The following is a 288,358-nucleotide window of genomic DNA, read 5'->3' as shown; positions in this document are numbered from 1 at the left end:
AAGATCTAAGATCATAAAAATGCTTAGTTATGGGTATTTTTTTAAAATGCTATTTAAGAAAAATACCATTCTATGTATTCCATGGATGTGGAGGCTGACACAGAAATAGTATTTATAGTAATTGACTGAACTAGTGGTAAAACTAAGAATATTTTAGCCTCCTGAGTCTCGATCTATTAATGAATGAAATGTTCTGCTTTCTTAAATATCTGGAAGGCATAATCTGTTCCTTCATTTGATTTCTGTCTTCCAAAACCCTATACCCCAAATTCTACTTGGTTTATCAGTTTTATCTGTTGCTTTTCACTTCTTCTTAGTCACTATTTATCTAGATTACACATTCACCAAGGTTGAGTATTTGTCCCACTTGTCTGTAACTGTTTGCTACACTGTTTTAAACGTTTTCATGTTGTACTTGCAGTTCGGAAGACAGTAGGACATTATGCCGTGCCTTTGATAAGTAGCTAAGCATTGAGATGGTTTGAAGCTAACTTTGTTTCTTTATCCATGCATCACAACGTGTACGTACAATCGTGTAAAAGATAACTACTGCCAAGTCAAAACAATTGTTTGTATGATTGGTGTGTAGTACAATAAAATGATAACTATAGCAGAAGGCAGTTTGTTTTACCAATACGTTCTGTATAACCTCAATACCTTGGTCTTACTGCAGTTTCAGATTTTCACAATTCTTGTATCATCTCTTTTCCCTGTCCATGCTTTAGCACTGACATTGCAGTTTGAGAAATAGATGTAGGAGAGCATGAATTTTTGTAACAAGGTGATTGCTGGCTAGGTGTTAGTAGCAGAACTTTGCCAATCCTTTACTTTTCCTGTTTTTTGTTTGCTTATTGTTTGTTTGTTTGTTTTTGTTTTTAATTGAATGTGGAAATTGCTTCTGGCAAAGTACTCATTGCAATCTATTTTACTGTTCATAGCTGAGAATCCTTGGGAAGAGAAAAGGGTGTTTTAGCCACCAGAGGGCTCCCTAACCTGTAATAATAAACAGTGTTACTTGATAATACAGAAAAAATGGTAGTTAGGAGTCTGTGCAAGATTTCATGAACCAATTATTTTCTTCAGTTTTATTCTTTGTGCTGTAATTTCTCATGTATAAACTTAGAGAACCTATATGTCTTCACAGGGTACTATAAGAATAAATAGTTGCTGCTTTTTTTTTTCTTCTATATAAGACCTGGAATAGACAGAGGTCTCAAATAATAGGAAGCTGTCTGATGCAACATCTAAGTTAATATTGAAAAGATGGTTGTATTGTAAGATCTGTTTAAAATTCTCAGAAATAGTTTAAGTATATGTGGATAATAATTTATTCATGAAGTTAACTATGCTGCTGTCCCTGAAAAATGACAGTGTGAAAGATCCACACCTAAATTTAAAACAAGCTTTCTGACGTAGTTTTAATACCCGTATGTGCATATGAAATGGCTGTAGACCATGTGGCATGGTGAATATGGCATTCTGTTACCTTTACAACACGTGGGTTCCATTCCAGATATTGACACTGGTCTTGTAGGCCCAGTAAGTTAAATCACTGGGAAGTGTAGAAACCAGTTTTAAGACGTCCTTGTGTTGATTCCATGGGCAGGCCATAATTTTGAATACTTTGATGTGACTTCTGTCATTAGAGAATGACAGAAGAGAATGGACAGTTACCATTACAGTGTCTTTTTTGTATATCTTAATGTTTTTCTAAATTTAAACTTCTGTTTTTATGAATGGCTACATACTTACTAAACGTAATGTTACCAAATATACTGTAGAGGAACAATAGCTTCAGATTAAACATATTTGAAATAAATAAATATATGTGCTCATGACAGTATAGCTTTATATTGGCCATTTATTTTTTATTTATAATACTATCTTCGGCTCAGGATACACTTCAATGTACATTTTTAACTTCAAGTCTGCTGAAATGAGTGTATAAGTTAAGATATGCGTAAGTATTTTTGACTCTTTATAAATGATAGATTCATCTGACATTATTTTTTATTTCACAAATATCATGAAAAATTGTGTGCTCATTTTCTATAAGCTGCCTGTCCTCAGGCAAAATAAGCCATAAATTAAAATGTCTTCAAGTTTAAAACTCATTTAGTCAGTCAACCCAAAACTATAAGCAAAGAATATAATGATTTTTTAAATGTAGTCTAAGAGAGTTAAAATAAATTGATTTGGATGATACACAATAATTTCTAAAAGACAGTTATTTTTACTGTAGTTGCTGTCCTGTTCATGTTATAAAAAAAAATACTTAGAGTTTAGTCAGGCAGAGATGGAAGTTGCTGCTGCTACTTCAGGTGAGGTATACAGGGAAAAAAAAACAGGAAACTTTGTTGTAAAAAGCATGTGATAAATATTCATGCAACACTGCAAGTAAAGTTGTCCATAAGTAAATCATAACGTTTAATTTGTGCGCGTGTAACTCCTGTATCTGAAAAATATCTTGATTTCATCTGTTATTTATTGTATCATGAGGCAGTATTTCATTTTCCACAAAGGCTAGTGATTTATCAGTTAAGCCTTTTTCTAATTTAATTCAAAGACCTTTCAGTACGTTGAATGATTCTCATCTGCCTCAGTAAGTCCAGGAAAAAGCATGTGCATCTTGTTTATTACCTAGCCAGATCCACAGTGTTCGACATGTAGCCTTTCATGTGCATTGCTTCTTCCTGCCTTGGCACATTGGGTTTGTTACACTGGTTTTTGATTATATGTGCAAACGTGTATGTAGAGGAGTAAAGTATAGTGTGAGAGTGAGTTGTGAAGATCTGTACTGGAAAATTTATCTGTCACAATGTTACTTCCCTCACCTCTGTGTTTTCTGGAGTTGGTTACCCTCCACAACAGGAACAGTAGTACAATACAGGAGTCTTTGCCTCAGCCATTACTCTGCAGAGACCAGTATCAGTTTGTCATCAATATCAGTATTCTCTGGGGGGTGTGAGTCAGGGAGAGGTAATATAAAAACCTGACTCTCAAATCTATTTAGTAGTAAACTCCTTTTTCCTTTTTTCTTTATTGACTAATCTTTATCTAAGTATTTCCTTGCTTTCCTTATACCACTGGAACTATTCCTTTTCCAAATTCAGACTTTTTAAGATCTTCTAATTCCCTTTTCCATCTTTATGCTATTCAAGTGCAGAATGTGATGCAGACACTCAATTTAGTCTATTTATATGAAAAAAAAAACACTACCATAGTTTACATAAGAATGAGTCAATTATTTGATAGCATACTTAATTCCAAATGTAAGTAATATCGCTTTGGTACGTGTGTTTCAATTTAGGTCATGGCCCAGTAGTACGTGATGCAAACACTAGAATTCAAGGATACATTTCTCACCGAACTGCTCGTGAAAAGCAAATTCTGAATGTTTTCCAGAAGAATGTTGGAAAATCATTTACATCCTCAGAGCTCCTAAGTATGGTATACAAGGTAATTCTTGATTAAAAGATTATAGATTAAACTAAAGAAATTGAGGTTATGTTCATAAAATAGCGTGTGACAGCCTAAGTATTTGGGTGAATATCATGGTACCTTTTTAAAAAGAAGAAAAAAGCTTTAAAAGATTTCTGCTTGTTCAAAATGCATGTGACTGCCTTGGATTGAGATGATTGTCAAAAATTTCTTCTTTCACTATTTAGATGAGTTTTGTTTCGCAGGACCAAACAAAAATACAGTTTTAGTGCTTGGTTTCAAGTGGAAATTACAAGATGACTGTTAATGGTTGATATGTCAGTGTGTTTGGAGTCCCCTGACAGATTGGTTGGAACGTGTAGTTCCTGATTAATTGGCCTGCACTTTCACAGGGATGGGTATTGCTCTCAGAAGTCAGGTAGCTTTTGTACATCATTAGACAGGCATAAAAGTTCTTGTTTGCTACTTCATTCCTCGTGTAACCTCAGTAATTTGAACATATGGTAAGGGGATTGTCCCTTCTAACAAACAGAGTTCAGAGAGATGCAGCATAAGCTTCAGAAGATGTCATAGTTGACAATGGCTGTGCTGTGTGAAGAGGTCTATAACAGCTTCACAGCTCGTTTTTTCATGGTTCTACTAATTCCTAGATTCCAAAGGAGTGACTACAAGTCACACTGAACATTTTGAAGTGCTGATGTACCATTAACTGTGGTTGTTTAGTTCTTGCAGTTTTCCTGCAGTTTTTAAGTACGTAGCTGTTCACATGCTTCTGTAAATCAAAAACCATTTTTCCTGTCATTATCAGATAAGAGTGTTTTTTTCAGTACTACTAAAGCTTTAACGTAAAAAATGTCAAAGCTTTTTAAAGATTTGCAATTTATTGAGACAGTTTTCTGAGGATTTCTTCTGACAGACTCGTGTTATTCGGCGAAGAACTTTTGTAATTTTCAAAAAGGAGATTTTACTTAGATTATGCTGAATAAAGGAATTTTGAGAAATATTGTTTGTTGTTACTTTCTTAGCACTGATTTTTTTTTAAGATACGCTTTGTCCTCCTGAAACTGTTTGCGTACTGATTTACAAATACTAACTGTTAAAGGACATTTAAACTCATGCAAGTAGTATCACAAAATAGAAGTACTATAGGTATCTGGAGAAAGGCCTCTTTAAATTCGTCATTAAAACCTATGGAAAAATGCTCAGCTACACCAACAACCCAGTGCCAACTAAGTTCAGTAGAACACAGTTGAGTTGGCCAAAGTCTGGATAATAGAAGCGCATGATGCAAAACTTAAGAACAGTAAACAAAAATGTGTTATTAGGCTACTAGTTTAAACAGTGCAAAATTGGTTTACGTATTCTATGCTTTTGTCACTATACATGTAAAACTAACTGAATGTTCAACATAGTAATTCAGAAGAGGAAAATCTATGTTAATAAGCCACGATTTCCATATATTGAAAAAAATCATTGGGCAATATTGAAAGATATTTAAACAAGTACAAAACTCATATTTGTATTCCCCTTAGGACATTCCTGAAAATTTACTGCTAGCAGCAGAAAAAAATCTCCTAGTCCACTTGAAGAAGTTGGAAAAAGAAGGAAAAGTGTGTAAGTTGTGGGTAATGGGGTGTAAGGACAGTCATTTTCATTTCAATTTTCTGTGTCCAGGGTGGGGGGAGAGGGAAGGGTCAGAGTCTAATAATATAAATAATATTTTTTTTTCTCATTATATCTTCTGTTTATTTTAATGATAAATCAGGTAGTAGGCTCAGTATTGGTTCAAAAATAGAGATTTTTAAATAATAATAATAATAGTAGCATGATTTTTATTCCAAGAAAATAGATTAGAATCATGCAAGCAGTTATTTTTATCAAAGTGTGGAAAATAATGGTTTTAAGCATAGTTTGTACAGAATGCCATTGAAGCTTACCAGCATGATACTGCACCAGCAGTAATTAAATGTGATCTCAGTTGTTGGTTATTGACATACATTATTGAGTCTAGACCTACACGTTTCTCCAACTTGGCTATACAAGATTGCTCCAGGGTATCAGATACTATGGATTAAACTTATCCCTTCCCTTTCACTGCTGGAGTAGTTCAAGCAGCAACATTTTCTGTTTAGATGAAATAGTGGGTAAATTAACTTTCTCTTTACAGGTAGACTTGCAGTCTTTGATACAAAAAACTTAAAAGACTTTAACTTAAACGTTAAGGAATTGATTTGTCTGAGGAAGCTAGTGACTTTCATCTCTTTAAGCCAGTTTTGCTCAGAACTTTTTCATGTTTACTGGGCAAAAATCGCTCAGTTTTCCTCAGAAATCACCTTTGAAATTTGAAGAGAGAGCAGATAGGGAGCTTCAGTCAGATACCTGTTCACAAAGTAGCAACTGCTTGAAACAACTATGAAGTAATTGAGGAGATATATATATATATATATATATATATATGAGGATATATATGAAGTTCTAGAGGATATACTAATCAGAGGAATTATTGTGGTTCTTTTACTCGAGTTGGAGGTCCTTGATTTAGCTGCGTACTCCAGCTTACCCAGAAGCACAAGAATTGCCTTTTAAAGTTTTTTGGTTTTGTTTTGTTTTTAATCTTCAATTTGTGCTCATAGAGAAGGAAGAAAGCAATCTCATCAGAACACTTGGGAGTTTCTTGTGATTATCTCAACGGTGTGGAAACAGTTGCTAACTTTTTCAATACAATCTTAGACCCAGTTCTGTAATACACACTTAACATCATGTGACCACTGTTGGTTTTTCAGTTCAAATTAAGGACATCTGTTAAGGAAAATTGATTCTATTGGTTCTGAGCATGTAGCATAGAAATGCTTGCATACTCACTTTACATGCTCATTTGGCTTTGATACAATGTCCTTACAAGCTAGTCTGAGTTGCAGTATTTCAGGTTTTGTTCTCATTATGGAAGACCTGAGCTGCAGTCATAACACTGTTTGCTTAATTTTCACAAAATATTTTCCCAAAGAAACATGTTGTCAGTGTTGGTAATAAATGTGACAGCCATATTCCACTGTTACTGGAGAGCTGCTCCATGCAAATTATGGCCATATGCTGTCTGCTGCAGTCATTAATTCACCACTACATTCTAGGGATTGCAGTTTATGTGGGTACATAACTTTTAAAGCTACAATTAGGAGTGATAACTGCCTTTAATGATTTACTTTTCTCACTTCAAACAGAAAAATAATGCCTTATATACAGGAGCATGGCACAATATGTGCATTTAACTTTCTCCCATATTTGGATGATTGTCATTGTTTTGCATTTTTAAAAGACCGCTGCTGATGAAAAAGAAATAATTTAACTGTTGCTAATTTAGCAGCACCTTTTTTCTCTCAAGTTCATAAATTTCAAAAAATATAGCAAGTGCTACATCAAATTTATTAATAATCTAGAAATGTTAATATCCTGAACTTAAAACAACTGTAGGATTATTAAACCCTTTTTTATTACTCATGCTTTATATCACTAGAAGTTACACTGTGATACAGATAATGTTTATTAGCTTCCATTAAAATTCAGCACTGGCCTGAAGGAAAGTATTTTAATAGACAAGCTGGTAGAGTTTAATTTTTAAAAATGACATAAACAGAAATGTACACATGTACAAGTTAAGGTACATAAACAGAAATGTACACATGTACAAGTTAAGGTTTAGGTAGTCTAATGTTTATACACAGCATGTAAGTGTTAATTTGTGAATAATTTGGTCTTTTTTTTCCTTAACAGTACGTGATGCATCTCCCAACTTCAGATGGAGAAACAATTTATAACTTACACAAGATTGCTCAAAAACGTTCTCGATCTGCACAGTTGCTGCATGAAAAAACAGAAAGATGATTGCAGATGACGTGTAAAATAAAAATTAATTCTTCTTTCATTTAAAAAGTACTAACAATTTAAAAACAATGTTACAGTCAGTTAAATGATAATTTTCATATTCTACTTTATGGGACTTTAAAAATTTATAGGTACTGAGGTAAATAAATAGAATGACTGTGAAGAACTGAGTGTTACCTCTGGTATAAAATGCCAAGCTTTATCGTTGGCCACAGAAGACAAATAGCAAAGCCTAAAAACTTAATAAATCAAAGATATAAATCTGTAGTAAAAAGAATAGAAAAGATTTGAAACTAAAGTTGTTTGCATTTGCCTGTGCCTTTGAAAAGTGTCTTTTTAATAATTTACCTGTAAATTCTAAAAAACAACCAATTTTTGTTAACAGGTGGAAATGCTGGGGTTTTTTGTTTGATTGTTTTTTTTTAAATTTATGTGCCTGTGAACATTTTTGCTGGTTACTCACTGAAATATGTTTTAACAAATGCTGAAAGTACTTCCAGACTTCTCTGTTTTCTCAGGCAAACATGATTTCTGTGAAATTAATTCAAGAGATTCATCATTAATTTTAACCAATTAATGTTAAAAAAAAGATGCACAAAGTTAGGGCAGACTTAAATTCTATCTTCTAAATTTCTTCTAAGAAAGGGATTAAAAAGCTGTGTAAATTGACATACCTATTGTGCACCATATGAGGTTAAGTTTTTCTATCACTTTATAATTAACAAGCTTCAAATTTTGCTATTAACTCCATTTAAACTACAAATATTTTAGCTAAAGGTTGTATTTGATTGTAAAATATTGTATAGTGTGTTAAAATGCAGTGCTTGAAAATGAATTAAACTTACAGTTCAGTTTTCCATGTAGCTTAAACTTTCAGAATAATGTATAAATATTTGCATTACTTTGTGTATTTAAAATGTATGAGTTTCTTATGATTTACACACTCTTTTAATGCTGGTCCAACTTTAAAAAAAAAACGAGATATGAGATGTTTAAAGGTACCGAAGACAAATACATGTCCTTGAAAACCTTTCAAGTCCAGTCCCTTCATTTGTGCTTGGGTACTTTGAATAGGCATGGCTTAAGAGTTTTCATTATCTTATGAAGTTGATAGCATTTGCGCTGATATCTGAGCCAGATCCAATACAAAAATAAACCCAGGAACAGTGATCCAAAGCTGAAAACATATTCTGAAGTAATAACAAACCACTGAAGAGGGGAAGTGTTAGCTTTCTGCTCTATAAAATGATGCTTTTTGTAAACTTTCTCCATCTGATTTTCAACCGCATCGTGATTTTTGTTTGTGTTCTGTGCCGTGCCATTTTATAGTCTTTTTCAGGTATACTATTCCTAGTTTTTTCTTCCTTATACGTTTTCTGTTTACTTTTCCTACTTTTGTATTTTTCATATTTTATTTATATATACATATATATTATAAACATAAAAATACAAATATATAATTTTGTATTACTTCTGTATGTTCTATCTTCCAGTACAAACACTTCGTTTTTTCTTCTGCCTCCCACAAACACTGTTTTTTCTCAGTTCTTTTTGGTTTATTTCTCTCTTCATAATTACTCAGAAGCTTTCATGTAGACTTCTTGCCATTAATAATAATTATTTTTCTGTACTTCATGAATGTTTGCTAACCCTTTTCATTGCAAGGAATGAAAAGGTAATTATCATTTCTTTTCTTTTTTAAAAAGCTAATTCACGTGCTCTGAATTATGACATTTTGCACAGAAATATAAGTGGAATGGTACGGTTTTCTGTCATGAGGGGAAGCTTGAGTACCTACAACCAGAGGCTAATAGCCAGAACCTGATATGAAGTGGTGATGTCTCATTACTTTCCCAAGCTAAAAAAGTCTAATGGCAGCCTAAATGTCGCTGAACCATTTTCCTCTGGTTCACTGTGTTTCGTTTTAAATACACGGAAACAACTAAACAACTGAGTTAAAGCATCTTTGGAGTTTGCAGACAGTGAAGAAAGAGATATGATGCAAATCAGAGAACTACATGTTCCATGCTGTGATGCAGCAAACATCTAAAATTCTCAGAAGATGACAGAAATTGCAGTTTAACCAGACTTGACTTGTCATTCATTATCATATATGGTGTCTGAAATTTTAAAAGCAGGGATTGCAGTTACTAAGATGTATATACATACAGTGAAGGATACTTGCAACTGCTATGACATGTTGTAAAAGTCTTAAGACTCCTTGTTGACTGAGATTTTAAGTCAGAAGGAATGTGTATTTAAAAATAGAACAGTAATGTAAGCTATATGCCATGTATGTATAAAAATGGGGATTAGCCTACTTACATCCCTTGCATTTGACTACATTCATCTGTCCAGAATGCACTAAAAGTTAAGAATAAAAATAAGAGAAGGGAAGAAATAATAAGAAATAAAAAGAGAAATAATTCTGTCTGATCAAGATGGAAGGGCAAATGTTGTTCAATGCATTAACTTTATAAACAGCTAGGGACAGACTATTGAAGGAGAACAAATTTGCTTTCCAGCTTTCCTGGCAGCTAGTTTTAAGATACATTCCTGAGAGACAGAATACAAAAAGGTAGGTTTATTAGTTTTAAGAGCTAGAAAAGAATTTCGTTAGAAGTTATACCCCTTTCAGGTTTTCTATTTCTTACTAATTTTATGTTTATTGTAAAATGTCATTCTTGGTTATATTTTTAAGCATATTTGATGATGGAAAGGTTTCCAAATAGGAATGGCATTCTTCTGTTTGTATCTGTTACTTCTGGTACAGTAATGTGGTTACTACCAAATCCTCTACAGACTTGCAACCTGCAACAGATTTTGGATTGTCAGGAATTTCCTTCCTAAGTTGTGTGATCATTTTGAAGCCTAGTCTTTCAATATATGGAAATCTGGAAAGAAACGTGGCAAACATAGACAGGCAATCCACTGGCAAGAGGGAGACTAAGGACTGACAGGCAACAGTCTCAAGCATTTTAGATCATCACACTTTTCCTAAGGTGCCATCAGAAACATCATATGGCAGAAGAGGGAACTCCAATAGAAGGAAGGCATGAAAAATATTCAGATGAGGCAACAGGTTTATTTTCTGTTTCAGTAGAGTAATTTATATAAGGATAAACACAAAAATGGATTGAAACCAAGAAGATCTTCATGCCTGTGTGACAGGACTGCAGCCAGATGTTCACAGCATTTGCTGATTACAGCGTGAAAAAAGGATGTCCTACCACAGTCAGTTAGTTAAATCTTGTTCCCTAGGTTCTGTGGACCTAATTTATTTTCAAGTAGAGTAGAGAAATAGATTCAAGAAAAAAAATAATTTCAATGTTGATACCATCTCAATGTGCTTCACTTCTGCGGTACATTACATCCGTAACTATACAGTGTGCAATCAAGATCTACTTTCATATCAGCCATTCTTGTTTATGTTCTTCTTGCTTTAGAATTATGAATACTGGTACGGCCAGGAAATGGAGGTATTCCTAAGGTATAAAAACATATTGGTACTGAAATACAAATGCTTGTTCAATTCAGACTTCTTTCTTTCATATATTTAAAAACAAAGTGTCAGACGGGAGGGGAATGTATGTATTCTGTATTTTTAAATACTCTAGATCATCTCCAGTTAACCAGTATCCCCGTCTCCCTAATTTAATAAATTTATACAGAACCTTTGAGAATCTTCACAGCCAAGTTTTATTCGTTGCAATATACCTCTGGCTGTGAAAATTCTTGATTTAATGCTTGAGCCTGAGCATAAATCTGGCTTTTGTTGACAAGTGTCATTTAAACTCCTAAGCAACAGTGCTGTGTGCCAAGTTAAGAATCATTATTTCTTGCTGTTGCATGTTTTTTGGATTATTTTGGTTTTCCTTTTTCCTACATGAAATATACTGCAGCTGTATATTGTCAATCTAAACAGCTCTCAGAAAATAGATTGAGGGATGTTACAGTTCTCAACCTGAGCTTGGGGATTAGCAGCAAAAGGTTATTCTATGATACCTTGTCTTACTGTTGTTTTCAGGGATTGACTTTAACCCTTTTGTCCTCTTTCTGCCCATATTGATCATTTCATTCCCTATTCCCCCTTTATTACTTTGCCTTTTTCTTCCCTTTCCCCAATACTTTGTTTCCTTTATTTGCCTGCTGATTAAAGCAGTTTTGCTAAATACAGAAATTGATTGTGGCCCAAGAACTAATTCCAAAACCCCAACCCCCTTGCCACTGAAGTGTCACACTCACTCAGTAGTTGTTTTGTTGTTGTTGTTGTTGTTGTTGTTTTTTCTGTTTTATTTGTTTTTTCTCTTACAGTTAATGGATGCCAAAGAAAGATACTTCCAGGAGGCTCTGAGGCATTTTTGTCCTACTGTTTCTTCATGCCTACACACAGCCCAACATTTGGTCTAGTGTTCTGATAAAAGCAACACAGGAAGTAGACTGGAGAGATATGAGTCTGATAGCTGGTGTTACGAAGCACTTGAGCTATTCCTTTCTAGGACAACAAACTTATTTTTGTCTCAGGTTTTACTTCTAGGAATTACAAGGGAACAGCACTTCTAAAGTGTTACTGGGGAAATTAATATTACTTTAAAAATAAACACTCTAGTATGTATTTATTTTTTAAGAAAAGACTCTAATAAGAGACTTTTTCTTGCTTGAATTTTGGCACATTGCTTTCAAATACAGTGACTACTGTAGCAAGCCTGGTAAATTTCTGTTTTTTAGTCTACAAAACATGGAACTGTGAAGTAAAATGGAAAACAAACCAACAGAGTATGACAAAACATGATAGACAATATGTTTCAGCTAACTATGTAATTCTTCTCAGTCACGTTGCTAGAAATGGACTATTCAAAACATTTAGAACATTATTTCAGAGTTGCAGTGTTGGAGTATTGTACTTCTAATGTAAGCATAATAATACTGACAAGTGGGTGTGTATATTTATATATACACACACATTATTTATATGGGCATTTTTAATGAAGTTTCAGTCTAACTTTCAAGTGAAATAGAATCATGGAATAAAACAATCATTTAGGTTGCAAAAGACCCTTAAGATCATCAAGTCCAACCATCAACTTAACTCTACAAAGTCCACCAGTAAACCGTGTCCCTTAGTGTCACATTCACACATCTCTTAAATACCTCCAGGGGTGGCAACTCCACCACTTGCCTGGGAGCCCATTCCAATGCCTACCCAACCATCCCATGAAGAAATTCTTCCTAATACCCGATATTTCTAAATAATTATAAAATTTATCACAGGGACAGTTCCCTCTTTTATAGTTAGTTTTTATTCATGAGTTCAGGCATGTCAAAAAGTAGATGCGATGCCTGGTCCTACACTAGGCAGCCCGATCTCCAAGTCACTGGTCCACACTGAAAGAAACCAGTTCATAGACATAGACAGTCTGTGGTGCACGCTCTGCTTTCAGCTTTGATGAGGCAAAACCGTTCTGAATAGCTGCATCGTAACATCAGGATTCGTTAGCAGCTGGCAGCAAGACCCCTTCTGACAATGCTTAAATTCAGCCATAAGCCACACCTTTTCTAGAGGTTGATCTCCACGTATCCATTGTGAATATCTGTCAGCTGGAAGCTTTAACAAAACTAGTATGATTTTGTTATACTAGTTATAGGGAGGGTTATTGTGTTTTCTGTACCTGTGCTGACTTTTCTTAGATTTGTCTATATTGGGTCCAAAACAGCTTTCTGGTTTGGAAGTGGGTGGCTTTTTGTTTTATCCACGTCTTACCTCCCTTTTAGTGTCTTTCCCTCGTTCCCTATTTCCCGTTTAGCTTTCCTGCCCTTCTGCTCGGACAACTTTTCGGACCACGCTCGTTATCTCGGGCCGTAAGCTGACGGGACGCCGGGAGCCCGCCGCCTGCTCGCGGCACCCGCAGGCTGTGCCTCAGCTACAGCGGTGACAACCCCGGCGAGCCGAGCTTTCCCCCCGCTCCACCCGCAGCTCGGGGAGAGGCCTGACGATAAACACAGCTCGGCGAGAGCCAGGGAGGCGAGAAGCGACCGCAGCCGGGCTCGAAGCAGCGGCGGAGCTCGGCCCTGCTCAGGCGGCCGCGCGCCGCCGCCATTTTGTGCGCGGGGCCGGGCCCCCCACCCCCCCCCTCCACCGCCCTCGGGGGGCTCCGGGCACCGCCGGGGCCGCTCGGTGGAGGCTCCCCGCCGGCCGGCAGGGGCGCTGGCGGCGGCTGCTCCCTGCGGCCGGGCAGCGGCGGGGCCGCGGCGGGCGGGGCGGGGTGAAGCGGAGCGGCGGCGGCTGCCATTCCCCCGCCGCGCGGCCGCCTCCTCCTCCTCCTCCTCCTTCCCCCTTCCTCCCCCCCCCCCCCCTCCGCCTCTTCCTGGCCGCGGCGAGAGGAGCTGCGCTGGCAGCGGGGAGGCGGCGGAGCCCGGCTGCCGGCCCGCCATGGCGATCCGCAAGAAGAGCAACAAGAACCCGCCGGTGCTGAGCCACGAGTTCGTCGTGCAGAACCACGCCGACATCGTGTCCTGCATGGCCATGATCTTCCTGCTGGGGCTCATGTTCGAGGTGAGCCGAGGCGAGGCGAGGCGAGGAGGGGAGGCGCGGGGCAGCGCGGCTGCCGTCTGCCCGCCGAGCGCACGCCCTGCGGGAGCCGCCGGGACACCCCCCGGGGGGGCTGCCTCGCCCCCGGCCCCCGCCGTGTGCGGAGCGCGGAGCCCGGAGCCCGGCCGGGCGCCATCCCCGGGAACGCCCCCCTCCGCCTGCCTCGGCCGTGCCCCGGCTCCGCTCGGTCCCTCCGTGGCGGCGGGGCGACGTGGCACTGGGCCGGGGGAGGGGTGCGCGGCCGCGCTCGGCCCGGGGAGGGAGGGTGGGGGGGGGAAGCGGGAGAAGGGGGTGGAGGGAGCGGGGAGGGGAGGGGGGGTAGGGGGGGGTGAGGCCCTGCCGCTGCGGCCCCATCGCGCTCTTTGTGTGCGCTGCCCCAACGGGCCCCGCCGGAACTACAGCTCCCGTGAGGCCTTGCGGCACCCCTCCCGCCAATCTCGCAGGAGCGGTGACGTGTACGTACGGGGCGCGCACACGTGGCTTACCGCCCCCCCACCGAGCCGCGGGGCCGCGCGCCGCCTGACGGGGCCGGCCCCGCGGCGAGAGGCGGCTGTGGGGGAGCTGGGGCTGGCGAGGCGGTGGTCCCACCTCCACGAAACTTGGTTTAAAATAAATAAATAAATACATCAATAAATGAATAAACTCCCTCGAAATTAGCTTCTGATCCACACCGACTCTTTTTTTTAGGCCTTCCTCTCGAGAGACCCCGTAAGGGGATTTGCCTGTGTGGTTGCCCAGGTGTTGCCAGGGGTGGCCTGTCACAGGACCACGCGTCCGTTTCTGTTCACTTGATCCACCAAAAGACATTTGTTGAAGGGTTGTGGGTGGTTTTTTTTGCCATGGGGATGGTTTTCAGAGTAATTCTATTCGGCCTTTGATGCTGCTCGGCCCTAAAGTGGAGTTGAGTAAAAATAACAACATATGGAAAAGAAAAAACAAGGCACACCAAGAAAGCCATTATGTTTGGGTTTGCTATCAAAAGTCACCGCAGACAGCCCTTATTTGGTGGTTTGTGGGGTCTGAGGTTAAAGACGTGGACTAACCCAATACCATTCATGTATACTTTTGGGTTACTGTATTTACTGCGTTAATGGTAGCTCTGGAAGTGTTGAGTGGGTTGGATATGCTGAGGTTTTCACTTGAGGATGTTTTCTACCCCAGCATAGCAGAGCCATATGCCTTTGCCGGTACAGATGTGGTGTGGCTTGAAAAGATTGCTTTAATTTTTGAAATGCTTTGATATAGGTCTTGGAAATCACCTGGTTTGGTTAGTGTTGGTATGGTAAGGTACTTCTAATGATTTGACTAACAGAATTAGGACTTGGAGTGGTTGACAGAGCCTTCAAAGGGCAGTTGAGAATTGACTAATGTTTTGGATTGTCCTCTGGAAGCTCCCTTGATGTATAGGAAGCCCTAGGCAGCTAACAAAGGCAAACTAGTTAGGTTCCCTGAAGTTACACGAAGTGAACGCTCCACAATGTATTAAAGGATTCCCAGAAAATCTACTGCTTGTTTACAAAGTGCTAGTTTAAAAGATGAAAAAAATATATTTTAAATGATGGTAATTGCTGGTAGTAATCTAATGATTATCTTCAGATACCAAGGCATCCTTCCAAGAATCTTAGAGATGTTTTTTATTAATCCTTGAGATGAAGCAGGGATGATGCTACGTTTTTATACCAGTGGGAAACAGATCAGATCATGAACATTGTAAAGCATGGTAATATTTCTTGCTCTGTTGTGTTGATTCGTGCTCTTGGTTGGGATTCACCAAAGATGTCAAAAACACAAACATTAATTCACAATTACTGACAGATAAGAACTGCTGCTGTTGTTTTGTTTTGTTTTGTTTGTTTGTTTTTTTTGTCTGTGTGTGTTGTTGTTTTTTTTTTGGTGTTTTTATGATGCCATACCCCTGCCCATGGAAGACTTCAGAACAAACATATTTCCCCTTCCTCTTCCATTCACTCTGATTTTTCTTGCTGTCCCTCATAAAGGGGTGGTATAACTACTGCTAAATCGTATTTGTTCTTTTTATTTTTCTTTGCCAAGGGATCTCCAGGGTCAAGTGCTAGTTGTAGTGAGTTGGCACGCAGCTAGCACAGTTCTCTTTCCTTTATGCCTTTTCTTCCTTGTTCACATTTTTCAAATAACTTACATGTTTAGGAATATGATATTAACCCTCAAAATTTGTCAAATTAAAAAGTAATTTTAAATGAAGTTTATTCTCATCCATTGCTGCACACATTGTGGTCTAGGAATTACAGGACATCGTACATGCTGTTAATGTAATAATATGCACTGGATAAAGAATAATATGCACTGGATAAAGAATTGCCATGTGTGCTATAACTTTAAGATAGAAAATACTATTTGTAAGCAGAAATTTTGAAATTATTTCTGTAAACAGATCTGTAGAGATCATGCAGTCTCTTCTATTGTTAGAAAGTCAAATGAAATGGCTTGATAATGTGAGCTGATCATTTTCTTAGGAGGGGACCCCTGGGGAAGGGTACCAAAACCAGTTTCCAGTTTAATATAACTTTAATATAACTTATTTTAATGAGATTTTTACAGCACTTCTGTTTTTTCTTTTTCAGATTACAGCAAAAGCAGCTGTCATTTTTGTTACACTTCAGTATAATGTTACCATTCCTGCCACAGGTATGTGTCTTGCAGGTGTTTATTCACGAGACAGTGTTCTTGTTAGTGTGCTGTATTTTCTAAATTTACAGTAAGATGAATTACTAACTTTGAATAGAGGTTAAGTAAAACTTTTAATGAATCATGTTAGGTAAGATGTATCTTTTCTGTTGGATTCATCCTTAATACTAAAACCCAGTCAGGCTAGTAGATAAGTTCATGTTAATTCTAATTCTGATTTTGCAAATTATAATATTTTTTTTGCTAGTCAATAGAAAGGTGATAGTTTAACATAACTTTATATTTTGCTTTCAATGCATTTGGGTAAGCTTCCTAAGTGCACTTAAGTTCTCGTTTTTATATTGCATTCTTCCAGAATCAGGTTTAGTTTGTGATTTGATGAAGAGAATTGTAAATAGATTCTAGTGACCTAGCTCGTGATGGCAGTTTAATCTGACTTGTATTTGTTCAGTTGATGGCAAATTACTTCTGTCTGAAAGGTTTTACTTTAAGAAACAAACTTGGTAGCAATTAAACTGTATCATTGTCTAACAGTTAACTCTGTTTCTGTCTTTTAGAAGAACAATCTTCAGAAACAATCTCTCTGTATCATTATGGTATCAAAGACTTGGCTACAATTTTCTTTTACATGCTTGTAGCAATAATCATACATGCTATTATTCAGGAGTACGTATTGGATGTAAGTACAAAATATTAATTCCTTTCATCAAGATAATTGTCAGGTTTTTAATTAGACTTTATGACTAACTTAGAAGTAAATTTGTGCGTTAAAGCATTAAAGTGGTAAGACAATGCATTGAAACTTTTAGACATTCTAATGCAGTTAACACCTAAATGCTAAGTGCTAGAGCATGTAAATAACAATGGATTTTCATTGCAGAAAATTAACAGGAAAATGCACTTTTCAAAAACAAAGCATAGCAAGTTCAATGAGTCTGGGCAACTTAGTGCATTCTACCTTTTCTCCTGTGTTTGGGGCACAAGTATTCTCGTCTCTGTAAGTATGTTTCATTGTTTGAAATCTCATAACACAAACACAAGTTCACTTACTTATAATAATAAATAAGCTTTCAGCTCATGGTTTTAGCTGGTTTTAATATTAAAGCAGGGACAGGTTTCAGAATTCTGGGGTAGTGGTAGTATAAGTAAAAATTCGGAGAGCTTCACTTTTGCTTAGTCTCAGTTAATTGGATTTACTGTCAAATGAATAAAGGAAAGCATGACTTTTAAAAAAAATAATGCTGTCTCATTATTGTAAAATAAATGTTTAAAAAAAGCATCATATATAGTATTTTGGCAGCCTATGGAGTGGGTATATGGACAGGTTGCTGTAGGCTTAAGTGAGCGTGTGCTTTCAGATGACATGCCCTTTGCCTAGCAGTTGCACATGTATGAGCTTATCCCCAGCTGTAGAGCATTTCTTCCCTCAGAAAAAAAAAAAAGAGGGGTAAGCCATCTTTTGTTCCCACATGCCTGGACACTTACTGAGAAGTATTTGATTTATTGTAGGATCCTAAATTATTTTTCCCTGGTAGTAGTAGCCTGTTCTTTAGTGCGGAACTGTCTAATGATAATAGAAATTTAAAATTTTTGGAAAAAAAAAATGTAACATAACATGTCTTAAATAAAGTTTACACCCCTTAGTTATGTTCATAGCTTGTCAGCAGTTTATAAGGGAAGACTTGCTGTAATGATGCTGAAATGACTTCTGTCTCATAAGGACTCTTTTCGTCTTCAATGGGAACTTGATTTGTTTTGTTGCCTTTTTTTTTTCTTTTAAGGTAATACATTTTTGTGTGTTCTTTTTTTTTTTTTTAATTATTGTTGTTTGTATTTTTGGGGGGTAATACATCAATCTTTTACTTATGTGTAGGTGTCTCAATAATTGTATGTGTACACATTAAGTAAATACGTGTATTTATGTGCAGTCGTTATTTCTGACTAGGAAGTAACAACACTGGGTAATTTCAAGAGTTTTCATTTTGTTTGTTTGTTTTAGGAGAACTATATATCAGATCCAACCTCTCTGTGGAGGGACTACCCACACACTCTGATTCCGTAAGGCTTCTTCCTTAAAGGATTGTTGGGGGGAGGAGAGGGGTGTTAGCATTTTAAACTCAGGGTATGTCATACAATTTGTGTAGAGTAAATAATCTAAACTAGTAGTTTATAACTCACTGATGTTTTGTTTTTTTTTTTGCATTGGTGGAGAAACTTTATTCTCCTTTAATTTATAGAATATAGAGTCATCTTTCTGTATGCTTTAAGGAATTTACGTTTTTGCAAGTAATTTAAGGAATTACAGTTTTGTGAGTTTTATTTGTATAATTTTTATTATTTGGTATTTAGAAATGCTGCTGAGAATTGAGTTGGCTGGCAACAAATATTTTTCTTTGTTTTCTTTCTTTTTTCTATTTTTCTTTTTTTAGAGACTGATTAAATGTGTTCACAATGAAGTTTCTGAAACATTTTAAGTTCATTAATAAAAAGTAATATTCCTCAATTCTTGCTATATTGTGCAGGTTTCAAATGAAGTTTTTCTACATCTTACAGTTGGCATACTGGTTTCATGCTTTTCCAGAATTGTACTTCCAGAAAACCAAAAAAGTAAGTACAAAGTGTAAATGGAAAGAATGCCAAACAAAGCAACTCTGGCAGTGGAATGATGCATTTCTTTTGGACTTCCAGAGCAATGTGCTACATTTCGTACCGTGTTCTTATCAGTGTACTTAAGTTTTTTCTTACTAGCATTTTGGGTGCCCAGATGTTTATGTGAGAATGCTGATGACTTCTCAACTAAATCCTGTATTTCTAAATGCAGTATAATCACATTATATCACACAGTGTATCTGTTGTGTAAATACAAATTACTGGTCTACTTCATCTACTATAAGAGTTTGAATTTTCCTTTGAGGAAAAAAAAATCAGAGGTTTTTGTTGTTTTTTTTTCAAACTCTTTTCAAGATTCTTGTAATTAATTGTCTGAATAATCTCCTTGAAATACAGAATTGCTTCACGAATCACAATACAGGTGATGAAAATAAGCAGCGAATAATTTGGTAAATCCAAACAACATTAAACACCAGGATTTGTTGTAAATACCACTGTCCTCAGCAGAATTTTTAGATAGTTTTGTATTGAGTTTTTTGATGGTGGATTTTTACAGCACCCTTGCCACCTGAGAGTTTTCTGTCTTGGGTTTCTCAGAATTCAACTGTTAACACTGAGTTTCCTGCAGGTTTTTGTAGCACGTCTTTTACCTACCTTGACCAATTTAAGTAGTCTCTTTGCATGTTCTTTCTCATTTTGTATGCACAGTTTCCTTTTTAAACTCTTCTCTTGTTGCTCTGTGACTAGACTGAGTCTCTGCTGTCAGAGTTCTGCTTTTTTTCAAGAAAATGAAACGTACGTGTTATATAACTATAGGTCTTTGTTTAAGAGCCTAGAGCAGACTTGGGAAAATAGTAATGAGGTGCTTTTTTTTCATACTGTTCACAAGCAGTATAAACATTGATGTTTTACAGACACTTCAGCTAACGCTCCCCTGTTGTGCTAGTTACAACTGTACAATTTGAATTAATATCCAAATGTTGGTTGCTTTTCTGTTTTTGCTTTTAATGTAACTTTAAGAAAGCTGTCAAAAATGCTGTATATTCCACAGTAGTGTTTTGTTGGATCACTGCTTAGAATTTTAGCCTATATCATTTAGTTTTAAGAGTAATGGTTGATTTATTTTAAGGGTAATGGTTCATTTATTTTATCAAGTTCATAGTTGATATTTCTTTCATCACACTGTAACCTCACCTATCTTGGCATCCCTGCCGTATTTTTTCTCTTGAAAGAATTGGCTTTTTTTACTTAGGTTAGTCATCTACTAACATAAAAAGCATGAAAAAAGGCTTCTCAACTCAGCTGTCTGTATGGTAGTGGAGACCCACCTGCATTTTTCCAGTAGGCCATAAGTCTCTTGACAATTGTTTAAGCAGGCAGCATGGGCTATTTAAGTGTTGCCTTGGTTCTGAAAATAGAATGCAAAAGGCTTGTACTAGTAGTGCTTGGAGAACCTGAGTATTTGTACTGACTACTCTTGATTGGCCTGATACAACTTTTTTTTTTTTTTTTTTTTTTTTTCCGGATAATTTAAAGGTTTTCATCTGTTTTCTCTGTACCTCTGTACGTGTGTTGTTAGGTGTTGTCACAAGTGAGCATTTCATTCTGAGCTTTTGTTGGTTTTGAGGTGGAGTATTGCAAACATAACACAGATCTTACGAGATTAATTTTGTATTTTTAATTTACATATGTACAAGACAAAACTGAAGCCCCTTACTTGAAGCTTAGGGAATCTTTCAGAAAAATAGGGATTTCTTGAGCACAAATGCATACAACTCTACATACCATTTCAAGAGAAACACTAGGTCACAATAATAGTCCACTGCAGTGATTCTTCTGTTCACAGATGGTACCTTTTGCTTTCCATACACTGCTTGTTTGTGTTTTCTTTCATGTTTCTTCCTCTTTATTACTTCGCTTCTATGAAGCACGTGATTGAATGAGGCTGGCTAAAATCTTGAAATTTTTAAAACAGATGTCAACACCTGTAAACTTCTTCATTTTGGTTCATTTTATTCCTGTAGTGATCTGACAGAATCTGAGCAAAAACACGTAGAACTGAAGAAAGTTTTCTGAAGATACAATAACACATACTAATGAAGTATTGTAATAACTAGTACAAATTCAGATAAGTAATATCAAAGAAAAAATTGCCATTCTAAAAAGCATCTTCATGCATCTTCTCACATAATGTATGTGAGATAGTGCTTACTTACCAATAACACGTGGTAAGTCATGTGTGTAATTAGAAGATCCAGGCTGAGTAATTCAGTGTCAGAACAGGCCACATCAAGGTAGCTGGGAAGACAAAAATAATTTCCAAGACTAGGAAATATTCTGTAGTAACGTATAACATTGTAAAATAATGTATGACATCATGTATAATATATAATTACTTCTTTTCTTGTTAATAGGAGGATATCTTTCGCCAGATTGTATACATTGGACTTTATCTCTTTCATATTGCTGGAGCCTATCTCCTAAAGTAAGTCAGTTGTAAAGTTTTGCAGTCTTCAATCACTGTCTTAAACGTCTAACAAAATGTTTGAATGCTTGTTCTATTTGCTTTTATAGTCTGACCCATCTTGGACTTGTTCTTCTGGTATTGCATTACTTCGTTGAATTTCTTTTCCACATATCCCGTCTTTTCTACTTCAGTGATGAAAGATACCAGAAAGGGTAAGTGGTCATTTCCGTCTCACGAGCCTCATGCATTTAACTTAACCAGAAGCCAAAATTACAAGGAAATTCATTCAGTATTTCCTTAGAAGCCACAGTTCTCCAAACTCATTTTAGTATTCACGTCTTTAAAACACCGTTGTTCTTTTTTTTCACTTACTCACCTATACAAGTAAATGTTAGTAGCTGTATAAATGGAAATCAAGTCTCACACTACTTTAAAAAAAAAAAAAAAAAAAAAACGTTTTCATGTACAGCTCTCATAGGGAAGGCAAGAGCATAAGTTGCTAATGCAATCAGTTTTGGAGGAACATGCTTACATTCTAGTAGCAATGACAGACACTTTCTGTTGAGTTGAAAATAATTTTCAGAACATAGTTCTGGCTCATAGGAAAAAATTGCTAGGCTGGGATTTTCTTTTTGTCTTTGAGTACTGGAAATCAACATTAGTTTAGGGTAAGAACAAAATAATGAATTTAATCAAGTTCTCAGATGAATTCACACAGTTAAGAATAAATATTTGCATTGTTAGTCCTTGTGGTGGTGTGAACAGAGAATTCTAATAGTGTTTGTGATATTTTTCTTTGTAGATTTTCACTGTGGGCAGTTCTTTTTGTTTTGGGAAGGCTTCTCACCTTGATTCTTTCAGTCCTCACTTTTGGCTTTGGACTGGCAAGAGCAGAAGATCAACAGCTGAATTTCAGTACTGGAAACTTTAACATCCTGGCTGTTAGGTACAGTAAACTTGGAATGGTTCTTAAGCATGAGCTATAAACCTGTGTTAAATACACAATATAAACTGTGTGGTATTCATGCTAGTACTGAATGATTAAGTGTTTTCTTGCACCTAATGGGATCAATAGTAGCTTCAGTGACAAACTTGTAAAGTAACAATAAAGTGAATAATTTACACTCTACAGGTGAGAAATCTATAAGTATAATCAATCATCTGTCCTTCTAATGAATTAAATACAAATAAAAATTACATTGCCAATGTAAGAACATTTACTTATGCGTAATCCAGAAAGAATCACTCTAATGCATTTGTGGAACCTGAGTAAAATAAGCTGTTTCTGACATATAAAAAACTGTGTGAGGCACTATTCTACTTTTCTTTCCACTTTGAACAAGATGAACATATTGATAAACTTTTATATCTGGTGTTTTTTGTCTTTTTTTTTTTCCTTCCCCTAGAATCAGTGTGCTGGCCTCCATCTGCATGGCTCAAGCATTTATGATGTGGAAGTTCATTAATTTCCAGCTTCGGAGATGGAGAGAACATTCTTCTTCCCAGCCTCAGACAGTGAAAAAGAAGTTTGTAACGGCTAAAGGAAAGACCTCCAGAAAAGAAAGAGGTTGGTATTTTCAGGTTTCTTGTTGCTTTGACTTCTCAAAAAACAACTTTAAGTAACAGAGAGCCCTTTTTGATATAGTTGCTTAAACTTTTTCTGTTTAGCTCTCAGGTGAGACGAGTCAGTTATAAAACAGTATTAGTGAAAATTCTTTTCTATTTAAGAAAATATGAATGTGAGTCATCTGTAATAAAAGGTTTGGTTTTCTCTTCTGATTAACTGAATGAAAGAATTACTATTTCTTCAGTTAATGCAGGATTGGATTTTATAAGATCTAATTTTATTACTTGTGCAAAATGTGTCATGCTTATGTTTTGTTCAGTTATAAAAAGGGAACAGACACATTTTTAGATGTTCTCATTAATCATATACTTCTAAATTTTTCTTGCAATGAGTTTCAAGTAAGTTTTTTAGTGCCACTAAACTCAGGTTTTAGGGGAAGGTGGTTTGATGATCCAGCAAATAAGCTTATGCTTGACCGTCTTTACTAAAAATAAAAATATGATGCCTTTTTTTTAAAAAAAAAAAAAAAGGAAGGTAATAGCTGCTTACTACTTTAAACCTTTGTATTAATGGCTCTTGGTTTGACCTTTCGATTATGTCAAATTCCTCTTATGAAGAGGGCAAGAAAGACAAATAGTCTGCCTAGTTTCCTCAAAGGAAAATTATGTATTCTCTTTAAGTAAATAAATAAATGTTTCTGTTATGCTGTTAAATTTCTCTTTAGTTAAATGTTAGCTTGAATAGTTTCTGCGCTTTTTTGAAACTGAGTCACCACAAAAACCTTTTACCCATGATCGTTTGTTGCCAACCTGTTCCACTTTTTTGATACGTAGAACTTAGTGTATAAAAACAGTTATACTGAGATTTATGATCATAGGTAAATTTTCAACCTACATGTATAAGTTTTTCTTTATATTAAAATCACGTGCATAATAGCGTATTTCTGGAGGGTTTTTTGATCGTTTTTATTAGCACGACTTGGTGATTGTTGTTGTAGTTTTTTTCCTTTTACTGCCCAATGCTAACATAAAAGTACTTCAGGTGACAGTGATTTTTTTTGGTTTTTTTGTTTGGTCTTGGTTTGGTTTTGTAGATTTTGAAAATGTTTATATGATAGCAATAGAAGAACATGGTTGGACTTTCCCTTTTTATTGAGTGAGCCTATTTTACTGTGTAGTTGTCACACTGAATCTGAGCTTAATGTTTGTTATGTCTTACTTTTTTTTTTTTTGTGGAACTCATTTAAAAAGTTAAATAGAAATATCCATAAAATGTAAACTTAAATAGCATTTTAATCAGCGAGTTAAAAATACAGCTTTTAAACATCTTGAAAATGAAACTTTCATTCATGTAATTTGGCAAATTTGCTGTTTTTCACTCAACTTGAGTAGAGACTTGAAAGAGGTAAATGAATAGAAAAAAAAAAAAACATTTAATTTGATTTGTGGTTTAATTCTCAACATAATTGAGCTAAAACTGTCTTAAAGACTGAGGAATTTTTGCAGCTAATTTTAAATGCAAAGAAAAAAAAAGAACTTTGAGATTTTAAAGGTGTTTCAGATTCTTCTAATCTGAAGATCCCTGTAATGTTATTTGTTCAGAACACTTGAATAGGATGCAGCAAACTGGTGTTTTTGAGAAGTAATATAGTCAATGAAGGTGTGTTTAAAGCAGTCTTTTTCTCTATCTGGCTGGCTAGATAGATTTTGGGATACAGGGCACAGAGTATCTTGCTTTTGGACTGTGCCAAAATCAAGAAGTGACAGCAGAAAAATTCTGATCATGTATGTGGGATACCCAGGGGAACCCCAAAATAAATATTTTTGTTCTTTATTTTTACTTTACTTTTTACTTATCTCTTTAAAGAAATGCAATCTCAGTTGGCTGGCTTGGGTCTAGCTTATCATTTTTAAGCTTTGTAAATTAAGAATAACCCCAACTTTTTGATAGGAATCTGAAGACATAAACTTACAAGGGTGGTGTCATTTACAACCAAATAAAGTTAAGCAGACTTGAACTGTTCCTGTAGGACTAAGTAGACCTGTGACCAGTCTCTTTCTTATATATGTTTCTGATTTTTGTTTTATTTTTCATTACTTCTGTTTAGTTGCTTGTTTGCATAAATGGGAGTATTGGGTGTAGTGAGGGAAGGAGGGAAGAAGGAAAGCCAGCAGTTGTTTTTGTGTTGTGATCTGCAACACACCTGGATATGGAAAATGTGAATTTAACCAGTCATTTGTATAGACAGGTACAGCAATTGCTTGAAATCAGAATGATGCTGAATGATCAGAGCCTGATGTAAGCAGCAGGCAGTAGAGCTGACTGTGCACTTCTGCTCTTCAGATCTGTTCTGTAAATTTGGTTACTGTCAGGCAACAGCTGTGCTTCCATGGGTCGTGGTGACATTAAATAAAGAGGATACTTTAATTCACAGTGGTATCATGTTGCTCTGTTTTACTCTGTTGTGTGTGTGATGTATCTGTAGATGTTGGGTCATTGTTTTAGTGCAAATGTTTGCTATGAAATACTCAACAACATGGTATCTGCACGTACTAAAACTGTTAAGACCTTTTAGGTCGAGAATTTGGATTGAAATATGAGAGCTACTGCTGGTAACAGGTTCTTCCATTGTGTTCTTACATGGGTGTCCAGTCTTGTGCTTGAAGTCTTTCCATACTTCTCTCAAGTCTAACTATTCAAATATTTTCTTCAGAACATAAATGATTTCTATGTTTTTTAAAGTATAGGATTAATTAAACTCTTATTTATACATATATACACATACACAGTTTTCCTACATATAAAAAAAGCTTGTAAAGGTAAGTTAAACAGTGCAGTTTTATCAAATATTAATAAAACAGGTGGGAAAATGGTTGAGACTTATACCTGGGAACTGTATATACTGTATGATCCCAAAACTACATAGGATCGTCTCATCTACAGGTTGAATATTTCTCTTTGTAAGAAAATACCTTCTAAAATACTACAGCTAATCTTGATTTTCAGTTCAGATGTAATATAATGCAAACATTTCAATATTTGTCATGTCAGGAAACTGGACCTTCAGTTTTCATAGTAAACTTTAAATTCTGAACTTCGTAAAAGCTTCATTGTACTATTGCATCATAAAAGTTGAGATGTAACAAATAAGACGCATCAGAAAAGAAGTTAACATTGTTTGTGTAGGGCCTACTAAAATGTAATAATAAAGTGTCTTATTCTACTTGAAAAATACATATTATATTTTTATTATTTTTTAGAAAATGGAATAAATGGAACAGTGACCTCAAATGGAGCAGACTCGCCTCGCAGCAGGAAGGATAAATCCTCGTAAAACTGGGTTTTATTAAGTTAATTGACTAATGTCCCCAAAGAATCTGCTTTTTACATGGATGGCCCTTCAGCACTAGAGATGTTATAGATTAAAGAAAATACAAATCATGTTTTTTGATTATTGCTATTGTTTTGTGAAACTTTTTTTAAAAGCCATTTTGACTAAGAAAAAAAGGTTTATCTTTATCTGTCTACAAACACTTTGGGGGGGGTGGGGGGGTCACAACACTTTTTAAATAACATTGACACTTTTTTAAACACTTACTGTGATGATAACTTCACTTAATGAGGATCACTGATGCAATGTATTATTTCTTTCCAGTTTTTGTAATATTGGTGATATATACTGTTTACCAACTTCACTTTTTCCAAGTTCTTCAAGAAGTATTGCAAAATCAAGTGAAAACTTAGTGTGCATTTGCAGATATTCTAGCTTTTTGGTTAATTACCTTGATTCAAATTCACAATTCAAATTGGAATTCTAAGACCACATCAGTAAACCTTTTTATTTTGTAGTTATTGGCTACACAATGTCTGCTCTTAGAACTGCCCCATATCATTAAAACAAAACTGAACTAATTGGAAATGTTGCAGAGTCTTATTGCTTGTTGGTTAGAAATATCCTTAAAGGAACAAAAAACCTTTCTGAGATACAGCTTTAGCACTTGAAAATTAGAAGGGAAAGTGCATGTCATTGAAAGTGTTCATTTGAGTAGCACTGTTAACTCCCGTCTGTGCTTTTAAAAGTGTACATATCTTGGAGAATTGGTGTGCGTTGGACCTTCTTTGAAAACTTGTCTTTCTGATTTTAGAGGGTGGAGGTTCTTACAGTGTGTCGTTGTGCTTGTTCTAGGAGGCATTTAATGCTCTGTGAAGAGGGAATTTGTTAGATAAATGGATCAAGTTTTGACAAACATTCCTTTATTCTAACTGCTTTGCTTTGTTTTACCTCTGTTAGGAAATAGTTTGATTTCTCCTATATATATTTTTATGAAAGAATATTTAAAAGCTACAACTTCTTAAAACTGGTTTATTGTGCCCTTTGCTACAGCTGGAAAAATCTTAATTTAAGATTTTTTCCGTTATCTGTCTTTCATAATGGTATTAAATGTGAAGCCTTGTCCAGTTGATTTTCCAGTTTAATATGCAGTTAATGTTTTTCCTCTGTATCCTTTTGTAATGGGAGTAATTCAACTTGGGAACGAGTTAAAGATTTTTATTCAGTCTTAAGAAGTTGCTAAATCAGGCTTTCAAGTTAACCCAAGTATTAGACTGCTTATTGATTGAGTAGGAGTAATTATAAGCAATCAACCTGATAAATAAAATAGTTTAATTAAAACTGTTACTATAGTTTAGTTTATACCCCAAAAAATAATAAATCTGCATTCTGTATCTTATACAGTTTGGTTGCTTACTATACAGAATAAACATTTCTAGTACAAAATCTTGACTACATGTAACTATCCATTCTTCAATCATATAGTGCTATCTAGAGTTATTACAGTATAATTTATTACATGTGTCAGCTAATTTAAGTCACAGTTCTTGAGTGCTTGCTTCACAGCTCCTGAAGTGGACTTGACAGAATTGGACTTGCTTAACTTGAGAGCTCTGGGGCAGCATGCCCTGCAGTACACCCAGTCTGCTTCAGTAGAAGTAGTTATATCATGTATTGATCTGCAGAAATAAAACTCAAGTAGCACAACTGTGAGTCTATCCGATCTGACCATGAAACTGGAAAATTGGAATTCAGAAATGTTGGGGGAATGGCATACATTAAATACTGCACAAAATCATGTTTCATGTCTGATATTTCTAACAAAGACCTTCATAGATTCTGTGCCTTGCTCTCTCAAGTTGTACCTTAAGCCAAAAGGGGCAAATATTTAAAGTTCTTGTCTGGTACTTTGACTCTAAATCAGTTTGTTTGTGATAATCTGTTTGTCTTGGTGCTGTCAAAATCATAAGGGGTGGAGGAACAAATTGTGAAGAGAGCTTTTAAGGTACTTCTTGAGCTCTTTGAGACATTGGAGTCTGTTGGTTGTTGCCCTGAGGCAAACTGTTTCCTGTAAAGCTCATTCTTTGCCACAGGAGTCTTGAAATGTAAACTTAAGGTTCTCTTCCAAAAACTTCAGAAGAGTATATTCCTGCCTGTTAATATTGACATTGCTTTTTGTCTCCTGTTGGCCTTATGGATGTTCTTGGCCTTTGAACTTTACAAAAAGAACTTTTATTTCCGTGATGACTTAATCTTCATCCTTGCCTTATAGGAGCTGATGCTTTGTGCCAAGTAATAGAGAATTATTTCTGTTGTTCTTGGGTTTGAACAGAGTATTGAACACCAGTTTCTTTCATCTTTTGTGTCATACCTAAAAATCCCTATTTAGAGTTTGGGAGGAGGCTTTCTTGACTTCCTGCAGAAGCAATAATTTTTAAATTTCTTCCTTAGGGTGGAAACCCTCATGAATTTAGAAGATTTTGAGACTTCTATTTCCAATTTGTTATTATCTGTTTTGGCATAAGATCATTCTTGTTTGCCTGGACAACTGCTTTTGAGTTGCTTAAAATTCTGCTTTTCAACTCTTACTGCATTTTGGCTCTTTGTAATCTGGGGTCCAGTAAGCTGGAAGATTAAGTTGTCTAATCATGTTTTCATGATTATGGAATCAGGAAGTTCAGAAGTGGAAATGACTGAAGAACTTATTGTAATATTCTTATGCCTAATAAAAAATTTTGCTTAGGCTGTAGTTATTTATCGTGGTGAATTACTAGATCCCACAAAAAGAAGGCTTTGTCCATGTTAGATGGATTTGAACTGAGTGATTCATAGAGACTGTGGTTAGGGTTTTTATTCTATTTTCTTAAGGCCCCTCTGCCTTGTCAGAATGCTTTCAAGACTTGCAGTAGATGATTTCAAGACTCTTTGGCTCTAAATGTATGTTCAGGTTATGTGCCAGGATTTGTTATCAAAGCCAGGACTTTACTTTTACTAAGTAATTATATACAACTTCCAAGTGCAAACGGAATGCAGAGCAGCTGAAATTAATTTTCAGGTTTTGCTCTTACCTGGACGTTTTCTCCTTGTGGCTAGTTTAAAAATAAATAAATAAATAGGTTTCTCATGTAAATTATTCAGGAAGATGGCACTTTACAAATACTGCCTTTTGGGTGATCCCATGCTCAGACTTAGGAACAATCAAGTTTGTTGTGCAGAGAAAATGCATAGGCTATGTTGTTACAATATGCTGAAAGTAAATGATATATGTTGGGATAATGTATTTGGAAATTCGGTAGCTATTAAGCATTTGATATTTTTCCTAAATACTTAGTTTCTTTGAGAATTTTAGTTGTGTTAATAGAATTGCATTATCCAGAATTCTAGTAAGTAGCGTGTACAAAGTAATAAGATACAAGTAATAAGACTTCTGTAAAAAGAGTTAAAGTACATCTCCGGGCCTTTTGTTCCACGCAAGTATCCAAGTAACTGCACCTGAAGCGGTTTTGTCAAGGGCAAAATTTGATGTTGGAGGGAAGGGAGCCATTCTCATGGCTGCACTGAACTGAAAATAGTGTAGGTTGCTGCCAAAATACGGGATCCTGTCTCTTCCCTTTTTCTAGCACAAGCCCTTCTGGTTGCACAGTCGGCTTGATCAGGGAGCTGGTGCAGCTGAAACCTGACATTTTTGCTTGGTTGCTTCTCTGCTGGATTGGTTGCCTGATAGTAATCCTGGAGGTACACAAGTATTTATATATAAGCAAGAAGAAAAGATGCAGTGAATACGTGCATCAAGGCAACTACACCCCTTTCAACTGCGCTTTTGGTGGTTGAAAATGACAGTAGATTACACTATGTGTAAAAGATGGGAGACCTTATTGAAGGCCTTCCAGTTTTCAGTACTAGAAGGAAACTGGGCCATCTGGTAGCTCTGGCATGCCAAACGGTTAAAGTATTTATGGGCTCTTTTGCCAGGTATTGTGGTGAGAGGGAAATAATCAGTATTCTCTATTGAAATGCTTTTTATCTGTCTCAGCTTCTGTTTTTCCGAGCAGCGGAAGGTGGTACTGGTAATGTAGAAATAGGAATTCTGAAAACATAGTTTCTCTTGGATCAAGGACTAAGATTGCTTTCCTTAACAGCCCGGAAGCTGCAGCTTCTGTTTACGTGAACCCTTTATGTATTGAAGTAGGTCTTCCAGAGAGCTTCGCAAGAACTGCATTGTATTTCTATCTAGGTGTGTGGGAGGGAGGGTTATTCAGTTTCTCTGGGTTTGTTTTTCTGTCCTCAAAAAGTTGGCTAGCCAATTTTTAGGTCATACTTCAGTTTTGTTCCGTTTGTGACTCAGCCCTTTGGACCTGCATTCTAGAAGGTGGGGATCAGCAGGATCAATAGGCAGTCTTGTCCATGTTGGTCATTGCTGGCCTAATGTTCTGTGTGGAAAATTTCGGTATTGAAGGGACTTGAACACCACCAAGTAGAGACAGTCATGATATTTGTATCGTTTACAGGCATGCTGAGAGTTTGCATGCAGGGCACGCTGCATTCCGGTGGATGGTAGTTTAATGCCTGCAGGCTGTAGTACTTACTAGTCATCTTGTTAGGCAAGTGCTTAGATTATTCCTTGGGCTGGGTATAACAATGTCCAACAAAATTAAGGCTTTGGGGGAAAACTTAGGAGAGATCCTTTGGAAAGAATAGGACTCTTTGAAGGACTGACATCTGCTATCGTCTGTTCATTGTATATGACTTTCTCACACTGTTAGACGTGGATTATCTTTAGATCACTAGATTAGCTTGTGCTTGTTTGTTTTGGTTGTTGTTGGGTTTTTTTGTTTGTTTTTGTTTGTTTGATTGATTTTTTCCCCTGTAGATTGTTGTGATGGATCTCTGGGAGGGGGTATACCCTCTTCTCATTGCTGTCCCCTTCTTTCACTGCTCCCTGAACTACTCTGTTTAGGATCTGATGAGCCTAGCTCTGTACACGTTAAGGAATTTGGTGTACTTTTCAGAACTAAAATAGAAGCAGTGCCTGAGTGTTTCTGGAGCAAACATGCAAGGAGAAAGCAGCACATCAAAGCAATATATAGGGTGTCATCGGAACCTGTTTAATGGGACCTGAAACTCTTTAAGATGAATACATTTTGATACAACTCATATTTCAAGTGAGGTGTTTGAATATAGCTCACATTCAGCTAGCAAGTGCCTTTCTGTCAGTGAAACGGAACTGCTATTAGCATCTACAACTGTCGGTTCCCCTTCTGTGAATGATGGATGAGGAGTCCTGGGCTGCAGCTGCAGTAGGCTTCTGTCTGCCTCTTAGAGAAGTTCTTTTGATGTTGACAAGAAGAAAGTCAACAACTCCTTTTTCAGGTTTAAAAAGAAAAAAAATTGTGCTACCTAGTTTTGAATCTAAGACATTTGCTCTTGATCTCTTGCTATGTGTCCTGTCACTTTTATTTTGGGTACCTGCAAATGCTTTATTTTTATCTGTCTCAAGACTGGCAAACTTGTGATGTGAGTGCCAGAAATGACAACTCCTTTCCTTCTTACGCTTGAAACTTTTTTTTTGCAGAATCAGAGCATCTAAGGTGTAGCTGTATAATTTGATAGCTCATCAGTATTCATTTTTTTCTCCTTATTTATTGTGGTTAATGTTTAAGGTCAGGCACGATCATGCAGCACAATGCAGTTGTCATTTCTTCATTCCCCACACAGGAATGTTATACTATTTGATATAATTTGGGGGCGGTTGTTGCTGAGTCCTGACTGTTCTGGGAGAAATTGGTATTCCTGGATGTTTTAATTAGTCTCAAAGCTTTCCGTATTTCATTCACTATTGTTGCATCTCATGGCACTTAGTATTTCTGAATCTCTGGATTGTAGTTTTGCTGTACACAACAAAGATATTGGGAAATTATGGTCAAGGATGTTGATCTTTGTCTGTGACTTCTTATGTCGATTATAAATGTTGAAGAATGTATCTTGCATTGTAATGGACAGCTTTAAAAAATCAGTCCGTGGTGTTGGGAATACTGTAACAGGGTAGGAATTTCAGCTCTCAAACTTCAGGCAAGAAGCCAAGCCAAAACTATCTTGTGTTCTCACGCAGGTGATTCCTCCTCTTTGTTTCTTAGATTCATCATTACCTTTGTTTTGTTTATTTAGATTGTAAGTTCTTTGTGGCAAGGGTTGTCTTTTGTGTGTGTGTGTGCGTGTGTACCCAGGCCAGTAAGGCCTGGAGCCCCAATCTGTGGAAGCTGTAATAAGCAATCACCTTGTTATCGTTTTCCTGGATATCATAATAAAAAGTATCTAATTAAAACTGTTCTCGAATAGTCTGTTACAGAAGTGGAGGCTTGCTAACAGTCAAGCAGCATCAGTACCAGAGAGACTTATGGTCAAAGACAAATACAGTGTTCTTTGTGAGGATATTTACTTTAACCAATGAACCCAACCAGGAAATCATAGACTGAAGAGGAACGTCCCATAGCTCAGGCTGGAGCTTGCACAAAATTTATCAGGAATTCAAGGCTGAGTTTCTCACATTTGTCAACTTGAGAAAGTGCATCGGTCCTCCCTCATAGGGAGGTGCGGCTTGTTTGCTGTAATGCTTGTGCAGTGCTTTGTGTCCTCTGAGTAGCACTTCCAAGCTTGGGAGGGGAACCACAAACTTAGGGAGAGAACACCAAAAGCCCTTCTGGGAAGTTTCCATTGTGGCCTGGGAGCTTACAAGTCAAATTCAGATGTTTCCACTCTTCTTCAGCTAAGCAGTTTCTAAAGACGGTAGGCTTCAGGTTCACTGATAGAGAAGAATAAAATTTCATCCAATCCTATAAATAGCCTCTACGTTCACTCCAGTGGTGGTCTAAGCAAGGTGGTAGGGAACTGATTACCTTAACCGTAAAGTTGAACAGTTTGTAGAAAATGTGTGCTACAAATGTTACCTTTGAATGGGTTTGATCTTTACATGGTGGAGGGGTTGGCACCAGAGTCAAGGCTCTCTGTAGTCAATTCAAGATAAATCAGAGATTTTCTCCTAAAGAACTGTTTGGCTATTTTTAAATCCTGCATTTGTAACTTGTAAATCCTCTAATTAATTGAAAGAAAATGTTAATTGGAGATTAGTCATCCATGAAGACACATCTGGTTCTTGGGTTCATTACAATTGGGTCAATTACAATTGACACACTTGTAGCTTAAAAAGAAATTGTGTTAGAAAATCAATAGAAAAAGCATAATTTTAAGAACCACAGCTACTTCAGGGGTAGATGTAGCTGTCAGATCACTAATTCAACTGCACCTGGTGGTGAGGACTGGCAGATAACATACATAAATGGCAGCTGGGAAGACTAACAAGTCCTGCCTTTCCCCAGCTGCTCCTCAGTATCGTTGTCTTGCCCTACTGCCCCACTCAAAATAATCTAGCAAAGACTACCAGGAAGTGGAGCAGATGCAGCCTTATGAGCCAAATCATGTAATGAGTTTGGGATGCTAGGAAAAACAGCCACTAGAGGCCACCACAATCTTTCTGGCAGCTGTGTTTAAACTTGGGTATCCAGCAGCCAGCAAAAAAAAAAAAAAAAAAAAACTGAAGGCCCATGCTTTTGCTGCCTTTTCAGCAAAAATTACTTTTTTCTTCTTTTAAGTAGTACTCTGAGGTAACTAAGAAAACAGAGCGTTGAACTAAAGTAAACACAACTCCTTGTAGCTCTGGATCTTGCTGCTGATATAATAGTAGCAATAATAATAATAAAATTCTGCAGGTCTTAGAAGATGACCTAATATGGATGGAAGCTATTTCATGGCTTTTGTTTGAGAGAGCAAGGTATAGCGCTTCAGTATTAAAGCTTTATTTCATTCCAAAGCTGCAACATCTTCGATTAAAAACAGCATTGAGAATGAACTACAAACCTTAAGTTAGATCTGCTGGCTGTGTGTAGTTTTGCAGGCAAATACACGGTGCTGTGGCAGATGCTGATTCCTTTGCTTAATGCTTGTGTAAAATAAATAACAGAAAACCTATTCTCCAGCAATTTTTGATGCTTCCAACACATTATTGTTAGAGGATTTTATTAAACTTTCTGTTTTTATCTGCTGATAGGAGACCTTTGTTTTGTGAGAGCATTGCTTATGGACATCTCCTTTTAGATGCTGCAGGAGCCATATGAGAACTCTGCCTGCAGCAGTTAAAGTAACTTCAGAGAAAGAAATGCATTAAAAATTGCAGCTTATAGCTTTTGTCTTCGGTCATACAGAAAGGTCTTGTTTCTTTAGCATATGCCCCCTTTCGTGTAGAAGAAAGGAGCTTGGGGTAATATTGGCAAACTGTACACAATATATTCATTTTTGTTAGCACCTTTGGGGTAATTTTACCCTAGTCTGCTTAAATATAAAAAAATAATAATAATAATAATAATAATAAAAAATAATAATGCACTGGCTTTAGCTGGGCTCTGGTAGGATTGCATTTGCTGCTGGAAACTGTTGCAGAGCAGGATAATTTAGCCCTGGAAGAATAATAAGAAATATGGCTCTCCTTCAGGAATGTCTTGGGATTTTGGTGGAGTCTGGGCAAAACTTTCCTGAACATCTGGATTTGGGTAGTCCTGGTAAGAGATGGCAAACTAGCTGAATCATGTTATTAGCTGCGAGCATGCTTTGATTTGAAATTCATTAAATTGCCAGCGACAGGTTGAGTGTCTGACCAGCTTGATCCCCAGCTCGGTACTGCTATGCTGCCCTCCAAGACAGAAGTGCAAAAAGTGCATTTGTGTGGCTCTGCTTCAAGGTAAATGCATTGGAAAACGGGTCACAAGACATGCGGTACTTACACAGAGAAGGTAGGATGTCAAGCACTCTCCTTTTACTCTGGCTATTGCTTTTTAGATGAATGGCTGTATTCAGGCTCACAGGAATGAAGCAGGAGCCAGGAGCTGTGGTTGTGCTGGAAACAGTTGATTCCCTCGGGACTTGAACCCCTACCCCACTTCCTAACCCCCAAGCCGTCCCCACTTCAAGAGCTGAAAGGATTTGAAATGGAAACATTTTAATTTATAGTGATAAACACAGCTCAGCAGCATGGGGGCTATTATGAGCCTCTAACTGAACAGAGTATGCCCCACCCTGGAGAGAATGATGTAAATCATCCTAATTCTTGGCACTGGTATTTAAATTTTGTTCATAGCATACCATAAAAATTAAAAAAAAAAAAAAAAAAATCAGACACTGTAAACTGTGCTGTCAAGGCAACTCTCAGCTTTCTAGAGGAAAATTTTTAGAAGGCAAAGTATAGTTTTTAGATGTAACATGAACAGTGCCATATTCCTCATGACCCTAATTGCTCTTGCTTTCTTGCTCTCCCCTCTTCCCCTTCTCTGCCCCGGAAGCCAGCGAAGTCATGAGAAGGAGCTGCTGCGAGGCTGAGAGAAACTACGGTTAACCCTGGAGGTTCCTCTTACAGGGGGGGCCAGCAGACTTCTTGTCTCCACAGCTTTAAAGTTCCTTTGCAGAGAGTCACAGTCCCAAACAAACCCAGAAGCCCTCATGCTCTGGGGTCTTGCCTTCATGGTTCTTTAGGGAAGGAGCGTAATACTGAGAGCACTGTCATCCTGTTTCATCCACCCAGTTTCTGGCAGTCATCAGCTCAGGGACTTCTGAAGCATCCGGTTGCATCAAGACTTCTATTATTTCTTGTTTTTATAGCCACCAATGGAAGAATTCTACATGCATTTGTATAATCCCTCTTGAACCCATTTAAACACTTGGCATCCACAACACTCAATAAGTTACACAATTTAACCATGCCTTGTTTGGAAAATGTATTTCCTTTGGCTTGGTTTTTAAACCTGATGATTTCCTTGTGTGAGTCTCAAGTACTGAATAACCGTTCCCTCTTCATCTCTCTCATACTACGCATGACTTCAGAGACCTCTCTGAAGCCTGAGGGTTCCCAATCTATCGAGTGAGTTGGTGGGGATTTTTTTTGTGTAGAGTCACAACTATTCTGTACATCTGATTATCTAGCTGTGTTACACTTATGTAGGTTTCCTAGATCACCTAAACGCTTCCCCCCTCCCCAGTCCCACCCCTGCTTTTATCTTGTTTTAATATGGGGGGGAAATAACTCCTAACATTTCATCCACATGTAGATTAACTTTAACTGCATTTTTATGATAAATATTTTACATTTCTTTGCTGGTTTTGGTACATGTGTTTGCATGTTAGTTGCACAGTTATATTCCTAGACCAATTAGACATTAAGAGTTTTATTTTAGGACACTGATCAGTGATACAATAGTGCATAACAAGGATAAACAGTAACTTGTCATAAACAGTAACTTGTCAACTTTGAAGGAAGACATTTACTCCTGAACACAGCTGGTCTTCCTTCGCCATGTTCCCTCCCTGCTGGCATGTTGATTTTTTTTGTAGCTTAGTGCCCAGACAGGGGTTGTTCTCTGTTGCTGTTATTGCTGGTACTATTAAAACATGTTTCAAATGATTCAGGAAAATGCTTGTAAACACAGCCTTTGTATGCAAATATGTGATTGGATATTGCATTCCTGACTTATTGCTTATAAATAAGCAAATATCAGAGCTGAGTTTCATCCTGCTTTAGGCCAGAAGGAATCAAATCAAAGGTCTGTCATACCTCTTTTTTTTTATTTTAAGTTCGGCTCTCAGAATAGGCCTCTCAACCATGATGTTTTGTGTGTGTTCATCTGGAACCTGACACCAATTGTACAACCTACAAATATTTAAAAGAAGAACATGACCCTCAAAGACAAGAATCCAGAATATGGTGTGTATTCCTGAAAAACTTAGGAACAGATACTTGAGTTACGAACATAAGGAAAGAGTCTTAAGACGGTCACAATACCTTAGTTCTGCAGTATTTCAATAGCAAACAGTGGAAGAGTCAAAGGTCTGTGATCATGAGTTCTTGAGAAAAGACGGCGGAACAAATTAACCCTACTGGCAGGAATGCTGCTAGCTTGCCCTGGTTGCCAGGGTTGCTTGGGTTTCTTTCAGTATTCTTAAAGAGTCGTAAATAATCACAAGCCATAATTTTAGAATCTTCAAGATAGAGCTACTTTACTAATTGTTATGCCATTGTTGTGGTTTAACCCAGCAGGCAGCTGAGCACCACACAGCTGCCCGTTCACTGTCACCGTGTGGGATGGGGGAGAGAATTAGGAAGGTGAAAGTGCAAGAGCTCATGGGTTGAGATAAAGACAGTTCCCTAGGCAAAGCAAAAGCCATGCACACAAGCAAAGCCAAGGCAGGAATCCATTCGCTGCTTCTCATTGGCAGGCAGGTGTTCAGCCACTTCCAGGTGAGCAGGGCTCAGCACATCCAGTGGTTTCTTGGGGACACAAACGCCATCATTCTGAATGTCCCCCCATTCCTTCTTATTTACCCTATCTTTTTTTCTTTTTTTTTTTTTTCTTTTCTTTTGCTGAGCACAATGTCACATGGTGTGGGACATCCCTTTGGTCACTGTGGTCAGTTCTCCCGGCTGTGTCCCCTCCCAGCTCCCTGTGCACCCCCAGCCTCCTCGCTGGCAGGGCAGCTCAAGGAGCTGAAAAGTACTTGGCTCTGTGTAAGCACTGCTCTGCAACAACTGAAACATCAGTGTGTTAACACCAACTCACTCGTCAAAAATCCCAAACACAGCGTCATACAAGCATCTGTCCCAGCCAAAGCCATGACAGCCATTTTGTTGCACCTTTTCCCATTTTATTAGTTGCTTATCTTTGTTCATGGTAATTTCATAAGAAGCAAAGTTGTTCTCTTGCAGTGTGGAGCTGTCTCCGGGAGCTCTCAGCAGTATAATTTGATCACCCCTACATCAACTTTCTAATGACTTCAGCTTCTGAGTGTGGCTTATAATTTCATATCAAAGAGTTGCTGCAAGGTTACTAAGTTAACTTCAAAACATTAATGAGTTAACTTCTGTTCCTGAATCTGTCTTTTTTGTGATCCTCTAGGTAGCTATTTTAAACACCTTACCCACTTCTCTTTAAACAGTGGATCATATTTAGCTCACATAGGTACTGGGATGCTGACTCAATCATTTATGTATGCCTTCCATCCAAGGATCTCAGTGACCTACAAATGTGTTTTATCTGCTGTGCCTTGCAGTTGCTGTTTTAAAGAAAAATGGTCATGTCTTGGGTTCTTCATGGCCAGGTGATTCAGCTTCATGGGTAAGGATATTTCCTCATAAAAGATTGTCTGTAACTTCAAAAGCAGATTTGTTTATTTTTCTACTGTAAACACACTGTATGATGATAACAAGCTGCTGTGCCATGGTGCTTTGGATTTTCCATGCTTCCAACTCAAAGTCCTTTGACCTGGATATCTAAAAATAGCTTAAGACAGCATGTATACTCTAGAATAGCTGAAGGCTCAGGCCTCCTAACTAAGCAAGATGTGACAGAAGATGATCCATGTATTAGAGACAGGGAGGGCTGTAGGAAAAATACTGTTCTTTTCTTACAGCAGAAGAACTGGAGTTGATGGTCCAAATGGTTCCGTGGTACCATGAGGAGCCGAACCTGAATTCCAGTTCAATGTGTGAAATTGTTGGACCTTTCCTCCTCCAACCACTGCCTGTGTATGTTGGAAGCAATGCAGTAGATGCATTGCTAAAATTTGTCTGTAGTTAGAAGATATGTTGATATTTATATTCATTAAAAAAAAAAAATAAGAAGAACTAAAAAGGAGAACTGAAGAAGGCCTGGGGTTTGAGAGGCCTTCTGATAACCAAGCCATTGAGACTGCGGAGTGCCAGCTTTTAGATGAGCTTGCAAGGGACTACAACAGAAAGAAGAACTTTGTTCTGGAGGTCACATGCCTACAAGGGAGCTGCTGACTTTTCAGCTCAGCCTCCGAGGTACAGTATAGCCATTTATACCACTCCAGAAAGTGTCCCCAGAGGAACGAATACTTTTACTTTTTTATTTTCCCCCCCACCCTGGCACACGGTCACTTTTCCATGCCTGCAGCTCTGAGCAATGTTTGTATCTGGGCCTGTAATTTGGTGTGGTTTGGGACTTCCAAGTTCTACAGAAACCCTACAGTTTTTTGGCAGCAGCACAGTTGCCAGGCGGCTGGCTCTTTTGATCTCAGTTCAGACTGCAAATGAAAATTTCATCTAACACCTGAATACCTGCGTTCCTCAGAACAATCAGACTCTTGATTTCCTCTTCCTCCCTCCCAAACATGAGCACAGTTGAGTAACTCCACAATGGATGACTATGCTTCCAGCAGTGTCTGGAGGACTATAAATAGGCTTAAATAAATGCACGCAAGGATCCAGCGTATTGTCTGAAGGATCTAAAATTAGATTCCTCCAATGTTTGTGCATCAGTCTTCCTTTGCTGCAATAAAATGAGTTTCTTTCCAAAGTATCTGAGCTTGAATTATAGTTTCTTAATAATGGGGGAGGGCAGGGAGACAATTTGAAAGGAACTCCTGAAGCGATTGTTCTAGTTTTCTTTTAAGAACATAATGGCTTGAACAAAATCAGCTACAGCCACTACTGAGGAAAAAAAAAAGCAGCTGCAAGTTCCTGGAAAGTATGGACACACATCCTTATAGTTAGTTTCCAAAATATCAACTTTATGCTCTATTTCTTGTTTCAAGGACATTCGCACCTCAAATACAACAAATGTTTTGAAAAAGGTTTACAGAAGGTGGGGTGGAAAAATCCCAGAATGCATGTTTGCTTTTTTTGTCTGTGATTAAATGACATTGTATGTCCTACGTTCAAGGTATTTTTTTTCTTGGTCTCTAACCATTCTTTGCAACAAATATAACAGTAGCTATGTATTCTAGATAAATTTGAATGTTTTCTGATATCAGCTGGAAATATCTGAGTTAGCTGTTAGTCCTGTGAATAACCATATTACTCATTCTATACAATGAAATAATACTCTCTTGTTCAAATAAATTACTATTGAGTTAAAAGAGAATGTAAATATTAGTAATTCCATAGTCTTCTATTCCCATCTTCATACCACAATATTTTGGGGGGAATTTATTGTACAATAATATTTCATATAGAAATGCTAATATACTTGGTGCTTTATATAAATTTTTATTTGTTAGCAATGGAAGCACAGACAATAATTCATTTTTCTGTTGATGAAATTGCAACTTGAATGAAAAGCAGTACTGCTTATTTTATTCTTGTTTTTGTCCCCTCTGAGGGACCCATTTAATGCAAGTTTATTGTGCACATGTGCTTAAACAAGGGTCCACTGCATTGAAACAAAACAAATGGCATCCTCTTGTTTGCCATCAAGCTAGAAACCAGGATGGGGGAGTGGGCTTCAAACCGTTATAGTGCATTGGCATGTCGCTCTTAAACAACACTAGTAACACATCCCATCTCTACGTGCACTTTGTAACGACTGTGTCATTCTGTTGTATGTTGGACTTATAATGGCCATTCAAGTGTGATAAAAAATAAGTTGAGTCTATCGAGCAACCAAAGTCCTGAAATGGCCACAGAAAAAGTTTTGTATAGAATTGTGCACAATCTCAGAAAAGTGGTTTATGGGTGTGTGTTTAATGAATTTTCTTGAAAAGGTCTCAAGTACCCCTAAATTAGAAATAGTTTTAACCACAAGAGGGAGTGATGTTTAGCGACATGGCTTTAACTAAAAGGGGTTAGCATTTATTTACAAGGTTATAGGTCTTCATTTTCAGTTCTTATCGTTATTCTATCTTCATTTTAATGTCTCTTGGCAAAGTGCCTGAAAAAGAGAATGTTAAGTAAAAAGCATGAAATGTAACATAGTTGATGATGAACCTCCAACTATGTCGACTTTCACCTGAAAACTGCAAAGTGTTCTTGAACAGGATGTATCCATTGTACTTTGGTTAATCTGTGCCTAACCTGAAGCCTGCATGACATACCACTTCTGACACAGTATTCCTGCAGCAGAGCTGGAAACTGTAGTCACATCTCCCCATTCTCCAGTGCTATGCTTTTCTTTCCAATTCTCTTCAGCTGTCTTGGAGGCAGCAATTGGAAATATAATTTTATTTCATAATTTACTCAGCAGCAAATGAGTTCAGAAAGGAAATGATTGTTTCTTGCTGCTCCAGGCTTCTGGTGCATTTTTTTTCCTTTTTTTTTTTTTTTTTACCCCTAAAATATTCTAGTTAATCTACTACAAAGTTTAAGTCCTGTACACTGGCCACCTTACTAGGTGTTTCCGGAACTGGGATACAAACACTTGCAGAGGGGCTGAAACGAGTAATGAAGGTGTCTGCTTACCTACACCAGCTACAAACCAATGAATCCACATCCAGTTGTAGAAAAAAAAAAATAGTTACAAAATAATGCAAAATAGGAGCCTCAGGTCAAAAGCAGCTGGTTGCTGTGGAGAGCTGTTGGAGATGTAAGCCTTGGAAAAGAAAGGGCAAGAACAATGGGGAAAGGAGAGAAGAGGAGAATGGAATAGCTAAGGGTTGGAAAGGAGAAGTCTGTTGTTCATTTCAAGGTCCCATGGTGAGAACCTGGCTGAGATGTCTCATGTCCCCATCAGCCTCGCTGTTGCAGGGAGGAGAAGAGGTGAGCCCTGAGGGCTGGGAAGTGGCTTCAAGCTGGTCCCAAAATCCTCACTTCTTGGAAGTATGACCAAATGACAATGTGAACTTGCAGCCCAGAAAGTCAACTGTATCCTAGGCTGTATCACAAGAAGCATGACCAGTAGGTTGAGGGAGGGAATTCTCCCCCTCTGCTCTACTCTTGTGAAACCCCATCTGGAGTGCTGCATTCACCTCTGGGGCCCCCAGCACAAGAGGGACATGGACCTATTAGGGCAAGTCCAGAGGAGGGCCACAAGGATGATCAAAATGCTGGGGTACCTCTCCTATAAAGACAGGCTGAGGGAGTTGGCTTTGTTCAGCCTGGAGAAGAGAAGGCTCTGGGAAGACCTTACAGCAGCCTTCTAGTACCTAAAGGGGGTCTACAGGAAAGCTAGGGAGGGACTCTGTGTCAGGTGTAGTGATAGGGCAAGGGGGAATGGCTTTAAACTAAAAAAGGTAGATTTAGATTAGGTGTTAGGAGGAAGTTTTTCACTCAGAAGGTCGTGAGGCACTGACACAGGTTACCCAGAGAAGCTGTGGATGTCCCATTCCTGGAGGTGTTCAAGGCCAGGTTGGATGGGGCTTTGGGCAACATGGTCTAGTGGGAGGTGTGCCTGCCCATGGCAGGGGGGTTGGAAATTGGTGGTCTTTAAGGTCCCTTCCAACCCAAACCATTCTGTGATTATGACTTTATGACTGTAAATGACTGCTATTGGTCTGGGTTAGGTGACCACTTGCTAGCTGCTTAATACAAAAATCTATGTGGTTTGGCAGCAGATAGGGATATGGTTTAACAGAAACCTCTTTGTTGTCACTGTGTACCCATCCCAGTTCCACCTAAATGGTTCAATGCTTGACTTATCAAGTGAAAAAGGTTTAAGTGAAGTTTAAAAGTGTGTTACAAATGACTGAGTATGTCATTCTTGTGCTTCATTTTTCTTTCTAGGCCATTTTGCATTTTGTTTTCATGCTATCAGATTTTTGGTTGGTTGGGTTTCATTTGTTTGTTTGTTTTGTTGGATTGCTTCTTCTGCCAAGATCTGGTCTGTAATACTTAAATATTGCTCACTTAATATCATCTTTGTCACTGTTCATGGGTTCTCTTCTCCACTAGAAATGAGAAACATGTTTGCAGTCCTATAGCTGCAGCAGCCGCTGCTGACATGGTGCTGCCTGGGGACACACAGTAGTGTCCTCTTCCTTGGGAGGCACTGGATATTTCTTGAGGGATAAAGAGAAGGGCCTGGGGCAGCTTGGCATAGGGCTTTTAGCTTTGTGGGTTCTTATGTGTATGCCCAACAGCGTTCTACGCTCCTCCCAAGATTTCAAAGGTTGCACAGGCATATAAGGACAGAAGTTGGCCACAGGTTATTTCTTCATTATGGGGGAAGTGGTGTTTTGTGTTTGGTTGGTTGGTCGGTTGGTTTTTGGGGGAGTGTCTAAAGAAACCATGAGGGTATGTTTGTCTGAAAGCTGGGTTTTAAACTATAACAACATATCTCAATTTGTTTGTGAGCTTGTGGTGTTAAGGCTGCTACTTTCCTGCTATAAAAGATAAATACAATGACTGAATTTTATACTTTAGCCATGTTTGGAATATGAAATGATGAGGAAAAAATGCACCTTTGGCAACATTCTTGGGGTAAGTGAAGCTGTAGATGGTAGATTAGTCTAGAGGATTCAGTGGAAGTTTAAGTATTTGCGTATGATAAAATTGGCGGCTGTAGAGAGTTTTATTACAGGGTTTGATCTCTGCTATAATAAGAGTATGAGCCTGGAAACATAAAATGGACCTTTCCCATGAACAAAGCTCTATGTGCGTTTTTGACAGCCAACATGACCAAAAATTTGGAACCTACCAATGGGTGTATCCCGGAGAAGTCTCTTTTGTAATACAACCAGAAATGTGCTTTAAATCGGAAGAAGTGTGCAGTTTGGGTCTGTTTGTCTTTACATAGATATGGTAGAGAAACTTGGCATTAGTTTTTAAAAAAAAATCTTTGTACAAAAGCCATTTTTTATTTCTATTACTAGTTGTTTTGCTGATTATTTATTTTCCCTGCATCATTTCTCATGGAAACGTGGTGGCTTAACAGACATGAGGTTAGTTCTGTTGCTGTTCTCTCTTTTTCAAACCATTTGTAAGAAACTAAATTGTACTGGCAAATTGTCCCATAGATTTTTCTGAAAACACAAATTCCCTCCATCATTGTTAGAGGCATCATATTGTGGCTTTCATTCTCATAACAAAGGCAGTGGTAAGGAGAAAAAAAAAGAAGTGAAGCAGTTCTCCTAATTGACTATTATAGTACTGTTTGTTGAATGAATATGCTGGTTTCTACAAAGTTAGCGGCAGGCTAGACCTTAACATTTGTGTTTTTCTCTACAAAATACAAGCTTTGATTCACAAACACACAACTAGAAATTTCATAACAGTGTTATTTGGAGAATGTGGAAAGCTGTTTTAGAAGTGTTTAAGCATTTTAGCAACTATTAAAGAAGTGAGGACTCTTTCTAGTATGCTAGTCAAGAAATAGAGCAAGAGGAAATCAATGCTGAGGTGTACAGGTGATGATAACTAGAAGTCTGAATTTGGTTAGGGAAACTAAACATTTCAGGTGCAGCATTTGACCCCCCCTGGAAAAAGAAATAAAAAATATATTTAAAAAAATAAACAAACAAAACAGTAAGTGACAGGCAATATAGAGCTTCTGTTAGTACTCAGAGGAAATTCTGGTTTGCTTTGGAGATGCTGATTAGCATGATCAGAGCAGTGCCTTCATGGAGGAGGGGATCTTCCAAGCTAAGTTTTGCCAGTCCCGTGACTGTAAGTGTTTCTGTTGGGCCTAGACATCCTCTTTTCTTTTGTTTGTGTGAGATGACATAACAAATGCGTTAAAAACTTATTTCATAATATTGCTCATGCTACTAAAATGCTGCTGTGAAGTGCGCAACCTTATTCCTTTTTGTAGTGAAAGATTTTCAGCAGTGCGTGGTTACTTGCTGCTAATGAGACATCACACACATAAAGATAATAACAAACCAATGTTTGCTGAAAAGCTTAGAAAAACAAATTCTTTGTATTTACAATAGCTCTTCTAATTCCAGCAGAGCATGGGGATCTTTAGTCTCAGAAGGGTTATTCCACCGCTGACTGAATCACAGCCACTTCTGCTTGAAAGAGCAGTATCAGTTTGACAACTCAGAGCTCTCTTGCACAACAGCTTGGAGCAGGAAGCGGAGCCAATAGTCATCTTGGAGGAAGCTGAGCATAGTTACCCAAACTGGAATCTGGCCAGGGATTCAGGCTAGGCTATCTTTCTGAGATGTGTGTGCCAATAACTCCCTTTCTTTTTCTTTTTTTTTTTTTTCTTTTTTTTTTTTTTTTCTTTTCCCTTCAACCAAAAGGCATCCTGTATCTCACTTTTTGGTCTCATTCTGTAAATTCTGTTTTTAAAAACACTTTACTTGAAACCATGTTTAAAATACCATTGATCTAAAAATAGTGCTTGTAATAAATAAAAAAAAATGTGACTTTTTAATTGACTTTTTCGCAGCCAGTAGATACTTCTGGACACTTTAGACATGCTGTTCAAGAGTCAGTTGGATGTTTTGCCCACTCCATTATTTATCTGCTTTAGTACTTTGATGATCCTAACTGATCTCCAGTTGCTGTTCAAAAGCAAATGAAGTTGCCCTCATCTCTGTTCCTAGACTAGGAAAAGCTTTCAGAAATTGTACAAATGTTTGATAGTTTTTCCCATTTTATTCTTGTTCCCGACTTCCACGTTCTCAAGTATATAATCTTACTCTTTGTGTTTACAACACAAAGCAACAAATAATTGCTGATAAACCTCCTATTGGCTTGGAGATTTAACCTCTTCCACACATGAAGAACCTGTAGTACCTCAAAATGCAACTTACCCAGGACATATCTGGGAATTTAACAAAGACTTATGTTTTATCACTACAGTAAACTTCCTTCTTGTCCTTCTCTTTTCTTCTATCTTTATTTCTTTCCCTGTTTAGCCTCAGTTTGAGTCCCCATATGAAATCTTAGATTTGATGGGATTCTTTACCTAGGTTTCATTAGGAAATCAGTATAGCTATACTGCTTCAAGATAGTATTTTTCTTCTGGAGTTTTCCAGTTATCTAAAGTTTCCCAGGTCTTCTGAAGTTCAAAATGATGAAAAGTTGCCTCTATACAGAATACAAATTTACAAATTTACAAAAAAAAAAAAAACAACAACAAAAAAAAACTCCTTAGCATCTCAAAGCACTTAGTGCAAAGTTGAAACATTTCCATAAATTCTTATACTTGTTCTATTCTTTTTCTGAGACCCAGACCCAGCTTTTTAAACCTCCAACTTTTTGCTGCATCCTTCATTTCTGCAGAGACGCCCTACTTAGGTACCTTTCCACTTATACGAAAACAGCCCACGTTTCTGTGCATCAGCCTCTCTCAAGAGGAGATGTTAATAAATAGAGATACAATGGCAAAATATCACTCTCTCTCTTTAACTTTAGAGTCTTTTTAATTTGTGTTGATCATTTTACTTCACAGACTGTTAAGAATATTCAAAAAAGTAGACTAATATGACCTTTCAAACTGTATTAAAATGAATAAAAATGGTTCTGTTTTGTCACAATAAGGACATTTCATGCTGATGAGTGTTTTAACTTTTGTTAGAGAGGCAGATGAGGGCTTTGTACCTCTTCAGAGTCCGGCTGTCAGCAAGCTGATGGAAAGGCACTTGTCCTCTGCACTGCATCTGACTCGAAGAATGACCTACGGATAAAAATTATTTAATTATACACTCTTATACCTGACAAAGCTGTAGTTGGTAACAGTGATGTCTATTGTTACTAGCTGCAATCGGGCATTCTCTGATGCTGAACAATGACATTTCATATCTTAAAGATGCTGGAAATGGGACTCACAGGCCACAGACTTCAGAAACTTGCAGAGAACTCCTGATTGTCTTCATTTTTGTCACAATTCTTGACCAGCTGCCTTTGAGATGCCTGTCTGTTATACTAAATGCCAAGACAGCTTCTTTATTGTTTCTTTTAGGGCTTCAACTTGGATTCACAGAAAAATACGCTCAAAATCAGTAATGATTTTTGAAATGTCTGAATCTTTGCAAAGCATTTGGAGCTCATTAGCAGAAAAGCACTAGAAGCAACTGTGAAAGTATTAGGAAACAGTATTGTGTAAAATACAAAGCATTTGGCTAGGGTAGAGACTCTAGCTGTGCCATTCACTTGGTATGTGTTCTCAGTCACCTTTCTTTTTGTTACCTACTGTACAAAATAAGGACTTTTCACCCTTCAAGGTATAGGAAATTGTATTTTATTTCATATTTAACAGGGTCACCCAATGGACTTCAACAACCTTTGACCAACTTATACTTGACTGGAGTCTGGGGGCATCTGTGACCCCAAATGCCATCCACGGTGAGTGGATTGGGTTGCATTCATTATGCCAAAGATGGAAGTTCACACTGTTCACAGAGTCCAGTGTCAGATTTGTTGCATATGGGCGGATATGTTTAGCAGTGTAATTCACTTACATGTATCTAGCCCCTTCCCTACAAAAGCAACCTGTTGTTAATATAGGAAACCTCTACCCTCTATGCTTTTCATGTGCTTCTTTGGTCATGTACTGTGAAATCATGTAATATTTGCTATGTCTGGCAGGCCTATTATGGATGACCAGTCTCTTTGAATTGGTGCCTGGGCTCTAGATTCCAATAAACCTTCTCCTTAAGATGGCACTGTAAGGAGCGTACATAGCCATGCTAGGGCTAATTTTCACAGCAGGACTTCTCCATGGCCCTTGCCTCAGTTATGCTGCTAACTGAGAAGAACCATAGCTCTTCTACAGTCCTATGTTATGTTTTCATTCAGAAGTGTTGCTTGCTTGTTTGTTTTTATTCTGCTTTCATCCTACATTTTGTAGTGTTTCATTTTGCTTTTCATTTGTGATGGGTCTGTTTTTATATTTTTATATATTACACATTTTATACACAAACACACTCGGGGTATTGTATGGTTCTATATATGTACCCACTGCTTTCTGAATGCTTTTTGGATACATCCAAGTCAGAGTTATGATGTAATTTTGGGGGTTGGTTTGTTTGCTTGGTTTCTTTATGAAGCTTTTGCATCATAAATGAATAATACTATTTAAAAGGCATTGCAGCTATGAATCAGGAAAGATTTTGTTCAAAATGATGCTGAGAATTTCTCTGAAATGTCTCACTGATAATTTTTTCTATAAAGACATCAGGTTTTGTTTCTTTTTGAAAGAAATGCTCATCAGAACAAAAGCACCATTTTCCCATTAATGATTGTTTATGTTGGATTTTATATACTGCAGATTTACTATCTTTAGCCTAGTAGAAATTTTCTTATAAACAACAAGTGTCTGTAAGTATGTTTAGGTATAAATTTAGATAAAATATTTAAATACATATGCTTTTTTCTTTTAACAAAATAGTTCTGTATTTCTTGAGATAAGGGGCTGCTTTTGCCAAGGGACTGTTTTTTTGCAACTTGTAAAAAAGTCATTACTCTATTGGCTTCAGTCAAGATGGCCAAGTGCAACATGCAGAACTGCTGTTCTGTGGAAATGTATTTATTTTTCCAAGAGGTGATTGTGGCTCCCAAAATAGCTGCAGTATGACCATGTAGGAAATTTTAGATTCGCCAGTCTTGGCACTATCCTTTAAACAATTTGTTTCCTCCTGCACATTACCTCAATAGTATCTTTAAAAATAATGTATCTTATGCAGTCGCAAGGGTGGCTGGAGCCATTCTTGTTTCATGGTTAACATCCAGTTTTCAGTGAAATAAGCTGTTTTGCACTCTGTGTTGTATGTAAGCTTTCACTTGCATTTGTTATCACTTCCCTGGATTAGTCAGTATATATTATAACAGAAAGTAAGAAATGAGGTGTTTATTTTCTCCAGTACTTGGGGGAAAGGAGGAACAACAGGAAATTAAAGCTTAATATGTATTTTTACTTCTGTTTTAGTACTAATATTATTCATATAGTGGGTAGTGCAAATTGGGCTTGGTTGATTTTATACTAATACTTTCAATGTATGTTTTTAGCCAGAAAGACAGTGACAGGTGTAGAGTATTGGTAGAAGTTTTGTCTGAAGATGAGGGGGAAATCTCAAAGCACTTGTTGGTAACTTGGAGAAAAAAAATATGTTACAGGCACATTGCATCACAAATGAAGCATCAGAAATGCAGAGAAGGCAGAAGGAAAGCTAATGCAAACAAGCTGAAGTGCAGAAGGGTGTACCTGAGGCGTGTCTGCAATTAGTGCTGCCCCTCCTCACAGCTCTGATTAAGGTTGTGTTCATGCGTGTGAATCCTGACTAATTCACACTTTTTATTAAAGACGTGTTGTATGGTGGTTGTTTTTTCTCCTTCCCATGGAATGCTCTCATTAAACATTTCCCTCTGTGGGTCTCGTGTGGGCTGTCTCCTGGTAAGATGCTCATCTTCGAAAAGTTATTGCATCCTTCACGCCTCCGGGGACTGAAGCCAAGGTGCCCTCTGAAGATGATGTATCCTTTGTCCTGTCAGGGGACAAAAAGGGAAGATGAAAAATAGAAAAAGATGAAAAATAGAAAGATGAAAAATAGAAAAGGACCAGTGGCTGTCCTCAGGAAGGGCGGTCAGTGGCCCCAGACCAGCTGAGAACAGACAGGACAGGCATTTGGGGAGGGGGCATTTCTCACTGGGGTCCCTTCGAGAGCCCTACTTACCAGGACTTTGCCAAGGGTGAACGTTTCAGGTTGGAGACCAGCGGGGCAGGAGGAGTTGTCTACACAGCTGTCTTCAGGTGCAGCCAGCTCAAGAGGTTTTGGTGCTTTTCTGTTTTATAAGGAATCTATGAGCTGCTCCTACATGATCACTTGGGACAGGGCAAGGGAGATGCTGTTTGATGCCTTCTGCAAGGTCTTATTTCGGAAAAGCATTCTATCTCACGGTCTGCTTAACCCACCATTCTCAGAAATAAAGTAATTGGCCTAATGTTACTCTCAGAAAATGACTTCTGGTCCCGAAGGATTACTTCCTTCATTTGGGAAGAAGATTTGTAATTGAGATACCACAAAATTTAAGTTGCTGCTTTATGGATGAGTTGGTGTGTACATTTGTTTGTGGATGGCCTTTGTAATGCCACATAAAGATAGACAGGCCTTCAAGTGTACATAAACCCAAATGCTTTCTACCTTTCTTTCTTTCTTTCCAGTTTTAATGCTGTGTTGTCTAATATAGTGAGTGAGTTATGGTAATTAGAAATAGAAAAACCCTTTAAAAGAATCCTGAAGGCCTGACTTATTTTTATATCAATAAAGCTTCTGTAATTTCTTGGCTGTCTTATAGCTTCAGAGAAAATTCAGAGTACCAGCAGAGTAAGTGTAGTGTGGGAGGGGTTCAGCTGAAGCATAAATTAACTGTATTTCATTTCCCCTTAATAAAGAATTTCAGTTTTTCCACAGCTAACTGTATAATCAATTTGCTCCCCTGCTGGCTTGCTAACTTGCTGTTGGCTTTGCTTCAATAATATCAAGCCTGTAATGAGGGAAATGGGAGGCTCTAATCACACTGAGGAGAAATAAGCTACTGTGATATAACGTGGAGTTTAGCTGTGCAGAATTTTGCTGCCTCTTTTATCACTGAAGAGCTCAAATATGTTTCCCCCCAATCTCGCCTTACTTTGCAGACTAAAAAGCAGTGTACTCCTCCAGACTCATTAATCATATTTCACTGATTGGATGACATTAAATACTTAAATCCTATTCAGTTTTCTGCAGCCTTGAGCTTGCTCATTCTTCTCGGTAAAGTTTTATCTTTAACTCTACTTCGTAGCCAGGGTACATTGCAGCCACGCTTTTCTGCATTAGTAAATGTGACATAATTTTGTTTCTTTCTGCCGTAAAATCCTTACTCAAAGTATACTTTAATTGTGTCATTATTGTACCACATGTCTGGGAGAGATTATAGAGGGAAAAAAAATACAGTATAATAACTGCTGAGTTTGTTTTTCCTGCCTTCACCATGCCTAGAAATTATACCCTGTGTTATGGGTTTGTTCAGTTACTCACTTGCAATTCCACATTTTTTTCCAACACTTTGGATATACAAGACACAAGTTAAACATACAAGATAAACAAAGATTATCTTTAGTCACAGTATCGCCAGACAAAAGGCTCTTCTGAGCTCACAGTCCCCACCCCTACATTTCTATTTCTGCTCTTCATTCTAAATGCTCTATTTCCAGTTGCAGATAATATGCCTGGCAGAACTGCGCAAAAAAGAAAAGTCTTTGTGTCAAATTTAATGCATGAGATTTTGTGTTGTTGTTTGGCTTCAGCATTTGGGGGGGAATTACTTGCTTGGGATATTTTTTTAATTATTATTTATTTATATACATATTTATGCTGTCAGTGCAGGGGGGAAATAGTTGGGGGGAGGAGATGGGGTTAAAGTTCAATTTTAGTTTTCTGCGTCATTTGGTCTCATTTTGAATTGTGGCCATGTGATCAGGCAGCATTCAGTGCAATGAGAGGCAGCGTGGGGGAGGCTGAGCCAGTGTCAGAAAAGCTTAGAAGAGAAGTAAAGATCATGAGTTAAAGTCAGATTTTATTTAGTTTTCTGCTTTATTTTTCTGATTATGAATATAAAATTACAGTTCATAAACAAGCTCCTGTTGCTTCCCATGATGTTTTGGAATCTCCTGTGTTCAGAATCCTGATGGAAAAAAAAAAAAAAAAAAAAAAAGAACTTTTTTATTGCACACCAGCAAAATAAAGGTCAATGTTGCTTGCTGCAGAGATAACTGAGTATTTTCTATGTCATTGAACAGTGCATGATAAAGTCATCATTCCTAAATATGTGCCCTGGTTATGGTAAAAGTTTAAAGAACAAAGTGATGTAAGTGTACACAATTAGGAAAACAATCTTGCTTTGATTTATAAACACAGCAGAGCTTGCCACTGATTCTATTGATGCAGTGTATATAACAGTGCAAAAAGTGGTCATTTTTTGAGAGAAGGATAGTAGAACTAGTAGAACCCACCCATCACTTTTGTGTATGTGTGATTTTCAACAACTGTCATACTTCATGTACATACATGTAGGTATTTGAATATATGGGTGCATGCTCAGATATCAGGGTGCTGCAAGTAGGTGGAGTGCCTCCCTGCCTTCTTACTGCTTCAGAGTCAGAGGGCCATGCTGTTGCCCATGGTGCCAAAGCTCTGGTTATTCTAGGTGGAGTGCCTCCCTGCCTTCTTACTGCTTCAGAGTCAGAGGGCCATGCTGTTGCCCATGGTGCCAAAGCTCTGGTTATTCTACTGCTGTTTTGGGGCCATACTCATTAAATAAAGCTCAAAAATACAACACAAAAGGAATTCTGCTGGCTGCAGACTGGCAGAGAGGAGTCCTAGAGGTGCTGTTCAGCAGTGAGCAGCAGCTGAAGGTGCAGTTGTAGGAATGAGCCAAGTAAATGTGCTGATTTTGAATATCACTGACAACAGCCAGAGGAAGAGGTTACAAGGAGTGAATGATGCTGGATGTGTGATGCCGAGTCTTCTCTGATACTGCTTTGTGTACAGTCTGGATAGAGCACACCCAGTCACAGCTTTACTTTGTTCTGCAGTTGGAGCCAAAGATTTACAGGGCATGCAAGGCTTTCAGTCTTGGATCAAAAGACAGAGTTGCATTGCCTTTTGATTAATTCTTATGATTCATGGTTTTCAAATCTGAGTGCATAAAATTAAGAATGAGAAGCATGCTGTTTTGTTTTCAGCACTTCAGAAAGAAAAAAGAATCAGTTACTGACGAAGTTTTATGTTTCTTATGTAAAAAGAAGTTCGGTTCATTTTACGTCATGACTATAAAGTTTCAGAGAATAATAGAAACAGCAATCACTTTTGTAAGGAAAAACTGCATAAAGATCCTACTTAGACTTTCCCAGTTGTTGTTCTAATACGTATTACAAACCAGGCCAGAAATTATCAGTGATCAAGGAAGTTGCCAGTAGCATCCAATACTTTAAGCACTGGTTTAAAGAGAAGAGATGGAAAGCCTTGAAACAGAGATAGGGACAGTGCAATTTAAAGGAAGCTTTTGTGGGATGAGGAAGTACCAAGGTCTACTGGTAGCAATGCTCTATGTTAAATAGTGAAGTTTGTGGCTTTCTACTTCAGATAATTTAACCTGATTTGAGTATCAGCTTTTGGACTGACACATTTTTAAAATGTTGGTCAGAATTCTTGTGAAATATGCAGATAATGAGTTCCTCGGTCCTCATGATGAATACGGTTCATGAAATAATTTGAGAATTATTGAGAGCACATATTTCTGAAAGGAAGCTGCCTGTCTTCTTCTTTTCTGCCTGGACTCTGTTGTTGTGACTGATGAAGATATCATGTGGCAGGAGGCTTTTGCAAAATGAAGCTCTTCTCACTGGGACCAGCACAGAGAACCACAACTCATTTCTAATTTACTACTGTTATTCTACAAGAGGCTTTGAATTGCTTCTGGCCAGAATGAATTGACTCCATCAAGAAATGTCCCCATTGCCAAGCCCCTTCTCCATTTTCCAGCATCGTGTTTTATTTAATGTTTCCAAACATTCACTCTCATAACATTTTTGAAGGGGAAATTCAAAACTTGTTGACATGCTTTCCTTGCAACCTTTTTTTCTTTTTCTACCCTTCATTCCAGTTCATTCCAATCTATGCCAGTGTGCTGCTGTCTTCTGGGAGTGAGAACTGAACCAGATTTAGCTAGGGAAAGTAGCTTTAGCTGCTCTATTAGAAGACAAACTCCACAGCAGCAGCCTGAATTTCACATACTTCTATGTGATGCTACATCAAGGTGTGAAGTCTTCTCCAAATTGCTGCCTACTGTAACCCACAGGGCTGCCCTGGTATGCCTGCCTTCATCAACTTTTAGCCTCCCCTTAATGGACTTTGCCTGTGTTCTCCCTACAATAATTTTCAGAGATTGATATTGTATTTTCTTTCAGTGTTTTCATCCTCTTTCCTTCCTCCCTTCCCCCCCCCCCCATTATCTCTGTTCCTTATAATATCAAAACCTCCTACTTTAGTATTACCTGATATGATTAACAACATGCTCTGCAGTTTTATTAATGAAGATACTAAAGGAGATTAAACCAATTCCATAAACCTCAAACAGCTTAGAGAGAACTAAATAAACTCAAATAATCACTGCTTACATTTCTGATTTTACAAGATGGCTTTGAATGACTTTCAAGCCCTGCAAACCAGTTTGAAGTCATTCTTTCTTTAAGGAAGACTGAGAAGATACATTACTGACCTTCATGCAAATCTGCTATTGCAGAAAGACAACTTGTTTGGGCACTACAGATGCTCCTTCAATTTTTGAAGCATTTTAAATGAGATTGTATCATCAGTTTTGTTCAAGTATTTTCTTTTGTGTGTATTAGGCTTCTTGTTATATGTTATTCAGAAAACAAAAACATTTTCTTTTCTGATCTGATACCTTGCAATAAAAATCAAAGTACCTCAGCATTTCCTGTGTGAGGTTACTCATGACAAGTATCACAAAGGTACTTTAAGGGGCAAAAGATCTTCAGAATACACTTCAGTTATTCCTGACTTTTAGTTTAGAAAACAGGCATCCAAAGGACTACAGGGCCAGACCCAAAATAACTTACTTTTTTCTTTCTCTCTCTCTCTCTTTTTTTTTTTCCTTCTGGAAAATAGCCTTGAAATTATTTTTTGTTTGTTTGTTTGTTGTTTTGGTTTGATTTTTATATTATTTTATCACCATGCTTGAATTATTTTCTTATTGTGGCTTTCCTATACTACCAGGTACTTTTAAAGCTTCTCAAAGGATTACCTACACTTTTCTGGCTGAAAACTAAAGAGCTTTGTAATGGTGGCAATAAACGTATAACATTTAGCACATTCTACTTTTATAGTGTTCTAGAGAAATTAAAACACCACTATGCCCTGTGCTATTAGTATGAATAGCACCATGTTATTGTAGTAATGTGGCAAGACAGAATTTCCTCAGTGCTACACAGAGATATGGTTAGATTGTTGGATTTAGATCTGTTGGGCATTTCTGGCTTTTAGTTTGGTACTTTCCTGAAACAGTTAATACTTTTGACACTGTTTGATTTGTCAGTAGTTATTCTGCCAATTGATGCACTGGGGAGGTTGTTTCTCATTTTCATAAATAAGTTGGATATTTTTCTTCAGAACTTTATCAGACAGGATGCTGCATTTTAGTTTTTATTTTGAGGAGGATGTGTGACCTATCTGTTAATAGTCATTTTTGGACATCATGCCGTATACTGTGTTTGCTCAAAATTTTCACTGGAGTCAGCCAGAATTTGTGAGGTTATCTATTTCCTGAAGGTACTTTCAGGCCACAGTTTTATCAGATTGTCAGTTATTCTATGTGCCCCACTTCTTGTGGAAACATTGGAGGGGACCTGATTTTCAGAAGGCATTCAGGACAACAGAACATTAAAGTTTCAACTATCCTGAAATTACCAGCTGTTAAATCTTGGACATTACTAGACTTGTTTTCCTAGATCATACTCTGTATTTTGCATATAATCTATCATAAAAATAGAAAGCATTTTTTCTTGCTATATATTTGCTGTAGAAAGATCTAATTTAAGGAATTTCAACTGATTTATAATTCCTTTGTTTTACTGGACTTATAACAATTTCAACTGCATTAAAAATATGTAGACATCAATTTTAAAACCCTCCCTCAAATGATTTTCTTTTCTGTTTATTGTAATCTATTATTTTCCACGTTGTTTTTATGATTTCCTTGGTATTCCTGTGGAGAAACCGGAGTTGTTATGGTCCTACTATGTTTCCTCTTATATTCACTTGTTCGTATCAACTTTTTTTTTTTCATAGGAAATTGAAATACTTTCACTAATCCCCTAAAGAGAATTTGCTACCCTTACTGCTTTCTACACAGTGTCTTTTATTTTATTTTATTTTATTTTATTTTATTTTATTTTATTTTATTTTATTTTATTTTATTTTATTTTATTTTATTTTTAATTAGTGGGGGTAGAGGATGGTTTGCTTTTTGAAAAGTATTTAAAGTAGGTACAATTCTTTCTTTGACTTTCATCCTTGGAGAAATGGTTTCTTGATCAATTTCTACTGAAATGAAATATACATGTCACAAAATTTTTGCTTAGGAAAAACAAAGATCTGTTTTGTGTCTCCAGATATATTGTAGTATTTTAGTAAAGTGCTTCGAGAACTTTCTTTGTTTCTTGATGGAACTGTAAGTAAACCCATGCTTAGATGTTTTTCATTTTGTGTTGTTGGTTGTGCTTTTTTTTTCCTCTTTTTTTTCTACATCATTTTGTCCATCTTGAAGGATATCTCATATTTCCATGTGAATTTTCTATATTCCTTCCCAGCTAACCTAAGAAAAATATGTTGTTTAGTTTAAAAGATTTCAAAGTCTGGACAAGCTAAGATAGGGAGACACAAATCTGTTTGCATGACAATATTATACTACAGGCTTGTATATTCTTTTCTTCATCAGAAATGGGATTATGGCATGAGTATACAGGATTTCTTATCCATATAATTTGATGGCAGGAAATATTAAAATAAACTATAAACTCAATTTGCAGCTTGTCTTAGGGAGGAAATTGGGATACGACTGAGTAAAATAAAGATTGCAGCCTAGCATCAAAAAATGTGGATTTGCAGAAATAGAATGATTACATAACGTTCTCTGTCATTTTCTTTCAGTAACATTGAATAAAATTACCTTACCATTTATCTTAGTAAATGTTAGGTTCCTGAATAAACCTTCATAAACACAATTTTTTGTACCTCTTAATAAACTGAAGAGACTTAACTAACTATATTCTTAGTGAAACATTTATGTCTTAATCCATGCAATCAAATTAATTAAGGAATTAAAGTTTAGAGAAAACAGCTATTACTTTGTGGAAAACTCACTCCTACAAACAGGATTAGTATTTTCTTAATTTTTTTATTTTTTTTTTAGAACATTGAAGGCCTAATTTTTAAAGGTGCTGAACCTCTTCTAATTAGCTTGTCAGTGAATTAATTGCCTATGGAAGCTATTCTGTGGAGATATCAGGAAATTACAAATTGGGCTTTGCAGCTGCAGGTCCTGTCCCACTGCCTGGGGCCTGGCAGCCACAGACCTGCTTCCCTCAGGCTCGCTTTGGGCCTGTTCTCCTTTTGTACAAAAACTCAAAATGGGGCCTGTTGGTGCTGACTCCCAGCCTGCTCCTCCTGGGCGCGCTGCCTGTTATCTGAAGCTGTCTGGCTCCCGATAAGCTGTGATGCCTCATGGGAAATAGGTTTTTTGTTCTTTTGTTGCCATCAGCTGGGATTTTTTTATTCCCTTTTTCCTCACACCTGTTTGATGCCCAAGAAAATTTCCATGGAAGAATGTATTTTGCAAAAATATTCAGAGTTTTTGTTATCTGGGGGTTGTTCCTTCACTTTACTGTTGCTTCCAAGCATCAGTAGAGCAAAAGCTATTATTTTGGGGTTGTTTCTTTTTGGAGGCTGTGGGCTGACTCTGGTGCACTCTGCAGCACTGTGCAGTACAGGCTGGGGCTCAGCAGTACCAGAGACCCCCCAGGCCTCCTGTGCTCCCTTCCACAGTTGCCTTGGGAAGCCAACACTTCCTCCAACTCTTGCTCAAGATGGCAGAAAAAGAAACTTCTCTGTGGAAAAGGGAGGCTTTCCTTTTTTTTTTTTTTTTTTTTTTTTTTTTTTTTTTTAAACAATGAAAGAGGAAGCAAAGAACAAGAGAAGATCAGATGGAGGCAAGAAGAGCATCTGGGGCAAAGGGCTATGTGCAGAAGGCACGTGCTGCTAGAAACCACACAGATCTCCTGCTGCAAACCTAGGAGGTGTCAGCTTGTGCCTCTCCTGACCCCCTCACCCCAGTGGTAAATGAGATCTTGCTATTCTGGCTGAGCAGTCCAAAGCAGTCAATTTGCTCTCTGAAAGTCAAGTGTCTGCATTGCTTTTGTTCACCATTAAAATTGCACTGGGAATTATAGTTTACACCACTTGAATATTTGTTTTACATCATATTTTTCTTCACAAATTTAAGAAGTCCTTTTCCTCAGTACCTACAGCTGTGCTTGACTTACACCTGCATCAGGAACCCCCCAGTGTGTGGGTGTTTGGACGTGAGGGCAAGTCTTTTCTGGTGTACAAAATGTACCAAGAAATTTTCAAGTAGTACAGATTTAACAGTTTTTTTAATAAAGTTGAAAACTTAGTTTGTTTACAGAGTTTTAAGCCTTCACTTTGGAGCTGATATATTGCAAGCTGTTTGGTCTCCATTACTTTGCTTGGAGAAGCATTTTCTCTAGTGTATTATTTATGTTTAAAGCCAGCAAAAAGTAGCAGTATCAATAGGAACAGCTTGCAATGCAGAAAGAGGAATGATATCAGCTGGAAAAAGCACAGAGTATAGCCAGGGAAAGGTTGTCTGTGGCTTTGTTTTAACAGTTTATGACTCTTCTTGCTTTATATAATCAATGTTAGTGTTGCAGATCCATCCCTATGAATGAGGAAAGAAGAGGAGAACATAAGGCATCCATATAAAAAGGAGCTGACGTGATGTTTTGATGCAGATTTCTACCCACCTGTGTGTGAACCAGTTACACCAGAACTACAATGTTCTTTTTTTTTTTCTTTTTTTTTTTCTTCTAAGTGGTAGCTGTGATTTGAGGTAGGGCGAGGTCCTTTTCTGCTTGCATTTAGAGTAATGCTTGTATTTACAAAACACAATATAGAGCTGAATCTTCAGAATATTGTCTCTCCTGGCATCTTTTTTTTTTTTTTTTTTTTTTTTTTTTACTTTAAATCATGCAGTATTTCAATGTAGATTCTATCCTTATTGCAATCTGCACAGCATCTTCTAATGTATTTTGTATTTGAATTATTTGAGCTATGTCAACAAGGTATGTCATTATGGTAGGTCTTGGGGGAACATACAAACTTTGGGATGTCATTGCTGCAGGTAAAGAGATATTTCCAGATATTTCCATGCCTTTACTATTCAGGAACTTCATTTATTTTTAGCAAGAGCCCTTTTCAATTGCTCTGAAGTAGCAATTTAGTCATGATTTGGTTATAGATTAAGGGATATCTAGTATGTACATTTCCGTGTTTAAGAAATAACCTGATGTTCAGTTTCACCTCTATTTGCATTTAATTTCCAGAATTTCTTACTCCATTCACCAAACTGGCATTTTGTATGTAAAGAGGAGAAATTATCTCTTGAAAGTATTCTTGTTTATTAGAATTTTATCTTCACAGAAGTATGCATAGCTTTATCTTTTCCTCATTTAGTTTCTATTGCTTTGACTTCAGCATGTTTAATTCCAAGGAGTACAAATAATTACAGCTGGTGATTTTATAGATGACATTTTATGTCTACAATTTGTATATAGGCACATCTCTAGATATAATGCACTATATTGCAACTAATTAAAATAGGTTTTTAAAGCAATTCTGAGTTGTGGCGGTCAGATGAAATTCCAAGTGTTTAAATAGTCTCCTTCTAGAAAATAAACAGTGTTAATTGGGAATTATTCTTGCATTACTTCTTCATTCCACTGTTTGGGGTTTGCAGGCTTACTTGATTTTCTTGTTTGAGTCATGTGAATTAGGAAGGCTTACTTGAAGTAGGCAAGCCTACTACTCCTTGCTCATGCTGTCCGTGGTATCCTCGGTTGTCATTGACTTTTTTTTTTCTGTTAGAGTAGTGAGAAAGTACTTGGGGAAATAAGCTGAACACTGGAATATAGGAATGGCAAGTACGGGCTGTATCAAGGACTGTTTACATTTGTCTGTTCTCATGTAACAATCAAACTGCAATTTATTTCTAAATAGTTGCGTAGGCTACCTGGTGTTTGAACAGAAATACATGACTTCTCTAACCAATGTATTTTTTTGTTCTACAAAAATTTGTGAGTATTTACAAACAAGGTATTAGTGAAGTGCTAAGAAACAGGCACTGAGGAATTTAATACAATTTAAAGTAAGGAATCAAATGGAACTTTCAAATAATATAATGAGCTACTCTTCCATAAAAAAAAAAAAAAAAAAAAAAAAAAGGAATATAAATCACTTAATAGGATATATTTTACTCAGTTCTTATAGGTAGTTTATAACCTAAAATGCATTTTGTCATAAAACCACTTGCATGTAAGCCAGTATGGAAAACCGTGTGCTCTGTATTTATCAACAAGTATATAAAAAACTAAATGTTATATTTGCAAATACGGATGTAATCAAATCTATACACAAGTTATACACAATGCGTTCCCTGAGTAGTACTCATTCAATGTATCACAATACAAGGTTACTTCTTTAACACTGTTCTTAAAGAAAAATGAAAGATTTTATCAAAGCAGCAGGGGATATGATTTAAGGAATTTCTGAAAAAAGCTTTTTCAATTTCAAATACATTTCCCTCAAAATTAGAAGTATTGTATAAATGCTGAAGTGTTGGATGGATTTGTTTCTTTCATTGATGGCTTTCATTTTAACAACAAAAGAAATATTAAAAGGATCTACAAAAACAAGCATGAAGAAAATGGTCTTTATATATATATAGGTAGTAAGTTCAACTGAAGTCACGTTTGCAAGGCATGTTGTATTGTGCATGATTCTCTCTTGTAAAAACTAGCTAGAACCAGGCTCAACAGCTTTACACAAACACATTTCAATTTCTATCTCCAAATAGCTTAAATAGACTCCTGATTAGCAAGGTACTTAGGCATGCAAGTAGACTCAGTGAGTATCCCCGGCAAAGCTAAATATATTTGCCAAATCACTTACCTAAGGGTGTCTCCTGAATTTTTTGAATTGTTGCATTGTTTACCCTGCTCTAGTTTCTCCCAAGAGTGACTCAACAACAGTTAAACAGCTGGTAGAGTATGACACCTCTCTATCATACCAAAACCTGTACTTGGCCAAGTTTTCATTGTTCCTTTTAGCTTTGGTTTCTAGGTGTAGGGATGGGGTTTGTTGTTATTATTTTTATTATGTTTTTATTATTATTATTACTGTTGCTATAAATGATAATAATAATACTCTTTTTTTCTTCTTTTTTTTTTTTCAATCCACCCATTTCTTATCTTGTATTTAGCTTGTAATGTTTGGTCAGGTAAGAACTGTTTGCAATAAATTTGTACAGCCCTTTTGCAAAAAGGGATCTCATTCAACAGCTGAATCTCCCAATCCCTACAACAGCAGAAGTTTAGTTCCCAGTTTTAACTTATAGTTAATTGAACGTGGCCTGTTAAACTAAAATTAAATACCTGACCAAATGTGACCATCTCAGTTTCATAAATGTAAATAGAAGCTTTCTCCTGTGTTGGAGTTTGTTTGTTTTCTTACAAATCATACTGTTACATAAGGCTATCATAAGACAATACTGAGACTTGTTTGTAGTTAAAAGTAAAGCATGATTCCCTGATATCCATGATGTTGATCCGTAGAAATACTACTAAAGAGAAACGAACACATGTGTACTTGTCTTTGCAAAATTCAGGCAGATTCAGTATGTACAAACCATACCAGTGTTATATGCTTACTATGCTTTGATTTAGAGTTTGGATTTTGCTGAAAAATACAGATGGTTGTACTCTAAAAGCCTCTGTCAGGTTTTCCTTTAAGATATTTTTTTAAATAACTTGATGAGGACTTCATTTGGAGTGCCATTTATCAATATAATCTCCGTAATAATGTATTAAACTACGTTTTTAAATTTGGGGGTTAGGATGATAGGTCTGATCTCTGAACAAGGGTGAGCAATGCCGTGTTCTCAGGGACTGGGACAGAACAAAAGCAACTAGGGATGTTCAAAAAGACATACAGCCTGCATGGCAAATGGAGTATTTCTTCCAGTGCCAGTAAGGTCTCAGACCAAGTGGGATGTTCACTGTCAAGAAATGTGTCTTCTCTCCACCAACTGTAGAAAGTCTGTAGGACTGCAGCTTAAATGCCCAGGGACCCACAGAAATGAGAGCTGGAAGGAACTGGGATTCTCAGTCTAGAAAAAGACTGAGAAAGAAACACAGCCTCAGTTCTGCATACAGGTGAGAACCAGTAAGTAAAGAGACATGGGAAAAAAAAATCTCATCTCCATACCTATGGTAGATATGAGGAGAAGATAAAGGCTTAAAAGACATCAGGAGAAACCAAGTCAAAGCTTTAGAAAAACTAGTTGTGTGGAGCAGAGCAGTGCAGTAGCTGGGAGGCTGCGATGTCTTCATCACAGGTCATCAAGAACAGGTTAGACCAACGACTTAGCAGTGAGATAGGTGTTGATAGTCCTGCTTTAAAGGAGGGGGTGGACACAGATGACCTCTCGACCTCTTTCTGCCTCATGCTCTTGTTGTTTCTCTTTTTTTTTTCTGGATACAGAGTATATATTTAACCCAACAGGCTGCATTTAAACTAAGAGAGAATGTGATAGATTTCTATATGGAAATAAAATTCCTCCTCATACTTTGGCACTCTCTGATGTTAAAAAAAAAAAAAAAAAACGAAAACACCTTTGGCTCAGCTCAGTCTGTCCTTTTTTTTTTTTTTTTTTTTTTTTTTTTTTTTTTTTTTTTTCTCTCTTTGGTAAGCATAAGGCTGAGGCAGTTGGCAGAAGAATGTACTAAGGACAATTGGTTTTGGAAGCCCGCATCCCAGAAAGCACAGCAAATGTAAATGTCTCGTCAAATGTGCTTTAATTCTGCACTGCAGGATCTTTCTTAATTATGAGAATCAAAGTGCAGAGTGGAAAACTTAGGGTGTACCTGGTTTTCTGAATGGGACAGCAAAAGATGGGAGAGAGCTTTATGCCACTTGTCCTCCTAATGTTAGGGCTACAGTGGCTCTTGTGAAACATTTGTTGATTTAAACAGTGCAAGCAGAACTACTGATAGAGCCCATTACCTTAGCTGTCAGATTGGAGTCACTAAACAGTTGTAAGGTTGAGTTGGTTAAGTTACATGTAAGTATGCTCGTTGTTACAAATTGTGCTATTCCATTTTTTTTTTTTCAGTGCATTTGCATCATCTTTCAAGCGTCTAATCAAGCATGAATTACCTTACTGCAGGTACAAGCAGTAAGTTATTTATCAATTTATCTTAGCTCTTTTTCTCTTTTTAATTCATTTTTATGAAACATTTTTTTTTTCATATATTATGATAATTACTAAAATATATTTGAGAACTTAACAGGGAATAATCTTCCACCTTCAGTTTTGCCTTTCCTAACCTTACTGTTTCCTGGTGGACCCTATTTAAGAGGAAACTAAAATCCACATGTAATAACAACAAAAGCAGTTACTTTTAACTACAAAAACAAACAGATGTGAGTATGTACTATAGCAGTGTAGCAACCTCAGAAATGTGAACTATCTTATACTGATCAAGAACTGCCTACTTGAATGTATAGGAAGGCTAGAGCAATAGCTCTGAGACTAGTTTTTGTGACACGTTAATTCTGATGACCAATGATTTTTTAAAAGACAACCCTGTTAACTTTTCTTCCTGATACAAGAAAGCAGAAGGTAAATCATAGAACTGCTTGTTATACTCTGAGCAATGTGTCATCTCCATCCTACAGGTGGAGGAATTATGTGGTAGCAGTATCTGCTCCTGAAGCCCATAAGTGGAGGAAGCCAGTTTAAGGAGACCACCAGAGCTGTCAGGCACACAAAAGTCAGCAAATCTGAAGAGCTGCCTGGGGAAGGAAAGGAAGGATGTCCAAAACCAATCACGGAAATCTTCAACTTGTTGGTCTGCACTCTCTGTCTCACTCTTTAGGAATGACTGTTTCCCATTCCTGATGCCTTCATCTGATGAGTCAGATGAGGCTGATGCTAACCAGCTTTCAAGAGGGCAAGCCATTAGGCTGAAATGGAGGTAGTCTCAGGAAATGGAAAACTTCTGCCTGCTATGTAGTATGAAAAACTCAGGGACATTTTTTCCCCTAATTTTTTATTAGATTAAAACAACTCCGTGCAAAAACTTATGGTTGGAAATCGAACTAGGAGTCGAGCTAGGGAGTTGCGCCAGGCTCCTTATATTTCCTTCTTTATAGCTTCTGGACTTTATTTCAGTTAAATGTTTTTAAGATCAAACTTCTATGCTATCTGTAAATCAAAATACTATCAGTGGCCTCAAGTTTGGAAAGCCATTTAACTGGTTCTGTGACTAAATCACTGTCATCTCCATCTTGATTTAATCTCTTTCATAATGGCATTAAGAACTGCAGTACAGAGAGGCAGATCTTATGTCTGCTTCATGAAATGTGCTACTTGTACAGACATGCTGAGTTTTTGCCAGTTAAAAACATGCTTCACCACCCCTCTGATTTTTTTTTATGCCTACTGCACTCTAATTACATGAGCTAGTAAACTTACATGTGTACATATCTCCAGGTTTACACGGTAAGTGACCAATGAAGAACATAGATTGATCAGTGTGTAATCAGCTTAATAGTGAATTTAGAAAGTGCGTTCAACATCAAAGATGTAGGGACACTTAGACCCTACATGCACGATCATTATAGTTTGGGAGGAAAACATTATAGTGTGTTTGATCAGTGATGAGAAGTAATTGTTAAATAGGAATTAATAAAGTTACCTTAGAATAAGTTTTCTGAGGACATCCAAAATAGAGCAAACAAAGGGTGTGTCTAGGGGTTTGTTAAAGCATTCATGTCACCTTGTTAATGTTGAGTGTCTTTTAAGAAGTTTTAGTTCTGCCTTTCCTCAGCAGTATATTTTATTATCAAATTCTTGTGAAAGTAGGAAATTGTATATATTAAAGCACAGGAAATCAAGGGAGGAAGACAGTGTTACACAATTCTAAATAAAAGATAAATTAACATGTTCAGCCACATAATTACAAGGGGAAGAGGACCTTGCTCTCTAAGCAGCAAAAACATAATGAAACACTCGTAGCTTTATTTCTTATGTGTAGCTCAGTTATACCCCTTAGTGTGGATGCTTGACAGCTGTTTACTTTCTTGATTAAAGTCTGACTATAGGGGTGAGCTGGGCCTTTTTCATCCTCACTAGAAAGAAAGGCAACATCTTTTGAATAGACTACATGAATATGCAGAATATGTCAGGGTGTTTGTATTGTTGAGCACATGTTGCAGGATGAGAGTATGGGAGAGACTGAGAATAAAAGACTAGAAAAAATAAAGATAAAAGGGAAAGTAGGGGCAAAAGGAAAAATATTAGAGAATATTATATGGAAAAGTTAGGAGAGAAGTGTGAAATAAAGCATAGAAGCGGAAGTAATTGTTTCATACTAAAAGTATCACAGTCACAGAATTCCCAAGGCTGGAAGGGACATCTAGGGATGCCTCCCACATGAGCAGGGTCACCCCGAGCTGTGTGTCCAGGAGTGCCCAGCCAACAGAGGAAACAACCCCTTCTTCATGGTTGGGATTTTGTACCAACTGCTCAGCAATCCCATCACAACACACAAGAAATTTAGGGGCAGATTTTGTTTGGTCCATCACTTATTGCGGTCATGATTGCTATCTGTAGCTGAAAGAAAGGGATGCAAACAAATAGGCTAGGTAAATGCAGGTCCAGCAATGTAAAAGTATGAGTTTGTTGATTGTTTTGGTTTTTATATTACAGTACAAGGATGATATATACACTTTCCGTAACAGTTGAGCTTTAGTTATACATGTATATTTCCCTCAGCTGAATATTATTTTGTCTTAGTCAGAACTACTAAAAAAAAAAAAAAGAAAAAGTAGTATGAATAAAATAAGAGTAATTTATTCTAGTATAAAAATATTTGCATAAATATTGATTAAAATTCTAATACACTACACATTTATTACATAGGTAGTCTAGCTAACCCAGAATTTTTTATAATACCTCTCTGCAGAGTGTTGGCTTAGCAAATTCAGAACATTTTACAAGATAAAATTGATCTTGATTGATTTATTGCTTGAAAAATTTTGAGCTTTTCAAGGTTATCTGATGAAAAAGTGTGAATATGAAACAAACTGTTGTATTAATAACACCCCAAAAAGCAAAAAAATGTTTGATTAAGCACTTTGTAAATTTACAGTTTTATTATCTGAGGTGGGAAAATGGTGCCTTAAGTTTTTCTAAGGGAAAAAAAAATATTTTTAATTTTAACATATAAGCACTATGTACCTCTGATATGTTCCTCATGGCAACCTCATAATTAAGCTGGTGTGTCAAATGAAAATAAAGCCTAAGTACCATTAGAGAAACTGAGCCAGATCCTAGATGCTTTAAAAGAACATAGCAGCATTTAAGCCAATGTGTGACTTCGAAAGGGGAGCCTTTGGTAAAGGGATGATGGAAGGAGGATAATCAGAGGTGTTTGGGGGATGGGATGCCAGGTCAGAGGGTCACAGTGACTGTAACCATAAGGTATGAGTACCATGCCAGATGTGTGTATAGCATACCTTTCAATGGTCATGGTGTCTGGGAAAAGCACTTGGTGACTCAAAAAAGGCAAATGTTGCCTCCATCTACAAGGAGGAAGATCTGGGGAACTGTCAGCCAAACTGACCTTAGTCTGTGGGAGGATTAGGCAGGTGATTGGGGACAGGCAGTAAGCCAAAAACTGCCTGACCAACCTGACTGCTTTCTATAACAAAAAGGGATGGTCATTTTATGTGGAGAAAGGGAGAGCAGGGGATGTCATTTACCTTGGCTTCAGTAAGACTTTTGACACAATTATTTGCAGACCTTATTTAACCACACTGGAAAGGTATGAACTAAACAAGAGGAAGATTTGGTGTAAAATTGGCTGGACCCTTAGGCTCAAGGGTTGTGATCCAGTAGCAGACCCAGCTGGTGGCTGGAATCCTGGGGCTGATACTGTGTGACATCATTGTCAGTGACCTCAGTGATGAGATGAAGTGTACCCATGGCAAGTTTGCAGATGATGACAGACTGGGGAGGTGTGGTGAATACACTGGAGGGACATCAGCAGGCTGGAGAAAAGGGCTGGCAAGAACCTCACAAATTCTGACAAATGGTGATACAGCATCCTTGAGCTGGGATGGAATAAGTGTCCACGTTACGAGCTGGGGGACTGAGTAGGTAGAAATAGCTTTGCAAAAAGGGATTTGTGGATGAGCAGCAACTCAGCCAGCAGTGTGCGCTTGCAACAGAGGCCAATGGCATCCTGGGCCATAATAACAAGAGCTATATTCCAATCTGTGGAGTATGTGTAAGATTGCATCTGGACTACTGCATCCTCATTTGAGCTCCCGAGTACATAAAAGTCAATGATATAAAAAGGCAAATACAGTAAAGTGCTGCCAAGGTGGTGAGGTGGCTGGAGCAAATGGCATGCAAGTAGCAATTGAGAGGGTTGGGTTATTCAGTCTTATGGAGAGAATGCAGATGGAAATCTTGTTGTTCTCTTCAGCTACCTAATGGGTAGGTATAGAGAAGATGGAGCCTTCTTGGAAGGTCACAGTTGCCTTTTAACTGTGAGAGGTAACAGACACAAGCTGGAACATACTTGTTAGATAGAAAGGAAAACAAACAAACAAAAAACCCAGAAACCTCAGAAGTGTGGTCAAACACTGGAACAGGTTGCTCAGAGATGCTGTGCAATCTCCTTCCTTAGAGACAGAAAAACTTGGCTGGATATGACACTGAGAAAGCTGGTATAACTTCAAAATTGTCCCTACTTGGAGCTGAGGGTTCAACCAAAAGATCTTGAAAGGTCCCCTCACCCTAAAGAGGGTGAAGATCATACAGAAGATTTACCTGATTTAAAATTTCATTTTGATTTCTTTGTGGATTTGAGTTAGGTATATACAGTATCTCTCTCTATATAATTGATGTCATAAAGACCATATCTAAGTTGTCTTGGGAATGTTAATGAGTAAGTGGGGACTCAGTTCTCCATAAAGGTGGGCAGAGTGATTATACAGGGTAAATGCAGCTGCTCATGGAAAAAAATGTTGTGCACCAACAGCTGCTCTACATATAGCCCTGATGTCAGCAGGTGCACATAAACCCCTCTTTGTTATGTGTAAAAGCTGGAGATGGAGCTTTACGAGACAGCAGCCATACCTAAGTGGCTTCCCAAGTTCATGAGCATTCAACAAATTGTTAATGGCCTTTCACCTGATGGAAGAATAACTTTCCAGCTTATTTGAAAAGCAGGCAAGAACATTCCTGTGTATGTTAGTTTTATTCACACTACTCTGTGTGCCAAATTTTGTAGAAATTCACTGGGGGGGAAGGGAGGATTTAAAAAGAAAATTAAAACATATGTTTATTCTGATCAGTGAAACATTATTACACTCAGAATCTCCTTTTTTCTTTTTTCTTCTTCTTATTGATCTGGGGGGGAAAAAAAGTTACGATGAGGAAATTTAAGCAAACTTCACTGAAAATTCAAAGGAATTAAAAGCTTCTGTCTGTGTTAAGTTTCACACCAGGAAAGGTTTGCAGATCACAGTGAATAATCAAGTGACTGTACAATGTGATGCTGTGAACAAAATAGCCAGCAAGGTTAGAAGTCTAAGTGGGAGGAGGATGAACATGGGAGGATGACAGAATGCATATATTGCTCTTGTTTTAAACTGGAGAAGCTTCTTGTGAAAAGTGAAACCCATCTCTACTCAGCTTAATGCAGTGCTGGTGCAATACATTGGAGGGGATTCAAAGAGCCATAAAGCTGAATAAAATCCAGCACTGAAGTGTGTTTAGTGAATCCTTTTCCCTCTGGAAGATGATGCTTTCCCTTTAAAGAACAGCAATTAGGAATAACATAATTCCTGGCCTTTGTACACAGTGATATTTTTGACCAGGGTTTTGTATTCTGGCCCTAGATGACAAAACGTATTTGCTCACAAGTTAGCAGCTTATAACAAATTTCAGAGGATCCAAACATATGTGGATGTAGTTAAATCCCCTCTCTCACCCAGTTTGCCAAGGACACTCAGCTGCTTCAGACTTAGGGGTTTTCTCAGTGCTGAACCCATAAACTTTGTGGTAGGTGGGCAATCTGTTGTGTTTGTACTGCAGCAAGGTAAAAGGCCTGCCTTGCTCTTCCTGGTGGATTTAGGTAATAATTTAATAAGGAGTTTTGGTTACATTGAAGGATGTGCAGGGTTGGACAAAATCAAGCATTTTTAAATAAGAAATACTGGAATTAAAATTACCTGTGCAATTCTAAATTATACTGCTTATGGTCATAATATCAAAGACACTATTTTTTTCCCGGAGGACCACTGCTTCATTTCGCATAGGGGAATGAATGTATCATGACCGTGAGGTAAATGAGATTATTGCCTCTATAACAGTTAGCTTATTTGCTACAGAAATTTGCACAGATATAACAAATGAGACCAGAGGAAAAGCTCTATCTCTTTGCCCCAGGTTTCTTTCCACATACAAGCTGCTCTCATTTGCCATGTTATTTCAAGGCAATATTCTGAGTTCTCTGCGCTTCAGCCAGAACAGCCCTTCGATCTCTTTGCTGACTGCCTGTCTATGGGCAAGTTGGAAGAGCTTTCTGCAAACACAAGAGTTTCTCTGCCTGAGCACGACCGATGCGCAGGGACATTCCCAACAGTTGTCCTCTCCAGTTGCAGCAGCCCAGCACTGGAGCATGCCCACTTGGAGTGATGCCAAAAGCATAAAAGGGTGGCATTTGGGGTAGGTAGGATCTCTTGTTAATTTAGCAGCAAAGCTAAGCATATGTAAATTATCCCCTCCATCGCCCCAGCTTCCTAATGTGACAAAATTATACCATACCAAAGTTCCTTCTCCAGAGGAGGAAAATATTAGAAGTTTTCAGTGGACAGAGGAAACAAGCAGGGCAGAAGGTTTGCCTTAAATTTGTTTTGAGAGACAACTGAACTATTATTACTGAGTGAAAGAAAAAAAGCAAAACAAACAAACACAAAAAAAAATGAGTCAGACGAGCATGGGGAAACACAAGCAGCACTGGTACAACAGCAAAATGTAACTACCAAACAAAGTTTATGATAAAAAACAGTATCAGAGTATCTGCTGAGCCAGCCATACTATCGGTAACTATGTATAATGCCTGGATAACTGCAGAAAAACTTAGGGCTACGTATTAATGTGAGAAAACATTAATAGGCTGATGTTTTAAGACAGCATTTCTGCATCACGGCTTGCCTGCAGAACTAAAGGGCAATGTTTAACAACCATCCTTCGGCCCTCAATAATTTTTAACTCGCATCTCCCCATCCTGCGAGAGAGTCGGTGCTGCTGCACGGTTGTGCGGCGGTGCCACGATTTGCACGCAACGCGTTTTCCTTTTTTTTTATTTTTTATTTTGTTTGGGGGGGGGGAAATAAGACCACCCCCTTCTCTTTGGTGAAGACGGGCCACTACAAGGGAAGCGCCCCAGTCCCGCAGCGGGCTGCGTTTAAAGTCTCGCCCTGTGAGGGCGAAGGACTTTTTTTTTTCCTTTTTTTTTTTTTTTTTTTCTCTCTTTTCCTTTCTTCTCCCCCCTCCCTCCCCTTTTTCCCCGGGGGGTGCAGGGCTTGGGGGGAGCGGGGCTGCCATTGTCCCCGGGGGCGGGCAGCGGGACGGCCCCGCGGCCCGGGGGGACATCGGCCGGGGGTGGCGGCGCCTCGGTGCCACCCAGCCCGGCTGGGATCGGCTCGGCTCGGCTCGGCCTCCCCCAGCGCGGGGCCCGGCCGCTGCCGCTGTGCCCGGGGGCAGGGGGGGGGAGTGCCTTGTGCCTCCCCCCGCCTCCTCCCCGTCCAGCCCTCCTCTGGATAGAAGAAGGAGGGGAGGAGGAGGAGGAGGAGGAGGGCGAGTGGTGGGAGGGTCTCTGCATTGAAATAAACAAGCAGGCAGTTATTAAAACGGGAACATGGCGGCCGCAGCCCCAGCTTCAGCTTCGGCTTACAAAGCGAAGGTCAGCGCCGCCGGCGGCCGCGGGGGACGCCGCTGACCCCGGTACCGGCTCCCGCACGCCCCCCTCGGCCCCGTGCTCGGCGGGGGGGGTGTGCCCCGGGCCCCCCCACGCCTCCCCGACGGGCACCGGGGGCCGCCCGGGGCCGCGGAGGGGCGGCGTTGGCGGGCGGCTGCCCCCGCGCTGACGCCGGCCGAGGGGAGCCGGGGAGGGGGGGGGAGGAACCGGGCGGGGGTCGCGGCCCCCTCGGCGGGGAGGTGGAGGGGAAGAGGGGATGCGGGGCTGCCCCTCGAAGGGGCATCGTGCGCGCACACCCCCCTTTTTTTGGGGGGAGGGTGGGTACTGCCCCGGGACGCCCCCCCTCCCTGTTGTTGGGGGGGTGGTCGGGGGGTGCATGCACCGCACCCTGCCGCCGCCGGGCCGGGGGGGGGGGTCGCTTTGCTGCGGCCAGGCCGGCCGGAGGTGGGGAGCCGCCTCCCCGCGGCTGCCGGGGGGAGAAAGTGGGGGGAAGGCAGGGGGCGCTGCGGGGGGGCGCGGGCATCCGCCGGGAGAGGGCATGGGGCAGAGCGGGGCTCGGAGGAGGGGGTTTCGGAGGGGTGTTAAGGATCCCCCCCCCTCCTCGCACGGGAAACTTGCAGGGAGGGTCTCTCCCTCCCCGCTGACAAAAGGGCTGATTTGGGGAGCAGGGCGGTGTTCGCCCCCTCCCCTTCCCCTGGCTGACAACGGCTGGGGGCCGCTCCGTTCCCCTTACGCCCCCTCCCACCCCGCTTCCCTTTTCCCTTCCCATCCCGGCTCGGCTCTGCTCGGCTCCTCCAGGTGCCCTCTGCCCTTCCCGGTGGGCCGGGGCGTGCTGGGGGGAAGGAGGGGGCAAAGCGGGCAACTTCTGCGAACTTTCTGCGCGGGGGTTGCGGCTGCGTGTGCGCGCCGGGCCGGGCGAGCCGAGCCGGGGCCGGGCCGAGCCGAGCCGAGCCGTGGAGGCTCCGCGTTCGCGCAGCCCCGGGGCGGCCGCCGGCGCCTCCCGGGAGGGGTGGGTGGGGTGGGGGCCCGGCCGCCGCAGTGCCGTGTGGCTGCGTGTGTGCGCGGGGCGGGGAGGACGAGGAGGAGGAGGAGGAGGAGGAGGGATGGCAGCCGGCTGGGCGCGGGGTCCCCGTGCGGGCGGAGCGGGCGGCGCCGCGCTCACCGCGGGGCTGCAAGGACGGGGGGGCGGCGGTGGTGGTGGTGGCAGCGCCGGGAGCGGGGCCCCAGGCTTTTGGGGCGAGGGGGGAGAGGTGCCCCAAGCCCTCCTCCCTCCGCGCAGCGCGGGGGCGCTGCGGGCCCCCCGCTGCCGCCGCGCTCCTCGGGGGCCGCCGGGCGCGGAGTAACCGCGGAGTAACCGCGGTGTAACCGGAGCCGCGGGGTCCGAGCTGGTCTCACCCTCGCTACTTGTGCCTGAAGTGTGTGTGTGTGTGCGGCCCGCTGTCTGAATGCACTTGTAATTTAGCCAGGAAGCAGCCTCCTTGTGAAAGGAGGCCGGCTTGCTTGTTGGGCAGTAATCGATTGCTGGGTTTTCTCCTTATGCTTTTATTTTATTTCAGGGTAGTCGGTTCGGTTATAAAGCCTATTCACCTGCTTCCTGCAATATTTTTATGCTGTTTAAGAATAGTTTGAGCTCAGCGTATTGTGTCTGGCTATGACAGTTACAGCAAAGCTCTATTGCCACTGTAAATAAGTAGGCAGTTTAAGGCTGCCACTCTTTTTACTTAAAGCATTTCTTGTTGCTGTTCTTACTTCGCTGCCATTGTGCCTGGCAGCAGTCATTTGTTCTCATCCCTTTGGGTTTTTACCTACTGAAGTATAAAGTCAACTCTGGCCGGTTAATTTCCTCGCTCCTTACAACCTGATAGCAGTGTTGGGCCACCTGGTGGGCTCCTCTCCTGGGGGATCCCTCTGAGAGGCCGCCTGGGCAGGGGGAGCTCCTGATCCACTGTGCTGGGTGCTCGCAGAGAAATGGCAGCGTTGGGCGCCCTCGAGAGCCTCACATTTAAGCTGTTATTCCCCAAAGCGGGTCTCTTGTTCCCTTATGAAAAGTGTAGGACCCCTGTGAATGAAAATTGGCCGTTTTACCACAGATTGTGTAGGTACTGCACCTCCTACGTAGTTTTCAGAACACTTGCTTGTTTACGTCAGCAGTGGTGTCATAAATAGGGTACATCAGGCTCATGCAAATTTGCACATCTATGTTTGCAGGCATGTGTGGACACCCATGCATTTGTGTTCCTTACTTTGACATTTCTAATATAGCCCTCAAGTAGCTGTATTACACTGGAACACAGAAGTTGGCTCCACTGTGTCCCAGGAGATAAAAGATGTAAATTTGCCCCCCTGCCCTCCCCAGGTTCTTCCCTAAGTTTATAAAGGTACTATGATAAGCTTAATGTCCGTTTGTGATCTGGGGTCTTGAGCAAAATAGTCATGGAATCAACCCTCAGAAATACTCAGAACAGTTTTAAAAAGAACAGTTGATCCTAAATGTCATACAAGTATTTGAAGAATCGTGTAATTTTTACAATGTTTGTATCTCATTTTGGTGAGCATTATGCAATAAATGCCTGACAAAGGTGGTGTAATCATGTCTTTTTTTTTTCAGCCAGCAACTTCTTTCATTTCACATAAAAGCTGAAGGTTTCTCAACTTCATATTTTCTCAAGCTTGTGGTCTTTACTAGCAAAAGGATCCATATACTACATTGATACTTCATGAGTATCTCTAGTTTCTGAAGATGCTTTTTTGCAAGATGTGTAGCTCTTATGTTCCTCTTTGTGTGTCCTGGTGGTGTCAGTGCTATATTTGAAACTCAAGACATTTGAGGAAGGAATACATTATTTCTATCAAGAATCATACTGTTGGAATAAAACAAATCAGTTTTAAGCTCTTAAACCATAGCTACATCATTTGAGAGTGAAAATGTTCAAAGATTGTTCCCCTTGGACAAAAATGGGAAAATATTAGGGATTTGTTCACATAGGAAGTAGTGTATTGTATTAAACTGGAGCCATGAAGTCAAGATTAATTATTTAAGAATAGTTGTGTTTTTATAATCCTTTAGGTTACAGCTTGCTCACTGTAAGTCTGCAAGGCTCTGTCATGAGAATGAAAGTGTTGATGTTCAACACTTCCCTCCATCGCTGAAAGAGAGTAAGAGCTAGTCCATCTGCAGAGAGCACAGGTTTTTTCAGCAGGAAGAACAAAGTCATTGGGAAAGACAGCTGCTACTACAATGCCCACAGTCTTCTGGCCCTTCCCTTTGTTGCTGATGTCACTGTCTTATTGGCAAAATCTGGGGATCAACATCGAGCCTGAGTTTTGGTAGCACCTGAAATGGGAATTGTGGAAATTGCAGAGGCTTGTGAGACTTAAAGCCTTGAGGATGCTGTCAGCCCATTGAAGAGAAAAAGCTGAGTGTGAGACTGGTGCCAAATTCAAGTATAAATGTAACTCTCTTTGTCTGCTCAGTACTAATAGATTGTGCACTGAAGAAAGGCAATACTGAGCTAATGCTGTTTCTGCCACATTCATTTTTTGTATGTTTGCTGTGCTTAGCCTCTCTAAACAACGCAATTTGTATTCAAGTACGTATAAAGTATTTAATGAATTCATGCGTTTTCTTCAGAATTCTTACCTACGTTAAAACGTTCAGTATTCTTTTATTTCTGTGTTTGGCTTCTGGCTTCTGAGGCCAAAGGTGAGATGTGTTGTTGCACAGTATAGACCCTTGTGTGATTTAGCATTTTAAGCTAAGGACAGAGTAATGTTGATATTTACTTTGTAGAAGCTATATTACAGCATCCATTCATGCACTCGCTTTCTACTATTAGCTAATTTAGTTACAGATGGCTACTCTGGCAGGATCCCTTATTTTTATTTTTAAATAAGGTGAAGTTCAGTGCACTACTTTATTTGTGTTAGTTGTTAAAACATTCTCATGCTCCTGGTGGCAGATAAAGACAAATCTGTCAATGTAATGCTGAGAGCAAGGGAGGCGGAGAGGGAGAAACAGGGAGGGACTGGGGGGGGGGAACCCTCCTGAGCATATGGAGACATCCAGAAAAAGATGTGCATCGTCAGCTGTGATTCCATTGTGTGCTTGCAGACAGGAGCTGAGCTTTTCTTCTCCTGGGAATTTAAACCTTACAGAAGTATTCTTTGACTTTTATCCGTCAGGGTAATTGAGCTTAGATAACGTGCGCTTCACATATTTGTTATAGATAGCATTTTGATAATATTTTTAAGATTTCAGGGGAGACATGAAACACAAGGAATCCTGCTCTGTGTTGGAGTTGCAGTTTGAACAGGCGTGCATATAGGTGAAATGGTAACTTCGAGTAGTTAGAATAATTTGTAATGTTACATCAGTGGTTACATATTACTAAAGCAGCTTACTGGTTCCGAGGCTAATAGTTTGTCAGCAGTATTTGCATTATGCAAACACTCCCTATTTTTAATGATTCAGTAGCTTAGCCTCTTCAAAATATACCAAGTAGAAATGGGACATGGAAAATGACAGCTTGTATAGTTCAATCAATTTAGGGTGCAGCATTTAAAAACAAAATAAAAATCCAAGCTAAAACAAACAAACAAAAAACAACACCACAAATCATCATGGTGTATTTTTAAATAAGGGCTTAAGCAAACAAATAAAAAATCCAAAACAAACCAATTTTGTCAGTGTAGTGATGTGAGTATTCAGAAATAGGTTTTTTGTTTTTTTCATTATGTAAATTCATGTTAATACTGAGTGGAAGAAATTCATTTTCTTCTGCTCAGTCCTACATTTACTTATTACCTAGAACAGTGTTTCCTCTCCTGAGCATTTAGAATACTTTTGCTGCTTTATAAAATTACTTTGGGTTGATGAATAGCTCAAAAAATACGTCTTGAATGTGGTGGATTCACTGCATTACATTTTGTTAATATTTATGATTTTTCAATCTTGTTCTATGGAAATAAAATGTTATTCAAGTTAAGTGCAATAGAAATTTTACTTAGTTTTATGGAAATAATACAGGCACAATTCCTACAGAAAGTGTATGGTCACTGGGGTGCTTGGCTTTTTGAAGTTTCAAATTAGTTCATTAATTTAAATGTCTAAAGCTATACAACAACACATTAACAATACACACTTTTTTTTCCTTCTGCAGCTGCATCATTATACCATTCCAAGCCTTGCATTTCCTTAAATGGCTTCCATAACAATCTCCCATTAATACAGTTACTGGCATATATTATTCTTTCTTTGCTCTCATTTTCACAGCTACAACTGATAGTAAATCTCACTCTTTCAGTGAGTGCGCTATGATTAGATTTTTCAGGAGCCTTTTTGTAATATGCCTCTGCTTTTTACAGGTAAGATGCAGTGCCCTCTCTGCAAATCCTGATTACATTTTTCCTTTTTTTTTTTTTTTTTTTTTTTTTTTTTTTAAAAAAAACTTGAAGTTACTTCTTATTTAGAAAGGATAATATAACATGGACTATTTTAGCAAAATATATGGGAAGCATTAATGTATTAATGAAAGGGCAGGGACAAATTAAAGATATTTACCAAAAATGTTGATTTATCCATAAATCTCAGGTAGTACAGGTCACGTGAGCTTCTATGGGGGGGGGGGAGGGGGGATCCTTGGATATAGTGAGATCATATATCTGATGTAGTGATGACTGAGTGTTGCTATTTTGATGCTTTTTTAGTGAGCTATGTAAGACATATTGTTGCTCTTTGGTAGGATTTATAGTGGACATATCACAATTGGCTGCTTTATTGGCTGCCTCAGTGGAAAAGTCTGGGATTGAAGAATGGGGATGGAAAGTGAAATAACATTTTACTTGTTAGGTCAGAATTATTATGGAATCCTATTCTGTCCATGTGGTAATTCATCTGTGTGTGAACAGATTTAGTTTTTCATTGCTGTCAGTATTGATCTCTAATGAGCCTTACAAATGGATTTTGAAGAAAATTACTCCAATTAAAAACAATGTAGTTTGTCACTTATTTGTACCTCACAGATTATGTAGGAAGTACTAAATTGCATTTAAAAAGAAAACTTTATGAGGAAGGAGGAAGTTCTGCCTATGAATAAATTTGATAGTGTATACTGACACTTTTATTGCAGGTAGTTTATGAACTTACAAATTCATTGCATATCTGTGTGACAGAATCAAATTAAAAAAAAAAAAGTCAAGGTCATATGCTTTTCATACCTGTGCAAGTGAGAGTTCAGACATCACCTGGTCTACAGTGCAGATTACTTTCCATTATGCTCCTTCCACCCTGTTTTGAGTTTGCCAGGCAGCTCTTCAGTTTCCATCCTTTACTGTTTCTAAAGTGATGTCAGGGCTTGCAGACCAACCACTGAGGTTATTCCCAGAAATAAATGCAATTATCTTCAACTAATTTCACTTGCTGCCCTTACACAAATTTGTACCTTGGTCTCCAGAGAAACGAGTGATGTCCTCTTCCTTTCCTAGCAATTTCTTAGAAGAGTTTCTTTGAGTAGAAAGATTGTGAGCTTATACAGGTGAATACATTATTTACTTTATCTAATTTAAGTTGCATTATCTAATTTCAATTGCAGTTTCAAGAAGAATACTTCTTCAAGTCAAGTCTGCATATTTATATTTTTTTGAAGAAATCTGAATTTAAGACCAGGATTATGTGATTTTTAGTAGAACTAGGATACTTGTTGCCTTTATTTTATTTATTTATTTATTTTTTTAAAAGTCAACCTGTTGATACTTCACTGGCTCTAAAATGCAGCTCTAGTAACATAGTTTAAAGCTTTCCTTTTTAAGGATCACAGCTTTGATACAAAGATACTGCATTACTAGTGAGGCCATGGAATGTTTTGCTATGGTTTTGCATGAAATTAGCGTTAACAGACAATGTTACTTTAAAGACCATTCCTTAGCATAGGAGTGAGGGAATCTGAAGACTGCATGTGATCAAAAAAAATATATTCACTAAGCTTGTATGTATTAAATAAAGGTCTATTGCACGTATGTCTGAAAGTGGTTGTCTTGCACTCCCTTATTTTTAGCTAAACCATAGCTTGTAGTGTTGATATTTTGTTCTCTTCACAACGTAGTCTTTATGGGGCAAGAAGGTAACATATCTTACACTGCTACAGGTAGCTGGAATACAGATGTCTGTTTGCACTGTAGAAAATAAATTATTGTGAAAGAATGGAAAATAAATATGTGAAGTGGTTTGAAGTCAGGGGATGTTATTTTGGGCCTTATCAGTTGCACTTAGTTATTATGTTTGCCTTTTTAAAGTTTTCTTTCACACTCCAGTCTATGGAAGATTGAATGGTGGTGTTGGAAAGCTACAAGTGTGCAGAATAGTTACTATGGTATATTCCATTTTTATATCATAATTTAAATCATTTTTATGATTTTTATATCATAAATGTAAGTCATAATTTGTACACTGTTTAGGACAGAGGCTCTTTCATCATATAGGCCTCAGAAAAAGGCCTACATACAGGTCTTTGAGCACCACCAATAAAAGTATATTACTGTGAAAGCTGGCTTTGTGCAAGGGTAGTTTCTCTTCAGTTTTCAGGGGCATCCCAAGAACCTTCTGATTCTTGTGGGTGTGATTTGCAGGGGAATAGGTACTAGCAATGCCTTGTTCCAGGGTTGCTTTCACTTTTTATTTCAGAAACTTTTTATTTCCTTGAGAAAGGAAAACAAGGAATAATAGGTAACTTCAGTGTGCAGCGTTTATCAGTTTTCCTCACTGATAATCTAGTTTAATTAGAAGTATAAATCTGGAATATACCATGTGTTTGGATACATGAAGCTTGTCACCGGTTTATGTACAATTTAAGACTTACTTAAAAAGAAAGACTTTAGTAGTAGTATTTTAAAGATAGTATTTAACCTATGAAACGGTCATGTATTGTCTTGGTTTTCAGTCAGCCCTATCGTTGTTATTTAAAATGTTATACAAATAGGAAAAAAAAAAAAAATGGAAATGACAAATTTTGCTGATCTTTCATCATTGTGGCACTGTGCCCAGTGAGCTGTAGAGGAGTCATTGGGAATCATGTTACTCATGTGCAGACTCTGAGCAGTGATATTGGAAGGCCACAGATCAGGAGATGAGGACCCCAAAATAAACTAGCAGAAGGAAAACACCAGCCATACTCGTGGTTGAGAGACAAGATGGTACTTGAGTAGTGCCCATCCTCCTTTGCTGGTGTGCAGCAGCTGAAAAGATGGTCATGAGGAGGAGGATTCAGCCCTTCTAGAGCTGGGAGATGAATGGAAAACAATTCTGTCTGCACAGACACTCTTGTTATTATTGCAATCCTATGGCAAAGGGCCATACCACCATGGCTGGAGCTGAAGCCCTTGCTCTCTGCCTTTGGCCTGAAGGGCACCCAGTGGCTATGCCTCATCATCTGCTTGGGTAGTGGCTTCTCCTACTGAATCCCTCTGAACTGCAGGTGTCTGGCAAAATTTGTAATTCCTGCTAAAGTGCCAAATGATCTGGTATTTTACCCCAAGACATAACCGTGTTTTGCATGAATGAGGGCAAACTGCAAAACCAAAATAAAAATAAAAAAAAAAAGTTTTGTAGACCTTGTATAATTCTTAGGCATTCCTGAGACAGTAATGTTTTCAGACCTTCTGTGTATGTATTTTATACGAAAACACTTCTTTTCTTAGTGGGTCCTCTGAATAACCTGTTACTGTAGTGATATCCTGTCTGAACTAGAAAAAAATCAGCAGATTTTATTTGAAGAAGATTTTTTGTGAGATGGCGATATTGACAGGAATCATATAGTTGTCTAGAAATCCCACTTTTCTTGAGGCATAATTAGTGCTTTTTGTTACTGTTTTGTTGTTCTTATTATTTTGTTATATCATAGCTTATCTTTCATTTTCTTTATGTTCTGTTGAGAAAGACAAGTTAGAAAACTTTTTGGTAGCTTGCTTGGATATATTTGACATAAAGTACTTGTCTGGCTTACAAACAGGAGTCCAGGTATAATATTTTTATGGACAGTGTCACGTTACTATTACCTACCTGTTCTTCTTTTCTGAAGAAATGTACATTGCTTTGTGATGCTTGTTTTCTGCTCTTCTGGTATCTTAAGTTCTGTACTAATGAAGAGATATTTGTTGTTGTTTGCTGGTTGGTTGATTTTGGTTGTTTTTTAGTTTGTCCACCAATACTCATCATTCAAGTCAGAGGTCTTGTAAGTGGAGAAGAAACATGCTTCTACACGTACAATTTTTAATAATGTTTGAGAAGCATTTTGTAAAAAAACACCAGTTTCTCCTTTTTAGAGATTTGAAACTCATATGTTACAGAGTCAGCCAGCCAAGCAGTCAACCAAAAAAGGAACCAAGCACTTTTGCAGAGAGTTCCCACAGATTCTTTTGTGAAAACAAGGACTACATACCATGTAAATTAATTTAAACATCCTAGTTACTATCACTGCAAATTTGCAGGAGGTAGCAGGTAAAGAGGAAGCTGTGTGCCTGGAGTGATTGTGCGACTATAAGGACATTGTTGTGTCTGGAAAAAGAGATAATGTTCTGCAACACGCATAATGTTTCCCTCATGATGTTATGCTTAAAAGTGAGATGTGCTAGCCATTGTATTTTAATTTTTCTTCGCCTGTCTAAAAAAAAAACAACAACAACAACAAAAAAAATAATCTTTTTCTCAATTTTGTTCACAGCATATCTGAGATGCATCTGAGTATTGGGGTCCTTCACACACACAGCCTCTAGAACTCCCTGCCTGCACTGCTGTGTCTTGGTGAGTTCTCCCTCATGTTTAATTAGACCACCTTACAGTTTTATCTCCTTTTCTGAGGAATTTGATGTGAGACATCTTAAAGTGATTGTGTGGATACAGCAGAACAAACCCTGGTTTTAAGTAATGTGTGATATTACAGTCAGAGGAAATACGAACATTTTAGACACTTTCAACAATTATGCTTGAACTGGTTATGAAAGCAGGGACCTTGCTTTAGCTCCAGGACCAGGAACGGGACTCTGTTCTGCTAAGGCTGAAGGGGATAAATATGTGATGCTCCTGCACATGAAGTTTGTTTGATACTTCATTCTTTAATGAAGGAACTGGTGTTTTTCCTATGTGCTGATTATGGTCTGTCTTTCTGTGAAGGTTGAGTATGAAGTAATACAAGCTTTTCCATCCAACTATCTGCACTAATAAATTACTTAAATTGAGGGCTGAAATAGGTATAATGACACTGATGACTTAAACTGCTTGTTGCTCAAGAATTACTGTCTGATGGCTCCATCAGGCAGTGCTGTGCCTGTTTAACTCTGCTCACAAGAAGGGATAATACCACTGAGAATTAGAAAACAGGACCCCTGTGGATTGTTTAAATGCAGACTAATAATAGTTTGGTAGTGCAGTGAAAGAAAGTAGAATATAAATGCTGTGTTTTTATTTTAGGTATGTTTAATATATCAATACACTCACTTGGTATAAATCTTTTACAAATATGCATTTGAGATTTTATGTGAGAACCTTTTCAGGGTACTCATGAATAAATGTTGTCTTTTAACACATAGAGTGACTTATTAAGGTCAGAAATATGTATTTTTGAGGCTTGCACACTAAATATAGAGGTGGGGAGTGAGCCAACTAAGAAGGGTTTGGGTTTTTTGGGGCATAGCTGTTTATACAATGCCAGCCATTTATGGGTAAAATTATGTATGTCTACGTCAAGTATCATTTCCTCTTTTGTTAATTACATTGAGTTGTTTTTTTTTTTTTTTTCAAAGTAACAATGCTTTTCTTTAAACTGAAATGAGATTTAAGAAGCTTTTCAGTGCTTCTGTTTTTCTGCCTTTTTCCTTGGCTGTTCTAATAATAAGAATTTGCAGTTCATTGCATTCAATAGACTTCATAATACTGGTTGAATAGTTTGTTTATATATTAACTTGAAAATGTTGTGCCATGTAGATGTTATTTATCACTTAGTTACACTTATTGCTTACACTATATTACTTATTTACACTACTTGAGATGCATAATGATCGTACTGTGTACATGCAGATTTTCTCAATAATAAGTTATTTTTGTGATCATTTAAATTAATTTCTTAAAAAATGGAAAGTAAGAATCTCAAAATAAGTTGATTTTTCTTTTTCTAGTGAATAAAAGACTCATAATAGAATGAGTTAGGTATGAATAATGAAGAAAGAAAAATGTCACTGCCAACATTCCCCATAGAGAACATGAAATTTTGTTGTCAAATTGATAGCATGTTTGTTTTCATTTCAGTTGTCTTGATTGCAATTTTCTATCAAACAGAGAATGCATTAGGTTAAGACTGAAAAAGGTAAATATTCAAATAAAAAGCAATTTGCATATAATTGCCTTTTTTCCTAATTAATTAATGTGAGTGGGGAAAAAAAAAACTTTCTTTGCTTAGTGCTGCTAAGTTCTGCACTAAAATTCCAAATTCGTTTAGTTGTTACAGAGACAGAAAGTAATATGGTACCTTTGCAGATACTAAATAAAACATAGTTGCTGTTTATGAAAAGCTCAAAGCTTTTAATGTGAGCAACTAAGAGGTAAATATTTGTATATGAAGCCTGTGGTTATAACAGTGAGGAAGAAAACAGTTTAAAAAAAAAAAAAAATCCATTAGAGGATTTGAAGCCAAGGATGAACCTGGAAATAGAGAGGCAGCTCTCCAAAAATAATATCCTAATGTTCTAAAATGGATAGTTACCCACATGTTCACATGATAGCTAAGGGAAAGGAAATCGCATAAGATACGGAATAGCTTCACACTTTGGTTCCTTTGAATCCTTGGAAGTGTTAACACTGACTTCTGAATTCCTGGGATTTCAGTCCTTTTTTATTTATTCAGAGTTTCACATTCTCCGGTGCAATATCAGAGAAATTATATTAACTATTAATGTCTGAACTTAGAAAATGTTTACAAGTATCTTAAGTGTGGGGGACAGAGGGATTTGGCCAACCTCTTTCCAGTGGCTTGTGGGGACAGGATGAGGGGCAATGGCCAAAAAATGGATCACAGGAGGTTCCACATCAACATGTGAAAGAACTTCATGGTGACGGACCACTGGAACTGGCTGCCCAGGGAGATTGTAGAGTTTCTTCTCTGGAGATATTTAAGGCCTGTCTGGACACCTACGTGGGCAGGCTGCTCTAGGGAACCTGCTTTGGCAGGAGGGTTGGACTCAATCTCTTCAGGTCTCTTGCAACCTCTACAACTCTGTGATTCTGTGAAAAGATATACCAGCTTGAATCTCTTAAGAAATTCTGTCCTCAGTTTTTGATATGAGCTGCCTGTGGAATAAATGTTGTGTTTGACTGTGTGTTGTGGGACTGTAAAATGACTGCGTGCATTCAGCCTCTCTGCCACTGCAGTAAGCTTTGCAGCAAGTGAAACTACTGCTCAATACTGGCTGGATATATTCTGAATATAATGTAGCGCATGAGAGTTTGAGACCTGGACTGGTTCAACGGCTTTAGAGTGTATATATACATAAGCATATAGAAATAATGTAAATGCTAGAACTTGTGACTACACCCTTGGAAATCTGGTGGTTAGGGTCATACAAGATAGCTGCTGTGCCCTACCAGAAGGGTGTGCAGTTAGAGATACTCAGACTTCAGTTTTTAAACAAACCACCAAGATAAAAATGCTAACCTTAGTTCCTAATTTAAAGGTTTTCAGTCAGAAAACATCCTCTGTCTCTTTTGCCTTTTCTTTCTGCTTGAAATTATTTCTTTTGCAGTGAATGTTTCACAGGGAAAAAAATAAAAAATGCAGAGTAGAGGAATCTCACTTTTCTGTCACTCTTGATGAGAGTCTGTTTCAATCCAACTTTGTAGTGATTTCATTGGCATTTGTGTTGTAGTTAGTGTCAAGTGTGATGCATAGAAAATATTCATCTGTTTGTTATGAGTTGTAGTACTCGTTGTTGCTCACAGCAGTCATAGATAAAATTCTGACAGATGTCCCATTTTTTGACTGTGTCCTCCTAATATGCCTATGTGTGAAGGGAGTGCTGTCAGAAAACACAGTGTAAGACTGAAAATAAAAGTACCTTATGTTGAAGCCAGTTTTAAGAGTGTTCACTGTTAGTTTGAAGATGCATGTGAGGAAAGATTACAATAGGTTCCATGTATGAAATATAAATAAAAGTGTATGTGTAGTGTAAATATAAATAAAAAAGATCACTTCTATCAAAATGCAAAGTTGTGCTGGGATGGAGCCCACCAAAAGCTCAGGAGTGAGTTCACTACACCTTAACTCCTATAGAGTCTGTATTTTGGAAATACTTGAAGTAAAACAGTTATTGATCACAAGATGGTCATATTTTTTTTCTGACTTAGGTCATCTCATTTGAAGAGGAATCTGAGGCAGTTTTAACCTAGTTTGAATTGGTTAGTGCTAAATAAAGAGAATGTGGTCACATTTCTTAGACCTCAAAACTGAGGAGCTCTGTTTTGCATGAAATATGATCAGATTTTTCTGTTTTCAGTCACTCCTGTTCAGTAGCGACAGTTAACGTGAATTGCCTGTAAAGATGCCTATAAAAGTAGATGCTTGATTATAGTGAATTTAATGCAGTCAGGGTTAAAACGATACTGCTAATCTGAGAGCAAACTTTCTGTGTGGGTGGTACAGTGAAAATGTTCCACAGAGGTAGAGAAATGAGCATCTATTAAGATTTATTAAATTGACCCATATATTATTATTATTTCCTTCCTTGAATTACAAATGGGAGATTATGGAAATCCTTGGTTTTTATTGTGTGGGAGAGTTGAAATTTACACAAATATACTATATTCCATTTCCTTTAAAATTAATGAAAACAGAGTTAGAGGGAAATCTCATCATCCTTGCAACTAGCAGATCTAGATTTGTTAACAATGAAAGCAGATTAAAACTACTTTAATAGTTTTGAGGCCACAACATCCAAATTCATTGCAGGTCTGGACTGAACTGTCCTTAAATATGTAAAACTCATTAATTACTGTGAATGGACTGAAATGGAGTTCTCTGTCAATGAACTTCTTACTGAACTGATAGAACCAAACTTCATATATCAAAGACTGTTGAAAACACTATCATTCAATTGATTGAAATTTGCCTTTTCTAGCTATATCCAGGAAGATTATTTCTAACATTTCAGTTTCAGTGAGTTATATAAAAAATATTTAGGAAATGAGATTTCTAACTTGATTTTATTCACTTCTTAAATATTGGTTTTGACTTAGTAATGGGCTTTAGTAAGATTTTTTCATTTCTTACCTTGATAGGAACGTTTTTCTGTGGGCAAAGGTATACTATATGTGCATTTGCAGAAGGAATAGCTGTCATTATTGTCTGTGGAAAATCAATATATATTTTAAATATAGATTGATGACATTGTACCAGTGGTATTGGAGCCTGGGAATTCTAAAGGGGTCAAGAACAGGACAACTGAGCACTTGCATCATCAAAGAAGATGAGATGCATTTACTCGGGCAAATTTTCCTCTGGGCCTGCCTTTAGCCCCTGAATTGGGAAGAGTGAAATATTTACCCAGCTCAGCTCTTGACAGCAAATAGTATTAATTAAATACAGGGCTTGAAAATGACACTGGTATTTCGGATTAAGGCCAGTAGATTTTGCCTTGGCTTTCTGGAAATTGAATTCCAGTAGTCTGTTTATTTGACAGCATTATAGTACAATAATTTGAGGTTCATGGATATTTCTGTACATTAAAGTTGATGAGTTTTTATCATGCCACAATGCTGGGATGTTAAAGTCTGAAGACTTATGTGACAAGAATAGTAAGCAAATTTGCAGCTGGTTAATATAAAGTGTGGCACAGTGTTTCTCTCTGATTAATTTACCTTTATATTAACTGGATTGGCAAGAAATTGTAATTTTTAAATAAACTTTGGATGTTGAAAAATACAGTCTCAGATAAGTTACAGATTTTAAGTTTAATATTAAGTTGGTTTAGAAATATCTCTTAAACTATGCGTAGACAAGACACCTTATCTTAACAATCTGGAAAGAGAAAAGGTATTTGAATATTTTCCTTCCTCAGAAAGGACACCCATTTGTGGTTACCTGGCTACATAGAGATCAGATTTTAGTATGTGTGTCTAGTAACTTATGATCCAGATTCTTCCTCTTTTTCATTATCTGTGCTTTTGTTCCTTCAGTAGTCCCAGTTCAATAAACTAAAGTGTTCAGTATACACCAAGCTCCATATCTTTCAAAGTGACAGCAATAGGCAATCTAGGAACATTTAAAATTAGAATTGAGAAGAGAGTTAGTTTTATAGTGGGTATCACAAATCAGTTCATCCTTGAGGGAGACTGCAGTAATGTCATACTGAGTTAAAATGTTTCTATTTGTGTACTTCCAGTATATTTTTCTTTTGCTTATATTCTGATATTTTCATGTAAACTTTGAATCATCATTACAAGTAACCCGTTGAACTGAAGATCCATTTTTGCTTTGGGTTCCTTTGTCCTTCAATCTCTAGGCACCTATTTCACAGTCATAAAAGAGTGAGATGTCTTCATTTTTATTTTTTTGTCCAGGGTGTAAGCTTGACTCTAACTCTACTGTGTGGTGGCAAAGTTAGTAGTATTTTAAAATGGGATTGAAACATCTATATTTCTCTGAAGGTAGGTGGCCAACATGTATTAAATTTCACTTGGGTTAATTTTTATGGCCTTCCAGTTTTCAGACTTTTTTTTGCTTGGTTTCTCTTGACAAATCCTGCTTAGCTCTATTTGTATTGCACAGTACAGCTGAAGAGAGTCATGAAAAAACTTTTCCTGTCAGGAATTGTGGTATGTAACTTCCTGAATATATCCTACAGGGGAATAAGTTCTGTGTGTGTCTGATGATACATGAAGTTTCATGCATGACTACCAGTGTTTAAAATATTCCTCATCCATGACTGTGATTCTGGTCTTGCATTCTCTATGAGCCTGCTCTTTTGTTGTTATTCAAGTTTGCAGCTCCTGATCTGCAGCAAAATATCTAGGGGATCAATACATGTGAGTCTATTGTATAACACTTATGATTGCCATACTTACAACATACGTGACACAAATACAGAAAAGGGGAGGAAAAAAACCAACACAATAGGCCATTTTATATGAAACAGCCCATGCTATTCTGCTGCTGTCATACACCAAGTGTGCTACCACCACTATTGTACACCACAGGTAATGTGCTACAGCATGAATTGTCAAATGAATTATGTTCTGTTAATTTTCTGCTTTCATTGATTAGTGTCAGATATGCTGTGTGTACAGCAAACCTGTATAGTACTAATTTATTTCTGAATATCAGCCTAGAATCACATATACGGTGCTTTGGTCCTGTTTTAGGTATTGTGGGTACTATTTAAAATACAGAAAGAAAAGAAACATAGCAGCCTGCTGATGATAAACTTGATTCCAGTAACGTCAGTTTACAAACTTGCTTCCTACTTAGTTTTCCTCTTATCTGCTTCTTTAGTCCATTTCTGAGCTGTTTCCTTCTGCCCCTGGCTTCCTGGAGAGGTGTTTTGCATGTCATCTTCTGATACAGCATGGTAACACTTTGGGATAGCCCATGCTTGTTTGTCTGGCCAAAGCCCCCAGGCAGCAACGTAGGAGGAGGGATGCCATGAACCACGACCACTTGATCCATGTGACACTCTAATAGGAGTTGGAGTGTTTGTGTGTGTATTTATTGATCTGTCTATCTGACACAGACTGTGCTCTGCTTTGAGGGGAGGCGGATGGTCCATCTGCTTCCCGAGGTCTGGCCCCGTTCCCCAGGTGCTGCTCCCCTGTCCAGTTGCAGCATGCCGGGCTCTGGCCAGCTGCCCATGTTTTGCAGCCATGGGAGATGGCTCCTGGTGCAACCCATGTTATCTGGTGAGGCTGCAGGGGCTGAGAGCTCTGTCCTGTGCCTGTGTGCGCACATGGACACTGACAGGCACGGGTGCAGGGCTGTGCTCATCCTGGGTTGCCGAAGGGGGAGAGGTGGGAAGGCAAATTGCTGGGTGCCTCCTTGTTTTGAGCACACAACAAGATAGAGGCATGATGCTCCTGATTCCCATTTGGGTCTATGGCCTCCTGGGAGATTGCACCCCCTTCGGGCTTCTGAATATTTTATTGGTTGGAGCTTTCTGTCTCTGCCTCTGAAACAATTTTGCTTTTTACTGTTGCTTAAATACATTGTTGAAGAACTGGATTTCAGCTTGGAGCACCCTGCCTGCTGTGTATGCCTTGCAGTAAAGGATAGAAGTTTCTTCGCTTTCCCACTTCCGTTTATTTAATTTATTTATATGCTACCTATCAGGTTGTCTTCTCAGGCAAGGTACTGCAAAGGAAGCTAAGGTATACATTTACAGATATATTTAGCAATTAAATCCCCTTGTGGTTGCTATTAATGCTTTGAGATGGCTTACCCTACTTTGACATGAAGTAAGCTTTCTGAAACAAGGGAATTTTTACTGATGAATTGAGAATTCGTGCAACTTGAAACAGTTTAAAATGTGTTTTCTTCTTTCATTTTCCTGTTCAGGGGCTAAAATGAGAAATCCATTCTAGGCACAGCTCTGTTCCTCATGTCAGAGAGATATTTGTCCATAAGTAAATGGATACATTTGACTATAAAGATAAAATAGAAAATAAGGACCACAGGAAAATTTATGCCACCTTTTTTTTTCCAAATTCTTTGATTAGGTGAGTGTGAAGGATTTTTGCCAGGTAAAACTGATGAATTCTTGAAAACCTGAAAAGATAAAAATGCAACATTTTTATATCTCTTAGCATTAGAGAAAATGAGAAGTGAAAATGTGAACTGTGTACAGCATGTTTCTCAAAGGTAAAAATACAATCTTAAAAATTTAAAAGATTAAGTGATTATTTTGTATTATGGTTGAAGAGACTGTATTCCATCATATGGCATAGTGTTGATGTGACTTTGGGACTGTCTGATTTAGTAACTATAGTGTTTGTGGTAAAATTTTCATAGTCATCTGTGTTCTGTTCTGTTACACTTATGTAAATTATTTCAGTTATATCAAAATAGCTGTGAAAGAAAGGTAGCATCCCTAACCATAGAATTTTCTCATGGAAGGAGGCATGCTTTTTTTTCTCCTCCAATCTAAGAAGGGGAAATAAGGGTGACTTACATAAAGACTGAGCTAACTACTAATACATGGAAGACTAAAATGTAAAATCCAATGTTGGGTAAAACATTGGATTTGGGTAATTGAAAATTTTTTTGAAGAAAAAAGGGGCATGAGCTGAGTGTATAGAAAATATATTTCTGTTTTTTAACTGATTTTGCTTACTGCTGACAGGGAAGGAAGTCAGTAACAGGGAGCTTACTTGTATGGACAACATCTTGTGGAGCAGTGGAGAAAATGAATTAATGCAACATGGTTTTATGTGAGCGCATACCTAGAGCAACACATGTTTTTTTATTAATATTTTAATAGTTGAACATTTGTTTGCATGTTTGTTTCTATATTGTAATTTGTACTGATTGTATTACCAGTTTTTCATTCTGTCTTGCTGCTTTGTTCAGGATATCAGATAACTTTAGCCATCCTCATGCCATACTGGTTATGGGCTCTTTGTGTGAAGCATCTGTTATTCTGTTTATTGCATTGAATAGTTAACTTTTTATTTTATCTTTAATTCAAGTCAAGTATCAGCTATGAAAATGTTTTTGAACTTTGATCAACTCTTTTTTTGGTTAATCAACAGATGTGGATAAGGTAGCTGGAAACATTTGTAGAATATGGGGTCTTCCATTCATCCTTGAATGGGTTCTGTGATGGAAATTTTGTGATACTCATGCCCATGGGAATTATGGTGTATGGGTAACAGCAGGAATGGCATTATTCCCTGGACACATGCTAGAAAGCTGGGAATTTACTCTTCAGTGTCAGGTTAACGAGATCTTCTCTGAAGAACTCACTGAGCTTGAGGTGAAGTGTCACCTCTTCACTTTCTTATAGTAAAATGGGCTCAATCCATATTATTTTCTCCATATGCAGAATGTGCAAGTTCATTGTGGCCTAAATAAAAATATTTGTTTTTCATTTCCTCATATAAATAAAATGTCTACTATTTACATGTGTTGTGATTTATTATTGAAATTGTAAGAACTGCTGTTGAAGCAATGGCCTTTTGCTATTTTATTAAACAAAATCAACTTAAATTATTTTGAGTTTACAATATTTTTGTCTGCTTATGTTAGGAGATAAAACTGAATATTGACTTAGTTTTTAATTCTTCCTCTGTGAAACATGAAGCTATCTCTGTGAATGGTGATGATGGAGTTACTCTTTGAAATTCTAATTTAACACTTCAGTAATGGGTCAAGCTTTCTCTGAATCCTCTGTGGGATTATTTGATTTGCTGTCTGGTTAACCTCAAGGAAAATGGGATGTCTTTAAATTACAAGACGTGCTTGCTATCACCTTATAATGGAGCCACATGGGGGAATTGGTTGTTTTAAATTAGGAATGTCACCTGATGACTAAGGAATTATATGAATGGGTCGTATTTTTAAGATCTACCTTAAGGTTGAAAGCTGCAATTTTATTTATCTTTTTAGTTATGATCAAATATATCATTGGGAATTAATATCATTGAGAGATAAGGGGAAAATATCTTATTTACCTAAGAGGGTGATGGGGTTAGGGTTTTAGTGTCTCTTTTGTCTTCAGCATTATTTATGCATGGGCAAGTTTGTCTTTTCAGCTTCTCTTGTTTGCATACATGTTTTATGCCCCCAACAAGAGGAATCGTTATTTTTTTCCATAACAAAATTGATTATTAAATTCACATGATGGGAACATAGGGGAGAAGTTCTGCTTTTTACAAGTAGACAAAGAAGCAGCTTGAATGTTTTGCAAGTTCATGCATGTAATGTTTAGCCTGCCCAAAGCCTTTAAAATAAACTTTCAGAACTCCTATGTTTTGTTCTGTGTCACGTATAAAGGGCATTTTTAGCAGTTAAAACTAACCTGAATTTGAGGGCAGGATTTCAGTTAATAATGGAATCAATATGGAATTTTACTTTTTGATCTGTGTTGGATATTCTGTGTATATTGCTGTTATTTTTTTCAGCAGCAGTTCACCTTTAAAAGCCATATAACATGCCTACTTATATTTTAGCAGGTTATGTATTTTTCTGTCTTACAAATTAAATTGAAGTTTTAAACATGTATGCTTGGTGATGTCATAGGGTATAAATTAATACAATAAAAAGCTCAGTGGAATAAATCATTTTAACCGCACTTAGTATTTCTTCAGGATTATTGAATGGGTACAAGCTGTGCAACACACATTGCATATATTGAGAAATATCAGAGGATTTTTTTGATGTGAATTTTGAGATGAGTCTCATAGACTCAACTCCAGTACTGCTAAGCACAGCCTCTCCTGCAGAATTTTCCATTGCCATTCTGTCCCAAACTTTGTTCCTTTATTTCACCCAAGATTTCTGATTTCAGTAAATGTAGCTATACGTTAGTTGACTTGCATGTTTGTTTTGAATTGCTTGAATTGCATATGTGGATTTACCTTATTGTTGCTTCTGAGATTGTATTTTATTTTTTTGAGAACACAGATGATTGGTTCTTATAAAGTTAATTTTATATCAATTTGTAATAATAGGTTGTGGCATGTTTTTGAAGTTGGCATTAGCTATTGAAATGTAAGTTTTGTAAGATTTTGGGGGGGAAACATTGTGTAGTCTTTTTTTGTACATGTGTGGGGAGGGAAGTTTTTTAGGATATGTAAGTTTTTTCTGTGCTTTCTAGTAGCTGACAGGGAGATATAAATATCATTAGTTCTATAAGGATTATACAGATAGAAATCACACTTTTATTTTACAATATTTCCATCAAAGACTTGTTTTCAAATGCAAAGCCACCTTCTTCTGTCTTCTGCATTAAAGTGAACGTAATGAAGTGAGAGTTGCATCACAAGCAAGCCAGGTCTGGCTCACCAGCTTCTATTTGAAGAATTGCTAGCATGTACGAACTGGGCTGCTTTGCCACTTCAAGCTGGATATCTTTCTGTTGATAGGAGGGGAACTGCAGTTACCCGTTTGATAGTTACTAAAAATAGTGCTGCTGGAGTAAGGAGAGAACAGCAGCAATCCAACCCCCACACCCCACCCCCATAGAAAACACAACAAACAAAAAACACAACTCCAAAGCCCTAACACTTTAGCAGGTAAACACGTATAAACACACGAAGTGCACTATCTCCCCGCTGTAAGCAGAGCCAGATCATCTCAAGTCCAGCCAAAGGGACAGCCTCTGCAGCATGCCCTGGGGGTCATTAATTTGAGCTGTTTGGAAAGATGCAGGGTGTTTTTGTTTTAAGCTTTTGTGTTTGTAGTGAATGCTTAATTCACTTCTATTCTGTTTTTCCTAGAGGGGAAATATAAACATAAGTATCTTTTCTGACTCCAGTTGCAATAGGGGAGTGTGGGAGTTCACACAGACGAGTTCCAGGCAGAAACCTCAAATACATCACAAACTGGAGCTGTAGAGTACTCTACAGGGATGCCATGAAATTTGGCGCATCAGAGTTGTGAAATAAGGAGAAATCTTCCAATCAGGCCGTGTGTGAAGAAGAGTGATTTTATTGTTGGTAGATGAAGCCCATCTCGATTTTTCATTCCTTTAACCTTGATGTGACCCTTTAAAAGGTGAAAGGTAGTTCAAACTCCTATTCACAGAGATCTGGAGATTTCCTGAGTATAAACTTACTGGTTATGCCAAATTATATGGCCACAAATCATCAGTTTTCTCTAGAACTTCGTCTTGGCCCAAAAGCAAGGGCTCAAATAGGGGGAAGGGGGGAAAAAAGATAACATCTAATAACATAATTTATGCAGACTGTTTTGTGTCACAACATTTTGTCTTTGTTAGCTACTGTGTGCTCCCTCTCACCCTCTCCCTCCTTTTCCCCCTACCCCCTCAACAGAAAATTGGTGATTTAGGCTATCTTTCACATACAACTTCTGTATTTAGGTAGAAAATACTAATAAAAATAAAGGAAAATATGCAAAAAAAAAAAAAAAAAGCTTGCTTATAGCATATATTAAAAAGGAAGAATATGCTGTAAGTCCTAATGGAAAATGTCATTGTATGGTACAGATTTTTTCTGAGTGCTGGTTTTGAGAGATCATTTACCGTGAAAGAACTAGTCACTTGGCAAATTTTCCACTAGTAGTTTGGGTTGTATTTTGGTAAGTAATGCACAAAACATCTTCTCTTTGTGATCATGTAATTTTCCTCTGATGGCCACAACAACTGCTTTCATGGGAAATGAGTAGTAAGAACGTGGATTGATGTATTCTGAATTTTCTTTACTGCAATTAAACATCTGGAAGTAAGCAGAGTCATCATCATGTGACCAGCCAGCTTTCTACACAATATCAGGAAATACTCTGTAGACCGCTTTTTGTAAATGTCTGCTGCACTTATCTGGTGTCTATTTTTCATTCAAGGCAGTAAATTTAGTGGCCTGTATGCATTGTCAGAGCTGACTTGACATCTGGCCAGTACTTCTTCCTGATTACTATTAAATACTTATTATTGTCTTGGTGCTCTGTATGAAATAATATATATTAAGCTTCACCATAATTTCGTAAGATAGGGATTGTACAGAAAAGTCAGTGGCAGAATCATGGGTAAGAGCAAAAACTGTATCTAGATTTTAATGAGGAAATCAGTAGGGTGATGTCTAGTTGCAAATATGATGGTCTAATCTGTAATTATTGATAATAGCTCAGCCTACTAAGTTTCATTTATATAAGTACATTGTATTGCAGAGCGAGTTTGGTGCCTGAATGCTCTCTGTGTATATAAGCTCTGCTGAAGTGAACATTTTGCCTTCAGACATGTGTTATGCTTGTATTTAGCAAGACTTCAAATGCCTTTAAATATGTGAATAAGAAGAGTAGTTCTCTGGCAACAAGTAAGACAAATACTTCATAAGGTGTTTAAGAAAAACAAACTTGATTTTTCCCTCTCTTCCCCCCTTTTCTGTTTCAGTCTCTGCTTTCTGGTCATGTCCAGCTAAGATAATACAGTAAATGTCTAAGCTCTAGCAAGTAAGGCTGTCACATTGATGTTTAACTGACTTTGAAGCAGTGCAGCTGTAAAGGGGAAATGAATTCTGTTCTCTGTCAAAGCCTGTAAAAGAGTGTTTGTTTTAGCAGCTACTGAAGATGGAAGTGTTTATTCCATGACTACATTGGTTGTCAAAGCTGGACATATTTTCCTGTATTAATAATATTTGGAATTTCTCATTAGTTATCATTTCCTGTTGATTTCTTGAAAGGACTATTGAAATTCTGATCACTGTCCCAATCTTTTTAGCTTTTCTTTTCACATTTGAATTGAATCATGGAGTTCCATTTGTGTGTATGTACGCATGAACATGTGTAAGTATGTATTATATAAAATTTTAAGAGTTGTTGCTAATGTCTCATGCTTTTCAGTCCAAAAAAGCAACAGAAAGTCAGCTCTTTCCATTTGTCAGGTGATAGAATAAGGTACCTAATGCACGTGAAACTCAACTCATTGCCGTCGTTTTCTTTTCTCTTGTGATTTCTGTCACAGACTTTTGCTTCTGAAATACTGAACTCTCTCCTGATATAAAAAGATTGATCAGTGTCAGGAATGTATGATATGCTGTATAACTTATTTCAAAAGTAAAGTATCACACTTAACAAATCTTAGGTGTTCAGTATAAACGAAGTCTTTCTAAAGTGTGTCTAGTGCATTGTGGCTGTAGAGAGAAGAAAAGGTGAGGTAATAGGGTTGGAGTATTTTATTTTTTTTTTAGTTTGTTTAGCTCTTTAAGATAGACCATATAGAGCTAAAAGTTAATTAAGTATAAGGGTTTGAAATTGGAAACAATAACCATGCTAAGTAAGCTTGTCACGATCTTGGCATAGTTAGCACAGAGCAAGTGGCGAGGGAAGCTGGATTTTGTGCTGGTGTTACTTACAATTGTATGTAACTTACTAATTACCTTTGCTATAAAATGGTTGGTAGAGAGCCAAAATACGGCTTCCCTTGTTCCCTAGGATCCTTGTTTTGAGAGGATTACACTTCCCAGTGTTTTTACAAGAATTACGTGGATGCCAAAGTGTTTCCCAAGCTTCTCTGTGATGATCAGTGTGATGTAACAAAGAAGGATGACCAGCAATCATCGAGAAAGTGAATGAGAGATTTAAAAAAGTGTGAGAATAAAGGAGTACGATAGCTACATATTTATGTATCTTCCCTACCCTCCTTGCTTCAGTCTGGTTTCTGAAGGAAATGAAACTCATGTGATGATGACTGAGACAAAACATGTTGATGTGCATTTGTGTGGTTGCATGTGTGCTTGCCACTTCCTTCCTCTGCCCCTGGAGAAATTGTGCTTCTGCAGGTTGCAAGAAAATCCATGGTCAGGTAGATATTTAGTGGCAGAAAGACTGTACCTGTTGACAACCCTTATTCAGTGTCAGAAGGTCATTATGGGTGAGAACCATTATGGATGGGTGAGGTCACCAAGTCGGTCAAGTGCAGAGGTGTTGGTGTGTTTGTCAAACTCAATTTTTATGTGCCTTACTTCTTCTGCTTCTTAACTGGAGATTAAAACATCTTTTGATGCAGAGGAATTGTGAGGTTTAACACAGTCTTATCTTAAAAATCAGAAGATATTTTATATCAAGGCACTGCTTTACATGTTTTAAAATCTGTTGTTAGAAGTCATTACTTGCACGATCCTGATACAGTATTCTGAGATATGTATGGGTCTTTAAAATGTAGAATTCTCTTTATTTAAAGAAAACATGAAAAGCATTACATACATTGAAAAATTCAGCTTGAATATTTAGATTGCAAAAGATCTTTAATTATACTAAAAGTTATTTCTGATAGTTGTAGTTTGCATTTGTTTTACCTGTAGGCTAGCGATAGTGCCGCTGTTAACATCCATTATTTCTTTTTATAAGTCTCTGTTGATTTTCAAGGTAGAGGCAGGAGGAAAATATACAGTGCTGTATGGTGGTGGGGCACTACAGGCCTTCATTTATCCTTCCCCGTTTCTAACATAATGATTTTGGCTGTCAGGGCTGCAAGTTGTTTGTTTCAGTCTCAGATAATCAATCTGATTAAGTATCTTGGCAGTATTTGATATTATACAGAAAGCATTTGAAATGGCAGAGATATTTCACTGAGCTACTGCTCATGTGGAAAGCTTCATTTTAATAGTCTTGGTGATAACAAAAGCTTACTGCAAAAAGAGAGAGGAGGCATTATTTATTTATATATCTTTTAGTGCAAGTGATTGTAGATGTAAATCACTGTGAGAACTTTCTTATGTGCCTTGTTCCTATCTGCATGAGAGAAAACAGGGAGATTTATGTGTGTAGCTTACTTAAGTGTTACTTAATAAAAACATTGAGGAAGAAGTTCTCTGAATCGTAACGCGTTATGCACAAGTGCAACAGATTCAAGGTATTACTGTCCAGTTTCATGCTTATCAGAGATTTCTACTAGGTAGAAGAAGCATGTGGTTCAGGTCTGAAACCCCTGATAAGTCCGGTGATACTTCAGGAAAACCTGAAAGTACATCATTATCTTACTTGCCTGGAGACTTTTCAGCACGATTGCAAACCAGCTTTAACCTGGGCTTCTTTAATTCCCAAATGCAGTGGTTGGATGACTTTGCTTTGGTGTATCTTGCAAAATGATGCCTAATAATTTATTTATTTTCTGTAATGAGGCTTTCCCAGAGAAGTCAGTCCCCTAGGAGCTTTGATGCTCTGATGGGTGTTTCAGGGAGTTTGTCAGCTCTGAGTCATCAAGTTCAGTGCCTACTGCAGCATCTGTGCTAGCCAGAGGTCTTGGTTTGATCCCTTTCTTTTCACCTGCCCTTTCTCACTGCAGAGTCAGTGTAAGAGAGGCTAAAACTTTTTAACTTCATGATACCAAGTAGAAATTGCTTTACAAAGGGATGAAAGAACCAAAAACAAAACAAAACAAAAAAAAAAAAAAAAAAAAAAAAAAAAACATCAGTAAACTTGCTTTCCTTTCCAGTGGAAAACTAACTTCATTCACCTTCCTCAGCACTGAAAGTAAAGTGGCAGAGTGGGCCTGCTATGTGAATGAATGCAAGCCTGATTTAGCTTCCTGACTACAGCAGAAAAAACTCAGGCATGCTTTTTAAGGAATAGTTATTTAAAAGTAATGTGTTTTTGTTGCAGCATGGTTATATATTTAACAGGAAACTAGGCTGCAGTCTTTATGAGTAACTCATTGCTATTGCTCCCTTGGTTTCCAGGAGTTGATGACTGTAATACTATATAAAATCTTGAGGTATGTATGTAGCATCATCTCAGTCAATTTTCTTTTCTGTCTCGTAGTATTATTGCTCAATTATTTCATCAAGAAACTTGTTAAGATCAAAAAACTATTAATACAATGGTTTCATTTTCCTTTTAATTCTTTGTTATTGGTCTGAGCAGACTATAGGAGGACCATAATTGGAACATCCTAAGTGTTTTTTTTCCATTTTTACTGTTTCGTATGCACAAGTATAAAGTGTATCTCAAACTTCTGTTCTACATGGGGGAAGCCTTTCACTTATTAAATTAGTGTAACGTACCAAAATAACTGGGGCAGGGAATAAAATCAATTATTAGGAAGATTTATTTTTTTCTTAAAAGGCTTTTTTATTGACAAAGTATGTAATGGATGGCATTGTTCAACCCTATTCCATTTGCTGCCTAGGAACAGTATTTACCTACAATAACTGTATAAAGGATTGTATATGTAATTGCTTAGAACTCAATGTAACTTTTCCAAAAGGGTTTGTGTGGGGAGGAAATAGTTTGGGACCTGTCCTGCAAAGACTTCTGTTTGAGAGTCAAGTGTTAATATTTATCTAAGGACCATGAGCCCTGTTTAGTTAGTTTGGTAGCAATGCAGATATTTTTCTTACAGCTGCATGTATTTTTTGATTGTTCTTTAAAATACTAAGAATGTTGCTGTCAGCATGCCTTTTACCATCGTATATTATCTTGATTTGACAGCTGACAAAACAAGCATGCAAAGGCTGACATTTGTGCCAGATGTCTTTCATTATATATTTTTATAGGCTTAATTTTTCATGTGTGTGCTTTATATTGGCAGCTTTAATATTTTTTGCAGATGAAGCTTAATTGTCTTTCTTTTATGCACATTTATACTTTAGTAGATTAATTTTTTACCACAAATTATAATTTAAATTGCTGTGCAGAAAGTAAAAGCTCACCTAGAAGATAACCTAAAAAGGTCTGACCATTCTTCAGGCTTTATAGTAAAAGGAGTTAAAAGCATCTTATTCTGATAGAGATGCTTTTGAATGCCTGAGGAGCTTACTGCTGTATTTTTATTTCATTGCCTTGTTCTGGTGGCCTATAAGAACCTTTGTGATGCTGCTTTAAGGAGCAGACAGAATCCTGTCTATCCATAATCGAGTGTATAATTTAAATTTTTGCAGAGACTTAGCTAGTTTCTGATGATACACGTTATTTTATGGCAGTCTCTAAATCCTTGACAAACAAGTAAGGTAATACTGAAGCTTGAGTTCTCTCTTGGGATTGGCCCTTGTGCCATTTGGTTTCCTAACGCATCTGGGAAGCATCTCCCAAGGAGAAACTAAACATAATATGTTCCTTCGATGGTCTCTTAACTCCTGGTATGCATTCACACCAGCTGTGAACCCCTTTTCCGAAGTGTATCTGAGTAAATGGGAGTGAATGGTAAGAAAACTTTCTTAAGGCTTTAATCTGTGTCAGAAGTTAAGCAGGGTAGGGCAAAGACAGATTTTTATTTTACTTTTTCCCCAAATAGTGAGATATCTGATACGTGCTTGTTATCTATGAGGATGAGAGTAAAGTTTCAGATTTTTTTCACAGACTGTGTGGATGAAAGAGAGGTACAGAAATAATGAATAGCCAATATTATGGCATTTTCTTGTGTTGACAGGGACCTGGATTGCAAAATTGCCAACTTGTCTGATTCAAGTCAGGAATTTAAACATCTGTAGTAAGGAGTAGGACAGTTAAATGGGTTATGTTGGGGTCACGTTCCAGTGTTCACTCAAAGATTCATTTTGAAACTTTTCTAGCAAGATTCTTGCAAAGGAACTGGTTTTGCTTGGTTAGTGGATTTTGAATGCTATATTTTGGAAAATCTGCTTGCTGTTAATCTGGAATTGTGTTATGCAGCTGCAAAAGTGCCCTCCCTTCTCCCTGCTCTGTTATGGTGGGAAAATATGGGGAATGCAACAGAAACTGAATACCATAGTTTTTGCTCTAACATGTTTATGGCTTTCTTACAAATAAGATTGTGTTCATAGAATCACAGAAATGTTTGTGTTGGAAAAGACCTTAAAGATCCTCTAGTTCTTACCCCTGCTATGGGCAGGGACACCTCCCAACAGATCAGGCTGCCCAAAGCCCCATCCAGCCTGGCCTTGAACACCTCCAGGGATGGGGCATCCACAGCTTCTCTGAGCAACCTGTGTCAATGCCTCACCACCCTCTGAGTGAAAAAACTTGCTCCTTGCACCTAATCTAAATCTACCTTTTTTTTTATTAGTTTAAAGCCATTCCCCCTTGTCCTATCACTCCACCCCCTGACACAGAGTCCCTCCCCAGCTTTCCTGTAGGCCCCCCATTAGTCATGAAGGCTGCTGTAAGGTCTTCCCAGAGCCTTTTCTTCTCCAGGCTGAACAACCCCAACTCCCTGACCCTGTCTTTGTAGGAGAGGTGCTCCAACACTCTGATCTAACTCAGAGGTCCATTTTCTTCTTGTGCTGCAGGCCCCAGAGCTGAATGCAGTACTCCAGGTGGGGTGTCACAAAAGCATAGTAGAGAGGAAGAGGCCCTCCCATAGAAGGGAGAGGCCCTTGACTTCTTTTGATGTAGCCTAGGACACAGTTGGCTTTCTGGTCTGCAAGCATATATTTCTGACTCATGTTGAGATTCTCATCCAAGACCCCCAGGTTCTTCTCCTTAGAGCTGCTCTCAATCCATTGTCCACTCAGCCTGTGCTTGGGATTCCTCCAGCCCAGATGCAGGACCTTGCACTTGGCCTTGTTGAACTTTGTGAGGTTCACACAGGCCCACCTCTCAAGCCTGTCTGGGTCCCTCTGGATGGCATCCCTTCCCTCCAGTGTATTGACAGCACTGATTATGGAAAAAACAAAATGGTAGGAAAAAAGATTGGTGGTTATAACAAGATAGTGTGGGAATCCACTATAAGCTGCTCAGCATGCTGGAACAAAATTTCATGGGTATTTTTAAAACAATAAATATAATTGTTGACTCATTTATGTATTTCCTTTTACATAATGTACCACCCCCACACATATACTTGTTTTTGCTCCACTGTTCTTTTCAAGACTCTGTGTTTGTGTGTAACATAGTTGCTGTAATCCCATCCTCCTGTCTCTCAACTTCTCCCTTAAGAGCTTTCAAATAATGGTTTGAAATGTTAGCACTTCTCTTTTTCAAAAATATTCATACTCAGTTTTCAACTGAGCACCAATTTGAATTGCACTTCAGATACTTCTCATTTTTATGCATTTAAGAAACCAAATGGAGTGTGCTTATTCTTTGTTTTCCCTTCAGTAACAGAAACCATCAAAAAGAATAGGACCTAATTTCTCTCATATTTACAAATTTGGTGATACTATGTGCATACCTCTTATCATTCAGATTTTTTGTTTTATTAAAATTCTTCTCTCACTTCCATTTACCAAATGCGGAATTGATGTTGATCCTAAAATACCTTCGTCACAGAAATAAGTGAAAAGAAATCTATGGATGTGAAAGGGCCGCAAAATGAGAAATTTGAACTGCAAAAGTATTTTTAAAACTTCAGATACTTGTTTATTCTACTCAAGTGACAGATCTTTGGCAAAGACACTGTTATGGCTTCTTAGTTGTAAATACATGAATTTGTACATTTGGCTGCAAGTACAATAGGTATTTTTATAACAATCCTTTAAGAACATATTTTATATTAAAATATTAATCTCAAAGAAGAGCATAAATACCTGTGGCACAGTTTACATCATTAATAGCAAGAAAATTCTAAAATAAGGTATACTCTTATTTTCATGTGCAAATATATTCTAAGGATTCTGCTCCCAGATTTCTCAAATCAAGATCTAAATTGATGACTTACGTAGCTGTGAATTTCCATGCTTGTGTTAGTATAGACAAACATCTATGGAATTAAGTATAATTATGAGAATTGTTTGTGCTTCCTGTATATCTCAAGATATGGTTAATAGAACAAGTAAAAGTCCAGCCCTCTCTTGACTTAAATAACCAAGTAAATAAATTGTCATAAACTCTGGCAGAAGCGGAAAGATTAGACTTCTGCATTCAGTGCTATTCTACAAATTAAATGAGTGTTTAGCTGTCTCCCAAGTGTAATGTACAAATGGATGTTACTAAAATATGCATCACTATTACTGGGCAAAAGAGTTGTTACTCCAAAGATTTTTTAAAAATATTTTTACTTTTCACAGAAATGTATTTTATTCCTCTCATCTTCATTTTGTTTTCATGTCCATTTTCTATCTACTGGTGTTACATCATTTGCACACTTGGGTTTCAATGCTCTTGTGAAAGTATCACTCTATTACTTCCAGCTGAGTAAGTACTCAGTTGCACCTCATAAGCTTTCCAAGTCACGTCTTACAGCAGTGACAACCCTGTTAGGAAAACAACTGAGTTTTTAAAGCCCAGTTCTTGTTCTTGAACACAACGTTAGTGATGTTTGGAGTTGGTTGTGGGCCTATCGATGAATGATAGTGCAGTAATTTCAATTATTCTATTCAATGGTGATGTAGATGTTGATCAGTTTTCAGATACCAATTCAGTCTCTTAATACAGCAGTTGGCCACATGTGCTAGCTCGCCCCATTAGAGAACAGCCTTCAGAGAAAATGAGTCCTGAAAGAATTGGGTCTGGAGTTTAGACATGTCCTATGTAAATGGAAAGTAAAGAAGAAATGGGTGGGCAATTCCAAAGGTAATGATGAACTGTCACTGGCCTGCACCCATGAAAAGCCAATAAAACATCAAGCTTATATAAGGCAAGGTAGAAGACTTATTTCCTCAAACATGTGTTATGAAATTTGTCTTGTACTTAAACCTTTAAACAAAGTTCTTGGGTCATTCAAGTGTTCTCAATAGTGAAAAAATGTTGGAAGTATATGCAAGACAGTTTTTATTCCAGTGCCAGCTCTACAATTCAACATTAATGTCAACAACTTTTGTCACCAGGAATGCAATATAACCAATAGCAGAAGAAAATCTGTCCAACCATCCGGGGATGATTCCTCTGCTGTTGTAAATTAGCTGGAATTTTTGTGAAAAGCTTTCCACATCATGAATGCTTTGGAGAATATCAGTGCAGGCTTCAGCTGGCTTTAATTTGCTTTACTTAGCTGTATATTATGTCCATGCTTGCTCCTAAAAGTTGTGTGCAAATAATTACTTGTCATCCTACAAATAGTACAACAGAACTTTGTTAGCAAAGCCAGCCTTGGATGGGCTGGGCACAAAGCGAGAGCTATACAAGTATTTTTCGTGAATGTAGTTTTCTTTGAAGTTACTTTGTGCTGGATTTTTTTTTTTGTTGTTGTGCTGTCATCCTTTGGCTCTGTAACTTCACAACACTACCATACATACGTAAGGTTTAAATCCTCATGGTAAACTATTAGGATTCATAAATCCATTTATTTTCATACATTCTAACATTTTCTGCTGAATTATGGATGTTTAGATTAGTTACCTTGCTTCAGCCAAACATTTTTGTCTGATACAGCCAATTTAATGATATATAGGGAAGTTATGTTTAATTTAAGATCCAAGGACACTTGTGAAGGGCCTGTGCATGTGTGCTCAAAAGCAGAAACTTTAAAATATATATATCTTTTTTTGACATTTTTCAACTACAAAAATGTGTTTTAATGAGTTTCTTCAATGCTGTGATTTTTAAGCTTTGTTTTCTGTTCTACTTTGTTCTTAACTAGGTTTTCGTTGTACGTTTTACTTTGGCTCCTATGAAATAGGAGAGTCATATTTCTGATGTACAGCATGTTGGAACAGGTTTTACTACATCTCCTTTCCATTTGCTGGATTTGGTATGTGCAAATTTGAGAATTGCCTACCTTGTCTTGATGATTAGAACATTTAATTTCTTTGCAGGGTAAAAGACAAGGCCTACTTATGTAAATCAATACAAATTTACCTGTTTTAAGTTTAAGCTATAGTTACACATCTTTGTATTTTTGATGGATATGACCTATTTATTTTCATTCTTGGGTAAAAGTCAGTGACACTGAGAGGGAAAGAGCTCAGCCAAACCAGATGTATATTCAAACTGATGGGGTGGGTAGTACCTGTTTACTGTCAGAAGTACTTCGGAGCTATACTACTTTCTTTTCATATTAAAACTGTGTTTAAGGCTACAGTCCTGAATGCTCACTGTTTTATTTTATTTTCTGAAATCTTCACAATTAGGGGGTACAAGGTGGTGGACTGTACAAATGACTTCCATGTGTGATCAAGCTGCTAGTTTGTTTTGTTGTGTTTTTTATTATTATTTTTACTGCCACTATTTCATAAGTTACTATTATTTTTGTATTTTTCTTTTTCAGAAAACATTAATGAATATTCTAGAGGTGAGAGCTCAGGGTTCTCCTTTTGCAGCTGAATTTTTTTTTAACTGCTTTGTATGAATTAGGTATAAAGAGTATTTTCTTCAAGTATAAATTGTAGGTGTGTTAGTGTTTTTTATAAATGTTGATGATTTGATCAGATCTATTGACATGTCTTTTTTTAAAACCATTTTTTATTAAATAAATTTTATAGGATTTTTTTTATGGTGTTAAAATCACATACTGTCAGGGGGAGAGGAGGGAGGGAACAACTTATCAGCCAATCAAGAATTTTCCTTCCTGTTGAGATTAACGAGGAAGCTAGAGAAAGTAATCAATTCCAAGAGCACCTTCAATATATGTGCAAGAGCTTTTTAGGCCTGATTTTTCTAAAGTAATCTCTGGTTTTTGTATTCTGAATGACTGCAAGGTGAAATATTCCTAAAATTTGTGTAGTTCTTCCTTCATGTTGCTTATACACGTGTTTCCTAAAAAGTCTCATTAGCTGTACTAAGATAAGGCAGGAAGAAAAATCTGATAATGATCTGTAACTACTTTAATTTTCTTTATGGAATTAGCTGTTTAGAGAACTCAAAAGCATGTTTTCTACTGTGATTTCAGAGGAGCAACAAAGTCATGCCATCTTATTAGAAAGAAAATTAAATCAGACTGCTGTAGCCGCTGGTCCAGTTGTCCAGGTTTCTGATGTGTCTCGTGCTATCTCATTTTGTGTGAGCTTTTTATTTATTTTTCCTTACTGATTTATTTCTGCTCCCCCCCCCCCCCCATTATCCCCCTTTTCCTTTTGGAGACATGTTCTCTGCTGTGCTAGTAGAAGCACTAGAGAAATGCTTTCTGTTTTGAAATAGTGTTACTTTAAAAAAAATAAAATAAAATAAATCTTTACTACAAAGATTCCTAAAAATGGATGCAGCAATGGTTTGTTAGTTTAGAAACTTTCAGGCTCTAGTTCATACATTTCTACACAAAACTTAACAACACTTCCGGAACACGAACCATGCATTAGCAAATAGCATTTTTTTTATTATTATTATTTAAGAAACCAGGGAAGTGCTTGTTTTTCTGCACCACTATGAAACTGAATGCCGTCTGTATACCAATTCTGCGCTTAGTTTCCTAGGTCATGTTGCTTGTGCAAAGATATTGATTTTGAGTGTTGAGATTTAGCAATCTGCCAGTTGCCCCTGTGTACATTCCAGGCTTTGCCACGCGTTTGATATGTCGCCCTAGAAGAGGGCTCAATTGCCAGGAGGCTGTGTTCTCTAATTTTGGATTTTTCAGAATGTTGTGAAGCATGATTTAAGTTTTGTAGGAATGCTCAGCCTGTAATCTTGGTCATCTATATTTTATCTATGTTGTATTAATATTTTAACACATAAGATGAACCTGAATGTTTCCAGCTGTTATTTGAAGTCCTAGTTTGCAAGGGCACTTGCTTCAAGAACTGAAATTAATTGCATTTGTGTAACAAATTAAATCACTATACTACCATTATATACTTGTTTACTACTAGTAAAAATTAATAGGAGTGTAATATTTATGTAGAAAAATACCACTTTGGAAGAATGTATGAAAAAACAAATCCATCCTTTAGCAATCATCATTTTTGTGAAATATGATAAGGTAAAGGTATTGCTGACATACCATTTCACTATATTTTGGAGTAGGGAAATCCTGTTCTGCCTTTATTAATTCTGCACAAATCCTGTGACTTTTCTTCCTGGATTATCTTTTAAATCTTTTTTGTTGCACGGAAGGGACACACTGGCTTTGCACTTGCCGTGGTTATAGGAAGCCCAGGAAAAATGATGTGCATGGTGAAGTGTATTCTGTTGTTAACAAAACTGAAAAGCACAGACAGACATCTAGCTTCCAAGCTATAGATGGTGTTTGTAGGATGTATGTGTTACTTGGGGAAGGTGTGCTGGCAGTGGCAGAGTACACAGACCAGCATTCCACAGAACTTGTGACTTTGTACCCTGGAAGCGTTTGGCAACCTGCAGAGATTGTTACAGCAAACATTTTAAGCTAGTTTGAAAAAGTTGCTATTACAGAAAGAAAATAATCTTTTAACCTAAAATAAACACATTCTCAAACTTGCTAGGAAAAAGAATAAAACTTGTTGTGTGTGTTTTTGTTTCAGGGTAGACTGGACATGCACAGGTTTTGCCTCTGTTTTGATATAATTATTGATCGTGTTGGTCATACAGGGCAATGGGCAGCACAGCCACAGCATTTTATATGTAGTAAAACTATGCAGATGATACCTAGGTTATAAAGACCAAAAAAGGTGAGCCTAAAATACAACCAACTTACAAAAGGAAAAATCAGATTTTGACAATATAATGTAAATCTTACTATTCTGGGCAAAACACCATCTGAAATGTATGTACCCACTTATTGTCAATTGTATGGGTGTGTCTTGTCAAAACGTGTTGGCCCTTCATCAGACAGAATGAAAAAGTCAATAGGTACTAGGAAGACTGACTAGAAGCTCAGTCTTAGACTAATGAATTATTGCCAGGATATAGTTACTATGAAACTATACTAAGCTCAACAACAAAAACAATAGTGAAGTTGTTAGCTGTTGGAAATCTCCTAAGCCCATCAGGGGTGGCTAAGATTATATGAACGGTGTGCTCTCCTGGTAGCCCCTGAAAGCATCTTTGCAACAAGCTTGCCTTAATGTCTGAGACTATACATCCTGGCTGGGGCCGCACATAGGGCTGCAAGCAGGGCACTTTTGCCCCTCAGTAGTCTTAGGGCATCCTCAGTAGTTTTTACCCCTCAGTCCTAAGACCAATGTACTCCTTGGTCAGAGAATGGCTTGGATTGGAAGGAACCTTAAAGATTCCTTCACTGCAACCCCCCTTCCATGGGCAGGGACACCTCCCAGCAGGCTAGGCTGCCTGAAGCTCTATCCAGCCTGGCCTTGAACACCTCCAGGGATGGGGCTTCTCTGGGCAGCCTGTGCCAGTGCCTCACCACCCTCAGAGTGAAGAATTTCCTCCTAACATCTACTCTAAATCTCCTCTCTTTTAGCTTAAAACCATTATCTCTCATCCTATCAATATCTGCCCATGTAAAAAAAAGTTGTTCTCCATCTTTTTAATAAGCCCCCTTTTAGTATTGAAAAGCTGCAGTAAGGTCACCCCGGAGCCTTCTCTTCTCCAGGCTGGAAAACCCCAACTCCCTCAGCCTGTCTTCATAGGAGAGGTCCTCCAGCCCTCTCATCATCTCAAATTCATTGGTGAAGGGGAGGTGACCGATTTCTAGTAACTTCTGGTCTTCTTGAAAAGTTTATTCTTCGGTAAGAAAGGGGCTTCAGTTGGCATCATGCCAGAGATTGTATTCCTGCACCAGCTGAAGATGACCAGCCAACTGGATGGGTGGATTTTGTACAAGCTCTGTTTGTACAGAGCTTGGCCAGAAGGAGCAGCCCTCTCCTCTGTTGAACAGTGCTCAAATCTTGTTAGCAGAAGACTTAGGATTCTCACCACTTTAGCCATCAGTAGATTTTTCAGTGTGAAATATTAGTGGAGAATGCTGTATATTTGGGTATTCTTGTTTTACTGCTTCTGTAGTTGGATAATTTAACATGGTGTGATTCAGAAGATCTACGCGTTCCCTAGAGTATAGGTCCATGCCACATCCAAATGAGCATTATGTCTACCTTGGAAGGCTGGTATGCAAGGTGAGCATAAAAATACATGGTGCAGTACAGATTTGGGTGGTTTGTGAATTTCAACAACAGACAACAATTACTCATGTGCTTTGGGCTTGGTTCAAGCTAAGGGATAAATTCCTGCTTGTGTCCTGTGCTTGTGTGTCACTTGGTAAATAAAGGCCCATTTCTGACAAATTGCTTACTTCACATTCTCACTTCAGTGTAGTTTTCTGAAGAATGAAAAAATACTTTTGATTTTTTTTATCTGTGGTAGTAAGTTCTGGTATAGAATTCCAGTGAGTTGTTGGAACTATAATTTTAAATGTTGATAGAATATTTTTCCTAAAGAGGTATTTAAACAAAATGTTGTCTGGGTGATGATGATCAAAATGCATCTTTTTTTTTGGCTTAAAAGCCCTCTCATTAATTGGGTTCCTAGGTATTGAAAAACCCTACGTTTGTTTCTCAGGTGTAAAAAAGGCTCATATAAATGAATAGTATGAGAAGTGAGCCATTCAGACTATAAATAAGTAACATGGCTCCAAAAATGTCCCCTTTGCCAAAATTGTTTGGATATGTTTGAAAACACTGTTAAATAATTACTAGTTTTGAGAGTGATACTGTTTCTGTAGAACCTTTTAACAGATATTGAAATAGGTATGAAAGAAAAAAAAAAGTTAACTGTTTGATTTTTGATAAATATATTTAACTTAAAATGACCTAGGGACTTCCAGATTGTTTTTAGCAATGGAGCAGCTCTTATCCTTCAATCTATTCAAGACCACCATGTGCTTCTAATAGACTTACAGGGAAAATATTGTAAATAGGACCATGTGCCAACCATGGCCTTTTGGACCACCATTTGGAAACTGCTGCCTTTTAATATTTATTTATTAGTCTATCATATAACTCTTGGCCACAGCAGGAACACGCATTTTAAGTGTTAGTGCTATAAAAATCATAATGCTAACTGTCATGATTTTCTTCTTAGATAAATCTTCCACTATTATTGCATTTTCTCTTTTTCCATATTTGATCTGCTGTGTTGGAAAACTTAAGTTATTACGCTTGAGTGCATGTGGAATCATTTAAAAATGATAATAAATACATTTCTACATATTAACTTTTCATGGGCCCTGATATTCAGAACAGTGATTAAATACATGTGCTTTTTTTAAGAAAACATTTACATAGTATTTAACACAGTATCATGTGCTTTGTTAAATAGGTGTATTGGTGTATTTCCTGAGTTGGAAATAAATCTTGCTAAAAATTTATTCTTGAGTCAGTCTTCATGAAATGTGAGCAAGTCCAGCTTTTGTAACTGATTTTTATGGATATAGCAGCTTAGTTATTATAAAGATACAGTCACAAACACTAACTGAAAAAAATGTTAATATTGTAAAATTATTCTCGTGTTCAGGCTGAAAAGTGGTTGAATGAAACTTGAGTTGATTTTAGGTTTTGGTTGATGGTTTCTTACATGTACTTATTTGAAGACTATAAATACTTGAAAATAGCAGCAATGAATAAAAAGATATTTTTGGCCTAACTGCAGTGCTGTTTCTGTGACATTAACAGCCCTCTTGAATCTCGTGGCTTTTGGCTTTGACTTCTGTTGAAGGCAAATTCTTGTTACGTAATGATTTCATCGTGTTTGCATTGCGCTGAAACCTGGTATGCAGGGTGTGCACCCAGGCTGCTCACTGGAGGTGTGCACACAGGATACTAGCACCGTGCAGAGCTGGTGTGTGTGCTTCGCCTTCCTACGAAGGTATAGCAGGTGAAGCAGCATTGTCTGTATCTGTCACAGAGAGCCACGCTTTCCTCATCACCCTGAAGGCAGCGAGGAGTTGTTTTGCTAGGTAAGTTCTAGTTAAGCTCTTCGGTTTTTAACATAAGATATAAATCACTGGGCTTTATTTCAGTTTTGTTTCTTGGTACCCAGGTCTGCGTTTGATGGCAATCAGTAGGTACTTGGGCCTGAGAATGCCCCTAGGTACAGTTTGCCCTGCAGACTCCCCTTTCCTGGCGTACCGCTGTCTTATGAGCTGCCCGCAGTCTGTCTGTCTTGCCATGCCAAGCCAGTGCTAGGCTGCTGAGGTGCCTGAGGTTGTGTGTGTGCTCTCTGGCTGCACCTGATTTCTTATCGTCAGCATGGAGAGCAGGCCTGGTCTTGTGTGCAGCCTTGGGGCAGCCCAAAAAAAGTGATAGTTACAACTGACGTGTCTGGTCTTTAAGATGCCTCTTACCGTATGACAGTCAATCGGATAGTCTGTTTTCTAGCATTCCAGCTCTCCTAAAGTCTCGACGGAGACTTTGTGGTAAGTCTGTGATGCTTTCTGAGAAGTTTGTGATATCTGCCTAAAAATACTCTTTGTGGAGAGTTTATGAAGAGTTAATGTGACTGAGATGCTGTCTCAGTAGCAGACTCCTGCTTTGAAGTAGACTCTGTCATGTGCTGCAAGAGGCAGCTTCAGGAGACAGGAGCTCTGTTGATTGAAAGAATCTACATGCTATGAAGAAATGCTCTGACCCACTTCATCCATCTGCCTGGGCTGGTGGTTACTCCGTCTCCCTGAAGCATGAAAGATCAAAGATTTCCAGGTGTGGCACAGCATTATTTGCTTTAGCAGAGCTGGCTGAACAGGGGGGATAAGAGATTTCATGAGGATTTCTCGAAGCAGGCACACCTTCTGTGTCAAAATTACATCACTTCTGTGAGGTTGTTAAAGCTGGAGGATTACATACCTTGGAGCCAGTACTGCATCCTTCATCTTTGCTGAGTGAATCAAAGTGTGACTGTTTCTGTGATGTTAATGTTGATGTATTGGTACTTTGTGGTAAAGATGTCATCTTCTTCTACCAAGGCTGCTTGCTGTCCAATGCATGTCTGAAATCTTCTACTAAGGTAGCTTTATTCTTCTTGTATCTCACCAATTTATAATTTTTTTTTTTTTAAAAGGGCCTTTTTTTTCTTAGACTTCTTCACTTAAGCATCCTTTAAAGAAATCTGCTTGTCAAAGATTCTTTACTTTGAGAAGTCTACTCTGCTTTCCTCTGTTATTGCATAAGAAGTGTTGATGGAGCACAGGTCTGAACTGGTTTGCCTCATAGAGCAGTCAGCTGTTCTAGGCTTATTGATTTTTCTTTGGATAGAACTGAACAGACTCCTTTTGAAAAGTCTAGGCAAACTCCAGCATCTTGTTTGTTGAGGCTATGTCTCTGCTGTAGCCAGGACTTCCTCAAGCTTTCTGGAAGTTCTTGTTGAGATGTCACAGATATCGTATGGGAAGATCTCACAGTTTTCTTTGATATTCTGCAAGTGATTTACTGAGCTACGCAGTCTTGTTCATCTATTCTTGGTAATGTACATACCATGAAATATAACAGGTCCTCGTTTCCCTTCTAAATTTGCATAGAAGGGTGAATAGCAGTTATCTTCTTTACATCCTTGTTCAAAAGGTGTAAATGTTTCATCTAAACAATACAGAGCCACTAAGCTCTAGCCTGTTGTTAGATTATGTGAGTATAAATAGAGTTGGGAAGAAGTTTGCTTGAAGGAGAGTCTTGTGACTGTGATCAGGATGCTGTGGAAAGCCTTGTTCCTTTCAAGTGGCTTTGAGGCATGTACAGTCCTAAAGTTGGATGAATCTTTCATGTTGTGAGGAGCAGCAGGGCAGGAATGACCAAATACTGTTTGGCTGGGCTCATCATAGATGAAAAGCTAGATAGAACTGTGGTCATTGCCTTGAAAGTTTGCCCAGAGAGGTTGCGGAGATATTCTTGGAGATAATCAAGATCCATTTGGACATGGTCCTGTGCAGCCATCTCTCTGCCCCTGATTAATTAGGGACGTTTCACCAGATGACCTCCAGTGATCCCTTCCAGCTATACGCATTGTATGATTCTGTGAGAGTGTCTCAGTGATTTCAGTGTAAAGTTTTACCATTTGGGGGGTGAGGTTGTGATGATTAACTCCATGCTATTAAAAGCAGCAAGAAAAAAGGTTCAGGCAGTATTGCACATTGATCTCTTTGAAATTGCCTTTGTGGTTAGGTAACAACTTGGCTCTGAGACTTCCTGAGCTAGAATCAGTTGAAACCTGCCAGATGTGGATGAGGACCATAGATGATTCCCACCTTATACTCCTTTTACTTCACTAAGCATGATCAACTGTTCTTTTGGGTCTGAAAATAGAACTCTTCTGTCTGAAGAAGAAATAGTTGTCCGTCCTATTGCCAGAAGGGATAGGATAGAGTTTGATAAACTCAGGAATGGTATGGAGAGATTAAAAGAGGGATGCTTGCTACTTGATTTTTTGTTTTGTTTTGTTTTTCCTCCAATCCAAGAACTAGGGGCACCAAGTAAAATTAGCAAGATGTTCTTCATTCAAAGGGTGAAGCTACGGAAGCTTTGCTTTTGAGGAATAGGAGGGACACATGTTGCATGTCACTCTGGTGTACTGCCATTTTGTAAGCTCTGTAGTGTAAACCTTTGTTTTGTGTTTGTTCTGAAATGGGGTGGTGGTGTGAGGGGAAACAAATCAAAAGAGAATTCAGAATTCAAGGTTCCTTAGACCAAAGCTTCATTTTCTCGTTAATACTGAAAAAGTATTCAACACTTGAGAAAAAAAATAACATTATCAGAAGAGAAACCTTTATTTGGCAATGAATGAGAGTATTTTCTTTATTTGAAAGTTGCTATAATGGTCTTGGCCTGCTTGTACTTGTTTGCTTATTTACCTTTTTTTTTTTTTTTTGGGGGGGGGGGGAGGGGGAGGATATTTGCATATTGTTTTTCCTCATAGTGAAGAAGATAAACTTAATGAAAGAATGATATTATGTAACTAAAAAAAAAAAAAAAATTCAATCATAATATATTTGCATGGTGTGGTAGAATATCCAAAGCAGCACTGATGACTGTCAAGCCACTGTTTCCCATGTTTCAGTGTCTTGAGCGTGTAAACTAAATTGTGTTCTTTCATAACTTGTTCAGGAGTCTTCCTGGGTTTAATTAGTAGGAAACAATAAGCTGTAATTTTGTACTGTGGTACTAATGTCTTGGAGTATTTGACTGACCTACAAAACTGTCAGGGCCGTCAGTTTTTGGTAGGATGGTTAGTTTGGTTTTAGGCTTTTAAGTTGTTTGGATGGTCAGGAAAGATTCTGGTCATGACTGGTCGTGCAGTCTTTTCCCTTGTCCAAGACTTGAAAATGATTCTCTTTGTTACCCACTTGTGGAACATTGGCTGCTGTAGCTAGTTATTGAACCTGTTTTTTTAGGATCACAGTGTCACGGTTGGCGGTAAGGGATCTTCTGGCCTGTGTGATGACTTTGGAAGGTAAATGAGAGGACATGGGAGGAAAAAGTTTTCTGCTGACTAGTTAAAGTGATTCTGACAATTCCATTGCTGCTGCTGGTGAAGTGAGCTCGGCTTTATAACCACTGGTTATGACTATGGTAAGCAGCCAAAAATTTTGCAGGAATGCAAGAGAGGAGGAAAATTTGACTTTAACAGCTTATACATCATTCAAAAGTGAAAGGAATTTCATGGGACAAAATGAAAACAGTTATATAGCCCATGGGGATTTCCTCTACTGAATATCAAAGGTATACTATAAACCATTGAGGTGTAAGCACTTCTGCTTGAAAAGGTTTCAAGATCCTTTATGATGAAAGGAGTTAGGCAGTTGAAGTATAAGGGTTACTAACAAGTTTCATTGTAAAATACATAGCAGTGTTATTTGAAATGTCCCATTGACCTCAATAGGTCTTTGTTTTATTTCTTTCTTGTTGTTTCTGTTTGACATTGAGACTGTTGAAAAGATTCTGTGATTTGATGTTTTTGGGTATGCCTGGCAGTTTCATCTCAGTGGCCTGGCTCACACTGGGCCAAATTCAACTTCAGTGATTTCAATACATTTGTTTGCCAGAAATTGATTTATTTAAATAAAAAAAAAAAAAAAAGCAGGTCTTGAAATCAAGGATTTTGCATTATCACAGTTTCTGTGATGTACACATTGTGTTTAGGCCTATAACATTTGTTCCTACTTAGAGGTATTAATTCTAGTGTAATTAAGTATTATATACTTAAACGTTGATCAAAGAATTATGACATGTATTAGAAAATTGTAGTGTTTTCCAAATCTACAGAAATTCCAACCAGATTCTCACCACCCTGCAGACAGTAATCTTGAGAATAATAAGAAATCCCTGCAGGGTGTGCCTTTAACTTTCCCAGAGGATCAGCATTTATATTGTAAACTTTGCAGGGCAGAGGCTGCCATTTTGTGTGGCTTGCAGTTCTTTAATTTTAAATTAATTATGTTTTAATTCTAAGTAGAGTCTTTATTTCAGTTGTTCTCAAAGTTGTTTAACAAAAATAGCTTGTTCTGTGAACGTTGGAACTAACAAATTGTGATTCTCCCACAAATTTTTGTCCTTTGTTTCCTGTCTTGTGTCTTTCATCATAGTTTCCATCGTTCTTCCCTCTACCCCCTTGTTGGGGGGAAAAAAAGAGATTATTAAAATTGTAAAAGGCAAAAACACTTTAACTTTACAATGGAAGCTGATTTTTTCAGTGTGTGTAGATGTAATCAGGACATGACTAGAACTGTGTTAATCTCATATAGCAAGCACCTTCAGAGATTTATTGTGGCTTGATTTCTGGGGCTCTTCCTCAGATGTCTAAGAAGTAAACAGTTAAAAAGCAACTTAATGAGAAGAGTCCCATTGAAGACTATAGAACTTCCCAGTTTTTATTTAAAATTTTTTTTTTTAAATCAAGTTTTCTGAGAATAGTAACTCAGATAAATGATTCTTCATGTAATTTTTCTATTTCTGTGAAGTTAAATAAGTGGATAAATAAATGTTTGTAACTGATCTTAAACTTCTGAAAAGCTTTTAAAGTATTGTTCCTGAAGGCTGTGGATTTTACAGATGCAGCCATTCATGTGAGTGCAACTGGTAAACAAAACACAGAAGGAACTACAGGTAAAGGAATTAACCGGGGCTGTGTTACTGGTCAAGAACTCTAATTTTCTAGCTGAACTGCTCTCAGGGCTCCACAGTCGAGCAGTGGAATAGCAAGCATTTTTATGTCACCAGCCTGGCCAATATAATCAACATTTATGTGAACAAATTAGAGATAACTACAAGAGGATTATCTATAATATTTAACCTGTGATCTCTACAAGCTCAGTGTACTTGTGTCTCAAAAAATTGATGGCAGTACCACAGCCTGGCGGGGTATGTGAGGAGAAGTGCTGGTTGTCAAAGTGAAGTTGCAAGTGAAGTTCTGTTCCAGGCAAGCTGCCTGTGGGGTTCCTGGAAGACATTTCTTGACTCCCCTAGCTTACATGGCACCCAGCCAGGTGAAACAGGAATGATATTCTTCAACAGCTTTGTGTTGTTGTTGTTGTTTTTTTTTTTTTTTTTTTAATTTTGTTTTAATACCATATAACTTTTGTGTGTGTTACATAAGAAGCTTAAGGAACTTGCTTGTTTACATATATGTGTCCCTCATCTGTGCACATTGTTCAAGGTATGTACCTTACAAAAAAGGAAATGTAAGGACAAGCTAAAGTAAAAATAACACAACTAGTAGTATTGTTTTAGCAGAACATACTAAGATGGCAAAGGATGTAAGAGCAAGAGGCATAGTTAGAGGGTCTGTATGTAAAGATCTTGGCTTCTGTTGCAAACAGACTGACTGTGGCATAGCAAAATTACATACAGGAATGTAAGGAATTAAAAGTCGTAAGATTGCCAAGACCTGTAAGATTTGACTTAGTCTAAGTATAGAAAAAAATATATTTATTGTTTTAAGAAAAGCCAACAGTCAAAACTTGCAGAAAAAAGATAAGACCTAGAAAAATCATAACTCTTAACCAATGGCACAGATTTTTGAAGCAGCAATATATTAGTAAAATATCTTGAATCTGTGCTTTTAGTAAGAATCCAATGATAGAGTTGTGTAGCAAGGAAAACCTCCTTTGAGACTTTAGTTTAGCAGCTAAATCTTATCAAATTATGCATTACTTGATACATGAATCAAATAAAAACAACAGAAAGTAGTGAATTAGAATAAGCAGACTAAACTAAAGTCAAGAATCGGAATAAAGAGACTAAACTGAACATTTAATACTCATATTAACTTGAGTTCAGCATGGGTTCTCTACATGTAAGGCTTTGTGCTTACTAGTTGAGCTGTCTTGTTTGAAGCTAATGGTTAATAGCTTAGAAGTTGATTAACTTGTCATACCAGTCTCACCATACTTTTGTTTTTCTCAAACTAGATGAAAGGTTCATTTAAGTATGGTTACTGTACTACTGCATTCCTGATGATGCTGCTAGTTAATGACACTCTTTGTTGTAGAAATCAGGAAACGTAGGTTTGAGCCTCTGGGATCTGTACGGCTGGAGTATGAAAATATTATGTCTTAAGTGGAAAAGTGTTGCTGGAACAACTTGGCATGCAGCATAGCAGATAGTAGATGTCAGTAGCTTTGTTTTTTAGAAGAATTTATTCGCTTGCAGTGCTTCTATGTCTTGTCCACCCATGCAAAAAATACTACTTCTAAAACTATAAATCTCTTTATTAATAAGACCACTCCATATTTGTTAGGGTGCTTGGTAGGGGTGTCTGGCTTCCATCACAAGTACTGTCTGATTGCATTTTTATTCAAAATTGATTGAATCTATCTATTCAGAATCTAGGTTCTGGTTGGTTAAATTGGCTGACATTTAACATGAATTAATTTTGTTATACTGAATAAAACATCCCTTGTGGTATGCAGCCTTATTTCAATTTGAATTTTTAATTTAAATAGAAGGAAATTATTCATGGAAGTTTACATAATGGAATGTTTGTCATAAAATGCATTTAATGTATGCCAAGCTCAAGTGTTCTTACTGTGAGAAGAGACTGTGAGACTTTCTTGCCCATTTGGCTTGTTTTTCGAAGTTTTCAGTGAAGTGTGGGTGGGGCAGAATTGGCACTGGAGGCAAGAGAAAGATTTCTGGATTAGCAATTAATTTCATTGAAATATTAGGATCCTTGTGTTTCTTACAAATTTCATTTTGACTTCAATGATACAAAAACCATTTTTTTTGAAGCGATGTTGTCAGTTTTCCTAAACTAAATACATGTGTAGTACCTTGGATGTTTATCTATATCTGAAGGAAAAGTCATCTATGGAAATACAACCACTGCCGGTATATCTCTTGGGGCTGCTGTTAGGGATGAAAGCATAACTTAGCTTCCTTCTCAACCTCTGGTCTCTCTACTAAGCAGTGTGCATCATTTGGAAACTTTATTATGTAGTGACCTGTTCTATCTAAGTGCATTAAGGATCAGTTCCTTAACCATGATGGCAGAGGATAAGGCAGATAGTTCAGTGCTGCTGAAAGGAATTTCATCTCATTGAGGACACCATGGTTGTCTGTATGCTAGAGATTGCGGTTAAACTCCTGTCTCCCTGTGTAGACTCTTAAGTAGTTATTATGCAGTTCCATGTTTGAAACCACGTCTTTTGGTGCAAAAATGTAAATGGAAAGATGTCAAAACCTATATGTTTTCAAGCAAGCCTGAACAGAATATCATAATTATGCTGTGCGTACATGGGATACCTATTGTGCATTCCTCACTTCTAAACATTAAAAAAGTTGCTTAATTCTAGCAGGATTAATTTCTTATTGAGAAAGACTGATGGTTTTAATTTTCATGAAGACTCAAATATAAAGCAAATGTACTAAGTATTAGTAATGAGCAATGGCAACTCCTTGTAATGAACTTACCTTCACCTTTCTTCCCAGTGGTGGAAGCTAGTCCTGCAAAGAACTGAGAACAAACCAGAAATACGCATTTTTCTGCTTTTGAGATACATGGCAAAATTTCTTCGTGTTCTGCAGGCTTACTAGGCAATAGTGAGGTCTGAGGAAATACATAGTGATTCTAAAATTAACTTTCAAATTAACTTTTAATGTGAGAAGGAATCTGGAATTTATTCAAATCCTTCCCCTCCCACCATGCTGGGATACTAAAGAGTGATGGATGCAGTCTAAGGATTTACGGCTCTGCCATTTACATTCACATACAGAGGAGGTGCCATTCCTGAAAACTCTCCGCATCTGAACTCAAACTTCCATCAATAAAAGATATAACAATGTTATACATATAGAAGCAGTGCATTAAATTGTTAAGTAGATTTATTTATTTGGAGAGGCTACAGATGATGAAAGGCTGAATTCACTGCAGATAAGAAATGGAAAAGTGGGTCAATTAGAAGATGACAGTTGGATTTTGGAAGTAGATTGTGAAATGAATATTCCTAATTGTTCTAAAAATGTCAAGATTCCTATCATTTGACTGTTTATTCAGATTTAAGTCTTTTTGTCTAAGTCATCTTTGATATGATCTTTACAAGTGCTTGCTAACATAACTGTGATTCAGTTATTGCCTTAAAAACATAGTATTTTTTGCATCATATGAATACCACGTTGATTTCCCATCTACACTAAACGGTTGACTTGTGATGGTGGCAAGCAAAGTTTAATGATTAAAAATATGGCAAAACTGAAAATACAACAGAATCCTTGTTTTGTTTTCAGTTGACTAAAGCACTTTTTTTTTTTAGCATTAAACAATGTGTTTGTATTCAATAACATGAAGCTATAAGGGTGAGTTATTTCAGCTTGTAGGCAGGAACGGAAAATTGCTTGTGTTTGAGGATTTTGCTTTGAAGGTGTTTTTTTTCCACAACTTTATAGACTAAAGTATTGAACAAATAAACAAAACAAATTCCCCCATCCCCCAAAACAAACAAACAAAGTCACCTAACTGCTAGGTTTTGGATTATATCTCAGAATTGTAAGTGCCTCCTGCTGATAGAATAAAATGATGTTAAATCTGAAAAGTAACAAGATGGTGAATACCGTGTCTTTTAAAACTCGTTTTCCTTTTTTATTACTTTGTTTCATTTCACTATTACTCTAGTTAATGCTTTAAGAATCATGAAATTATAGCCAATGTTAGAAAATCTGGCAATTTTCAAGCATTATCAAATCTAATTGGGTATTTAAGAGGTTGGAGCTGAAGTTCTATTACTTGCCAAGGCAAGAATTATTCAGGAGATAGAAAAAGTTGAGTATATTGTCTTCAGGAAAGCACTGAAGTCTCTGATAAGACTGGAATTCAGCTGTTGGCTATGCCATCATTCCTTAGGAGCTCCATGCTCCTAAGTGGGTCTCTTGCCACTTCTCTTTAATCACCCATGAGAAGTCCAGGCTGTAGAAATGAGTTTTTGTTTTTTTTTTTTTGTTTTTTTTTTTTGTTTTTTTTTTTTGGTTGGGGGCTAGAATAGTGCTATATCATTTGTTTAATGAGTTCAATACTGAATGAAACTTGAAGGAAAATTACTGTATATGCTAATTGTCCTTAAATGTAGTTCAGAATTATCAAGACATAATTTTCCTGCACTCTATTGAAAATTCTTCTATAAAATCTGTGAGGTATTTGAACTACTTGTTGCATGAGGGGAGAAAAAAAAAAAAAAGAAAATCACTATTAGAGTATACATCTGTTAATCTCTGCACTAATTTCTGGGTTCAAACTCAAAAAGACTGTACTGTTGGTTGCAACAGGTTCTGAAATTGGGATGTTCCTTTTTTATTTTTAAAAATAATTTACATCTAGTATTCTCCCTTAGCTTTTGCAAAATAAATAATTGTTCAATAATTTAATTAGGTTGTAGCATGACATTTTTAATATATAATCAGAGCTTTGGGTTGATTTAAACTTGGAAAACTTTGCCCTTATAAGGGAGATGGATGAAAGATGAGCCTAAAATAGGAGACTTGGCACATGCTTAACATCTTCAGAGGGGTATGAATGTAAGGACTGTTTCCAGCAAGATAGCTCTAGAAAAATCCCAGTATTTTAATCTGCTTAAAATTTTGGGCAGGAAGATTTCCCAATTGTGTGATAAACTCAAACATGCTCAGCGTCAAAAAGCTGGAGAACTCTTGGTGCATAAAGTAATCTGGATTTTTATATATATATGAAATGAATAAATCCATCTTCCAATCATCAGTGAAGTAGCCTGTTCATTATGGATTATCTTCTATCCTCCTGTTCTGTAATCTTTGCATCTGAAGCAATAGGAAAAGCAAAATATAGTTTATGTCTGCAGAGCACCTACTCTGCCCCTCTCCAGAACTACTCACTCATATATTTTTAATATGTCCAAGAAATTGCAGCCCTTTTTCCCCTTATGAATTTGTTTTAAAGTTATGCTTAATCCAGAGGAAAAGAGCACGTTCACATGGTATGAGTAAATTGCTGTTCGTCAGCTAAACCTCAGTACCTGTTTTCTATGTGTGTCACTACCCTGTTGCACGCAGTCCCATTTGCCCCTATGTGTGGTAAGTGTACAATGCAGCTGATCCCTCAGCCAAAAGCCAGGCTGGCTTAAAATTGGCACAAGGTGCAGCACGATGTGCCAGGACTTGCGTGCATGCTGAGCACAGGGACCTTGATCCCTACGGAGCTGTGATCCTGACTTCGGAACCGAAACCACTTTAGGTGATGTCTTGCTAAATACTTCATCTGGAGATATTAGAGCTAGGCTTTTTATTGTTTATGTAACACTGGGAGATGGTAGCCTGTATCCAATTAAAGAAAAAGTGTGTGTTGTGCTTAACCGGTGTCTATTAACTTAGTAAGTGTCCACACTTTTCTTCATTACAGCAAACCTTTAGTCTGTTTATATTGTTTCACCTTATAGGTGCTGATGTTTACAAGCCTAGTGGGATATTTGCTTGGCAGTTATGCTAATAAGCAAGCTTATAAATCTATCGACTCCATATATTAGGGTTATGCCTTGCCTAGTCCAGGCTTTTAAGGTGTGATCCTGATTGATTTACCTAGCTCGATCTAATTAACACCTCCAGTTAATGGAGTTAAAGCCTAGGGGGAAGCTTAAGCATTAACTTGTGAGGTTTAGCACTTTTTGAAGAACAATTGCTTTGTCTTGACAAGAGTTTTAGTAAGGAGTTAATTAGGTCAGAGCAGGTAACAGATCCAACATCACTCTTAATTGCCAGGCAAGGCAATGTCCTACCTGTGCAATCCCAGAATTTCAGGCTTGCTGTGATTCAGTGTAATTTCTGTTCTCATCAGTTTATGAGAGTTGTGGGTAGTACAATACAAATGTGATGAAAGGTATTATGCATTCCCTATATACTAAGATATACCCTTCACTTAGAAAGGATTTAATGACCACTTGAAATTCAGAAGTTCACTGTTTAAACTTGTTTTGTGTTAAAAGCAATACTTGTGATTATGCTGTCTGTCTGTCTTAGGGTTTCATCACTTATTACTTTTGCATTATTAGCTCTTTTCAATAAAAATTGGCAAATGTCTCAAAGGAAGGAGGAGTAAATGTCTCAAAAACCTTTATGACAACAGAAAGCTGAATAAAGGAGAGAGACTTTATTAGTACCTGAATTGAGGAAGAAAAGGCATTAGACAGAAGGGAATTGGCATTGGTAAGGGTGATCTTATAAATGTCTTAGCTATGGAAAGAGCTTTAATGTGACCAAAATCAATCAACCACATAAGACAGATCTGTAGGAAAGTAAGCTCTGTTACTTTACTCACAGTGGTTGTTGAATATATATATTTTTTTTAGCAAGCATGCATTTATTTTACAAATACCTATATCTTAAGCAATCTATGCTGAACAAGGTGGCTATTGGCTGTGTGCATATTGAATTAACTGATAAGTTAACTTTATTTAGATTTCAGAGGTTCATTCAGGATGCATTGCATTGCCATTAGGAAAGCCAAAGCCAAGACAGATGACGGACAAAAATTGAGAATAAAAATTAATTCAGAACATGCTTGCAAATTCATTTATTTATTAATGTTATTTTATGGACTCTTTAAAAGCCATTCTGTAGGATGATGAAACAAATCTTGTTTGGGTTTACTTCTCCATATGAATGGTTTTATCTTTTTTCGAGTCATTTGGTTCAAGATGTCAGATCAGAGAAGTTTTTGTACCAAATAAAACAATGTGAAAATATTTAGGTGTATTTGTAGGGGAAAGATGCTTTAGCTTTCTGGGAAACATCAGTCTGGGATTACAGTTAAGGACAGTGCATGAAACGAAGTGACTAATCCAACTCTTTCGTATCCTTGTTGTTTTACAGAGTGACTTGATTCCTTGATTTTTTTTTTTTTTTTCCTGTTTGGGAATCTGCATAAGATCTTTCCCTGAGTCTTGACACTGATTATATCATCGACTGTATCTTATCACTCTTCACTGTATTAAAAAAAAAAAAAAAAAAATTATTGTGTATATGTACATAAGGGTTGCATAATGACATTAGTAGGCTGGTCACTTTTCCGATGTATGTGAAAGTGCTTAGCAAAGGGCATTTTTTAATGAGGAGTTTGTTTTCTTTTTCCCATAAGAAGACTGCTTCATATTTGAAATGTTATCTGCTTGTTTAGATAATCAGGAAGAAGTGGAATTTTCTTTGCCTGCAAATGTGTTGTCTTTTCTGTTAATTCAGAAAGTCATTTATTGTGTGATGGGATGAAGTCTTTTCAACAAATCTCAGAGCGATCTGATATCTGCTTCTAACGTTGTCAGTGACTCGGAAAAATTTTAATTAAAAGCATTTCTCGTGTCAGTCAGAAATGCAGAAGCAATAAACTGACGTTGATTACGTTTAGTTACAATTTTGTTAAAATTTTAATAAAAAAGTATAAAATGTCTTTGAGCTTTACAGTAAACCATCTTCTAAAATTTTTTTTTAATTTGAGAGCACAGCTTCATTTTTTCTTTTTTTTTTTTCCCCCCTCTGTGCTTGATTAATGAAAGGGATTAGTATGGTTCCTATTGTTTACATCTCTGTGGGCTGAGATTATTTCATTGTCCTGCTTTGCTGTTTTATTCTTGTTAGTAATATGGAAAATAAAGTTGTTTCTTTTAAAAAGTGATGTGTGTCAGACTTCTCTTGATGTGCATAAAAGGTCTGTCATACATAGAAAGGCATTATTAAATTAGGTTTATAAGCAGTGAGGCAAGCTGACTGGGGTGGGTAAGATGTGCTGTGAACAGAGATGCAGGGTTGCCAGCATCCCAAGCCAAAGCCCTCTTGTTCTTAATTGCAAACTAAAACAGCTGAGTTTTTGTGAAATGTGACTACATTGTGCAGAGAATGTTGACAAAATTTATGGATTTAATGTATCTTCAAAACCAAATAAAATTATTTTGGTGGACTTTAGTGATGCTGGTCTTTATAATTTAAGTAAACTAAGCAGTTCTGTAGTTGTGCTAATTCAAGGATAGCTGTGATTAACTTGTGCTGCAAAAAAAAAAATGAAGTAGTCCCCAGTTTTGTCTCTTTCTGCTTCTCATTTGAAGATTTTTTTCTTTGTGTTGTGGTTGGGATCTTCCTGTTTCCATTCCTTTCCTTTCACTTTCCGTTCCAAAATAATGAAGATGGTGGTGAAGGAAGCAAGCTTTTTTCTCCAAAAGACAGCTAGGTGGAAATGAGCCAACGATCAAGTTAAGGCACCCCTTCAGAAAATCACTGCTAACTTCTTAGAGTACAGATTCCACTGTACAGAACATCTGATCCAGTTTATAAATACATAGCTAAGAAGAAAAACTGTATGTATGCAAACACTGATTAGTTTTATTTTTTTTAACAACAACAAAAAAAATTTATATTCCACAGAAATCCAAAGACAAACTATCTCTCGATGAGATTGAGATCAACTTTTTTTTTTTTTTTTTTTTTAGATTGACTGACACCCTTATCTCTCTTATATGTGTGGAAACTTCCACAGTTAGAAAAAACATGACCATTAGAAAATTTGTCTTGTTCTTAATTCCTGAGTGAGAGAAGAGTTGAAGATTTTTCTGTTTCCCTCAGTAGGAGGGAAACAGAAGGCATGTGCTAAAGAGGAACAGTGCTGCAGATCCTGTCACCTGAAGGCAATGGCACCCACCATCAATGCATGCAGCTGTGGAGAGCAGTCCGAGATTTTGAGCATCCTTTTAATTGAGGATTTTTTTGTAATGTACCAACCATGGGTAGGAAATCTGAGGGGCCTGCTATCCAGGGGCAGTCGGCTACTTGAGATTATGTCAGCCCTTTAATCTGTGATTGAAGTTCCAATCCAAAGGGAAGTGAATAATTTTGTGTGAAAAATGTGAGTGAGAAATGTATATTTTGACCCCAAAATCAATGCTGAGGGACATTCACTTCCATAAGTAAATTTTTCCCCTTGCTTGGGGAAAAACCCACCCCTAGGCTGAACACTACTGCTCAAAACAAGCTAAACAAACAAAACTCCCACCACCTTACTTTGCAGACTTAGAGCCAGAAAACTGAACCAGAGCTGGACATATTAAGGACATCTGACTTTTCCAGAACCAGCATCATTAACTGTGCTTTTAAAACAGATTTAAATTTCCCCTTATAGCTGTCTGAAAATCAGAGTATGAGATAAAGATTTGCTATATTGCAATCTTTAGAAGAGATTGGTTGGTTGACCGTTCTAGAGCTGAGGAAGAGGAGGAGAGGGAAGGTCATGGAAGACCTCAAGCTGAGTCTAAGTCTTGCTCTCCCTTGGAAGCTCTAGGTGTAGAAATAGCAATGTTCTCACTGAAGATGTTTTGCACCATACTCTGAGAAAAAAGACAAGGCAAATGAAGACAGACCGTAAAACTTTAAAATTAAAAATACTTCTTCCAAAACATCCAATAAATTATAATACAAAAAAAAAAAAATTTCAAGATGATTAAGTCTGATCAGGTTTAAAAAAAAAAAATACCTAAAGGTGGATGCACATAAATTTCAATATTTCACACTGCAGAAAGCACTTAAGAGCCCTGTGATTTGTGAAATAATATTTAAAAAAAAAAAAAAAAGAAAAAGCCATCAATCTGCAAATGAAAAATGATAGCTTAAAAATGTTCAATATTATGAAGGGGACAAAGGCAGTTTGTGTGTAACAAAGAAATGAAGGAGGAGGAAAAAGAAGGCAGATCCATGATCTGAAGCTTGTGCTTGTAGGAAGTAATAAAAAAAAAAGCAGAGGGAACCTAAGGAGAAAAGAGTAACTTTGCATTTAAGAATGTGGAAAATGATGAATTTATCTCTTTTGTATTTTGTTTTGTTTCTGTTTTTTTTTTTTAAAAAAAGAATAGCAACAACACAAAAAGCCTATACTGTGGTGATAAGAGATGATTATGTGATTATGAAACTTTCCAGTACTAGCTCAGGAGGCTGTGAAAGAGCAGAGGATTTAGACATACTAGGTAAATCAGCTAACTCCTGTCCAATAACTTCACGGATTATCTGCGGAACTCTCTGTACTGATAATATTCATTATTATTTTCTTTCCTCAATAACTTGTTGCATGTGGAAAATTAAGATTTACTTGGAAGAAGTTCCAGACTTAACAGCCTGACGCCAGTCTTGGATAAGACTAACCCAGGAGTTGATTAACCAAGAATTAAAAGAGGTCAATGTAATTAATGCTAGCCAACATAACTTATTTGACAAGATCAACTCTGATTTTTATCTGGGTAAATGGAAAAAATAGTAGTTTTCATGCAAATATACTAATATATAATTTGTTCCAGAAACGAAGCTCAGATATAGTTTAAATAATTGAATACTGAGATTTCTGTACAGCTCCTTCCTCTCCCCATCAGTACTGAGTGAGCATGGTACAGTGTTCCAGCTCTTACAATCTTTAAAAATATTTTTTGTTTTGTTTTAGCCCAGAAATACTGGAAAACAAAACAAAGATATCCCGACTCCTACTCTTTGCTCCCAGGACTTTTTTTTTTCTGCTTAGAAGAATTCCCTGACTCTAGTCTTGAAAAACAATGTTGGCTGTCACATTTTGCCCATGTTTCTTCCAGTCATTCTGAACAATGAAATACATATAAAAAAGAGCAGATGATGAGAATTTGTATACTGTGGAGACTTAAGATATAATTAGATCTATGACTGCTATTTATCCTGGATAAATCTGTAGATGGTCTGTGGTCCATACGTTCTGACTTGGTGTTGTACAGAGCTGTAAGAAGTTGGAACAAGGAAAGATCAAAATGCTCTATACCCACTATACCAATTATGGCTAATAAGTTGTAAATGGGGAATCACTGAGTAACTATTTCAGTGGAAAACTGCAAGTGACTTATTTGATCTTATGCAAGTGACTTATTTGATCTATATTTACGATATGAAATAGAACCTCATATATGAAAAAAGTTTGCAAATGTTACAAAAGTTTGTGAAATGATGAACAGTGAAGAGAGCAAGCAGCTACTTCAGAACCATATGGACCACTTGGCACGTGGTAGCAAGATGACAAAATGCATTTGAATGCAATTAAATGTGGAGTCCTACATCCAGAAACAAAGGTGGCTGTTAGAAGGATGATGGTGAATAGTCAGCTGAATCCAGGAGTTGCTGATATAATCATGGCAAAAAGGACCAATGCAAATGTGGCTGGGCAAACAGAAAACAGAGCAAAGATATTATTATTATTATTATTATTAGTCAGGATGTTATAATTTCTGTGGTAAGCTAATTATTTTGTTTGCTGCTGGCACCCATAAGTGGGGTTAAATTATAAGTGCTCCAAGCCCAATCTTTTGATTAAAGAATCAGAAAACAGCTGAAGAGCCTGGGTCTTGGGTCCCTTCAGAAAGACAAGGTTGAGGCTCAGAGAGATGACCTTTGCCTGCTGCTGTGCTCCTACACAAAGAACTGTTCTGTGATAGCGGGTCTGTAAGTTAAGCAAACAAATCTATAAGCAGATCCAGGGGCAGGAAGACTAGATAAATTTAATTCAAAACTAAAGGTGCAAGTTTTTTTCAGTAAGGATAACAACAGCAGAACACTGCATACCCATATATGGGGTGAATTTCACGGTGAGTTTTAATCAAGATCAGATGTCTGTCCCTACAGAAGAGCATTATTTCAAGTATTAATTCAAATATTAAATTAGCCTTCTGGCCTGCAATATGTGAAAAGTAAGGTTATGTGATCACAGTGGATCTTGTGATTTACTAATCTGTGCTCCCTGATATGATCAGGTGCTTCCTGTACACGTTGATAGTCTTCTTTTAAGGGAACCCAAACGGGAAGGTGGAAATATTCATCGTATGAAGCTCAGTTTCCCAGCATGATAACCATCTGGCTCTTCATAGGAGACTTGAATTAATTTATTATTTTTAGTTCACTGGCGTCTTGGAGTAGGGTGGTGTTATTTACACATTACAATTGTAAACAAATATGATGCCAACGAACCAAACTTAGAGTTGCCTTTGCAGTGTATTTCATATTTAGTTGAGTAGTTTTTCATCAAATGTTCATTTTTCCAAAATGGATGCTTTATTCTATCACATTTCATTTACTTCGATCATAACTCTCTCTCTCTCTCTCATTTATATTGAAATAAAATTTTGGCTATAGTCATATATAAATACATAGAAACTTCTTTTTATATAAAATACTTAAATTATATAAACATATATAAATAAAACTCAATACATCATGTAAATAAAATTCAATACTTGAACATTCGTAGCCTGTAAAGCTGACAGTCCACATAAAAGGGGCAGGGTTGTAGAAAGTAATATTTTTAAACGGTGTTAATATAATAGCTATAACTTATGTTGACAGAACTCAATATGAATAACAAATCTGATTTTCAGTTGCATCCGTTTTTACCAGTTTTTCATGGTAGGTATATACTTAGTACTGAATTAATAAATATTTATTCTGTGTTTTTCAATCAAAAATATCTAGCCGTTTTTGTGGGTGAGACAGCTTAAAACATTACCGTGTCCTTTCTTAACAGTTCTGTAGAATGTGTATTTTGGAATGAGAATCTAGATTTTTTTGAGAAAAGGACATATTTCATAATGCATTTTCATCTGTCCCAATGGGAAAAAATAAAAATAAAAAATGGGCAGAGTGTAAGCTTTAAAATACTATGATTTCAGTAGATGAAACATCAGATATTGTCCTTATTGTGTGCACTTGTATTTTGCTCAGCATCTTTTGCAAAACAAATGCGTTATCTATATAGACTCTCTCAGCCCCATTTACCGTACTTTTCTTATCCCAATGGGGATGTGATGCTTGGCTTGGGGGTCTGGTGGGTGATGTGGGACTGAGCAGGGCCAGAGCGATACTAGGAGAGGTGTTGTGTCCGGCAGACTGTGCGGGAGGCGCTGCTTGCTGTGCTGAAGAGGAAATAGGAGGGCACATCTTTTCAGAAAGCTGTCTATTTAGAAATGAGAATAAAGATTAGAGACTCGCTATTCTTCTGCTCTTCACAGTATCTGTGAAAGTAAGCTAAATTAGATGACTTGCTTGCTGGCTTGCTTGCTGTTGCTGGTCCTGTGATCTCGAAGCACTGGAGACTGCATCGTTCAGTTCCATGCCTGTGTATACATCAGACGACAAACCTTGGCTGGGTCCCTGCATACAATTTAACTACAGTTTTATTTAGCACATATGATGGACCTGTTCTTCATAGGAGTGCTGTTGAATTGCTGCCGTAGTGGTAAGAAAAAATGGGTGGTGAGAGTAGAAGAGCTGCCTCTGGGGCAGCTGGAAGGAGCTGGGTTCTGTGCTGGGCTGTGCCGCCCATTTGCTGCGTGATGCTTGTGTGTCACTTAGCTTTTTAGGAGGTCGTCACGAAATATGTGCCTTGCTTGCCTCTCTCAGCTCTGGGCTGATTTGCAAAAATGCTGAGTGCTCAGTCTTCTCAAGGAGAAGCTGTACTTTGACTCAGGAGATGATGTGCTTTGAATATTTAAATACATATATTTCCTAAGTACTCTGGAAAATAAGGGCCTAAGTTTCCATAATAACCACCTATATTTATATGCTGCCTGTTGCTCATGCTAGAAGCAGGCATAATGCTGACCCTAAATGCTAATGATGCTGTAAGTGAATCACGTCGACTTACTGATGAACTTTGTAGAATATTCTCTCTGGAAAATAATTCTTGCCACCGAACAGCTCTGAAACTTGCAAGAAATGATGCATGGAGTCATGCAATAGGCAGTGGAAGTAAGACAAAATAGTGAGTATTGTAGTGAAGTATAGAGGGCAGCACAGTTGGAAAATGGCATGTGTGTGGTTAAATGTTGTGTTATAATTCATCTGTGTGAGGAGATTGATTTGCTCAGGCAAGCTAAGTTAGACGCTAACTCAAGAGATTGATTTTCTATTCCTGTGCTCTATTTGTTTGTGGGTTTTCTTTTTTTTTTTTTTTTTTTTTTTGGGGGGGGGTGGGTGGGTGGGTATAGGGGCAGCTATCAACATGGATGCTGACTGAATGAGATAAACCTTGTTTTACTGTGAAATGAGTTTTCATGTGAAATGAGTATTTGTTGGTACTAAGGGACTTCGTGCTTTTTTTTTTTTTTCCTTGTCCTTTTCCCTTTTGTGGTTTTATAACTTAACTTGAATACTGAAAAGATTTATATGGATAGGAAGGAAGCGGTGCCTCTTCAAGATACAAAGGTACTAGCAGAAAGAAGTAGCCCTGGGATCACTTAATTCCACTTGCTTTCTGCAGATGGTTTTAATGGCTTTAGAATCCTGCAGATACTCAGTTGCACTCACGCCAAATTAACTATTATCTTGTAACTGGCTATAAATACTAAGGAATAAAACAACTCTGAAGAATGCTAATTTATGGTTGGAACTCCAAATCTTCTGTTGTAGATATTAAATGTTTTGTTTCACTCCCCTGTTAGTATCAGTTCACTGCCTTAAGCGTTTTCTTGGCTCTTTGGGGTAAGGGAACCCAAAACACGTTGCCTGAAACAAAGGGGGGTGGGACATGACTAGGACCCTTAGGGGTACTGCAAATTCAAGTAAGTACAGATCTTGTCGGTACTCAAAAGTGCACGTAATGGGGGATTTTATTCTGTCTGTCTGGGTGATTGGTGCACACAGTGTACATGTGGTGTGAATGCTCATACTTTTAAAATTTGTTGTTATTGTTCATACTTTGGGAGAAATACTATAAGCTTAGAAAGAAAATTGTTGCATTGGAATGGAAATGAAATTTAAGATATACACGGAGTCATACAGTTTGATTAAAAGCTGATGTACTTCTTCCTTCCCCGTCTAATAAAAAATAAAAAAAAAAAACTTTATTAGCTGTAGTACTTGCACACAAACAGAAGTGAATTATCAGATCATCTCAGCTCTATTGGTGTGTATGTTACAGAAAGGAAACAAGTTTGAGACAGATACAGTAGGATATTTTTATGTTCCTCCATGAGAAGGAAAGCTCTGTAATTCTGGAAATCAAATTGCACACATAGTAAATGAAAATTTATGGAATATCCAAACATTTAAATAAGTAAAACAGCAAAGTATTAACCAATGTCATTTTGGATAGTGTTTTTATTTTATTTTATTTTATTTTGGTGTATGTTTTTCTTCTTTTGTTGGTTTTTGTGTGGTTTTGTGTTTTTTTTTTTGGGGGGGTGGGGAGGGGGTTGAGTGTTATTGTTATTTCTAGTGTGTTATTACTCAAAAGAAGGCTTAATATCTCTGTGTTTTGCAGTGTGAGAAACAGGGCAAGTGCATTTTCCTTGAAACCAAAAAAACGGTTCCTTCTAATGATATAGAAGTCTGAAGTTAGAAAGCTAGAAGGTGATGAGGGAATAAGCAACAACAGTGACAGGCTGGGAAAGGGAATATGCACACTGGCAGAAGTTCAGTTCTTTGAGTAGCTTACACTGTCATACATTGAGATCATATAATGTAATTTTAATATTTAAATTTTGCTGTTCCATTGTCAAAACAGTCTATTAAAAACACCATGTTGGTTTGACAAATAAAATAATTTTGCTCTGAAGAACTTCAGTAAACAGGCAATTAACCAGCAGTATTGGCAGAGCTAGGCAATTTTTTGCATATATTTTTGATGGTGACAGCCCCAAAAAGCCCAAGTAAACAGATGGGGACAGTTGATTTGAGATTAATTGATATATGGATACTTTCCTCTATGCAGAAAAATATGCCTCTTCTATCTTGAAAGCTTGTTTTTGAAGCATTTGCTTGGTTTGTAATTTTAGGTAGCATTATGTGATTTGATTCTAAATATATTAAGAGGTAGCGCTGAAAAAAAATACAGTTGTTAGGTTCCTGCCTAAGAGAATGACAGTCAGGCAGTATCAGTATCCAGGAATGTGCTATGAGATACCAGTATACTCTTTCTTGGTCTCAGCCTTTTCTTTTGGTAATGCTCCATGCCTCTGATCCTGCGTTCTCTTGAGCATCCTGCTGAATCTTTTGAGATGATTTACATAGACCTAGATGTGTTTATTTCTGTATTTTGAAAGAGAAATAGATAAAGGCTCACAAGAGCCTTTTTGGCACTGGTTGCAGATGCTTCTTGCAGAGAAAGTAGTATTGAGAAAACTCAGGGTCAGCTCTCCGGACCTTATTTGTTGATGTTGCTGCTGTCAAGTGAACTCTGTGCAGCCTTGCACTCTGGTTGTGAACTTGCTGCTGTTGCCTTTGCTACTTGAGCTTTCTCTTTCAGCTCCAAGTGGTTAGCACATAACTGAATAAGGACTCCAAGTTGCTGCTTTTCTAAGTGACAGATTATGAGCAAGTATTTTTTCTCTCTTCTGAACTGGTTTAAAGACTGGTTTTAGAAACTGCATGTTGCTGCATCTCGGTCAGAATATAGCCTTCTCTTGGTCCAGGTCCATTGCCAACTTTAAAATTAAAATGAAAGTGGACATTTCTAGTCAGTTTAAATATCTTGTGGTTTTTTTAATGTTATATTTAAACATATATGTAATGACTGTTTAGTTTTGCCTCCGCTTTTTTCCTATTCCAAGGAAGCTCATATGGTCAGGTATTTAAAAATAACCCTCTGAGAAAAACTCCTAGAGCCCGATTTACTCACACAAAACCCCAGCTGAGATTGGGCTGATGTTAAAACATGAAAAGCGTTTTGTTGCCACTTCCTCCTCTCCCGGATCTGGCCTGCAAAGCTGCATTGATGCCTTTTAGTGGTTTGCTGCCTTGTCAGCCAACCTGGGGCTCCTTAACACAGCCTGCTTTTCCCAAGACGAGCATGATAAGTTGACTGTCTTTGCTTGTTTGTTTGTTGGTAGCACCCTAAGCTTTCAAATAACTCCTGCCTCCCATCTGGGAAGCTGCTCTGCAGCAGCCTTTCCTCTGTGTGCTAACAGCCAAATTGCAGGCAGAGTCTTTCCCTCCAGATCCCTACCTGCTCTTCTTCATGGAAATGAACGTAGTCGTTTTAGGATTTTAACACTTATGGGCTGTATTTCTTATACATTTAGCATTGAGAATGCTTAAGTTAGCACTTTAATTATGATTTTTGGATAATTTGTCATCTTTCAGGGCAGCGGGTTGCATTATGGTTGTTTCTCATTGATACAGAGCTGGGGTGTGTGGATGCCTTGTAGGATGGTGCTTGGGCAGGATTCATTCTTGGGTTTAGTTACTGTGATAGTCTTGTATTTGCATACAGATTTCCTTTGTTTTTTTCCACGAATCTGCTCTGACTAATCCTTTGGCCTGTATTTCATTAAAAGTGTTGACTACACAATGATAGTTTTGGTAACAGATGAAACAAAACTTTTCCTTTTTTTCCTTTGCATGTAGAGAATAAGTACAGGATGACTCTTTTTATTTGATAATTGAGAATGTGCCTGACTTTGTTAGGAAAGCCATAGTCTAAGAATACAATTTGCTAGTCTTTTTATAAATTAATGCCAGTATGGTGTATCAGTTCTCACTCCCACTTATCCTCTTATCCCACCCCCTTCCCATCCCCCTGCTCCCATCCTATTTTTAGAGGCAACACAAAGCTGTTTTGCTTCAAGCAAGGGACAAAGATTAGGAGAGTTTTAATGCTTTGCAGCAGATTTCTAAAAAGTACCTGAGCCACAGATGTGTATTCCACTTCCCAAATGACAGTAAATTGTTTCTGTGTTGTATTCGGGAATGCTATTTTTGTTTACTTAAAATAAATAAATAAATAAATTGCTCCTTACCTCAAAGCTCTGAGCAAATTGTGGCTGAAGGTTGAATTCTGGCGAATCTGTGTGTGAGGAGTGCAGATTCTCTCCTCCTCCATATGAGCACTGGTGTTGTGTAACGTTTCCTGTGCTCTTGTGCAAATAAAACTCAGTTCAGAGTCTTCATGTTCCTGTGATCTGCAAACGGCATGGCAAGGAGAGGAGCCTTGAAGAGGCCTGTTTATGTGCTGGTGGTAAAAGTCACACGTACTTTCAGGAGCCCTAAAGACCGTGCGGATTTTATTAAACTTTAAAGAAAGCACGTGTGTTTGTGTGTGTATCTGTACTGATAAATCCATATAATTTGCACAAAAGGGTGGTGGTAAGAATGCTTGGGCTCACTTTTGTGTCAGATGCAGGTTTGCAGCATTGCAGCCCGTTGGTACTAAATGAGGAGCTGGGCTTTTAGCTTATGCAAAGCACGCTGAATGCTTAATAACAATTGCTTGGTCTAATGGTAAAATAGTTGTTTACAATATTTAATAATGTGGGAAACATTTCTGGTTTAGTTTGCAGTTCTTTTATCTTAAAGAATGAACAGAATTCATTGCTAAACAAAAAATGGGACAATTCAAGCACTTTTTTATCAGTATGGATAGATACAGAGAAATCTTATAATGGAAATAATATATTTTTAAACAATTATTCCATTCAGTTTTAAAGTCTGAGATTAAAAAGTATTGTGGGTGCTGTTATTCGTAACTTCAGCTATAGAAAATGTACATTAATATACTGTGATATTGGGTGCATTTACTGGAAATTGAAGTTTAATATTTTCCCCTGGATTTAATATGTTGTGTACTTGATTCAATGTGATAAGTACAATTTTAACAGGGCAGCACATCAGTCATCAAAGCCATCTAGGAATCTATCCTCATTCTAGTTAAAAGCAAGTCACTCTTTCCATTCTGGAAGGTTTTTTTGTTGTTGTTGTTGTGGTGTTTTTTTTTTTTTTTTTCCTTTCTGAAAGCCCCATCCTTCTAAAAATAAATAAATAAATAAGCAGTCATCTTTCTATCTGAGGTTGCCATCAGTGCTCATTCAGCTTAAGGCCTTGCCCTGTCTGTCCCCATGACAATTTCTGCATGCCCTGCAATCACGAGTGAGGTGGTGAAACCAGCACGTTAAGTATCATAGCTGCATACGGTGTGGCTTGGAGCAGTCAGTGTTATTAAAGTCTAAATAGTTATCCAGGATGCTCATCTGCTATTGTATGAGATCTCATTTTATGTCTTTATGCAAAACTCACCCAGCAAAACATGAATGAGATCGCAGGATTTTAATGTAATTTGGCACTTCCGTTAGGGTTATGGGTGGTGGTGGTTTTTTTTTCTTTTTTTTCTTTTTTTTCTTTTGTGTTGAATTGTCAGTTCATTTTTTTGCTCTCTTTTATAGAGTTGCAGTAACACTTGTTGGAAGACACCAAAGGTTCATATTCTGTTAAGTTGATACTGATAACAGGTTGTAAAAACTGTGGAATATCTGTGCATGGCTGAATGAATTTGGGCTTTTACAAAGCAGGTTTGACACCCGGCCAGTTTTGGTCTCTGTAGACCTAATAAATGAAAGAGATTTTTCCACTGCCCTCTCACAGAAAACAAAAATGCAGCTTACTGAATTGGCTGTTCACTGCCAGTTGAGGAAAAAAGTTGTCATTTTCTTGCCCCATCTAAAGAAATCACTACTAATTAGTAGAAAACACTAAAACAATGCCATATGCTTTTTATCTTGTATTTGAAAGCACTTTTTTTTGCCCTGCTTTTTTTTTTCTTAAAAAAAAAAAAAAAAAAAAAAAAAAGTTAGTGGTAAGAACTTCTGAAAATAAGTTTTGTTAAACCTCAGCAATTGAATTGCATATGAGACTCAGACAGCTCTTAAGCATACAGGGATTGTGACAAAGGAGTCCCTTTCCAAATTAAGCTGTTGGTTTGCAAACTCTTTCTGACATCTCCCTCTGTGAAAGCAAAATAGACCTTTTCTTTTTAAATAAATAAAACCATAATTGTTTTATAGGGCCTTGCACTAAAGTTGATGGCATTTCTGTGCGTCTGTACTGCAGAAATGGGGGAAAGAAGGAGCCCCTGCATCTGGTGAGCAGGCCCAGCTCCATAATTGTCTGGAGATCAAAGAGCCATTTGATGGTAGCCGTTAACACCTTCCAGCAGAATATCCCCAGCTCACTTTCTGCCCATCCTCCAAGCATGGCTGGCATTCTGAAAGGCCTGAATAGGCTGGGAATGAGTATTTGAGGTGCATGGGAAGTGAGGTGAAAGGCGAGGTAGAGGGAATGTGACACAGGAATCCGTAGTGTTATCAAATAGTGATGTACAAAACCTCTTTTTTTGGGGTGAAATGGCAGACTGATGGTACTGCTGACATGCAAGAGGAGAAAAATAGAAGGTTAGGCTTGCCAGCTGGTCAGTTATTTTTAAAAAAATATACATAATATGCATCCAAAGATGCTTGGTGTGTGTGTCAAGATGCCCTGGCATGAGCAGGGCTACAAGTCATGCCAAAGGGACAGCCCAGATGTGGTGCAAAAGCCAGGAGCACGCACAGCCATGGCCAGACCTGTACACATGCATTTCGACACATCCTGCTGTGGAGTGTCTACTCATAAAACTGGAAAATTCAGTTGTCTCATCCACAGTCATTAAGACAACAGTAAAAACTGGCCTGCCTGGTTAGAAACCAGTCAGGTAGCAAACATATAAAAGGCCCTTAGCTTCCAAAAAAAAGTGGATGAAGGGAGGAGCTGTGCTCATGTGAGCCAAGGGAGTTGATGCAGTGGGTAAATAGTCTGTGAAATGGACCAGGACGGAAACATGGCATGGGCTCTCCAAAGAGGTGCGACGAGTGTGACCAAGTGTCATAGACAAGAGTGAAGCTCTCTGTAGCTGCTTTAACTTTATAAGTAGTCCAAATTTCTTCGTACTCTGCCTTGCCTGACAACATGAATAACTTGGTGAAAGCTATGGCCTGCACTGAGCTGTGGCTATGGCAGCTTTTCCATTTGCTTCCACTTGCACTTGGGGAACACTAGAAATGAAGTATTTTCTCTCTTGTGATAAATGCAGCCTATTCCATTTGTGTTCCACAGGAGCAAAAGCAGTTTCCCCATTTCTTTTGGGTGTCTGCAGAAAGATCCTGGAACCAAAAAAGAAAATTAGTCCTAACATTCAGTCATAAAATTGAAGCTGTTTTTTTTTTTTTTTTTTTTTTTTTTAGGAGAATTGAATAGCAGTGGTTTTTGTTTTTGTTTTATGGAAGATTATTTTTTTAACCTGCATTAGAAAGTACATGTATATAAATACATATGTTTTATGTACACATGCGTGTATATCTCTACATGCATATGCATAACATCTGCTCCCTGTTTTTTTAGTAAACAGGGAAAAATGAGAATTATCTCATTTTACATTTTTATTTTAATGTTATACATTCATTTTTGCTCAGAAATTCATGGGATTAATATGTAATAATTGTTTGTTCCTGTGCTGTAGCTGCCACTGGAGGTAGGTATTAAAATCATTTCACATTTGGGAATGTTATGTGGTAAAGTAACATTTTTTGTAGTTGGTTGGTTGGTTTTTTGTTTGTTTTCTTTTTGTCTTTGTTTAATAAATCTAGGTTCCATAGTAAGTTGCGGGTGAGTCGGTTTAAAGAAAAAAAAAAAAAAAAAAAGACTTGGAAACAAATCAAAAAAATAATAGAAACCAGGCAGCTCAATTTGAACCAAAATGCTTAGTGTTGTTGTTTTTTCCTTTTTGCTGAAGGTCTTACAAAAAACTTCCATAACTGCTGCACTGCCCAGTTTGAGTTGTATGAAGTACATGGTGTCCATGGAGCCTCTACTGACTAGAGATGACAGAGGTACCTGAGACGCTACAGGTTCAGGATGGGGCTTTCTCTGGCCACTGGCTGAATGGGGGGCTTTCTTTGTTCTTTCCACAATGACCCATGCCAAACAAGTTCCATCACTAGGTCATTCCCTAAGTTTTGGGGTTGTTAATACTAAACTGTTACTTCTCAATTTTCTCACTGGCTATTGGTATAACCCAGTGAAATGTAGGCATTTATATTTATGGTGTATGATACAGTTCTGGCAGACTACCACGATTGCTTATGTTGTTAGAAGATACTTTCTGCTTCTACTCGTATCTTTCAGGCTCAAAACTTAAAATTTCTGGAGCTAAGCACACTATAGCAAGATGGTGTAAAAACTGACATTTCAATTGCAAAGTCTCACAAATTAGGCACAAATATTGTAATAGAGTTTAATGGGCAGTTTCATTAAGAAACCTATACGTGACGTGCATTTTTATGTGGTTAGGAGCAATAAAACTTCACGGTTCTCCTTTTTTATTTTTTAATTCTCTGTCCTTTGGAGGATTTTCTTGTGTCTTTCTCAATTTCTGAAAATTACCTAGGTGAAAACAAAAGCATAGTTTAAAAATTATAACAAGTCCCTATAGCAGTAAAAGGCATGACAAAAAGAAAAAAAGTCACACAGAGCATTCTTGTTGCAAGACACTGCAATAAGAGGGGGAAAACTTTAAAAGGTTTGCTTTGGTACAGAACTGCAAAATATATGCCAGCAGTCATCTTCACTCTGAGAGATATTGTAAGAGCCAGTAAATATTACAGGTGTGTCTGCATCTGTTCTAAGCACTTTCTGTTGAGTTTTCTATGCAAGATATACTTGTATCTGTGCTGTTACTCAGTCTTGTTAATATGACTCTGATTTAATTTAAAAAATGTTGAATCACACGTAAGTATATAACTTAAATTTGTCACAGATCTGAAACTCAAATGCATTCTTTTGGAAACTTAACAGGCTATAAGTAGATTTATTGTAGTTGATACCATATGGATAACATACTACTATATACCCTTTACTATTTGCTCTGTAGACATTTTTGGCACTGTAATTCATGGCGTAAGAAAAACAAATCGTCTTGTAGAGTACATAAAGTGAGGTGAGCTTAATTAAATATTGGTCTAAAAGAAGCGTTTATGAAATGATGACCAACTAACACCCTTAGACAGCAAGAGCAGTGCCTGCAATTGCTGTAAATCCTAAGAAAATCAATGGGGGATATAAGTTGATGTCCATAAAGCAATGATACTTTGTCTCATTTTGCACCCTGTGTTTCCCTAGATGCTTGGTAAGGAATGGAAGAAGCGAGTGACATTAGAAATTTTTAACTGAAGCTAAATTGCCTCAAAATGACTGTGATGGTGCATGAGATGCAGGTAGCAGCAGAGGATTGGTGGTGTGGGTGCTTCCTGTGTCAGATGAGGCTTGCAAGACACTTGCTTCCTCTCATATGACGCTGAGCCATGAAATTATGGACAGTGTGCCACATTAGTAGGAAGTTTTAGCTGCTGTTATTAGTATTGGTGACTTACGTTTCTTCAGATATTATTAATATTATTATTAAACTAATATGAGCTAAGTCAATAAAATCAATGGTATACAGGTATAATGTTGCTGTTCCATTTTAATCTACTTTTCAGTGTGAGGACAAGCTGTGAGCAGTTGCATGCAACGTATTGTGGAGTAGCAACCTTAATCTGGGAGCCTGCTTATTTGCATAAGAACCAGAATTTTTTATACTGAACGTATAGTGTCATGTTATTTGAACAGATTGAAATAAAATTTAAACTATAGCATACTTGTTGATCAATGCATGAAGCAGTTTTTGTGCTGAGGCTAATGCAGCAGTATTTATTTAGGATATGACAATTTTTGTTTGTAAATTTGTTTTAGATACCTCCTGAAATTAAAAGGGAAAATGTAATTTGGAGATTTTTGTTGAATGAAAGTTCTAACGCTGTAGGATACTGTTTCTTAAGATTTGAAGAACAGTTTTCCTGAACAAACTTAATATAATTCATTCTGCCACATGGAGAATAATCCCTCATCAAATGATGCCAGTAAGTTGATCGTAACAAATACACTATTTGCATTGCAATGTGGCTTTTGTGGTAATTGGTAAGAGAGAACTTATGAAGGTTTTCAGGAAATAACTTGTACTTTAAAATTCTGAAAGAAAAGGAAGAAAAAAAAGTTGTTTTTTTTTTTTTAAATAGTTTTACCTTAAAATGAATGAATGGTCTTGGATGAATCTTGGCTCCAGGGCTAGATGTTCACTACTATACTTTAGCCAGCTGGCTAAGGAAGATCAGTCTTCTTGATGATTAGTTCACTGCACTGAGCTTCACCTTTTTCTTGACGTATATAGCCAAGTGTTTATATATTCACAAATCTTATATAAATACCTGCAGTTCTAGAGCCTTTTCAAGCATTTCCTTTATCAGTGTTTTATGATTTGTTTTACATTAAAGCTTTCCTACTTGATTTACTGTTTTAGCCCATAAATATTGATTTCAATGACAAAATAATTAGGTTGGTTTATGTTAAACAAACAGATACCATTTTTTTGGAGGTCTGCTGGATTTCAGAGGAGTGTTTAGGAACACTCTATAGTGGTCTGTAGGATCTAAGTCAGCTTTGATTGCTTACAGCAGAGAGACAACTACCAGTGCCTGATACTTCTAATCAGTTGAGCAGGGTTGTATGAATGGAAGTGCTTTCTTTTCCTTTCTCTTCAGTGAAAAAAGTCCTTTACTGACAAGCAATATGTTCTGCCAAATGAAACAGTGCACAAAATTCTGATTTCTTTTCTAGGAAGAAGTTTATGTAGTTTCCATGATTGTACTTTGAAGCACTGCAATTTAATTCAACCTAATTATATTTTTCATCTTAACTATAACTAGTGATCAGATAATTATTTTGTCCTTTAAAGAAAAACCTAGCTATTATGGATGCTCAATAGCCAGTTGCATTACTTAAATTAAACTTAAGATATAATAAAAGTATTTATTAATCATTTATCCAAATGAAAACAAGCGTTTAATGCTTCATTATGATTTTACACACTGATGTTTAATGCATGTAGGTCACTTTTTTTTTTTTCCTTTCCTTTTTTTTTTTTTTTTTTTTTCCCAGAGTTAGAAAGTACTTTTTGAAAATTAGGTACATCAGATGTCTCTAGACTAAATACAATCTCACAGGAATAGTCATTCATTCCTTGGAAATAATTATTTCTTATTGAAAAATAACTGTTGTGGTGCATTTAGTCTGTGGTATAATTTGCATGCAGCTGTGAACATGTGACACTTTGTTTCTCTGTTTTCTTGTTCTGCTCTTCTGGATCATGTTTATACAGACGTATTTACAAGAACCGTCATGAAAATGTTGTCTTGTTTGCTCATAAGAGCTCAGTAAAAAAAAAAAAAGAGTCCGTAAATTGGATTTCACTGTAAAAGAAATGTGTTGTCCATTTTGAGGTTTTTCCCTTTCTGTATTTTTCTTAACCATACATGTAATGACATTGAGTTCTGTATTGTTTTTCTCTTATGTTAACATAAATAACTGCTAAATAGAGAAAAGGAAAGAAAAAGTTAACTCAAGTTTCATACAAGATTATTTCCCCTCCAGGCAGGGGCAGATGATCACAAGCAATAGCACTGCCCTTCCACATCTGAGACTTTGCAGCTGATACCTGGCTGCTCTGATTCAGTGCAAATGGGAAGCAAAATAGGTTGGCTTAAATTATCTTTATTAGATCTGTGTGCCCCTCATCATGATTTGAGCTATGCCATTTTACTTCAGGTCTTTGTGGCCTAGAAGTGTTTGTTGTACAGTTATAGCTTTTCAGCTAAGCATTGGTAACTGGAATAGAAATGCTCACAGCTAAGAAACACTGGCTTGATTGCTTGTGGCCGCCTGCCTGTACTGTGCTTGCACATTGCTTGTAGGCATGCAACAGGACTGGTGGTGAAGACAAGTGAGGCTTCCGTGGTGTTCTCCTAGGCACTGCCCGAGCTCAGCAGCTCGTTTGCAACTTGACCACTGATCTCAGATTTTCATATTCATGTAGCTCTTGGTTTAGTGAGCTGAATGACCTGTGCTACTAAGGGCTGAAAGGGAAGTGCCAGGAATTGCAATAAGGAAAGCTGCCTGATGTTTTCCTTTATAGGATGCTGGATTCAGTTATTTATTTATTAGAACGTCGCAAAACATTAGCTTTTGGGGTTGAAATGTTTGAAGCTGGGTAGCTGCCTCTAACTTATTTTTTTTTCTTTTTTTTTTTTTTTTTTCCCCCACCAAAATTATTTAGCTATTTATAAGAATGCATGGAAAAGTAGCTATTTCTTACGTATTTTTCCTTAAAAATAACCTTTTTGTTTTGCAAATGCTCACGTCCCTCCCTTTGAAGCAGAAACTAGAAATTGCATGGTAGTGCAGAAAATGCTGGTGATAGGCTTTGGGGGAGGAAGAGTGGCTTATGAGTGGCACAGCTTTGCCTTTGTCAGCACTGTGAGAATCTCAGATCTAACCAAACTGTAAGCTTTTAAAGAAATCACAGTTCTCTCGTGCCGTCTTGAGCGCATTAGAGCTGTATGGCTGCAATTGACAGCGTTTTCCTTCTTGCTGAGCAAATTTGCACATCTTCTAATGCTGCACGGATTGCACATGTCCCATCACTAAGAACTGGCTAAAATACACCTGGGCAAGCTTCTCAGCAGGTGGTAATGAATGCCACTGGCCATTGTAACTGAGAGCAGAAAATCCTGCTTCTCTTATTCTCAATTATTTCTCCTCAAGCAACTTCAGAAGATAAACTGCTTGATTTGGAGACATGAAAGCTCAGCTGGGGGGTGGAAGATTGATAAAACTGGGGTAAGGGAGAGCAAGCTGTGCAGGCTGGGCAGGGAGGTTGGAAGCTGAACAGAGGCTGGGCTGGAGGACAAACCTGGTACCACAGTGCCCAAGAGCCAGGAGCAGAGCTACACTGTGGTCCCAGCCCCAAAATAACCCCATCAGTGAACAGGGAGACAGGCCCAGGGTGTGAGGGCCCTGTCTTTTCCTTATCCTTGCTCTGTCTTCCCCCGGGGAGGCTCTCCTCTGCCACTGTGGTCCCCCGTAGTGTTTTTATGGGCAGCAGGTTTGGAACTTTGGCTAAAATGGATAAATCTGAGCTGAAAGAAAGAAGCAGACTGTCAAAGGGGAGTGGGACATAATAAGACACAGGGTCACAAGAACTGATGAGCAGAGGGACTGAGAAACTGAATCCAGGAGGCAGTGGGAGACCTGATGGAAAAGTGGGTGATGGGGTGGAAAAGAGAGCTGTGGGCAAGGGTACAAGTCAGTATGACTGTCTGTCAGGGAGTGGAGGAGGGATAAAGCATGGGTAGGCAAGGGCAGAGCATGGCACTGCCAGCCACCTCTGGGAACGACAGAGCAAGGAGAGGTGAAAAGTATGAGGGACTGGGGGTTTGAAGAGACCCAGACCCTGAAGGTAGGACTGAAGACAGGCTGGGACTTGAATCAACACGGGCTAAAGGAAATGGGCTTGAGGAAAAGAGGCAGAGGAGCTCTGAAAATGCCTTTTCTGTAAAAATTTTGGAATATCTATAAATACTTTTGGTTTCTGTAGAAGCTCCTTGGGAATATGCCGACCACCATTGCTAGTCCCCTGAGGGAAGATTGCTTTGCCTATGCTAACCATTGCTCATTTACTCCTTTACCACAAGAACTGCACGGTACACATAAAGATTGCAACTCCTCTGCTACCTTGTGCCACCTTGATACCTTGCGCCTTGTATCTGTGTGCCACCCTCACACTGACAATTTCTGCTGTCTTAGTTTGGTTTTGCCAGAAGTGGTGAAAGTAGTGTCCAAGTCAAAATATGCTGTGAGCGTGTCTTTGCAAAGCTCCTTAGTTTGGCCCCTTGTGAGCATTACAACTGGATGTTATTTGCCCATGTGGTGACATCCTGTTTTTTTCCACAGGATCCCTGCTTCGTTGCGTGCACAGGATGGACCTGCTCTGGGAATGAACCTGCTGCATGCAGTGGCAAAGGCAGTTCTCCATAGTAGCCCTGCCTCAGTGACAACAGAAGCTGGGACTCGTGTGGCGAGCAGGGGCTGTGCTGATGCTCTGCGCAGCTGCACGCTGCCCTGGGGAACGGGACTCTCTTCCTGGCTGTGATGCTAGGTAAGTTGCTTAATCCGGCCTTTTCTCCTGTCTTTGTGTGTCTGGCTTTCTTGTGGGTGACTTGAGATCTTCGGATCTGATCTGGAAAAGTGCTGAGCACTGATAGCTGCGAGTGAGGCAGCGGGGGCTGAGGTTCGAAAGTGCTATATAAAGCACACTGTAATGCTAAATACTGCGAAAAAATGAGGTCTGAGTTGTGCCAAGCTGGAGACAAAGTTGTCTTCGGAGTTGGTGAATCATTTTGACCTTAAAGTTGTCTCTGCTCTGGTTAGGAAGTTAGGACTAACAGCGTTATTCTAAGTTAGGAGTGACGGAGTAACAGTAAGAGTAACCATTATGTTTGTCGAGTGCCTGGTTGCACCACTGAATTCACAAAGAAATTACTTGTTCCGTCTTCCGAAAAAAAGTTTGAATAGCTTGCAGTAAATATGGAATCAGACCGTACGGCAAACACCAAGAGGAAAACAGATCGCTGTTTTGATTCGCGGTACTTCTGTACACTGAGCAAAAAGCAGAGATGCTGTGGGAATTGGGTGACACGACCGCGGTGTGTGCCATGCCACATAAGCAAACAAAGGCAAAGCTCAAGCTTCTCTGAAACTTACTTGTGACATTTCCTCCTGTCAGTGCTTGCCTTTACAGACGGATTTTAGTCTGGATGTTCATATCATGTAGTATGATTTGGGGTATAAGAAGCAGGGCATTTTTTGATGCTGTCAGCTCCAATAATGTGTGTGCACAAAGCTGAAATGACAAGTAAATTCATCGTTCATCCCAGGCACATGCCTCTTGTGCCTGGTTATTGTATCAGATACAAAGTACACAGTGTTTGTAATACCCACTATCAGAATGGCTTGAGGTCAGAATTTCAGCTGCATTTCTTCAGCCTCAGGATTTGTATTTTCCCAGTGCGATGTCCATAGCCAGCTACAATAATGTTGTAATCACTAGATAGCAGTGAATTTTTGGCCAAGGCATGGTGAGGCTAAATATTGTTTTAACTTAGCTAACCTGAATGCAAAATATCTAACATTAGATCAGATTTTATGAATTAACCAAGAGCGTGTCTTTGGTGCCTAGAAACATAGTGAGCATGCTTGCCAGATAAGCTGTTACTCTCTATTACAGAAGAGGGAGACAGTAAAAGCCATGAAGCTTTAATAGTAGCTAAATATTACATTAAATACACAGAGTTAGAATGTGCATTCCCCTTCTAGCCTGCTCATGGGGGATCCACTGCATCTGGCTCTGTGGAAGGCTGCAGCAGTGCTTCAGGCACAGAGCAGGATTTCCAAGTGCTGCTTTCTAAGAAAACCTGAGATATTTTCGTCTCACTGCTGCCCTGCAGTGCAAGCGTTTCTGTAAATCCCAGCGTTTAAAACATAAACAACAAAAAAAGGAGGGGGAGAGGTTGAAGCGATCCGCGTTTTACAAGCAGAAGCTGAAAATGAAATTATTTGCCTTACCTAGAGCATTGGGAATGATGTTGCAATTAGACTGATGCAACAGCGCCTATTACAAAACGCTCGCCCAGCGCACGGCGGCTGCTGGAGGAAGGCAGGGGGCCGGAGCAGCAGGGGAGCCGCGGGGCACCACGTTGGCACGGCTATGTGGGGAGGATTATCGGCTAACGCGGAGAGAGGAATGCCAAGCAAAATAAAAACTGTACCGTTCCTGTGTGTGCCATGAAACGGGGTGGGAGGGGAAGCTGCGTTATCAATGCGCCTACTTTATTTCAGCGACACGTCTCGGCCGGCATGGAAAATGTTCTCTGTTTAGGTGGAGGAAATAATGGGGATGGAAGCTGATTTTGAGCTAATATATTTTGAAAGCTGCTAATAACAGTGGAATTTTATTCATGGCTCTTTATTTCTACAAGAGAAAAGTAAAAATTCCTTTGGGTTAACTGAAACATCTGTTGAACAAATTGGTTCAGTTTCATGAGTCTGTTCCTAATTCTGAGAAGTAGATGGTGCCTTATAAAGCTGGTAGAGGTTGGGGTTTAGTGGCCATATTCTTTCATTTTTTTTTATTATTATTAAAGTAGGTCATTTTGAAGTGTTATGTTTTCATGAATATAGTAATTCCACAGTTAGTATTTCTAGTATTTCAAGTTTTACCTTTGTTTTAATGAGTTTTCTTCACTGTTGTTTTTAATCAACATTACTAATACTCTTTATAAGACCATGGGTTTCTAACTTTTTATCAAGTTCTTAGAAACAAAGTAATCGAGCTATTAAAAAAACAGTAAATTTGTGTCCATGTTTCCTTGTTTCTGTAGATTTTTCTGCTGTTTTACTTAGAAAGTTTGTATGTTAACAGTATTCTAGTTGCTCCTACTATTTTGTCATTTATATTAATTTTTTGAATGTGACTTCACAGTTGTAGGAAGAAATGACAAATCAGTTTATGACCTCGTGTGATAGAAGCTGAGAGGGTCTTAAATGTCAAAGAGCTGACATGCTATGAATTAATAAAATAAGAAAAAGGCAACATTTTAATATAGTTTCTAAGATTCTGTTCATATGCATCAGAAATGCATTAATTTAATGTCATGCACATGCACACATCTTAAAGTAGTTTTCTTAGGTATGTTTTCCAACAATGTAATCAATGAAATGAAATCACAACTAAGTATAATGTTAATACAAAATTAAATTGTTTGTGCTTTACTGTTAAATATAAAAAAATCAATGCTGGTTCTTTTTGGGTAGTAATGTTTTGACCCATTTTTTGTTCAGGATTTAAAAATAAAAGCTGAAGTTGGAATTTAGACAATGAATATACAATTTCTTTGTGGTGCATACGTGTTGTAGAAAATGCAAGACTTGCATTAAACAAACATTCAACGTGATTGTAAGCTGTTATAGTCAGCTGCATGGTCTGGGTACTTGTTGGTTCAGAGTAGCTCAGTGTATAGGTAATGAAGAATGTGAACTGAAACTGATAGCACTTTCTAATTTTACTTCAATGGATAATTAAAATATATGTATTTTGGCTATTTTTTTGAAGATTTAATATATGTGGTTGTCATCCCTGAAGTAGAAGGTAATGCAAGTATAAATAAGAGATACAGCAGTCTGCCGTACCATTAATGTTGTGTTGTGTTTTGTTTTTTTTTTTTTTTTTTTCTTCTTTTTCTCTTCTTTTTCATAACAGATTGCTAAATTGAGAAGGAATGGAGCAGTATAGCTGAGTTTTGTGAAGGTGCATTTGAGTATTGGCAGTGCAAGGAACTGCCCTACTGATAAGATGTTCTAAACTCCCCTCGTGTTAGCTTTGTCCTTGGTGCAGCTTGCTGTAGTTTCAGATGACATGCATGAAATGAAGCGAGGGGGAAGTTTTGTGGCTGAAGTCCTGTGCCAAGTCTTTTTGAAGTTGTTTGCAGCAGCTGTGCTGTAGCTAAAGAAAGTCTTTCTTTGCCTCCATCATAACATCTGCATAATCTTTAACAGTAGAATTGTTCCACTATGATGTATCGTTTAGCTAATCTGGGCTGCTTTCATGAATTTTTTTTTCTTCTTTTCTTTCTTTCTTTCTTTTTTTTTTTTTTTTTTCCGTGTTAGAAATACACACAGTATTTGGGGGGATAAGATTGTGAAGCTTTGGACATGAGTGCTTCCATGTAGAAACAGTAAGTTCCAGTCCAAGAAAAACAAAAGTAAGAAAGTTTTTTTTTTTAAAAAAAAAAAAAAAGAAGAAGATTTGAGGCATTGAGTTTGAGTCTTTAGTTCAGTGATGCTCTTAAGGTAATTGGAGACCTTAGACTGCACCCTGAGAACTGGATTTGTCTTTGTCCTCCCTTGTTTGGAGGGTAGAGGCTCAACACAGGGTCAGTTCCTGTGAGGATGTCACTGCTGTGGTGTCCTAGAAGCTAACCTTGGTCTAATGGCTTCCCAAAGAGTGGTTGCAGCCTTCCAGCTGACGTAATGCCCCATCTTCCTCGTGCCAGTGCTGCTGCCGCTGCAGCTCATGAGTGAGTTGGCTCAGGGACCTGAAATAGCGGTCAGCTAACCACATGTTTGGTTGGGTTAGTTGGCTGGCTTGTCGGTCCTTGAACTTGCTAACCATAGGGTTAGACCAGTGTCTGTGCTGAAGATGGCTTGGGAGAGGGGGCAGTGGGACCAGCCTCTTGGTGGCAAATGGGCTTGTGGGCCCTTTCAAAGCCATGCCTACAACCGAGGCAGGAAGGAGATGATCGAGAGAAGTGTTTTCAAAGAAGTGCACAAGTTAAACCTTTCACCATGTTTACTTTGAAAGCTAAGTAAAGAGAATTTATTACATCAGGTGTAACAGAATTTGAAGTTTTAGCTTCAGTGTTTCTTTTGGTTGGAGTTTTTTTTGCATAAGAACTTCTCAATTGAACCTTTATTTAATCTTCTTACAGTCTGAGATGTAGAGGTCTGCAATAGTTCACTCTCTGTTAGCACTGCAAAACTTTAGTTACAGGATTGGATCCAATGGTCAGATGTAACAGGCTGTGATCTTGGACAGCAAAGCATTTAAAGGTAATAGAAATGCTGGCTTTCTCTGTATTAAGGCTTTTGGTCATCTACACTGTAAATACATTTATAGAAGATGCTTGAATCTCAAGCTTTATGTCAGGAAATAAACCTGAAGCAATATATTGTAAACTAAATCCCCCTCTGTAACCTCCCTCCCCTCTTTTTTTTTGTAAGTAAAGATTGTCATTGCAGTTTATCATCAGGAATTTATCAATATGCATTTGATTTTTAATTGATCTGTCTATAGATGCCTTCCCGCTATAATCTGTTAGGAAAATACTTGTCAGTGGAAAAGCAGAATGCTGATTTATCTAACTGCGTTCATTGCAGAAGTTTGGTTTGTGAGATCCATTTAAATAATCTGAGTAAAAGAAAAGACATAGGAAACATCCTGTTGCTTATTAAGGTTATTAAATGGTGCTTTCAAAATTACCTTCTGGTGAAATAATGATTTTTTATTATTATTATTTATGCTGTAAGGACTGTGTTATTCCGCATGCTCAGTGTTTATAAAACTGAACATATCCTTGCCACAATTAAGAATTAATACTGTACCGTTCAGAATAACAAAGCTGCTATTCCAAATTACTTGAGATATTCCACGTTGAGTGGAAAAAGGTAGGTCTGCCAGTGGGTGTAAATCAGAGCGCAGGCTGCCTGCTTGGTGGAAGGCAAAGTGCCCGAGAGGGACTGTGACCACGTCACCGGGAACTGAGCATGCCCTGGGTGACAGCTGGGCGTTTCGGGCTCACACGTGGAAAGCATATGTGCTTCCTGACGCCCAAGGAATATGCTTAGGTCCTAGAAATAGAGATGCTTGACAGCAGCAGTCCAATATATGCATTTTAATCTACGCATTTAAAAATAGGAAACTAAGATCTTAAGACCGGTCTTCAAAAATGCACACATTTGCTACATTCCAGTTCCAGAAACATTACCATGAACTAAGTAATAGTAGTGGAGTACTCGTTTCAAAAACAGGAAGTGCCCACATTATATAAATTGCATAGTTTCAGCTGTCATAAATGTGGTTTCAATGCAGTTGCCGGAGTAAAGCCCAAAGTAGTTATAACCAGCTTACTTCCTCTTCCAGTCAAAGTGCAAATAGCCATATAATTAACAATCTGTGGCTCATTTTCTCTAGCTGGGTTAAGTATTCTATTTCACATGTTCAGTCTCTGTATAAACAGAGGGAACTCGACTTACTTAAGAACATTTTTAAAACCCAAATATTCTTGGCCATAACCAGGCCTGCAGATTCACAAAGCGGGAGCTTCGATCGCCCCTCGAGCTTGGCAGCGGCGCCGAGACCTGCGAGTGTGCCTGGCATGCGTCCAGGCTCCGTGTGGAAGGGAGCACCCTGCCAAGTTGGCTCCTCGCCACGCTAAACTGCATGGGGCAGCAAAACCTGCTGCAGAGCTGGTAGACAGTTTCTCTCTTCAGGGACTTCCCTTCTTACATTCCATTACAAATTGGCTTTATTCAAAGTCTTTTATCATTAATTTTTTGAGGACTGATTGCTCAGCTTTTTTGGACAGCTTTTTTTTTTCTGAGTTAATTCACCCATCCTGCCTTTGACTCTGCTCGTGCACTGGATATGTCAGAAAAGCACAGCAAGTACAGAGAGTAAGAAAGAGTTCCTCTGCTGCTCCTGTACACACACAGGTCATTTCAAATATGTTTTAGGCTGTTTGGGGCCTTTGAGGAGAGCTCTAACTTCTCATCCAGAAAGGGCCTGTCATCACTTCTCTGCCTCTGCTGATATCAGGCACTTCAGCAGCAAATACCTCCTGAATTTTCCCTGCTTACTCTGCTCACTGGGAAAACTGGCAAGGAGCCTGTCCAGGAACAGGCAGCTCTCTCCAGGAGAGCTTCTTTGAGGAAGCTCTGTTTGGTTGCTGAAGGTGAGGTTCCCACCACATACAAAGATCACCAGTGGACATTTTTTGTTCTGACAGTCTTGGAGAGGCTTTTCTTCATGTGAGAGGTGGCACAACATTTTACATAGCCCTGTAAGAAACCCTCAGGCAGAGCTCAACAAGTATTACTTTGTCCTAAACATAATACGATGGCAAAGAAACCTTCCCTTTCCCGTTCTCATTAGATAAATAGTGGAGAGTGCTCACTCAAGGCCTTGTGAAGTATCATACATTTATAGTGACCATCTTTGACTTGATTTAAGGACTGTTTCATACAGCACTACCCAAGGTTTTCCATTCTTCGGGAGAGGATGGCTAACCCATTTTGTTGTCGCTGGAACAACCAGACGTGATGCATCGATGGAAGAGGGCCTTGATTTATCTCTCTGAATGGAATTTTAAAAGCAAAAGAAGTCTTGACAGCCTCTGCATAAAATGGAAGGTTACATCTAACAATTGTGAAGGAAACAGAAATCAGGACAGAGTTCTGCTTGAAGCTTCCCAGAATCTTTGGCTGTAATTTAATGGGGGAGACAAGGGAAGACCAAGGGAAGTAAGAACTGCATTGTGTCCTGTGGGAAAAAAAAAAAAAAAAAGCAGTTGTGTGATATATTGAGGTGTTCCTTTCATTCTAAACACAAATTGGAATCTTTTAGACACAGTAAGGGTTATAACATATTTAATTGTGTAAAGGATTCCTTCCTATTCTTGTCTTCCAATATTTTAAGAGAACATATAGCTCCTGCTCTGAAGGGGAATGGTTGCACAGCTTAAACTTGAGCTTCTCCATACTCAGTATCTGTGTGTAGGTAATAATTTATTATAACATTAATATAACATTATCATCATTCGTTCAGAAGAGCCTTATCTTAGGCACTTGCAAGAGTTACTCATGTTTCTTTGCTTAGCATGACATGGCTGTAGTTTCCTCAATGGCTCAGTTCCCAACCCAAGCCCAGGTGATGAAATGTGCTCACGTTGTGCTGTGTTTTATCATTGAATTAAGGGATTTGAATGGGTTGTGTTGTAAAAGAAGACAGTAGGGCTGGTCAGGTTGATTAAATGAATGGGTTGCTCTAATTTTGTAGAGTAGTAGGGTCCAAAGGGTGGTCTGTGGGCCAAAACCAGCCTACAGGGAGTTTGCATGTCTGCTTTTGGCCAAAGGAGATAGTGAGCAGCTCTGAAGGAGCAGGTGCTGCCCAGCAGCTGGACATTATTCAGGACTTGCCACAGTCCAGGTTAGAGGGCTGCCACCACGGGAATGGAGAAGGTGAAGTGGAAGGATCCCAGTAGAAGATCTTTCCTCCTCTTGTGGTTCAGTCTCATTTCGTTGATGACATCTTGGCAATATTTCTAGGACAGGTGCTTGTGGCATGTACGGGTTGGTCTGCTGTGTACTGCTGTGAGGGCTTGGAGGAGAGGTCAGTGAGAATTAGGTGGTGGGAGGATCTGTATCCAACCACCAATATATAATTGCAAAGCCCTCATGAAAAGTGACCTCTTTTAATAAAAAAAAAAAAACACATCCTTCAACACTGTTCATTAAAAACACTATAATGGTATATAAAAAGTCTTTTTTGCATATGAAGTAATTCAGTTTCAAACTTCTGATTGTCATTTGAGAAGTCAAATAGTACTTCCTGAGGAGGCTTTGATACTATGGTTTTATATTGGCTTTTAGGAGAATTTCAAAATTGATTTCAGACAGTAACTATTAAACCTGAAAAGATCATAAGAAGCTGGAAAGCTCTGTATATATATATGTATATGAAATAATAATGATAAAAATATATTATTGCATATGTGCTCTTAATTGGTATGCTGTCATAGCCTATAAAGATTTTATTATTCTGAGATAATACACATAGTCATTACATGAGAGCACTGAATACTTACTTAATATAAGCAGGTCAACCCAAACAAGATCCTCTCTAACAATTATCTCCATGCTTGGGTGTGTAATCTGATTATCGTAAGATTAAATACTAAATGAAGATTTCAGATTTTATATTATTTATATTTTCTTTAAATTCTTAATTTTTCATATTGACTTTTAAGAATTTTCACATTTAGTAGGGAACCTTTAGGGTCTTATAGTAATGAAGATGATTCAGGTAAAAATGAAATAACAGGAAAGTCACGTACAAAGAAGACACTAGTTTTGCTGCGTTTATCTCTTTCATCTGATGGTAGAAAAATCTTTAAGTTACTGCTGTGTATGTCTATTTAAATAATCTATATTGCTTAATTCAAAAACAGACAGAGAATCATATACACTGCTTTAGAGAGTTATTGCAATTCCTCTAGCCTCTAGTATTCTTTGCAGAATTGTTCTTTAATTAACTTGAATAGAAGCACCAACTCTCCAGCATTGCAATTCCCCCTTGTTGGTGCTCTGTGGACCCACGTGAAATCCAGGTACTTGTAAATCCCGTTGAGCCTCATCAGGCTCCTGTATGGTTTCTGGCATGAAAGATCTGTTTCCTAGGGATAGGCTGTTTCTCCTTGACAAGAATGGGGCCCATGCAGGTCAGCTAACCAAACTGTGAAGATTAGTATTGAACTCTTCACATTTCCCCAGTAATTCAAAGACTAGTATAAACTCATGCTCTCTTGCTGTGAACTTTCTAAAATTGCTTTTTAATTGTAGAAAAATTAGAAATGGTGTGCAAACTTAGATGAAATGGCTACACAGCATTTCCATGCTACTGGATCATCTTGGGGTCCAACTCAGATTTCTCATCTTATCAGCTTCTCTCCTTTGTTTTTGTCTTCTGTTGCAGTTATTTGAGTTCTGCTTCTGATCAGACTTTTCTTCCAGGGTGAAAAATCGCCATTTGTTCAGACATGCATGTACCTTTGAGTACCTTCAGCCTTCACATTTCTGTTCTTAGTAATTAGTTCTGTCATCTGGCTTTCTTTGTACCAGGGTTTTTCCTGTTGTTCTTTGCCCATTCTGCTGATAAGTTGAGTGGATTTCCTCTAAACATCAGCTATCTTGCTGTTCTCAGATTTTTGCTTCTGGATGAAAGACTATTTGCTTGTTCTTAGCCTGGGTCATAGGTGACACCAACCCATAGCATATGACAGAGTGCTATATGTGCATGTGTGCATATTTTATTTATTCTTTCATATTTAGGTATATAATATATAAAATCACATATATTTTTGTATAGTGTCTAATAGATTATAGATTATATCTAATGTAATCTAATGTTGATTATTTTATAATTTATTATTTTTATATAAAATAACATCTGCCGGCATTTTTCCAGTTGGGTATCTCTGTTTCATTGCCTTAAAACATTGATTTTTATTGTACTTTTTTTTTTTTTTGGGGGGGGGGGGGGGAGGGGAAAGGGGGAAGGGAGGATAGGTGGTCTAGGAGAAATGCAACAATCCCTTTTTCTGTGTCCTGTTGAACAGAGAAACATTGTCAGCTGTTGACTGAGAATACTCAGCTCATGAAAATAGTGTATAACTTGATGGATAGTATTTTACAGTGAAGAGATGTCCCTCTTGAAAGGATGTGTAACTACTTGGGTTCAGATCTTGTGTATTTTTACTCTGGTGAGACTCCTACCTAGCAATATTCTTGTATATTTTTTACTGCAATGTTTTAGTTCTTCTCTTCAGTAATTAAGTGGTATTCTCAGGGCTTCTCCCAACTTTTCATCATAAGAGCTTTCCATTTTTCTTTCAATTCTCTTTTCTATTTTAGATAGAGTTCTTTCATCTTCCTACAGTAAGAAAAATTACAGAGTTCGGTAGAAGTAGTGAAACTTTAAAATTCTGTTTATGCAAAATTTTAAATTAATATTCTGTCATTCTTGTTAATAAGGGACAAAAAATGACAAAAATCTCAGCAAACTTTTGAGGACATGGAGATTTATTTAAGTATTAAGTACACAAATAGATTAAAGATCTACCTTGTCTAGAAGTTAAAGATTTTAGACGGGAATGATGATTGTTGAGAATTGAACAACTTTTTTCTGAGTGTATTTGCAGAACAGAGCCATGTAAGTATCTCCAAGTGCAGACACTGATTTAGAAGCACATACTTAGTGAATTTTGCTTTTGATCCTATGTGTATGTCCAGACGTGGTCATTTCTGAATTGAGTAGATTGTTGGTAACAAAGCACAAAAGCAGTAAAATTAGCTGATGGATGCCAGCATATCAGCCTTGCTTTAGGAGTTGCTATGTAAAATCCTGTGGTCTTTGCTATACAAGAGGTAAGATAGACCATTTTGGCCTTAGATTCTATTTTGGCTTATTTATATGGGGTAATTTTTATTCTTTTGTTTGGTTGGTTTTGTTCTGTTTTATTTTAAGTAAGTGATTGTGATTTCATAACAATTTGAACTTTGAATGTGAACATATTTTAGCTTATGGACTGAAATGGACTTAGAAATGATTTAATGTTATTGATTATTCACTGTTATATATTAATTGATATTTTCAGTGGCAAGGGCTTGCTTTTGTTCTCTGTTACGTTTACGAAGGGTTTATCATGTAAGAGTTAAACACGACACAGCTATTCATGAGTGTTGACTTTAGTTTGTCCTTGGAGGTAGAATGCACTTGCATAAATACTCAATTACAAGAAAAAATTAAAGGATCACAAATCTATCACAATTCATAGGCTACAGTTAAATAAATGTCCTTGAAAATGTATCTCTTTATGTTTATCTCCTATTAGAATATATATGCGCTCTGTTTTCCTTTGAAAACTGTCTAGAAAAATCCACTATAGGTGCATTTAAATATTGTGATGCTTCTTTTAGGCAATTAAAGGCTAGTTATTATAACTAGCTGTCTGGTTTGGGCCATCTAAATTAGCTTTCTGTGAAATTATAATAAGGTCACATATTTATTTTTAGCCTCATTTCCTATGGAAACAAGACTCATAAGGTCATACCATGCACTTGTGTGCATGCATACATGTTGATCCTTCGTCTCCCCTCAGTGGCTTTTGAAGCCATTGGTGATTTTGGTTACATCTTTTGGCAAAGTGTAGAGGTCTCTAAATGCAGAACCCACAGGCTCTGTGAAAACAGGTAGCTGAATATAGGTGGGAGCACCTAAAGGTGTCCTGACAGAGGGAAATAGCATGAAATACTCTTGTTAGTAGCCTCCTAGGAATCCTAGGAATGGGTAAATACAGTCTTTTCATAAATGTCCCAGATGCGGAAAAAGTTTCTTTCAAAGCTTTCACTGTTCCAGACACCAAAGTCAACCAACGAAGAGCTGTAAATCTGTGGGAGATGAGACTTCATTAATTCTGTTGCTCATGGGACTACTTATGTAAATATTTTAATAATGATAATATCACCAACATAAATATCTTCATGCAATCTATTTTTGCATATTCAATTTTTAAGTTAAATACATGGGAATCCTCTTGTGAAAATCTTAATTTTCAAAGACAGATTTTGTTTTCACTGTGATTATTAGTTGAAATGTCCACAGAGCTTCTTCTCCTCATAAGGACAAACTGAGCAGTTGCTTTGCCCTCCTTTTAAAACTACAGGTACAGTAAATGCTTTCCGGCCACATTTTGCATGTGGTTCTGAATTGCAAATAGCCAGAAATGCTGGAGTGTTTTACAGTACAGTTGCTGTGCTCCAAGGGAGTTCACTGGGAAGAACAATATCTATACAATATGCTTACTGAATATGGAAATAATAATAATAATTATTAAGCAAACCAACAAGAGGTGTATTCTTAATAAAACGTGTGGGTTGTTTTTTTCTTTAGTGTAATCATATGACTGTACAACACAAAAATTGCTTTGAGAGTGGGTCAAAGATTACACATAGCAAAGACTCTTGTGATTGGTTATGAACAAGTGAAAATACTGTAAACTTTTGACCTGCAGCAGCAAATGGAACTGTGTAAAGCACCTACAGATGGCAGGATTTAACATATAGTCAGTCTCTCGCCCTTTCACAGCAATTACGATCATATTACACCGGGCACAGAGGGGAAGTCGCTTTGTAACTGTAACACAGTGCGTCTTTGAAAGTTTTGCATATGCAGTTGCATGTTTCATTTTGGTACAGCCATCAATTAGCTTAGCAAAAAGAATTCAACTTTTGTTGTTCTTGTTTGGCTTAATTTCCTGACTACTGTGCCAAGTTGGTTTTGAACAAAAAAATCATTTGACCGTTCTGAATAATTTTGATAATTCAGACTGCAGGGTATTTATTGCTAAGCCTTAAAGACGTGGTGAAAGTTTTATGTCATTCTGCTGCTGACTTGGGGATGAAGGGATGAGGAAGTGCGACTTCAGAGAGAGATCTGGGAAACAGCACTACCAATAAGCTCATTCAGTTCTCCTGTTGTTCTCAATGCAGGCATTTTCTAGTTTGAGTTTTGAGTTTACAAAACTTAAACAGCAAGAAGACCAATGGATAAACTGTTTATTCATCTGACAAAAAAAGTAAGACATTTAGACCATTTGGCAGGTTTGGGTTTCTTCTGTGTCCATGAAATCACAGATTAGATAAAGTGAAAGAGTCTTGTGAATTAGAGACTAACAATTGCCATTTTCCTGTGAACTTTGTCAGTTAACAAAATCAGAAGTCCGGTTGCACTTTTGGCACAGAGAACTGGTTATGAAGTCATCCAAGCATATTTCGTGTAACCCAGTGCCTTTCAGGGAACTGATCAAAGAGGGGGGTTGTTTGCCTGTCTGTGTGCAGACTTCTCCCGTGTTTGGTTTTATTTGTCACACTTCAACACATCAGCAGTCAGAAAAAAAAGTCTGACTTGTAGAAGGCACGCTTCTATATTTGTGATGCAGCCACTATCTTCCTTTCCGTCTCTTCGATTTGCCTCCTGGCCTGTAATCCGATGCGTGTGCCAGATGTGGGGAGGTGGAGCAGGAGCACTCCAAGCTTTTAGACCATTTCATGGAGGGGGTTATTTTATTATAACTGTGGTTCACAAAAAATTTGCCTTTGGTTTTTCAGGATGACTTTTACAGAGAGTGGAAATTGCAAGCATATGGTAATAAGATAAATAAGATACTGAAATATGCTTTTTGGATGAAGGAAGAAATTTTAAATACAGATAAAATAAAGGTGTTTCTTTTTCTTCTTCATTTTTTTTTCTTCATGTTGAAGCTTGCACTGTACATTGACTGCTGGGTTTAATTCCATCTCTTTTTGGAGACAAACGTATTCACTTCAGCCATGCCTGTACCTGCAGCAAAGAGCTGCTGCTGAAAGCTTTAACGCACTTAAATGGCTCAGGGACTGCTACCACATGAGTTTGATTGATTCGGTCACACAAGATTTTGAAACTTTCCAGTTTGTTAAAATACAGTGTGACAAATCCTACTCTTCTCAAATGCCAAGCAGCATACCTTATTGTAGACTAATTTTTCTACAGATTTTTAATAACCCCTCCAAACCTCTCCCTCCTCACCACCCCACCCCACCCCCCCACAAAAAAAAAAAAAAACAACTTGGGCATTTAAAAATCCCACCCATATATTTTCATATTATGCCAGTGGGAAGATACCCAGGTTTGAGCCACACTCAAAATTTGCCCAGAGCCATTGAGGCAGCAACCTCTTAGAGGAGGCTGGAGCACATCGGTGCTGCCTCATGCTCCCTGCACAGCCTGGGGTCTGTTGGGTCCCACCAGACCTCAATGAAAAGTTCAGTGAGTAATCTTGATCTTAAAGGTAGTAGCATAATTTGTAATTCTTCAATGTGTGTCTCTGTTGTGTTAATGACTTGGATGAATTTGTTGTTTGCATGGAAGCTATTCCACCCCAAAATAGGGGCTATTATTGCCAGATTTCTATCTAATAAATCCCATTTTCAGGTAGGTATTCTGGATTTGTTCTGCTTTGGAGATGCAAAATCAAAATGTAACTTGATAGGGAAAAATGTTCTTAATGTATGGAGTAGAAAGGAAAATTAATTAAGAAGATGGGTTTCATACTTGAGAAAGGAAGCTATTTTATCTACTTATGTTCTTTCATCTTCTTTTTGAAGCACAAGAAGGTATTGAAACATTATTACTGAAATTGTGCTATTGAAACTTTATAGAATTATTGTGGGATTATTTCCATAGTTTCACTGACTAAAATAGAAATCTAAATGAAGGATACTTACACAACTATTTTGTAAATAATTGACAAACCAGTTTTATATTGCAGTAACTGAAACATATCCAACAATTACATCTACTTAATAAATATGTTGTATGCATCTATAAAATGTAAAACATGTTAGCACATTGACCAATGCAAGGGGTATATTAAACCTTCAACAAGTGACACACGCTTTATAGTGCCAGCTTTTTTTTTATTATTATTTATTTCTGATCATTATTTCCACAGTATAACAGAGGTGCTTACATTTCTTAATCATTGATGGAAATAAAATAGTTAAAATGACTCTTCCAGTATCACTCAAGTCTGAGTACGAAGGTTTCCATTATAAGTTGAACAAAAAGTTCTTATCTTCACTTTGGTAAGTAGGTGAAACTCCTGTGTACCGTATTAGTAAGCATAGTTTCCTTTCAATGTTATCTAAATATCTAATTTAGTTTTCCTTTATACGCACTCTGAAAAAAATAACTGACAAAAGCTATCATTTCTTAGACTGCATCTTGCGTACGGAGACCATAAAGCATGATGTGTTTTACTCCTTTTCTCTTCCCAAAAGATAAATTTCCCAACCTGGTGGAATACTTCCTTTATTGTCCTGTACTGAAGCATAGCTTACCTGCATCAGTACTTACCTGGTCTAATTCAGATTTTAAAGTTGTGCTGCAAAAGAGCACTATCACTGCTGTATCAGTAATGTTTACGTCACCACAAGAGAATTATTGTCAAAAGAATATTCTGGATATTGAAATGGTTTTAAACTGTCATTTAACCATTGAAAAATCTTTACAAATAAATTAGCACATAGATGCTATTTGTGCGCTGCACACCAAGCTAAGCGCTGGCTGAATAACTTCAGGATAATAGTAGTAATTTGCCCATTTAAATCTAGCTAAAAGAGCTTTTGTTCCTGATAGATTTAGTTTATTAGTGGAATAGTAAGTAGACAAAGTGCAGATTTAGATCGTTTTTGTTTTCTTCCACATAAAGCACCAAAAATAAGATGAGATGCTTGTTACAAGGAAGAAACTGCTGAATTTGGCTCCCTTCATTTGTAAACCAGGTAGGAACGCAGAAGATGTTGAGTCATGAAGGTGTGGGATCTGATATTTTCTCTTCAACCAACTGCTCACGTAAGCTGGAGAGGTCACCACCTTTGGGCAACGTTTGTGATACAACAAACATCTCAAAAATGAAAAAAATGACGATTTGACACTTATTTTCCATGTAGGTGGGAGTTAGCTCGATGCTAATTTAGCAGAAGAGGGGAAATAGGAATGTGATTCTTGGGGTCCATGTTAGCTCAGGTGACAGTTTTGACCTCGTGACAGTCAATCCCGAGGCACAGCAAGAGCAATATTAGTGTGCAGATTAGTGAAAGCTGATTGGCAAAAGCAGTGCCCATGTTTGCAGACGTGACCACTTAAAGTTAATAAGATTATAATAATTTACATAGTATCTACTTAAGCACAGGTGGTGAAAGTAGTAGCAAGGAAAAAAAAAAAAGGTAAGGAGCTTAAATGCAGAGAAGGTATGGAGAGAATTGTGGTGAAACATGCTGCGTGTGGTAGTGGTAATTGCCTGGCACGTTCACACAGGGGCTTGTTTGTGTTCATCTCTGTCCTTGATGCTGATATTCCTGCTTACACTTCACTTGTATGGCAATCAAAGACCCAATTCCACTGAGAAGCATTACTTACCTCTTCATTACATTCAACTGTTTTTGCAGCCGGGAGTAAATATCAAGGCTTTAGACAGCTTCTTGTAAAACCTATGCAGGAATTTTTTGATGACATACACACGTTTCATTTTACTGTCTGGAGGACTCGATTTGCACAGAAGAATATATATATATATCATTCGGTCTCCAGAACAATTTTATGTTTTGAAAGCTTTAAAAATTCTCTAAAACAGCATCAGATTGCTTTGTGGATGACTTGATTGGAAAATAGCACATACCTCCCTGCCTACTTTGCATTTGTTACCTAAATGGAATAAGTTTAGCTTGGAGAGGCTTGGAGAAAAGAGAAGGATTTAAAATGATTCTTAATTAATCCCAGGAAAATTCTGGCAAATCTCATCTTTTCTTAATGCATGGTGTATATATCTTTCAGCTTCATTTCATTCTAATAGCACAGACAAAAAAAAAAAAAAATCATTTCACAATGATACTTTGGTTTGTCAATAGCCAGACTTTGGGCTTACCTCATTTTAGCACATGCTAAATAAGGAGTGTGTGTGGTTTGTGATTTTTTATTTATTTTTTTCCCTTTTTTATTTTCTTTTCTGTTAAGGAAGCATTCCAATGTCATGTTAGTTAAATCTAGCTTTGAAGTGCTTTTATGAAATAGTGTTTTACTACCAATTGTTATATGCCAGTGGTGATAACAATGGTGATAATTATTTTTTTCCCTGTAAAATATAAATCTTTGTCTTGTTTAAATATCATGCTATTTGAACAGATTAAGCTGTCCTCTGTGGCAGAATATTATATGTTCTTTCTTCAGGTAAAGAAAAAGAAACAAACAAAAGCAAAACAAAAACACAGCCCAAGGCTTACTTCTTTGTTATCTTTCTTGGCTAACACATATGGACCTGGGGTCGTACTGCTTCTGCACTTCAGAGGGCAGCTGAACAGATTCATTTGTGCATGTTATATGCTTTTAAGTCCTCAGCAGTCTTACAAAACACACAGACTCCATCCTGAAAAGTCAGGAGTAGGCTGATCGGAAGCCAACAAAGCATTTACACATAATCTTTACAGTTAAGGACATGAATGGAGCCTTGGACTTAACATTAGGTAAGACAATTCAGAGAACTGCAAGATTAAGTGTTTAATCTGAACCATCACTGCTGTGGTGTTAACAAATAAATAAACCATCTTCCCATGGTGGTATAGTCTTGTAAATATTCTCATATTTATGGATTAGTTTGGGGTTGCACTTATACAGTTTTATAAAGAGCACTTCTTGTTTGGTTGGTTGCTTTTTTTTTTTTCATTTAAAATACTTTTTTTTTTTTTTCATGAGTTAGAGAGGAATATTAACACTACAAAAACTACCAATTTTTTATAGCTCATGAAAATATAAAATAATATCTTAGGTTTTCTAGAATATTTAATGGCCCTCAGTTCTGTTTGAAATAAGTTTGGTCCTAGTAGAATACCTTCTTCCAGTAAGCTTTTGGTAGGTAGAATCAATCTTTCTGAAATAAATTTTTTTCAGGCTGGGCTGTTCACAAGGTGTGATAAAATCTATATCAGAAAATAATATGCTGGAATACTTCTGTGCAATTCATGTATTAGTATACTACTATTACTTTTTCCAAGTGCAGACGAGTATCTGATGTGGTCTCCAAGAAATTCATGGTATGGAATAGAGAGAGCATTGTGGTTCCCTGTTCAGGAGATGCCGACAACTTTGCTCATGGAGCTTGTGCCCTTTCCCAGTATCATGTTCCTAGAATCAGTAATTGTTTCTCCTTTTTCCCCATGAGTATGTTTAGTTTTATAAATTTGTGAAAGGGCTAACATCCGTTGTGCTTTCTCATGGGTATTGTTCAAGTTCAAGGTGGTATGTGGCTGTTTTCATAATGTTGCTGTAAGCTGCAACCTAAGTAAAAAGGCAGCATGCCTGATATTACCCACCTAAATACACCTGGCTCGCTGAATGACCTTGAATAGGTCATTTTATTTCTTTGTTCATTCTGCGATCTATAAACTGAAGATAATAAAACATATATCCACCTTTGCAAAAGCTCTTTGAAAATCCATGGGTAAAAGGTATCCCATAAGGTCAAAATATGAATTATTTATTGCTACATGACATGCACAGCATGCAGACTGTAAGGTTATAGAAATTCTGTCTGTTCCTTTTTCCCTGGAGAATAGAAGTCATACCTTCAGAACTCTACTTAGAGAAGAAGTATTCGTTATATGAAATCTAATATAATCTTTGTGTGTATGAGTATGTGATAATATTGAAACTTTGGGATCTCAAAGGAATTGGTTCAAGCTTTAGTCCCCAGCTTACTCTTATGGAAAACTGCAAATGCAGTTTTCAAAATAATAAACACCTTCAAAACTAAAGAACAAATGAAAAGAGATTAGCAAAAATAGTTGGGGTTTGAACTTACCACAGGGTGAAGGATCACTTGACTTCCAGCTGATTACTAATACTAGTAGCCATTATCCATTTTCTGATATTTGAAATGCCAGCTGAATGGTTTGAAAGCAACTAATATTTTTAGGATGATTCCTAGGGTTTGTTGTAGGCCCTACTTGTCACCAAAATGCAGAGGGAGAAAAATGTTGTAGTCAGTGCTTACTGTGTATATTATTTTATTCAACTGGATAAGTGTTATTCAAGATTTTATACTTTTATATATATACATATTTCTACACACACATATATAAGATACTGAAAGCAAGAATAGTCATGTCCAAGTCATTCTGGGCTTTGTATTCCAGTGTGAACACCTCCAACTCTACCTGGAAATCAGTAGGCAACTAACGCAGGTTTAGAAGGATTGGTGTACGTGTTCCTGCTGAGATATGCTACTTTATAATTGTGTTTCTCTCCTGTGTATCAGTTTTGGCTTCTGGATGGGTTTATGGAATGGTCTTCAGCAGAACACACTGATTGGTTATCTACCCTTCAGATTCATAACATTAGCATGAATTTAAAGTGCTTGGCCTTTAATCCAAGTCCAAATATTAGGTCAGAATTATATCCAGCTAAATCCAAATAAGCCTTTAACTATTTGGGAAAGGCCCAGGCTTTCTAATACTGACAACAGAGGCAAGAAGGTTCTTGCACAAATTTTAAATCTTGCCTGGGGATAACAAACTTCTGGATCACTTTTTTTTGTTGTTTTTTTTTTTTTTTTCTTTTTTTTTTTTTTCTGCTGCACTATTGGATGAAGTGCAACTTTACACCTGAAGTCACATTCAGTTACAAAGATCATGGGGAGATGTTACTAGGAAGAAAATTGTGATAGAGAAGAGAATGCCCATGTAAGAGATTTTTCAGTTAAAAAAAAAAAAAAATCAAAGAAAAATTACTTCTACATGTCTTAATACATTTGGTTTAGAAGACTGTATATTTAGGCCATAGTGAATTGTCTGATTAAAAGCTGTCATCTGCTCTGAAATATTTCTCTTCATGTTGCCTTCCATCTTGGTCCTCTTCCATTATGCTTTAGGCATCATTTGGTTTGTTCTTTGCATTTATTTGATAATTTCATCTAGCACTCTTCTCATCTGTAGAGCTTGAGGACTTTGCTGGTCTGATTTTTATGTATCTGCCCACTGCTCTGGCTCTGAGAGTGATGGAGATGCTGCAGGATATATAGTAATAAAGGTAATACATCTATATGAATTTACATATAACATAGATATTAAGTGAGTGCAATGTATTAAAGATTGCAGGGATCCTATGTCATGGAAGCTTTCTAAATACCTAAAACATATAAATGGGTACTTTATCACTTCCTCTTCTTTCCCCCATATTTCTTAATAATCTGTATTGTAAATACAAATGTTAGTGCAAGTATTATGTAGGGGTACCCAGCTTGACCTTCCCTTTGCTGTTTTTCCACCTTGTATTATGAAATATTTAAACTCATAAAATGATATTGCGACCACAGAAGGTTTAAAACCCCGCTTTTGTAGGAGAGAAGGAAAACATTGCAGCCAGGAGCTGTAATCTCATGTTGCCTGGTTTTCTAAAATTGAAGTACTTTAACTGACTTTAACGGACCCTATTAATTCCCAGTGCGCTGCTCGTTGCTTCCACTGGAGGCTCTCCCTTCTTGCTGCTGTCAAAAATTGTTCTCACATTTACCCCTCCTCAGTGCCACCTAGTATGAGCTTCTACATAGTATGTACAGTTAGCATATTCAGAATCATGTTGAATCCAAAGACTCCAGGCAGCAGGTGATTTCAGAAATTGCCACTATCTTAGCTAATAGGGACATAGATTCAACATCTAGTAGCTACTTTCCAAAGTAGGTGTTGTTGGTTTGCTTGTTTGTGTGTGTGTTTTGTTTTGTTTTATATTAATATGGATATCTTTGCTTACTGATTTTTGAGGGTTTACATTTCTGGAAAGTCATCACTGTATGTTGCACACACTGTCATATAAAATCTTTAAAAAGAAAAAAAGGCTTTGTAAAGAGGCCTATTTCAAGAAAAAAAAAACAACCAACCAAACAAAAACCCTTCAGCTGCCCCTTAATAATTTAACTTTCTTTGAACTTGCTTCCACTGTTAACATCAGCAGTGAGTGTCAAATACGTTTATCAAGAGAATTACTCCTGTTTGAGAGTAAAACTCCCTTTATTTTATCAACAATAATAATATATTAATAGTCTTAATTCACTTAAACTATATTCAATCTACCTATTAGGCTTTTGTCTGGGAGAACAAGTGACTGTTCCTGAACCTTAGTTCTGCCAAGCTAAGTTTGAAGCCATTTCTGAAATGTGAGCTTCCAAAATCCACAACTCCCATCATATGCAATAAAGGGAAAACCAATCCTTCCAGCACAGAGGATCATAAATGGTGTTATCTGTAACAATTAGCATCACAGCATCATATGTAAATGAGTTGATCCAAATGCATGTCGTAGAACAAAGCTGCAAGATGTTCTCCTTTGGCAATGCAACTCAGGGAGTGAGGCTGAATTGCACTTGGGCAAGGGTAGCGGTGTTCACTTGGTGTTGGGGGTGGTCCTCCATGGCATCCTGCTTCTCAGGTGGAAATGTAGTTTGCAAGCACAGAGCACATCAGCTCTCTGGCAGTTGCTTTGGTTGTCTGATGGCTTGTGGTTGAAATTTTGTCTTTTGAAAGCCATAAATGACTTTACATACTGATTATTTGAGAGATCTCTATCCTCCTTTGTTATACTGCTTTTAAAACTGCCAGTGAAATCTACTCTGTGAGGCTTTTTTTGTCCTGAAATATCGCATATTCCACCTATTTTCTTGGTAGTATTAGGCAGGATGTTGAACAAGAGAAAGGACAGTTCATTCCAGGGGCTCGGCTGATCTCTTTTTGAAGGGAAGGCCTGCTAATGGCAAATTACCTATACCATAGTATTTATTATTACACTGTTAACTTGAAGCTTTGAAAGTAAGAGATATTAAAAACTTGGGACAGACTATTTGTAAACATCTAAATAACTCATAAATCTCATTATTAAGGGCGACTTGTGAAGTTTTAAGAAATTGTTCCTTGAACTGTGAAGTACTACAGTTTGAAGATGAGAGTCATGACAACCATATGTTTGGAAGAAAAAGATGGCAGTCTGTCAAAATAAAATAAACAAAATAACAGTGTATTCTTCCAAACGTGAATTTTCTTCCTGTTTAACTGACCTTGTTTCATCTTGTTCCTCAGTACAACATGATCAAGCGCAGTCTTCAAGAAAATGAAAAGCACAGTCTATGTTGTTGATAGCTTTGTTATATTAGTGTAAAGTAATGTTTTCGAGATTGCACCATGGAAAATTTTTAAAGTGTAAACATGGTCAGGGCTACTAATTTTACTTTGAAGAAAGACCCATCAGCCCTGTGATACACAGTTGTAATGTGCCTGCCATCAATTCTCAAAACTTGTGTCTGACTTTAGCTTTTGATATTGCTGTACACTATAACACTGATGTGTTCTCGTGATGTCACGGTATTTTCTGTATGTTCTAAATCCTTCAGATGAAAAGACTGAGCTGTATGCTGTTCCTGAGCCTTTTTCTTCTGCCATACATATGCACGTACTCTGAAGTTCATTTTAGGGAAAACGCAGAACAAACAAGTCGAGAACTATATTTCTGTTTTGGAGTTCAGCATGTTGAACTTTTCTCCTAGAGTTAGCAGTAGACTCAAGCCCTGACATGCTTCCTCTCTTATCGTCGAGTTAAATATTCAACTCTAAACACTGGAGGTTATTTGAGATTGTGTAGCATTTTTGTTTAAAATTAGGCTTCTGTTAGACTGTTGTGTCTCATTTCGACTGCAAATAATTACCTGCATACCTAAATTTTGCTCTTGCTTTATTCAGATAAAACGACTATTATCTTCTGTGATTTAGAGCTGCCATTTGTTAACACTGGAGCTGGTAGAAAACCTGCACTGTTTTGAGAGGAGAAGTAAGCAAGTCCTGTTTCTGTTGAACACATAAATGCTATTGTTTTAAATATTCCTGAATATCCTACATGCAGTGATTGCTGTTGTATTAGCACTTTTTTCCCCCTCTTTTATTCTCACCATGTAAAATTTGAAGATTTGAATTTTCACAATATTTGAGTTAAATTTCAATTTTGCCACTTTAGCCTCATTAAAAAAAGCAACAGTTTAGGAAGTGGCCTAATGTTGATTTTATTTCATATTAGATTATTTAACTATTTGACTGCAAATAAGATGAATTCCGACTGCTGATACTTTTCCTTTCACTTTTGGTTTACTTAGGAGGCTGTAGTCTTCAGCTCTTGGTTTTGTCATCAGATACAATTTTCTGTGACAGGAGTTTTCAGGAGTGTTTGTGTTCAGGTTCAGTTAAACTGGTGGATTTTGTGTTTGTTTGTTTTTTTGTTTGTTTTCCCCATGATTCTGTCTGATGCTGATTGAAATTATTACCAGAACACTTAAAACTTTTAATAGAAAACTAGTTTTCTTTAGTTTTTGTTCTGTATTTTTCAACATCCACTGATGTTCTAGATACTTAATAGTCAAGCTTTATACCAAAATTTGGCATGGTCCTGCTCTAGCAACACAACGTTACTGTGCATGAAATTCCTAATGGTTAAGGCAAGAGGTCAGTCCTCAATGTTTACTGTTCTCCTCTGTTTGTTGTTCATCATTTATACTGACTTAGTGCTTTCTGATGTGTTCATAAGGTTTAGCTCAAGTAGATGATGTAGCATTAAATTAGCTTCTTATTTATTCTCAGATTTGCAATGAGCAGCTGTCCCTGTCTCTCGGTTTCTCACATGTGAGCCCAGTTATACCAGTAGAATCTGCCTTCTTCAGTGAGGTCACGTGAGGAAGGACGTGAAAGCCCAGAATTTGGGGGTCTGCAAGATACAGTTCCTCTGTGTACCCTTCTCACTAATTACAGGAACTGGCTGTTAAAATGCACAGCAATGTCTGCAGGCCAAGGGAATTAAAAAAAAGACTACTGAGTGCAGACAGGACACCAGACTTTCATAACTTAGTGGGAAATGTTAACTTTCTGTTTGGAGAGAGGTCTGGGCACAGAGACCCACATATTCTTCACTAGGTATGGTAGAGTAATTTGCTGTATCCTGAACTAAAGGTAGAGGTCCCACTTGCATTAAACACAACAGCAACTTTCTATTTCAAGAAAAACCACAGGCAATGTATCAAATCTTGCTGAGTTCACACAGTGTTGCTTTTATGGCCAGGTGGAGCATTACACTCTGCTGCCTTGCCTGGTTATCGAGACCATAACATCTCACCTAATGATTTCTCCCTTAATCCTCTACCTTGATTGAACCATAGGATGTCATTTATAGATGTGTTTGTCTCCAGCTGAGACTGCATCAAAGAAAACCTACATTATCCTTAGGTGAATTAGAATGTTTTTGTCCCACTATCAAAAGTAATCATTCTTAGTCAGTCTTTTGTGTAATTTAAACTTTTATCTAACTTAAAATTTCAGCCAATGAATCTTGCCATCTGATGGTCTGCAGGTTTAAAGATCCTTTTATGATCAGGAGTCTTTCCCCCTACCAGTACTTCTGTTCTGTGATGAGGTGATTTCTGAGTTCTCAAAAAAAAAAAAAAAAAAAAAAAAAAAAAAAAAAAAAAGATATCTAGCCGTTTTAAAAAATATACTCCCTGGTAAGAATCACACTTACTAGAGTTAATAGTCATTTCTTTAATGAAATTATTCTGGACTTCGTAATGTAAATGCATTATCTGTAAGAAGGGATAGTAGAGGTTACTACATTCATACACTATATCATGTTAGTACAACCTATTTACTTCTATTCTGTAGTATTTCCATTCTCGTTCTGGTTTTCTCCGCTTGCTCAACTTCCTGTGTTTAGTTCCTCTTGTGTGTTTTCAGTGTCAGTGGAAGTACTCTGCTGTCGTGAGATTGTCTTTCTGTGGGCTGAGGCCTAGCTCCACCAGAGAGCAGTTCTCTGTGGGTAACCCACAGAGAGCCCTGGCAAGTACCCTGGTGCAGGGGATCTGGCCCTTTATTAGTTTAGAATACAAGTCCTTTGCAGGATATGACCATTCTCTCATATGTCTTCTAAATTAAAGGTAAGGTGTTGAAGAAGCAGAAATTAAAAAAAAAATATGTAATTATAATCCCAACCATTACTCAAAAAGCTCAGTAAACTGGAGTCATCAAACTTGTATTTAAAAAAAAAAAAGGGCACAATTGCCAATGGACATGCCTATACACAACTTACTTGCTATATATAGCACACAACACAATATTGAGTTCTCCAGTCAGATACTGCAGAAACTTGCCCACTGAATACTCTGTGTGGGTGGCAGTGTGCACAGTTATGAATTTACGAGAGCCTTAGTAAGCCATGTTTAAGAAGCATGGGCATTTTCATACTGTAAAGAGAAGTTAACAGGAATATCTGAGATGTTAAGAGAGGAAGAGGTTCCTGTCTTTTCGTTGTCATGTTATGGACAGAAGTCACAAGGTACTTAGCAGCATGTTACTGAGACTGTCAGAAATGCCAAGTGCTAAAATTGCAGTGGAAGTGAATTCAGTTTGATTCCAGCAGGAGTTTGTGGTGTTCACTGGCCCTTAGGAGAAGGTGCAAAGGTCAGAAAAAATAGATTTTATCTCTAGTACTTTTTAATATTTTTTTTCCAGCTGGTAAAATGATAAATCTACTTCACGTTCAAATAGTAGTGGATTAGGAGTTCCTGAACTGGAGAAACATTAATGTCATTGACATGTAAGTCAACAGGTTTCCAGTTTTGACTTGAAAATCCTAACATTTATGTTAGCATTCACACAGGAATTTTATGACCTAACATTTGAAAGCTGTATGTTTGCTTCTACATTTATGGAAACTTAACACGTGAAAAATCATTGCACCGTCTTTATTCCTGATCTGAGCTGTAATATGCTTGTTGTGCTTCCTGGAAGTCAGTCCTAGTCATTTCTGCTTCTCATTTTCTGTGCTGGTGGAGGTCTTTGCCCTTCCAGTCTTTCTCACAAACAGCACTTGACACAAGCTAGTCAGCTTTCCTAAAAGTCAGTGGCCTCCTATCTTGAATAAAGCCTGGAGAGTCAGCTTTGTAATCTTTCCAACACATTTTCAAGTGTCTTACTACTCTGCAGTGTAAACAGCTGCCATTGCTGTAACTGGCAATCTTTGCACCCCATTTGCTACACTGAATTGAGAGGACTGAAGGGCTGATGAAGCTTGAACTGGATTCTCCAGGATGTGGAGAGCAGGCAGTTAGAGAACAGACTAAAAGAAACGTGAGAGCTTTTGGGACTGCTTGGCCAGTCTGCGCCTGAGATGCAAGTGTGTTGGAAGAAGGGCAAGCAACAGGTCAGACCTTGTTATGGTCTGTCCTCATCTCTGACCAATTCACTCTTTCTTCTGCAGTGAAAAGAGAAAGAAAGGGGAAAAAAAACCACACACACACACTACAAACTCAATAGAACTTCTATAAAATGCCTGTAATGAAATCAGTTTTCTCTTATCAATTTCAATTATTTTATCATGTTAAATATAATCTGTAAATGTTTTAGTGAAGGGACAGCTTTCCTGAGAAACCACTTATATTTGAGCAAACAAAACAAAGTATTAATGAAATATATCTCTAAGGGAAAACTTTAAGTGAAACTCTTCTGCTGTGTAAGATGTTTGTCTTATCCTCATAGGAAAAATCTGTATTACCAGAATTTGTTTTAAAGGTCACCTGCTCATCTCCATATTATTTGTAGGACTTGTTTGTGTGAAACTGTATTGAAAAGCAGACACAGACTCTGTGGTTTCCACTGGAAGCATTTATTCACTGGTTGATAAAACCAAAGAGCCTCTTCTCCTTCTCAGGTGCATGTTTCCTTATTTACATGCAGACTGGTGTTTTCTAATAGAAGTATTTTTGCTTGTTTCTTCTTTATCTTTTTGTCTGGAATCAGTCAAAATACTGCAGTGCTTTACTCCCTCTTCTCCATTCATTTTATCTGTTCTCTGTTCTTCACTAAGCAATCTTTTTAATAACATCTGTATACTTCCACTTCTTTTGGTCTTTAATTCACACTTTATGGCTGTAACAATCCTCTTCTGTTCTCTCCTTTTTATTTACGTGTAATTCCTTCCCTAACACAGCCATTATTGTGTTTGTGCTCACCATATTGTGTTGTCTTTCAATTTTTATCTCATGTTTCCTGCAAATATCAGCAGTACAGTTCTAGTTATGGTGTGTGACTGGCGTGCTCCCAGTTTTTGCGTTTTTCTTAGGCTGTAGTTCACAGCTGCAGTAGTTTGTGTATATTCTTGGGAAAGCTGATTTTACTTATAAAATTTGTTTATTAATATGTTTAATTGATTATCAAATAGCTGTCAGTAATTTTCAGAGTTTTTCCCACATTTGTGTCATTTGCTAATTTAGACAATATTTTTGGTGCTCCTTCTTTCAGTTAATTAATATGGAAAATGCTGGTGACGATTTGCTTTGAGAAAAGAAAGTAGAGATTTCAAAGCAGTTCTTATTCTATTGGTGTATGTAGCTTAAAATAATGTTCATTTTAATTACCCTATACAGTGTGGCACTTTGGGATAGAAGGACATACTAGGAGAAAACTTATTATGAAAATATTAACATTCGGTTTAGCATGTATGTTTACGTTTGGTGAATGTAGGGTGATATGTAGTCTCCTTATTGAATCAGGTTTTTTACTTCTGGACTTTGGGTCTTTCTCACAGATCATCTCTAAAACATATAAAAAAGAAAAAAGGATTTGAAAAATTGGAAAAAGGGATTCATTCTGCTGCAGAGAGGGGTCTTTGTTCCCATTCCTGTTCAATTTCTATCTCCTGTGCCCCAGAAAGGTCATCCCATTACTTGGTCATGGCCTGGGAGAGGGGTTTCCCCAGAGCCTTCAACAGGGCCTGCTACTGAATAAGCTTGTCCCTAGGGAGAGGAGTGAAGAGAAAAGGTGATGGGGCAAAGCTGGATTGTGTGGGATAGTCATTAGTTCCTCACAATTTCCACCTTATTCCCCTATGACTACAACAAGTCTCTTAACACTTACCTTCTCAGTGTCTGGAGAAGCCATAAGTTTATGATCAGTCTTGTCTTTAAGGAAAATAATGTGGGATAATGGGAGGTGATGGAAATAGAAGGAGAAAAGAAAATAATTGTTTCCTCATTAAGATCCGAACAGAGTAGATACAAAGCTGCAAAAGTTGTTTTGTGGGCTTGAAAATTACTTTAAGATGCTTCATCCAAAGCTTTCTTAAAGAGTTTGCAAATCCCAATGCTGAAATAGAAGGTGAAAGATTGCTGATCTGTGATGTCAGAGGTGTTTGTGCATGTACTTTGCCTTTTGTGTATATGCTTTGCCTTTTACAAGTAGAAAACCCCTGAACAGTTGCAATTCCAGGTGCAAACCCACCTGGGATCTGGCGCTGTGTAAACAGGAGAGATGGGAACTCAGAAGCTGAAGCTTAGGTGTGTTTCCCTCTTGTTCCCTGCTGGGCAGTGCTTAAGATGCTTGTCAGGGTACTGAGTTAAAGCAACGTCATTTATCTTGCCTAAAAAAAAAAAAAAAAAAAAAAAAGGAAGTACTTGGGCTGGAGGTTCTAGCAAAAAAAAATTGTTATTTATGCTTTTTTTTTTGTTTGTTTTTGTTTTTGCATCAGAGTTCAGTGCCTGGAGGAGTTAAGCCATAGGATGTTGCTGAGAGAAGAGTATTTATTGCAGCAGAAATAAAATTACAGAAAAAAAAGTACTCTAGGGGAAAAAGAGTAAATCTAGCATGCCAGATATTTGGTATTAAGCATGTTTAATATTCAGTTTAGTCCCATATGATGTGTTTATGACCAGTGTGTGTGCCCCAGCAAAGGCAGTGCCTAAAAACGTATCTGTTAATTAGTTTTGATGCAAGAAGTGGAGAGGGCGCGTGCATTCGTCCTCTGCATCAGCAGCCCGATTTGCTTGTCAATGGAGGAAGATGCAGAAAGGATCTCGAGTGTTGTGGGTTCAGGTTTCTTCAGGAGTCGGACCCTGAAAAATCGGAAGATCGGAGGGAGGGGAGTTGCTCTGACGATTATCATAAAGCGCTGCTAATGTAGCCCGGGCACCACGTGACTGCAGAAAAAGCTATTATCTCAATGAAAAGGAAACTGCTTTTTAGAGCAGCAACAGAACAGAAGCAGGAGGAATTTTCGAGTACTCCACCATGCTGGATTGTCAAAGGGAGCTCTCTCTGATCAGCAGTTAGGGAAGGATTAGTGCGGCCAGTTTGTCAGCTGTCATTAGAAGCAGATGACAGAGATGATAAGCTGCTGTGTGCGCACGTCCTCACTCAGCATGTGCTTTGGTTTACATCGAGACATAACACTGGTTTGGGATAATGCAGAGCTGATATTTTTAAGGCTGTAAATTTACTGGTAATTGCTTTTTTTTTTTTTTTTTGCCTTTTTTTTTTTTTTCTCCTGTTTTTAATAAAAAGCAAGTGTGATGGATGGGGGATTTATCTACATCTTGATCTGAAGACGCAGGAAAACTAGTAGGATCTGCCTTGAACTGCAAAGGCTGGAAGACAACAAGGTGTGTTTCTGAAGTGCTGTGACTTCATTGTCCTTACTGCTCTCTTTCTGCACGTCTCTGTGCCCCTGTGTGTGCATTGGAGGTTTCTGGATTTTGCTAAGGGTGGGAGGTTGCTTTTGGGGTGCGGGAGGAACAGCTAATTTCTTTTTGAGCAAGGGAGTTTAAAGCTATTGTTTCTAAGTAACAAATATAAAGAAATAATGTAAAATTGGTTCTCCAGTTTCAGTAGTTTTCCCCCTTTTTAATGGCTACAGGTGTACTTGTGGTTGCCTGTGACAGTTTTATGGGTTTATGTGGCTAAATATATCTTAGTCAGTGTGCAGGAAATACTTTTGTAAGCAAGTTTTCTGGCGTCCAGAATAATACACAAACCCATCTATATTTTCCCACTGTCAAGAGGAGGTGGAGCCCATGAGTGCCTTTTTCATTGCAGTAATTACCATTCAGTATTCAGTAATTTCTATGCACATGAAAAAGTACAGAGGAAGTCAGACTGAGACGTTTTTGCTCTAAAGCTTTCTCTTTCTGACCAAGAGCTTAAGTAGACAAAACACATGGAAACATTTGCAGTTATATAACTTTCTCTATTTTCTAATCTTAATAGTTTTCTTTGCAAGTCTGTGACCCCGCAAACAGAATGACATTCAGTTAATCTTCAGACCTCGTATTTATCTCATGGTTATGCGCGCTGATGTCACTGAATACCTTGGCAGTATTTACTTTTCTGTTAACCTTGGGAGGGTAACATTTAAATTTGCAGATGAATTTAATAATAATATCCCCTGAAAAAATGTTACTTGCAGCAAGGGAAGACAGTGTGCTGTCTGCCCTGCCTGGGAAGTTCTTGAAAGCTTGTTTGTTTTATTTTCCTGTCATACCCGGCATTAAGCCCAGCATTGTGCTTTACCTCATAGCAATAACAGTGATCCTGCGCTACAAAAAAATGATAAAATGAGATGTTGGGATTTGTGTGGGAGCACTGATTGTAACTTCTGTACAGTGTTGCCTCCCAAGTTAACGGCAGGCTTGCAAGGATAGGTATAACAGGTCATTACTGCAGTGCACTGGCAGCTTACTCAACGTGTGCTTTCCCGGATCCCTATTGCAATAGCGGTGGTGACTATCACGCGTCAGATCCCTTTAATAATTAATTAAATGCACACAGGAAATGCCGTAGTTTATTTTCTTCAGGACTTTGAAAAACTCGTGCTGCTTTGAGATAGGAGGGGGAAGGAAAATATTATGGTTCCCAGATTAACGGAGCGTGCGTTTGAAGCTACTTTACTTCATACTGTGAGGACAGAGACAGAAACGCAAACAAGCCGGCACTATTTATTTGCTTGCCCTCTTTTGTCTCTGCCGGGCTGCTGGAAACGCGGCCCTGCTGCAGGCCGGAGCGTGGGCCTGGGCCTGGGCCCAGCATGCGGCACCACTGGCCAGCACCCGGCGAGCCCCTTGCCTTCCTGGCAGCAAACGGAGAAGCCACCAGAACAATGAAACTTCCTCTCCCTGCTGCCTGGGGTTCCTTTCTTTCGCTGCGGAAGACCTCACAAGAGAGCGGGGGCTGAGCAGCACTAGCTGCAAGGGTGGCAGCTATGTTTTGGGGGAAAATAGAACTTTACCGCTGGTGCAATCATTCGTATTTGCCTGTATTTGACTTACTAAGGGAAAAAAACTTCAAATATCAGCCTTTTGGATAGACTGCTTTTTAAATGGCTCTGGGTTCTCACAAAGCTCAGAAGTCCAATATTTCCTTTATAACTAATTCTTTAACTATGGTATGTAGCCCATCGAAAACTTCAAGTGCTATCTTTGACCAGAGGAATATTATTTTGCCATTTACCCACACTTCAAAATTCATGTATGCTAACAGGCAAAAAGGTTGCGTTGGTAACAATCAAAAGATGCGGCTGTCTTCTTTCATTCCTTTAGTTAGTTTGATTGTTTGTTTGCCATCTCTGTAAGGGAACATTCTTGTATAAGGTAGGAGGGAATGCATTAGTGCATTGCAAAATATACTGTGATATAAGAAAACAAACAAACAAAAATACTTCTTGGAAAATCTGAGCTGGGCGACTACTTTGAAAATGGCTTTTCACTCCAGAGGTCTAACCACGATACTTAATAACAAATGCTATGCTGAAGGCAGCTGGCTGGTTATTTTTTGCAGCACCATATTATTTATGTTGTGTTAGTAACCAGGACAGGGGGGAAATGAGGACAGGTGTGAAGACAGCCTTGATGATCAAAACCTCCTTCATTAATAAATTGAATACATTTGTTAGTGCATTATGGTAAAATAGCCCCATAATTATTATGACAAAGCTGAGCTAAGGACTGGGGAATGGGTCTATGAGCCAAGCTCGCTGAGCAGAGTGCAGGGGAACACCATCCATAAGCTGATGATCGCTGTACCTCTGAGGGCATCCTGCTGGATTCCTGGTTGCCATTCCTGACTCGTACCCACTTGGCTCTGGCAGGCCTAGAAGAGAGTCTGAATTGGACTAAAAAATTATTCATAGCAGATAAAGCTTGAGGTCTTCAAATCTTATTCCTCACATTCATTATCTACTATACATGCTGTCCCCAAACAAACCATAAGATATTGTGTTGCTCTTTTTTTCTTATTTCTGATATCAGAAGACTCGGGAGTGAGAAATGATGATTCCTCATTTCTTAATCACAGTCATGTTGTGATTAAGCAACCATCTAATACTAGATGTCAATAAGAAATGTCTGTTAAAACTCCATGGTAATATATATATTTTTTTTCCAGTTCAGCCAGCTTTAAATGCATGCTATTTTGCACTTTGGGGCAGTATATTGCAGCCTTCTGATCAACCACTTTTATGAATGCAGTGAATATTTATTTTCCACTTTTGTAACTATATTTAATTATATTCCAAAATTAAAAATACACAGAATATATACTCATTCTTTCTTACGAGTGTTATTCTTCTTTACCATAAATGGTTTAATTGTTAATGCAAATTAATTTCAGTTTATTTTTATGAAGAGAGTAAAATGAGTGGTAACAGTCAGCTTTAGTTGTAGACCAGCCTTGTTTTCCTTGGGCTGCAGGATTCCAGCATAGTTGTGACAGGCCCATGGAGTGATTTATGTTATACAAAAGAGCGAAATAACAGTTTGACATCTTCCTCTCATAGGCTAGGAGGAAAATCCAAGCTTCAGTGAAGTTGGTGATAAAATTCTGATTTATTTCAATTGAGTCATAATATACCCCCATTTTTTTCCAAAATGCCATTTCTGCTGTTAACAGAACTATAGCAAGCTTATAGGGTTTTGCCTGGAAGTGGTGGGGAAACCAAAGTTATGCATATGGATTAAAGAATAAATTAGGCACAAATGAAGACAAGTTCGGAGGAAAGAAGAGGGGCAGAATACCAGAGCCAAGATGGCTCATGAACCTCCAATTGCAGTTGTCTTGCAGTTTTTCTCAAAACATCTTCTATTAATTTCCATGTCAGACAAACCACTACGTAAATTTTAGTCTCTAACTTGATGCGTTGAGCCATATGTTGTATTTGGTCATAGGCTGCATTCCTCTCCATATGCTTGTGGAAATGAAGTTTGTGCCCACAAGGTTATATTCCCTGACAGCTGACTAACTAAAGCAAATAGGTTTTTATGAGTTATGTTTTCTTTTTAGATTGTTAAAGATGACAATTAAACTTTCCTCTTCTACTATTGATAGTTGCTGTATTTCACTGAGGCAAATAGAAGAGTATGAATGAAGACTGATATAAACATGGAATTTGAAGTCATTAATAATTGTTTTTTGTGTTCACAGATCAGTTTTTGAACTTATGGTTCTATTAAGAACATATCTGGTTAGGGTGTACAGACTGCTGTAGACAGTTATATTTCTATCCAGTTATTTTTTTACCTAGAACATCATACATGTTTGCAAGAAACTTTTGTGTGGCTCTGACATCATTTGTTTTATGAGTTTGTATCTCTGAGCTTAATCACAACTTGTACAGTTAATGCTCTCAATATCTTTGACAAGACTTTAATATACATCTATATTAAGATTAAAAATATGTATTTCTGCATGTTGGCAGTTGATACAAGAGTATACACTCACATAGTGCATATGCCATCAAGGTAGTATGCACTCAAGAGTGCATATTAACTGGATTGTTCTTCAAGCTTTAAATAATAAGAGTTGTTTGTTTGTTTTAATTTCAAACTCTTATGCTGCTGCTCCAGTGTAAGTGGAGGATACTGCTATGGATATGATTCAGAAAGCACCAGCTGAGGGGAGCTAGCTACTCCTCTCACACAGATATGGGGTCAGACATGGGGCCAAAGCTAGGACTGCTGTCTCCCATGGCAGTGCCACCCAGGACTGCATCCCTGTCATCAGGACACTTCCCAGGACCAGGGCTGAGCAAGTCGAGCCACCTTCAGCTGAGGAGGGCACTGAATTTTCCTGCTCTAAATTCATTTCAGAGGCAGAGGCAATGGCCAATCCAGTCATTGTACAGAAGAGGATGACCTGGGTGTATAATTTCAATAAGTGGTGCAGAGCTCTGAACCTCATATGGGCACCAGCTTGACTCCTGACTGACGGAGGGCACCATAAAACCACAGAACGGCCGAGGCTGGTAGGGACCTCTGGGGGCCACCTGGTCCAACCCCCTGCTCAGGCAGGGTCACCCAGAGCAGGCTGCCCAGGACCATGTCCAGATGTGAAGCTGAATTTACCTCTCAAGCAGCTGTAAACATCCCTATGCCCATGGTTATTTGTGAAGCTGAGTACGAGGATATATTTAAATTGAATATAGATGCATTTGACTGGTCCACTGTTAAGTTCTAATATATTCTTACAAACTGTTAAACTAAATGCATGCATATGAGCTTATCAATAACTATTTGGAAAAGTGTGTTAGTATACAGGTGTATCTTGTAGGTATATGTAAGGTAAGTTATTGTTTCACCATGATAACAACACCAAAATATGTAGAACTACTTTAGGTAATGTTTTAGCTACACTTCCTTCAAATCACAGTTTTAATTAAGTGCTTGGTATTTAGCATCTTGGCATTCAGAAGAATGACCTGAAGTTTCAGTGTGCTTCATACAAATAGGTAATTGGGTAGAAGACAAAAACAAATAACTTAGTGCTGCAGCTGAGTGCAAGTTTGAGCCATGAGTTTGATTCTTGATAAGGTACAAGAGATGATATATAGAACTAGCTTCTGAACTGCAGCTAAAATTTTAGTAAGATTACGTATTTTCAATACCAGTACCTAATCTGAGACTGGAGGAACATGATTTTGATGACCCGGTTAGAGCTGTGAAAGATGGCATGCAGAACAAGCATCTCTTGCTGAGGCTCAGTGCAAGCTTGGGTTATACTTAGCTCAGTAGCTGGGAGTTAGCTCTTGAGTCATACAGCCATGTAGAGATGCTAAGCTGATCCTAGTGACCAGGAGGACCACTGTGTGAAGTCATTGAAACGGGTTGATAAATGATAGAACTCAAATTCAAATATGATCTGTTGGATAATTTTGTCCATTATTACATGCAACTGATACAGAAAAGTCATGCTGTTTTCTCTGGTTCACCCTCTGCTTTTCACTTTTTACATGTAAGGGACCCAGTTTCCTGAGCTTTTTATTAATGGAATATATTTTATCTAATATTTGACAAGCAGCTAACTTGAGTTAAAACCTACTTTATGATATGCACATGACACAGAGATGCGTAAATGCCTTTGTCTATTGTGGTCTGTCAACTTTTTCTCACTATTAAGATAGGCATCTTGAAAATCACACTGAACTGTGTAAGCTTACTGGTATTGTAAGTAGTGTATACTTTCATATCAGTAATATTTATGAAATTGCAAAACGTTCCTGGATTTGTGTTTTCACACAGTGCCTTAAACTTGTGAGAGCAGTTGTCTGCTTTTGCACTTGCTACTTTCTGCTTTTTGGGGAACATTGACGTGGGAATTTAAGTGGAAAAATAGCAGTTTTGAAACTGAGATTGGCAAAGAGGATTCAGTAGGAGTCAAAATTTGCTTAATTCACTGTTAAAAATAGTGCCTTCAAGTTGAAATGAAGGCTATTTAAACACTGGGTTTCCTATAATATTATTGTTCTATGCTGTTACATTTGCTTCATTTGTCAGCTTCTTTTGATATTCACAAATATTTAGTTCAAATTGGAGTAGATTTGAAATACTGTTTCCAAATCAGTTTGCTAGGTAAAATTATTAATAGATGTGAAATACAAGAAAAACTTTAGCTTAAATAAACATCTTATGTAAGAATTTTAATTCTTCCTTTTTCAGTGAACATGCAGTATTTTTATAGACATTGTTTAAGAAGTATCAAATGCAACCTAGAATGTTAAATGGTTTTATTAAAAAATGTTTTGTTTTGTTTTGTTGGCTTGTGTTTTGTTTTCCTTATTTACCCACCACAAACAAAAGAATACAAGAGTGACTAGCATATATTAAAAAACATTTTGGCATTGTGTTTTTGTTGTTGTTTAATGCAATGTTTTAATGGAAACTTTGGTGCTATTTAGCTGTATTTATTTTGTTGTCAAATATTAAGAATTGGAAATAATTCTTGATAATGAGAGAGAAGTAAAATCCCTGATCTGAAATTACAATGCAGAGTCTTGAGCAATTAATTTTTCTTCAGTAGTAGCACATGGTACTCTTGGTGAAAAAGGTGAAAACAGACCTATTTGAAAGTGGAACTGGAGTAAAACTCTGGTACATAAGGTAAAAAGGGTACTTTCTTCCTATGATATTTTTCTCTGTTGTCTTATTAAATCCTAGTCTTGCTATTTCTGGGCATATTAGAGGTGGCTGATGCAGGCTAATCTGTAAGGAGCTCAGTGACTGGCTATATTAAGAGACTTCGCCTATGGGAATACAGAAGGTAGGAGCCATCTTACACTGCTGATGTCAGCTGGGAGTGTTTTTGGGTAACATCTAAAGTAGAGCTGTGGGTTTCTCAAACCTGTGGTTTTGAGTATCTGAGAAAAAAAAAAAAAGTTTGTTTTTTAAGACTTAGGTGGATTTTAAAGAAAGACCTATGAAATACCAGCCTAACACTGAACGTTAATGTTAGCCATTTATTTGATTGTTATAGCATGTGTTAAAGAGCTGCTGCTGCCCATTTGCAGCCTAATGTGTTTATTAGACGGTCTTCCCAGTGGCATCTTGAAGTGTCTTTTAGCTAAAAAATTCATGAGCGTTATTGGCTTTCAGTCTGCAAATGGAATATGTCTTCTTGTTACTGTCTAACACACCACTCTAAAGCCATTACACAGAAGTAAGAGAAAAGATATTGTTGAGGAAGGAGCCTTCAGTTTAAACATTTGTTTATAGTCTATTAGGTCTTTTTGTAGGTAGAGCAAAAATACAAGCGGGAGGTAGGTGTTGGAGCCAGTGTTCGATTCTCTTATAGTAGTGTTTTCTAATAAATGATGCATCTTTTCTTAGTTCTAGTTTGTGGAGTTCAAGCATGAAGTAGAATTTAGTAAAAATTACCATAAATCTTGTTTTGATGTTACCTCTAATAGTCTCACTTTCAAATTAAATTGTATCTTTGTGAGTGTTATTTTCAGACTGAAAAGGCTACTGCCAGATGAACCACGGGTGCACATCAGATTTCAATACAAGCACTTAATAAAGATGACTTTAGAGATTTTTTAACTTATTACTACTACCTTCCTCATAGAAACTTTGTCTGTTTTCACTATATACTGTGTGACCATTGCAGAGTGACAAAGATTTAGGCAGTTTCATCTGCAGTGAAAGTATAGTGGTGGATTTAAGGAAAACAAAAGACTATACCCTTGAATAAAATTTGGATTTTTAATATGAGGTTAACTTTGCCAACTTAGGTGCTGAACATCTTAACTTGGTTTGACAGAATGATTTTGTTTCTTTTGGGGTATGTCCCAGCCCCGTGCGTTGGGTGATTTTAGATGGGTATAAGAAGATGTTTGTAGAACACTTGCTTACTTACACCACGGTGTGTATACAGGAAGATGGTTTAATATTGCTTTATTTTTTTCCCCAATCTGACTTTTTAGTGGTGTCTTTATCTTGCCTCGGTTTAATATTAGCAGACAGTGCAATCGCTTTTCTTTTGCTCCTGAATTTTCTACTCTACTTATTTGCAAACCCGTATCCATGTGTCCCTTGATTTGTCTGAACACCAGTGCAAGGGAAAGCCAGTTCCCAAGGAACTTGAGCATCCCCAGCCACATAGGGAGCTGCACAGGCACAAGCCAGATCCCTTAGCTTCTGGGAATTCTGACACTTTCTCAATGACAAATGCTGGCAATTGAAGTGTATTTCAAACCATCTCCATGAACTGGTGCTGGTCACGACTAACAGATTGTCCTTAGGCTACAGTGGCCGCGGTCTCTGGGATAGGATCTTATCCTGTCTCTGACAGTGATTTCCTTTTCAGGCCTGGGAAAGTTGCTATCAAGTGCTTGCCATTATTGCCTTCTTCAAAGGAGCTGTGGATTACAGCATATACCACTGTTAAATATTTTCAGATACAAAAATGCACCCAATGAAAAAGAGTTCATAAGCAAGAAAAAACATGAAGAATCACAAGTTACATGTGACTTCCAACTTCACTCTGGCTTGTACCAGAATTAGTGTTACACAGGGTGCTTCAGTAATTTTGAAACTGAGACTGAAAGCTTCTAATCATAAGAACTTCACAGGAAAAAAAATGAATTATAATGGATGTATGTTTGACTTTGTAATTAACCACAGAAATATGAGCTGTTTATATTGGTAAACTGAACTGTTAGAGAAAATTTTAGCCAAAATTTTCATTAAATCGTAATTTTTTATTTTTTTTTTTTTCAAGGAAACTGGGTATTTCTTTGCTGTTTATTACTCACCAAAACAGTAACTTGAACAAATTGCTTCTATACTTAGCACTGGTACCTACACTAGCTACGTGTGTGCTGGAAGGGTAGCAGTATGGTACTGCTACCTGATTCTCTGCTATATGGTACGTTACCCTTTGTTTGCTATTTTTCAGACTGAAATAGCAGCTTTGAAGGTGTAATCCTCATTTATTCTTTAACTGCATTTGTTGGGCTTATAATAAATCTGACAGTTTAACAGGCCTTGTTTGGAAGATGGCCTGCACTGATAAGAGATAAAATGCACATTATCTTATTCTGCATTAACTCTGGATGATTAACTGGATTCGTTGATGCTGAGGATCAGTGCTGGAAGGTTTACTCCAATACACCATGTTCCTTGGTGGCATTTGAAAAATGAAGGAGACGTTACAAATTCATGCAACTGATTTGTGCTAGATTTCTTTGTCTCATCCTTCATGAGGCCTCTACTTATTTTATTGCCTCACATGTTTTATTTCGGGGTTAACATTGTTTTATTTCTTTCCCCTTGAAAGACAACTGTCTTGTAAAATACCATGTTTGCTATTGCTTTATAATTAGGTTAAAAATTCTCTCTGTGTTTCTAACTTAGAGCAGTTGCTGGTGGGGGTTGTGAAGGCGGATGTGCTGTCACAATGAGAGCAGAAATTTTTGTTTTGTTACTGATAACACGAAAAAAATGAATTGAAACCTCTTTCAGGCTCTGTCTTTTCAATCTCTCAACATCTGGTAGTAACTGAGTAGGTCTCAATGACTGTCATTACTAACGTGCACTGTCCAAGAGATTATTCATTTAATTTTCTGAATTGTGATTTACATTTAACAGTTGGAAAAAAAAAATAAGCAGAAATACACAGGTATTTTGGATGCTTAGTGAAACAGAGAAGAACAGAAAAATACATCTTTATTTTTAAATATAAATGCAAAGTAAGAAATTAATTACCTGAGATGTCCTGTTTGCACAGGGCTTCTGTTGGAGCCTAGAATTAGTTCTCTAGCTATTTTTAGTAATAACAGTACCATTTCTCTAATTGTCTCCTTCCTTCTATAAAAATTCTGCAGTGAATGCAATCTTTCCATTGCTCAGTTGATGCCCAGTGGAACTGAACCTTGAGTGGCATCTGAGCTGGTGTTAGAAGTTGAGCTCTTACTTATTTTTGCAGTCTTTTTTTGATAGCACAAATGGAAAACTGTATACATATTTTTCAACTATATGTATATAGTTGCTATCACCATTGAAGGCAAAATAATAATCCCACAGTGGGATATTATGTTTGCATCTTGGAGTACAGTACAACTCCCAGATAACTTACAAAATAAAAGAAAGGAATGTGTGATCTTGCATGACAGTTCATTCTGCAAGACATTCACTTTAATTCACCTTTGTAAGACATTTTGTTTCAAGTAAACATCATTTTAGTTCATTATCTGACCTACCTTCCTATCATTTTTTTCCTTAACAAAAGGATTTCTCTATCTCTCTCTCCTCAATTCAGTGATTACTGTTGGTTTTATTTTTACTCATCTGGTTTGATTAATTCTTTTCCTAGTCTATACCAAGCTAAATAAGCCTTACCAACTTTTTCTTAATTTTTGCTGCAAATTGTTTCTGAAAACATATGAAAGAGATGATATTTCATTTCAGTTTCTTTAAAACACTAGATGAACTGAACTGTTCAATTTCTTTACTTCTTTCTGGAAATTCCTGCAGAGATGTATAAAAAAATCAGAGAAGCATGATCAATGTTGCTTTCCAATCCAAGGTAGTTCCCTATAGGGGAGGCATATTGGAATAAAACTTTGAGCCTTTAACTTGTCATTCTACTCTCAGCAGCTTCAGTTTTGAATTGTGACGTTTCCTGGAAAAGGTTAGATTTCAAGTTTGGGAGTTTGTTTTCCTGTCCGAGAAACTTTCCATATGGTTCAGGAAACTAAGAATGTTTAGAACAACCTTAAAAGTTACTAAATCATCCTGTTAAAGTCTGAATTTATGTAATGTTATGATTTTTTTCAGTATTACAATACTATTACTAATAACAAGTAACCAGGAAAGTTCAGGATGGGTAAATTAGTGTGTGTGGAGAGAGAGCAGCATCTAAAAAACACTATAGGCAATCTAGCTGTTCCTGATCCACAGATATTTTTTGTACATTGACATCCTTAATACAGTCCTTAATTCATTAGACTTTTTCCCTTTTCACATAAAAAAAATTCCTAGATGCCTTCTCTTCTGCTTCTACGTATGCCCAGAAGTAACCTCTACCAGAAAATGTGGGTTGAGTTCCTTGCTTACACTTCATTGAAGTCATGGAGATACCTAGACCGTCCAGAGATCTTCATCTAGTAGTATGCATATATCTGGAATGCAAATTAGCTCATGAAGAGAAAACTGAGATAGCTGCTTTCTTTTCAAAACACATGAGGAATCTCTTTGGCTCTACCTGACTTGTTAGCGTCATTTCTTGAGAAGGGAGACGGGATGGCCACCCTCCTCAGCCCAAGTGATTCAAACCTGAGTCCCTTGCTTCTTAAGACAAATTTTTTACTACTTACCTGTGAATTTAGTTGAATACATGTCTAAAGATTCCAAAGAGTTAATTAACGTCTTTGCTTCCAGCTTCAGCAAGCAGTCAACGTACCACCTCTGAAGCTGTTCTGCATGATTAAACATACAGGCTTGAAACCCCTCTGCAAAGAGGGAACTGAATCTCCATTTCTGTTCTAGTCAGTACAAACTATTATGGACAAGCAGGGCAGCAGATTATCTTTCCACAGCTTTTAAAAGATGATTCTTTTACATTTGTTCTAACTCAAGAGAGGATTTTGATTTTTGAATACCAAGAAAGCAGCAGAAATATGTGTATCCCACTCAGACCCTAATCTCCCTTGAAATGTATGTTTTGTGTGCATATCCTTTTGATTTTAATACTGGATAGTGCTAAGTGACTCTTGTTTTGCCTTATGGGATATTTTTTTAGACTGCACAGTATCATTAGTATCTAGCTCTCCACTTTCCAAGGTACATAACTCTTGATTTTGCACACTACTCCAGAGCACAGGCATCTAAAATAAAGGAGTTGTAGAGCCTGTCTTTGAGGTATTGAATGTGATTTTTAATGTAGACATCAGGAGAACAGAAAACAAATATTGTAGTAGGTGGTAGATTTCCAGAAAAAAAACTTTTTGGTGAGTACAAAGGAAAAGATAATTCATTCTAAGAGCAAACTGACAATGCTGCTGAGAAAAAGATGTTATGGCCTGTAAATGCAAATAAAAATAATAAAATAATAAAATAAAAAATAATAAAAATCTGCTTGGAACCATTTACTGTGTTTAATATGGGGAGAAGAAGATACTAATTTCATAATAATGGTACCAATTTTGTTCCCTTTAAACACAGAAAGATGGAGTTTAGATGTTTATGGTGGCAGATTAGTTTTAATGTATCCTCTGAAGGCTAATAGTAAGCATCCTAGGGGAATATCTACAGAACAGCATCAGTGTGAATGGAAGGAGAATTGAGCTATGCCTTGGTGGATCTACCAGTGAAACTTTGGTTCCTGCAAAAATAAAGTTTGCTTTGAAGTAAGCCCAAATGATTAGGTAGAAAAAATGAATATATATTCCTGTGCCCTTTCCTAGGGAGGAAGAGTGGAGGGAGATGTTTCCCCTAAATGTGGTTGAATGCTTGATAGGTTTTCATGGATCTCTGTGCTTGCTTTTCTCTAGAAAAACACCCAACTGATCTACATTTCTCAGGTATTACTTGGGAAGCATAAGAAAGGAAGGGATTCCCCAGCCTAATTTTCTTCTGAACTTTAGGCTGCCATCTGAGTCTTGCTCAGAGATGATCTCTGGAATGTACAGCTTTCATCACGCTGATGATTTTTTTTTTTTTTTTTTTTTTTTTTACCGGTCAGTGAACAATTTAGTCTTTGAAGCATGGCCTGAAGCTCCCCAGCTCTCCACTGCCAGACATGTGGGACTGCGGTCTCCTCGTAACTTCTCTGTAATCGTTGTCACAATTTTCTTAAGAGTGTATTTCCTCTTCCTTGACTCTCTACTGTTGCGTACTTGTGAAACTGCACAGTTTCAAGAAAGTGCTTAGCTTTTAGCCATTTAGACAGATGTGTATGTCTACTTTTATATTTACATAAGTAGGATGATGTCTACCATCCGTTAAGACAGGTCGTTGTCAGGGAACAGACAGTATGCCACAGGACACATTGGAGGCTGCAGCAGATGTTTCACACTCTGCAGCAAGGTCAGCATTGGTGTGGCATTGGGAATGCCCTGAGTACAGTCCCTGGGAGTCCCCCAGGCAATGCAAGGTGACAGATTGTGGTCAACAGGTTGATAGTATACGCGTACATGGATGTATACTTATGCATGTATAGATATTATAGAGACAATCTAAATCCAAATACTTTTTTTCAAACAGAATCTGGTACCATCCATGTATAAGACTGTGAGCTTGTTTAAGATTGGGAGCTATACAATTCATATACCTAGAAAAAGGAAAATTGCTCTGCTTTCTTCTCACTGTCATCTTGTGTGTTTGTTTGTATTTTTCCACTACAGATAAAGGATTTTATTTTTTTTTTAACTCAGAAGAAGTGTTTAGATGATGTTCAGTGGTGAATCTGAGATGGCTCTGTGTTTTCATTTGCTTGCTCAAGTTTAAGCAAGTGGCCTTTCCCAGAATCTCTGCAGAACTGCCTGGATCTCAGTCTCCAGACTGTTTGCACGAGTATATTCAGTCAGCCAGCTCATTGGGAAAACTAAGATTTATATTATGAGCCAACACATTTATTACCAACACAGTCTGGTTGCTAGATTTTAAAAAGATAAAATGAAAAGGAGGAGACTGCAGTTTTAACCCACACGAGCTCCCTCAGTAAGTTTTGTGTGTGGCTGATGGGGTCATCAAAGGGAAGGGAGTTGGCAAAAATGTGGGGCTTAGAGGAGGTGGTAGACCCACGGTTTTGATACCTGACCAAGTTCATGCCAGTATGAAGTGGCACTAGCCTCCAGCACTCAATTTAACAAGGTTTGAATCACCTCCTGGAGGTGCTCACCTCCTCTATTATGGCCCTCCTGTTGATTTTTCTGCTCATCCCAAACAGTGCAGAAGCAATTTGAAATGTCTGGAAGTGTCTCACTGCCATCTTACTGACAAAGCTGGCAGCAACAGAACAGATGGTGAGTGAGGACTGTCCTGCATTACATGGTCTTTTTGATCACCTCCACATGCCCTTTTTATAGTGTTTTCTGTCTCTGGAATATTGCTATTTATTGAGGAGTGTGTAAGATGACTTCCATGCGTGTTCATAAGGTGTACAGGACAATAGGGGCCAGGAGCAGGGCAGGATTTCCCTGGCCTGTTTATCACACAAATTGTAATAAGGCTGTTTTGTTTTAACACGTGATAGCTTGACAAGTTATTTTCCTTATGAGGTAGATTAAACATACAAAATATTTATCAGCTCCTCAGTGATCTCTAGTGTTGACAGATGTTCTGTTTCTACTATGTTGTGCATGCACTTGTGCAAACATCATGTTTTGATTTTAAAGTAAAGCTGTATGTGCTACCTTTTTGTGTAGCTGGGATACTTTTCATCTCACATATTTCAGTTCAGTTGTGTTTTTCTTGTTGTGTGGCATTATGGATTTTCCTTTGTCTTTCCGCATTCAACCTTGCAAGATCGCCATGAAAATTCAGCAACCCAGGCACAAAATGTACTTATCTGTTCTTGCATAACTGGTAACAATGAAAGAGATGAGAATGCTTGGCTTGCCCATCACAGATTTTGTTCCGGAGGAGTTTTGTATAGCATTTTGTGGGGTCATAAACATGGTATTTTTATCATAGCCTTTCAAACAATCTCTATTTCTAATGATGGATTTGCACAGTAAAAACTGAATTGAGTATGGAACAAGAAGCTTAGAAATACAAACAGAAGAATTCATAACTTTTCCACCATAACCCTTTCCCTGCTCTTTCTTCCTTTCAGTTGCTGATATGTCTTCAAGATGAGTGGAATGGGAGAAAATACCTCTGACCCATCCAGGGCAGAGTCAAGAAAGCGCAAGGATCCTGATCAGCTTGGACCCAGGTTAGACCACTTAAGTCTGAGGATGTCAAAAGACAAAGACTTGGAAAATATGTTAAATGTTCATGTGTTTTTCATGAATCTTAGAAAATGATAAACATGACATTCTAGCTAGAAGTCAGTACTAAGCTGATTTGGTAATTCTGTGTTGTTGTGGATAGAGAGTAGGGATTGAGATTTATTTATTTGCTTGGTGTTTTTGTTTGTTTGTTTGTTTGTTTGTTTTAATCCTCTGTAGTGCAAAATACACAATTTGGGTGACAGAATGGGAGCTGTGTAAAAATCTTCTTTGGCCAATCACTACAAAGAGTCTTCAGACACTCCTACTGGCAATCTACAAGTTGTTTTGTTTGTTTGTTTGTTTGTTTTACCACCTCTCTTGTACATTATTATCAAAGAATTGAAAAATATTTTACCGTTTTATAACATTTGCATGACCAACACTGAAATAATTCTTAAAATGCAACAGCTGATTCAGCATTTTTTTCTTATGACCGTCTTGCACAATTTCAGAAGGCAGCACGAGGAGTGTGGATTGTTTGGTTTAGCTTTCTAAGCTGTTTTATTTCCTTGTACACTACTTGATAGTCCTTGGATTCACAACGTGAGGAAGCAGACTTGTAAATGTTCAGATGTCCCAACCACCCCAGTTAATCCTCTATTTTGAACTTAATTTCCCAAATCTCCTTTGAAACAAAACATGACTACTGGAAAAAATAATGTCTTTTTTTTTTTTTTTTCCTTTTAATGACACTTTTCTTGTTCAAGAAGAAACCTTTCTGCTTGAGAAATTTGTAGTATATCTTTGTAGTGAGAGAGGGCAGTTCTCTCAAAGCATTTAAACATCAAAGCATTTAAGCATCTTTGACCAGATGGCAAACAAACTGGCATTAAATACAGCATTTTTTTAAACTCCTCTTTCAGCCCTAAACGAAGCACTGAGAAACGCAATCGTGAGCAAGAGAATAAATACATAGAGGAACTTGCAGAGCTGATTTTTGCAAATTTTAATGATATTGACAACTTTAACTTTAAACCTGACAAATGTGCAATCTTGAAAGAAACTGTGAAGCAAATTCGTCAGATAAAAGAACAAGGTAAGAAGACTAATTAATTGACTTTGAATATTTTGAAGGTTTATTATTACTTTGGCAAACCCAAATAGTGTCTTCAACTTTTCTTTAGCAAATTTCCAGATTTTTTTTTTTAATCAATAATGAAAAATGTTGTAATGCAATGTGTATGGAGTGTGTTAATTATCAGGTTCAGCATTTTTAAAATAACCTTCAAAAAAATTCAGAAATTGCCTAGAGTGAGGGAAAGTCGATCAGCCTGATGTGTGCATCTAACAGAATTGTAATCAGTTGCACCTTTACAAAAGTTAAACTAGCAGGATGGTTCTGGGAGAAAAAAAAAAGAAAAAAGAGTACTTATATACTCTTCCATGGATGATGATGACTCCACGTAAAACATGAATAATCCAGGAGAGCATGGGGTATGAAAGTATTCTTCATTCCCCCTCTTGCTTTCTTTTGTTCATATGAATAGATATTGTGGCCTAAATGATCTGTGTCCCCTAAATTCTGACATCACATCCTGAACTACAATAGATTTGGAGCTATTCTAATCTCCAGATAGGGTCCTGTTATAAATGTAAACCAGAGAACGTGACAGTTTTCTTCCTGTTCTTTGTCTAGAAGATTACTTTTTTTTTTCTTTTGATATATTTCTTATTTAAAGCTAAAATCTTTTTAGAACTTAAAAATTTTAGAAGACTTTTTTTTTTTTTTTTTTTTTTTTTTTGATGTTATGGATCTATCTGGACTGGCCTGGCCTGAGTGGCACTGAAGGTGTCTGGGGTAGATTCAAATTCTTAAAGTGTGTATGCTTTAGTTTTCATTTAGAAGAACAGAATTTCTTTATAAACTGTGTTTAGAGTAATTCCTTTATTTTTCAAAGTAATGCTACTTTTTCCTTATTGTATAAGTGAATTTATAAAACTAGAGCTTATGTATTGCATACTTTAGACATTTTTAAAACAAATAGATAAGTAGTGTAGTTCCAGACTGTTCAAAACTAAATGGAAAGTGCAAAGTGTCAAATTATTTCAAATGTCTCCAAAGTGTCTGGTTTTGGTTAATCATTAGGGATGTTTCTACGACTTAGTTCTCTTCTTAATGCTATTATGTTTCCATAATTTTTTAACTGATAATGATGGTCAAGTTGCCATGCTTCATGATAAAAGTATACTTCTTATGCTGGCACAGCGTCTATCAACTTTGCACCTTTCTGAATTGGGATTTAGATTTTCCCTTACCTTTTTTGCTCTTCCTTTTCTCACTTTCAATTTTGCATTTATTTCTGTCATCAGGAGACACATTCCCCTTATCTTTATGGATATGGCATAAGGAAGGAGCTTTTCCTAATGACAACAAAACTGTGTTTTCTTGGGAAGTGAGTGCACAGAGAGAAATCTGTTAGTCCCCTTGATAATTCTCTAAAAAGCTCTAGAAAATCTAGTGTGAAAATTTGGCTCTAACGCACGCTCACTCTGGCAAAGGCAGGGTTTTGTTGTTCAACAAGTCAAGTACCTTAAGAGCAGTTTTCATATTGTTATAAAATGTTTACACTCATCAGACCAGGTTACATTTACATTATTGAAGTCATCATGGGCTAACAATAATGCTAGAATTTTACCAAAGCTGAATGTGTGCTTCATTTTCTAAACTCATAAAATTTTACTGCAAAAACAATTGAAAGTAAAATTCAAAAGGTAAGCTAAAAAAGCTATGAATGCAGTTTATTTCAGCAAGTAGAAGTAGTTTGCAACCCTTGAGCAATAAAGATATTAAATTACTCTTTATGATGTTGATCTGTTATACAAGGTTCTTCAGCTGAGAACAATTAGACTGTCTTTGGATCTTTACTTATAAGTTATAGCTGGTACAGACTGGACTTTAATCCTCTCTAAGGAGCGTTGCAAAACATTCAGACTTTCAAGGTGGTCATTATAACAGCATCTTAGAGTCTACAAACAAAGATTGTGAAGCTTCAAGTTAATCCCTTAAATTAATTGATAGTTTGATGCCAATTTCTATATAGAAGCTACATCTGTTTGCTGTTACAGCAAATGTAAGGTGATTTTCCTTTTAATAAAAATTCAAATGACAGCATATTCAGAAATGCAATGTTGTTCTCAAACAGGTTCTTGTTAACACATTTTGTTAACAAATATGACTCACATATAATAAACATTCAAATGGCATTAACAATAGAGTGTACCTATACTTCTCTTGTGCCTGACCTAATCAAGGAAAACATATCGAAGAGATAATGAAAATGTTACTATTACTTTCTCATATTTTGCAGAGGTTTTATCACCTCACATTTGAAATCCTTCTCTTAATGTATGTAAATTAGGAATATAAATACATGTTTTATGTTGTTTCAAATCAGTTTGATGACATTTTCTGCATGCTGTACCTTTACAATGGTGAAACACTCCCATTATCTTAATAGTACCTATTTCTAAAACAAAATAATAAATATAATACTATACTTATACAAAGTGCCATGAGACTCAGGTTAAAAATCATATTTTCTTACAGTTATTTTGTTGCTTTTGTTTTTAAATTTATTGCTTTTGGGGTCACACCAAATACCTGTAGCAGGAAGCTCAGGAACTGGAGGTTCTGAGTGATTCTACACTAATCTGGACAAATAAAGGTGGCTCAGTTTTTGCACAGCGGGTCTATTGTGCATTTGTTCAAAGACTGATTAGATTTGTGAAAACATATTTTACTGAAGTTTTAGTAAAGAGTTTGGATTTTTTTTTAATAAATACTAAAAATTCTTCAACACAAATTTTCTTCTCTGTCTATGAATAGAATAATACGTTAAGGTCTAATTAATTACAAAGCACAGTCATTTATAAATACCTTGTAAAGCCACTGAAAGCAACAAGTTTTATAACTGCAACTGAGATTTGACAAGGAGACTTTATTCTAAGTTCTGGGAATGAAAATGAGGAAGGAAAGAGTACAGACCGATATTCATTTCCTATGTCAAGCTTGCTGGGCTGGTAACGGAAAAAAAAATGTAATAGATTATTTTTTTTTTCCACAGTTATACTATATAATTTAATACGTTATTATCCTGATATATGCAAATATATGTTTGCAATACTTCACCTGTTATCATTATATCATTTCTCACAGTATAGACTCAAAGATTCTTTAGTTGTGGTATGTTAGAAATTCATTTTATTACAATTTGGAAGCAAGTTAAGAATACGTGTTTGTAACTGAATTCATTAGATGAATTAAAGATATTTGGGAGATATAACCATTGAATGCAGTTTTTAGTCTGGGTTTTGAAATGTTTCCAGTACTTGGGAGAATGAAGTCTCTTTAGAAAGCTTAATTTCCTTCAGGGGACTCTTTCTATATTGTCTTACAGTGATCTCATAGAGATTTGTGTTTGTCCAGTGCAGATTAAAACTTGTGATTCTAGTATAAGGATAAAACAGAATCTGTATTAATGTAAATCTTAGGTGGATATTTCTACTAGAGATTTGAGGCTTTTGCTTGGAAAAAAATATATATCATTTTGTCTTTTATAGCATAAAATTGTTATGCAAAGGTATTATACTTGTGTTATATGATAATGAAAGTGTAATTTCTCCTGCTATATGCAATCTATGCTACATTACTTCGAAAGAATAGTAGTCATATGTGTTGCAGATATGTGTACATATATGTGTACAAGCACATTAAGTTCAGATTTGCACATACTTAATTTAAGAAGCTTGTTTTAGTTAAGAGTAAAGACCACTGAGGATAAATGTTCCTTTATATGCCAGACAGCCTAGAAGCTATAATTAGCATTCATTAGTTTATAATCAGTTGAACTGTTTCACATCAATCTTATTAAATTTCATACCTATAGCAGGCCTTTTCCTTGAATTGTATCCTCTGACTCTCTTATTTTTCCTTCTCATTTTTGTTTTTGGTTGCTACATCCTCCTCTAGCTATTCTTTCCCTATTGAACAGGCTATCAAAATTAAAACTTTGTTCTTAGTTTAAAGCTCTATTTTGTCCATCATGCTAACCTCCCTCTCAGGAGGTAAATAGCTCACATTTCCAAGTAGAGTCATTTCACTGCTTGAGCATCTCCTGGTTCAGTCTTTGAAACCTTCTTGTCTTCATTGTCTAGTTGTGCTTTTACCCTCTCCTCTGGGTATCTGAAGTGCACTAGGTACCAGAGGATACTGAAGACCACCTCAAGCTTCTTCAGTGGTTTCTCTAGCTAAGTAGTCTTCTCTGCCCCCTTCAGTGGGATTGCTGGAGATTGTGTCCTGACATCGAGTACAACGTATGTTTTGTTTTGCTTTGTGTTTTTTTTTTTTTTTTTTTCTCAATTCCCCTTTGTAGCTTTTATTAAATTCCAGGTCTGCATCTCTTATTTTTCTCCCTCTACTCTTCATGCCTTTCTGTTTTCAGCAGCCTTTTTTTTTTTTTTAGGATGACATCCACTTGTGTTTTTTAGATTCATGTGCAGTGGGATATAACCTACTGTACTGCAGTATCCCCCAATGTAATTTGATATGTCAACTCCATTTCCTCGCATAGCCCAGCTTTCATGTTTCCCTATTTTCTGAAGAGGTTTTGTGTTCTGTGTATCAGAATTTCAGTAGTACAGTGAAGGGGCATCAGGGTTCTGGTTATCAGTCTAGCTGTTAATGTGTACTTTTGAGTTGTCAAATCTTGTTTTCAGAATAGCCTTACAAGACAGACCTTGGACCAAATGAATCACTATGTGAAAGCTGAACAACACTGGGAGAAGGAATAGTAGTTAATGAAAAGAGACATGCAAGAGCTATGGGATCTGTATGGTATATAAAAAAGAAAAAGAAAAAAAGGCTTGTTGTTAATCACATATCTTCTTTTTCTGGTTTCACATTTGATAGCAAAAACAGTTTTAACTTCCCTATGGCTGTACTACTTTGTAATCACAGGTTCACTCCAGCAGATATTCTCTCGTTGCCTCCAGCACCAGTATGCAAGTAAAATTTCTTGCTAAAGGAAAACAGCATGATCTTAAAGGTGTAATGAGGTGTTACTTTGGCTGCTGCTACTTTGAATTTATCAGATCTGAATTTAGATTCATATTTCACAATGTATTTAAGCAACTGCCTAACTTTAAGCACATGAATAATCCTTGTAAAGTCAGTGGAACTGCTTGTATGTTTAAAATTATGTGCATAAATATCTTACCATATCAGGCCATTATGAGAGTGTATACAGACAGTATATAGAGGGTTTTGTTTGCTGTTATTTGTTTGTTTGTTCAAATATTTCAGCTGGTCAATTTTACTGTAATTCTAAATTATTGTAAGATAATTGCATTTGAGATGTCAGGAGATTTAAAACTGATGCCATCATATACATTAATTTGTAGTTTTTGAATCTTTTTTTGAAGGAGTTCTGTATAGCTATTATTATTTACATATGCTCTATTTCCAGCTTGATAGGGTTTTAATCTGTGTTAAGTGTCAGATGAATTTGTACTGTGAAGTTGAGCAATTTATGCAGAACATTTACAAAAAAATCTAGTACAGAATATGTTTTGCTGTCTGTGCTTCCTACGGCTGAAACTGATGCACTAAAAATGGCTTTGATCTTCCTCTGTAGATTGTAAAGCGTTTTGGCTAAATATCCAGTTATGTTGACTTTAATACTTGCACGCCTCCAGAGAACTGCTGATTCAGTGAAGAATTTAGGTAATGCAGATCTTTAGGTAATACAGAAAGTCAGTTTCTTTTCTGTCTCTGATGAAAAGTAGTCATTAGACAGCAGATTCACCAAGTGTGAAATTTCCTGGGGTTTGCTTATTTTAACAGAGTTGCATGTCATGCAAACTAGTTGATATAGGCCTTATCTAAACACAAGTTGTGACATTGTAACTGATGGTTTTCTGTGGAAGTGGTGTTGTAATTTCCCTAGTATGACTTATGTTAGAGTAGCTGAAAACACCTTTGTGAGATATAGCTTGTTGACAGTGGGCCCAAACTATTGCTTCAGGAAAAATAATCACCACACTTAATAAAAATAGTGAAGTTGTGTGATACCTACGCATGTAACGGGATTTTAGTGTCGTTTGTTGTTGGGTTTTCCTCCCTTAGTCATGACTAAAGTTGTTGTATCTGCTGATTTAGAATAAATATAGCCTTGTTCCCCCAAGCTCATGAGACTGTTTACTTGTTACCTGATTAGGAGATTTAGGTCAATTTTTATTTATTTATTTGTTTGTTTATTTATTTTACTAAGAGCAATAATAGAGTGGTCCTAAGGATGCTGATGTGCTGGCTGGAGACCAGTCCACGGGAAATGAGGTGGCTGTTGGAAGTGCATTTTCCACCTGTGTCAGCCCTTATCTTTGCCACAAGTTCCTATTCCCTCCATTACCTTGGCATTAGCATTTATGCAGTTGTGCGGTGAGTTTGAGCAGTATTTTTGATTTGGCTGGTCTGCTGAGGGAGGCGAGGAGCTGTTTCCCCACAGGACCTTGATGGGACCCCATCCAGCACAGGTGCAAGCCTGCTAACAGACTAAGAACCTGCAGTGACTGAGCCATGGTCTGTCTACAGCTGTCTTTGAAGTGCTGGGCATTGCAGGGTGTCAGCAATGTCTTTCGCTTAACAAACTGTCCTTACCGTAGACTTCAACTTCATTGGTGATGGATGGCTTTGGTTCTAGGGATAATATTCTGGAAGTTTTAGACCGGAAATCTCAGCTTTGACTTTGAGCTGTGGAGGAGTGTGACTCAAAGTTGAAGAGGAACTGCGTTATCAATCCTAACAGCTCTCTTTTCAAGTAGGAATATTAATCATTGGCAGGTGTTACAGGAAAACTTGTTTGTTTTGCATCCTACTTGAATGTGGCTTTTCTTTTATCTTTGCCTTTTTTCATAACTTTTAATTGACCAAGGTAGAAAATCATTCAAAACTAGTGAAGCATTGTTAATTTTATATTCTGTATCTGCAGAGATGGTTGCAGGTCTACAGTACCAATGTTGTGTACTGCTATTGAGGATTTGTGGTTCTGCTATATTTCACATGCTTTGGGAGATATGGCTAAAGTGTTCCCTCTTTGTTTCTCACAGGAGTATTTTCATTAAAGTTTTGGTTTTGTTACTTTAAATGTAAATAGTCGATGAGCAGTTTAAAGTTCAAAACTTTACAATTTTCCATTTACAGTTTTCCATTTTACAGTTTTTCTTGCAATCTCTTGTGAACTGAATACACAACATAAATGTATTTTAGCATTTTAAATTTGGGAAAGAATACAGAAATTTAGACTCATATCCAGAACTCCGTATTTGAACTAAGTTTTTGCGCCTACAGTTGCCCACCAGCTGCATCATCTTCAAAGCTGCCTGGTCAATAAGAAACTCTAATTTTAGGTGGTAAAGAAGAATTAGGAGCTGCTGATTAAGATTTTAGTGTTTGTAGTCTCTGTTATTGCTGCAATATGCAGTGTAACAGGTACTGACTCTAGGCCACCAGGGTTTGCTGCGTGCTTTAGATTAGTGTGTGCAAGGTTCTAATCTCAGCAACATGTAAAGCAAGTAAGTGAAGGAGGAGGCTTCATGTTACATTGATTTTTCTCTGTGGAGCTTAATTTAAGGAATAGCAAATTAATTTACTGAGAGTAATGATGATGCTTCAGTCAAAATAAAATCGTCTGTTATAAAGAACCTAGCTTTTGTTACACAGCTTTTATCTTTTATTTTTAAGGAATGCAGACTGAAAAGTGATAATATAATATTTACTCACAATAGGTTGCAATGACTTTCATACAGAGTTTGAATCCTGTGGATTTGCAGCACATTAAAGACATATTGATCAAAGGCTCTGTGTTCAAACTGGAACCAAGATAATTGCATCTGTTCTAAGTCATGCCTTTTCATATTGCTGCAAAGATTCTGTATGTGGACAACTGCACGGTTAGTTAGAAATAAGGGTCCATGCAAATGAAATGACTGAAGATATGAAAAACAGCTAACACTTCAGGTTTCGGTTTCTTTTATGAAAACCCACAGTGTGCAATGGGGGAAAAATATAGAAAGACTGAAATTTGAAAGATGACATGGCAAATGATCATTTACTTGTTCTGCGATATACACCATTGAGCTCCTAGTGAATGTCCTTAGACAGATGGTTAGAGAGCCAAGACACACATGCCTTCTGTTTCCTTTTATCATTAAAGTGTGTTGGCACATCTGTATGTATTTTACAAGGCAACAGGTGCTCTAGTGTGTGCACTACACACTTGCACACACACGCTCTCTCTCTTTCCTCTGAAAGCAATCCACTCTTGACAACTCTGGTAAGTTGAGAGCAAATATAAGGAGGTGGAGAAAGGAGAGTACATAAATGAATTTAAGTTCTGCTGAAGTTGAAAAATTTCAGAGTAGAAATAATTGAAGATACTCTAAAACTGGATATGTTACAGATATTGCTGTATTATCTGAAACAGTATCCATGTGTCCCTTTAGAACAAGCAACAGTATGGTACCTCTGTTGATTTAGGCTCCATTCATCTTGAAGCAGAAAGGCATTTCCCTACAAACCTTGCCTTGGTTCTGACACAAGGCAAAATGGAGCTATGCACTCTGCCTGCCACAGAGGACTCTTTAACAGGCAAGAGGCAGTATACTGCCTAATAGCTGGAATCTGTGGCCAAAGTCAACTCGTACAAGAGGCACAGATTCTGAGTAAAAAGTTATTTGAAATTTGAAGCAACATAATGGACGATTTGGTGAGTTTCATCAGTCCTCCCAATCAGATTTGCATATCTTTTGAAACACGTACTGTAACACAGGGAAGTTCTTGGCATAATGCAATAATCGCATGGTGAAACATTTTGGGTTGCATTAGGGAGATTTGGCTAGGCAGGTATAGTGGTCCCTTGTCATTTGAAGTTGTGTGAGTATGAAGAGAACTATCCTTTTACTGGTTATTTTTTCTTCTGAGGCACAATTTCCTAGAAAGACTTGGAACAACCTGCAGTTCCCATGATCCTTCTGAGAGAGACATCTTCCAGAGATGGGTTATTTTATGTCAGATTAGGTCTGGGCCTACGTTCAACATGGAAGAGGAAGTGTGCTTAAATATAACAATTGATTCACTTGGAAATGTAAAAAGAGGAGGAAGAGATGTCAAGGTTGTAAATTCTAATTATAGATTGGAAAACTCAGAGGGACCCTCATTTAGATTTCTCTTGTTTTGTTTGTTTTGGTGTTGCACGGAAAAATATAAAGCTATTTTGTGCCAATAACGCAATATTTTTCCTGTCTTCCTTCACTTCTACAAAACCTTTTACCTCCTCAGCTTGGAGGAAATATTTGAATGTTATTTTTCTATCTTTAGTTATGTTTTTTAATATATATCTTACATGACTTTCCTGAATGCAATGCTCTCAGTGACTAGCTGTCAAAATCAGTATTTTTGTTGAATGGATTTTCTTCATCTGTCCTTGTTTCTCCCTTTTGCTCTTAAAAGGCTTTATTTTTCAGCTTTTGTTGCTTTATTTCCTCTCATCTTTAGTAATTCTGCATTTTATTTTTAATTTCTTCCCTGGTTACACTGATTCATGCCTTCACTGCAGTTTTAATTTGGGGTCCAGCATTACCATACCTGTGATGGATTTATTCCTTTCACTTTTGTCTCTCTGACACTGTTTTTGTTTGTTTGTTTTTGTTTTGTTGTTGTTGTTTTTTCTCTTAGTGCTGCAGTAAGAAATATAAATAGTTTAAGAAATGTGACAAATTTTACTAACAAGTTGTTGAGTGTTACAGTGATCAATATCAAGGATTACTGTAATTGCTATTAAGCTTCTAAGTGGACACCATCTGTCTAACTGCTGGAGATGCTGATTTTAACTGGACATTTATAAAACAGCTTGTTGGGCTGTTATTCTTAATGTTCAAAATATAATTATGTGTTTGCAGTTGGCAATCTAAACTGTAAAGATGCCCAGTAAGCTTTTTTCTTGCTTGCTGTGTATCAGTGATACGGGTTGAGAAGTCAGTCCATAAAACCTTTATTCATTATAACTGAGGGAGTATATTGGTTTTCTCAGGTTAATGGTGAGTTGCAGTGTGAGAAAACTTTACCTGAGTTCTGTAATGGTCAGGGGCATTGTCATTTTTTCTTTCTTTGAAGCTCAGACAAGGGGCATATATCCTTTATTTTAAGAGCTTAAAACCAAAGATTCGTGTTGTTGTTGTTTTTTATAAGGACTTTAGCTCAGGTCTAAAAAAGGGTTTAGAATTTAGATTTACAGATCAAAAAACATCATCCTTAAATGTTTAAACTGAGGCAGACCCAGTGTCCTATGGAAATAATAAATTTAAAAAGGCTCGCCTGTTAGAGCTTACATGGGTGAAGTGAGGAGTGGCTACCTAAGTTTCCTTTTGCATGACAGTAAATGAATTGCTGACTTGAGGAGAAGTTTCAGGATTATGACATCTGATCTGATTTATACATGGGCTTTGCTGTAGGCCAGCATTACCAGCCTTGGTATAAAGGAGGGTTGTGACTGGAGTCAGACCTTACGGTTCAACATTTCTGGTCTGATGCCACGTTTTGTTCAGCATGCTGTCACCAAATGGAGGCACCTCCCTCCCAGCCTGGTGAAGTAGCATCCATATCCATGACATGGAGCATACTTTTCCCTGAGCTTCTGGTTATCCATGGCTAAGGGAACCATTTGGTTTTAAGGCAGGTCAAAATTTATTCTCAGAGGAGAGCTGACAAAGCTCGCTAAGAAAATTGAGAAAGCAATACTACTTGGTTTTAGTTATTTTTCTGTTTATGAATTAATATACTGGATTATAGTGCCAGTTAAGACTGGGTGCAGATCCTTACTTCATGACTGTGAAATAGAGAGCAAGAAATGATAACGTCTAATTAATTATGTTGTAAGAATGGTTCAGTCTATTGGAGGGAGCCCATTTGTAACTATCAGTTCTATTAGCAGGCATTTTAAAATCTGACAGAACAAATTAATGTAAATTGAACATTCATTGAGATTAAAAGTGACTTTGTCTGGATGTAAATCTTAGCAACAAGATAAGCCAAACTTTTCTAGGATGATGGAAAAAAAAATCATTTTAGAGAATATCTTACATGATACTGTGTTCAGACACTCCCAGGAGAGCAGGGCTCATCACGTGTAATGGTTTCTCGGGAAGACAAATACGATCACTCTGAACGTCCCCCTGCTTCCTCTTTCTTTACCCTAGCTTTTATTGCTGAGCAAGCATGATGCTACATGGTGTGGGACATCCCTTTGGCCACTGGCATCACCTGTCCTAGTTCTGTCCCCTCCCAGCCCCTGGTGCACCCCTAGCCTCCTCACTAGCAGGGCAGCACAAGAAGTGGAAAAGTCCTTGGCTCTGTGTATGCACTGCTCTGCAGCAACAAAAACATCAGTGTGTTATCACCTCTAGTCTCATAAAAAATCCAAACCACAGCATCGTACGATCCTCTCTGAAGAAAATTAACGCTATCCTGGCCATAACCATGCCACTGACATACCTGAAGCGGTGTAGTCTATATTGAAATATATGAAATGAATCTCACACACAGTTTCATAACAGATTTGGATTTTAAATTTTGTTTAAGTAACTATCATGCAGAAGAAAATAGGCTCTTTTAGGAAGCTTTTGTTTTTCTTTATACTTTCCTTGCATTTATAGGAACACTGCTGTCTAAATTCACTTAAACATTTGGCTTGGGCCTGTGATGATGGGTAAGACAAGCAAGAGAAGGGGCCCAAGTGTCTATTTCTGAACACTGAGCTATTATAGGAAGAAAACTTTACTTGTCCTTAATGATTTAGAGCTTTTTCATAAAAGATTTATCTCCTATAATCTGTACTATTAGAAGCAGTAGGAGCCTTGTTCTCCATGTTAGCATGGGCACATTAAATTAAACTTGTTTCTGTTCTTCCTTAGCTGTCTTCAATTATCTGTGCTCCATTTTGGCCTACACTTCATTACGGAAACTTTTTCCTTCACAAAGATCACAGGGAGCCCTAGATCCTTCACATTTTTTTTCGGTGCGCCATATTGGGTCTCTTGAAAACTTTTGCAGTCATCTATGGCAATTTATAAAAGCAAAAAGCTCTTTGCATGTCACTGTGAATGATCTGGTATGTCACAAAGATTTATCATCAGCATCCTAAAATAAAGAAGATATTTTGTAATCATGGTGATGTGGCATTCAAAGAAAGGGAGTCATCTGTTTCCTTTTAACAGTTGGTTGAGTACGTAAGAATAAGGCTTCGAGAAATGGAGCCTGGCTAGATTAGTATTCCTTAGCAGTATGCTATTTTGGCCTAAGTTTTGGAAACCTATAGGTTTAATTAGCTTGGCAATTATATCTGCATGTTCTAGTCTAAAGAGTGTTAACCCATGAATATCTGTTTTCAAAATCCTGCCTGTGGTTTTTATGTTTTGAATAACTAAGTGGAGGGCTGTTAACTTTTGTGAAAGCAATACATTGTTTCTGAGACAGCAATGGAGCCCTGTTTTGAACTAAATTTGCAGATCCTGCCATATTTCTTATCTTTCAAAACATCAGTGCAGCCAAAACGTTAAAGAACATTGGGCTCCCACCATTTAGATATTTCATATTAATACTGCTTTTAGAGATGAATTATCAAAACAAGATGAAGTTATTCATTAAGTAAATAACTAGCCTTACAAAAATTTTAATGCCAAAAAGTACAGTAACATTTTCTGTCCTAATTCAGTATATACCAAAGAAAATAAGTACTCTGTTAAACTGGTGATGCCAAATATTTGTATCCAATATTTCAGCGCAAAGGTCATTTGGCTAGGCCTTTTCTTTTGAAATTAATCCATATTAATGTAACAGATTATAAAGCAACATTGATGGGTGTATAGCATTTGTTAGTATGTACAGGAGAGTAGTTTAGATGAGTGTTTTGAAGTAGCTAAATACCAAGAAACAAAAGTGTTTCCTGAACATATGTGCTTGTCTATGTATACAACTACAGCTACTTGAATGTGCTTATATGATTCTGGAATTTATCAGTGAGTGATTAAAGTGAGGGTACTTTTGTGTAAGGCATTGATGGCCACTGTATTTAACTAAAATGAGTACTCTTTAGTTGTTTAAGTGCTGTATTGTAGGCATTTCTAAAATATTGAAAAGTTGCATCACAAATAATCAGGGATCCAAGCCTACACCAGTTACGTCATGTTTCCTAGGGGAAAAAAAAAACAAAACAAAACAAAACAAAAAACAAAACAAAACAAAAAAAAAAAACCAGCATTTTAAACCAGTAAAAATTATAATCCTCAGCACTATCTTGGATTTTGGCCTTTTGATAGGCAAGTCTCCTGGGCAGGCAACACCTTTGATGATTAATTTATTTATGCTCTTTCTCTGGATACACAGTACATGCTGGAAGGTTAGTGTTAGTGGTCTTTTTGTAGAAAAGAGAAAGAATGTTGCTTAAAAACATAGGAATACAGACACACACACATTTGATTTGTCAGTTTGCGAGTGAAGCACACCCTTTTGATGTTATTTAAAAGCATATATTGAAAATATACAAATATTTTAATAAGCTAAGAACTGTCTGAAAATTCTGCAGAGTAAAGCTGCATCCTGTTGCATTCCCCCGTTACCCCCCCCCCTTTTTTTTTTTTTTTTGAAAACTTAGTGGAAAAGGTCAATGTTGCAGCAGATTCAGACAAAGGTTGTGATGGAAGCTTAATTCCACATTCAAGAGATCTTTATGAAAAACAAAACAACTTTGCACTCATCGTGTGGTAGTTTGAAATATCATCACAGTTTAAAATGAGGTGTTGGGTGAGAAGTAGTTTCTGAATCCAGGGCTACTTTAAGGCTTTGTTTTAGATTTCACTGAAATAGCAGGATGACTCTTGTCTTCCTGCATCTTTACTGATAAATAAGCTTACTAGAAATAATTTCAGCAGGGAAATTGTTTTACTTGCTGTGTTGTTTTGTATTTTTATTGTGTGTTGGGGATGGAGCAAATCATTAGGGATTTGGGGTCCTGCCTGTGACTATTTATTCTTCAACTCTGCTTTTAGCAGCAGCAAGTGGGTTGTAATTCTGGGTTTTAGTTCAGTTCCCAATCCTAGAAGCACTTAACTGAAACTAGTGACCTCCTGGTCATCCCAGATTTTTAATAATCCTTGCTGCTGCATTAAACAGTGGATAAATATGGGAATAGTAGGTGCATATTTCTACAAATAATGCTATTTCTCTAAAAAAAGTCAAAGTGTTTGCTGTTAAATCAAATAGTTAGTGATCTTCAGAGAAGGTATTTAAATATATTTATAGAGGGTGAGACTCAGGCTCAGTGCTCTGAATAGAGCAAGCACTGTGCTGGGAGTGTGGCACTGTGGCATCCCAACCACAGCAGCCGGCTGCAGGGCTGGGGGACTCTGCCACTGCTGCCCCAGCAAAGGACACCTGCCTGCATGGGTGGACAGGGGACAGGGGACAGGCATTACTTTTCCAAGGTAATGCCTGGAATTGCAGAAAAGCTTTTTTGCTTTTTTTTTTTATTTTTTTTTTTATTTTGTTCAAATTGCAAGTAGTAGTCCATTAAGTTTTGTAATAATGAGAGAATAAAAGGGATCCTAAGTGTGATGGCAGAAAATAAATGAGACATTGAGAATAATGATAAGAAGAAAAAAGCAATTGTAAAATGCATGTTAAAGTATTCAGCAAAAATACATACAGAGATACTTGTTTTTTTTCTGTCCAGTAGTTAAATACTGTTCTTGGTGAGTTGAATTTCATGATTTTTGTCCTTGATGTCCTGAATACCTCCAAATTTAACTGAGCTGAGGGGGATTATTTCACAGACATCCCTTCCAATGGAAGTTGTACAGGGTGAAAAAAATGATGATTTGAACAAAAAAGAATGATAGAGAATGGTCAAAATTATTAGCAGAATGGAAATTACTGACTTTGTGTTATTAGTTCAGTTTGTTTCTGTTCCTAAATCCATCGTGCTTTTTCAGTCATTAATTTACTTTTGGTGTTGTGGCACTGGCTGCTGTTTCTAAATTTTCTAAGATCAGACTTCACTCAAAGCTTAAAAAGCTCCAGGAAATGTTGTCATGTATTTGCTGTTTTTGAGGTAACACAAAGCTTTCCTCACAGCCAGTGATGCTTCTTTGCCACAGGAACACAGGGCAGGTGTCTGCAGCAAATCCTGCAAAGAGCAAGGCACGGAGCTGTAAGTGCTATTACTCCTGAGCGAGTAATTGAGCTTACAGCTTCCCAGCCTCTTCCAGCTTAATCCACAGAGTCATTTGCCATGTAAGCCTGCTTCCACCAGCGGTAGGAACCGTGAGGCTCAACCCCATGGGCTGGACCTGTCCACACGAAGGGGAGCTGAGCCCCGCTGTAACAAGAGGGCTGTGTGTCGGGGATCTGGGCAAAGCTGTGCTCTTAGATGGCTCGCACTGAATAAACGTGCTGAGAAAAAGTGCAGCTGTGCTTTTTTAATATGCACTGCAGGAGATTTCAGCAGCCTGATGATATATCGTGCATTAATGTTGAAAAGATAAACACATTTGGAGAGCACAGGAAGGCCTTGTGTTTTTATGTTAGCAGAATGCTTCCTAATGAATAAGAACGTGCTGCTGGCTTCACAGAGCCATATGGCAGCTTTTCTAATTTTAGTTCGGTGCAGATGCATAATTCTCCCTTGTTTTACCTCCTAAAACCTTCCTGAGATGTTGCATAGTTTTTCCTGTAAGACTTGAACTATAGTTTCTGTGTGAAAAATGTATTTGGGAGTCTAATGGCGGCTTTGCTCTGGACAGATGTGTGCTGTGTGATGAAAGAGCAACCTCACTGCATAATCACTTCCCTAAAATAGTAGCTAACTTTATTCATAGGCATAGGATAAGCTGGTCTTAAAATTGATTACTGAAATAGTTGCTTTTTCTTAGACAGTGGTCTTTTGAAAAATGGCTTGGTTTCAGGAAGAAAAAACAACTTGTGTTGAGGCAATGGGAACCAGCTAAGAAATGTGCACGCAGATATTGAGTGCCTTGTGAGCCATGGGCTGCAGCAGCATGAATTGCACAGCTATGAGGCAGAGCTGCTTTCCCTGTGGTTAACCAAGCATCAGAATAACTTACATGTCCTCCACTGCTTTGCTTCATCACGTGTCATGATCCAAAACCACTCACGTTACCAAATACAAGCTTGCTTTTCTTCATTTGTTTTTTTGTTTTTGTTCTTTGTGTGTGTGTATTTTTTTTTTTGTTTGTTTTTTTTTTCACGTTTGTGCAGCCGTATTCCTGTGGAAAACCTACAGTCCACAACCACCATCAATACTATTACTTAGCAAATCAGGTTAGATGTTAGGAAGAACTGCTTTACCGAAAGGGTTGTTAGACGTTGGAACAGGCTGCCCAGGGAAGTGGTGGAGTCACCGTCCCTGGAAGTCTTTAAAAGACGTTTAGATGTAGAGCTTAGGGATATGGTTTAGTGGGGACTGTTAGCGTTAGGTCAGAGGTTGGACTCGATGACCTTGAGGTCTCTTCCAACCTAGAAATTCTGTGAAATTCTGTGAAATCATCATAGACATTATCAAATCTAATATTTAAAAAGTTAATGTCAACTAAAACTTAGCAGCTTGCCCAAGCATTATTCTTTCTGGTTTATGTTAGCATTACTTTTTAATACTGTATCTGACATTGTCTTTGGCCACTTGTATACTTTTACTCTTTCCATGATTGTTTGTTTGCATTTTGTTTTTTGCCAGCAGCTCAGGAGAGGTCAGGAGGATCACACAGCCTAAGCCTGTTCACAAACATGAATGAGGCCAGGCAAAAGTAGTTAGCTAATGCATAGAAAAAATGGAGAAGATGAGTTGTTTTCAAGAGAGTCGCACTGTAAAATTTAATTGCATGTTTAAGCATATACAGTCACTTTCAAGTGATGCTGCTGTTACTGTTGTAAATTATAAGGGTCTTTTTTCATTCATGTGATTTTCTAATGTGCAGAACTGAACTTAATAGTACCCCTTATAATAAATCTCTTTGCTTATATTTTTTACCTATTACTATAAAGGGAGAGTATATAATTTTAGATGAGTATGACATTTCAATAGTAATTCCAGAAAATTATGAAGAACATGAATTATACGAGGCATCTGAGAAAACCTGTTTTAAACAGTATTGGATAATAAATTTGCTTCTGCCCGCTCCATTTTTTTTCTCTTCACCTCTTTCCTCGGCAGTTTGTAGAACATGGGTCCTGCCCTCTGCAATGCTTCACTGACATTTCTCTTTTGCTCCTCTTGCTCTGTGAAGAACCTGAGGTGTTTCTCCTCTGACAAATGTGTGTAGATGCAAATTCTCTCTTTCAGAGTATGCTTCATCTTTTCACAGTACCTAAAGGGGCTACAGTTTTGTTCTTACTTTGAAAATGTGTTTTGGTTTTGCAGAGTGTCAAGGGGGAAATATTTCTGTAGCTGGTTTCATTAAGGAAGTTGGAGTAGGGCATGGATAAAGACAAAGAGAGCTTTTTGGGTAGTTCTGCCATGCCTGATTACCCACCTGTAGGAAGGGAGTGTTTGAAACACAACCAAGAGAAGGTGATGCCCATCAGTAGCACTTCAGAGTCTGCTGTCAGAAATGCAGACAGAGCTGAGAGAACCTGAGCTGGGAGGCAAGTGAACGATAGTAAATGAGGAAGGCTTCTTAAGTTTACATGTAGCAGGAGATTTCAAACTATTGCTTTTGGCTTCTCTCTTACTAGTTTAGGAATTTCTGTTAAACTAATGTGATTTCACAAAGGTTTGCTTTCAGAATCTGGATGGAGCTTCAAATAAGGCTTCAGGCATTCCCGCTGATAAATTTGCCAGAAAATGTTTGTAAAGGTTTTGGATTTTTTTTCCATCTTCCTTCTCTGTAATAATACAGAAAAAAAAAATAATAGGAAAATATCCAACTGAAAATATTAACATGCGTTTCAGTATATTACTACTTACACAATTGTAAACGTATTCACAGTTTAAAGTCTAAATTACATACATCACTAAAATGCTACATAATTGAATGTATATACTCTTTGTAGTATCTCTCTCAAGGGTACTTCCATTTTATTTAAATTTCTTTTGCTCTCTAGGCTAAATTCTTAACTGAGCGGAGCTAATAATTATTTCATGTGCGTGAAGTTTATTCCGCTGTAATTTAGATAAAACACTCTTGATCCCTGGTAGCGGTTTTCATAAGGATGGATCCTGTTTCTAATTTACACTTCCTCTCCGCTGAAACCCTTGGGGTGGGTGCTGCAGCTCAACCTCCAGCAGAGAAGTCCCTTTGCAGAGGAGCCCCTTGCTGCCCCTCTCTCTTCCTCTACCAACATTAAGGCTATATTTCTTTCCGTACTGAATCTCCACTCTGTTAGTGCTGCCTCGCTCCTGGGATGCCTGGTAATATATTCCCGGTGTTTTACAACAGGGGCAGAGCTGGTGCAGCAGGCAGCATGGCCAGATGGTGCCAGACCAGGGAACCAGCTCCCACTCTCTACGTTATGTGGCTGCAGTGGAAAAATAGAGGCCAGGGCTAGTCGCAGGGTAATGCCACCAATCCCTGTGGAGCAGGAAAAAGTGTTTCCAAGAGGCTTTGCAAGGTTGGGCCTATACAGCTATTTTCCTAACTCCTAGTATTCAAAAATAATTCATCTAGTGCAGAAATAATAAACTTTCTGCACTTTCGATTTGTTTGCAAGGCCCCCAGTGAACCTAGAAAAGATAGAAGTAAAAATAGGAAAAGCAAACATTACATTTTTACACTGCTACTTAACTCCAGAAGCTAGAACTGTTGAGAAAAGCAAAAAATACAAACTTGTGACTAAATACATGAGTGTATTCAGCACTAGAAATTCGTGCATCATTTATTTTTTTCCAAAGTTCCTGCAATAAATTTTTGTTCTGAATTAGCCCCACGTGCTGTATTGCTGAAGAAAATATTTGCATTTGAAGTTCTTCCTTGTGCTTGCCACCAGGGCCACACTGCTGACAGTCCTTGCACACACTGTTCCTGTATGTGCTGATGAAGTCTTCAAGAGGGGCTTTGTACTTCAGTCAAAATTGGCTAATTTATTGCACCGCTGAACATTATCAGGAGCTGCAGATTATAACATCAACATAAGTTACCTCTGAACCTGCTTTTATGAGGCTGTCTGTGGCCATGGTTTCCTATACAACTGCTGCTTAAATAAATGTACAGGAACCAGTGGCCTGAACATGAAGCCTATTCTAAGCTCTCTGGCCTCTTAACTTCTTACGCAATTAAGTTACAGATCCAATTATAAAGTCCATCATTTGGGAGCACTTGTGATTTACGATGCTTTTTGTAATGCCTAAACAAATGTTGTAATGTAGTATGTGTTGTCACTGTAACTGGTAGATAATACCTAAATAGCATTTTCATATTTTTACATTTGTTATAGCATTTCCTATAGCAAGTGGTGTGTTTGTTGATCATTTAGGGTTGGGACTTCTGTGGAAAAGGCTGGCTAAGGTAAAGGTAAATGGGGAAGTCAAATGGTTTTGAGGCACAGCTGATGATACAACAGAAGTGGTCAGGGATCAAAGGGTCAAAACAAAGAAATGGGGAACCAGAGGGCAGCTGCCAGCTGCTTTCAGAGACTGGGTATGAGGCTTGGTGGATCCTTGGTCTGACCTGGTCTTGGAAGTTTCTATGTTAATTATAGTCATTAAAACCTGTTTCATTTTTCTATGAGTAAAGCCTTGCCTCTCTGTGCATAAAGGAGAGCAGCTGACATATTTTTTTTTTTTTTTTTTTTAGAGAGAGAGTGTTTTTTGATACATAGATGTGTTGTTGGTGATTTGTCTGAACTCTGTGGCTGTAGCAGTTGAAAAAAAAAATCTTCAGCAAATCTTCTGTATTATGTGAGAAATAATCAGAAAAAGTCGCCCTTGTAAATCCATAAAACCAGGACGTCATGTGGTGAACATACTTGCACGCCATCGCTGTAGCACATCTGCTGTCCCTGCAGCTCTGGTGCACGGAGTATAATCCCACGTTCCCTGATAGTCAAGATGCTATCACTGGCTACAGCAGTGAGGGGATGAAAGCAGGAAGATGGTATCCGTACCCATTATAGTAGTTTGCAGTGTGAAACCAGGGATCACTTTATGATACCAGGAACAGATGGGAAACGAGTATCGTTGCTGACTTTATTAAAAGCTCAACCCTATTTTTAGAATTCATTTACAATTTTTAGACTATGTTTTCAGTACTGTATCATCATGTGGTACCATCTCTGCTACACTGTAATATGTGAAGGACTGTTTTTTACTTTTTTTTTTTTTTTTCCCTTACACCTAATCACTGCCATTTGCCAAAAGAAAAAAAGAAGGTGGGGGTGGAATAGAGTGGGGAGGGGAGGCCTACTGCAGTTCTCAGAAATACAGATTCTGGTGAGTTTAAGTGGCAGAGGAAAGTGGGTTATCAATATTTCTAGTGCATTTATTTCTATCAGATTATTTTAATCTAAATGATTTGAGCTATCCAATACTCTTAACAATCCCTTTCCAGAACAGTTTTGTTTCATCGTTATTCACAATTGTGTCATATCATGTATGAACATGCTATAAGAAGGCACCTGAGATTTTCCTGATTCTTTTCTCATGAAAGCAAGAAATGCCAGAAATCCAGGATGAGACAGTCCAAGTGACCAAAGGCTCATTGCCAGCGGGTGGCCACAGATAGGAAAACACGCAGGGGTTCTCAGAAGCAGTTCCTTTGCTTTATGTCTAAGCACTGTATAATATCATTGACCTTATAACCTCTACCAAGGAAAGAGTTCAGAGGAAATTTGACTGCAGAATTGCAGATTTGCAGACAGTGGAAGATCCTATACATTTGGGTACATTTTAATTTGTACAACTGATACTTTAATTTTCACTAATGGTGAATTTGCAAGAGCACGTTGGTCTACCTGCACGTGGTACTTTAATTCCTACAATGAGTCATCTTCTGATTTATCACTGTAGAAGGAACAAATTCTTGTTATAATAATTGAAATGAGATTTCATGTTTATTAAAATAATCTATTGTGTAATATTCAAAGTTTAAAAAAAAGATTGCAGTATAGACCTAACGTTTGCATACTTGCTCAAAAAATAATGTTGTTCTGTGTATAGAACTTGTAACAAAAAATTGTTTGTTTCATTAAGTTAAAATGTGGAATATTTTATATAGTGTTATTATTATTTTTATTATTTCTTCCTTAAACATGAATTCACTGAATAGAAAAAAAGTAATATAGTCCATTACCTGACAGGAATTGTAAACCCTCTTGATTTGAAAGTTTCCGTATGTATGAATGCCCCTTACCTTTGGATTTGTGTATACTATGATACTCTATGTTATAATACATTGCAATGTGTGTCTTCGTACTCCAGAAACCTTAAACCATTCTTGCCTGTAATTTTCAAACACAGCACTTGAAACTGTATGTACTTTTAATTTACTCATATTGAAGTGGCAGAGGAAGGGGTTATCAGTATTTCTACTGTATTTATTTCTATCAAATTAGTTTAATCTGTATGATCTTATTTACTGATAAATAACACAGTACAAAAATCATGTGATAGTAAAAATGTGCTCCCAGAGGCCTTGGAGCAGAAACGAGCCCACTGTTTCTCAGTACTGTTCCAAGCAGATTGCAGACTTGTGTTTTTTCTTCTAAATACAGTGATCATGGAAAAGTTGTGTAGCTATGAGCTTTGCATGCTCTGGTAACTCAGTCTCTTTACACGCCTTCATCCTGGCCATTACACACCGCACCTTCGTAAGGAGTCTCTTGTCTTTGCCCAGAGATGCATTTTGTAGTTTAGTAAAGCGTCTAGCAGAGAAAAAGCAGAAATTATTTCATTTGTGTCTTCAAACTTCACAGCTGAGAAGCAAATACACTAGTTATGTTTCTATTGAGTCATTAAGGGAGATTTTTTCGATCTCATTTCCAGTATTGTTGCACTGTAACTGTTTCATAGCTAGTCTCAATACTCCGTGATCTCTTACTGTGTCACTTAATGAGCACTGCTCTGTCATTTAATACATAGTTTTCTTTACTGCAGAAAAAGCAGCAGCAGCTAATGAAGATGAAGTGCAAAAGGCAGATGTATCATCTACGGGTCAGAGTGTCATCGACAAGGACGCACTTGGACCAATGATGCTTGAGGTGAAGAGCACAAAATTCCTTTATTTAAGCCAGTTCTCTGCCCCCATGGATGAAATGAAGTGAAAAAGTGCAGTTGGAGGTTTCTGTAAAAGAATGGTCAAGCAATACAAGCCACCCTGGCAATTTAGGATTAAGGCATTTATGAATGGGCAGCATATTTCTGTTGGGTTTGGTGTTGAAACTCTCTTTATCTTTGAGGGGGGATGAAGGGGGAAACAGAGAGGCAGAGAAAGAGAATTCAGCTGCTTTATTACACAGTCTTCTGTGTCTGTATGTGCATGTTGTATTTGTGATGACAGATTTGGAAGAGCTGCTGTATCTTACAATTAACTGACAGATGCAGTAGTGCACACATGAATAATACTTCCTTTAAAATTGTATGTCATTGCTATACAGTTTTAATGATTTATTATTTCAGCATTTCCAGCTTTACTCTTTTCCCTCTAGAATATGTAAGAAATCTAGCAGGGCTTTTCGAGATACATATTTCAGTTTGTTCAGTTAAGGTTTCTGCCTGATTCTAGCTGTTATTTTGATATCCAAAAAGGCTGCATGGTTAAAACCTGGCTTCTAAATGCAGTAGTAGTAATGTTGTATAGGTATTTTATCTGGGATCCTGATATCGTATGCTACTTTCCTTTGGTGCTACTGCTCTAGCTGCCTAAGTTCACTTGCAAATTGTTTATTCCTGTTCTGGCAGTGGGCTTTACCTGTAAGGAAGAATAAATGTTGCTTCAGACAAAATAAAACACAATCCCTAAATCTAGCTAAAGGAACTAACTTTGGCTGAAGCATAACTATTCTGTCATTTCTGAATGCTGCAGTAACAAGATGCATGTTGTATCAGTTTTAAGTATCAATGAAAACACAGTTTTCAGTACCATATATGAAATAAAGGTTCCAAAGGCATATTACTAAACATAAGGAAGATTAGACAGGTTGGAGTGAAAACATTCTGCTTTGAAAAGCTGGGGTAACAAATTAATTGATTTAATTTAATTTTTATTATACATGCTCACTGAATTGAATGTTGTTGTTTTTGCTATCAAAGTTAAATATCCACCCCTTTCACAGCTATGTTAAAACTTATCTTTAAGTTCCTATTAATTTAATTGTAAGGACCTATTTTAGTCACAGGGAAAATAAGGATAAGATTTTTTATTCCTAGCTTGTCTTAGATGATTAGCCACCACAGCAAACATGACATGTAAAATCATCTGTCTGTTCCGTTATTCCATTTAGTTTATTTTTCCTTCACGGTATGCAAAAACTGAATAGCATTGCATATTAACAACGAAAGATTGTGGAACTAAATTAATAAACTGTGGTCTTCTTGCAACAAGAAACTTAAAAGGACTGAAAGTTGTTACAAATGTACTGTGAAAAGACTACAGATACTTTCTTTGTGTCTTTATCTCTTTAAGGAAATGCAATTAAGTTATTTCATCTTTACAAAACCCCTTTATACAACCTCTTAAAAAATCTACTCTTTTTACATTGCCATAAAAATGGCAATGCTGATGAACACTTTCTGACTTGATTTGGTTTAGAAACGTAATTGTCTGTTTTTATTAAAGAATAAAACTGAAGAATCCTCAAACTAGCAAGTGTTTCCAGCTGAAGAAAGTGAGTAAAATTCATCATGCAGCTGCCTCTGAGGAATATTTTAACATATTTCTTGGTTAAAGCAGAAAAGTAGATATAGAGGGAGCGTAAAAAATAGTTGAGAGAGCTGGCAAGAGCTCAGAGTGAACACAGATTTGTTTTCTATTCCAATATATCATCACAAATAATATCTGTTCTTGTTTTCTCTTTCAGCTTGTTGCCCATTATTTGTTCCCCCATTGTACCAATAGCACTGAAGAAAAGTGTGCAGGCCCTCATTATTGTTCTAGTTGTTTATTGTGGTGGAATACGTCTGGGAACAGAATTAAGAAATCATTGCAAAAGTGGAAGCTTCTAAGAGATTTAAGTGGCTTGGTGCATTAACTTGCTCAAAAGCCTTCTGCTTACCTAAAATACTATTTTATTATGGCTTTTGCCTCAGAATAGAAAGAAATGGGAAACCGGCCTATAAGGCATGTTCTGCCTGTATTACTCTAAGCTCAGATGACCATTTCTGTGGTCAACCCAAGAAGCAGCTGTGAGGAAGCAGCCCAGAGCTATTCCTTGCCAAATTAAGTTGCTGTAGTAGGAAACAGTAGGGAAAACTGAAGATTATTGTGGGATGCCAGTAACGCTAATAATCTCTTGCCTGCCCTCTCTGCCTTTGAAAGTCTTCTTAGGACTGCGATAAACATCTGCTATGGCTTTGGTTTTGCAATCCCTTTGAATTGATGTAAGCGTGGACTGTGGCCAAACAGAACAGTTCAGCCAAACCCACACCCTTCTGCCAGCTTTAAAAGCCCTGTGGTTCCACAGCAGGCCAGTTTGGGTGACTGATGTGGCTAGCATCTCATTTTTTTTCTTACATTAGTTTTTGGTTAGCTCATCTCCCTGGTCTAGCTCTGTCTGTCCTCAGAAATGCTGCTGAGAGGAGGGAGTTGTTGTGGTGTGGAGGGGACTAAACCAAAGAGGCTGTGCTTATGTTGGCTTCGAGCAGTGGTGAAATGTAGTTTTAAGACAGCAATCCCTAGCAGAGATGCTGATAGAAATTAACTTCAGAGCCTCAATTAATTGAATTTTGTAAATCTTTATCAGTTAAACTAAATACTAGTCACCAGGAAAATGGCATGGATGTCCTGAAAGCACGTGAGTAGGAGAGAGCTTGCTACAGTAATGGAATTAGCGGGAGGAACCAAGAATGATCAGAAACAAAAAGAAGGTAGTGATATAAAAAGAAAGAAAAGAAAGAAGGAAGAAAGAAAGAGAAGGAAAAGAAAATCAGAGATTAGAATTTGTGACAGTTAACAGGAGAAAAAAAACTAGATTATCTTTAAAGGCAGCCAGGAAAAGTAAAGTATGTTCTTGTGCATTTATTTTTGCTTTTATTATTTTGTAATTTAAAAGCAGCGCACACAGAGCATTTGGCAAGCATTACCTCAGGCACTCTGCTCTTATGATGTGCGTCCACCACTGCTCCCTGGAACAGATCTGGTACCTGATTTAGCCTGGGGAGGACTCCTGGGGATTGTGGGGTCCCACCTCCCACGCAGAGCAGGTCCCAAGCAGGTGGTCTGGGGTAGAGGCCAGCCCTGTTTTGAATGTCTCCAGGGAAGGAGATTTCACAGCTTCTTTGGACAGCCCCTTCCCACATGTGACCACCTTCATGGTGATTTTTTTTTTTTTTTTTAAATATAGATCTCCATGAAGTTTCCTGAGTTGCAGCCTGTGTCTGTTGTGTCTTGTCTTTTCCCTGTGAACCTCTCTTTATGCCCCTGGTAGGTGGCTGAGGAGAGAAATACCATTTCTGCTTGGCCTCCTCTTTTGCACCTTCTGGGTCTGCTAAGTGCTCAGTCGTGTGCAACATTTTTAATATGTATATGTAGCCTGAGTCCTTGACAACTGCCTGTTAACACCAACACGTAAGTTGCGTTGAATGCAAGTTTGGTCATATCAAAAAATGCCACGTGCCTGTATACACTTGTTGTGGCAGCTTCTCCTTGTTAAGCTGTTTTACAGGGAGCCAAGTTCAGGCTTAGTATGGATCCATTCGCTTTTAAATCTGTTAAATCACGGGTTACCAGGTTTTCCGATTTGCCTCTGTCCCTGGAGGCACAATATAGTAGTTTCTGGTTTTAGACTGAAATGCAAACTAACAATTGTTTCAGTGATTTCCCACCTCCCTTTGGAGAGAGGTGAATAAATCAGGCAAAGCTGCAGAAGTCTGCAGGGGTTAATTCTTAATTGAATGCTTAGATCAAAAGCTTTGGTGCTTTAAGTTTAAATCCTCCTTATCTGCTCATATGACATATAGTCAGAGGGATGTACTCTGAAGTATTTCTAGCTTGCACAATCATGCTTGCATCTTAAGAAAAAAGAAAGTTTACATGAGAAGTTTTACTGATACTCAGATTTTTACTTTATGCTGATCACGTAGAAGCAATGTAATATTTGGCTTAGGTTTGAGATGGCGTACAGCAGGTATCTGAAAGAATCCTTTAGCCGTGTTGTCTCCGTCACGAAATAATAGGGGAAACCATCAGCATAATTTAAGAAACGCCTAATTTAAATACTTCCTTGCAGAAGTTTTAAGTCCTTTAGAATATTGTGGAGCTGAGATGAAAAGGTGAAATTAAACTGGTGTCAAACAAGGAAATGAAAACAGCCCTGTGAGCAGGGACTAAAGCTGCAGGATCCTCTGCACACCTCACTGCTGCCCTGATCGCTGCCTGCCCTCAGCCTTAGGGCAGGTTGGGCTTCCTTTCCCTTCTCTCCTTTATAACCCTGAGGTTCTTGCATTCCTGGCTCCATGGGACCAAGATGCATTGCTGGGGATGCAGAGAGAGCCTTTCTTGTAGCAAATCTTATAATGTTTTCCTGGGCTCCAGGATCAGTCTCCCTGTGGTGAAAGGAGGAGTGAACAGGCTCTGTGTTTAGCAGAACTGCCTTCTAGTCCAGGTTTCCTGCTTCATAGGCAGGCAGATAGGTAGCAGCCTCTTCCCTTTTCAAAATTTATTGTTGTTATTGTTGTCGGTGTTGGATTTTTATGTTTGTTTCCATCTATGGATTTCATCATTTTGCAAGGTGTGCATCCATCTTTCTGTGCTTTTAAACTGGTTTGATATAAGTAAGATAATATGTTCAATATGAATTGTGGACTTTGCTATGACAAGAATATAAGAACTGGAATGGACACCGAAAGCTTCATAAAGAACTTCTAAAGTGTGAATTTATTTATCGGATATCTTTTTGTTTCTCCCCCCCACCCCCTCGCCTTTTTGTTTTTCCCCTCAGGCCCTGGATGGGTTCTTTTTCGTAGTGAACCCAGAAGGCAATGTTATGTTTGTTTCTGAGAATGTGACGCAGTACCTAAGGTACAACCAAGAAGAGCTGATGAACACAAGCATATATAGCATCCTGCATGTAGGGGACCACAATGAATTTGTCAAAATCCTGCTGCCAAAATCTTTAGGTATATATGTTTTCCTCTTACACGTTTATTTATTTAACTTGTTTCATAAATCAGCATTTCCATAACTTTAGTTAAAGCCCTTCCACTGCTTATGGTTTCATCATATTCTATTTATTTTTAATGCATTATATCAGCTGTATGAATGATTTATATTTTTCTGAAAAGCATTCTCCACTTTTCAGTCTTGCCTTATTTGTTAACTGATATTTTAAATGGATCTTTAGAGTGAATCACTAAAAGACAGCATTTAACTCTTTTAGCTGTCAGTCTTCTAGGCTGGTTATTCTAAAAGCGTCTAAAAAAGAGGGGGATATCTTATGCAAAATGAGAAAGCTCCTTTTGCTATTTTTTTTTACAGTGTTTTTTGTCTTACCAATATTTACCCTTCCCTTTCAGAAAACATTTTAGTTACAGCCATTTTTGCATTCATACTAATATTGGTTTTATCGTCATCATATTTTAGAAGTGGTGCAAAGAAAAAGAAAGTCAATACAGAACTCCTCATTTACTCACAGCAGTTTAAAAATTATTATGTAATTCACTTTAGCATTTTATGACTTTGTGTACAAACCCCTGAAGAATTGAAAATGTAACACTTTTAATGGCTAAGCCCCATAAATTACTGCCTTTATTGCATTTTATGGCTGAAGAGGGCAAGTGAAGAGTATTTTAAATATGACCCTTCTATTTCTTTATGTGGTGTTACATTAATTTGCTCTGACTGATGTCCACTACCTATATTTGTGCATGGCAGGATTTTGTTTCCTTTTTTACTTATCTTAAGCACTGTGTTAGGGTTTAGTTTTATCCACCCAGGTCGTTGTCATCCCTTCAGTCTTTTCCATTGCAGCTGGGACTCTGTTTTTCAATACGTTCCTGCTTGCATTACTTTTTGTTTTTATAAAATCCATATCAGTTTATTATCTTTCTATTTCTAATCTGGACACAGACTTTTTTATACACTGTTGTTGTCTCTTTTGCACTGATCAGTTTTTAATTCAATGGGCAGATCCTACATACTGCCTTTTTAATTCTAGGCCCATAAGTTATCTCTACCCAATAGGGTTTTCACTGTACTCTATCACCTTTACATAAACCAATATTTAGAGTTTTACTCTGCTTTTCTACTGCTGTCATTATAAGATGCTTAAAAAAGACACAGTGGCTGAACAAATTAGACATCAATGTTTTTTAAATATAGAATGTTACAAATTACCTTGTTACTTGCTGGTTTGGACTCTAATATTAAAAATGGATTGTTGCTATTAAATTAGCTTGATTTCTGACCAGTTTGCAAAGCACCTTGATTAATTTCCCATGGATAAGCTGTAGAAATGATTGCTATCAGGTTTATCTCACTGTGTGATCTTTGCTTTGTTCAGTGAATGGGGGATCTTGGTCTGGTGACACTCCTAGGCGTAATAGCCATACCTTTAATTGTCGGATGCTGGTAAAACCTCTTGCTGATTCTGAAGAAGGCCATGATAACCAGGAAGCACATCAGAAATATGAAACTATGCAGTGCTTTGCTGTTTCTCAACCAAATTCCTTCAAGGAGGACGGTGAAGGTAATTGCCACTTTCCATTTGTGTTATTACATTCTCTTTCCATGCTATCTCAAATAGTTACAGGATAGCAGTTCTGGTATGGTTGATAAAATGGCCTCTGAATTCTGAAAAAATAAAAAGGTGTAAGGTGCAAGTTTCCCCTTTTTCAGTTAACTGTAGAAGTTTGTTTCCGTGTTGGATTATGAGTATATTCACTAACATGTACCCAATTTGTTCTGTTATAATGGTTTGAGAGTAACACCATTTACATTAATGAGATTTTATACCCCTGTAATTGTAAGAAGAATATCAGAGACTGGGAGAAAAGTTTGAATTGGCAATCTTTTGAGTTCTCAGAATGCAAAGACAATTGTGATTCACCATTTCCTTTACCATTTTACTACTTCAGCAGGTAAATTTCCTTAGATTGTATTTCAAGCATTCAGATAAGTAAAAATGGTTTATTATGAAGCTGCTTCCTCAGGGACAGCAAGCATTTGGGTCATGTTTAAGAAATGTGTCTTAGAAGGTACAAAGCAGAGAGTGTTGAAGAAACTTGATCTCTGTGCATGTATCGTATTCCTTTTTATTATTTATCTTTCAAGAGGTTGAGCTACCACAAGTATATGCATAAACACATGCCAATAGCTGTGGGTCATGGTGGAGTCCTTGAATAATTTTTCTTCTTTGAAAGAAAACAAACACACTTCTCCTGTGATGTTATAGGAAACAGTGAAGATGTAAAACCACTGAGTTCTATGTATCCTTTTATTGGTATGAAATATTATTTTAGTCCAAAAAGAATTAAAGTGTACTAAAAATACTTCTGAATTATTTTTGGAAACAAAACCTTTCTTATCTATACAAATTACTAAAGTAACATTTTTGTTTAAGATTTGCAGTCTTGCTTGATTTGTGTTGCAAGAAGAGCTCCAATGAAGGAAAGACCACTTCTTCCTTCATCAGAGAGCTTTACTACTCGCCAGGATCTACAAGGTATTGTGAAATACTTTTTTTTTTTTTTATATATATATATATATATATACCTTTGTTGGGTTTTGTTTGTTTGCTTGTTTCCCCAAGGGGGAAATTCCTGTAACAACTGTTTTATCTAATCTCAGGCAAAATAACTTCACTGGACACAAGTAGCATGCGAGCAGCTATGAAACCTGGCTGGGAGGATTTGGTAAGAAGATGTATTCAGAGGTTCCATTCGCAGCATGAGGGAGAAATATCTTTTGCCAAGAGGCATCACCAGGAAGGTTAGGTTTCATATTTTTAGCACTTTCTATATTTAAATTGTTTGTCGTTTGTGTCTATTGGTTGTGTTCTCTTTGTTATGTCTACATGGAACACTTATAAACTACTGACAATCACTTTTTTAAGCTTATTTCCCTAATGCACTGATGGGTCTCTCTAGAGAGGTTTTACACCATTCTCCCTGTTTGTTTTAGCCTTCTTGTTATAACTGTGCTATACAGGAGGTTGCTTTAAATCTTGAAATTACTGCAGTTATTTTAGAAAGCAAGACCTTTGCATGTTGTCTCCCCATATGTTCATTACGCAGTATTCTTCAGAATCTCAGCTTACACATTAAGTTCATTGACCTGCATTCTATTTCTCTACAAAAAGAATGGACTTTTACAGTCACATTTCCTGTGAGAAACACTCTCTGTGAATTATCAAAGATGCAGCACTCATGCTATCAGGCACCCTACATTGTTGTACCGTATCTAGCAGATAAGTGTTATAGGATTCACCACAAGCACTTCTACTCAGTCAAGATTATGGAAGGTAAGCTGTAGGAAACTACTGCATTGTGAAAGGTTCCCCATGAGGTTTTTGTGGTAGTGACTGGGTGGGGATTTTTCTTTTCATTAACCCCTGTTACTGTTAATTCTAATAAAACAGGTCCAAATTACTAAAAACAAATAACCCCTTATAAACCACTGGAAAGTACTTTCAAAATCAATTGAGAATAACCAGAACATTTCCAGTGAAGGAGCATCAGTCTTTGGTTCATATTTGTAGAACAGGATTTATAGGTAGTTGTAACAGCCATTAAACAACTGACATGCTGTCTGCAATACTAAATTGTAGTTGGAGTCTCAAAGGATTCCACCAAATATACATACAAGCACACACACCCTTTTAATCATGCAGTTTTCATTCAATATTTTTTAATATGTTTTTAATATATCTTGCCTTCATGAAAACTTCATTTTGGGAATTTGCGGGCACAAAATTACTGTGGTATTTAATATAACAGCTTTTGGGGTATATACAGGAGGAGTGCTAAAAGCTCACAACCTTATGCTGTGATTTCAGACAGATGAAGGAGGGTAGTATGCAATTCGAGTTGCAGTAGGGATTTAGAGAAAGAGCAGTTTCAGGTAAGGATCATTCTGCACAGGTATGATTTAGGTGTTTCTGTTGTGGCATCCAGCCATGTGTTACTTCAGTCCTCTTCAAAGGATTCCTGACCAAATTAGCAGCTCTTACACTCAGTGCTGAGGTTTGAGTGCCTCTTCTCTCAGCTATGTGTGAAATGATAAAAATATACATGTTTGGGGGTTTTAACTGTATCATTTTGCAGGAGAGGCTTAGGATAGTCATATAAACTGTGAAGTTGGTTGAAATGAGGGGGCTCTTTTTGTGGAAGTGAAGAGAGTAAGTGATAAGAGGAGGAGGAAAACCCTGTGGAATTGCTTTGGATCCAGTACTAGAGATGAATAATGGCTGAAATGTTCCCATCCTGTAGTACAGAGAAGAAAAACAAGGCATATCATGGACAGTAGCATCTTTGCATTCAACAGAGAATTGCATTTTTTAAGTCGCTTAGGTTTTTATTATGGTTTGGGAATAGAAGCAAATTAAGTAGCAGTCTCCTACATGTAATTCGGTGATACAGTGGGAAAAAAATCGGCATTAGCTTGACAAACAAAAAACAATAACAAAAAAATCTTTTGAATTAACTCTCCTTATAAAGTGCAGAATATATGGCAAGTTTTTATTGGCCACAGTCAGAAAAATAGCATTTCCTCAAGAGGAATACGGAAACATTCTTGTTTGCTTAAAGAATTAGTTTGGAAAATGATTTAAGTAGAGATTTCACTTGTATCCTGTTGGCATTGAGTATTGGAATTTCCTGATGTGGTATACGCTAAAGTTAAGAGCTTTGGACCTTCTGGTGCCCAAAGGTTAAACTGAAACAATGACATACCTAACAGTGAAATTTCGCTTTGTATTGTTTCACAGTTGTAGGTTTTTGTTTTTCTTTACATTTTTACTCTGAAAACCCCCTCTGGTTGTTTAAATTGTGCTTCCTGTTTTCTCACTGCCTAAATAATACTTTAAAACCTTGCAGAACAATATATAACAGTGGGGGGACAGGGAAGGAAAGCAATCACAGCCAGTCCTGCAAGTCGAAAAATCTGGTAGCTCAGTAGTGAAGGCTGTTTAATAAAGCCATGCTTGGAAAACACTCTTTTCATTATCACAGGAAAAAATAACAAAAACAAACAAGAAAAGGCAACGAAATGAAGATCAGATGATAATATTAATTCAAAAACAAAACAAAACAGAAAATATGCATACCTAAAAAATAACAGTATTTGTAGTGTTTTATTTCTGTTTTTTCCCCTAAACAATTATATGGACATTCTGACATGAAGTATTTGCCTCCTGCCATAACTTTGGTCCTAATGTAATAGCCTTTGGACTTTTAAAATGTTCAGGCTTGTTTCACTGATGGCAAGGTTTCAACAGTAGAATCAATGTTTGAAGATTAGCTTTTTCCCAACATGATTTTCCATTTTAATGAAAGAAATGTTGCTGGGAGTTACAGGAGTTAAATAACTCAATTTGGTGAAGTCAGATTTATACTGAAAACTTAAGTGCTACAGAGTATGTGCAGTGAAATAAGCCCCAAACCTGACATGCAGTCACATCTAATACTGGAAGAAGGTAGCACAGACACAGTTTTAGTTTAGTTAATTTGTTTGAGCTGTACATTTTTGTATTTGTTCTTCAAAAAGTAGTCATTTATTATTCCAGCTGTTCTTACTTCTAATTGTTTCTGTGTAAGAGATTTATGTACTTTTTAAATTAAAGTATTATTGAGAGTAACTGTTATAAGATAATTTAAGCAAGCAATAGGGAGTAGAAAGTAGACACTAATGGAAAAAGATGATCTAGAAACTAAAGGCATTTATATTAATAATCTTGATGTAGGTGATACAGATGAAAAATGTATGAGCAACAAAAGGAGTTAGATGAAAAGTGATATGGACATCAAGGGCTTCTTGACCCACTCCTGAAATAATTTGTATTTCATAATATCTGCCCTATTATTGCTGTCACTCCTCATAAGTTTTCTTTTGATCACCCTACAATATATGAGTTCCTTTATTTTATATGCATCATCACCTCTATTTATTTCCAAAATTATTCTTCTGTTTTTCTGAAAAATTACGCTGTGGCTGCGGTATCAGTGCTGATGGATTTAGAACATCAGACACTGAGTGACTAAGCTATCTGTAATAGAGTTTCTCATTAATTCTGTTGTTTTCTTGCTTGCAGTGCTGAGGCAGGGACTAGCGTTCAGTCCCGTTTATCGGTTTTCCTTGTCTGATGGCACTATAGTTTCTGCCCAAACAAAGAGCAAGCTCATCCGTTCCCAGACTACTAGTGAACCTCAGCTTGTCATCTCCCTGCATATGCTTCACAGGTAATTCTCACCAGCTCTTTCTCCCCCCTGCAGAGTGTGGGTAGAACAAAAGTAAAAAGTTGCCAAAGCAAATGGATTGTTTTAGGCTGATGGACATTTCAGTCGACCTAAAACAGATAGCATGAAAACATATTTTTTTTTTTTTTTAATCAACGCTTACCACAGGAAAATACATATTTCAGTACTAGAGCAGGAAAATATTTCAGTATTACAAGCAGCAGGCTGGATTTTTACATCGAGATCTTCCATTAAACATACAAAATTTTCTTTAATCTCATGTTCTTAATTTCAGTATTTTAATTTCCTGTACTTTTCATAGTAGGCACGAGAAATTTTCTGGATGTAATTAAATCTCAAAAACTTTGGTGGATTAAATTCCTAATGTTCAGAATCAGTTAGATATTGGGCTTGGGTCTCTTTAATGAATATATTATGACTATTAAAATCACATTTTAGACAAACTGCATATTTTAACTCCTTGTCTCTCTTCATTCCTTCTCTTTTCTGGTACACGCATACAATTCTGTGAAATGGCACCACTATCAGTTAAAATAAATAAGAAAAAATAAAAACAAAAAGCACAGGCAATAATATCTTAAAGTCAAGGATAAGTAATCACAGACTTCAAAATTTCAATGTAGAATTAGGTTATTGCATGTACCAGTACACTTGTGTCAGATTGTATTTCAAATTTTATTTGCTGATTATAATTGCAATGCTGTTTTCCTATATACACACTATCAATTTTTTTTAAAGGAAGAAAACATTTCTAAACATAATTAAAACTGAAACCATTTTACAGAGGTTGTATATTTGGAAAACCAAAAGCTGCCTAAAATTTGTTTAGTCTGGATTAGTGAAAATATATTTCATGAAGTGTTAAATTTGAAGTTTAAAAATGCACTATTAAATTAAAACTTATACTTACAAATAAAATAGACTTGCTTGTGCTTTTTTTTTTTAAGTAGAGCTTTTTTTTTTTTTTTTTTTTTTTTTTTTTTAAGATACTGGTAGTATCTAAACTGTAGTAAGGTTTTAAAAATCCACCTCTCTATTTACTGTTAACGTTGTTCATCTTTGCTTTTACACCTAAGCTAACAAATACGGAGTAACAAGCTCCACTACTTTGTGTGCTTCAGTTCTTCCACTTGTCATGCTTTAGCAAAATGGGAAGCTTTATCTGCACTTATCTTGTGCAAGTAGGAATGTTTTTAATCTAATCAAAAATATATATTAGGAATGTTCCATTAGCATTTGTTTTTGGAAGTCCAGAGTTGATTTGATTTTTCTCAGAATCTATTTTTTTTCTTCCTAATCTACTTGACTATGGCTCTTTTATAGCTTTTAGCATTTGGGAATATGCCTTATTTTTCTGATTTAAGTTTTAGCACAGAAGTAAAAACTATATTGCATCCTTCTATAAACTGATTAAAATCTACTGAGGAAAAGAGAAGTGATCTCTAGCTGCTCTTGCAAGATTTTCTTCTGTGCATATGTCTCTTTGTTTCTGCTATCTTACAGCCTTCAACTCTAAGATCTGAGTTTCAGCTTGTGTATATATGGTGGTTTTCTTCTCTTTTTCTAACTGCCTGTGCAGGACTGGATTGCTAACAGATTATTCCCATTCTGGAGTAGTATCCAGTAGTTCTTTGGCTCAAATACTTCTTGGAGCATCATCAAAATACTCTGGCAGTATAGGAATGTGACTTTTTAAACTTTCTTTTGGCTATGAGCTTGGTGGACAAATAGCCCAATCCACTCTTGTGGTGGGGCTTGCTCATAAACTTTCAAAGCTCCATTGAACAGCTGTCTGCAGCTGTCTTGTAAAACACACATTTTTGGGGGTTTAAGATGTTTAAGATGAGATTTCTCTGTTATGAAAGTTAGCTCTTGCTGAATTGTAGAAGAAAGATATACATTAAAGGGAAAGAGTCTGAAATTATAACCTATTTGCATTTCTAATGGCTGTCATTTAGATGAGGTCTAATTTTTCCTCTATTCTACTGATTTGTTAATGAGCTACAGAAAAACCATACTGTTAATGCTCAGCCATGTTGGTAGTTGCATATCACTTTTGTCAAATTGTCAATTTGTTCTTAATCGTAGGTTTGTTGTGTTATTTTAAAGTGAGGTTTGGGGTTTTGCTTCTTTTTCTGTAATGTAATTGCAAGTTGGCCACTGTCATTTTAGCTAATGGGTTGTTTTTCTTCCCCTTGCCACATAGAGAGCAGAATGTCTGTGGAATGAATCAGGATTTGACTGGACAAGGAATGGGAAAGATATTGAACCCCATTAGCTCCAGCAGCCCTGCCCATCAGGCCATGTGCAGTGGGAACCCAGGTCAGGATATGACCATCAGTAGCAATATAAATTTTGCCATAAATGGCCCAAAGGAACAAATGGGCATGCCAGCAGGCAGGTTTGGTGGTTCAGGGGGAATGAACCATGTGTCAAGCATACAAGCATCCACTCCTCAGGGTAGTAACTATGCACTAAAAATGAATAGCCCCTCACAAAGCAGCCCTGGCATGAACCCAGGGCAGCCAAACTCAATGCTTTCCCCAAGGCATCGTGTGAGCCCTGGAGTGGCAGGCAGTCCTCGAATCCCACCTAGTCAGTTCTCCCCTGCAGGAAGCTTGCATTCGCCTGTGGGAGTTTGCAGCAGCACAGGAAATAGCCATAACTACACCAACAGTTCCCTGAATGCGCTTCAGGCCCTCAGTGAGGGCCATGGAGTTTCTCTAGGATCATCGTTGGCTTCACCTGACCTAAAAATGGGAAATTTACAAAATTCCCCTGTGAATATGAATCCTCCCCAGCTAAGCAAGATGGGAAGCCTGGACTCTAAAGACTGCTTTGGACTCTATGGGGAGCAATCAGAAGGTACAACTGGACAAGCAGAGAGCAGCTGCCATTCAGGAGAACAGAAAGATACCAGTGAGAGCAGCATGCCACCGGTTGTCAGTGGCGAGAGACCTGATGGACAGAATAAGCTGCATGACGGGAAAAGCCAGACAAAGCTCTTACAGTTGCTGACCACCAAATCGGATCAGATGGAGCCTTCGCCCTTGTCCAGTACCATGGGAGATGTCAGCAAGGACTCCACGGGAGGGTTGCCTGGGTCTGGTTCGGCACATGGAACCTCGCTCAAGGAGAAGCATAAAATTTTGCACAGACTATTGCAGGACAGTAGTTCTCCTGTAGATTTGGCCAAGCTCACAGCAGAGGCCACAGGAAAAGAACTGAACCAGGAGTCCAGTAGCACAGCTCCTGGTTCAGAGGTGACTGTTAAACAGGAGCCAGCGAGTCCTAAGAAGAATAATAATGCACTACTTCGCTACTTGCTAGATAAAGATGATACTAAAGATATTGGTTTACCAGACATACCCCCAAAACTGGAGAGGTTGGACAGTAAGACGGACCCTTCAGGTAGCACAAAGTTAATAGCTATGAGGACGGAAAAAGAAGAGATAAGCTTTGAGCCTAATGAACAGGTAAGCAAATCTTTGCATTGTGTGTAAATCAGGTGTTCATGGTCTGTGTTCCTTCTATCTTAATTTTTTCCAGACTTCCTTTGGCAGTACTTTCTTGACATTCAAGGCTGTTGATAAGCAAACTGCTACCTGTCTTTTGAAATCTGATCTTCATTCCATTTTCCAATTTATGTTAATAAGTTGTGGTCATCACTCTGTCTAAAAGAGCAGACCAGTTGTGTGATTGACAGACCATGCCTGGGAGGAGATGGATGACACAGGGACTGAAAACTGGGCAACTTTTCCTAGCTGGTAGTCATACGAAGAGAAAATACTGGCAGTTGTTGGTTGATGCTAAATTATTGACAGCTTTTCCCACAGGCTGTTGTTGAACAGCTAGATGCACTCGTGGCCAAGCCCAGAGTAATAAGTGCACATCTCCCATGCAAAGCAGGGAGCTGTTTGAAAGAACTGATACCACCTATTACTGGTCCTTGTGCTATACTTGACCTGCAAATTAAAATCAAGGCAAATAGGCTTCCCTTATTTCTATGCCAATTTTTTGTGGTGATGGTGTGTTTTGTTTACTTAAAAAGTTTTATATTCAACCCCAGCCACTGTGGATGGTTAGTTTTTCAGTGCCAGGATCATGTCTCTCAGTATATTTTATTTTGCTTCCAGAATTTCTTAGGGTTCTGTGCAAGATTTCTTGCTGCAGTGCCACCCAACATACTAATAAACTGTATGTCATTAGGGCCTGTTCTAAAATGTGTCATCTCATAGGCTGTGCAGACGTCACTTTCAAAAAGCACCATGTTCATGTCACCAGGAATGCTCCCATTTCAGAGTTTTACAGGGAAAAGTGATGCTGCAGAAGCAATTTGCCACTTCAGTATTGCTGTTTCATTTATAAAATGGGTAATTACAATACTAATTTTAGTATAAGACATTTTCTGGGGAGTTTATAACTAGCTAGAATTAATGTTCCTTAGCTTTGTCCTACACTATCAACTCCCAGCTGGTCATTAATCCCTAGGCAGTGCCCTGTACATGAAACCTTCGTTCTTAAATCATGATCAGATCACACACTGTGCAAACATTTCATGACTCTCATTTGTGGACACATCCTTCACTTTTAAAATATTACATATTTTTAATGTGCAGAATAGGCTTGGGCTTGGATATTTTTTGTGAATATACTGTGTTTATATTGTTTGTGTATATATTTATATACATTATAAATATAAATATATTATATTTTTAATATTTTCTATATTGCATCTTGAGGCTGAGGAGGGGTAGACAAAACTTTCTTAGCCCTACAGCATAGCATTGGATTTTCTGGGGTGTTTTTGTTTGCTTGTTTGGTTGGTTTTGTTTGTTTTTATTTTTCCCTTGCAGCAGTCTCTAACCATTGGGCAGTTCTTTCAACAATGGTCATAATCACAAAACATAAAGGCCAAACGTGCTACTGCAGTGTGGACGAAGCATTGTTAAAATTTTAGTTATCCAAGCATTCTCTAAGGTTGCTTTAATTCTTCTGTTCTTATAGAATTTAACAACTATTGCCATTATGTAGGTACAATTGTGGTTTTTAAATTCTTCCTATGTTTTAGGGGGAAACTGAGTCAAATTACAGTAATTTCTGCAGGGATTAATCCTCAAGCCTAGATATTACTATAGTTCTGAATACAGCTAGTATTTTGTTGCTACCTGCAGAGGGAGGGCACAGGTTTTCAGTGAGAATTTATACTTTGCTAGGCTAGAAAAACATCAAGAAATTCACAGCTAAACTGGCTAGAATAAGCTTTTGAGACAGTCCTGAGTGTCTGATACTGCACAAGAATGTAGAATTTAGTAGTCACCAAAAAAATTACTTCTATGTAAGTAATTGAGAAGATCAAAATCGTGGCCTTCAGAAGGTTTACGCTCCAAAACCAACAATTTTTATAGAATTACAATCTTCTCTTTCATAATCTCTGTAGAATAGACAAAAAATAGCTTAGCTGTGAACCCATTCATAAGGGGCAGGTTTTATCCCCTCTGGAAAGTAGCTATCTACAGTTTAGTTTAAGCTAGTCCTACAAGCTTCTCTTATGGCTGGTGAAAAAGTACATAAATACTTGGTGGGGCATTATGTTTTCCTGATAGGCGTTTAAAACAGTGAAGGTAAGCTGCTGTCTAGTGATGTCTTTATTGACTACTGGTAGCCTAGACAGCTTGTTTAAATGAGCTGCCTTACTTTTCTGTGACCAAAGACAGGCAGATTGTGTTTCACCCTAAATGTAAATAGGTAGCTATAAAGACTAACTTTACAGAAAGAGGCTTCAGTTTCTTCAAGTATTGCTGACCTCAAACATTTGAAAAACGGGTCCCCAACATTATGAACTTTTAAAAATGAATAGTCTGTTCATTTTTTATTTTTAGACTTCATGTTTCTGAGGTTGAGGGAGGGATTTGAGGAGGCTAGAGTATGGACTGTAGATACATTGCCTTTTCTTAAAGTCTGAAGACCAAGGTTTTCTCCCAAGAGAGAAGGGACTGGAGGTGCAGGAAGGGCCAGGAGCTGATAAGGAAAACACGAAGGAGCAGGAGCCATGATGGAGTGATGAGGGCTGGAGAGCTGGGGCTTCCCCAGTGTTGAAGCAAGGCGAAGCCAGTTCCACAGCTGCCTTGTAAGGCTGCTGGATAATGACAGAGGGGCTTTTGTTGTTCCTGTAGGTTTTAAATAGAGTTTTAAAACCTACTTAAAATGCTGTGAAACCTGGAGCTGAATAAACAAGAGAAATCCAACATGGAGTAGGAGAGGAAATGGTGGGGAATATAAAATAATGTAAGCATTTATCTAGCTGAAGGCCAGGCCTTTAAACAAATAACCACTTTACTCCAATTATAAAATCACTGAAAATATTTAGCATCAAAACCTCTTCAGCTTTGGAAGACGGTCTCCCACAGGAAGTGCTCATTGCCTAAATTTAGATCAAAGCTGGAACTATTTAGTACAAGACTAGAACACAGATTCTTGTGCTAAATTCTTCCATCCTCCTGTGTCCTTTTCCCTGCCCCCCTTCTTCCTCCCATATGTAAAAATTAGCTGTGTGCTTGTGTTACCTATTTTGCAGGTTTATTTAAGACTTCTTCTCCCTGAGGAATGTTGTATTTTTAAGTAATTAGTCACTTGAATGTTCAGTTTCTCTGGAAACTGCTGTGGAACGGCACTGGGATGGCCTCTGCAAGGGCCGTTCGGGGGCAGAAGAGCCATTACGTTTTCTCCTTTTACTTTTGGTGTGACTTTCTGAACAGGAAATGCTTTGAAGTGCACCACCGACCTAAAAATAGCAGCCTTCTAGGTAGCGTGTTTAAACATACACTTCTGCAGAGACCAGCAACTGACAGGAAGCCTTTCTCAAATGGCAGAGAATATTTCCAGTGCCTCTGCACCTTTTTCCCTTCCTCGGCATGGTGATGGTTATCGAGCTCTATCAGGCTGATTGTTATTCCAGTTCAGGCTGCTGTGGAGGAGAGAGGACGAGAGAGAGACCTGCCGGGGAGGCACTGGCAGGAGCAGGACTGCTGCTATCTTTGCCCCTTACCTTAGCAGTGACAATAACTGGATCTCTTTCATCTACTCCATCACAGACTTAGGAAACACTTGAGAAACCTGGTTTATCTGAGGCTGCTGTTCTTTGTCAGATCTGTTGGGACTGGCTAACAGCTCAGAGGGTAGGAGAGTGAAAGCACTGGGGAGCATCACAGAAATATCATGTACTGGACAGTGTCGTGTGTTGCCTTACAAAAGAAACATTCTGTTTTGCTGTATGTTTTGTGCTGCAAAACTCATTTGTAAAATTGTGCATTTACATTCATATTTCAGATAAAGAAACCAAGATGTAGAAACTTGACATGACTTACTCTCCGAGAAAGCACTTGGCATAGCATGAAATTAAATCCTTATCTCAAAATGTATTTGCTGCTCATTTAGCCAGCAGACAATATAGACAACCTGTTTGTCTGACAGGAACTTTGTAACACTTCTGCCTCCACTGGTGCTATTCCAGAAATCTTCATAAGCACGTACCTTTTTCTCCCCAGATTCAGAAATGGTTCTGGTGTTCCTCGCACTTCTTGTCTACACTGCAGCCCTCTTGTTTTATATGGAAACTAGTATCTTCCCGATACTGAAATATTTTCTTTACACACATCCTTATCATCCAAAAAGCTGTTTCTTAATGTCCAGAATCCATTGGATTAATGATGGACATGTGTTTCTTCTTGAAATTATATCAAAACCCTAGAATGGGGCTTTCATTTTCTGAATAGCTTCTAATTAGAGATCTAGAAAACAGTTTCCATAAGTTAGATTATAAGTAGTAGATTATCCTTATAATAAAACAGGATATCTAGCCAAATGTGTGTTTACTGCAGTCGGGGACTATATTGATTTCACTTCTGACTTAGATTTCCCTCTTTTTAATCCTTTAATTTGTGGCCAGTTTGGAGCAGAGATTAGGTTTTTGTTTATCTTTTTATTTTGTTTATCTTTCATGGCCAAATGTTTTGCCCGTGCTGAGGAGGTAGCTAATGAGCTAATTTGAAACTATATTTGCCTTATATAATCCCCAGTTTGTGTCCCCACCAAAAGTCATCCTGTTGTAAGGAAAAAGTTCAAGGTGCCTCTGTCATGTGTGGTTGTAAGGGAAGTGTATATGTGTGTGAAGTTTGGAATAAGGCCTCAGTGCAAGTCGTGGGCATTGCCCATGGTGGAAAAGAGTTCTCCAGAGGGTGCAGGGTTTAGGACACATCCAGGCCTAAATCCACGGGAAGATCCCCCCAGTGGAATCTAGGCATGGCAACGTTTGGAAGCCAAACTTCATGCTTAGGTGTAACTGTACGTCAGTAGTGCTGAAAGAATTTTATTAATATTTGATTCCACCTCCTCTCTATGATGGTGATCTTCAAAAGTCGGTAATTTTTCAAATAGAAAAATATTTCCAAGCAGAACTTGTCTAATGTATTCTACGACTTAGTTTCTCAGTTCTACTGAGATTGTAATAATTGTGTGGCTTAGAGTTAGTTAGCACAAGAACTTTTTTGTGCTCCTTTGCACTTTATCAGAAATATATATATATATATTAATTCACGACAAATAATAGTTTTAGAGGGAGTTTAGGGTGTGCCTTTTATTTACATAAAGTTCAATTTAGGCCATTAGCAAAATAAATACAGTATATAAATAAAAGAAAAATCCCATCAAACTAACCAAGTACAGATTTTAACACTAGTTTCTGCAGATATGGTGCCATCTGAGGGTGGGTCTGGAAAGTCTTAGGCTAACATCATAGCTAAAACTAACTTGGAGCTTTTGCAACTGTTGAGAACCCTCATCTCATCAAAAAAATAAGAAATAATACTCTATATTGATTGCGTTAAAGTTAAAATTAAAAAAAAAAAGTTGTCTTTTTATTGTTAAAATTGTTAAAATACATCTGTTTTATTTGGCCTTTCTTTGGCACTTCCAGAGAGGAATTAAAAGCATCTTGGGGATTGCAGTTTTCTGACACATTTGGATCAATATGTTCTTCTCTGTTTGTTTGGTTTTTATTTTTTTAATGTCTGATGTTTAAAGAAATAAAAGCAGTAGCCAGAATATTAAAAAAAAAAAAAAAAAAAAAAAAAGACACAAAGTCCCGCACATAACAAAAGGAAAAAAACCCTGCAATGTATAAAAACTTCCCTCGCTGTTTTCTAAAATATGTTTAATGAAGGCCATATGTCTTAATTCCCCCAAAGAGTATTGAATCATGCTTTTATAATTCATGATACTCTACATCAGTCTCCTCTACTGGCTCTTGCAGGCTTCTTTTACCAGCTCTCCCAGTGCTCAAAATGCAGCTTCTGTAAACATCTCTCAACTGTCTCTTGGAGTGCCTTTTTGAATCTGCTTATCACCTGTCTGCTTAATGATTTAGGCTTCTTCTAATGACATTCAATTTCTCCTGGCTCGACCTTTTCTGTTGGTGTGCTGTGTCAACCAAACTGCTTGTGCAAGCCTGGAAGGTAGCAAGGCATCAGAGGGATTTGTCAAGAGCAGGCAATGTCAGACCCATTTATTTTCCATCTGCAACAGGGTAACAGGCTTTTTGGCTGAAGCAGTATATGCTGTGTGTCTTGATTTTAGCAAAGCTTTTTGGCACTGTTACACGTGGTGTTCTCGTAAGCAGATCAGAGATGCATGGTCAAGATGAAACTACTGTGAGTGGGTAGGAAGCTGCCTGGAAATCCTTACACACAAAGTAGTTATTTAAGGATTCATTGTCATAATGGAGGTACTGCAGAAGTTTGTGCAGCGTCTGGAGATATTCAGTATTTTTGTTAACCTAAATGACCTGATGCAAGAATACCTGATGCACTTAGTAAGGCTGCAGGTGATACTCGCATGTCTGCAAATACTTTGGAGGACAACTTTATTTTGAGGAATTCAACTTGATTTGCAACTAGGAGATATGTTGGAAAATTATTAGGAGAATATTCAGGATGAACAAATGCGATAATGATAAATGAGAATCAGTAATGTCATGTGATGAAAAAAAATCACAGGCTTTTCTGCAACATTCCATCAAATGTGTAAACTTTCTGCTTTACTCAGCAGTTGCAAGGCTTCCTCTGGAAGTATTGTTCTGGACACTGCACTGCAACAAGAGTGTGGACGAACTGAAGGCAGGCTACAGGAGCATCGCGAATGATAAGAGGTCTTGAAAATACGCTATACGATGAAGAAAATTTGAAAAGCTGAAATTACTTAATTTTAGCCTGAAACCCCAAAACACAAGTACAAAGCAGCTTTCAAATACAGAAAAGATTAGAAGAAGAAAGGGGAACACAATTTGTTCTCCAGATTCCAAATACGACAGGAAGGAAGGGACTAAATTCCAGTGGGGGATGTTTTGTGTTGACACTGAGGGAAAAAAAAAAAAAACTTGAACAGTAGGGATGGCAGAGTGCTGAAAGAAATTCCCTTGGGAAGCTGTGGATTTTCTGTCACTGCCTGTCTTTAGCAAGAGGTTATATCAACTTCTGTTGGAAATGGCAGACACTGGTTTTCTGCCTTGAGGCTTTACATTTCTTCCAGTCCTCTTGGTTCTGTGATTTCCTACCACTTTGCCACTAACACCAGCCTCCAAATCACCCACGTGCTGTTTTTTAACAGAGTAAACTCTTCCCTCTCTGCACTATATAGCTTGATCTATAGGTGTACGAGGTCATGTGGAAGGAGTAAAGTGTAATACCATGTTTATTTGCAGCAAATCATCCCAAAAAGGTATGTAGAGATGTAACCTAGGGACATCTTAGCTATGTCTGCAGATTAGCAGTGGCAGCAGCAGTTTAATACAGCACTAGCACACTGTGTCTTAACTAGACTGAGTGCCTTGGTAGATAGTTTGAAGGTATTTCATCTCAGGTATTTCTATATTGCCTGGTGACTGCAATGCAAGCATGCTGTGAATAAGCGATCATGTTCATGATGTGGTGGTGGGACAAAAAAGAACAGGAAGAATGGTATCACAGTGTGTGCATGTTTGTATTGTTGTTTCTGTGGTACCCATCTGTTGAGTCTGTCTGCTCGCTCACTGCTTCTCTTCTATGTTTGTAGTTTGTTTTTTTTTTTTAAAGGTACTGATTTGAGGTTGATTTTTGTTATAAATACTGTCAAAAAATGTTTCCTTTAAAACTTAGTGGTAACTGAGGCAGTACTGCTTATTTGTATCTATTACACAAAAAAGTTGGTAATGCCTTGCCTATTTAGTTTTAGAATTGGAGAGTATACGCTTGTAATAATTTCCAACTCTGAGTGAGCAAAAGATTTTAATTCTCAGTGTTTATAGACAAATAAGGCAAAAACATTACCGGTGAAAATCAACATTTTTAAGAAATATATGCGGGTCAATATTTGTGTTAGTATAGGATGAATTTAATCTTTTTACCATCTTCATTTCATGTTAAATTTCTGTTGAGGGGTACATAACTAGATTTCTCTTTTTTCTTGCTGTAGACAGGTTACTTTCACAGATTTGAAAAGTTGTGATCAAAATAAGTTCTTAAATCTACTAACTAGTTGACAGTTGTTAATTTACACAGCATCATTGAAACGTGCATTTCTTGCCAGTTAACTTCTATACAGTTCTTCATTGTTATGGTTTTTAATGTAACAAAGAAAATACATGAGGGGAATTGTCTTAGCCATGAAGTAACTTTTTCATCATATGCTTTTAATCAAGTCATAAAGAGACTAGAAATACGACTGTGCTGAAAGAAATATTTGCTTTACCTACATAAATCCCCATCTTCATCACTGTGGGATTTCTTTCACTGCCAAATTACATGTACCGCCTGCACTGATCATGACAAGAAGCCTCCTGGTTCCCTTTGGCGTGAGGTACGTATCATGTGGCTCTTTGTATGTACCCATGCCAAGGTCTTGAAGGGGTGCCAGTAATGCCTGCAATGCCAGGGCTCTCCAAGAGCAAGCTAGATGAGCCCAGGGAAGGCTGCACTGTCCCTTTTTGACAACTTTGTGAGCTTTGCACTGGGCTTCTTGGAGGGAACATCTGAAGCCAGTGCAGGTGCAACAGGGCATGAGCAGGACACCGACAGCAGGCAAGCAGCAACGTGTGCCATGTTTTCTTTGCTTGCAGCCAGGCAGTGAGCTGGATAACTTGGAGGAGATTCTGGATGACCTACAGAACAGCCAGTTACCGCAGCTTTTCCCAGATAGCCGCCCAGGCGCGCCAGCAGGCTCGGTCGACAAGCAAGCCATCATCAATGACCTCATGCAGCTCACCAGTGACGGCAGCCCCGGAGCGGCTGTGGCCACCCAGAAACCAGCAATGAGGATTTCACAGAGCAGTGAGTCCGGCTTGCGCGCGTGTAGGAAAAGCTTGTGAAGTCCCAAAGCGGGGGCTGTGGTGTCTGTTCCTCCCCTGTCAAGGCAGGCGAGGAACCAAGGCAGTTTCTCAGCCTTTCCTTAGTCTTGTGTGATGACCTAGCGCCATCTGCGGTCGTCTCATTTTGAAACACGTTTGGAGATTACATCTAATTCACACGGTGCGCTGCAAATTGGTGCCCTTTTGAGGAGATATAAGGAAAGATTTCAAAATAAATTAAATGTTTCTGTCAGAACGGATTTCCCCTTCCACAGTTATGGGATGCTGCTATTGCAGTGTTCTTGGCATCATGAGCATTTGCATTTTCTGTTGACGTAGATTGCTCTTTTTCAGCAGATCTTTCAGTAAAAGGGATAAGTGAGGCTTTCCAAAGGATGAAAGAAAATATTCTTCTAAAACCACAGGATAAATAGAAAGAAATATGATTAAGATGAATGCATAAATCTAATTTGAAATTGTGGCTTTTAATTGAGTCACTTCCAGCTGACCGTGTTCCTTAACTTTATCAATTAACTTGAAAACAGGGATTGAAATGTTAGTATGCCACCATAAAATAGTGGCAAGCAAGCAAAGTAAGAGTGTTATCAGCTATGAATGTTGAAGAAAATAGCATACAAGGTCACTGCTTCATTGTTTTTTCCCCTGTAGGCTAGGATAGCAGCATCTGTTCACTTCCTTAAATGTGTAGTGCTGGTGTGATTTTTTTTGTTGGCTTTTTGTTTTTAATAAAAGTGTTTAGAGCACATTTTTAATAAGAATTTATTATATGAAAGTATTTTTGATTATATGATACAGTATATGATTATATAATATCGTATATGATTATATGAAAATATTTTTTCTTTAAAGAATAACACCGGTTCACTTGAAACGAACTCAAATTATTTCTTAGAAATGTTTAAGTAGATATTAATGTTTAAATTTACATTAAAGCCATTTCACAACCTTAAATTATTATTCGTTGAAACTGAATGCAAGTATGGGAGTACTAACAGCAGCAGCACATAAGTCATCTGAAATCTTTAGTATATTCTTTCTGAAGCAAGGTCTGTTGGTTCTTTTTGGCTTTCCAGAGTTAAGCCTTTCCTTTAGCTGATAAGTGTTCAATGCCAGGTTAGTTGGGACTTGGAGCAACCTTGTCCAGTGAAAGAGGTGCCCCTGTCCATGGCAGAGGGATTGGAACCAGGTGATCTTTAGAGGTCATTTCCAACCAAAGTCGTTCTGTGATATTCCTTTCTCTTATCCACATCCTTTTTAAATGGGATGTAAACTGCTCATTTCCTAAAGTTTCTTCGAGGAAAATGTTAACATCTTCATTGCTAGACAATGAATTTTTGATGACTCAGTCTGTCATTTATTTATTTATATTTCTCTATATGTATTTAGGTATTGTGTAGTAAGATTTATGACCAATGATGGTCTTTTTTCATGTTGTATCAGGCTTTATTACCACAATGTAAAAGAACTGTTTTGCCATCTTACTTTTGTCAGAGGGTTTGCTGGGCTAAATCTTTAAATTTTGATGAGTCATTTAGATGATGCATAGTACCAAAACATTTAATGTGCAGTACTGTCAAACAGGATATTGGTTTTAATTGTAAATTAATGTAATTGTGTAAACACAGTATTATTGACTCTATATCTGTGTATAACATAGCACAAAGGAACTTTTTCACATCTTTGGCTTTAAATGTGCTTTCAAAGCTACTGACAATACAGTAACAGTATGACAATAAATGAGAACATCTTGGTGGGTAGCAGCAGTTTTAAAAAGGAGGCATCTTGTTTCCCTTGTAAATTAAAATCCTTAAATTTTTCCCCTAGCTTCCATAGTCTTGTGTCTGTGCCTAATTCCCCTAGGAATTTTCTGCCTTGTCTTCAGTAGAAGAGCGTACACAAAACAGGTGCATAGAAATAATGAGTGGCTTTTTGTATGCTCACAGAAAAGCGATGTAGAATGAATGTCAAATCATATACAATTTCATTCTTTTTTTTTTTTTCTTCTCAAAGAAATAACTACCTTTCATTTTGTAAAGGTTTTACATTAAAATACTTTAAATGCTTCAACCCATTAATTTTTATTTTTTTTAATTGTTGAAAGCTGTTAGGTTTGCTAGATTTTTAGATTTTGATGCCTGGGGGACAGAGACCTTCCTTCAGTCCTATCCTGACCAACAGTAGAGCACAGTCATGTCTCATCATCCGTGTTGTTATTTTGTGCTGCACTTCCAGCTTTCCTTTTTGTAGTGTCCATGATTGCTTTCAAAGCTGTCCCTATAACAATAAGTTACTCATCTATGTGATTTTTCAAACTACAGGGGAAAACTGTTCTGAAATTATCAATAGTGATAAACTTTGGATAAATCCAAACTTTAGTGTGCCCCTAAACTTGGGAAAGTCATTTTTGTCTCCTAAGTAAGTTTTGCTTGCTTGTCTAAACAGACAGTGAAGACAAAATTTTGATCTCATGGTTAGGAGTTAGGTGTATGTGATGTAATTTATTCCTTCTACATACATACAAGCAAATTCACCTAACAGAAAATTTATATATGTAGAGAGAATTCCTATAATCTGGTTTCACAGAATAAGAAAAAAAAAAAAAAAAAAGAGACCTTTGTAAAAAGATGTTTCCATACTTATAAACAAGATAGATAAACCTTGTCTAAGTTCTCAAATTCAGAAGTATCACTACTGCTTTGATCTAAAATAAGAAAGAAATTCTTTGAATCCTTTCTAATGTGGTGAACTTAAAAATGCAGAAGTCATCTTGCTGTTCAATCAGAAACTCTCCTAGTGGAAGCTATCATAAATTATTGCAAATAACAATTTTACAAAAATGTGTATATATGTATTTTTTTATATAAATGGAAATGGAGTCATATAGGCACATGGTCAGTGTTTAGCTGACATTTGAGAACTGCTTGTGAATGTAGGAGACAGTTTCATGCATTTGAACATTTTCCAAAGACCAGCTGAAACAGATGTTTGCCAATCAAGTTCTGAAGTTCATTTTTCTAAGACAATCTTCAGTTTTCTTTACAGAAACTGATTTTAAGAACACAGAACATCTCAACGGAAGAAAATAGTTATATAAAGATGACAGTAATCATCAAGCACAGTTCTGTTTACCAGAACATTATGGTGTTATAGATCTAAATCTGGACCATTTATTCTTTGTTGCTGAATCATGAAAGTATTTATTTTCATTAATAACAAAAATATATTTTAAAAAAATAGGAATGAGATGTAGAAACAGTGCTACAAGATCCAATATAGTCTCAATCTGTGTTTAATTTTGGTAACTTCTTCAAGGACACAGCTTATGCTAGATAACTTTCAAGACTGAGATAATTCCTTACAATCTGCCTCAGGATGACATCTGTACACAGTTACAGTTCTACTAGGTATGAGATTAACTGGCAGTAGTATGCACATCACACAGTGGTATGTTTTCCTGAAGTGTCTCTTCTGTAAGTTAAATTGCATCATTTAAGTTTTTAAAAACATATCTAATAGCTGTTTCAGTGTCAGAAAGTTCCATTTTGAAAGTTACATGAAAATGTCAAGAAGGGATGTTTCTCAGACTGATATAGAATGGAGCATTAAATAAATAGCTCAACCCAAGAGCTTAAAGTGTGTTTGGGTTCCTTTTTTTTTTTTTTTTTTAACGAGTGAAGTTTCCATTCTTGTAACTTTGCTTTTTGTTTGCTCCTCCTGTCTAGCTTTTAATAACCCACGAGCAGGGCAACTGGGCAGGTTATTACCAAACCAGAATTTACCACTTGACATCACACTGCAGAACCCAACAGGTGCAGGAGCTTTTCCACCCATAAGGACGAGTAGCCCATATTCAGTAATACCTCAGCCGGGACTGATGGGCCGGAATGAAGGGATGATAGGAAGTCAAGGAACTTTAGGAAACAGTAGCGCAGGTAAGAAGTCTTTCTGTTTGTTTTAATGTGCTTGATTAACAGACTACATCACAAATAACTTAATGTTGGGGTTATTAACAAGTACAGAACATATGTGTACAAACAGTTTGGAAAAAAAATGTGTTGTGTGCTATTACTTATTGGCATATCTACTTTGAACTTTCTACATGTTTTTAGGCATGCTCTTTTTGCACTACTTCTCACTTCCCTTAATATTTCTAGACACACACATTGTATTGGCAGTTAGAGTCTGTTCACATCAATGTTCAAGATTCAGCTGAGGCTTAGGTAAAAATCAAATCTTTCTGCCTCAATAAAGTAAATAAATGAAGCATTCCACTTCTTTGTGCAGGTCCTTTCAAAAACAAAATTGTGGACACTACTGTTGCCCTTATGATGTGTATCTGACCCTGCTGTTGCCCTCAGTTATCCTTTACTTAGTAGCCTTAATTCTCATTTTAACGTAAAGAAAATCTAATACTTTCATCATTTGCTGAAACAAACTTTTCAGGAACCGTCAGATCTTGTAATGGTATTGCCCCTTGTCCTGGATTGTGTCTGGTCTGCAGTGCATTGATTTCTTCATGTTGTCTTAATACTGTATGAAGTTACTGGTACATAGTCCAAGACTGTTCAAGTATGAAACAACTGCTAAGAAAGCTGAATAAATGGGTATATTAAGTCCTTTCAGCTAGCTACTCACTCCCAAAATTTTACATTTAGTTTGCATCAGTTTAAAAAAAAAAAAAAAAAGATGCAGTGACAGACTCTGAAATATCTTATTTGAGTCGTTTAGAGGTCAACTTGCAGTCTTTCAAGTGCCCTATTACTTTCATCTTCTGTATACATATTTGAGGATGTTATTCATCTTATGTATACAAGTTAGCAAGTATTATCTGTGTTCCTGCCATTTGCTCTAGCACACCACATATTTCAGCTGATAGAATATGTACACAAACAGAACAAACCTGAGGATGTAATATTGAAGCAAATTTTGCACAGCAGATGAAACAGTTACTCTCTTCAGAGGGTTTTTCTCCTTGGTTGTATATTGAATAATTGAACTAATGAATAATAATTATTTAGCTGGCTTTTAACATTCATTTAAGGATGTTGCAAAATGCAACTAGAATGAGCAGTAATCCAATCTGAAAATCGCATTTTATCTGCTCTCTAGACTGTATAAAATCAAAATGTATAAATGGTATGAATATATGTCTGCGGGTGTGAGCATTGTTTTATGTTTTTTTACATGTGTGTTTGTTTGTTGTTTGTTTCTTTTAATACTGTCAGAGTGTAGTGTTGTGTATATTCCAAATGTAAATAAACTGTATCAGTTGTTTACAGTAGATGTAGGAGGACTTCCCCTAAAATAACGGTAATGAACTTCAGCATCTATCGGAAAGTTCCTGTGAGTAATTTCCCTGCACTGTATATTGGTTCAAGATTATCTTGGGTAAGCCTTGAAGCTAAGAAGGCTCTAGGCTATGAATGAAAGGACTTACAAAAAGATGTTTGCAGAATGCGAATTTAAATTTAATCCTTCTAGCTTGTAAGCATGTGTAGTGATAACATGTTGGTACTCAAGTCTTCATTCTCACTTAGCACTTGGAAAGTAAAGCACTGACATACACATCAGCAAACGTGATTCATTTCCTGAGGAAGGAAGTTAGGGCTATCCACACACCCTCAGCACCTGTTGCAGACTACACGTGGGAACACTTACTCTCAACAATGTTTCAGAAATGATAAAAGGATCTTCCTCATGCAAAATATATAATAATCTCCACTCCCTTGACTAAGCAGTGTAAGGCATCTTTCTGTAGCCTTGCACATCTGGACAAACAGTTGTGATACAATATGCTTTGAGTGAAACTGCTGCATTTTCATCTCTAAAAATTCAGCTCATCAGCCCATTGCAATGCTAAAGAAGCTCTAAGTTCCCACACCTGAATCTGTCTGGCTTTTGTGCAGGAATGATCAGCGGCAGTGCCCCACGACCTGCCATGACATCTGGAGACTGGGGAAGCCAGGCTTCTGCTGTGAGGGTGACTTGTGCACCCACCGCTAGTGCCATGAACAGGCCGGTGCAAGCAGGCATGATCCGCAACCCCACAGCTAGCATCCCCTTGAGACCCAGCAACCAGCCTGGCCCAAGGCAGATGCTTCCATCTCAGGTCATGAATATGGGTAAGTCTGCACGTATGTGGAGTTTGTGGAGTTGGGACTTTTTGTATGCACTGCATTGTCAAAGATAAAAGCAGGAGAAAAAACAAATCACTTCAATTCACTTCAATTATAGATTTGATGAGAACTCTATTCCACAGTGAAAGCTTCCTGTGGGACTAGGAAGGAAGGTGTGTGAAATGTTAATTTTAATGCATGTGTTGATAGGAACAGTTCCTGATACACTTGAACTCCATAGTGGTATGGATTTCCTAAGAAAGAGGATATGAAGTTGCTCTTGCTCATTAAAGACTGTGGATTTTTTAAAGAGGAAATGTTGTGAATATTGTCATTGTACTTGACCAGCTCCAAAGCAAGTACATTCCTGTTATGATACTGACCTTATCTACTGCCTTTATTTAATGCTTTTCTTACTTTTTTTTTGCATCTGTGATGTCATGTTTGCTGCTTTATGGTTTTGAATCCTTTCACAGTTCTTACATTACTTGTTCTAATTTTAAAACTGATATTTAACCCCAAAAAAATCACAGTGCTTTTAAGTGTAATGTTACTCAACTCTCACTGTTTTGATGGTTTTATTGTAACATAGATAATTCAACTGAAAGGATTAACATGAAAGCAGAAAAAAATATGCAATTATTTTTCCTTGATTAGGGCCATCTGAATTGGAGATGAACATAGGAGGACCTCAGTACAGCCAACAACAGGCCCCTCCAAATCAGACTGCACCATGGCCAGACAGCATCTTGCCTATAGACCAGGCAACTTTTGGTGGTCAGAACAGGTAAGTCCTAGTGATGCATCAAAACTTGGAGAGATATTATAGGCTTGTATATATGCCTCATGGAAGTAAAGTCCTGTGTAAATATTCACCAAATGCATATCAATTTAACACTTGTAGTATTTTATGCTCATGAGATGTGTATGTGTTCTTGTAACACTTACAAATGCTCTTCTTGCTGTGTAATGTGTTGGAGGAATTGAAGGTTATGTGTAACTGTGAATGCTGCCAGTGCTGCAGATAGTTTCATCAATTTCACTTCTCATACATGAATATGGGCATGATTCTGTCTGGTTTGTGTGGTGTTCTTGTTAGTGCATAGTGCTGTTAAGTACATAGAAAGTATTTAAAACTCAGTGTGGAAAAATGCCAGAGCCTTTGTATTTACAACATAGCTGTCTTTTCCTGCCTTAGGTTAGTGTTTTTAGTAGTGCAGGACTTCAGCAACACCTCTCTTATTTGGGGTTTTTTAATTGACCTAAATTCTGTAAAAGGTGAGGGAAGAAAAATGAAGTGAAATGGAGGCTGTCTCTTCCACGAGGTTAATTCTTTCTCAGGTAACCAGAGCCACCACTGTTTAATCACAGTTTATTTTAGCCTACATGTGAAATGCTAACTTTGTTTATTATTACGCCTTTTAAATAATGTCACACCTATGAGAAGCAGTGCATGCTTGTCTAAAAAGACACATATGTCTTCAAAAAGTTTGCAGCTTAAATCAGATAAATACGTGTCTTCAAAAAGTTTGCAGCTTAAATTAGATAAATACGTATTGTATATGTGATACAAAATGGACAGACAAATAAAGAAGAAATGTTGAGATGTTTTGAATTTGTGAGTTGGAATATCTTTTCCAGTAGCAGATAGGAGTGTTGAAAAGGAAGTGAAGAGGAAGCAGACAGAAGAAGTTTGTTTGAAGGAAGTTTAACCTTCTGACTACGTTATCTTAATTTTCTTTCCAAGAGGATGTTCTAAAATATTATAAAATAGTTTAACTATTTAACTATTAACTATTTAACTATAAATATATTTAACTATGTGGCATATTCTCTATTACTTTTCTATTTTTTTCCAGTTTTTCAAAATGTTTTGTGCTAATTTTCTCTCTGGTAGGGTGTCCATATGCCAAAAGCACTGTTGACATAACTTACTCACTTTTATAATGATACTCTAAGATAAAACACAGGACCACATATTGTGATCAGCAAGTGTGGCAGTTTTACCCTGCTGGGCTGCTGAGCTCCACAACCGCTCTCTCACTCCCCCTCCTCAAAGGCAAAGAGGGAGAAAATAAAATGTAAAAGGCTCAAGGGTTGTGATAAGGACATGGAGATCACTCAACAATTACTGTGACAAGCAAAACAGACTCAGCATAGGAAGATTAATAAAATTTATGACCTATTACTAACAACAAGCTAGAGCAGTGATAAACAAACAACAACAAAAAAAAACTATCAACACTTTCCACCCATCCACCCCCCAACCACCTCCTTCCCCCAAGCATTGATTGTACGTGGGCTGCCCACAGGCAGCAGTTCTCCAAGAACTGCTCCCACACAGTTCCGTATCATGGGGTCCATCCCCCAGGAGCAAACTGCTCCAGCACGGGTCCCCCACAGATGGGTGGCAGCTCCCCCCAGACCTCCTGCTTCTGTGTGGGCTCTTCTCTCTGGTCCTGTCCTGCTCCTTGCCATGGGCTGCAGGGGGACAGCCTGCTCCACCAGAGGCCTCTCCACAGGCCACAGGGGGAATGTCTGCTGCATGCCTGGAGCACCTCCTGCCCTCCTGCTGCACTGTCTGCAGGTCTGGTTCTCACTCCTCACTCCCAGCTCCTGTTGCACAGCATTTTTTCACCCCCCTTCCTTCAATCTGCTCTCTCAGAGGCCCAACCAGCATCACTCCCTGGCTCAGCTCTGGCCAGCAGTAGGTCCCTTTTTTTAGCTAACTGAAGCTGGCTCTGGTCTGACATGGGTCAGCTGCTGGGCTCTGCGCATAGAGGCCACCCCTGTAGTCCACCTACTACCAAAACCTTGCCACATAAACCCAGTGCAACAAGCCAGGCAGGTAATTCTCCAGTTTTGTTGTTTCTGTATTTCTCACAGTTTCCTTAGAGGTGGTGGAAAGAAAAAAATCCCATTGCACTGCATCTGATAACCCCCAAGTAGAGGTGATGAATTGTTTGGTGCTTCTTATTGGATTAATGCCTGGTATCTAATTGTTTCCTTGAGTATTATATAATGTAACTTGTTACAAAGTCAAAACGTGAGTTAAAATTTGTTTAGACAAAAATTAAACATTATCATTCCAGTATGTAAAAGAAATTGAAAAGAAAGAAAAGAAAGTAATTGTCATTAGTTAACTCTGTCCTAACTGAAACGAGGACATGTACAGAACTTGACAAATGCTTTAAACATTTTCTTTTTATATCTATTCATGCCCATTTACAATTTTGGGAAGTTGTTGTTCTTGGGTTTTGTTTGTTTGTCATTTGATTTTGTTTTGTATTGCTAGCCCCATTAATTGTCTGTGTTCCCAGATCATATTTATAAGTCATCTTTAAAGTTTCTAAGAAATTTGACTGAAGAATTGTTTTTGCTCTTCCACCTTGCTGATTTATAATACTGTTTGTGAGAGTTGTAGAAACTTTTCTATATAGGAGACAGATTAACAGTTTTGCAGTGTCTTGAAGGAATATACACATATTTTACTGTCTGGGATCTAGTTAAAAATAATATAATTTTATTAGTTTTCTTGTTTACTGTCTTTTGGGTTTTTTTAGGTGTATAACCTAATGATGCATCTCCTCCCTTCTGCTAAGCTTTGGCATAGAGATTTTACTTCCATGGCAACCATATATCTCATTATGGAAACTAACTACACGAACGTGTTTTTTTGTTTTTCCAAACAGGCATATAAAAAGGATTCACATATAGAGCTTTTTCCTCCTTCCATGTGTGACAGCCTTTGTTTTCCCTGAGTAATTATCTGGAAAGGAATTCTACCACGATGTGCACATAGTAGCTGCCCTTGCTTGCAGAATGCTTTGCTCTATATTTTCTCTTGTAGTCCTGTAGTATTGTATGTGAAGCAGGGCTTGTGTGTGAACTGTGCAAAACAAAACGATGTTGTATGGCTGTTGATAAGGTGTCACTTCAGTTTTAGTTTATTTCTCAGAAAGTTTTGTCCTTCGGGTTTGGCATAAACCTTTATTCTGCCTGTGCAAGTAAGCATGGTTTGCATACAAATTCAAGGGTGAGGTACGCAGGATTACTAGGGCAGCACACTCGGCCTGGCAGTATCCAAATTCTTGCTGATGCTTTTCTGAGGCATATAACCAAGTACATAAACTGGTACCCAAGTGTACAATTCCATCAGATGTGCTGAGTTGATAAAGTGTTTTGCTGAAAACCAAAAGGGGAATGTCCTTTTCTTCCTGCTCTTTCATGCTTCTGGATAGCTCTTCCAGATGTTCAGCCTGTGTTAGCTCAGGCAGTCCTTGGACCCCAATATGACCCTTTAAGCTTTCTTAGCTTACTAGACAACCAGTTAAGAGTATCTATGGAAATGAATGCCATCTCTACTTTTGACATTATACTAAGTCTAACAGTTACAAGTCAAAGGTACAGTTAGCTTTAAAAAAAAATGTTTAATCTTCCATGTTCAATGAATATATTCTACATGTATACTGACTTCCATGCTGATATGCTCCTCTCTGTAATATGAAATCAGTACTCAGGCATGTCTTCAGTATATTTGCTTGCTTGTCAGATACACAGTGCTTGAAGGGTCTTGACAGGCATTAATCATGCTATTTAACTATTTCTTTGGGAAGCAAACTTTCATCCAGAGTAGGTTTCTAAACAAAATTGACAGCTATTAAAGTAATTTCTGTCTCCACTTGTTAGTTCAATTTGACTACTAATCCTCTGATATTATTTCTTGCTTTCCAACAGCTGTTTACCATCGCTGTATTCATGTTTTCACAGGCAACCATTTGGCAGCTCACCAGATGATCTCTTGTGTAATCATCCTTCATCAGAGTCACCAACTGATGAGGGTGCTCTCCTGGATCAGCTTTATATGGCACTAAGGAATTTTGATGGTTTAGAAGAAATCGACAGAGCTCTAGGAATACCAGAACTGGTTAGCCAGGTATAGTGGACATTACGTTGTGTATATTAGGTGTTGTGGTTAAAGGACATATTGTCAAAGTGGAGGTTATGTGGACAGTGGAGGGAATGCGTGTTGAAGAAGAGAATTATAATACACTTCTTACAAGCTAAGATGGAGTTACGTATTTTAGTGGGAGTCATTCTAACAGCTTGATGTCACCTGAAAATCTTGCTTCAGCCCGAGCTGTATACTTCCTTCCCTGCCACCCTCGTCTAGCTCTGCTTCTTCTGACCTTTGCTGAGCCAGTTTGCTTTATACAACTAAACTGACCAAACCTGAAAAATGAACAGGCTTCTCCTTATCTGGTGATCAGAGGAACAGCTTTGTGTGGGAGAAAGGTAAGATCTTGGCCAGAAATAAGGCATAGGAAAGAAGAAAAAAAGAATATGTAGGAACAGAAGAGCAAGATTTTGTACAAGACCTTTGTATTATGGTGGCAGCAAGCTTTCGGATGAGTAAAACTGTAATTTCACCCACAGTTCATTGTCTTTATTGACTAATGTGAGATAAAGAATGAATTTCATTCCAAGCACTCAAAACTATATATATATATATTAAATAGGAACATGTTTTCTATATTTAGCAGCATTAATTTGTTTGATTTTTTTTCTACCACCATTCTTTTTTATTAGCTTTCCTTTGGTTCTGGTCCATTTCAGTCCTTTATGGTGCAAAAATGTATTTAAAAAAATAAAAAAGGTTTTGGAGAAAAGCTAGTGCTTGATGTTTCTGGCATCAGAATTGTATTTCCAAAACGGCCTTATGCACCTATATGATGATTTAATATTCTCAGACAAGCCTAGAATACTCATTTCATTTCCTGGCACTCATCAGCATCCTGGGGATAACTTCTGAACTAGCTCTGCATTTTAGATACTACTTTTATCTCTTCACATCCATGCACCATCTGTAACTATGAAATAGGACCAATGAAATACTGGACATATGAAAACTATCCCCAAGACTATTTGGTACAACACAAAGCTCAGTGAAGTGTTATTATGGAGATACAATTTATTGGTGAACTTCAATTTTGCAGGGTGAAACTTCTGTGCACTATTATATAGCTTTTGGAACACCATCCCCCAATGAATAATGCTTTATTTCACACCTATTGTTAAATGTATTTCTACTTAATTAATATCTCAGTGGGAACATTTAGAGGGTTTTGCAAATAAGAGAACTGTCACATTTTAGAACATGTTCTAAAAATACCCATCAAACATTTTACAGGAGCTTAAATTCTTTCTTTCATGAGGGCACTGAAATTTAGATTAAATTGATTTCCAAGATCAGTGTGGAATAAGCTATAAAGTTATTCTGGCTAGAGCAAATATTAGGAGGCATCTAGAATAGAGTTTAGAATTTTGTTAGCTTTTTTATGCTAGCAATAATCAGTTTGTGCAAAAGTGCCCTGAAAGAACTAGGCACTTTATTCACATTAGCTTCTGTGATGGTTTTAGGCATCTTTATTTCAAGTCATTATTTTGTTTAAAGAATCTGATAAAAATTTACTTTCATATCCTGATTCAGTTCTAATGTCTTTGAATTTGTCTCTGATTCAATGGCAAAAATATCCTGGCAAAACTTTCTTTATAGATTTTATTACAGAATTTTTCATTTCAGGTTTGTATTCATTAACAGAATGATAAAAAGGCTATGTTAAGAACATGACAAAGAATGTGGATCTGGGAGGGGAAGGGGAATTTGTCTTCATGAATGTTTTATTACTCCAAAATAAAATTCTTTTTTTTTTTTTTTTTTTTTTAAAGAATACAGAAATGTAATAATATAAAGAAAAAATAATAGAGAAAATTTACATCATTTGCTATGTAAAATGTTCATATTCTGAAACAATGTTTTTGTAGGGTGGAAGTAGTCTCATATAATCCTATGAAACATCATGTCCCACCAATCACTCGTATTGTTCCTGTATTTCTGCAGAGCCAGGCTGTCGATCCAGAGACTTTCCCTGGCCAGGAGTCGAGCATCCTGATGGAGCAGAAGGCTCCGGTTTTCTCCCAGCAGTACGCAGCTCAGGCTCAGATGGCACAGGGCAGCTACGCACCCATGCAGGACCCCAGCTTCCACCCCATGGGGCAGCGCCCCAGCTATGCTGCCCTGCGCATGCAGCCCCGTCCCGGCCTCCGTCCTGCCAGCATCGTCCAGAGCCAGCCCAACCAGCTGCGGCTCCAGCTGCAGCACAGGCTCCAGGCACAGCAGGTACATCGCCACCCCAGCATGGCTAAATGTGTTTGAGGGCACCTTGCTCGGGCCACACATCAGCTTGCTCAGAATAGTCCAAGTGTGTACTCCTTCATTAGAGTCTAATTCTACTTTTAAACTAAAAACACTAGCCATAATGAAGTTTGATGAGGCAATACCTTTCACATTATCTTTTTTGCCACTTTTCTTTACTCTGTCTATAATATTGTACAAGATTGTGCCCGGTATTTAAGCCTGTCTGACACTATTTCTTTGAGCAAGGCTACAGTGAAGCCTTTTGTTGCATGGGTCTTTCTCTGTTTATTACATCTTGACTCTTCCAGTAATCTACATTCATTATCTACTGCATCCTATATTGGTAAGATATTACATATGTTCTTTCTTTTTATCATTCTCTCTTTTTTTTTTTTTGCCTTGATCTACTTTTGAAGATCATTTTTCTTGTTTCATTTTTAAATATATAGGTTTGTAGTGTTATAAAAAGATACTAATGCTTTTACTGGAAGAAAAAAAATCATCAGTGCTCTTCAATTTTTAAGTTCTACCTCCTAAGGGTGCATGAACAAGCAATTCCAAAATGTCATAAGTTAAGCAGGTGGGGCAAAAAGTCAGCTTGACTGAGCAGGGATCTTTTAGAGCTTAGGTGGAAAAACAAAGTGTGGAATTTGCTGCTCCACCTGGATGCATATAAGTCTATGGGGCCCAATGAAATTCATCCCAGGGTACAAAGAGAGCTAGCTGATGTCATCATGAGACCTCTCTCAATTATTTTTCAATGGTCTTGAGAAGAGGTACCCCAGTTGACGGGAAGCTGGCAAATGTTCCAATTTTCTGGAAGGGCAAGAAAGAAGACTCTGGTAATTATAGGCCTGACAGTCTCACTTCAGTGCCTGGTAAACTTATGGAGAAAAATATTCTAGGAATTATAGAAAAATACCTGAAGGACAATGCAGTCACTGGTCATAGCCAACATGGGTTTATGTTAGGGGAAGTCCTTCTTAATGAACTTAATTTTCATTTATGATAAGGTCACCCATTTAGTTGACCAAGGGAAGCCAGTTGATGTAATCTTTTTGGATTTCAGTAAAGCTTTCAGTACTGTTTCTCACAGTATCCTTCAGGACAAAATGTCCAGCATATACCTAGATGAAAACATAATACAATGGGTGAACAATTGGCCGATAGGTCAGACTCAAAGTCTTACTATAAAGGGGATTACATAAGGCTGGTGAGCAAGAGAGCTTCCAAAGAAAGGCTACAAAAGTAGTGAAGGCTTTAGAGGGAAAGATGTGTGAGGAGCAGCTGGTCCCTTGGTTTGCTCAGCCCTGAGCAGAGCAGGCTGAGTGGAGGCCTCATGGTGGCCTGCAGCTCCCTCACGAGGGGAGTGGAGGGGCAGGCGCTGAGCTCTGCTCTCTGGGGACAGTGACAGGACCCGAGGGAACGGCATGGAGCTGGGACCAGGGGAGTGTCAGGCTGGGGGGTTAGGGAAAGGTTCTTCACTGAAAGCATGGTCAGGCACTGAGACAGGCTCCCAAGGGAAGTGGTTACAGCACCAAGCCTGCTGAAGTTCAAGAAGCATTTGGACAATACTCTCAGATACATGGTCTGTTTTTTGGGTGGTCCTGTGTGGAGCCAGGAGTTGGACTTGACGATCCTTCTGGGACCCTTCCAACTTGGGATATTCTGTGCTTCTATGATTTCTGCCCTAAACATAAGGATAAGGTCTATCAGAGTCTGATCTCAAGAGTCCAGTCCCAAACTGAAAAAGGGTAGGAATCATAAAGACAGTGTTTGGAAAATGGCTTAGTGTTTGTGTTGTTATTTGTGTATCACGTATTGCCTCATTCTGAAGTGGGATTCTATGAATGACAACAGGACCAGCTAGGTCCTCAAACCTACTTATTGGAAAGATGTTTATGCTTCTTTATATAAAATTTCCCTTTTCTGTTTTTCCTTCTAAGAACTCTTTTTTTTTTTTTTTAATCTCTTTAGAATCGGCAGCCACTGATAAATCAGATCAGTAGTGTCTCCAACATGAATCTGTCATTGAGACCTGGAGTGCCAACACAGGTGGGGAAAACAGTACTTTTAAAAAAAAAAAAAAAAAAAAAAAAAACTTTATTTTCCTGTTTCTCCCTCAAATCCTCAAATTAGTCTATGCTACAGTAGTAATGTGATATTGTTAATACATACAACAAATTTTAAAGCTTGAATACTAATAACGCAGTCTAAATGATAAGTATTTTGCTGTTTTATTTCTGAGAGTCTCATATTTACATAAGGTGGGTAGTTATTTACTAGAAATAGATATAACTGCATTTTTAACCAGGCTTCTTATTTACTAAAGATGCATTTTTTTAAACAAGCTACTCTATTCGCAATTACAAATTGCTGCAATATTAAATGCAGTTATTATTTCTGTTAGTGACACTTTCACTGTTGGAAATTTTCCCCAGCAGAATTATTAACAGGATTCTTTTCCCCCGTTTAATGTTATTGTTAGGTGTGTGGTGGGGAAGATTAAAAAAAAAAAAAAAAAAAAAAACTGGGATCTTCCTTACTGCTCTGCAGGTCAGGTTGCCTTTGCAGGAGTTATTGATAGGTGGCGGTGGTTTTCCCTCCAGGGCCCCATCAATGCGCAGATGCTGGCACAGAGGCAGCGGGAGATCCTGAGCCAGCACTTGCGGCAGCGGCAGATGCAGCAGCAGCAGCAGCAGCAGGTGCAGCAGCGGACACTGATGATGCGAGGGCAGGGCTTGAGCATGACCCCGAGCATGGTGGCCGCCGGTGGCATACCAGCAACCATGAGCAATCCGCGGATCCCGCAGGCAAACGCACAGCAGTTTCCGTTTCCTCCAAACTACGGTACTGGTTCTACCTCCCCCAGTTATTTTTCAATCCCACAGCCACTTGTCTGGCTCCCCAGAGGAGATGGGAAGTGTGGAGATTTTGGCCTCTTGGGAGTCCTTAACTGTGACACATTACTTTCCACTTTCATAGCTCAAGTACCACAGATTCTCTGAGGACTGGTCCTTTCTTGAGCAATAGCAGAAATGTTCAACATGTGTGTTTGTTTATATGCATAGATATGTGCACGTATAGATGTATGTACACATATACATGTGTACTAGCTTGATAGACCCTGAATTTTGATTAAATAAATCAATATATAAGTAAAAGTGCAAATGAAGAAAAAAATGTGAATTGATATTGGCAAACCACATAAAGTGATCAGAAGCCAAGCTGATCCTTTTAAATCATTCTTATGTTGGTAGGGATTTTTTTTACATTTTGGTAATAAAATATTGCTTAAATATATTCTTGCCAATTCTTGCCAGTCCTTTGTGTGTGCATTTTAGTGTAAAATTAATGAGTAACTGTTAAGCTTAAATAATAAAAATTAGTTTCTGATAAGGCATTCCCTTCACCATCCTTAAACCTATTTGTAATATGATAGCTAATACCATTTTGTTCGTATGCTTTACAAAGCTGCATACTGCTTTGTAAGTTAGACCTCCACACAGTTATTTTTAAAGACCTTCTTGATTTTATTTAGAAGAATTGTAAAAGCTATGTTACATTATACTGAATAATATGAAATGAGTAAGTGAAATTTTGAATATGAAACGTACTGATAAAACCAAAACAAATTATTTCCACTCAACTCAAGTTTGCTATCTATTCTGGTCTGGTATCCTTTACACAATATTCTAATTTGTAACAGCGCTTTCCCTCCACATATTTGTAATTGCTTTATGAAAACAAAGAGACATTAAATTATTCTCCTTTTATGACATAGACTGAAATACAGAGAAGTTAAGTCATGCAGACAGCAAATATAGGAATTGATTTCATACCACCTGATTCATACCACCAGCATTAAGAGTGGATTGTTTCTGTAGAGTATGCTGTTGTTGATAAACTTAAGACCAAAATGACTTGGTTTAAAACAAAATTTCTTCATGTAATTGGTATTTTACAGTTTAAATTGTTTTCTGTGTATCTAGATATTTTTTTATGTTACAAAATGATTAAATCCTTGCACAAAATAGCATTGTCTGTTTTGACATGGACATGGAAATCAAGATATTAAGGCTCTAGTAACTTTAGGAAAACTTGAAAATTATAGCCTGAGTGTTAAAAGGTGGTAACTTCTTCTGCAAAAATGGAATTATAGACAGAAGCAAACTGCTTGTTTGTTGCTTTGAATGCACTTTCTGTGGAATATATATATATATACAAAACACTGCTAAGTCATATATGTATATATGTCACTTAACAGTGTTTCTCTTTGTGATCTCTAATGGGAAGAGACTGCTTGTACAGTTATGACAAACAATTAGCCAACATACTTAAGTTAAAAAACATGTTAAGGTTATATGTGTAGTATTTAGTTTATGTCGTCTTGCTTTTAATCTAGGTCCTACGTTAAGACACAAGGTTGTATAGGTTCCAGGTGGTATAAGCAGAACTGTGCAGAAATGTCTGCACATTTGAGCTATTGTTTGTTTATTTTTTAACTTTTTATGTACAGTGGCTAAATTTCTCTTTTTGTTCTTTAGGTATTAGTCAGCAGCCCGATCCAGGCTTCACAGGGGCCACCACTCCTCAGAGTCCACTGATGTCCCCAAGACTGGCTCATACTCAGAGCCCCATGATTCAGCAGTCTCAGGCTAATCCTGCCTATCAGTCCTCTACAGAGATGAACGGGTGGGCACAAGGGAATATGGGTGGAAACAGGTAAATCCAGAACAAAACAAAAATGAGCGCACAGACTAGTGGGTCTATGTGCTCATATGGTCTACATTTATTTATGGGGTTGTTTATATGTATTTCTTTGCTGTTAACTGTCTATCCTAAGAGAGAGTTCTTTTCAGTTTGGCTTGACGAATTGATTTAAATACCATCTTCATACAAGGCCAAGTGAGTGCATAGCTAAAAGAGGTGCACCCACACAATGCATTGCTTTGACTGTGATAACTGATAAAACATGGTATGTCCTTAAGAAGTAACTGTATTGCACAGTGAACTCCAGCTCCTAACGTTTGTGTGGATGCATTTCTTCTGCATACGATTTAAATGTTGTGCTCCCATGCTGCTTTCCACGTGGCTGGATCAGCTGAGCTGTAGCCTGTGCATTCTGTACTGCTCTGGAATTGCAGTGACTGGATAACACCTCCTGCCTCAAATGCTGGAGCACAACCAGGTTCGATCCATTAGTGCTTGCACATATATGGGGGGCAGCATATAACTATCATTCTCTGAGAGCATTGCAGAATGCCTCATGCATGCAGTCACCTTTTCAGTTGAAACCTATGCCCCAGTCAGTGTAACTCTAATAATCAGTCTGTCAACATTGAATGGGTTGGATGTTGAACACAATCTGTAGGCAGCAACAAGCTTCCAGATGGCAATGATCTACGCTTTTCAATGCAGCACAGATAGATCTATCAGGCTGATGTATAACCAAGCTGTATCAATTGCACACAGGTCACTAGCACACTGTTTTTATTGTCCTAATGCTCTCAGGTTGCTTTTATTATCCTAGCCCAACAGCAAATCATCTTCCTGCTGAAGAGATATATTCATAATCTATCGATCTTCCATAGATTTAGTAAACCCAGAAAAACAGTACTTCTGTGATGAGGTTGATACAAGTAAAGTTCCCCTTAAGGTAACCAATTACTCCCTCATCCTAGTCCTTGTCCATGCCTCTTATTCACTGCCTTAGTGAAGCATCTACAGGAGGCATAGCTACTGCTGCCACAGCGTCTACTGAAACCACAGCAGGGGCAGCTTGGTAGACTAATGGTTGGCTTGCTAAACTGCAGCTCTACAGTGGAGAACATGTCAAATGTGTTTACACAAGCCACTGAGTATTCACAATGATCTGTAGTGTACTGTTTCAGCCAACCAGATAACAACCTAAAAATGGGGTTAGGTGGCCTGAAAAGAGATGGAATGGAAGGAAGAGGATTGTGAGATTTTCAGAGTTTGGTCCTGAGCCCGGAATGCAGTTGCATTCCTCTGTAAAGAAAGTCTCACAATGGGCAGTGCACAGCAATAACATAATGGATTACCCAAGTGCATGGCTGAGTGTTAACCTTGAAAAGGTTCCCTCATCTGGGGGAGCAGTGCTTCACAGAAGAGTAAAAGTCAGCTGCTGATTTAGAGGCGGCTGCTGTGTACCATCTGACATGCAACAGTCCTTCTACAGTATTTCAGTCTCTAATGAAAATCCTCTAAACAGATACATCTTCAGTAATAATTCCTTCATTGACTGTTGAGGTATGTTTAAAAAGTGGAAAAGACTGACATGTAAATAATGGAGTGTGTTTTAGGAAATATAAAACCTCTGTCATATGACTTTTAATATAACTTGAAGGAAGATGCTATCCAGAAAGCACTTGACTTTGAATAAAATCTGGGATGAGATTTTCCAGTTATCTTTTCTTATGCTGTTCTGAAATGGCCTTAAAGGAGCATAGAGGGCAATTGTCTTAGACTTTATGTTGTTTCTTACAGTGTCACATTTTCAAAACCTGATGCTAAGATTTAGTAAAAAAATTTCTGCACAGCTGCATGTCTATATTTGTGAGCCCACTTGCCATAATTGTAAGTGCAAATCTGGTATTCAGATGTACAAATGGCCTCTTTTGCAAAAAGAAAGCTTATTAGATCAGATCCAATACCAACCTAACCGATACTGATGAGGGGAAAAAAGGTGTTTTCCCTCTAAAAATTACTTTCCCAACCATATTTAAAATATAAATGAAGACATATTTAAACAGCTCGTTGGCTGTTATTGCACACGCATAACAGATTTGTACTCTGCCATAGTTTCACACGCAAAGGCATGCATTTTTGTGCACAGACATGGGACCTGAAATTTTGAAAATCTATTCCTTAGACATCGATGTAGCTGAAAACTAGTCTTTCCTTTGGAGTTGGCATAAACAACAGTATGTACAAGTTGCAGCTTAAAATATATTAAAAAGAGAGTAGTTTCCTAGTGGCTTCAGCATTCTGAGTCTGACACATTGCTTTTTCCATTCCTTGCTATAGCATGTTTTCACAACAGTCCCCACCACATTTTGGGCAGCAAGCAAGCACCAGCATGTACAATAATAACATGAACATCAGTGTATCCATGGCAACCAACACAAGTGGTATGAACAACATGAACCAGATGACAGGGCAGATCAGCATGACCTCAGCGACCTCTGTGCCTACATCAGGGTTGTCCTCCATGGGTCCTGAGCAGGTGAGAATTTAAGGACTTGAGATGACAGCTAGAGGATTTTCTTTGACTTTCAGTAGTTTTTCAGGTCCGCTGTGTTGGGCTGTAACTGCTGTAAGCCATTATGTTTCTTCTATTAGTTTTCTTAAGAAATGTTTATGTTAAAAAGGCTTTGTTTTTGGCTCCGCACTCAGATAACCAGTGATTAATTAGGTAGAGAACACCATTTGCAACTACATTTCCAATTTTGACCTAGCACCACTATAGCTAGCAGGTGTAGTTGCTCCTGGACTTCGGTGGAAAACACGTGCCGATCTAGCTCCTGTTCTCAGTAGGTAAGTTTCCACAACACAGCTGGGGGTCACCAGTATCTGTGGTAGTGTTCTCAGCAGTGGAGGCTAGGACTGAATGGCAGGCAGCCATTTCCTAGAGGTAAAAGTGACACATGCTGGCATGGGCAGTGTGGAAAATGCTTCAACTGCCACTGTCCTTGTAGTACCATAGGCAGTCAACTTCAAGAACTGTCAGACTGGCACCTTTGCGAGCCCCAGGTCCACGGGGGGGTTTCATAAAGTGGTGCGTATAATGTAGATTGCTAAATCAATAAGTAAGTAACCTGTTCTCTTCTGCTGTGAGGAGGTTTACACACTTGTTTGAATTTGAGACTGCTAATTAGAGCATCTGATAAAGGAAAATAACATTTCCAATTATTGGCTCATCATTAAAATCACTCAGTGCATTAAGATATCTAACAAACAGATTCTCTTAATTAACAGGTTTGTATGTTTGAGAGCTGAACTTTGGTACATTTAAAGCACAGACTTCAAATTATGGACCTTTCTAAGAAATATTGGCAGGAAAGTACTGCTTGTGTCTTCAGGCAGTTTCTACTGCTATGGTTGACAATATTGTAAATCTTTTTTTTTTTTTTTTTTTTTTTTGAGACTATAAAATTAGAGTTTAAAGACAGACATATGATTTACTTGTTAATAAATGTCTTTTTCCAGCCTAAATGTGGTAGCAGGCTATTTACTTTTCCAATGTAGTCCTTTAAATATTTTTTCCTTTCCTCTTTTTCTGTATTTTAAATAGAGCCATTCTATCAACATGATTTTTTGTTGCTGTTTTATCATAGAATCATAGAATGGCTCTGGTTGGAAGCGACCTTTAAGATCATCTAGTTCCAACCCCACTACTATAGGCAGGGATTTAGTTTTGTTTCATTTTGCTTTCTGTTGGGTTCCTTGGTTTGTTTTTTTTTTCTTGTTGTTTTGTTTTCTGGTAAGTTAAACAAGCTGTTTCAGTCTTTTCTAGTAGCCTTTACATTCCTTTTCCTTTCCTGCACCTGTTCCTGTTTGAATCACTGTTTCCTAAACACCAGTGCCATGTGCATAACACTAGTTCTTCCCCATTTTTCTTGGAATACACTGACAGATATAGCCCCAGATCACATTTGTCTTTTACAGCTGCTGCATACTGGTGACCTGAAGTAATTCTGATACTGCCAAATCTGTCACCTTCTCTGATATTTCCAGTTGCTAAGCTCCCAGCTACAGCAAACTTTTTTAGTAGTAGTAGCAGTTTCCAAGTACATACTGTTAAACATTTTAATGTAGCAAAACAATAGTAAAAAAAAAAAAAAAAAGAGGGAGAGAGAGAGTAGGGATTTGAAGATGACAGCCCAGTCTGATTTCTCAGCTTGCACATACTAAAACAGTTTCCCCCAGGAACCTGAACTAAAACACATACATTGTAGAAAGAGATCTGATTTTATCTCAGACTTCCATGCAGACTACTGTTTCCACTGGCACAGTTGTTGCACTGCTTTTTCTTCCTGTTAAACTAATAGATCTTGTTTCAAGATAGCATTTATCTAACTTCCAGTAAACCGAATAGGTTGAATTTCTTTATTCATCTCAGTATTTGTTTTTCAGCCCTTTGGTCCCTGTTGTGAATCTACTCTAAACTCCATTATTGTTCTAGAAGTACACACAGAGTAACTGGGCACAGTGATTTCGCAAAAGCTGTCTAGAGACTTAAATTTTGCTTCTAATTTCTCTTTCAAGAGGATTTGCCTTGGCTCTATTTGTGACACTGTCATACTGGTGAGCTTATACTGAAACCAATAGGGTGATACCCATATCCTTCTCAGTGCTACACAAATAAAACCTGCATTCTTTGTACCCAAACGTATTTCTCTCCTTTTGCCTACATTCAAATGCATTTGTTAAATTGAGTCTATTTAACCAAGGTACAGTGGCTCATTTTGTAAGAGTAACCTGTTTTCCTCCTGATTTACCACCCCAGCACTGTGTCATCTGCAAACTGCTAGCAAATGTTTTAATATTTTTGTTTCATCTAGGTCAGATTTGGCCAGCTGGCAGCTGAGGGGCCATTTCTGGGCCACAAGACACTACTTTTTAGTCCCCAGGAATGTTTGCTGTGCTGCTTCACATTTTCCTTTCTGAGAGATGGGAATAAATAAATATATTAACAATTTATCTTTTTTTTATTATTATTATTTTTCTATTTTAAGGACATAGTGTTATACAATTTGGCATCTTTATTTAGCAATTTGCCTAGGCTGTGCTAAACTTTGCTTGTAACTGGTGATTTTCAGAATGACTGTATTTTCTTTAATTCTGCTGACTGATTTACTGGGCTGTCAGAGAATCAATTTGAAGTCTGCGCAAGAGAGGAAACTTTCAGAATATGAAATAAACCACTCAGAAATAATGCCCATTCAGAAGAGATGTTTATTAATCTGCATTGGTGCAGTAAAGCTGAGGTCAAAATTATCATAGCATTTACTGAGAGTTAGCTTGAAACAATATTTTGATTTTGTTCAGCATAGTGGATGAAGGGAGCTGTAGAGGGGAATAAAACTTCTAATTCAGCTTGTTAATAATCATGCTTCATTGGCAGGCAGCCGTAGTAATGTGTTTAAATTCAAAGGGGTTGTAAAACACATCCTGCCTTCTTTTAGTCAAATTTCATATATAATAACACTGCTTGCCCATGGAAAATTATAAAAACTCATCCATTTCTTTGTCCTTTTTTCTTATTTTTCTGATTGAATTGTTATTGCCTACAGAAGAGTTCATGTGGGATATTTTATGTTTCAAGGACTTCCAAAGCAAATGTCTCCATGTGACAAAACAGGAGATTTTCTTTGTATCTGTTACCGTGCAAGTCAGGATTCTTGCATCATCACTGCAAAGAGATTCTGTGATTGGAACTTCACTGATGCCTTTATTGCTCTTGTGGTGTGCAGCCGGGAGCCATTTTCCTTTTCCGTGACTCTCCTAACTCTGCCATGATGCAAATCAAGCATTCTTCTTTTTGTTCCCAAACTGCTTTTGATTCACTGAAATACAATTTTGTATTTTTGCCTTTTTTTTTTTCTCTCTTTATTTACTGAACAAATAGAAAAGGCACTTGGGCCTCTGCATTCCAATGAATGTTGATCAGTAGCAGAATATACTTTTAAAATATGGATTCTTTTGCTTCATCAAATGCATGTAGATAAAGCTGTAACATTGTTTGATTTCTTTCTTTCACATCAAAATAGTGTGGTTCTCATCCTTTCTGATCTAAATTTTCAGATTCTTTTTTTAAAAAAAAAAAGTCTCCATCTGCTTTAAGTGGAAAGAATCACTAGGAGACTTGCAGTGCTTCAGCAATCAATGTCTTTAGAGTTGAAATTTCCATGGCAAAAATATTTAAGTTTTTAACCTTTCCTGTTGAACCGCAGTCTTGTCTCTGGTGACATGCTGAAACCGTCTTTGTAGTGATGCTATTGCATTTAACTTTGCAACTCTGCAAAATCAGGGAGTAGCAACAGAAAAAACAGTCAGGAGGACCTGAAACAGGAGGACTATGATGTGGTAAATTTAAGGCAGTCTTCTCCCCCTGCTGCAGCAGGTTGCTGTAGCTGAAGCGAGGTAGTGCAGTGGCAGAACCTCCTCTCCTTGGCAACCAAGATCTCCTAAAGGGCAGGTGACACAAAACAGCTTTTTCCTTCTACCAAATTCTAGAGGGGACTATCTTCACTGTTATCACATACACCTAGTCTGAGGGAAATAAGAAATAAGAAGAGTTAGCCAAAACTCTCTAGGGAGATGTTTTTTTTCTCTGTAAAACTTCAAAGGGAAAGATTTTATAATACTTCAGTCTCTTGCTGAAGGGCTGCGTTTTGTGTTTTACACCAGTTCCTACATGGTGAGATTAATCCTTTTATTAAGGCAGCAATGTTGTAAATTTGGCAAGCCGCTCTTTCCACATAACTAAGCATGACAGATCGTTTGGTTGTGCGGATACTTTCCTATGGCTGCATTCAGAAAAATTTTGAGACCGTCCATGTAGAAAAGCATGGATCTTCCTCCCATTGCTTATGAGGAAAAAAAAAAAAAGAGTCATTAACACTAAATCAATAGTCAATACAGTTCAGCCTGCATATTATCTCATCAGCCTTTGGAAAGTTGCATAGTGGTTTGCAAAAGCAGAAAAGCTGTGTGTCATTGAGGTTAGGAAATTATTTACATGTCTCTGCTTTCAGGACTTTCATAGCAGGCAAGTCCTCTTACAATAATACTGACCTAATTTATGGAGCCTGTTTTGTTAAATATGCACAGGGGTCATAGTATCAGGAATTAAATCTTCGTTTGTTGACTGTAAAGCAGAATAATATGAATCAAACATGCTGCCCAAGAAGGGTGCTCAACCATATAGCTGCTTTCCTGATGACTGTGTCATTTCAAATGTGGTATATGCAAGTAGCTTAGTGGTTTCTAATACTTTAACTTCCACTACTTTTTCCAACATCATTTTTAATTCATTCTCTTTAATATCTTGTTACCAATAGGTTAATGATCCTGCTATGAGGGGAGGCAATCTATTTCCAAACCAGCTGCCTGGAATGGATATGATAAAGCAGGATGGAGATGCAACACGGGTAAGAGATGACATGGAGGCATAAAGAGGCTACTGGTCTATGAATATACCCTGGTCAGGAATGGATACAGTATCTTTTTACTTAGAAAGTTAAAAGTACTCAGGGTGCTAGTAATAAAGTATTTTGCAATTAATTTTTTGAATTCATCTTTAGGTAGCATCCATACCAAGTTCCTTGTTTAGATCCCCTAGCATAATTAAAGTGAATAATACAGAAAATATTTACACTAACAGGATACTTTATTGAATTAACAGACAGTCACGTTCAGTAGACTTTTATTTATAGCTATATTTGCTTTTTACAGAGCAATTACATGACTATTTGCTGATGATGGGAGAGACTTACTGTTGATTTATATTTGCACTGCTGCATGCTTAACCCATTTCATGTTTCATCCTGCCTAAGTATTTTTCCACTTCTCGTTGCTTTATACTTACGGCAAAAATTATATGAATTATTTCATTTATTACTTTCTGTACACTGCTTGTTCTGAGAAGAGTGGTGATACTGAACTAATTTTCACACAAATCTCCAGCTAATAGTGTAACTAGCTTTTGCTTAGGTCAAAAGTGTTTCTTATTCCAGACAGTAAGAGTATTAAAGGGCAGACCTTGTAGAGTTCTTGGCATGTGGCCAAGTAAACGAGGTGTTTTTTATGTGCCCCTCCTCAGTCGAAGTTTTTTGTTTTGTTTGTTTGTTTAATGGAAATAACCTTCACTGATTTTGATTTTTTTTTTTTTTTTGCAAAAAACACAATATTTTGAGACCTGAAAAGATTTGAAACTAGAGTACAATATTTTTCCTGCATGATCCAAGCATTGCAGCTGTGCAAACCCATCCAAATGTAAGAAGCTGACCTTTCTATACAGTGAGGCAGCCTCACATAGAAACCTGTGCACTGGAAAATAATATACATATCATTCTTGGGATGAAGAGCCTGTGCCAGCGAAGCCGACGGCTGAGCGCTGGCCGGATTTGGGGCTGAGCAGCATGGGCATGGGGGAAGCACCATCTAGTGGCTGCTGCTCCCTTGCTGCTGCCTCTTGCTCCTGCTCCTCTTGCCCAGCTGCTCCTTCATTTCAGAGATGTGATAGTAAGACTTTACAACAAACTGATTTCAATGTGTCCATTTCCTGAAATCCTTGGTGCACAGTGCTGTGCAAATATTTAATCTGGGAGCACTGATCTATTTATTCTCTTCTTTTATTCCTGTTGGAAAACTTCTATTCAAAGTTGATTCAGATGGGATAATATAAGGGAAATGACTAGAGCATAATAGCCAGTTAGCAGCAGCAGGAAGCAAAGATCTGAATGAGAACCATAAGGAAAATTGCTTTTATTTTTTATATTGATGTCTGCCACATTCTATGCAAAATGTTATCCTCAAAAACAATGTGGGAGATCTACCCTATTATTTCTACAGAAGTCATTTTAAAACCTGCTGTAAGTCCATCATTTCTTGTCACCTTCTAGTAAGCTGTGCTGGAATCAGAAAGAAGGAATTAAGTAAACAATTTTTCCCCTTATGTTGAATACCAAAGCAAAAATTAAGGTTTCCAACCTTAATTTAGGGGTAAAAAATGAATAATAAAGTAAAGCAAAACAATCATTCATTAACTGCAAATATGTTAAGATTAATGAAAATGAAGGAAGTCAAAGTACTGAGTAAGAAGTAGCCATTTGTAGTGTATTTGATCATATCCATCTCTTTTTGCACATGTGTTTAAAACTTCCCAGAGGCCGATTCTTGATTCACCTTGGTTCACGTGAGAAGGGGCTGTCTCTGGGATGGAGGATCTGTACACAGAGAAACCTTTCTGCAGCAATTTCAGGGTCACTTTGGTGATTGACAAAAAATGTAATGTGTTCTGCCTTAGCAGAAGCTATCATATACTGAGGAGTTATGTTCTTAATTTCCCTAACTAGTACATTGCCTAACCAGTACATTGCCTAATGTTAAATTTCATGCATTAAGAGAAGACAGGCTGTCAGAGAACAAAATTCAGGGTACCACTGAGGAAACAAAGGAGAAGACAATTGTTGAGGGGGAAGAAAGCTAAAGCGGAAACGTGAAGCAAATTCTAAAGAATGTTTTAAAAGAGACTGAAGAGAGAGTGGATGTGACAGAAAATATCTGGAGAGGTACAAAAGAGGGTGGAAAAAGTCAGGGAAGATGGTTTGAAGTGCAGGTGGAAGGAAACAAGTGACAGGACATCAGACAAGACACTGAAGGGCTTAAAATAACAGAGTCAGCGCCTTGACAGTGAAATGGACAGTGGCCACACATGACAGTAGTTTTGTCTCATCTGGAGAAAATCAACTTCTTAAATTATTTTGTAAGGGTACATCTGATGGCACTCCTGAGTTTTATTCTACTAACATAGTTCTGACTGTCAAGAAAAATATAAATGAATAATGTTTCATATGCACTATAAATATCTTTTGCAGAACTTTGAATTTAGAGGTCAAGTAGAGACTACTTTTGTGCATCTGTGCTATAAATTGCTCCTATGTAAGATACTTAAGAATTTTAAGAAAAATTAAGAATTTTTTTTTTTTTTAAGAAAAAAAAAGCACAAGCTGTGTAATTAGAAAGCTGAAAGGATGATTAATGTGCTTCATTCCTTGGCAGTTGTAGTATAAACATATAAAAAATGAGAAATTCATTTGAAAAATTAGAAAATTATCACACAAATTTGGGAGATTTTTTTTCATTGTTTCATAAATTTCATATCAGCAACTGTAATATTTTAAAGGAATTGGCTCTGTTTAGAGCTGAGTAAATAGGAACTAACATGCTATTGCTGAGGTCCATGCAACTATAGTTGCCAAATCTCTACATTTACTATTCTAACTTGTTTGCCTCATACTATTTCAGTTTGTTTTAACATGTTACAGGTAAAATTTGTAAAGCTTTTAGGATATACAAAGATGATACTAATATTAAACAGAGAATATGTTTTTAATGTAACTGGAAGACAGAATTTCCTGTCTCTTTCAAAGCACAAACTACACTTTATGTATAAAGCTGACTATAGTTGCAACTGGAACATTTAAGATGTTATTATTACATGATTATTGAAATAAACTTTTTAAAATAATTTAATGTGGTAAAAGAAAAATTTGAACCTGTTCCTATTTAGAAGTGAATATCTGGAGAATACTGTTTGTATCTGAAGTTTGTGAGAGATTTTCAGATTGCTTCTTTATAAAGTTTTACAAGCAGTTGTTTTATCTTTTTTTTCTTTTTTCTTTTTTTTTAATGGTTAAAGTTACATAAATCAGTCATGGAAGTTATTCTGAGCATTTTTTCCTCTATTCTTTATCCACCTGGAAATAATAATGTGACAAAATTATTTCAAGTCCTCTTTGCTTTTGTTATATGTAAATAAAAAGGAAAAAAAGTTTTTCCTAGAGGCATATTTGTGCATTCTTTGTATTATTCCTTCCTTTTATATATCTTATCACCTACAAAATAGAACTTTAAAAAATTTACAGAGCACAAATTTTATTCAGATCACTGTATAGTGGAAACATTTATTTAGAATCTGTATAGAGATAATATTTGCTTAATGTGCACTCTGGAAATAAGGACATCTCCTTTTGATTTTTCTCTTCTGTTCTGCACTTTGTGATCAGAAAGCACTAGTAGGGTCCCCAAACTGCCTCTCAACATATCAAAAAGAGGAGCCAAAGTCTGACTTATACACATTAACCAGAGTTTGAGGGGAGGAAGTGTGGTGTCTGTGTCCCCTGACGAAGTTAGGAGGAGCAGGAGCAGGACTCGTGTTAGCTGGCAGATCGTGCTCAGGGCTGGCCACCCCAGAGAGCTCCGGCTGTTCCAAGCGGGCTGAGAGGAGTAAATGTACAAAACCTAGCACCTTGCTTTCCTGAATGGTGGGATGTTTTCCAACACTGGCTTAATTTGACAGTGAAGGCACATTTCTAGACTTTCTGTGATTGCAAAGAAAAAGGTGATAAAATCCAAAGGATTGCCTGGACAGCTTCCAGAAGATTGGGCTAGTGGCATGCACATGGAGTGGTGAGGAAGCTGCCAGTGCCATGCCTGAGCAGCAAGTCCATCCTCCTACACAGCAGGAGCCTCTGAATACAAGTGAAAAACAGCCCCTGGGAGAAAAAGAAGTGGTTTCCAGTTGGATTGGCTCTCTGACCTGACTGACCACAAAGCCACATGGGAGCAGGAGTTTGCAGAGAGGCACAGGCTGCAGTCACTAGAAGGAACAGTCTTAAAACAACTGTGAAAACCACATCCTGAGGCTTTTTTTTTTTTTTTTTTTAAATAAGAAAGTACAAGATAATCAACTCAACTGAAAACAGCTTAAACTCTATTTGTGTACAGACACTGTAATAAATGTGAAGTAAAGAGCATCTCTAGGGATCGGTAGTTGAAGGTTTGTTTTTTTAAACTTCCTTATTCCTTTTTTTTTTACTATGTTTTTTTGGAGTGGAAAGTGAAGCAAGACAGTTGTTTCCTTTGAGAGTGTACAGCAGTAACACAGAGAAATTTTGTAGACACGCCAGGTATGAGACTTCTCTAAAACCATATTGCTGTGCCTTTACCTAGAGTCTACAAGTAGTAGATGGCCCTGAGTTGCTACTGTATCTGCAAAAATTTGAAAGAAATAAGTAATTAAGAAATGGTGAAGAAAAGTGTCCATGTTGCAGCCTGTCCTGCACGTTGTGGAGGGAGGTTGTGTGCCGCAGAGCAGCACCCGGCTCTCCTTCACCTGTTTCTTCACTAACCAGGAAGAAAAAACTCATTCATCTTTCTCCACTCTCTGTTTTTGGCAGAAATATTGCTGACCCTGAGGGCACTGTGGTTGCTCCTTTCTTCAGCTGACCGGGCGTACGGCCCTGACCCCTTCCCGGTTGGAAGAGCTGCATCTGTTTATCATGACCCAGCGAAGCCGCCATCTTCTTGGCTCCCCACTGCCGGTGGGCCGCAGCCCTGCCTCGCCGTGGGGCCTTGGGCGGTCGTCGCCGGAGGAGCAGCCTCTTTCTTCTTCGACAGTCTGAAGCTAGCGTACAGACACTCGCTCAGTCTGTTCACTGCATTCACCTTAGTGCAACTTAGATCTCTCCTGCGAAGTAAATGTTGACAGGCAATTTTCATAAACCATGTCAGATTGAATGTATTTAAATGTATGTATTTAAGGAAAAAAAGAAAAAAAAAAACAACCATGCTCTTGTTCTGTTTCTGTTTAGTTCTAGACCTTGGTTTTTGGCTTTGTTTTCCCTGGCTTACTACTCAGTCTGGTGTAAAGGATTCATTTCCGTCTGAAAACTGGTGTTTTAGACTAAGGCCTGCATTTTGGGGCGACAAGTATGCGTGAGGAGGGTTTAGAAGCGGCGTCTGGTACACGTAGACCTCTAACGAGCCCGTTCCACTCCGGCAAGTCAGAGAAGATGAACCGATGTAGAAAACTACACAGACCAATTTTGAATGGGATTAACGTTGTAAAAGAGATGAGAACTATCCCCTGAGAGGATAGTTTCCCTGTTTATAAGGGGTGCTTTGGTAGGTGGTTTTGTTTTCTGTTTTTCTTTTGGTAACATTTGTAATGCAAAGTCATGAATCCAAAAAAAAAAAAAAATCAAGTTTGTTACGTTCTTATTTAATTTAATTCCTAACAGTCAGTTAATCCTGTTTTTTATCTGACTCTCCTTCTGTCATCTTCCTCTTTGTTCTAACAGAATAAAAAAATGCGTTACCCCTTTACTTCCCTAGGTGTGTTTCCAGCAATCTGGACATCAAGTTACGGTTGCTGAACAGCAATGTTCAATGATAATGCATGTACTGATTATGGTAGTGGCAGAATTGGTGCATAATATCAAAGAGCTAAAGATACCTGCTTTAAGGCATGATAATTACTGGTTCCCATCCCATTAGCTGGGAGAATAACGATTCATGTAATACCAATAGCAGATATCACTACAGACTTCACCACTATCGTGTGTTTCTGATTATTTTAAAGCAGTGTGGACTATAAGGATGTTTTGTAAGGTACATAAAATCCAGTTTATATGTAAACAAGCAATAATTTAAGTTGAAAACTTAAGTGTTTTACTTGTATAATTTTTGTGAGATATACATGTTGTGAAGTTGATTCCAAATGAGGTACTTCAGTATTAAATTAGATATCTTCTTAGCCGTGTGTGTCTCCTGGAAAAGTGTTTTGTAAAGAATCACAATGCCTTGATTAGACCTAATTTGTAGGCTTGAGACTTCTCATTTTCTAAACCTTGTGATTCTGCTCATAATGTCATTTATCTAACATATATTATATGCAGCCACTGTAGGAACCAATTCTTGATTTTTGTATGTTTATATTCTTTCGTAACAAGTCTTAGAAAAACTAACTGTTACTAAGCAGGCCACTGTTAGGGTGCGTTTTTTTTCTTGCCCACTGTGGTTGGAATAATCTTTTACTAAGTAGACATCAGTTTCTGAGGACTTGAAATATTAAGAAATTGATGTTTTTGACCTCTGTTTTCTTTCCTCTAATCCCTAATTCAGAAACTTTCTAACCTGAACACAAATTTTTTGATGTCATGTAAAATGCAATGCATTTTATAATGTCTCATCAGCCATGCCTTTGGGGAGTGTAAGGTTTGTTCTGTTGCCATTTAATTTGTTTTGTTTTTCAGGTGGGAGTGAAAATACCAATTATTCTATATTAAGGCTGGGGGAAATACGATAAAGGTGGTATGAAATAAGTTGTTTCTATGAAAGGCATCTGTTTCCTTGATGAAAGTCAAGGAAATGCCTGGTGCTGTTGGTTTCTAAGGAGGGCAGAGCCATGATTCTGGGGAAACAACACTTCTCAGCGATCACTGTTTTGCTATTGAACTTGGAAAGACTATTTAGTCAGCTGAGCCATCCTTTTATGTGCTGATGGAAAACAACAACAAAAAGCTATCAGCCCAGGGCTCCACAGCCTCATTATTACAGTGACATTTGCATTAAACTTATATATCTGACAAAAAAAAAAATTATATAAGAAATGTATAAATTTGAAGGAATTAACTTCATGCAACGCAAATTGTAAATGAGTTTTAAAATAGTTCTGTTTGTATAATTTCCTTTTTCTGTTCTTGACCATAACCTCTTCAAATAGATTATTCTTTTTCACAGTGGACAAGTCTAAATTTGTCCTGGTTCATGACAGACCTGCAAACCCTTATCATCCACAGTGATTATGATATTCCATCATCCATTGCCATTTTGGAAGAAAGGAGATTGTACCTATCACTTTGGCTCAGTTTAGGTTCATTGTGACTTCAGTTGTCGTCTGACTAATGAAAAAGAAATGTGAGTGAAGGAATCTTCTGATCATATTGATCACTATAGAAACAAAAAGCCAAATCAATTCCCTTCATTATCAGTATTTTTCATCCTGTATACAGTAAATTTGTCGGAGAAAGTACTTGGATTATGTTTAACAGAACAAGTAATCAGTGTTCGACTTACATTACTAAATGTGAAAGGCGCATAATGTGAAAAATAAGCATATATACATGGTCATATGACCTGGTTAAGTGTTCATGTAATGTGGTAAGTTGAAAAAGTGAAGTGAGCTGTTTTGCTACAATGAATTAATTTGTACTCAATCTTTAAAATATTGTCCCACACCGGTATCCTTTTGGGCCTGTATTAATTAAAAGCAATGTTTTTGCAGTTTATACAATACATTTTTTAATCTTTGTTTAAAAAATGAAATTCATATGGGCTTAACAGATGAAATGGGTGGCACAGCTCCACTTGCAGAACCCAAAGATACACAATCAGTTTTGAAATGCAACTTAAGCCATTAATTGTTGGTGTGAATTTAAAAGTTTTCTAGTATTTGTATGGTAGTATGCTGCCTAAGAGCAAAAGCATTCTCTGCACAAAAGAAAATTTACTGTAGTGGCTTTGATTTTAATTAGAATTTTCTCCCTGGTGTTTCTTTGTAGACTAAAACAAAATCTTTTAAGTTTCTTACTACAGGTAAAAGCTATGTGCAAGAACCTCAAAATGCTAAAATCTAGCATAATGCCTTAGATCTGTTTTTAAGTCTTGTATATTCCTACATAGCTGTCTGATGTATTATATTTGTATAGTGAATTGTGTACAATTTTGGAATAAGTGCATCATCACTTAATCTTTATGTTGTTCAGTAGAGATGATGGACACGTTTCTTCAAACATTTACTGTCATTTAATTTTTCCCTTTATGTCATTTGTGGGTTTTATTTGTACAGTTCATCATGAAGTTGCATCTGAGATGTGTGTATATGAAAAGATTATACAAGGGTAAAATTAAGCAATATATAAACTATGGTTCTTCAGGAGAAAGCTTACAGTGTTTCAGGTTGTGATTTATTTTCAAAATGGAGTTGACTCTGAACATCACTTTGTTCACCTGCATTGATGTTTGTATTTCTAGTGTGAGCAGTTTATGCAAAGGTAGATATATTCAGAGAAATTTTAAATACATTTATGCAAGTTAATATTGCTTTGCTGATGCTATTTGCTTATTTGATGTTAAATAATGCTATTGTAAATAAAGAATTCTGTTGTTATTGCATCATTTAATAAATTTTAATGCCTTCGGGTTTTACATGGCTTTAGAGATTTCAACGTGTTTCTGTTGTGTCTTCTTTTATTCATATAAGTGTGTAGGAAGTAATGCAGAAGTACTAGAAGATGGATGAACCTGCTGTTTTTAAAAAGACAGGAAGCTTTCTCTATTTAATGTTATATATTCCAACTAGTTGTAAGTCAGAAACCTTTTTTAATAGTTCTATATTTGTTGAAAATGTTTATCATGTAGCTAAATGTGAAAACAGTTCATGATGAGTACTTTTTTTTTATATCACAGCACTAAGTGGGTGTCTTTCATGATGGTTTCAGCCAAGGCTAATCTTGAATGACACAAAGCAGGACTGAGTATTGGTAAGAGCTAGTTCCCCTTGTTCTGCCACATGGTTTATTTAAGACAGATGGAAACGTATGGTTGGTTGTTTTAAAAAGTATTAAAGCAGCTATAGGAATGGCTGTTTACAAAAGTTATCTGCTGTTCTCTAGGAAATGACTGAGACAAGCTATTTACGTTAAAAAATGTAGAAACTATTTTTTTTTTTTTTATTTTCAAGACCTCCAAATACAGTCATCCTTTCACCATTCTACCAAAATAACGGCCTATCCTGCAATTCTCTTGGCTTGGCTTCAGCAAAATGGTGGTGGTCTTTGGACATGACAAACATTGACACGCTAAGGAAAGAGGATGTTTCTTCCCAAAGTAAAATTAGAAACAAGTGCTAGAGAAAACACTTGTAAATAGGAAGAAGAAAAATGTTTCCTATTAGAACTTTGCCTTTGCAAAGATAGGCATGATTTAACCCTATGATTTATTGATTTTTATAATTTATTAACATTAAAAAGAAATGAGGATTTTGACAAAACTTATAGCTACAATTCCTGGCATCAGATTAAATGTATAGTGAGCTAACAAGAACCTCATAAATTACTCTATCCTGGCATAACAACAAAAGAGAGAAGTGACATTGCCTTTTCCTTATCTAGATGAACTGTATGATTCTTGCATCTCATCCTGCTCTACCTGGCAGGACCACAGGCTACTCCCTGACAAATCTGCTTAGTGCTGCTCAGAAAGGTATGGGACAATTTGAAGTCCTACTGGAGCTTTGTCCAAGGGCTGTCTGCAGGATCCTGTGGTGTGTGTGGACTGCTGGATACCAGCTTCTAATAAAAGTCAGTCCAGAGACCAACTGCTGGCTAAAAGAGGGAAGAGTGATCACAATTTGATGAAGTCGTTATGGTAGAGCTAGGACAGGGAAAAGTCAGGGTTGGAATTATGGTATGAATGAACCTGTATGAATGGTGGTCCTTGGGACAGACTGTTGGGGCATCTGTCAGCTGCCCACTGCCAAGGGCAACCAAGGGCAATGGCAGTGTGAGCTCTTGGTATGCCTGACCCCATGTTTCCTCTTTTTGATTCCCACGTAAGCCTCCTCTTTTAGCTCCTTTGTCAATGTTAATGACTGCAGCTTCAACCAGCATGATGGACTGCTCATGACCCTTCGTGTGTCTTCTCTCCTTCCCTTTGTTTTCTGGTTATGGGTAGTCACCTTGGGAGTGGGGAAAAAAAAAATAGTCGATTACTTTGAGGAGAATAAGTCTTGTTCCTTTGTCATGAATACACCTTAGGTTCGTACTCCCTCACTGAGGGTCCCAGTGGTGTAGATTCCCTTAGACTTGTCTTTGCTGCCCCCGAAGGAATAAAAATGGGCACTGTGCAATCAAAGGAAGTTGCCCTACCCTCAAAGGGAACTGCAGAGTATTATATATAGATACAGTACTCTAAAATCTCAAAGTATTTAAATAATTTAAATTTCTGGACAAAAAAAAAAAAAAAAAAATGGCCCTTCTAAACAATTCACTCTAAAAAAGTACCTTTAATCTCTATGAACTAAAGTACTTCAGGAATGCCTCTGAGTCCAGAGGAGATATAGGGAACCCCAATTTCAGTGGGATGTATTTTTTGCTTTATATGAACATGTCTTCAAAAGAAAAATGGAATTCCAAACCAGAATTTTGAGAGAGTTGCAAGAAAAAAAAATGGAAAGGTCAAGTAAACCATCTTAAGAGAAGGTTACAAAAACACTTGGCAGTGACTGAAACAGACTATCTTGCCTTCTGCCTGAAACCTTGCAATTGTACATTGGAGTATGACTGAAACACGGAGTGTCTGTGGAATGAGTGTGAGTGCTGTATGTTTTGTGCACTGGGCTGCACCAGCATCCCTCCACCAGGACAGAGACCACATGGCATGGCGTTGGGCTCCAGTGGCTGGGCAGGAGGGGTCCTGGGCCAGATCTGCTAGAGGAAGTGGCCACTCCTAACAGCTTCGAGGTTTTGTAGCCAGCAGGAGTTAGTCAAGTTGTGAGTATTCCTGAAATTATATGTACATAGTCTATACATGATGGACGACTGGTTCTTTGCTCGTGTGATGAGTTTATAACCAAACCATAACTTCATACAGAACGTGCTTTAGATTTGTGACCCAACCACCACCGACTGAGATATTTAAAGATGAAGAAGGTAAGGTCAATCAATTGGAATAGGGAGAGCCCCTAGCTGAGAGTAGGGTTGGCTACTCAGGGTCTGTGGATTTCTCCACGGGCAATATCCTGAGAAGGCAGTAAAGAAGAAGCAGGGACACTCTAGCATTGCTCAAAAAGCCTCTCCCTTAGTTTCAGACTAAAGTTTACTTCATCACTGCATATAATTACCCAGGAGGCAGGGAGCACCTGCAGTGAACCTGGCTGAAGTAATTTACTCAGCTCCCTGCAAATTACAGGAAAAAAAATATTTTCCTTCCAATCTCTTCCAAAAAAAAGAAAATTTTGCTTGGGGACCACAGCAAAAAGAGTAACAGATATACCTGCTTTCATCATCTGGCCATTCAGTGGCCTGTAAAAGCAACAGAGAGATGATTGAAAGTATACAACAGAATTGACTTGCTCTACATTTTTCTTCTGTGTGTATTTTTCAGATGTTTGTCTGTTCTTAGCATTATTTTGGAGTGGGATGAGGGCAAGGGCTTTAGAGAAGTCACCAAGCTAGAGACTGCATCATTAAAATGCTGCTATATCTGAAGATGCAGCTAATACTGGAGACTGAAAGTTAAAGCACTTTAATTTAGGATTTGTATAACTTACATACATTTTTTATTAATTGGATTATATTATTGGACTATAGCTTGACCAGAAGGAGGCTCATTTTATTTATTTATTTATTTATTTATTTATTTATTTATTTATTTATTTATTGGTCAGGGATTAAGGTGCAATAGATAGAAGCCTGCAAGTAAAGTACTGCTCTAGTTCATGAATCTTCATATCATTAGGATACCCTTTCAACAACCACCAACTTGTGGGTCTCAATTTATAGGGAATTGAGCTGTAATGCAACTACATGGACAGAGAAAGATGTAAATCAAATATAAAACCAACTACACAGTTTACATAAGGCAGCTGGAGGGAAAAAAAAAATTAATTGGTGGGGTTGGTTACCAAACATTGGAGGGTGGTTTAGAAATATTTTAAGCCAATAGTAAAAAGGGTTGTTATTTTCTTAATAATTAAGGTAGTTGTCTATGTAATAGTAAAATTGCTTTTGTGCTGTTTAAAACTAAGCTTTAAGAAATTAGAAACTGGAATTGAAAGAATAACTGTCAGTGAAGTAAAGCAAATGCCCTTAGAATTGGAGTTAGAGAAGGGACACAGTGAAGAGATCAGGAGGCCTGCTATGATAAATTAATTATTGCTCAGTTACTGAAGCCAGTAAAGAATTACTAAAGCATGTCAAAATCATCATCAAGTGAAAACACAAGGGGCAAGAGTGGATGAAGGAATAGCTGTGATCTGTGTTCAGTCAGGCAGCTAGGGTCCTTCTGCCACATACTTGAATTAAAAAATAATGGTGAGGCAGAAGGTCTCAAATGTGGAAGTCAAGAAACACTGTCTAAAGTCTTGATCTGTCCAGGGCATCTTGTCTGCAGCCTCACCCGGTCTCCTGAAGCAATAGCCATGGTGAAACCCCAAAGGTGAATTAGTTCTTGCGCTGAAGAAAGCAGAATTCAGACTGGCCTCAAGTGGCTGCCTGACCATGTGCATGTAGCAGGTACCCACAACTCACACCCTGCTAGCTGTCTTTGGTGTAGCAACACCAAGTGTATACAAACCCTGCATGCACTTTGCAGTTCACATCAGCAGAGGCTGTCACTTTGCTGCTCTGTGTCCTCTCCTGTAACTACAGTGATACGCTACTGCTGCTCTGACCTGATCTAAATTGCAGTTCCCATTATTCCACGTCAGAAGGCATCATGATAAACACATCCCTGCAGTATCCCTCTCTTGCCTCTTTGCCTCCAGGAGCAGAAATGAGCAGCCTTTTCCACCTGCAGAAAGCCATAGCTAGCATAGCTAGTGGTCTAAATCACAGATGACACGAGGTGTTCTTTCTGGCACGTAGCCCAGTGAAGCAGGAGAGTAGGTGAGATAAGAAATAGGTGATATAGCATCAAGCCACTTTCATGTTGCAGTGGTTGTTGGTGTAAGCACTGGGGCACAGGGATCCCACTGGTACCAAGCTGGGCACTAGGGGCTGCTGCAGAACTGCAGGTGGGTGGCTTCTGGGATGCTGTGGCATTTGGAAGGTTGGGGATCTGCTTGCAAGTGTAACCTGTGTGGGAGGCACAGAATGCCTTGGGTTAGAAGGGACCTTAAATATCATCTAATTATTTCAACCCCTTTGCCATGGGCAGGGAAACCTCCCACCAGACCAGGCTGCCCAAAGCCCCATCTAGCCTGGCCTTGAACATCTCCAGGGATGGGGCATCCGCAGCTTCTCTGGGTAACTTGTGCCAGTGCCTCACCACTCTCTGAGTGAATAATTTCTTCCTAATGTCTAATCTAAATCTATTTTCTTGTAGCTTTAAGCCATTCCCCCTTGTCCTATCATTATCTACCCAAATAAAGAGTCCCTCTCTTTAAGTATTGAAAGGCCGTAATGAATTCTCCCCAGAGCCTTCTCTTCTCCAGGCTGAACATCCCCGGCTCTCTCAGCCTTTCTTCATAGGAGAGGTGTTACAGCCTTCTGATCATCTTTATAGTCCTCCTCTGGACCCACTCTAACAGCCCCAGATCCTTCTTGTGCTGGGGGCCCCAGACCTGGATGCAGAACTCCAGATAGGGCCTCACAAGAGCAGAGCAGAGGGGGACAATCACCTCCCGCACCCTGCTGGCCACCCCTCTGTTGATGCAGTTGGCCTTCTGGGCTGCAAGCACACACTGCTGGCTCACATTAAGCCTTTTGTCCACCAGAACCCCCCAAGTCCTTCTCTGCAGGGCTTTTCTCAATGATTTATTCTCCCAGTCTGTGCTCATGTCTGGGATTACCCTGAGCCAGGTGCAGCACCCTGGACTTGGACTTGTGCAAAAGAGCTTGTGTCCTTGTCTGGGGAGCAGAGAGGGGAATGAGAGTGCTGGGGATGCCATTTTATATAAAGAATTCTTGATCAGTCCCAGGAAATCACTTCTGTATTAGGCCACTTATGCTGAGTGCTGTGCAGGCAAGCCTGCAGGGCTGTCCCTTGGTACTTGTCTTTACTACACATCCCTGCATCAGCATGGAAAAGGAATACCTCTCACATCTTTAAGCAGAGGGAGGCAGAAAGCCTGCTGATAATACTTTCTGGACCACACCAGTCCCAAATGAAAACCTGTGCAGCACTTTAGTAACCAAAAAGACGCCGCAGACACACATGGGTTGCAGGTCACTGCTGTTGACTCTTATGCGTGGGTGAAGGCAGGAGGCTGAAGGGAGCTGCAGGCTCTGGGTGGGTGGCTCTGGCATGGGGGACACCCGTGAGGTGCTCCTTTGAGAACTCCCTTCTTCCCCTCCAAGCCCATTTTCTTCCCATGCTGTGACATCTGGGTACAAGGGAGGCAGGGGAGTCCAGAATACCTGACAGCACGTTGTTTCTAAAGGAAATCAAACTTTTTCTCTGCTATCAGAGCTCACAGGCTTCATCCTGTAAACCTGATTAAATATGGCACTTCTTTTATACCACTGGTGCTGCATCAATAAAAACAGGATAAATTGCCTGCCCAAAACTACATCGTAAAGCAACACAGCATCAGTTCTGCCTTACAAATAGAGCTCTGGAACAACAGAGAGAAAGTAGAAAAGATGGACAACAAAAAAAATCAGGCTGAGAGACTATCTCAAGTAAGCTTCAGGAGGCTGCATTCTTACCTCCTCCCTAAGCCTAGCATGCGTATTGGCTGCCCCTGGTGTATTTGGTTACTTTTGTCTTGCAAAATGGAAAGTTAGGATGGGGAATGTGATTGTAGGTGGGAGAATTAGCCCCATGCATTTAATGCAAAGCACAGCAGTGTTCAGGCTCACGTTCAGGGACAAAGCTGGGCTGGGCTGACTGCGGAAAGGGACTTGGGAGCTGGATGGAGCAGTGCTGGGTCTCCTCAGCTGGGCTGTGTGGTTGTGTTTGCTTGCTTAGTGCTTATGTGCTAAGGGAAAAATTAAGGGGCGCTTCAAAACCAACAGTTTTGGTAGGTAGGAATCGTTGTTTTTAGTAGGTAGGAACTACAGTGCCCACAATCCTGTTCTCTGGATGCCCTCATTCCCGTGGGCAGTTGGTTATTCTTTCTCAAACTCTATTTCAGAGCATCTCACCCAGACAAGAAATTAGGATTTAGAGGATGGCTTCACCTTCTGTTAGCACAGTCAGTGACTGCCACGGTCTCTGTGTCAGTGGCTGCTTCAGGTGATTCCTGATCTATCCCTTCTTTGGGATGAAGGCAGTGTTTTACACGGGAATGCATAGTTATGGGGTGTTTTTATTAATTAATTAGTTTATTTATTTATTTTTGCACACTGTAACCACTCAAACGGCATTTAAACGTGCTGCTTTGCTCTGAGCCAGACCTGTGGCTGCAAGCCCCCCCCCTCCTGAGCTCTGCAGCACACCCCACGCAGCATCCCCCAGGCTGGACATGGTGAGGACCTTCCCGGGGTGGGAGGGGACCCGTTTTCGGAGGTGTTTCCTGACCTCCCACACCGAACCCACTCCTCCACGCCCCAACCCACTCCGCTGGGGCTGCAGGGCCGGGAGGGAACCGAGGGGGCTTTTTTGGGCTGCACCAAGGCCAGCATCGCCCCCACCGTGTCCGACGGCTCTAGCTCGGGGGTGCTGAGGGCAGAGGAGGGCCCGGCAGCCCGGGGGTCCCCCCCTCCGCCCCTTGTGCCCCCGCCCGGAGCAGCGGCGGCTCCTCCCCGGGCTGGGGGCGCCCGTCGGGGCAGCCTCCCCCGCCCACCCCCGGGGCTCCGCGACCCCCGGGGCGGGCCGCCCCCCACCCTCTCCCCCTCCCTCCCCTGCCCGGGCCCATATAGCCGCGGGGGGCCGGCGGCCGCCAGCCCCCTCGCCCCGACGGCGCCGGGCGGCGGCTCCCTCGCCTCCATCCCGCTCCCGGCCCTGCCCCGCAGCACCCAGGGGGCTCCCCCTGAACCCACCCCACCCCGGCAGCCGCAGCCCCTCCGGCATGGCGCTGTCCCTGGCCGGCGAGCCTGGCCCCACGACGGCCGGAGACCCGCTGGGGATGAGCCCCGCCGGGCTGGCCGCCTACTACCCACCTTTTCTGCCCCCCGCGCAGTACTTCGAGGCCACCCCCGACTATTTGGAGCCCCTCAAGCCGCTGGGCAGGCTGCTCCCCTCCTCGCCGCCCTTACCCCCCTTCAGCATCCCCGCTTTCCTCAGCCAGCCGGCCGCGCTGCCCTGCGAGCCCATCCCCGGCCTTTCCCTACCCCCCTACGCCAAACCTCCGCCCCCTTCGGTCCCCTCTGTCCCTTCGGACGGGTCCCCCTCGGGGCCGGGCACCCCTCGCCGGGCAGCCCGGCCGCCGGGGGGCGGCGAGGCGACGGGGCAGAGCCGCAGCTACTGCTTCACCGAGGAGGAGCTGAATGCCGTGCTGTACGGGGCGCTCCGCAGCAGCCAGCTGGCCGGCAGCCTGCACGCCATCTCGGGGCTCAGGGTGCCCCCCGGCAGCCCGGGTAAGGGTGGCCCCCCTGGGCGGCGGGGACCGCCCGTCCCCTCGGTGGGGAAGGGACGGGGGTCAGGGGGCAGCCGCTGAAGAAGAAGGGGTCCCTCTGCTCTCCGCAGGTGCTGCCCACTCCTCGTCGGCCCCGCCGCCGCCCGACAGGGACTCGCTGCAGCTGCCCGAAGGTAGGGGAAGCCCCCCCCCGAGCCCCTCGCTGAGCCGCGGCTCAGCCCCTCTCAGCCCGGCCTGTCCCGTCCCGTCCCCCCCCGCAGGGTTGGCGGTGCTGAGGGTGGCCTACGGGGACCTCGCCCACCTCGGAGTCTTCTGCACGGACCCCATCCCCAAAGGAGTTCGCTTCGGCCCTTTCCAAGGCAAAGTGGTCAACACCACCGAGATCAAGACCTACGACGACAACTCGCTGATGTGGGAGGTAGAGCCGGGGAGGGTTGGGGGGCTCCCCCTCCGCCCAGAGCCTCGGCCCTGGCTGGGTGGTGGGGTCAGAGCATGCAGGACGCCCCTTGGCAGCTGATCCGCTTCTTCTCTGCCCTGCAGATCTTCGAGTACGGGCAGCTGAGCCACTTCATAGACGGCAAGGGCGCCTCTGGCAACTGGATGTCCCTGGTGAACTGCGCCAGGTTCCCCGAGGAGCAAAACTTGACGGCGATCCAGTGCCAGGGGCAGATCTTCTACGAGAGCTGCAAGGAAATCTCTCCCAAGGAGGAGCTCCTGGTGTGGTACGGAGACTGCTACGTGCAGTTCCTGGGCATCCCCATCAGCCTGAAGGGCATGCCGGAGGGGATGAGACCCCCGCCGCACCCCGAAGGTGAGCCGGGAGCAGCCCTTCAAGGGGCACAGCCCTTTATTCCGATGGACCGTGTCTGGCCACCATTGGACCCCTGTTAGGGGAGGTAAAGGACCTCTGGCGTCTCCTTTTTGTTGTTGTTTTTTGTTTTGTTTTGTTTTGTTTTCACCTGCCTCTTGCTCTGAACACCTCTCCAGCCCCGTGCTGGTGGGGCAACCCCCCGACCCGGGGATGCTGTGGGGCGGCAGTGCTGGTCCCTCGCAGCCTCCAGCATCCCAGAACAGCAGCTTCCCCAGCACTAGCGAGCCTGGGGCTTTACACCCACTTCTGCTGCCCACTCGGAGCAAAAGGCAGGCAGGCACCCCTTTCTGCCCCGGCATCTTGCTCACGGTTTGTTTCCCCTGGGAGCAAAAAGTGTGTATGTGGCGATTGTAAAACATCTGGTGCTTTTTGGGGAGCGGCAAAGAGCGAGGGGCTGAGCTTCCCTTGGTGCCCCAGCAGCCCTGCTTTTGAGGGGGACAGTATTTTTGGAGGACAGGGTGTCTTTCGGCTATTCCTGTTTGGGTCCTCTTTTAATCCTACGATTGTGCACTCTTAACTTGATGACATTTCAACGCGATTAACACTGCTGGTAAATGGCGGGGTGAAGCCGTTCCGATCTGATAATGCTGCTATTGCTTGTAAAAGAAATGCCAAATGTACTTATTCGGGGAGAAATGTCCTTGCAATGTGCAGAAAGTGTGACGCTCTTCTAAGCAAAACTTAGGTTTGAAAAAAGATTTGTGCAAATACAGCAAAACTGGAGCCGGGTGGGAGGATGGTGGGGCACCCAGCAGAGAAAAAGGGAGAGACATTTGGCACATTGGCATGGAAAAGGGCATGGACATTTCTATAACTGTTTTCTTAGGTTCCTGGTCCTGATAGCTGGTAGATCCCTGTTTTTTGGTTTGTTTTTGTTTGCTTTTTTTAAGGTTTAAGTTACTTTGCTACCTTTAATTAAAGGCAGAGAAGGATGTGTTAAACGATTGAAAATTTTCCTGCATTGTTCCTAAATTCGGCGGTTAAGAACAATTCAAAATACAAAAGAAAACCAAATAAACACGGTTCTGTTTGATAGCATTTTGAAACCGACAGAGAAGGTGGGCAGATTTATTATTCTTTTGGGGACGGGAAGCGCAATGGGATGGTGGACAGTATCGCTAAGCACCTGGCAATGTTTCCCCGCGGAGGCAGCTGTTTACGTGCAGAAATCTGCATTGCTTTTCCGTATAATCTTCTTTCTGCTTAGGGAGACAAGGATGAAGTCGTGTCTTTGCTGAAGTCAGTAAGTAAACAAAATAATTTCACAGGGCTCGGGGCTCTTGTTTGCTCCCTTCCGTTAGAAAGGAAATAGATGGGCAAGGATAGCGTTGAGTTTGCTTGAGACGCAACTTGCATTTTGTTAATTATAATGTTAAAAGCGTTCTGGCAGTATTACCCTTCTGGGCGCTTTCAGTTGTCAGTCGGGCACCAGCTCTGAAAAGGCAGCAGATTAGAAATTCATCCCCTTTGCTGCGGTGTAACGAGGCACTGGCACTCTCCCTTCAGACGCCGGGGAGAGCTTCAAGTGTGAGCGGTGCGGGAAGGTCTTCGCCTACAAGTACTACCGGGACAAGCACCTCAAGTACACCCGCTGTGTGGACCAGGGGGACAGGAAATTTCCTTGCCACCTTTGTAGCCGATCCTTTGAAAAAAGGGACAGGCTGAGGATCCATATTCTCCACGTTCACGAGAAGCACAGACCTCACAAGGTGAGCCTGCTCCCGGCTGTCTGCAGCTCCCAGCTCTGCTGGGGTGAATAATTAAGGAGCTTTTTTGGCCGAGGTAAGACACTGCTTTTCTCCCACTCTTGGCAGTTCTGCCTATGAAGGACAGAGGCTGTTGGACACAGCAGGCGTTAAAAGTTTCACGCTCACCGTGGAACAGATTTTCAATTGACAGAAGCAAGTCCGTACTGAAATACTTGCCTCAGCCCCTCCAAACAACTCTCTGTAGCACTGGTTTCATCCAGGAGCACTGGGAAGGGAAAACTAGGCTTTCCTAGAGGCTTGGGAAGGGCAAGTCACAGTGCTTGAAATGACACAGTTAAATTAGTCTTGAAAATCTTCCAAATACCTATTTTATAGAACATCTTGGAATAAAGTGGATTTTTCAGGAAAAGTTTTTACAACTAAACTAGCAATATTCGATAATAAACTAGCAATGTCAGAATATGGTATTGATTTAGTAGCAGGTTTAAAATATGTTTCTATTCAATTTTAGGTATAATGATTATAAAAAATGTGATATTTGAAATACCATATATTTTTTTCCTTTCCCTTCCCATAGGAAAGAACTATTTTAGAACAGCAGGAAGATAAACTTGAATAAATGAATAGATATTGCATTTAAATGGGAACAGAGCAACTTAAAAAGCAGGGATTGAAACTGTCAGTTAAAAATTTCCTTTAAGACTGGCCATCATAGTTTATTTTCACCCTAAGAATGATTATGTCTTTCAAAATAATTTTAAGAGGAAATTATTTATGGTTTCATACAAATTCCACTAGAGTCCATGTAAGTCTCTCAGTCGGTTTCAGCATCCTCAGAACTGGGCTTTATTCTGCTCCTGGCAGTACCCGACAGAGGCAGCAGCAGCTCATCCCATGTGCTGTTTGTTTTACTGCTCATCCCAAAGTGCTGCATCCCAAAGTGCAGCTCATCCCAAAGTGCTGTTTGTTTTACTGCTCTAAGGAGAGGCACTTCTGAAAGATCAGGCTGGAGGCTAAGTGCTGCCACTGACCTGCCATTCCTCAACGATTATTCTAAGGGGTCCCCTTAAAGCATCTTCTGGGAAGTAGTTTGTCTACCTTACTTGTTGAGTTTAAAATAAAAAAAAGGCAACCGAAGATTTAATTACATTTTTAAGATAAATGGGAACATTACAGACGTTTTGGGGTTTTAATTACTGATGTGTATTATGTTGATGTTCTGAAGTAAGACAATTTTTGATGGAGCACTTTTAACGATATACAGAAGAAAAGCTTTGAAATTTTGCATGATTTCTCCTCTTTAAAAGAATCCTTCTTAAAAATATGTTAATTCTGACTACATTTCAGTTTTGATCCGTAAATTACTGATAAGCTTGTATGTAAATATATGTAGCAAAATATACAGACATATCCCCTATAGCTAACAGTTCCTTACAGCTGTGCTGTTGTGTGCTTCCTTTTAATTCTCTCACTTGTTTTTCAGTGCTCAGTATGCGGGAAGAGCTTCTCTCAGTCCTCCAGCCTGAACAAGCACATGAGGGTTCACTCCGGGGAGCGCCCCTACAAATGCGTCTACTGCAACAAGGTCAGGCAACTCCCCAGTTCACCCTGGGTCCCAGCCTGTCCCTCTGCCTGTCCTCTGCTGCACTCAGCGGCACGCCGGGTGGTGTCTCTTGTCATGCTTCATCATCTTTTTCTATCTAAGAAGTCAGGAAATGCCTTCTCTTTCGGTTGATATTCACATGAGGGGGAGCATATTTAGGCGCAGTTGTGAGTTGTGGTGAGAGGAAGGGATGAAGTGAGAGGGTTGTGTCAGATGAAAATGGTCTCCAGTTGCATCAGGGGAGGCTTAGATTGGACATCAGGAAGAATTTCTTAATGGAATAAGTGGTTAGGCATTGGGACAGGCTGCCCAGGGAACTGGTGGTCACCACCCCTGAAGGCAATTTAAGAGGCTTGCAGTCATGGCACTAAGGGACATGATTTAGCAGTGGACTTGGTAGTGCTACATTGATGGATGGACTTGATCATCTTACAGGTCTTTTCCAACTAAAATGATTCTATGAAAGTCCCAATTCTGGAATCATGTTCTTTATACAAAAATGTTTTTAATTCATGCAAATGGCTGGGACTGAAGAAACAGGATCAGGTCTCTGCTTCTGCTTTTCCATCTGATGCAGAATTTGTTAATTCCCAGCTTGGAGAGCTGCTGCAAGGTTAAACTCTAGGAATGCTTAAGAGAATTTCAGTTTCCATCCTAGGCACTCAGCTGGTAACCTATTACACTTTTTCATCAGTTAGTTTTTGATCTTACTGACATTGCTTCTGCAGTGTGGATGGCAGGTTTGGCCCAAGAGCTAGATCTTCACAATATGACTTTGTGCGTGCTTACCTTGAAGTAACAGGGCAATTTATGGAAACAGTACTGCAGCAGGGTACAGAGGCTTCATTTCAAAAAGAAAGTGAGCAAAGCCATATGGGTTTGATTAAAAATTTGTTGAGCTGCTGCTGCTCACACCAGGGATGATTCAGGTGATCCTGAGCAGACAGTAGACATGCATACTGATTTTGGATGGTTGATGGGATGGCTCTGGGTGCTATGTGCTGCCCTGGTGTCAATGCTATGCAGAAGCACTCTTAAGTGTGTAGCAAGGTGCTACCGATTTTGTAGAGAGAAATGGCTTGTTTATGGCAACACTAACACATAGCTGAAGTGTCTTATAGTAAGGAACCTTAGAAGTTTCTTTTCTTTCTTTCTTTTTTTTTTTTTTTTTAATTGATTAAAAAAAAAATCCTAGACATCCTGAACAGTCCTAGGCAAAGTTTAGGATGAAGTATCATCCTTTAATGATCTGATCACAGGAACAGATGTGAGAGTTTTACAGGTCGCTGTGTGACCAGATCCCTCTGGGACATGTGGTACCTGAGATGTGTTGCTCTTTATTATGAAAATTTGTGATGGTTCAACCACATAATGGCACTAAAGAGGCTCTATGGGTGACAGCTTGACCTACCTGCCTACAACACCAGTGCACAGCATTTCAGCTTACAGCGTAGCATTTTTTTCTCATGTTGCTGGTAGTAGCAGGAGTAACAGCCAGTGATTTTGTGTGGTCTGCAAAGAGTAAAGGGCTTGAAAATGCCTCTATTGGGGGAAAAAAAAAAAAAAGAAAAAAAAATCTTTTGATTATTTTGCAACATATATCTGCTAAAGTCTTAGGGATTGGATTTTCTCCACAAATGCATAAATTTTTGAGGGGGATAAAGTCAAATGAGAGGGAAAAAATGGGCTGGAGATGAAAGCACAAGAAAATGGATTCTGGATCACATGTGAATTCTGGCAGCTGAATTCTAAGCAGTATATGTGAACATGAAAGGGTTTAACTTTGAAAATAAACACTAAAGGGAAAAATGCATTATCTTTTCCCTGCACAAAGGAACTGCAAAGCTAATTAGGACAGTATTGACTTGACTTCTCATCCTTCAACACGTAGAAGATATTTACTGGTGTCTGTGGTGAGAAATCTTTCTCTGAACTTCATCTAACTCCATGGACTCAACTATATCTGTATAGCTGGATGTGATAGCTGTTACTTGTTCCTTGCTGCTGGGAGCTTCTTTTTCTTTTTCTTTTTCTTTTTCTTTTTCTTTTTCTTTTTCTTTTTCTTTTTCTTTTTCTTTTTCTTTTTCTTTTTCTTTTTCTTTTTCTTTTTCTTTTTCTTTTTCTTTTTCTTTTTCTTTTTCTTTTTCTTTTTTTCTTTTTCTTTTTTTCTTTTTCTTTTTTTCTTTTTCTTTTTTTCTTTTTCTTTTTCTTTTTCTTTTTCTTTTTCTTTTTCTTTTTCTTTTTCTTTTTCTTTTTCTTTTTCTTTTTCTTTTTCTTTTTCTTTTTCTTTTTCTTTTTCTTTTTCTTTTTCTTTTTTCCTTTTCCTTTTCCTTTTCCTTTTTCTTATGATGTCAGCTATCTGAGGACTTCTTTTCAGGCTTTGCAGTGCTTCTGACAGGCTCTGGGTTACCTGAAAATGTGAAGTAGGTATGAGAAAATAGAGCCCTCTAAATTTCTCCTGCTTTCCTACCCCACCCTACTGTGTTTCAGGCATTCACAGCCTCCAGCATCCTGCGCACGCACATCCGCCAGCACTCTGGAGAGAAGCCCTTCAAGTGCAAGCACTGCGGCAAAGCCTTTGCCTCACACGCCGCCCACGACAGCCACATGCGGCGCACGCACAGCAGGGACAAGGGTTGTACTTGCTCGCTGTGCGGCCAGCACTTCCCCGAGCAGGAGGATTACCACTTCCACATGAAGAGTCACGCTGCTCATTAGTCAAAGGTGGACAGGTCCTGGACCAGCTTCGTGTGTGTATTTGTGTATGTGCATGTGTGTTGGGTGTGTGCACACCGCAGGAGGTGACTGCCATTTACCCTCGCAGTGTGGGTCCCAAGCTCCTTTCTAAACACAGGGCACTGGCTTATTTCAGCTGGGGTGAACTCCGACATGCACTAACCCTTTCTCCCCTTCCTCTCTTCCTGCGCTCTCATTTTCACAGCCAGGAGTGAATTTCACCCCCCACAAGCCTTTCGTGTGTGAATATCACTGTGATGGATGTTACCATACCTCTAATGCACCAATCTATGGACTGCCTGCTGCTGTCCACGCCAAAGCTTGTTTAGGGGATTTTTTTAGCAAGCGTGTTTACCAAAGCCAATTTAGCCAATTTGTTTTGTTTCAGCACATAAACAGGTGTAGGGCCTATTTCCCCATATTGTGGAAGTTCCTTAATGACTCCCTAATTAAATGCAAATGTGGTAGGAGCAGTGCAGGGATATTTAGATCTGTTTGGCCACAGGGACAGGTGAGCTGACCACAGGGAACTCTAGGACAGTGACATTGCTCTGGGGGTAGTGATACCACTCCAGGACAGTGACACCAACTCTTCCTCAGCCTGTCCTGGCTGCAGCAGCAATATGGGGGAAGACCAAACGTGAAGCTGTTCCCAAGCACCAGTGAGCTCCTAAGCGGGTCACTAGCATTCCAGCAGTCTCAGAGAGACTTTGCGCTGGGCTCAGCACAGGCCAGGTGTAAACATGATCCCATCCATGGGCTCGTCTGTCCAAGTCTCAAGGCACAAAGGTTTTTAAACCAACTCTGTGGTACCTCCACTTGGGAACTAGGAAAACTTTCCGCTCATCTTAAATTTAAGGCACGATATGTCTGATGGACAGTCCCAGGACTTCTAAACTCCAAAAGCTCTCTGCATATGAAATTCCTTCTCCAGACCATGGGATTGTCTTCTCCTTTGTGAGAATGCTGAAAGGCTTCACCCTCCCTTTTTCTCACTGACAAGACAATATGCAAGCAGGTTAGAAGTGATTTATGTGGGCTTTCTATTGATTTCTTTTTCATAAAAGGGAAGTCTTTGCTTATGAAAATGGTATTTGCTTTCTATTTAAAAACTACTCATTTAGCTATGGATAAATATTTAGCCTGAACCTTTAACCAGCCTAAAACTGGTTTTCTTTTACACTGACTTGGAGACTTGGAATTGTTATTCCAAGTTAGGCATCCTGTCCTTTCATACCAACAAACTGACCCAGATGAAGCAATCTTGGTACATATTACAATGGATAAAAAAAAAAAATATTAATAATTTCAGTGTAAAATCTTAGGTGATTAGACTCCAATTTTGGCGAAATGTTTCCTTAATCTTTAAGAATCTTTAAGCACGTGTCTTTCCCTGGCAATGTGAAAGCTCACATGAAGGTCTGTGCTGATGGACCAGCATGCATAGGGAGTGTCAGGACTGGTGCAGGGGTCTCTGTCTGTCACTGCATGACTAGTGTGATGGGCAGGGGTCTGCATCTGTGAGGGGCTCCTTTGTGAGTGGGAGTGTTTTGTTGCATCCAGGAGGAGTAATAGAAGCCCTTGCTGGAGCTGATTCATTAATGCAGATGGTTTGATGTCATTGGGATGATAAAGTTCTCTTTTAATATCCTAAATCAGCTAGGATTAACAAGGCCATGGAGCATAAGTACAGAAGATAAAAATGTATTTTGTGCCTAACTACTTTAATATCTCCTTAAATACAGTATAGAACTGGAAAAATGTTACTTGCACATTTAATTATATCTTGCAGATACTGTATCTATAAATATATATATTGATTTGCACTAATTTTTACATTGTTTATTGTAAAGTTTTTTTGTCAAGTTTCTTTGTCCTCATTATTTTCATGGTGTAAATATGAAAAAAAAAAATACAGAGAACCACTTACTTGTAAGCAAAATATCAAGACCCAGCATGAGGCAATATATGAATAAGCAGCAAGTATAGCTGGGGGACCTGAATCTTAATTACAGCTGCATGCCTACAAGGAGGTGTTTTTTTCCCATGCATACAGAACCCCAGCCAACAGAAAAGTGCATTCTGTGTGTGAAGCCGTTGCTGGTTCAGACCCATAAATAATCCTGGATTTGGTGAAATCATCGACTGCTTAATCATCAGCTTGCTTGTAATGAGGCAAGTTATGACTAGGAATGAGTTAGGAATGCCATGACATGCAGTTAGCTTCACATATAGGTAATCTTGTTTCTTGTGAATGAGGGTTATTTACTGAAGTGGTGCATCTTCTGTAGTGCGTTTAGCTGTGTGCATTTTCTTCTGCATAAAGAAGCCCCAAATATCTCATCCTAAAATATTAGCACTCTTCTACACTATTGTGTTATGAGTTGTCTGTAAAGGAGCATGAGAAAGGTTTCACTTGTACTTGTGGCTGAACGTACTGGTTGTCTTGCACATTAAACTTATATGTGTGAATGTTTTATTCTAATTGTTGAGGCTATTACATTGAGATTCACAGAAAGAATGAAAATAAATTATTTCACAGAATCATGGAATCATTTGAGGCTATGGTATACATGAATGGGGTGCAAACTGTTTTCTGCTTAGTGCATTAGAGTTGTATATTTGAGGTTCTAACAAATAGATAAAGGGTGTTCCCCATGTTATTTGTAAGTCATTACTGCATCAAACTGCCTCTCACTGGGAATTAACAGTCCTCCCTGCTGGGTAGCAGCTGACTGCTTAAGGAGCCAAACACAGCCAGTGGCTTGATGGATCGGGCCATAAGTGCCCTCATAGCTGATGAGCACTGAGGCCATTCACTTTTGGACCAAGTTCACTCCCACTTGGAAGTGATGTGACGAATCTAGATGGAGCAACAAAAAAAAAAAGCATTTAACTACCCCACGTCATCCTGGTCTGAATAGAGAGCCCCAGCTGCGTCTGCTGCTCCCCTCAGGTGGCACAGGGCTGGGGATAGCGGGGGTGCACTTGTTCAGCACTCTTCACAGCCCTGTGGGGAAACATCAAACAGGGGGATCGAAGGTGTATTCTGCAAGGAAAACGCAGTGACTGTCAGTGCAAACACACTTATGTTCTTGCCAGACAGGGTTTAAGAGATCAGATTTAGATTAGGGGATGCCTCTGTACATGCATCCAGTTGGCATCCCATGAGCTGGTGTTTTCCTCCCCAGGGATTTCAGTGATAGAAACACATTTAATTGCACCTTCGGTAGTAACGCTGCCAGCAGCCTGGTGAATGAACAGCCTTGGCTGGCTCAGGCAGGATTTCAGATATTTATACCCTTGCACAAGAAAGAGGAGGCAGAAAGGAGGGGATGTGTGTATGCCTGCGCACAGTGTGCTTTTTGCCTGGCAGCTGCCCAGGATGGATGCAGCACACAGCTGCTTGCACAGGGTTGGTTTGAAGAAGGGAGCACAACCTGAGCCAAGGCAAAGGAGAGCAGGAGCTGTGTCTGATACTGCACCCTGCCTCCTCTTTCTCTTGGCTATGATTAAAAATGGTCTCGCCAAGGGGAGCAGCAAGCGAGTCATTGGGGTGAATCAGACACAAGCTGGTTCTAAGTGCTTTGCATTAACTTTCGGAGTCTTTTAAATGTTAAACAGAAAGTGTTCTAAATAGAAACCAGGGGATGAGGGCAATCTCGCCTATTTTGTTGGGCTGGTGGGAGAGAGATGAGTGTGTGTGAGGATAACTCCTGAAAAGCCGCCCAGTGAATGACAATGGTGGGACCAAAACAAAAAGGTGGTCCCACAGCTCAGGCTGGCAAGTGCAAAGGAACAAAGGCCTGTCCAGTGACATCTGCTGCCCCCAGCACCTCCCCAGTGTTCAAACACCTCAGCCCCATCCCCCTGCCCCTCTCCTGCTGCCCCTCCAAGGAAGCTGGGAAGAGGGAGGTGGTTACCCACCCGGGGCAGGCAAGAAGCAGCCAGCAGCTCAGTGCATTGACAAGAATGGCAGAAGCAAATAGCAGTTAGTCTATCAAATGAGGGAGATCATTCACTAGGGAAGCTCTGACTGGCAGCTCTATCCTCCAGGAAGGGGTGTCTCGGTGTACTTAAAGAAGTGTCTACAGTGCCTAAAAGGCACCTACACGAAAGCTGTGGGGGGATTCTGTGTCACGGGGTGTGGAGATAGAACAAGGGGAAATGGTTTTAAACTAAAAGAGGGAAGATTTAGAGTAGATATAAGGAAGAAAATCTTCACTCAGAGGGTGGTGAGGCACTGGCACAGGTTGCCCAGAGAACCTGTGGATGTCCCATCCCTGGAGGTGTTCAAGGCCAGGCTGGATGGGGCAACCTGGTCTGGTGGGAGGTGTCCCTGCCTATGGCAGGGGTTTGGAACTGGGTAGTCTTTAGGGTCCCTTCCAACCCAAGTCATTCCATGATTCTAGGGTCCCCAGCCTCACATGTGCCACCACAGGGTGTGCTGGGGTCCGGTTTACACTTATGGACACAATCACTGTCACTTCTTTTCCTCTCTCCCCATACCTATGTATCCCCTTACAGTGTCTCTAAATGCACATTCTGTAGGGTGTCAGGCTCTCTGCTTTCCTTCTTCTTTGACCCCAAGTGAAATGCTTATGTCTATGTTTTCAGAGTGTTTGACTAAAGCTTTAGAAAGGACAGACCTCTGTAGGTTAATGCCTTTTCTGAAAAGCTGATCTATTCAATGTGTTGGCACCTGGAAGTACCGGGCAGCACTGTAGAAGAGTACCAGGGCACCTCTTCCTGTCTTACAGCCTCAGTCTCAGCCACTCACTGCACCGGGTATCTTGTGCTGTAGTGGCTGCCTGGAAGCCCAGGCTGGCTGCATATCAGCAGTGCAAAACCCAGCTTCAGTTCACGGGGCTAACCTCTGGCTAGCCAAGCAATTTGGTGAAGATCACTGCTGTGTGGCTTAGCATGAAAATGTGGTCATATGGTACCACATGGTCATACCAACTGTGGTACTAGTAACCTGTAAAGCAGCAGTGAGAT

General features: G+C 38.2%; 4 protein-coding genes across 4 annotated transcripts in view; all 4 read left to right on the top strand.

Annotated features, from left to right (window-relative positions):
• Positions 1-8,790, top strand: part of LACTB2 (lactamase beta 2) — a 15,149-nt gene extending 6,359 nt beyond the window's left edge. Inside the window, exons 5-7 of the mRNA XM_084281351.1 lie at positions 3,311-3,459; positions 4,974-5,055; positions 7,210-8,790. Coding sequence (XP_084137477.1) covers positions 3,311-3,459; positions 4,974-5,055; positions 7,210-7,253 — 275 coding nt within the window. The 3' untranslated portion in view covers positions 7,254-8,790. The remainder of the gene's footprint in view (positions 1-3,310; positions 3,460-4,973; positions 5,056-7,209) is intronic.
• Positions 8,791-13,540: 4,750 nt separating this feature from the next.
• On the top strand, positions 13,541-26,749 carry TRAM1 (translocation associated membrane protein 1). Its single transcript, XM_084283202.1, has 11 exons — positions 13,541-13,873; positions 16,510-16,573; positions 17,131-17,252; positions 17,454-17,570; positions 18,573-18,631; positions 19,096-19,180; positions 21,598-21,668; positions 21,758-21,862; positions 22,453-22,596; positions 23,057-23,217; positions 26,478-26,749. The coding sequence occupies exons 1-11, from the start codon at positions 13,751-13,753 to the stop codon at positions 26,549-26,551; spliced, it is 1,125 nt and encodes a 374-aa protein (XP_084139328.1). The 5' UTR covers positions 13,541-13,750; the 3' UTR covers positions 26,552-26,749.
• A 44,348-nt stretch (positions 26,750-71,097) lies between these two features.
• Positions 71,098-268,354, top strand: NCOA2 (nuclear receptor coactivator 2). The gene is made up of 24 exons (XM_084282656.1): positions 71,098-71,163; positions 80,892-80,971; positions 142,634-142,838; positions 187,112-187,213; positions 188,135-188,307; positions 210,422-210,525; positions 215,422-215,599; positions 216,982-217,167; positions 218,041-218,142; positions 218,268-218,408; positions 221,728-221,875; positions 224,100-225,369; positions 234,042-234,252; positions 238,013-238,222; positions 240,197-240,412; positions 241,064-241,193; positions 245,177-245,342; positions 247,308-247,586; positions 249,582-249,659; positions 250,214-250,454; positions 252,152-252,329; positions 254,655-254,853; positions 259,694-259,783; positions 264,596-268,354. Exons 4-24 carry the CDS (start codon positions 187,131-187,133, stop codon positions 264,605-264,607), a joined length of 4,395 nt encoding a protein of 1,464 aa, XP_084138782.1. The 5' UTR covers positions 71,098-71,163; positions 80,892-80,971; positions 142,634-142,838; positions 187,112-187,130; the 3' UTR covers positions 264,608-268,354.
• Positions 268,355-275,934: 7,580 nt separating this feature from the next.
• Positions 275,935-283,342, top strand: PRDM14 (PR/SET domain 14; the record flags this gene model as incomplete). Its single annotated transcript, XM_084281932.1, has 7 exons — positions 275,935-276,442; positions 276,552-276,614; positions 276,702-276,859; positions 276,982-277,252; positions 278,819-279,021; positions 280,505-280,606; positions 283,115-283,342. The coding sequence occupies 7 exons, from the start codon at positions 275,935-275,937 to the stop codon at positions 283,340-283,342; spliced, it is 1,533 nt and encodes a 510-aa protein (XP_084138058.1).
• Between the last annotated feature and the right edge of the window lie 5,016 nt (positions 283,343-288,358).

The sequence above is a fragment of the Netta rufina genome (genome assembly GCF_964035555.1).
Source record: "Netta rufina genome assembly, chromosome: 2".
NCBI lineage: Eukaryota > Metazoa > Chordata > Aves > Anseriformes > Anatidae > Netta > Netta rufina.
This window is presented reverse-complemented; position numbering and strand designations above follow the sequence as displayed.

Excerpts from the sequence above, each read along its gene's own strand:
- TRAM1 (XM_084283202.1), top strand. The coding sequence starts at position 13,751 with ATGGCGATCCGCAAGAAGAGCAACAAGAACCCGCCGGTGCTGAGCCAC. Across the intron at positions 21,669-21,757 it reads GCTGGAGCCTATCTCCTAAA|TCTGACCCATCTTGGACTTG; the intron begins GTAAGTCAGTTG and ends TTGCTTTTATAG. Across the intron at positions 22,597-23,056 it reads TTTAACATCCTGGCTGTTAG|AATCAGTGTGCTGGCCTCCA; the intron begins GTACAGTAAACT and ends TCCTTCCCCTAG.
- NCOA2 (XM_084282656.1), top strand. The coding sequence starts at position 187,131 with ATGAGTGGAATGGGAGAAAATACCTCTGACCCATCCAGGGCAGAGTCA. Across the intron at positions 210,526-215,421 it reads TTGGACCAATGATGCTTGAG|GCCCTGGATGGGTTCTTTTT; the intron begins GTGAAGAGCACA and ends TTTTCCCCTCAG. Across the intron at positions 238,223-240,196 it reads TTTAGGAAACAGTAGCGCAG|GAATGATCAGCGGCAGTGCC; the intron begins GTAAGAAGTCTT and ends GCTTTTGTGCAG.